The sequence below is a fragment of the Panthera onca genome, chromosome A3 (genome assembly GCF_046562875.1).
Source record: "Panthera onca isolate mPanOnc1 chromosome A3, mPanOnc1 haplotype 2, whole genome shotgun sequence".
In the NCBI taxonomy this organism is placed as follows: domain Eukaryota; kingdom Metazoa; phylum Chordata; class Mammalia; order Carnivora; family Felidae; genus Panthera; species Panthera onca.
In genome coordinates, this window is record NC_138341.1 from 19126721 (window position 1) to 19414665 (window position 287945).

At 39.8% G+C, this 287945-nt stretch overlaps 5 protein-coding genes across 21 annotated transcripts; 3 read left to right on the top strand and 2 right to left on the bottom strand.

Moving 5' to 3' along the window:
* Positions 1-301: 301 nt before the first annotated feature.
* PFN4 (profilin family member 4) lies at positions 302-7399 on the bottom strand. Of its 4 annotated transcripts, none has more exons than XM_078444926.2 (5): positions 7234-7399; positions 4881-5009; positions 4380-4517; positions 3458-3563; positions 302-519 (listed from the first exon to the last, which is right to left on the bottom strand). In XM_078444926.2, exons 2-5 carry the CDS (start codon positions 4995-4997, stop codon positions 491-493), a joined length of 390 nt encoding a protein of 129 aa, XP_078301052.1. In that variant the 5' UTR covers positions 4998-5009; positions 7234-7399; the 3' UTR covers positions 302-490. The 4 variants fall into 4 exon arrangements, with proteins under 4 accessions (XP_078301052.1, XP_078301053.1, XP_078301051.1 ...); XM_078444927.2 differs by lacking the exon at positions 7234-7399 and adding an exon at positions 6773-7074; XM_078444925.1 differs by lacking the exon at positions 7234-7399 and adding an exon at positions 6698-6783.
* A 31-nt stretch (positions 7400-7430) lies between these two features.
* Positions 7431-28989, top strand: FAM228B (family with sequence similarity 228 member B). The gene is given in 12 exon segments (XM_060622881.3): positions 7431-7537; positions 7788-7888; positions 8155-8285; positions 11237-11305; positions 13803-13994; positions 14615-14695; positions 19107-19194; positions 19289-19445; positions 25265-25372; positions 28122-28170; positions 28172-28267; positions 28864-28989. Coding segments are annotated over 10 exon segments (1065 nt in total). The 5' UTR covers positions 7431-7537; positions 7788-7888; positions 8155-8186.
* A 1776-nt stretch (positions 28990-30765) lies between these two features.
* FAM228A (family with sequence similarity 228 member A) lies at positions 30766-48417 on the top strand. Its single transcript, XM_078443821.2, is given in 6 exon segments — positions 30766-32340; positions 34703-34771; positions 39714-39801; positions 39924-40020; positions 40022-40078; positions 48276-48417. Coding segments are annotated over 6 exon segments (546 nt in total). The 5' UTR covers positions 30766-32247.
* Positions 48418-52998: 4581 nt separating this feature from the next.
* Positions 52999-198720, bottom strand: ITSN2 (intersectin 2). 14 transcript variants are annotated; one of them, XR_013554808.2, is made up of 42 exons: positions 198228-198356; positions 163523-163586; positions 161265-161366; positions 156450-156542; positions 154433-154496; positions 153196-153359; positions 151016-151222; positions 150775-150871; positions 149336-149475; positions 144593-144656; positions 143927-144064; positions 143393-143478; positions 142210-142472; positions 141166-141315; positions 138421-138561; positions 137340-137427; positions 133216-133355; positions 132092-132172; positions 119801-119937; positions 116744-116886; positions 115383-115480; positions 109722-109897; positions 109286-109430; positions 107279-107484; positions 105068-105132; positions 103089-103255; positions 100115-100160; positions 99911-100032; positions 98076-98172; positions 97205-97396; positions 69719-69840; positions 66436-66542; positions 65395-65578; positions 61095-61193; positions 59250-59417; positions 58677-58892; positions 58010-58131; positions 57136-57218; positions 54491-54574; positions 53916-54089; positions 53184-53447; positions 52999-53034 (listed from the first exon to the last, which is right to left on the bottom strand). XR_013554808.2 is itself a non-coding variant. In XM_078444912.2 (41 exons), exons 2-41 carry the CDS (start codon positions 163551-163553, stop codon positions 53290-53292), a joined length of 5160 nt encoding a protein of 1719 aa, XP_078301038.2. In that variant the 5' UTR covers positions 163554-163586; positions 198580-198693; the 3' UTR covers positions 52999-53289. The 14 variants fall into 14 exon arrangements, 13 of the variants coding, with proteins under 13 accessions (XP_078301038.2, XP_078301040.2, XP_078301037.2 ...); XM_078444912.2 differs by lacking the exon at positions 198228-198356 and adding an exon at positions 198580-198693 and having other exon boundaries at positions 52999-53447; XM_078444914.2 differs by having other exon boundaries at positions 52999-53447; positions 116750-116886.
* On the top strand, positions 194877-237291 carry LOC144615847 (uncharacterized). Its single transcript, XM_078443820.2, has 4 exons — positions 194877-194885; positions 197893-198716; positions 208605-208676; positions 237068-237291. Exons 1-4 carry the CDS (start codon positions 194877-194879, stop codon positions 237153-237155), a joined length of 993 nt encoding a protein of 330 aa, XP_078299946.2. The 3' UTR covers positions 237156-237291.
* Positions 237292-287945: the final 50654 nt, after the last annotated feature.

Below are 287945 nucleotides of genomic sequence, written 5' to 3' on the forward strand. Positions count from 1 at the left end.
ATTATAGGGCAACAACACTGAGTTCAGGGAACTTACCTTTTTTTATAGCAAGCAGTAAGAAAGCTCGCTCTTTGCTCTGAAGGGAGACATTACTTCATTTTTCGGGGTTGCTTCCTGGAACATAACCCTGAGAAATGCCCTCGGTGAAGAGTGGTTAGGGCCTTGCACTCTTGACATACTCAGCAGGATGTGGGAGTCCAAGAGACTCATGGAGGAGTCTCTCAACAGATATGCCCGTGCAGCTATCAATGTCCTCACATTCATACCAATGACCAGCGCTTAAAAAAATCAAACAAACAGGTAAAGCTTATCAAAGAATTCTAATTAAAGAAGAGGATCTCTTGAAAAAAGAAAAATCGCTCCCTTAGCTCATTCTTCCTTTTTGGTACCTTCTTCCTAGTGTTTTACAATCACAAAATAAGGCATTACTTTTTCTTTAGAATTGATTTCCTATAATAACAAAAGCTGTTTTTCATGGTCCTTTGATGACTTAATTTCCTTTTCTTCTTAGATATTCTCCTGAAAGAAACCAGAACATGGTTATTACTTGTGAGCAGCAAATTATCACCACAATATGATTCATTCATTTATTTATTCCACAGACATTGGGAGTGACTACCATGTGCCAGATGCTGGACATACAAGGATGACTGGATAGTTAATACCCATCGCTGCCCTCAAAGATATATATGTTTCCTAGAATCTTTCATAATAAAACATTTAAAAATAGTTATAATTCTTTATTTCCCAATTTTTCTGTAATTATTGTGTATAATTTTGATATAATTTTTTGATAGTGAAAAATATAATTAAAAGAAAAACAAGGGAAGGAAACAGAAGTAATGAGATAAGTAACTGGCTCCTGAGTAGGTGTCAGGCCTCAATCATCCTTCATGAGAATCCAACCACTTCCAAGATAGCCCATCCCTTCCTAGAGCAGGAGGATTTTTATTTATTTATTTTTTGAGAGAGAGAGAAAGAGAGAGAGAGAGAGAGAGAGAGAGAGCAAGGAGGGGAGGAGCAGAGAAAGAGAGGCAGACACAGGATCTGAAGCCGGCTCCAGGTTCTGAGCTATCAGCACAGAGCCCAATGCAGGGCTCAAACTCATGAACTGTGAGATATGACCTGAGCCAAAGTCGGTCGCTTAACTGACTGAGCCACCCAAATGCCTTGAGCAGTAGGATTTTAGTAGCATGATGTCAGCTATCTCCTTCTAACTAGTATAGATTCTTTGGAGTATTTTGTGGTTGTAAACAAGAACCTCAACCTTTACTGCCAGCTACAGAATCTACTTTACAGGGCTGAGGCAACTTCCCTGGTCTCCACGGGAGACCTGGGGAATTAGCCCTGGGCCCCAGTTGATAGGATAGAATCTGGCCTCTTGACGGCCTAATTCCCCCTTTCCCTAGCCTCATTTTCTGGATACCTTTAATTATATAATTAACCCAAATCTACATGTCTCTGTTCTGTCTTCCTGCTCCAGCCCTAGTCTACTGAAACTGAACTTCCCTCAAATTTTGACACCTGCCCAGAAAAGGACCTTGGTGGTTGTAATTGCCTGTTCCTCCCATGTTGGAGGTCACTCCTTCTGTGTCTTCTTCAGGTTCAGTCCTATTTACTCTTAGAATACCTCATTGCCAGCTGTGTAGCATGGTTTATGACACTCCATGACAGGAAACTATTTATAACAACTGGGAAGTTCTGTGCATACATACATTTGTGTGTGTGTATGTGTGTGTGTGTGTGTGTGTGTGTGTGTTTCTGTGATGGTACTTAATTTCTCAGTTTTTTAAGATTCATTTCTCTGGAGCCTTCCCTGATTCTGCTAGGCAGAGGCTATTCATTTATTTGTTCATCAAACATGTATTAATTACCTACTCAACACTAGAGGCTGTTTTAGGTACTGGAGATAGGAGATTAAGACACAATTCTTATCTTCTAGGGGCTCACAATCTAGGTAAACAAAGAGCTCTAATGGCAATGATAGTAAAGGTATGCATAAAATGCATAGCATAGCGGGAATATGCATAGTGCATAGCCCAAGAACTGACTTGTGTCTCCATTGATGATTAGGAATTTGACAACTGAATGTGAAGGGGCAGGGCAGAAAGGGACACTTATTTTTAGACAGCATGTATAGAGGCCTGGGAGGTAGAGACTATGTCTGCTCACAGCTTTGATATCCTTGTTTATTTGGATAGAAGAACACACATGGTAGATCATCACTGAATATGTGTTGAAAGAACGAAAGAATGGCTGCTTTCCTCACTAGTAGAGGTAGAGGATTCTACTATCTTAAAGGAGTGTTCAAGTAACCCCCCCCCCCCAATTTTTTTTAAGGAATTTAGGTTTACATTTAAAAATCTGAACACAGGGGAGCCTGGGTGGCTCAGTCGGTTAAGCGTCCGACTTCGGCTCAGGTCACGATCTCACAGTCTGTGAGTTCGAGCCCCGCGTCGGGCTCTGGGCTGATGGCTCAGAGCCTGGAGCCTGCTTCCGGTTCTGTGTCTCCCTCTCTCTCTGCCCCTCCCCCATTCATGCTTTGTCTCTCTCTGTCTCAAAAATAAATAAAAACGGTAAAAAAAAATTAAAAAAATAAAAATAAAAATCTGAACACAAATATAATTTATCATTCATTAAGCTCAACTCTCATAGGTATAATTTCCCAGTTAGTCCTATATTAGATCTTCATTCAAAAACATAAAGACACAGAAGAGGAATGCAGTAGACATCAATAAGGTAGCTGCCTGGCTCAGTAATTTTTCTGTAAAAGGCTCCTTTGCATAGGGTGGCCCCCAGCAGTTAACATTTCTGTTTTGTTTTGTTTTGTTTTGTTTTTTACCCTGCTGCCTTCCTCACCCCTAACCCCCCAAAAGCTGACTGATATAGGGGTAAACCATATGACCCAAGACTTGTCAAATCAGGGTCCTAAAAGAAATTAAGAGGCAGTATGTGAGCCTTGGCCATGATACCAGCCAGGAAAGGCTTTGCAATAGGACAGAACAAAGCTGATGCCCTTAGAAACAGACTAGAGGGGTGCCTAGGTGGCTCAGTCTGTTGAGCATCTGACTCTTGATTTTGGCTTGGTCATGATCCCAGGGCCGTGGGATTGAACCCCACATTGGGCTCCGCACTGAGCTTGAAGCCTATGTAAGATTCTCCTTCTCTCTCTCCCCCTTTTTTTCCTCTACCCCCTCCCCTGCTTGTGCTCACTTTCATGCTCTCTATCTAAAAAAAAGAAAGAAAGAAAGAGAAAAAAAGAGACTAGAGAAGCATTCTAGCGGTATTTCTGTCCCTGGAGTCCATTTTCCCTGTGGTTCAGCTGCACTAACTCCAGTACTCTTCCAATAAATTCCTCCTTTCTGCCCTCAGTGGTGTGAATTGGTTCTCAGTTACTGGCAGTCAGAAGGCCTCACTACCATAGGGAATGAAGACAGGCATAGGGAGACAAACTTACCCAGTTTCTCTGTGGCTTCCACACAAACACTAGGATACATGCCTTCAGTGTAAGTTGCCACCAGAAGATACAGATGGGTCTTCACAACAACCACACCAGTGTTTTCCTGGATAAGAGTAAAACAGAATGCCCTTCTTTTGGTTCTTGTCACAGGACTAGCAGTTGCACTTCAGCCACATTTCTTGCCATTTCTTTACTTCCATAACGCTGATAAATATCTGTTTGTGGACTCTTCATTCTTTTCCACTAATTTAGTTGTCTTTTCTCAAAAAATTTCAGACTTGTAATAACAGCATGTGTGTTTTGAGAAAGTTCCCCAGCTGATTGTAATCTACCCCTATCTCAATGAGAACAAATGATATAATGAAAAGGTTATACATTTTGGAATTGGACAGCTTTGGGCTTGAATCCCGGCACCTCCATTTTCTGCTGCATGACTAAGGAAGAATTATTTAACCTCGTTAAATCTCAGTTTCGTCACCTGAAAAATGAGGCTACTTACTTTATAATATGGATGAAGTATGCTTATGCCATAATATAGGGCATCCAATAAATGTGAATTTCAGCTCCTTGTTTCCTTACAGGCAACAGAGAGCCAAGAGAGGTTTTAAGCACATGAATGCTGACTTTTTCTTTTTTCTTTTCTTTTTTTAAGAAAGAGGATGTAGAGTATGGAGTAGTGAAAGGAGATACTTTAGGCAAGGTTCAGTTGACAGATTCTGGAATGAATATTTCTCAGCTAGGCTCTCTGTTCATACTTTCTTTTACTTATGCCTTCCTGGCATTAGACTGCTGTCTCAGACATTGCCACTGCAGTAATGGGCTCAGTTTGTTTTATAAATGGGATCAGTGGGGACAGAGCAAATTGGAGTCAAATTCTTAAGGCTTTTTACTTAGCCGTCTTCAAATCTTGAACACTCACATTCTTAGCATAAAGAGAATAGTCATCTGCCCGGACACATTTGTAGTCCTTTTCCTTGAAATACAGTCCTTCTCTTCTGGTTTGCAAAGGGTTCTTGGCGAATCCATTCACAAGAGTTCGGACATCACTGGGCATTACCTGCAGAAGTTAGACTAGGAGTGGGCAAACTATGGCAGGCTGGCCAAATTTGGCCCACTACCTGTTTTTGTAGCGCTGGAAGCTAAGAATGTTTTTTTCTATTATTAAGTCATTGGAAAAAACAAATAGTATATTTTGTGATATGTAAAAATTACATGAAATTCAAATTTCAGTGTTCATAAAGATTTATTGGAACACAGTCACACCCATTTTTTAATGTACTGTCCTTGCTTGTTTCCCCATTAAAACTGCATAGTAGTGTACTTGTGACAATGGCCATATAGCCCAGAAACTGAAAATGTTTACTATGGCTCTTTACAGAAAGAGTTTGTAATGCTTATACCCAAACTGGCTTTTTCTTACACTAAATCCTGGTGATGCTACACTCAAGCTTCGCTCCTGGAGTTTGATGAGGGCTGCACTGTCCACATGCTTTGTTCCCAGGAGGGTATCTAACAGTAAGTTCTGCAAATGGCTCATGCTCCCTCAGCCCTGAAAAAGGGAACCGCAGTTGATACGATTCACCCTATGAGAATACAAACCTCCCTAAGACCCTTTGGACAGGTCTCAGCGTGAAAACTGTGGTCCGTTACCTAATATCCAAAGAGGAAAATAGAATAATAGAAAATCACAGTTCACAAAACAGGTTATTAAGTGACCTTAGAAAATCACTGCTCATAATTTTCAAGTTATGTCAGTGGTTCACATCGGAATCACCTGAGATTATAAACCCCAAAGCATGGCACAAAAACAGACACATAGACCAATGGAATAGAATAGAAACCCCAGAACTAGACCCACAAACGTATGGCCAACTAATCTTTGACAAAGCAGGAAAGAACATCCAATGGAAAAAAGACAGTCTCTTTAACAAATGGTGCTGGGAGACCTGGACAGCAACATGCAAAAGGTTGAAACTAGACCGCTTTCTCACACCATTCACAAAAATAAACTCAAAATGGATAAAGGATCTGAATGTGAGACAGGAAACCATCAAAACCCTAGAGGAGAAAGCAGGAAAAGACCTCTCTGACCTCAGCCGTAGCAATCTCTTACTCGGCACATCCCCAAAGGCAAGGGAATTAAAAGCAAAAATGAATTACTGGGACCTTATGAAGATAAAAAGCTTCTGCACAGCAAAGGAAACAACCAACAAAACTAAAAGGCAACCAACAGAATGGGAAAAGATATTTGCAAATGACATATCGGACAAAGGGCTAGTATCCAAAATCTATAAAGAGCTCACCAAACTCCACACCCGAAAAACAAATAACCCAGTGAAGAAATGGGCAGAAAACATGAATAGACACTTCTCTAAAGAAGACATCCGGATGCCAACAGGCACATGAAAAGATGCTCAACGTCGCTCCTTACTAGGGAAATACAAATCAAAACCACACTCAGATATCACCTCACGCCAGTCAGAGTGGCCAAAATGAACAAATTAGGAGACTATGGATGCTGGCGAGGATGTGGAGAAACGGGAACCCTCTTGCACTGTTGGTGGGAATGCAAACTGGTACAGCCACTCTGGAAAACAGTGTGGAGGTTCCTCAAAAAATTAAAAATAGACCTACCCTATGACCCAGCAATAGCACTGCTAGGAATTTACCGAAGGGATACAGGAGTACTGATGCATAGGGGCACTTGTACCCCAATGTTTATAGCAGCACTCTCAACAATAGCCAAATTATGGAAAGAGCCTAAATGTCCATCAACTGATGAATGGATAAAGAAATTGTGGCTTATATACACAATGGAATACTACGTGGCAATGAGAAAAAATGAAATATGGCCTTTTGTAGCAACGTGGATGGAACTGGAGAGTGTGATGCTAAGTGAAATAAGCCATACAGAGAAAGACAGATACCATATGGTTTCACTCTTATGTGGATCCTGAGAAACTTAACAGAAACCCATGGGGGAGGGGAAGGAAAAAAAAAAAAAAAAAGAGGTTAGAGTGGGAGAGAGCCAAAGCATAAGAGACTCTTAAAAACTGAGAACAAACTGAGGGTTGATGGGGGGTGGGAGGGAGGGGAGGGTGGGTGATGGGTATTGAGGAGGGCACCTTTTGGGATGAGCACTGGGTGTTGTATGGAAACCAATTTGACAATAAATTTCATATATTGAAAAAAAACTATAAAAATAAAAATAAAAATAAACCCCAAAGCGAAAAACACCTGCGGGATGCACAGCCAATGATCTAAGCAAGGCTGAATGAGATCAGCTGATCCTGAGTCCTCACATTCTCTTACCGCTGGCAGACCAGCATCAGCGCCAACTATAGGCTCTGATACAGGGGACTGAATAAACCTTTAACGCATTTAAAGCGACATTTCCCGTCTTCATAAGGGCAACCTCCACAAACACTCATCCTTCTAAGGGATAATTCTGAGGGCAGCGCCCCTTCCCGGTCATCCCTGGGGTGTTTCCTGAAGTGGGACTGGAGGCCAGGAAGGAGGATCACTGTCTAGTCCGGATGGCCGGGAGACGCCCAGACGGCTCAGGGGAGCACGATGAGCCTGGCGGAGGCAGAAGGAACCGAGCACTCAGGGAAAGCCGTCCGGTCAACGGTCGCGGGGGAGGGCGGGGCGGGAAGGCGATGTGCCTCGCTATTGGCTGCGATGGTTGCCCGTCACCGAGAAGGGCTTCGGTTTGGCTCTCTAACCACGACCCGCCCACTAGTGCGGGCACCACAGGTGTCCAGGTTACAAACCCGCCTGACTGGACTTGAGGAGCGCAGTTGGGTGCGGCTCAGGAGTTCCGGGGCCGCTCTCCAGGCCCTGAGCCCCGCAGAATTCTGACTCGTCGTCGTCTGTCGCGGCACAGGGTCTGCTGGGGGTGCGTCGGGAGACGCTAGACGCGAACGTTCTGCCATTTCGAGGCGACGGGCCCGAGCTGAGGGGGCCGCAGGCTCGGGCGGGCTCACTCTCTCTCCGCAGCCGACGACTGCTGGGCCGTGGGCCGTCGGGCCGGGCCCCCGCGTGCTGCAGGGAGCCGAGGGGGAGGGAGGAGCTGGGGTATCTGTCGTGGTCTGCAACTCTCCTGTCGGGCCGGGCAGAGCACGCACGCATCTTGCGGACGGGGTGGGAGGGGAGGGATGGGGGTCGTGGGTGCTGTAGGTCTACAGCGGGCGCAAGCCTTAATGATAGCTTCCCCCTCAGATGACAGTCCTTGTGTGTGTGTATGTGTTGGGGGGGAGTGCTTTGGGCGTCCTAGAGCTTGAGGTTACGCAGAGATGGTCTGAAAACCCCTCCCTTCTATAAGCAGCCCTGCTTGTGTGGGCTTCGGTAGCCAGGAACTTGCAACTCTCCGGGTCGGCGGCCCTCGGTCAGAAAAGTGCTGCAGTGCGACCCCTAGAGACCCGGCTGGTAATTGCCACCCCGGCTCCGACGGGCTGTGTTGTAGGAGGACGTGGGAAGCCTGGAATAACAGGGGGACGCGGGTCAGTCCAGAGAGAACCTCCCCTGCTTAGAAGAGGCTGGGTCTGAAGACATCATCAGAAACTATGGTGAAGGCCTCTGTGTGGGTGGCTACTAATTCAGAATCCGTTCCACACCTGTTCGTAGTGGCCAAGGCTTGTTAATTAAGAGAAAATAGGACTGAAGCCTCATTAATGAATAAGTGACTCTTCTAGTTTTTCTAGGGGCTCCGTTATTTGTGACCACAATGACAAATTTAGACAGTGATGATATGCTAACTGACAAGCTTCATAAGCCCAAGAGCTCGAAAGAATGGTTGGAACCACAGCCACTTCATCTTATGGAGGTAACGGTAGTATGGCATTTTGAAGTTTATATTTGGGTAGTTGCATTGAGATCTGGCTTGTGCTTAACAGTTTTTCTATGTTTTGTATTTCATTTCTGTCCTTTATTATTCCATTTATTCTACTTTGTATTTTCATTTTCTAGTTTCTTAAGGTGGAATCATCGGTAATTGATTATAGGCCTTTACTGTATAACAAACTTAATAAGTTTCTCCTGAAGCGCTCTTAAAAAAAATAAAAAGTTTTTCCATTTTTGAGGGAGAGAGAGCTCACATGAGCGGGGGAGGGGCAGACACAGAAGGGGAGAGAGACTCTCAAGCAGGCTGAGTCCTGCCAGCACTGAGCTGGACTTGGGGTGCCATCTCATGAACTGTGAGATCATGACCTGAACGGAAATTGAGAGTTCGGTGCTCAACTGACCGAACCACCCAGGCGCCACTCTCCTGAAGTACTCTTGTAAACTGCATCCCCTAAATTTATATATGTTGTTTTTTGAAAAACGATTGTAATTTCTTTTTTTCTAAACAGCTTTATTAAGGTATAATTGGTACACAATAAACTGCGTATATTTGAAGTGTACAGTTTGAACATTTTTGACACATGTGGCCACACGTGAAACCACCACAATTAAGAGAATGAACGTATTCATTATGCCCCAAATTTCCTCCTCCTGTACCTACCCTCCTTCCTTTGCCTATCCCCAACCAAGGCAATCACTGATTTGCTGTCACTTGGGTTAATTTTGCCCTTAAAAAATTTTATGCAGATGTAATCTTACAGTATGCTTTTTGCCTGGCTGCTTTTACTCAGCATAATTATTTTGGGATTCATCTGTGTTGTGGTCATGTATCAGTATTTTATTTACTTATTTGCTAAATGCTGTATAGTTTATCCATCCTGCTGATGGACATTTGGGTTGTTTGCATTTTTTGGCTGTCACAAATAAAGCTGTTAGGAACAATCATGCACATGTCTTTTTATGGACATACACTTTCTCTTGGGTACATATCTAGTTGTAGAAGGACTGGGTCATATGGTAAATGAATTTAACTTTAAAAAAAAATTTTTTTTTTTAACGTTTATTTATTTTTGAGACAGAGAGAGAGAGAGCATGAACGGGGGAGGGTCAGAGAGAGGGAGACACAGAATCTGAAACAGGCTCCAGGCTCCGAGCTGTCAGCACAGAGCCTGACGTGGGGCTCGAACTCACGGACTGCGAGATCATGACCTGAGCCGAAGTCGGCCGCCCAACCAACTGAGCCACCCAGGTGCCCCAAGAATTTAACTTTTTATGAAAGTGCCAAACTGTTTTCCAAAGGAGTCTGCCTTGTACATACACAGTTCAAGGATCTGCCAGAGATTTGGTCAATTAATTTGTAAAATTTGTGGCATCCGCTCTATGATTTTCTCCTTTCAGGTATTTCTCCTTTGACTTTCCAGCTCCTCTGGTTTCCCTGAACTCTGTCTTCTAATTCTTGAATTTTGTAAAACTTCATGTTTCAGAGTTTGAGCCCTCTCCTTTAGCTCTGATGGAGGCCTGCTCTTAGACAAAAGTCCATAAAAACTGAAAATTTATCCACTGCCGTTAGTCTCTTTTTCTAATTATTGACTACATTCTTGTTTCTCCCTGTTTTTGGTCAGTCTCCAGTGTCTTCAGATTGTTTTTTCTATTTTTGTCTAGAATATTAATTCAGTACCCATCTTGGTTTTGAGAACAACAGATTTGCCAGGAATAGCAATCCTGTGAGGCAGAAAGAACAAAGAAAGTGAATCTGGAGTTAGATACATTTGAGATTAAATTCTTGTCTGCAGGCAGGATTTTCTAGGCTTCTAGTTGTTGCTTAACTCCCATGACCCTTAATTTACTTGGGTGTTAACCATCCTTGGGAAGTTAGGTTCTTGGATTTTCAGATTTTACTCATCTGTTTTGAAAACAAGAGTAGTGGAACTGAAAACAGCTATTTCCAATGATAGCTAATTTGAGAATATTTTTTGTGTAATTATGAATGGATTTTAAAGGCCCACCCAAAATGTCTGTCACTTTGGGCAATTAAAAAAAATTAATCATGTTTCCATTGTGGTAAAATAAATATAGTATCAAAGTTCGCTATTTTTAACCATTTTTAAGTGTACAATTCAATGACATTAATTACAACCTCTTGTATTTCTGGCGGATATTAATTGTGAAAGATTTGTTATAAAAATGGAAAAAAATTAATGTTATGGACTATTTCCTGAAGATTGTGTTGCTTTAAAATCTAAAAATGAGGGGCGCCTGGGTGGCTCAGTCGGTTAAGCGTCTGACTTCGGCTCAGGTCACCATCTCGCTGTCCCGTGAGTTCGAGCCCCACGTCGGGCTCTGGGCTGATGGCTCGGAGCCTGGAGCCTGCTTCCGATTCTGTGTCTCCCTCTCTCTGTGTCTGCCCCTCCCCCGTTCATGCTCTGTCTCTCTCTGTCCCAAAAATAAACAAACGTTAAAAAAAAAATTTTTTTTTAAATAAAAAAAAATAAAATCTAAAAATTACTTGTATATAAACAAATTTATTATTAGTATTTGATAGCTATAATGACTAAATGAATTAAAGTAGAATTCACTAATGATTGAATGAATTCAAATAGAGGCCTGATTGTGTTTTAACCCATAAAGGTGAAAGCCTTCTATGAAATGTGGAAAAAAAAGATGAGTTCTGCTTACCATGTGACTCTGGGCAAGTCATTTGTCCATGCTGGAATTCAAAATGTCTGTGATCTGAGTTATTTTTTGCCCTTGGATGAGCTATAGCAAATAGCAGAAAGATTCAAATGCTCTTTAAAAGTACTGGATGATATGATTTGAGGTAGAAAAATTGTATTTATGGAGAACTTTCCAGGGAGATGTCTGTGAGTCCAGGTAGTATCAATAATTTGATTTTTTTTAAGATTTGATTTTCAAAATTTCATTCTGTAATTATAGGTATTAGCTAAAGAAGATATTGATGCAGCTATTCAATCAATATTATATAGAGAAAATCATGTAATTAAGGTAAGAATTGGCTACAGAATGTGTCATGATTAAAAATTAATTTTGTTTTTCCCTTTTAGATGGAAAATAGAATTGAAAACACTCATTAGTGCCTAGGATTAACCTTAAGAGAAATCTGAGATTGTTTTAATTGACTTCCTATCTTTTTATTTGTGGGGATTCTTTCACAGATACTTTTTTTAAGTTTATTTATTTATTTTGAGAGAGTGTGGGCAGGGGAGGGGCAGAGGGAGGTAGAGAGAGAGGATCCCACACAGGCTCTGTGCTTAGAGCACAAGATGCAAGGCTTGAACTCATGAACCGTGAGATCATGACCTGAGTTGAAACCAAGAGTCTGATGCTTAATCGACTAAGCCACCCAGATGCCCCTCACAGATACTTTTATATAAGAGTTTTCCCCTAGTCATTTGTTCTTTCATCTAATGGGGCTTCTGTGGAGTCACTGTGTATTCTTACGAGTTTTAAGAGCTGTTATTGGGACTCACTAATTATTACTCAGGTATGCATAGGTAGAAGAAGGCTTTAACTGTATCAGCACGGGCTTAATTATAAGACAAGATGAATGTCCACGTGTGGTGAGCACTGGAGTGGGTAACAGGAAAAGAGCTATTCGTTAAGAATGATTAAAGTGTGGAGCTCCTGGGTAGTTCAATTGGTTAAGCATCGGACTCGATCTCAGCTCAGGTCTTGATCTCAGGGTCATGAGTTCAAGCCCTGCATTAGGCTCTGCTCTGGGCATAAAGCCTACTTAAAAAAAAAAAAAAGGTTGAAGTGTGCTATGACCTGAATCTAAGAAGGGGTATGAGTTAGAGAAGCTCTCAGGGTTCTTGGTTTATTTTTTTTTCATTTTGAATTTCATGTGGTTGATTGTAGTAATCACATGATTTCATTTGCTAGATGAAAGGTGGATAAGTTTTGGATAAAAAAAGTTTAGTGTATAGCCTAAATCAGTCATTTTCTTTATTTACAGGCTGCTTGCCATTTCATCCAGGTTGTGCTACATTTCTGCCTGTTTACTCTTGTCTTTTTTTTTTCCCAATAGATTTTTCTTCTTCCACATTCTCTCATACCTTCTCTTCCTAGATAACTCCTTATATTTTGAGAGAGAGAGAGAGAGAGAGCAAGGAAGCATGAGTTGGGGAAGGGCAGAGAGAGAGAGAGGGAGACACATAATCTGAAGTAGGCTCCAGGCTCTGAGCTGTCAGCACAGAGCCTGATGTGGGGCTCCATCTCATGAGCTGTGAAATCATGACCTGAGCCTAAGTTGGATGGTCAACTGCTTGAGTCACCCAGGTGCCCCCTAGGTAACTCCTTTAAGGCCCATCTCAAATGTGTCCCACTGTAGGAATAAAAAAAAAAAATTAGTCACTTTTTTCCATTGTAGTAAAATATATATAACATAAAATTAGCTATTTTAAACCTTTTTTTTTTTTTTTTTTTTATGAGAGAGAGAGAGCGAGCGAGAGTGCACACTTGAGGGGAAGGGCCAGAGGGAGAAGGAAAGAGAATCTTAAGCAGGCTCCACAATGGGAGCCTGACACAGGTCTTGATCTCATGAACTTGAGATCTATGACCTGAGCCAAAATCAAGAGTCAGACACTTAACTGACTGAGCCACCCAGGTGCCCCTTAACCATTTTTAAGTGTACAATTCAGTGACATTAATTATTCACAGGTTGTGCAATCATCATTACTATTTATTTCCAAATAGATGGATGTTGTGAAACCATCACCATTTATTTATCTCTAAAACTTTTCATCACCCCAGCCAAAACTGTATATGCATTAAGTAATGACTTTCCATTCCTCCCTCCCCAGAGGTCCCTCTGGTAACTTCTGGCTTACCATCTGTCTTTATGAATTTGTTTACTCTAGATAATTTCATATAAGTGGAATCCTACAGTATTTGTCCTTTTGTGTCTGGCTTATTTCACTTAGCATATTGTCTTCAAGATTCATCCATGTTGTAGCCTATGTCAGAACTTCATTCCATTTTATGGCTGTATAATATTGCATTTTGTGTATATACCATATTTTGTTTATACATTCATCTGCTGATGGACACTTGGGTTGTCTTCATCTTTTGGCTATTGTGAATAATGCTGTTACGAACATTGGTATATAAGTATCTGAGTCTTTGTTTTTAGTTCTTTTATAGATACATGCTTATATCTATATATATTACAGACAATCTATATGTATTACCTATATGTGTATATGTATACATATGTGTATATTATATATACACACACATACATGTTGCTATATTGTCCCTCCTATTTTGTGTATTTGTCTTGTAGTCTATCTCTCTAGGGAGAGTAGGCATGTTGTCTAATTAATCTATATATTCATCATTTCTAGTGTAGTGTGTATCACACAGTAGAAGCCAAATAAATCAGCAAATGACTTTGTGAGTTATTCTTAGGAATATAAATGAAGTTTAAATTTTAGTACAAAATAACTTCAGGATAATTGCCTTTTCTGTCATTGTTTAATAGGAACTAGATAAGTATTTACAACATCATGACTTCTTAAATGCAAGAAGAAAAGAGAGGTTATATAAAAGATGGACTGACCACGTGGCAGATCCTCTCCAGAAGAAAATTATAGAAAAAGTTTGTTCACATAAGAATATTAAAAAAAGGAGACAAGAAGAATTAGATGGTTTTTTAAAACATGTAAATAAAAAGGTACTAAGAAGTCATTTGATACTTGTTTCAGTTAGTTTAAAATGGTGATTATAATCATTCAAACAGCTTATCTCTTTCACTCTATATATGTATAATCTCTACTCTGTTAGAGCATATACTATTCCTAAATCTAGGACATGTGGAAAGTATGGAGGGAAGAGGGTTAGGTCTGGATTTAAATGTGTATATTAGAGTTATTATTCTTTGCTTTTCTCATGTAATATTTTGTATACCAATTAAATTTGGCCTCTAGGTTCGATAGATAGGTATAGTTCTAGAACACAGTTATTTACAAAACTATAAGATATTTCTGTTTTGGCATTTCTAAGAGATCTGAGATGTTGACTACTAAACATTTAAAAACAATTTCCCAAATCTGTTAGTGTTCCAACATTCATTATTACTTATAACAAATTTTAAGTAGATCCCTTCTATCGCTATAATATTTATTACTTGGCTACCTTAAGTTTAACTTCAAATTTGGCCTTTCCTTCCATTTTGTATTTGTCATTAATGCCGTTTTGAAGCAGAAGAATGGAATTGTGTGTTTGAATCTTGACTCCTGTTATGCTCAGAGTTGTGCACCTCTTGTTATGTGTAGTTTTATTTCCTTCCTGTAGGGAAATGCATTTATAGAGCATTATGATCCGAAAGAGTATGATCCTTTTTATATGGACAAAGAGGACCCGAATTTTCTGAAGGTACGATAGACTTCTAATTTTGGTATTATGTGGTTGGTTTTTTTGAGCAGCCCTAATGTATGGGTAGTCCTTTAGTGATTCCCCAGGAATGCAGTAGCATCTTTTTTTTTTTTTTTTTTTGAGAGAGCGTGAGTGGGGGAAGGGCAGAGAGAGGGGGACAGAGGATCAAAAGCAGGCTCTGTGCTAACAGCAGCAAGCCTGATGTGGGGCTCAAACCCATGAACTGACCTGTGAGATCATGACCTGAGCTGAAGTTGGAGGCTCAACTGACTGAGCCACCTAGGTGCCCCAGAATGCAGTAACATCTTAAGAATTGTTTCCCATCTCCATATCTTAGGAATAAAAAAACCCCGAAGTCCAGGGGTGCCTAGGTGACTCTTGACTTTGGCTCAGGTCATGATCTCGCAGTTGGTGAGATTGAACCTGCATCAAGCTCTGTGCTGACGGTGCGGAAACTGCTTGGGATTCTTTCTCCCTCTCTCTCTGCCCCTTACCCACTCACTCATGCTCTCTTTCAAAATAAATAAACTAAAAAAAAAAAAACCCAAATCAAAAAACAACAAAGTCCAAAGTAAATTAAACTTCAGTAAAATTTGAAAATATTATATAATACTAGGATGATAGGTAACATTTAAAATTTTCAAAGACTCTAAAAAGTTTGTTACAAATGTAATACATTTTCATGATAAATGAGCAGAATTGATACTTAAATAAAACCACTCACAATTCCATTACCCAGAATGAACTCATTAACACTTCCCTGAATATCATTTTGGATATCCAAGGTTTCTTTGTAAAATAGATTTATTTTACAAAAATGGAGTAACACACATTGGGTTCATACCCTGCATTTTTTTCCTCAATAGTTTTGTGTGTGTGTGTGTGTGTGTGTGTTTTAAAGAGAGAAAGATTGGGACGACTGGGTGGTTCAGTCATTAAGCGTCCAACTTCGGCTCAGGTCATTTCAAGGTTAGTGGGTTCAAGCCCTGCGTTAGGCTCTGTGCTGGCAGCTCAGAGCCTGGAGGCTGCTTCAGATTCTGTCTCCCTCTCTCTCTGCCCCTCCCTCACTCATGCTTTGTCTGTCTCTCTCTCTCTCAAAAATAAGTAAACATTAAAATTTCAAGAGAGAACTATAGCATGAGTAGGGGAGAGGGGCAGAGGGAGAGACAATCTCAAGCACGCTGTATGTTCAGTGTGGAGTCTGACACGGGACTCAGTCCATGACCCCAGCCGAAATTAAGAGTTGGTTGCTCAACTGACTGAACCACCCAGATGCTTCCCTTTTTTTTATCAATAGTTTTATGATTTGCTCTTTGTCAATAAATGTAAATACATAATTTTAATCATTGCATAGTATTCTATTAATAATAACTGCTAACTTACACTGAGGGCTTAGCCAAATGTTAGGACTTTTTTTTTTCCCCCATCTTTACTACTCCCACATGAAGTAATTTGCAGATGAGGCAAGTGAGACACAGACTGGTTAAGTTACTTTTCACAATCACACAGCTGTAAATAGCAGAACATATATGGTGTTTCTAACCATATATGTATCTTGCTATACCACCATTTTTTAAAAACATATTCCCTGTTTTGAACATTTAGATTGTTTTGGACATATTATTGTTATAAATGACATGATGAACTTCCCTGTAACTGTTTAATTTTTTCCTTAGGGTAACTTGCTAGAAGTAGAATTGCTAAGTTAAAGGTTATGCATGATTTTGATTCATATTGCCAAATCGTCCTCCAGAATAGTTGTATAAATTTATACCCGTACCAGAGTCCATTTTCCCACACTTTTGCTAATAGTGGATATTCTTTCTTTTTTTTAAGTTTATTTATTTTGAGAGAGAGAAAGCACAAGTGGGGAAGGGGCAGAGAGAGGGAGAGAGAGAGAGAGAGAGAGAGAATCCCAAGCAGGCTTCTCATAACCAGTGCAGAGCCTGGTGTGGGACTTGAACTCATGAACTGCAAGATCATGACCTGGGCTGAAGTAGGACATTTAACCACCTGAGCCACCCAGGCAGCCTGCTAATAGTGGATATTATTAAACAAAATTAAAATCCTTGAGTCATTGACATTTTATTTTTTTAAATGTTTATTTTTGAGAGAGAGTGAGTGGGAGAGGGGCAGAAAGAGAGAAGACAGAGAAACCCAAGCGGGCTCCACACTGTCAGTGCAAATCCTGATGTGGGGCTTGAGCTCACAAACCATGAGATCTTGAGCTGAGCCAAATTAAGAATCGAATATCTAACCAACTGAACCAAATGAGTCATAGACATTTTAAACTGTTGGCATTTGCAGGCAAAGCAGATTTTTGTTTTTTGTTTTTTGCCAAATTGGGGTGTGTGCATGTGCCATTGTCCCTATTTTAATAGGTAGGAGTTAAACTGAGAGTTTAAAGTTAGAGCCTTAGTTTACTAACTAGTATAATAACTAGTTAAGGGACAGAATTGGGATTTGAAACTATATCTTTTTGGTATCAAAATTCAAGTTTGTTCTTTTGCCATTCTGCTTTTCTTTTTTTTTTTCTTTTTTTAATTTTTAAAATTAAAAAAAAATTTTTAAATTTACATCCAAATTAGTATATAGTGCAACAATGATTTCAGGAGTAGATTCCTTAGTGCCCCTTACCCATTTAGCCCATCCCCCCTCCCACAACCCCTCCTGTAACCCTCAGTTTGTTGTCCATGTTTATGAGTCTCTTTTGTCCCCCTCCCTGTTTTTATATTATTTTTGTTTCCCTTCCCTTATGTTCATCTGTTTTGTCTCTTAAAGTCCTCATATGAGTGAAGTCATATGATTTTTGTCTTTCTCTGATTGATTAATTTCACTTAGCATAATACCCTCCAGTTCCATCCACATAGTTGCAAATAGCAAGATTTCATTCTTTTTGATTGCTGAGTAATACTCCATTGTGTGTGTGTGTGTGTGTGTGTGTGTGTGTGTGTGTGTATACACACCACGTCTTTATCCATTCATCTATTGATGGACATTTGGGCTCTTTCCATACTTTGGCTATTGTTGATAGTGCTGCTATAAACATGGAGGTACATGTGTCCCTACAAAACAGCACACCTGTATCCCTTGGATTAACGCCTAGTAGTGCAATTGCTGGGTAGTAGGGTAGTTCTATTTTTCGTTTTTTGAGGAAACTAAATACTGTTTTCCAAAGTGGCTGCACCAGCTTGCATTCCCAGCCATTCTGCTTTTATAAATGAACCTGATAGGTGACCTCTTAAGTGGAACACGTTGAGGTTATAACAGCAGTTCTCAGAGTGAGGTACATAGATCTTTGAGGGCCCTGAAACCCTTTTAAGGGACCTATTAGGCCAATTGTTTTCATAATAGTGCCAAATATTATTTACCTTTTTTATAGTGTTGACATTGACTTTGTGCAAAAGCAATGGTGGGTAAAGCTGTTGGTACTTAGAACAACTTAAATCAGTGTCACCAAATCATACCAGTCATTATTCTTCATTGCCATGTACTCACATTTAAAAAATTGCAATTTCACTTAAGGATGTCCTTGACCAAACACTAAAAATTATTAATTTTATTAAATCTTGCTCACATCTAAGTATACATCTTTTTAATATTCTATGTGATGAAATGGTAAATATGGAAACAGTACTTCTGCCTACTGAAATGCAGCATGATTGCTTGAATTATCAGCTATACTGGTTGATTTTTTTTTTTCATGGTACATTTTTCTTAAAGAAGGATTTATAAATTGTAGTTATTAAGTTTTGGATATTTGGCAGACATTTTTTGGAAAAGTAATGAAGTCACTTCAAGAAAAATAACTGACAGTGTTTGTTGCCAATGATAAAATGTGAGCTTTCAAGCAAAAAACTGAATTTTGGAAAAATATTCAGCATAATGAGTGTTACAGCTTTCTGTTACTCTTAGAATTTTCTGATGAGATTGATAATGATGTTAATGACTGTGATTATAGCATAATGAAATGTATTGACAATTTGGAAGATCTCATGTAACTCAGTGATATAATTTCTTCCAAATAATCCATGACATGGATAAAAGATCCATTCAAAGTTCAAGATAGACCAATGGGTTTTTATGTAACTGAGGTTGAATAATTTATTGACATAGTTTCACATTCCATGTCATAACCTTTAAAAAACTACAACTTATTGAATTTGGGTATAGTGTCTAAGAAGAATATCCACAATAATCTGAAAAAACCATTAACACAAGAGCTAACCATGACTGGTGGGCCTTGCAAAGAGATGTATTGGAGTGCCCCCATCTCTTTGTAAATGGATAAACTGAAGTAGTTTGTAGATACTATAGTCTTGATTTTTTCAGGCTTAGGAGTCATACACAGATGGCTAGGATACACTGAAAAAGACGCAATCCTGCCCTTAAACACTTGCTTTTCTTGTAGGTTACCATTCCACCATTTCGTGATCCTTTGAAAAAGGCACAATATGACAAAGATGATGATAAAAGAACTCTTCTTCAGTGTGAGACTGGTACTTAGTGCCTAATTGTTACGTGATTTCATAACCCAGGAGCAATGGGAGTTGTATTTAAGGGTGCTGATTTAGGTTACTAATCTTCCTACAGGCAAAATATGTACAATGAAAGAATTTAAAGAGGTTGAGAAGGCCAAACTGCATTCCAGGTTTCCAAGAATTTCTAATTCAAGGCACTTTATGACTCCAAATAAATGGCTTATGCTGCCTACAACCTACATAGAAAGTGAATTTTGTAAAAGAAGCAGGTAATGGTTAATAGAAATTATTGAACCTCTTGGAATTTGAAAACTGGAGACAGTGGTATAAATTTTGTCATAATTATGATTTTTTTAATTTCATTTTTCAATGAGGAATCCATAATTCTTTGTTCCTCTTTGTGATGTTTCTTTTCTCTTGGGCACTTTCAAGATTTTCTCTTTGCTTTTCATTAGCTAGGTTATGTCGTCTTTATTTTCCTTTCTATTTATCCTACTTAGGGTTCTTTGAGATTCTTGTATCTGTGGTTTGACATCTTTCATTATTTGGAAAATTTGAGGCCATTATCACTTGAAATATTTCTTATGCCCCATTCTTTGTTTTTCTTTTCCTTCTGAGACTCCTTATATGTATGTTACACCATTTTATATTGTCTCATAGCTCCATAGTTCTTAGTTTGTTTTTTGTGTTAAAAAAATTTTTTTTCCTAATTGTATTTCAGTTGGACAATGTCTACCAACCGATCTTTTTTTTTTTTTTTTCTACTAACCTATCTTTAGGTTCACTGAGCCTTTCCTCAGCTGTGCCTCATTTGTTGATCAGCTCATCAGAGGAATCCTTGGTCTCTGATGTGATTTTTATTTCTAACATTTCCATTTGATTTTTAAAAAATAGTTTTAATTTCTCCTGAAATTTGCCATCTGTTTATACATGTTCACCTTTCCACTAGATGCTTTAACATATTAATCATAGTTATTTTAAATTCTTTATCTGATAGTTCCCATGGTAGGGGGGAGGGGTCATTTCTCAATCTGGTTCTGTTGATTGCTTTCACTCTTGACAATGGGTTATTTTGTCTTGCCCCTCTCCCCAATATCTTGTAATGTTTTATTAAATGCTCGATATTTGAGGTTATTGTGTCTTGCCTTTTTTTTTTTTTCTTTGCGTGTCTTGTTATTTTTGATTGAATGCCAGGCATTAGAGGTAGACCAGTATAGACGGAGTATGTCTAGAAACGGATATGCCTTTTCTTCTGTCAACCATTAGTGTGGAGAATTGGGCTTATCTAGTCAGAAGTTGAGCTGGGTTTAGGTATTATTGCTATTGTTACCTTTAGTGCACCTTAGGCTTCAAATACCTCTAGTGGTGGGCTGCTGTTACCTTGTGCTTAGGGTGGGGGCTGGTAGGCCAGAAGGGTTTCTGAAGTGTTCCTGCTCCCTCTTCATTTTTTGGCTATCTCTGCAAGCCTGCATCACAGAGGTGTGTGTGAGAGGTGTGGGGTGAGTCTCTCTGTGTTCTTGCTTCATCCCCAGAAGTACACTGCTATTGCTTGTTGCTTATTGCTAGGCTCATAGTGGCAGCAGAGGAATTTTTCTGTTTTCTTGTCCTGCCTCAGTTTTAGGCATGTTCTATGTGGTTGGGCCTCAGGAGCAGCATGTTCTTAGAGTTCCTTCCCCTTCTCTCTGTGGCAGTCAAACTACCTTGTGTGGTTGTTCTTGGGTGATAGTTTCCTGCCCCTCTGCCAATAGTAGCAGATCTCTGCTTGGTATAGGTATAGGATTCTGGACTGAAAGCTGTTTCTTGTCCCTCCTCCTGGGACAGAGGGTTTTTGCTTCTGTCCTTATCCTAGTAGCAGTGGATCCTTGCCTTGCTCCTGGGTGTACCCCTCTTATTCCTCCTCCATAGGCAGGCAGGTTTTGCTTTTCTCTCCCAGAAGCAGTATATCTTTGCTTGTTGTTCTGGAGGGGGATGGGAAGAATTACTTGCCTCTTTCCAGAAGCTTAAGGCTTTTGCTTTATAGTAGGGAAGGATCCAAGGAAGGAGGTAGGGCATTGCACTTGTTTACCTGAAGTTCTTGATCTCTTCCTATACTTCTTTGCCACTGATGGTGCCTTTCTCTGGTGTTCTGCTCTGTGCCCATTCTTTTTTTGAGGAAAACACTGTTCCCAAGACTTTGTTAAATGCTACTTTAACACTTCCTCTGTGAAATATTTCCAGTTCACCTCCTTATACTAGGCAGTCTGGTCCAGTCCCTCTTTTGTCCCACCAGTTGACATACATGTATTTTTTCACTTATCACACAGTTTGCAACTGTCTGCTTATCTGTGAAGTGAATGAGTATATGACCAGTCACTGGTTAAGTCTGTGAAACTAGGTTGAAGCCATTTTGCGAAAAGCCTTCAATACCAGCTTAAAATTGGGATTTTATCATGTAGGGATTGGGGAGTCATTGAGGACAGCATGAAATCCTGGAAACTTTAATCTGGCATATGATGTATACGATAGATTGGAGATAAGATAGGACAAGAAGCTGGAGATTGTTGAAGTTTTATAAGGATCTATCTTCTGTTGATAAAGGCCTCAGGATGTGGCAAAAGGAATTGAAATGAAGAGACTGATGTGATGAAACAAAGGAATTTTAGATTTTGTTGGCCAGATTTGGAAGGCCAGGGAAAAGAGTCAGAGAGGAATTCAGATTTGAGATTTATCTTATATATTAGTCTCCTAAGGCATTTGTAACAAAGTGCTACACACTGTGTGGCTTAAAACAACAGAAATTTATTCTCTCATAGTTCTGGAGGCTGGAAGTATAAAATCAAGATGTCAGCAGGGCCATTCCCTCTATGAAGGCTCTAGGGGAGGCTCCTTCCTTGCCTCCTTTCTAGCTGCCGGTGGGTGCTGGCAACCTTTTTAGTTGGTTTACATACAGCCTTAACACTCTAATGTCTGCCTCCATGGTCATATGGTCTTCCGTCTGTGTCTGCATCCAGTTTCCCTCTTATAACATCTGACACTGGATTAGAGCCCACCCTAATCCATCATGACCTCATTTTAACTTGATTACATCTACAAAGACCTTATTTCCAAACAAGGTCACATTCACAGAGATGAGAGTTTAGGATTTGAATATATCTTTTCTGGGGGACACAGTTCAACTCCTATATCAAATTAATTCAATCAAAGTATCATGCGTTGAGTTGTAATTGCTTTAAATAACTTAGAGAAGATAGCCATTTAAAATAGATAATTCCATTACAATGTGGCAAATGTGATAATACTGATATGCACAGGTTATTATGGAAGCACAGAGGAAGGACACTTAACCCAGCCTAGTAGAAAATATAACAGTGGGATCTTGGATAGAAATAAAATAACGAAGAGGAGCATCAGTTTCTTGGGACTGAAATCATTCAATGTTTGTCTTATATAATTATATTAATTTAAAAAAATGATGTCTAGTTTGGGTGAATCCAAGATTTAGCAGACATATCCATAGGAAAATCAATATGGGAGACCGCTGTATAGAGGAGGGACTCCTCCATAGAGGAGGGTTGCCATTCTGTCTTCCATTTTATTTATTTATTTATTAAGTTTATTTATTTTGAGAGAGAAACAGAGCGAGCAGGGGAAGGGTAGAGAGAAAGGGAGAGAGAGAGAATCCCAAGCAGGCTCCACACTGTCAGTGCAGAGCCCAACGCGGACTTGAACTCACAAACCATGAGTTCCTCACCTGAGCTGAAACCAAAAGTCAGTTGCTTAACTGACTTGAGACGCCCAGGGCCTCCCTGTCTTCCATTTTATACTGTAATAGTGGAGACATTTTCCCCCTGAAATTCAGCCTTCAATATTCAATTTCAGTGTACCTTAAATATCTTTATTTTATTCTCATTCTTTAAAGACAGTTTGCATTGTAGGTTGATAATTTATTTTATCTGAATGCTCTAAAGATATAATTCTCTTGCTTTTGGTTTCTATTGTTTATGAGAAGTCTGCTGCCATTCTGATTTTTGTCCTTTCTCTGTGGCTGCTTATAAAATCTTTGTCTTTAGTGTTCGGTACTCTTGCTACAGGTGTAGGTACGGATTTCTTTTTATTTAACCTACTGGTATATATTGTGCTTTCTGGATCTCTGTATTCATGTTTTTCATCAGTCAGGAAAATTCACAGCAATGATCTCTTTATTGTTTTTTCTTTATTCTTTCCCTTTTGCTTCTGGATTCAGACATATATTAGACTTTTTTATATCTTAGTATCTTTTAATTTGTGTTTCATATTTTCCATCTTCTTAGAATGGAATATGTTTTGAATATGTTTTCCAGTTTACTAATTCTTTCCTCACTGTGCTCAATATTAGCATTTAAATTTCTTAAATTTCCTCCTTCCAATATGCTTCTTCATTTCTGATAGGCTCTTAACTGTTTTCTTATATTGGTGATTGGATCATTTCTTTCTTTAAAATACATTGGTATATACTACATTCTACATTTGATAATTCCAAATTCTGTATTCCTTGAAGAAGCTAAATCTATTGTTTTCTCTGCTAATTCTCAATTATAATGGTTTATTTTCTTATATGCTTTGCTTAGTGAATTTTATTTATGATTTAATGACATGATTTGAACTTTGGGTATCCTATTGGCCCAGTCTAGGGGAGGATTTGTTTCTGTTTCTGCCTCTGCTTGTAGCTAGGATACCATTAACCTGGGCCCACTTAAGCTCCCTTAAAAGGTCTATGCTTAGTGTGACAGTCTCAAGTTTGGTGTCCTCACATTATAGCTGGTACATGGCTTAGTATCAAGTTAACTCTGTTATTGGCATCTGCCTTCAGGTGTGTTCTACTTGCTCTTGCTGCCCACCACTATAGATGGACCCAGCTTCCCACATTTCTGGCCTCTACTGTGTGTGTGTGTTAAGAAGACTTTTTTTTTTCCCTTTAATATCTCTTGTGAGATAGTGATGCCTCAAAGAATGAGTGGGTTCCCTCTAAGCTGTGAATTTCAAACTGGCATAGACAGAGCGGGTTTCTATAGACTTTCTAAGGTATTCACAGATAGTTTTAAGGAACTCAATTTTCCTGATTCTGAAGTCTATATGTACTCTTTTTAAAAATTGATCTGCCTGGGAACAAGCCTGCATTCACATCACATCTTAACTCACTTTTTAAAAGAAAGTCATACCTTTCAACCTGGGTGTAAAAAATTCCAGGGTGCCAAATAAAGGGATAAATAAAAATACTGTCTTTAAAGAGAATTCCTTTAATGATGAAGCAAGGAAATTCAACCCATAGGTCTTTCTGTATTTCCCTGTCATGTATATTTTATTTTACTTTAATTAGTTGATTGATGATCGATAGATTTAAAGACTTGCCTTAGAATCAGGGTACTTGGTCTGTGTTGGGTTGCTCTGAATTTGGAATAAAGTCCTATAATTTAGTGATACTTCTTATGAATATAACTGGAATGTTTTGTGGAACTGATAAAATTTTCAAAGTACATTGGCTATAATGCTCATCTAACAGTTTTATGTGATTACTTTCAGATTTGGTGTGCTTTATTAATATGTTGGTTAAAATCCATTTTATCAAATTATATCCTTAAAGTTTCATAGTAAGACCAACAACACTCATCTTATCCCAAATCTGTTTGAAACAAGAGTTACAAGAGAAATGAGAAACAAAGTTACTTAAACTTACAGTGAAAAGTTTTAGGTGTGTCAGTTTTTTTTTTTTTTTAATTTTTTTTCAATGTTTATTTATTTTTGAGACAGAGAGAGACACAGCATGAGCAGGGAAGGGGCAGAGAGAGAGGGAGACACAGAATGGGAAGCAGGCTCCAGGCTCTGAGCTATCAGCACAGAGCCCGACGCGGGGCTCGAACTCACGAACTGTGAGATCGTGACCTGAGCCAAAGTCGGATGCTTAACCGACTGAACCACCCAGGTGCCCCTAGGTGTGTCAGTTTTAAAATGTGCAAGGTGGTGTGTGGTTTTTCAAACTTCTTTTAAGGAGTATATAAACAAAACTTTAAGATCACTGTTTCATTTTCAAAATATCCTTCAAAACATCCTCACACATGTTATCTTGTTAAAGGTTAAAAGTGAAAGTGAATTTTAACAATGGTAATTTTGATTTGAAACCTGTGGCAAGAGCTCCTCATCCCCTGGAATCTCAAGAAGCAGGAAAAGCACTCATTTACAAGTAAGTCTGGCATTCCATGGCTTTACTGTTTTTTCATTAAAGACGCCTGGCTGTGTTTCCACTCCCACCATCCTTTCAAGTTCTTGGAGCGGTGCTGAGGCATACACCAGGCTCTTGTAGTGTGACATCAGGCGTCTCCCACTTCTGTGTCTGGGTGAGGTGGCAACTTTCCTCAACTTCTTCTGGTCTTAAAGAACAAACTGCTGGGGCACCTGGGTGGCTTAGTTGGTTAAGCATCCGACTCTGGATTTCGGCTGAGGTCATGATCTCACAGTTCACGAGTTCAAGTCTCACATCGGGCTCTGTGTTGACAGCATGGCGTCTGCTTCAGATTCTCTCTCCCCTCTCTCTCTGCCCCTACCCCACTTGCACGTGCACATGCTCGCTCTCTCTCTCTCTCTCTCTCTCAAAACAAACAAAAAACCCCACAAACTGCTGATACATTCAGAAATAACAAGCACAGACAGAAAATAAATTGTTAAAATTAAAAGTTAGGAGATATTTCATTGGAGTTGGAGCCATAAAAATGGAATTTTGGACTACTTTTGTTGGATAGTAGGTATAGTCAGAGTGAAGAGATGTTATAAGCAGAGTGGTGGTCCTTACTCTTATGTGTGTGACTGAGGGAATCATCTCAATTAACTAGTTATGGAATTAAAGTAAGAGATCTCTCTATATAGTTACATAATGTGTTTAACTATCTGATTAAAACTAATGAGAACCCTCAGATGTTGCTGCAGGGAATGTGAAATGGTCACTTTGGAAAATAGTTTGGCAGTTTCTCAAAATGTGAAACATTAAGCAATTCAGCTCCTACCTAGGAGAAATGAAAACATATGTCCATAAAGACTTATACATGAATTCACAATAGCCAAGAAGTGGAAATAACCCAAATATTCATCAGCTGGTAGATGGATAAGCAAAATGTGGTGTATCTATACATGGAGTATTTGGTGATTAAAAGGAAAGAAGTGCTGATACATGTTACTAAATGGATGAACTTCAAAACTATTATACTCAGTGAAAGAGGACAGTCACAAAAGAGCACATATTGTATGCTTGTATTTATATGAAATGTTCAGAAAGGCAGATCTATAGAGACAGGAAGTAGATTGTTGTTGAGCTAGGGCTAGGGTTGGGAAATGGAGAGTGACTGTAAATGAGCATGAGGTTTTTAGACTGATAGAAATGTTCCAAAATTAGATTATGGTGATGGTTGCACAACTCTGTAAATATACTAAAAATCATTGATTTGAATCACTTAAAATGAATGAATTTTATGATGTGTAAGTTACACCTCAGTAAAACTGTTGATGATAATAAAACAAGAACCTGGAGTGCCTGGGTAGCCTAGTTGGTTGTGTCTGACTCTTGATTTTGGCTCAGGTCATGATCCCAGGGTTGTGGGATTGAGCCCTGTGTCAGGCTCCACATTGAGCGTGGAGCCTGCGTAAGATTTTCTTCCTCTCTCTCTGCCCTTCCCCTGCTTACACAAGTGTGCTTGCACATGGTCTCTCTCTCTCTAACAAAACAAAACAAAACAAAACAAAAAAACCCTAGCAAAGCAGAAGAAAAATGAGCTTGTGTAATATTCTTTAGGATGTTGGTATACAATTCTCTGTCCCTAGCTGCAGTACTCTTTCCTTTTTCTGAATAGGCTCAGAATTTGATAAATAAATGCAGTATGGCAGAAGGCACAGGGCTTTTAGAGATGTTTGATGCTGGGATGGGCAGCAGAGAGAATGACTAACTGTAGAAACCAATGACTTTAGAGATGGAGCTGGCCGTCGTTCTAGAGGTGTGGTTTAATTATTGGCTGCTTTTTGAATGGGAGCTGAAATTAAGGAATAATAGAAAGTATTGGTGCTAAGCCTTATTCACTTGGTAGCTAAAGGCTTTAAAATGGAATGAGTCAGAAACACTCTTGTATACTCGGTTTCAATAGAGTAAGTTTCTGTATAATCCCTAACTGCCACAGTCTCATACATACCTGTTTGGGTCAGGTTTTAGGATAGTAAACATTTAAATCCTATTTAATTTCTATATGTAATGTAAAAGGAGGGGTTTTGTCCTCAAATATCTCTTCTAGCAGAGTGGGATCCAGATCTGAAGGAGAATATTGCAAGTTGGAGTACCTGGGGGCCGATATTTTAGACTACTTAAGTCTATGATTTCCCCATGGAAAAAGGAGGTGGAAGATTAGATTCTGGTCTGTGAATTAGGGAAATATCCCAATTATGGCATCGGGGAGTGGGGGGAAGCATATTTATTTTTGGCAAGTTAGACCTTCCTTGGGAAGACACAGTGGATAGCTCTTTGAGGGGGTCATTGACCCTGAAAGAGCCTCACTCAGCTGTTTGATTAAGCAGCAAAGAGATTTCAAATGAAACTATTATTAGAGTAAGGTAATGCTATTTATTTGGGCTTCTTTTTCATAAAAATGTGTAGATTCAAATAGAACTTATCAACTTCAGGGGCGCCTGGGTGGCTCAGTCGGTTAGGCGACCGACTTCAGCTCAGGTCATGATCTCATGGTCTGTGGGTTCGAGTCCAGCATCAGGCCCTGTGCTGACCACTCAGAGCCTGGAGCCTACTTTAGATTCTGTGTCTCCCTCTCTCTCTTCTCCTCCCCCCCTTTGTGTTCTATCAGAAATAAATAAACGTCAGAACTCATCAACTTCAAATTAAAATATGAAACGCTGCAATTGAGTTGCTATTTAAGAGAATTCTTTCTGGTTCCTTCCTACAGAAACAAAGGATCATCCTTTCTGGAAAAAGAGCCTCTATGTTTTCATGAGAGAAAAGAAACCAAGTCCCAAAGAGGTCAACTCTGAAGGGCACTTTTCTTCCATGGCCCTCAGCCAAGAAATAGAAAGGGATGAGGACCAGGATGCGGTGAGTGCTGGGATGGTCCTGTTTTGCCATTCACAAGGTAGCAATTGCTGATACCAAAGTCTGAGTAGCTGGGAGCTTCTCTGTATGACAGGCCTTCGGGAGGAGAGGAGGCAGGGGACTGTACCCCTTTACTCCCAAACAAGGCAAGGGAGAGAGTAGAAGAAACTGAGAAGCATTCAGAGGGAATGGAGAGAATTTCCCTGAGAGTTTCACAATGGATATGCCCTCTGGTGGGTGGGCTATCAGATTTTCCTACTTTCTTGTGAATTTTTGCCCTTCTTTTGTCTCCCCACCGTCTCTAGTATCTCTGCTATTTACCACTTATCACACCCAAGCCAGGCCCTACATTTTGTTTCCCTTAACTCAACCAAAACAGGCAGAAAATTATCAAAAGAACCATGTACTAAATTCAATGTGGTAAAATTTAAGGAGTAAAGTAAAAGCCCCCAAAAGCAAAATGTATACAAATGTAGGTGTTCACAGAACACCAATTTCTCATCCTAAGGTGACTACAATTAAACTTGGTGACCATGTGACTGGTCTAGCGTAGTCTACTGCTTCCAGGTCTAGGTCTGCTTGCCACTTTTCTCCTTCAGTTTTCTTCTCTACCCTATGTACAAGGCTCTGGAGTAGAGCCTGTTTTAGGAGTGGATTTGGAGGAGAAGTCACAGCCCACCCTCCTCATCTCCTGGTTAGAAATCAATATGGGAATGGTGTGTTAGTCTGAATATACAGCCTTTCCGTCTTCTTCTCTGTCTCTCCAGTTCCTTACTCCCACCCCCAGAAGATAAGGGAGCTACTTTTATTTTTACTCACTCATAGAAGTTTTAGTAAAACTTTATTTTGTAGTTTAACTCCTTTTACTGTCATGTTTTAGTATCCTCCCCTGTGCTTGCTTGCTTGCTTCCTCAAAATATAACAGGCACCTACTCTGAGCCGGGCAATCTTTGAGGGGCATAGTGGTAAACAAGAGATAAATCTCTGATCCTTAGGAACTTACATTTCATGGGGGAGCCAGACAATAAACCAATAAGTGTGTAATATGTGAGCTGGTAATAAGTGCAATGAGGAAAATAAAACAGGTAAAGCAGGGCAGGAGAACTACATCAACGGAACAGGCTTAAATAGACAGCGAGGAAAAAAAGTAAGTTGCTTTATACTGATACCTTATGAACCCTCCTTATATTTTGTAGTGGTTACAAGTATCTTGAATTTAACCAGCCTCCAGAAGGATTATTCTTTACTTTTGTATTTGTTCCCCTCTTGCTGCCAAACTCGCTTTGCCTCCAGATTTCCCCTTGATTATAATCCAACCAGGATGCCTCAGGACAAAAATCCAAGTGTGGTCTTTGATTTCTTGCTTTACTCACTTCCCACGTCTAACAGGTACTGAGTTCTGTCAGTTTATTCACTTTTCAGTTCCTCACTACTACCACCAGCTCAAGCCATTGTGATCTTAACTGGCTTAGTGCACTGGCCTCCTAACTGATTTTCCTGCTTCTGCTGTTGCCCCTGTATAACCAGTTCTCCATGAAGAAGCTATATTCATTTAAAAAATGTTAGATTTCTTCCCTACTGTAAACCTTTGAATGACTTTCCCTTCACGCTTTGGATTTTATTCTAATTCCTTAGCATGGTCTCTAAGTCCCTGTACCATTAGGCACCTGTCTTCTCTCCAGTCATTATGCTACAGCCTCACCAGCTTTGTTTTTGTTTTCTTAATATACCAACTTCATTCCCATCTCAGGGTTTTGCTTCTGCTAGTCCTTCCACCTGGAACACTCTTTCCCTAGATCTCTCCATGTCTCCCTCAGTTCACTCAGACCTCTGCACAAATACCTTCTCAGAGAAGACTTCTCTGACTTCTCTACCTAAAATAGTCCCCCTCATCCATTCGCCTATCCTCCCTACACCCTCTACCTGTAAAGAGGTGGGATCCAGGACTCAAATGGAGGGCAGGACAAGCCACCCATCTTAAGAGGAAGGAAGGCAGAGTACATGGATATAGCGTGGTGAATTTTGTGAAAGAACATCATTCACTTCTGTTTGCCTCATTTTCTCAGTGAAGTGAGAAGGTCATCTGTCAGCTGATAGTGAAGGTGGAGGATCAAGGTTCAGAGGTTTGAAAAAAGGGAAGAAAGGAAGGTAGTATTTTCTAAATCATAATAATCCAAGTATAACTTAGTACCCCAGATATCCCGACATATAAAAGCAGGACCACGGGGGAGGTCCCTCAACTCCTAGCACACGTCAGCAATCTACCCCACCTATAATAGGGTTGGCTGTGTCCTGGAATCTCTGCAAGTTCCTGAATCCAGATAGAGTGAGGAGAAGCTGAGACAGGTTTGGATGGGGCCCTGGCCTGCGAGATGAATCACTTGGCTCTGGCCGCACTAGGCTTCAGAGGGTTCAGCTGAGCTGAGGAACTCTTTCTGCTCTTGTTGGCCTCTCATTCCTATATCACACATATCTCTTCTTTTCTGTCACCTTCCAAAGGTTTTAGCAACAAAGGAGCACACACCTTGATCCTTGATTGGTAAGAAGACACAAAAGAAGGCTGCTTCAGAGAAGCCATTTGCCAGCAGGATTCATTCATGTTGAGGACCAAGGAAGGCACTCAAGCACCTGCAATAAACTCCACTTAAATTCAGTGTCTGTATGATAATTAAGAAATCACAATACCTTGTATTGATAATTATTACAAATGTATGTTCCCCAGAAGTTAAATATTGCCTGAAAGATCCTATAAAAAATAATGACAGCTGGGGCACCTGGGTGGCTCAGTTGGTTAAGCCTCCGACTCCTGATTTCTGCTCAGGTCATGATCTCATGGTTAGTGGGTTCGAGCCCCATGTGGGACTGTGTGCTGATGGCGTGGAACCTGCTTGGGATTCTTTTTCTCTCTGTCTCTCTCTCTCCCCCCCCCCCCCCACCCCACCCCTCCCCTACTGGTGTTCTCTCTCACGAAATAAATCGTTAAAAAAAAAAATGATAGCTACTTTACTGAATGCCTGTCAATTCACTTGATCTTTCCCTAAATCAAGGTAGGTGTGTCCCCTTTGGTCAGGCACCCTTAAAATCCATTGCCACATATTCTCCCCAGGTTTTTCTAACAGTTTTTAGAATATTAAAAAAATTTATTTTGAGTATGATTACACACTTGCTGATTCTGATTCTGCATAGCACCCTCTGGCTCATGTTGAGGCTGACCCCTGGTCTTGGGAAGACACAGTAAGACCTAGAACACAGGAGAGAAGAATTTTGTTTTCCTTAGGCAAAGGGAACACTAAAAATCATTCCTCCTAATTGTAGCCCTAGATCGTGCAGATAAACTGTATGTTCTTTGTAGTATCAATTTAGAAGACGTCTATTCATTTGAAGCCAGTCAAAATGTAGGGTGGCTTTGGTTGGGCAGTTGAGGGCCCCAGGTGGGTGGACATGGCATCTCCTGGGGACCCTCCTCCCCCCTGACCTGCCCTCATCCTTCGCGTCCCCTGTGGGAACAAGAAAAGGGTAGGGCCTGTTGAGGGAAGTGGAGCTTCGAGTTTCAACCCAGTGCTTTGTATTTATTTATTTATTTATTTATTTATTTATTTATTTATTTATTTATTATTTATTCTTTTTTTCTCCCCCCAGTGCTTTGTTTTTAAAAGGACGCCCCCTTTTCTGTCTTGCAATACTCCGTCTGGTGGTGGGTTAGCTGGCTGGGGAGGGGCTTGGGGGTTCTGGAGTCGCTGTCCTGCATCTTGGAGAGCCCACGCCGTCCACCGTGGAGCCCCAGGCTGGGTGGGTGACCCCACAGCAATATGTGGGGGAAGCGTAATTACCCCTTTTGAAACTGAGTCTTGGGGGGTGCCAGGATTTTGTTTTTGTTTGTTTTACTTAGGGACTTTACCACGTGGCAGAGCCAGGATTCAAACTGCTTTCTGCCTTACTAAGTCTCTTCAATTTACTCTCTCCCCTCAGGGATCCTATTATCTATGGCTTCCAAGAAAGTATCTACCTGTGGTGAACATTTCAGGCCAGAAAAATTAAAAGAATGGCCAGAGCTCGAGTCAGTTGCTTTAATGGAGGTAAAGTAACGTGGCATTTGGGGACGTTATTTTGGCGATGGGACATAAATCCCTTGAGAAGTATTTTGTCTTAGTCACGGTTGGATTCCCTAGAACTAGAACAATGCCTGGCAGAAGCAAGGCACTGTTAAGAATTCACTGAATGGGAATGATCCGGGACCAAATTTGACCAAGAGTGGTTCGAGTGCCCCTGCTGTCGCTCACTAGAGGTTTAGGACACCCACAGGGCGGTACGGTGGGTGGGTACAGGCTGCAGTCCGGGAGCTCTGCCGGCGGAGAAGCCAGGTCTGGGCTCGCCAGTTGATTCTGCTACTTAAGGGTCTGGTAAAGCAATGATTTCCTCATAAAGAAGGTGTCATTATTTTACATGATCCTATAATTTGCCTCACTGTAAAGAAAAGCTCTTGGAGTAGTTCTTTATTTTGCTCCTTTTGCAGTGGTAGCAGTAAAAGTGGTGAGACCTTTAAACATTTGTGTCTGTGCGAGTGCGTGGGCATGAAAAGCTGTGGGTTTCAAAAGTACTGCCAAAAGTCATTAACATCTTCCTTATGTTTTCTGGCAAAATCACAAAGAAAGCTCGGAGCTATGGAAGCCAAAAATGTTTATTTCCTTAAACAAAAAGTAGTTTGAAAATCAGACACATGGGGCGCCTGGGTGGCGCAGTCGGTTAAGCGTCCGACTTCAGCCAGGTCACGATCTCGCGGTCCGTGAGTTCGAGCCCCGCGTCAGGCTCTGGGCTGATGGCTCGGAGCCTGGAGCCTGTTTCCGATTCTGTGTCTCCCTCTCTCTCTGCCCCTCCCCCGTTCATGCTCTGTCTCTCTCTGTCCCAAAAATAAATAAAAAATGTTGAAAAAAAAAAAAAATCAGACACATGATCAATATTATATGCTGATAATAGGATGGGTTAAAAAAATGTGATTTTCCACAATGTTTGTCAAAGTAGATGTTTCTACTTCTCCAAATAAATAGATTGATTTGTTCTAAGTGTATAGTATCAGGGGAAAACACTTAATTGTTTTACATGGTTTTTCAATTGCCGTCTTAAAATGAGTCTAAGGAGTCAAAGCAAAATTCTCCTTACATCAACAAGATAGTTTTATTTTGAAGACCTGAAGAGCTGTCTGAATATTTTAGATTTCATGTGTTGCTGTTAAATATATGGGTAACAATGCAACTCTCCTTTTTGAGATTTCTTTTATTCACAGATTTGTTATCTGAGTTTGGGGTCTAGTTTGTTTTGATGCATTCACTTGAAAGAACTGAAAGAAGAGCCAGCCAGAGATTGAAAAACATAGTTTTAAGAACCCGTATTATTTTACACTAGTTCTAGGTAATAGCATATTTCTTCCAGATACTGGATTTTTATTGCCTTTCCATTTGTTCCTTCTTAGCCCTATAGGCATAAAAGTTGGACTATCAGTTCATAGTGATCCAGATGAAAAACCCTAAGGTGATAAATATTGAACTTGGGTTCACAGAAAATCGTTTGAAAATTTCTCTTAATAACACAAGAAACAACAGCTGTTGGCGAGGATGCAGACAAAGGGGAACCCTCTGGCACTGATGGCGGGAATGCAAACTGGTTCAGCCACTCTGGAGAGCAGTGCGGAGATTGCTCGAGAAACTAAAAATAGAACATCACCCACCATCCAGCAATTGCACTATTAGGTATTTACTGAAAGGACACAAAAATACAGATTTGAAGGATACATGCACCCTGATGTTTATAGCAGCATTTGTCAACAATAGCCAAACTATGGAGAGAGTCCAAATGCCCATTGACTGATGAATGGATAAAGAAGATGTGGTATATATACACACTGGAATATTACTCAGCTATCAAAAAGAACGAAATCTTGCCATTTGCAATGACATGGATGGAGCTAGAGTGTATTATGCTAAGCAGAATAACTCAATCAGAGAAAGACAAATGCCATATGATCGCACTCATATGTGGAATTTAAGAAACCAAAACAGATGAACATATGGGGAGGGGGAGAGAAGAGAGGGAAACAAACCACAAGAGACTTTGAGTGATAGAGAACAAACTGGGCTGATGGAGGGAGGTGGGTGGGAGACGGGCTAGATGGGTAATGCGTACTAAGGAGTGCACTTGTGATGAGCACTGAGTATTGTATGTAAGAGATGAATCCCTGAATTCTACTCATGAAACCAATATTGCACTGAATGCAAATTAACTAAAATTTAAATTAAAATTTTCCTTAATAAAAATGTTACAAAATATTCTTTGAGGTATAAGCAGTAGATTTACAGTAAAAGTATTGGTAAAATACAATGAATTTTGTCATTCTGTTTTGTTTCTTTAGGATTTACATCCTGACATTCAGTTCTGTAATTTTAGGTGTTAGCTAGAGAAGACATTGATGAAGCTGTACATGCAATATTATTTAGAGAAAATTACATTGCCAAGGTAAGAGTTGGCTACAGCCTGGATTCTAAGTATGTTCCAGGTAAGCAAGAGTGGTGCAGAGCAACATGGCTAAGAGGATGTCACTGTGTCACAGAGATTCATTTTGCTGAGAGAATGAACCTCCTCTGGTTGATCTGCTTATACAACATAGATCTGAAATTGTGCCACCTCCTTGCAGGGTCACTGAGAGGTCTGGATTCCTAGATCTGCCCGTAAAGGATCTGAGAGATCGTTCTAAGAGCTCCCCCTCTTTGTTCTGGTACTGAATGGAAATTCTTTCTGACTAAAACTTACCTATTTCTCATATGTTCCCACATCGAAAAGGGGATATATAAAACCACCAGAAATAGTATTTAAGGGTAATGTCCAATTGTACTCAGAGAATAAAGTTAAAGGAGTTTTCATTTTAATGAGATTGAAATTTGGTGTTACAGTGGTACTTTAATGTTTGTGTTCTAATTTACAAAGGAAGTTCACGTATATTTTCAGCTAAGCATCAAAAAGAGGTAGGTGGGGGGCGCCTGGGTGGCTCAATGGGTTAAGCGTGTGACTCTTGGTTTCGACTCAGGTCATGATCCGGTCATATTTGAGCCTGGCAGTGTGGAGCCTGCTTGGGATTCTCTGTCTCTTCTCTCTCTGCCCCCCGCCCCCCACTTGCTCTGTCTCTCTCAAAAAAATAAAAAGAGCGGGGGACGCCTGGGTGGCTCAGTTGGTTGAGCGCCGACTTGGGCTTAGGCCATAATCTCATGGGGAGTTCGAGCCTTGTGTCAGGCTCTGTGCTGACAGTGCAGAGGCTGGAGCCTGCTTCTGATCCTGTGTCTCCCTCTCTCCCTGCCCCTCCCCCTGCTCGTGCTCTGTCTCTCTCTCTCTCAATAATAAACATTAAAAAAAAAGGTAGGTGGGATTACCCTCCTATAGATTCAGACAGAGGTGCTGGTTGGTATAAGTCTAGCGCTCTTTCTACTCTACCAGTTTTGTCACAGACTTTGATGATGAAGGCTAGAGACATGCAGTGGGTGACAGGAATGCTTTGAAATCCTTAAAAAAAAAAAAAAAAAAAAAAAGGAGTTTCATGAGTTAGAAGTGGTTTGAATGTAGTTTAATCTCCAGGCACACTTCTGCTTTAGAACCTTTCATGGGTTCTTCCTGCTCTATGCTCTCAGGTTCCCCTCCTGAACTTTATTATGTTCTTTGATTATCTTATGCTAGGACCTTGCAACCCAAATGTGTTGAGAGTTTAAAAGTGGGAACAAGTGTTTCTCCCCCTTATTCAAATGACAATAAATGGAAACCTTAATAATTTGTTTTCCTTGTTTGTATCATTTCATTAAAGACTGGATATGTATTTTCAGCATCTGGATACTTTTAAGGAAAGAAGAGGAGAGGTGTTACATAAAAAATGGATTGAAAATGTTGCAGAGCCTGTTCAGAGAATTGCAGGAAAAGTAATTTCATACAGAGGGTTGGAGAAAATGAAACAAGAGAATCTTGAATGTCTTTTAAAGCGCACAAATAAAATGGTACTGAGAGTTCTTTGTTTTCTTAATAAAGTATACTTTAAAGAGTTGGGCCAACATTTTCACTGGTTATTATGCAAACAGTCCTGACATTATTTTTGTATTTAAGATGAATTCACAGAATTGTAATACAGCTTACTACATTTTTAAACCTGGAGTTTCAGAAGGAAGGAATAAAAGTATTGATTTGGAACTAGATTTATCAGGAATGCTTTTAAGTAAATGTAAAGAGAATAGCAGTAGCTTAAATCATAAGGACATTTATTGTTCACTTAACAAGAAATTGATGGGTAGGTGGTCTCACTGTGGGTTTTGGCAGTGTAGAAATGTCATTTATCACCCAGGTTTTTTCCTATAATTCTTTTCTGCTATCCTTAATATTTTTGTTTTTTCCTCCTCACTCTTACATTTGTAAGCACATTTGGTTACTTACAGCTTCAGGTGTTAGGTCTGTGCTCAAGACAGGAAGAAGGGGTAAGGAGTGGTGCCAGGGTACCTTTATCTTATACCTGATCCTTTGATCTGGAAACAAAGAGTCCCCAGAAGCTCCTAGCAGATTTCCCCTTAGATCCTCTTCACCATAAATGGGCCACATTGCAAGTCCTAGCTAGAAGCAGGGCCAGGAAAGAGAGCGTAAGGCATTCTAATCTTTCAAGTAGGAAGAGAGCAAGGGAGAAGGGGATTCCATGCTATTCAGTCAGTCAACCATTAGGTGTAGGGACCATAGCTTTCTACATACTGTTCCTCAATTTGGCTTTATAAAAGAATAAAATTTTGCTGCTGCTTTTGGAAATTTTTCTGTTTTAACCTTGAGGTCAGGACCCTCTTTTGGAATTTAGGTCTGCCTAAGTTCCCAGGTACTTACTGGAGATCCAGCATAGTTTGCCTGGAAAGTTAGGGTATTGATTTGGTGAGCAAAATTTCTGGATATGAACATTAAATACTTCTTTCTAAGCACTCTAAGAGGCAGAGCTCAGTGTCAAATCCAGGTGTCTTTGAAACCCAAGTGCACAGGCTTACAGTTGTGCTCAGAAATGTGATTGTACAAGTACAGGATGGGGAAGCCATGCCTTAGAAAAGGCATGTGTTGAAGTCTGAGTGGTTAAAAAAATTTTTTTTTTAATGTTTATTTTAAGAGAGAGAGAGAAAGAGAGAGTGCGAGCAGGGGAAGGGCAGAAGGAGGGAGATAGAGAATCTGAAACAGGCTCCAGGCCCTAGCTGTCAGCACAGAGCCCAACGTAGGACTCAAACTCACAAACTGTGAGATCATGACCTGAACCAAGGTCAGATGCTTAACCAACTGAGACACCCAGACACCCCTGGAGTGGTTTTAAATGACAGTAAATTCAATGTGAGTTGACTATGGGAGCGGACTTCTAAGAAAACATCTGCGCTCTTAGGCTGTATTGAGGGAGGCAGTGCTTGGAGTGAGAAGCATCAAAGTCCACCCTGTTGCTATCTTGTCACTCCTGATTCACACTGTAGAGGGGATCTTCAGCAGTTGCAGAACCTTTAGAAGAGGGTGGAAGCTTGACAACATCTCCTGGGAGGAAAAGTGGGAAGAAATATGGGATATTTAGTCAGAGGAAGAAATGACAGGAAGGGGGATGAAGACTTGAAACATTTAAAAGACTGATGGGTGGGTGATGGGTAGATAAATTTTGTGTTGTTTGAGGTAGAGTATTAGTGTCTCCAGTGCCAAGGCAGATTTCAACTCAGTCTAAGGACAGACTGGTGGTTAGAATGACCAAAAGAGTACTTGGCTGGCAGAGCAGAAAGTTCTCAGACTAAGGCTAGTTGATGACTTCAGACTAAACTTGATGATTACTACCCCCAGAAGGTGGTGAGCTGTCTCTGCAGTCTAAATTACTTCTGAAGTTTCTTCTAACCCTTTGAATCTATGATTTTCTATAAAAACAGAATAAAGCATTTGGCTTTTTTGAATCTTGCAAAACACATTGTATACAGTGATTTGCTCTTAGGTGTATTTTTTTTTCTAAAGGAAATTGTATTTGGAAATCTTTATGATCCTGAAGTATACAACCCTTTTTATATGACAAAAAAGGACCCAAATTATGGAAAGGTAAGTAAGTTTCATCATTCATTCATTCATTCATTCACTCTTAGAAGCTCTGGGGTTGGGGAAAACCTAGTCATTTTAGAAGTCTTCTAGTTATCCTGTATTCATTAAAGAAAGTCCATAAAAGCATTTCCTCTGAGTTTTAGATTAGGAACCCAAGGTAATTTCACTTACTGGGAAAATTACATGTTTGTGTGATAATGTTTCTGCTCATTCATTCTTCCATTCACATTTAGCAAACTGGAAAGGAAGACATGGGCAGCAAGACATGGGTGTGACAAGTGTCACAGAATTAGTACAGGGAGCAATGGCCTGAGAGGCAGAGCTCCTTTCTGTGAAAGGTGGAAGGAGGGATGCAGAAAAGGCTGCCCAGAGAACTAGTAGTTGGGCCTGTAACGAGTGTTCACGTTTTAAACTTGCCAATATAGGAGTTAAAATTTTGAGATGTAGATTCAGGTTTTTTACTCCTGTGTAGGAAAAGTACCCACCAGGTATCATAAGTTATTTAAAAGTATGTGTGTGGCTCTGAAGAAAGAAGTTGTTGGTTTTGCTTCTCTCGGAAAACCAAGGCAGATCACTGTTATGAAGATAAGAAGGTTCCTTTGGCTCTGAGAGACTCGCTGATATGGTGTTGGTTAGTCATTTTGCTGCCTTGCTTATCCAGTAATTGTTTACCTCATACATACTTTGGGGACCAGCATTGGGCCAGGTGTATGGGGGAAAATAAAGAAGGGGAAAATGGTTTCTAGTCTAAAGCCTAAAGTTAGGAATGGGGAGGAGAAAACCACCTCTCTCCACAACCTCTGTACCCCAGCCTCTCGACACTCACCCACACTGAGGTTTACCTGCCCTCCTGTTCTCACAGACCCTTAAAGACTGGTTGTCAGCTCTCCCAGGAGCACTCTTACTCCCAGGCCACTCACTGCCTTGCGCTCCTAAAGCATCCTCTTCTGATACCTCTCATGACTAGATTGTCACTGTATATGATTTTCTGTTCTAGACAGAGAGGTTCTTGAGGATAGGAACTCACTGGGAGGTGGCACCCAGTGGCGTCAGCACATATTTATTGACTGGTGCACTGATGCAGTAGAAGTCTTGATGGAGTGTGCTACTTCTATCGGGAGGCCCTCCTTCCAGTCAGCCACTTATGACTCAATGAAATGTCCTAATGTGAGACAGATAACCTTTACCCTTTTCCTGCTCTATGGGTTGACATTATTCATGGGTCGACATTATTCATGGGTCATTAATCTTTGGTGTACAGTAAGGTCATACTCGAATGCTTCAGACAGACTTAGAGAGCTTAATACAAAGCACTTGGATCCTCGAAATTATTTTCTTGTAGGTTATGTTGCCTTTGTTTTGTGATTCCCTGTTTAGAAGATGGCAAGAGATGGATGAAGAGAAGAGAGCTGTTTTTCAAAATAAGACAGGTATTTTGTGATCATTGGGCCTTATTTTTAGAGACTTATAATTGTCCGGTGATTTCCTACCAGAAGAGTGACTAAGTTGACATTAAGACTGTTGATTTAGATTTTTTTTTATCTTCCTATAGGAAAACGATATACCTTAAAAGAATGTAAAGACCTAGAGAAGGCCAGGCTTTATGCCACATTGCCCCATTTCACTTTTACTCTACATGATGTTGTTCTAAGAGTGGCATAAAGCCTCTGCGAGATCTGTGAGAAACAAAACACCTAGTAAATGCAGGTAAGGGTGCACTAAATGAATGGATCCTTTTACCATCTCCATTGTTTGCCTTTTACAGAATGTCATGTGGTTAGAATCGCACAGTATAGCTATAGCCTTTTCCAGATTTTACCTTTATCCTTAGAGGATGTTTTCACAGGATTAAGAATATTAGGTTGGCATTTCTTTTTCTTTCTTTCTTTTTTTAAGTATTTATTTATTTTGAGAGAGAGGTAGAGAATGAGCAAGGTAGGGGCAGAGAGAGAGAGAGAGGGGAGACAGAAGATCCAAAGCAGGATCTCTGCTGACAGCAGAGAGCCTGATGTGGGGCTTGAACTCATGAACCATGAGATCATGACCTGAGCTGAAATGGGACGCTTAACTGATTGAGCCACCCAGGCACCCCAGCAATTATTTTTCTTTAACACATATCCCACTGTATTTTAAAAAATGTTTATTTATTTTGGAGAGAGAGAGAGCGCGCGCAAGCAGGGGAGAGGCAGAGAGAGATGGAGACACAGAGTCCGAAGCAAGCTCCAGGCTCTGAACTGTCAGCACAGAGCCCAGTGGGTTCATGGGGCTCGAACCCATGAACTGTGAGATTATGACCTGAGCCAAAGTCTGACACTTAACCCACTGAGCCACCCAGGCACCCTTGTATTTTTTTATTCTAGACAGAAGATAGTTTTATTTTATTTTAAATTTATTTATTTATTTTGAGAGAGATAGAAAATGGGCAGAGGGGCAGAGAGAGAGAGAAGAGAGAGAATCTCAAGCAGGCTCTGCGCTGTTAGCTCAGAGCCTAATGCAGGGCTGGATCTCATGAACCAAGAGATCATGACAGGAGCCCAAATCAAGAGTTAGGTGCTTAACTGACAGAGCCACCCAGGTGCCCCTCCCCAGAAGATAGTTTTGATCAGCATACAGGAGCTTGATAAAAAAATCCATCCACACCTGTAGGATAACAGCCCACTTTTAAAAACTGGTCCCAGTACACTGACCAAATTTCCCAGTGAGTATTACTAATAGCAAATTTATTTATTTTTCTTTTTCCTCTCATAACTACTTTAAAGATTTTTTTCCCACAGACATTTTAGTTTATTTTTTAATAACTATTTTAATCACCCAGTGCTCATCACAACAAGTGCACTTCTTAATCCTCATTACCTATTTAACCCATCCCCTAACCCACCTACCCTCTGGTAACCATCAGTTCTCTATAGTTAAGAGTTTGGGGGTACCTGGGTGTTCAGTCATTTGAGAGTCCATTTCTTGATTTTGGCTCAGTTTCTTGATTTTGTCCAGTTTTTGATTTCATGATCCCAGGGTTGTGGGATTGAGCCCCTTGTTGAACTCCACGCTGAGCATGGAGACTGCTTAAGATGCTCTCTCCCCAAGAAGAGGTGGTATGTATGTATGTATGTATGTATGTATGTATGTATATGTATGTATGTGTGTATATACACATATGTACATACACACATATACATACATACATACATACAATGGAGTATTACTCGGCAATCAAAAAGAATGAAATCTTGCTATTTGCAACTACGTGGATGGAACTGGAGGGTATTATGCTAAGCGAAATTAGTCAGAGAAAGACAAAAATCATATGACTTCACTCATATGAGGACCCTAAGACACAGGGCAGATGAACATAAGGGAAGGGAAGCAAAAATAATATAAAAACAGGGAGGGGGGACAACACATAAGAGACTCTTAAACTGGAGAACAAACAGAGGGTTACTGGAGGGGTTGTGGGAGGGGGGATGGGCTAAATGGGTAAAGGGCACTAAGGAATCTACTCCTGAAATCATTGTTGCACTATATGCTAACTAATTTGGATGTAAATTAAAAAAAACAAAAACGTAGATCTTTAAAATATTTTCTTTATTTTCTGTCAAATGTCAAGTTTCATTTAGCAAATCTTAAGAATAGTGTATAAAATATGTATTATAGCATAAACAAATGATGAATAAAAATGCAAAAAAAAAAAAAAAAAAAAGATTCTCTCTCCCTGTGCCCCTCTTCCCTGCTTGTGCTCTCTCTAAAAAAAAAAAGAAAAGAAAAAAAAAAAAAAAAAAAGAAAAGAAAAAGTTTCCTGATTAAAAAAAAAAAAAAGAGTATTTCTTGGTTTGTCTCTCTCTCTTTTTTCCCCCATTGCTCATTTATTTTTTTCCTTAAATTCCACCACGAGTGAAATCATATGGTATTTTTCTCTCTCTGACTTATTTCACTTAGCATTATATTCTCTAGGTCCATCTATGTTGTTGTGAATGGCAAGATTTCATTCTATTTTATGGTTGAATGATTCCATTGTATGTATGTATATATACACCACATCTTCTTTATTCATCTATCAGTGGACACTTGGGCTGCTTCCATATCTTGGCTATTGTAATTAATGCTGCTATAAATATAGGCATGCACATATCCCTTTGAATTAGTGTTTTTGTATTCTTTGGGTAAATACCCAGTAGTGCAATTGCTGGATCATAGGGTGGTTCTCTTTTTAACTTTTTGGGGACCCTCCATCCTGTTTTCCACAGTGGTGCACCAGTTCGCATTTCCACAATGCGAACTGTAAGAGGATTCTCCTTTCCCCACATCCCTACTAATACCTGTTGTTTCTTGTGTTGATTTTAGCCATTATGACAGGTCTGAGGTGATATCTCATTGTAGTTTTGATGTGCGTTTCCCTGATGATAAATGATGAACATTTTCACATATCTGTTGGCAATCTGTATATCAGGAATAAACTCCACTTGATTGCAGTGAATAATTTTTTCAATGAACTGTTGAATTCGGTTTGTTAATATTTTGCTGAGGATTTTTGCATATACATTCTTGTGTGGGTGGGTGGGTGGTGTCTTTATCTTGTTTTGATATCAGGGTAATGGTGGTCTCATAGAACGAATTTGTAAGTTTTCTTTCCTTATCTATTTTTGGAATAGTTTGTCTCCTCCCCATATTTTAGGTATATGGTGTCATATTTGACATCCTTTTATTTTGTGAACTCCTTGACTGAGTTTTACAGAAATATTCATGTTTACTGGTTTTATGTTTCCTGCCTTCATACTGTCACTTTTGGTCTTTCCACTCAGAGTCCCCTTTAATATTTCTTGCTGGGCTGGTTCAGTGGCCATGAACTCCTTTAGTTTTTGTTTGTCTGGGAAACTCTTTACCTGTCCTAGTCTTGCTAGATAGAATATTCTTGGCTGCAGGTTTTTCCCAGTCAGCACTTTAAATATATCATGCCATTCCTTTATGGTTTGGAAAGTTTCTGCTGAAAAATCCACTGATAGCCTTATGGGGTTTCCTTTGTATGTAACTATCTTTTTTGGATTACTGCATTTAATTTTTTTTTATTACTATATTTTGCCACCTTAATTACAATGTCTTGGATATGTTTTGTTGATTTTGTTGGGGGGTTTCTCTGTGCCTCCTGGATTAGATGTTTCCTTCCCCAGATTAAGTAAATTTTCAGCTATTATTTCTTCAAATAAATTTTATGCCTCCATTTCTCTCTCTCTTCTTCTTGTGGGACTCCTATTATATGAGTGTTATTACATTTGATTGAATCACTGAGTTCCCTAAGTCTATTCTCATTTTGCATAATTCTTTTTTCTCTCTTTTCAACTTGATTCATTACTCTGTCTTCCAGGTCATTAATTCATTCTTCTGCTTCTTCCAGCCTGCTGTTCATTCCATTGAGTATGTGTTTCATTTTGTTTACTGAACCTTTTATTTCTGCTATGTTATTCTTATCTCTGTGTTAATGGTCTGATATCCTCCATTGTTTTCTCTTCCAGTGTGTATCCTTATGACCATTACTTTAAATTCTCCATCAGCCATATTACTTATATCTGTTCCATTTAGATCTCTGGCCATGGCCTTGTCCTGTTCTTTCATTTGGGACAAAGTCCTCTGTCTTCTCATTTTGTCTAAGTCTCTGCCTGTTTCTGTGTGTTGGGAAAGTCAGCTATGCCTCTTGTTCTTGAGGTTAATGGTTTTATGAAGAAGAGATCTTATAGTGACCTGCCATGCCATGTTTCCTGTGTACTAGGGCCTAGCAGTTCCAGGGGTGTCTCCAGTGTATGGTGTCTGTGCTCTGCTGTTTTGTTCTGCCTGCTTTATCCTTCAGGCCAGTTGTCTCCATAGTCTCTCTTTGCCTGTTGTGGGCAGTGTTTGGTCTCTGGTCTTAATGTGGTGTGTTTTAACTAGATGTGCCCTGTCTGCTTGTTAAATGAGCTCTGTCACCACCGCCCCTGGAACTGAGGCTCTGCAAAACTCCCAGGTCAGGAAATGTGGTTTGGGCAGAGATTTGGGCCCATCTTCTGCTGCACTGGGACTGAGGCAAGCATGACTTTAGAAAGGGCAGTTCCACTGAAGCATGGGGTGTGACAGGGGTTGGTGTAAGCAAGTTAGGTAGGGAGTATTTGTGCTGTGCTGGGTCCCACAGGTATATCTGTGCTTTTGCTGAAGGGTAGGGGAGGGAAATGGCACCTGCCAATTCCTTGGTTCCTGGAGGAGTCTCTCTGTGAATGCTGCTTCTCTGGGACACTCCCTGATAGGAGCAACTGATCTCCCCACTGTGTGCCCCAGGTGCTCTTGAGGTTGTTTCCATGCTGTATATCTGCAAGTTGTTTGCCCTGCCTTCTCTCCAAGAGCATTCCTGATGTCCTCTGAGATTTTCCAGAGCCAAGAACACTGACCTTTAGAACTCCAGGCTTTAAGTCCCACTGGTTGCAAGAACTCATGAAATTTGGCCCCTCCTGCTTTCCAAGCCAATTACTATGGGGATTCATTTTCCCCCTGTGGGCTCCCCTGTTAGTCTGGCTCTCATTCTTTTCCACTACCATGGCTCCCTTCCCACTGGCCATGATCTGTTTCTCTCCCAGACTGTGTCTCTGCATTTCTTACTTTCTTTGATGTGGCTCTTCTCTGCCTTTAGTTGTGGAGTTAGTTCTGCCAGTCTTCAGGTCAATTTTTGGGGTATTTAGGATGATATGATAGTTGTCTAGTTGTATTTGTGAGATGAGGTGAGTTTAGCCTCCTTCTACTCTACTGCCATCTTCCCCTTCCTCCTATCCCGTTGTCTTTTACTCTTTCAGTTGAAAACTCAGCTGCTGGCCTCACTGTTGATCCTTTGAAGAAAATTGTCTTTTTCTCTGGAGGTTTTAAAAATTTTCTTATTGTCTGATTTTCTGTAGTTTTATGAATTGCTTTTTATCTTTCCTACTTGGAATCCATAGGTCATCTTGTACTTGTAAACTGATGTCTTTAATCAGTTCTGGTGATTATTACCTCTGCCATATTCTCTCTCTCCTCTTTCTGGTACTCCCGTTAAATATATTTTAGATTTTCTCACTATCTCACTGCATCCTCACTGTCTCTTACCACTTTTTTTGTGTATTTTCCATCTTTTTTGTTACTGTATATTTGATTCTAGATATTTTAATAATTTCTCTTCAGTTGTATCTAATACTCTCTTGTTAAACCTATCAATGAATTATTTTTAGTTGTTTTATTTTTATAGTTCTAGCTCTAGCATTTTATTTTTCTTTTTCAGGTAGGTTTTGGGGAAGGGTGTCTGGAATCAGGGCCTGGAGTATCTCTATCCTCTACTGGGACTCTATCTCAATGCACTGCTTGACTTGCCTGCCACTAGGAGGGAGTTGAGAACAAGGTTAACTACCCACCTGCCAAGATCACAACCAGGCCTGGGAGAAAAAAATCCACAAAAGAAATGCTGAGACCATGGAGAAGTGTGTGTACCCTGCCACCTGAGGTTGGCAAATTCCCCCAGTGGAGAAAATAGCCAGAGATTGCCAGCTCATTCTGAAAGAGCTGTCTCCTCTCTGAAAATTTCCAATGACTTTAAAATTACAAAAAATTTTTTTTTCCTAGGGTGGGGCAGTAAATATTCTGTTTTTCTAGTTGTTGCAGCAAGAGTGTTGGCCTGTGCAAAGTTCTAAATCCTATATAAAACATGGAAGTCCTGTCATGCTCTCTTGACATTTCCCCTTTTTAAATAAATTGTTATTTATTTATGAGAGAGAGAGTGAGTGAGCAGGGGAGGGGCAGAGAGAGATGGACACAGAATCTGAAACAGGCTCCAGACTCTGAGCTGTCAGCACAGAGCCTGACACAGGGCTTGAACCCATGAACTGTGAGATCATGACCTGAGCTGAAGTCAGATGTTTAACCGTCTGAGCCACCCAGGTGCTCCAGTATTTCCTTTTTATCTTTCATCCAGAGTTTTACTGGAGTGAACAGTGCTACTTGCTGTTTCCCCTTCTGATTTGGAAGTTTTATGTTTTATTTCTTGGCTTGTTTATACATTTTAACAAACAATTTAGACTTCAATAATTATATAACTTCCCATCTTCCAGCAAGACAAAGGCTTTGTTTTGCTTTATTTCCTCATCCCCACTTTGTAGCTCCTCAGCTCCTTAAGTGGTATTCTGCCCTTTAATCTGGTATCCTCCAGTGAATTCTCCACCTAGCAGCTGGAGGAATGTCTTTGAAGTGATGGAACTTCTCCAGTCAAAAACCCTTCAGTAGCTTCCCATAACCTTTACAATAAAGTCCAGACACTTACCATAGCACATAAGGTGCTCTCTGGGCCTTGCCAGCCTTTCTGGCTTCATCTAAAAATATCCCTTTCCCTTAAGGAAAAGAAGTATAAATAAACTACAAAAATATCTGGGTCAAATCAGCACAGTTATAACTCCCTGACCTGCCATGTTGTTTCATGGCTTTGTTCCATTTTATTACTGGCCATTGTGATCCAGGCAAGAGAGGGAATTATCACATGGTGTGATACCATTACACCCTCCATCTGCTTTTTCCCACCCCAGCAAGCCCATTGAGGGCAGGGACTGTGTCTTATTTATCCTGGTGTTCCCAGCACTTAGCTGGAATGCAGTAGAGGATGAGTAAATGCTTGTTGAATGAAGGAAGAAAGGAAGGAAGGAAGGAAGGAAGGAAGGAAGGCAGGCAAGAATGAATGCAGGAATGAATGGAGGAATGAAGGAGAAAGCTGCTTTCCCTCCATAGGTCTGGGCTTCTCTGGGCGGTGCTGGAAACCCTCTGGGAGGACACACCTGGAAGTGTGTTCACATGGCCGCTCAGTAAAGTAAGAAAAGGACTTAAAGACAAGGTGTCTATGTTAGTCAGAGACAGTGTGATTATGAAAAGCAGAATTCTCAAGTTAAAAAAAAAAGGAAGAAGGAACCTAGGTAGGTTAGAAATCACTGGTCTGTTACAGAAGCCATGGTCAGTGTCTCAGTTCGTTTGACTCCTGTAACAGAATGCCAGAGATTGGGGGGGGGGGGGCTTATAAACAACAGAAATTTATTTCTCACAGTTGTGGAGGCTGGAAAGTCCAAGATCATGGTAGTGGCAGATTCAGTATCTGGTGGGGACCCACTTTCTTGTTCTTAGATGGCACCTTCTTGTTGTGTTCTCACATGTTGGGAAGGGTGAGGGAGTTTTCTAGGGTCTCTTTTATAGGGGCACTAATCTTATTCATGAGGGCTCTGCCTGCATGACCTAATCACCTCCCCTAAACCCCACATCTTAATACCATCACATTGGGGGCTAGGTGTCAACATATGAATTTTGGGGGGACACATTCAGACCATAGCAGTCAGGAGGACAAACAGGCTGCTTACAGGACTAAGAGCCATGTTCTTTCCTCTTCGGGACTATGTGGCTTTCATCAGAGCTTCTTTGTGAACCTACTTCCTTACTTTCTCTGCTTTCTTATGCATGTGCTGGAAAATGGATGCCCCAGGCCTGCCTGAGTTTCTGGTTTGAGCAGTGACAGACTGCCTGGAAGCCACCCTATCCCACTTACAACTCTAGGGGTTGAGGCTCTGGCCCAGGTGCCTCAGCCACGACCAGAGAAGGGTCACATGACTCACTGCCTACCTAATGGTTGTGCCAACAGGGGTGTGTGTTGGGGGGGGGGGGGTGAGACTGATACATGGACAGCCACCAAGTGATGTCTACTCAGTCCTTCCTTTTCATGAAGTATGAGTTTGCTAACTTAATTTGCAGCAATTATTGAATAATACAATTGTTTGTATGGAGTTGAAATACTTTTTTGTTTTTCTTTGCAGTCCTGAGAAACTTATCTGTTCAGAAAATAAATATCTGCCTGATGAAGAGAATGAGACTACTGACCTAAGACCATTTTTGGAAGGCAATTTCATTCCTCAAAGCTCAGCCAGGAGAATGGAAGGGAAGAGAGGAATTGTGTGGTGAGCAGAGATCTGGGGGAGCAGGGCTGGGATGGCACAAGTTGCAACATGCACAAGATGACAGGCATTGATTTTGGAATTTGAGCCATTGACACATCCCTCCTTGTGACACAGGTTCCCCAGGGTAGAGAAGGCAGGAGGCAAAAAAGGGAGTGGAAAGGAGGTTGCAGAAGATTTACTTCATGCACAGGAAATGGTGGGGTTGCCTCTGGGCTTGGTGCTGCTGCGCCCTGTGGCAGGGAGTCTGGGGTTTGGAAACTCAGAAAAGGTGCACATAGTGGGACCCCGGAACCTGCTTTGGAGGACAGATTGTGTCCTCACGAGGTGAGAGAAATCCTGGTCAGAGAAATTTTCAGAGAAAATTTTCCCTGAATTTTTGCTCCTCTGCCATTTTCCTACCATTTATACATCCACACCAGACCAAAAAAAAAAAAAAAAAAAAACAAAAGAAAAAAGAAAAATCTGTTCTCCTTAGTGCAGTCACAGTAGGTAGGAATCTTCTGAAATTTATACTAAAAAAAATTAGGCCAAATGATGGTTTACACACGTAAAAGTTATTTATTTAATCATAAAAGTTGTTTTATATGCAAGCATTTTCCATGCACAGATTTCTCATCCTGAGCTCACAATCTGACTGGCACATGTATAGCTCTTGCTCGCTTTTCCCTTCCATCCTCTCGTCTCCCACATCCCATATCCTAACGCCTTTGGGTGCTTGGGAGTTGTAAGGGTTCGTGGGTGTCTTAAGTGCAGCGGATCTGTGTGTTCACTGACCTTCCCACTGCTGCCTCCATCGCAAAGAGTGTGAAAATCTTGTCAGATAGGTTGTTAACCCAGGTCCCACCCAATCCCATTGTTTTCCCTAGTCTCTCAAGAGAGAAATGGATTTTCCTAAATGGGAGAATGGAAGTTTCCATTCCACTTTCCATTCCACAGCAATTTTCTCTGTGAATAACTGAGAGCCAAGCCCCTCTGTCAGATCTGGATGGGACTGTAGTCAGCTCTGCCCTTCTGGAAGGGTAGCCTCACTGCTATCACCAGGAGAGCCAAACAATGGAGTCTGGTTTACACACAATAGAAGTTTATTTCTCGCTCATGTACCAGAACAGGTTAGGTCAGCAGGGTGTCAGGCTGTCCCTCTTTCATGAGTTTGGCTGATGGAACCTTTGTCATCTTCAGTGCCTGGCTTCCAAGCTTGCCCTGGGGAACCTGAAAAGGGAAGAGGTCATGGAGGAGTTCTCCCTGGGCATGAAGTGTAGGTGGGCCAGGTCTCACATGTTCCACTGGGGAGGACATGGCAGTCCCTAACTGCAGGGGGAGGGTGCTGGGAGAAGTAGCCTCTGCTGCTCTGAGCACAATGGCAGGGAGAGCAGGTGTTCTGTGGACAGCTAGTCACCTCCGCCCTACCATGGAGAGGTCAGTACTGTGTGGAGTCCAAAGACCTGGGAAGCTATGGCTGAGAGTTGCAGAAACCAAAGAGAGTAGGGGAAAGGTGAGGAGAGGGCTGCCTGGAAGGTCTCAGCTCAGGCAGGAGGGCGGAGTGTTGGGTGGGATCCACTGGGGCCTTCTTCTCTGCCCCAGTCAGCCCCTCTTCCCTGCCCTACACTGAGCACTTCCCTTCTGTTCACAGGTTCGAGGTGCCAGACAGCACAGACCACAACCCTGGGCGCCTGGGGAAGGCCAGTGTAGGTGGGGGGTCACAGCCCGTGTTAAGAGTGATGATGGCAAAAGTCCTGGGGCGGCACCCGGCCTCCCTGCAGCTGGGGTTCAGGCATGGCTGCCGGGAACAGTGCCATCTGTAAGGAGGCCATGGTAATAAAGCTTCGCTGAGCTTTACTTCCTCATTTGTGTGCCAACAGTTAAAATGCTGCCAACGGGTTTTCTCTCTCCAGAAGTGTGAGATGTTGCAAGCAGTAACAAACAATAATAGTTACTGTTTATTGAGCTGTTGTGAACTAGGAACTGTGTGAGATATTTTTATATAATAAAAAAAATTTTTTTAAGTTTATTTATTTTGAGAGAGAGAGAGTACTAGTGGAGGAAGGGCAGAGGGAGACAGGGAGTGAGAATCTTAAGCAGGCTCCATACTGTCAGCAAAGAGCCCGATGGGGGGCTTGAACTCACGCACTGTGAGAACATGACCTGAGCTGAAATCAAGAGTTGGAAGCTTAACTGACTGAGCCACCCAGGAGCCCTGGAACTGCGTGAGGTATTTATATTCATGTAAAAGTTTTCACAGCAAAGTTACAGCTTGATCTCCCCTTACATGAAGCTTGGAGAGGGGTTGAGTAACTTGTTCAATGTCAGCTGCACGGCTGAAAGTGGTGGTGGTCTCGATTCCAAGTCTAGGCCGTCTAGTGCCAAAGCACCGGTCCGATCACCAGAACACACACCCCACTCAGACTCTGTCATGTCAGTCAAATTGCTCAGGGTTTCGGTCCCTTTCAGAGAGTGGTTATCCTGTTGGTGTGCCACAGAGTCCTGATTCTGAAGAGCACTGGGGGGTGGGGGAGGGGGTCGGTGGTGGCTTGCTGGGCATCTCTCCTATCTGCTCAGTCCTTCTCCAGGGGACGCAAGGAGTCTAAGGGCACACCCTCCTCCCTCATCCTTCAGAAAATTAGGCTCACGTTTCAGTCAGGAGAGAACTTCATTTCTTTTTTTTTTTTTTTTTTAATTTTTTTTTTAAATTTTTTTTTCCAACGTTTTTTATTTATTTTTGGGACAGAGAGAGACAGAGCATGAACGGGGGAGGGGCAGAGAGAGAGGGAGACACAGAGTCGGAAACAGGCTCCGAGCCATCAGCCCAGAGCCTGACGCAGGGCTCGAACTCACGGACCGCGAGATCGTGACCTGGCTGAAGTTGGACGCTTAACCGACTGCGCCACCCAGGCGCCCCAGAACTTTATTTCTTAAGAGGCAGAGCTGCTGTCCCAGGTCAACGCAGGTGACTGGAGTTGTGAGGAGCATGGACATTGAATGTCCTCTGGGGTTTTGTAGAAGTCTGACTCACCTCCTGCAGGCTCCTCTGTCCTAAATCTGAAAAGAACCCTGACACATGTAGACATGGGGAAATGGCAGTAGCCACAGTTCATCCCAGGGAGAATTCAAGTCCCTGCTGTCCTGGGAAAAGGATTATCCTTTAGCTCGGGTCACAAGTAAACCCACAACTGGTTTTAAACTGGCCTTGACTCATCAGAGACTGTCTCAGGCTTTGGAACTCAGCCAGTCAGAGGCAGACTTGTTGGACATCGACCCATACCTGCCTTCAAGACCCTATAGAAGATCAGCAATGTGCTTTGCTCAGTGAGGCTGTGCCTGACCAGCCAAACTTTCCCTTAATTAATACATTCAGGTGTTTTGGTTTCAGATGTTGAGTGGCGTCTCTTCTATTGACACTGGCCATATTTCTTTTACATCTAAGTTTTAACAAATAAGTGCCCAGGATTAATACCCAGAATGGCAGATTTTTTTTTTTTTTAACTTGAACATTCTGAGTTATGTTTTCCAGCCCTTCTTTGCTCAGTGGTTATGTTTAGACAGAAACGGGGACTGTGGTGGAGGGACATTTGAATCTTTCGTGTTCTTCCAGCTCCCTAAGACGTGCTCCCTGAGAATCAAGGCTCCTATAGCCTGCGTGGTTCCTTCTAAAAAGCAGATCTTTTTCCAGTTGTACTCATTAACCCAGGAATTTAGTGGGTAAGACCTGATTTTTGTCAATGTTCAAAACAAATCTCACACTACAAAATCCAGAGCCCAAACCAGCAGCGCTGACAGGTGTGGATGTGGGTCTGACAGGACAGGGGACAGGGAGAGACAGGTGCTTCTGGAGCTGGAGGCCGAGGGCCTGCTGAAGATGTTTAATGCCTGTGTATTTTCTTGACTCCGAAGTTACCTGTGAGGTTCCTGCTCAACCAAGTAGGCAGAAGGACTCAAGAAGGTATGGTCTTACTCCCACAGAGATCAGCAGTCTAGCCATCAGTGACACCACGCCCCAGAAACCGTAGGTCAATTTACTAGAGTCATGGAGCAAGTCAGAGTCAAGACGAGGCTCCAGGGTCTCCTAGGCACCACACCCTCCCTCCCCCACCCCCTCTTGGTTTTTGCCACTGTCACAGAAAGGAATTTGGTTTCACTGCAAGCAACCCCTGAACTTACCTTTCAAGAGCTTTTCAGGTGGAAAGTAAATCAGTCAAGCTTTGAAAGAAGTTACATTCATAAACTTATTATTTTTATTCTCTTTCTGTACATATTGGCAATGATAAAGCTTAAAGATGCATGTCCTATGAAATATGCAAAAACAAGGAATTTACATAAATAATTTATACTTCAGAAAATTAAAGTTGAAAAATATTTTCCACATCATTAGAGTTCACAGTATTTAAAGTAAATCAAGCTTTCCCCTTTAGATTTCAAACTATATTGTCTGAGCAGAGATGATAAAATCTAGTCAGGAATAAAATGATCAAGTTTCTGTTTTCATTCAGTGCACGAGTAGACCTACTTCGGTATCAGGCTGTTCCCGCGCTGAGGCTGCAGCGTTTCTTCCCGATCCTTCGCCTCCTGAGTGGCTGTGACCCCGCAGAGGTCACATGGCGTGGAATGGTTACAGCATCACCAAAACCACCCACACTGGACACATTCAACCAAGTGGTAACGTCTGCTGTTCCGATGCCTCATTTCCACATAATACTTTTTATAGCCCTGAAAATGGAAACCTTGGCATCTAAACACAGCCAAACATGTTAACACTAATACAAGGCACTGTGCTGTGGGTTTGGTTTATTTCTAGGAAAGATCATGTTTGCATAGATTGCTAGCTATTTAGTGTGCAATAAAATAGAGGGCCGGACCTGGCACGCGTGGCCTGCGATGGATGAAGCCTTGTGATGCTCCTTTAGCCTAGGGGCAGCACCGTCCGTCTCTAGCCCCAGCCTTTTGGGCAGATCCCTGAGGCCCCTACAGGAGAGTTTTTTGCTCAAAAAGCTGCAGGTCAAAGCGGACCCAGACCTCCCCGGTGGGGACCTCGTGCAGCAGGAGTCGGCGGGTTGTGGGGCCTTTGCTTTCCTGTTCTGTGCGAATTTTTGCCACTGGAACTTCAGTGCGACCCAGGAAATCTGGAGAATAGACATGTGAGAGGTGAGAGTCAAAGCTACTTCTTTATAAGGAGGAGTGTCTGAAAACATTCATAAGACTTCCAAATCCAGAACAGTTAATTTCCTTTGGTTAGTGGCTGTCTGATAACTACATGGACGCATGCCCAGGGATAGGTCCGTGGGAGGGAAACTGCCTTCTTGGAATCCAAGTTCCTTCAGGCAGAGCATGTCTCACCCATTCAGTAGGTGCTGGGAGCAATGTCTCTGTTGTGTACGTAGGGAGTGACTGGGGTCCATGACTGACACACGCCGGAGACCACCCTTTCCCCCTGAGAAGACCCCTGACCCACTTCCCACACGAGCTGCAGGTGCCCATGGGCCCGTGTCATTTTCCATAGGTATCACAGGGAAAAATAAAGCCAAGTACCCTGGATCTAGACCCTAAATTCCGGAGTATTCAAATTCCTCCCTGGTCGAGTTATACTTTACCATCTGGCGAAAACTGGTCTCTGTCAAACATGGTGAGACACAGCACATCTTGGTAAAGGTCCTTAATAAAGAACTGGCAGTTAAAGTTCCACTTGGGATTGAGTGTGTCCTGGAGGGTTCTGGTGGTATAGCTCTGGGAGCCCATGCTGATTTCACAGTATGGATTGCTCTTTCCTGAACAAAAACAAACCAAAGACACATGTGACATGTGTACGTAAAATAAATGACAACAGGACCTTCCTTGAGCAGAAGCAGGATCCAAATGGATGCTTCTCTGTAAACCACGACAGCAGGGACACTGTCTGAGGGCCCAGATCTGCCTTGTGGGCTCCAGTGCCCCAAATGCTCCCCATGAGCCTGGACAAGTGTTCATGCAATTTCTACTCAGAAGCACTGAAGAAAGGGGCACCGGTACTTATTGGGAAGAGACAGTGAGGATACTATTGGTACGATAACCATTTTAGTGGCACTGGAAACACTGCTTTTTAAAAAGCGTCCCGTTATTCAATGTACAGAAGAGTCATTGGCAAAGAATAGGGCAGTTACCACATCTGTTGAATGAAAGAAGCATTTACCATTCGGTTTACAGGCTTTTAATTCTGTAGCTTCGATGACGTGCACCATCAGACGCCCAATGCCTGAAGTCTTTTGAGAGCGAGCTACAAAAGAAGACAAGTGACGTCAATTTCTTCTCTGAGATTGAAGGACGTGCACGGAATGCACGGAGGACACTGAGCTGTGAGTATAGTCTGTCCTTCTAACCAATCCTGACACTCCCCAGTGTCACCTGCCACTGCACTGGGCCTGGCAGACCAGCATCTGGCTGCTGTGTGCCTTTGCCCAGGCCATGGCACCCGCTGGAATACCTGTCCACCACCTCTGCTTGTCTGCATCCCACCCAGCCTTGAAGATGTGCATCCAATCTCACATGTCACTCCCCCCTCTCTGCCCCACTCTGCGCATCCATCATCCTCGACTTATGAGCGTCCTGCAGCCCGCCGGTTCTGAAATTCCATGTCCTATCCATCTCCTCTGCCAGGAGAGGCCGCTGCAGAGTGCGTATTGTTTATTCAGCCTTGTATTAATAAACACTCAATTGCCTAGCAAATGGTAATATTAATTAAAAAAAATACATTATATCCATTCAGCACTTAAAAGCAGCTAACATTTATTGGATACTTACTTTGTGTTAGGCATGTGCTAGACCTCTACAAAAGTTTTATTATGTAAATTGTACAATTATGCTGTATGGTAGCTCTTTATAACTGCCATCTCCATATGTGGGAGAACTGAGGCTTAGAAAAGCCCATAACCTGCCCATGTCACAGAACCTAGGAGTGGCAAGGTAAAAAATTAACTAGCAGGTACCAAAGTCAACTTGCCACCCACATCATTCCAATTACATGTAAACACTTTAGCTTATAAAGCAGTTTCACTTAAGACCTTATTCTATTTGAGGATGGACTCAAAACCCTTTTCATATGGAGGAAAATGGGTCTGTGAACTCAGATTGGTAAATATGAAGTAGTTAAGCAGGTGTTGCCCTCAGGGGTTTAATAAAGGCTGCTTAGTGAGCTATTGAGTTTTTAAAACTTAGGGCAAGTAGAACTTATGAGAAGCCCCCCAACCTTGTTTGTGCCAACCTCTCCAGTGCGGCACCTACACTCAGTTTCCCTTAAAGACAAATAAGTTCCCCTTATTTATCTTTGAAGGTCCGGTTAAGACTAGCATAGGGCTTGGCACAGAGTAAGTAATCAATAAATGTCTAAAGAACACGTAGAAAATGCATAAAAATATGTATAAATATTGATATTAAGCAAAACTAACAAAAACTCTTGATTTTTATCTTTACCAATTAAGAGATCATTATATGCTTTCCGAATCATTCAGTTGTTGATTTTTTTAATAGCAAGCTTTTGAAGTACCATTAAAACAAGATTCAATCAGCAAAAGCCAATTTACACATACCTTTCAGGAGTATATAACAAAATAAGGGGAACCTGAATAAAAAAACATACAAAGAGCTGCAGCTCTAGCAGCCAGGAACAGAAGAGGGAGGACCCAACAGAGAAGGCCTGAGGGGGCGGCGGGGACAGGTAGGGGGGCTCAGAGGTGGTTTGTTCAATCAGGCAGTGGTACAGGCGAAGCAGAGAGAGGAAACGGGGCTGGGGAACAGATGATACTGGGGATTGGCCCTGAGTCTGGGGTAAGAATTTGTTCTTAATTTGGGAGGCAATGGGGAAGATGCTTCAGCAAGGAGAGTCAGCCCTGTAAAAAGATTACTCCAGGAATGAAGGGTATGGTGATGGGGGCCTCATGCCTAAGTGGAGACTGGAGGGTCTGTGCCACTGGGAAAGGCCCAGGACATGGGAAGAGAATGGGGTAGGACCTGGCCTCTGACTAGAGAAGCAGGAGGGCTGAGGGCACGCTTCCAGTCTGGGTGGGGAGGACAGTACTGCCGTCTGCAGAGCTGCTCAGGAGATGCCATGGTGTGAAGCCTGGCTGGTGGCGGGGAGAAGTCAAAGTGTGTCTGGAGCGTGGGCTCGGGGAAGCAGCCCAGCATGATTTTCATAAAACTGAGGGAGGAGAGGGACAGACAGGCTTGGGCTTGGGTGGAGCTCCAGGTACAAGGGGGAGGAGGAGCCTTGACTTCCTGCCATCGGGAGCAGGGGGCAAAGTGAGTCAAGCGGTGGGTCAGGTCACTGGTGTCGAGCCAGGGAGCCCTCTGAACAGAATGAAAACTGCAAGCGGGGTGAAGGGCCGGTGATGAGGAGGAGGGCCTCGAGGTCCAGGACCTGGTGTCAAGGGAGGGAGGACGGATGGATGTGGAGGAGGGCCGGAGCAGAGGCCGGGGTGGGAGAGGAGGAGCAGAGCTGAAGGGAAACAGGCCAGAGAAGTGAAGTTGGATGAAGCAAAATGGACCACGCAGAAGTGGGCTTGGTTGTGCAAAGGACCCTCTTCCTTCACCACAGACAGAAGGGAGGTCGCGGGGCTGGCCCGTCTGTGCAGTGGGCAGGGGGCTCAGGGAGGCCCCAAGGGCAGGAGCCACCAAGCAGGTCCTGCTGTCGGATCCCACAGCAAGTCTGCTCCTTTAGGCTGTCTCTGTGCAGTCCCACCCTGCAGGAGCAGCAGCTTGTGTCCAGAGGGTGGGACCCTCTCCCTCCCCCTCCCCTGGGAGCCCTGGCAGCTGCTTCCAGCTCTCTAGGGCACCACCAACTACCTTGATAAGCCTTCTCCCGTTTCTTCTTTTCCGTGTCAATGTACTGCTCAGATGCCGCCTTGATCTTCTGGACCCAAGCAGTCCTGGAGGAGAAGCAGAGCACAGCCATTGGGTGGCTTTCCCGAGTACCTCCCAGGTTCAGCCAGGAGCCCCAGAGCTCTGCACTTGTTCTTCACTCTTTGCTAACCTTGGCTTTGACAAGTTTCCCATCATAGACCTAATATTAGTTTAACTGAAAGACTTGTTTGCTAACTTTGAAGCTGAGAATTTCTAGAGTTACTCACGGTTTATAAGACACCAGGCACTTGCAAGATGCAGGCACACAGAAATAGAAGATGCAATTTGCCATATCAGTGGCAATTTGGCACGACAGAGCGACATTCTGCCGTACAAAGAACACCAAGAACCACATGCACAGAGGGGAGGAGCATCCCCTGGTTTGCCATCACACAGGTGCTGAGCTATCCTGTAGAGGATGCAGGGCTGGCCAGACAAAGAGCAGAAGGAAGACATTCTGGCTGGAGTACAGGTCCTGTGCAGTAGAGGGATGGGACTGAGGCTGAGACACACAAAGAGGGCCTCAGAAATCAGGTGAAGGAGCACGGACTGCTGCAGAAGGGATTTAAGGAAGCAAGGTGCTGGCTCTCCCATTTTGGAAGATCCTAAGGAGAGACTGGAAGCAGGGACACATATAGAGGTGGTTGCAGTAACCCAGCATATCTAAACCAAGGCTGACCAGTGGGACCAGGGTGGAGGGCACTGGTTAGGAGAGCTCGAGGATACAGAGTTAGTAGGACTGAGCACGGACTGGAGGTGCGTTTATGGAAGGGAGACGTCCAGGCTTCAAGGCAGGTCACACGTGGTCAAGACTGACCTCTCATTAATGTTGTCTGTTCGGAGGGTGTATACCCGGTCAATGTGAGAAATGTGGAAGACAGGCTCATCGCTGGAAGGGTCTGTGGGTAGTTTCACCAAGACTTCATTCAGGAAAATGGGCTGAAAGAGGGCCAAAACACAGAGTGTGAAATGTGCCAGAACCCTCCACCCACCTACATCTAGGCAGAATTCTGTCTGTCCTGAAGAGCCTTTTTGAGGAGGAGAGAAGGGTCTAGCTTCTTGAGTCTTTTACTTTTGTGGAAGAAAACATCTTGGGCAGATGAGATGTCACTGAACTGAGAACAGGAGCTCCCGGTGTCTATGACTGCTCGTGTGACAGGGTGTCTCCTCCATGTACCCACGCTTAGCACCTTGTCTCAGTTTTACAGAGAGACCTGCTGCTGAGTGTGGACAGAGGCGGGATCACATCACATCTGCCAGGGAGGAAGCCAGAATCCAAAGCTGGAATCCAGCTGTCAGAGGACAGTGAGGACCCAGCCACGCTGGGGCTTCTTCCCTGGGAAATGACAGAGGAGGAGTGACCCATCTGGAGACGGGCGAAGAGTGTCCCATGAGGACAGGAAAGGATCCTGGAAGGAGGTCCTCCAGGTGAAGGACACACCTTGTTATGCTCCTGATGCCACGGCCAGGAATGTGACACTTACCGTTTTATACATTTTGAATTGGGCATTGGACTTAGAGCTGAAAAGCTTCTCAGAACCTGAGGAAACAGCAAACTGCTTGACCATGTAGGTAAGAAGCAGAAAGTCATTGAAGAGGAATCCGTGTAGTTCCTTGTTGCTCTTGGTCTTGTATAGTTTCCCACTGTGCAGAAGCTTCCGGGGCCCCAGGCAGTTGGTGAGGGAGTTGAAAATAAGTTGCTTAAAAAGAAATTGTCACTTTGTGAGTCCCAGCACAAACCATCCCAGAGCTCCATGAGAGGCCCGTGCCCTGGATCTGAGGGCGCACTGATTTTCCTTCAGAGTCCAAACTGACATGGGAAAGTGATGACTTCTACCCACAGAATATGGATTCTACTGGCTGAATTCAAAGAACTCAAAACAAAAATATCACATTTCCCTTCTAAGAAAGGAAAATGACAGCCCAAGAAGGGGCAGGACACTGAGTGCACATGGGCTGGACTGAGGCATATCCTGTTCACACTAGGGGAAGGCTTGAACTGGGTTCCCCACCCAGAGCCTGCCTAGTGGCACCCAGCTCAACACCACAGGCCTCACCTCTGCAAGACCTTCACACTGAACGTGTGCCTGGATCCACTCGAGTCGGTCTGAATTTTCCTTTTCCCGAACTCCTTCATTAACTTGGGAACAAAGCTCCTCTGCCCGCTCAAGAGCCAGCTTTAGGGAGGAATGGTCCACATGACTCTCTAGGGTGTTCTCCAGAATCTGGAAAAGAGCGGTTCCGTCATGTGGGAAGTAGAGTGTCTTCCACCCAGAAGTCCTACTGCCTGCTGTATGTGCTGGGCGCTGGGTATATGACGGTAAGACGATTGTTCGCCCTTAACAAGTGGATAGCCCCAGAGTTCTTGGGGAGCCAGGTTGACTCAGTGCCAATTGCTACGTGGATCAAGTGCCCTGAAACCTGTGGGTGGCCAGCGGCTCTGGCTTGGTCTTGGTACATGCGTTACCACACGTGGCTCCCTCCCTCTCCCCAGTCATTTAAGCCATTGCCTTTAGGGTGAACCCACCACATAACCTGGCTGCAGCTTTCATAAGTGTATTAACTTGCTGAATAGCAATGGCTTATAACATTTGTGGGGTCACTGATCTTTTTTATAAATCTGAAAAAAGCAATGAATCCTCTGCTATAGGAAAAATAGAATAAAATCATGTCATCAGCTTGTAGGAAAACATACTGTTGATTCTAAAGTGACTTCAAACTAATGTGACAAATGTAAAAGAAGAGAGGCTGGCATACAACCGTGTCGTCCCTCTGGAAGTTAGCAGTCCCATCAGCAGATGGCTCCTGTCTGGACTCTGGCCACCTGGGGCCACCGTCTTTTGTTTACAACTCCAAAATGGGAAAAAGCCCTGAAAGCCTAAAGCTTTTCTTCAATATTCATTTGGTGGCAAAACCTGACCTAAACTGAAGAGATGTATCTGTTTATTCTACTTAAAAGTAATTATGCATGTATTTCACTGTAGAAATATTACTGTGTTTGGCTACAGGTGATGCCCAGGCTTTGTTGGGGTATCATGTAATATGCCATTTTTGAATTAAATTCTGAATTCTGAAAATACATCTGCTTCAAAGTATTTCAGGTAGGGGACTGTGGGTTATTGTGTATGAATGGGTCAGTTTTGTATCATAACAAACATAAGCTCTGTAACATAAGGTCCATAATGAGTTAACATGGCTTAGAGATCAATGGTCAAGGGATAATCAATAAAAGTAACGGTCTTATATTATTTCTACTGCTTTTCTTTGTAAGATGATTAAAATTGTATCAGTGATAATTTGTGGAAAAATCCTTTGTAAAGTACACCTTCTCCTTAGAAGGCATATTGGCTCAAGAGGCCCACATCGCTTATGCTAAAAGATGGATGGTATCTTAGGACTGTTTAGTTAGCAAGTTGAAGTGGGGAACAGCAAGGGGATGGTGATGAGCTCAGGGTAGGACACAGTGAGCTGGGGACTCCTGAGACATCTAGGGAAAGGTGTTGAGCTGGTGGATGAATTTAGATCTCAGCAGAAAGACTGGAGCGGAAGGTTGTGCCAATAGTGGACTCCATCTGGGCTCATGACAGGCTCCACAGATGCAGACCTACAGGGCACTTGCCCTGTCTAGAAAAACACATTCGTGACTTTGAGAGACCCAGGGGAGTTTCCTGGGGGGGGGGGGGGGGGGGGAAGGACAGGTTACCTAAGCGACACTGGATGGCTTTTCTTTGCCTAATCCAGATTGTATGTGCGTGTTCATGTGCGTGCCCACATACATGTGTGTCTGGGTGCACGCACACACAGTGCCTGGTCCATCACCCATGTGTCAGGGCCAGCTCCCTGACTACAGCCCCTGTGGACCTCAAGGGGTCTGGCTCCTCTGTCCCAGCTGGGGCACTCACACTTCTGATGAGCAGAGGGTAGCGGGTGATTCTCTGCATGGGCTTCAGCAGGAAGCTGGAAAGGGGCATTCCTTTACATCGAGGGTCAGATGCCAGCTTCTGCAAATAACGGACAGGCTCATGAGGAAATCAAAGCTTCAACGAGAACAAAAGAAACACCGACTGTACTCCTGACTTTGACCATCTTTTAGATTTCTAATTTAAAAACTCAGGATTCAAAATAATATATATCAGATTAACAGCAGGGGTATCTCCCTTCAGTTGGTGAACCCAGCAGATGCTTTTCAGCTCTTTCTTTCTTTCTTATGTGGACTTGGCAGCCTGTGCCATCACACCCTCCTTTGCTTCCAGAACGATTGACGGCTGTCTTCCCAGTCCACTCCTTCCCAATCCTCACTTCTTTCTTCTTCTCTACCTGCTTTTAACTGTAGGTGCTGCCCAAAGACCCCCAGCAGTTGAGTCCCAGGGCGCCACCCGAACCCTCCCTAGAGCTCCATGCTGGCCGAGTTACTCTCCTTCCTACCTGGACCTCCTACAGGCACCTCAATACCTCAGTACGCCCCAAAGTCCTCATCTTCCTTCATGAAAGCTTCTCTTCCACCTGCATCCCTGAGCTGGTAGCACCATTCTGCACCACCCACCTCCCTGCCACACACCTAGGAGTCACCTTCAACTCTGCCTTCTAAACGGCTCGTGATTTCCCCTGCCTCTGCCTGCCTGCTGTCCCTGCTTTATTAGAAACAATCACTACCATTTATTGAGCACCGATGATGTGCCAGGTAATGAATGCATTAGCCTTTGCTAAGTCCCTTCTGTTCTTTCTTCACTTGGCTAATTCATACTCATTTCTGTAGACTCAGATTATGACTCCTCTTGGCCAGGCTCTCCCCCTTCCTTGATGCTTTCCCTCATGTTCAGTGACCTTTCTGGAGCCCCTGCAATCATCCGTGGCCACCTTTATCAGGACACCACATCTGGACTGGGGAAGACAGGTAGTGGTACCCCGTTTGAGGTGTCTCCATGATCTTGAAGACTGTTATCTCCAGGAGACAAAGGACCACATCTTATTTCCCTCTACTCCTTTTATTAACACAGTACTTGAATAGAGTAGCTAGTACTCTTGGATGACTTTTTTTTTTTTTTTTTGATGACCATTTTTAATAACTGAAAAGCACAGTTACTATAATTTACCTATTTGTTTCCCACTATGGGATATTAAAACTGCCCCCTCCTTTTGTTTTTGGATATATCTATATATGTTGCTACAGCAAGCATCTTCATGCTTTTTCTGTATTTTCTGAGACTTTTTAAAAAGTAACATTTAGCACACAGATTATTGCTAGATTTTGTTGTTAATATAATTAACACGATGCCTTTTATTATTAAACTATAAACTTTTTATTCTTTCTACTGTTATAGTTGTGATGGCACTGATACCTTATTTACATTCCTATTGTTATTACTATTTGGAAAATTAAAAAAAATTACTTAGAAGGTAAGTGTCCAACTTGTTTTTAAAGATTTTATTTTTGGGGCACCTGGGTGGCTCAGTCGGTTAAGCAGCCAACTTCAGCTCAGGTCATGATCTTGCAGTCCGTGGGGTCGAGGCCCCCATCAGGCTCTGTGCTGACAGCTCAGAGCTTGGAGCTTGCTTCGGATTCTGTGTCTCCCTCTCTCTCTTCTGCTCCCCAACTCGTGCTCTGTCTCTCTCTCTCAAAAATAAACATTTTTTATAAAATGTTTATAAAATAAAAAATAAAAAAAAATTTTTTAAAGATTTTATCTTTAATCTCTACACCCAACATGGGGCCTGAATTCACAACCCTGATTAAGAGTTGCATGTTCCACTGACTAAGCCAGCCAGGCTCCCCTAAACATCCTATTTTTAATTCTACTATTATTATTTATTTATTCATTCATTCATTCACTTTTATTTTAGAAAGAGAGAGATTGAGCATACAAGTAGGGGAGAGGGACAGAGGGAGAGAGAGAGAATCCTAAGCAGAGCCCCCCTGATGCAGGGCTCGATCCCACGAGCCTGTATCATGACCTGAGCTGAAATCAAGAGTCGGATGCTCAACCAACTGAGCCACCCAGATGCCCCTCTACTATTTTGAAACATTTGCATGCACTCACAATCCCACATTTATCTTATTCTGACCAGTGTTTGTGTCTGTGGTTTTGGTTCCCTTGTATGTTGTCTCTAGTTCATTTATTTTTTTCTTTGTTAAATGTCTATTTTGAGAGAGAGAGAGAGAAAACACACGTGGGTGAGAGGGGAAGGGGCAAAAAGAGAGGGAAAGAATCCCAAGCAGATTCCACACTGTCAGCACAGAACTCAACGTGGGGCTCAATCTCATGAACTGTGAGATCATGACCTGAGCCGAAGTCAAGAGTCAGATGCTTAACTGACTGAGCCACCCAGGCGCCCCTCTTCTAGTTCATTTCTAAGCAACCCTGTGCCACCCACCCTTATCACCAATTGAAGAGTCGGTCCTCAGTTCCTTACTTACATTGAATCATTTTTGCATCCCTAAGATCATCATAAGGAAGGTAAATATAATTAGCATTTATCGCTTATTATGTGCTGGTCTCTGTGCTAAAAAGTACTTTAAATTCTTTTAAAAAATGTTTTACTTTTGAGAGAGACAGAGAGTGCACACAGTGAGGGAGGGGCAGAGAGAAAGGGGGACAGAAAATCCAAAGCAGGCTCTGTAATGACAGCAACGAGCCTGATTCGGGGCTCAAACTGATGAACCGTGAGATCATGACCTGAGCCGAACCCAAGAGTTGGATGTTTAGCCGACTGAGACACCTAGCCGCACCTCATTTTTGTAATTAAAAACAAATATGAAAACAGGCCTTGGGGTCAGGAACTCTTTTGGTTTAAACAATGAATTAGGTGGATTTCTGTTTTTTTTCTATGATCTGTAATAGTTCGTATAGTATGGAATAATCTATTCCTTTATAGTTAGAAAGAATTCACCATCAAGTCCATCAAGTGCACCTAGCTCCTCTTTTGGGGGTAAGCTACTCAGTTTTATCCTTGGCTAATAGTATCTTCAGATTTTCTATTCTTACTGAAGCAGTTTTCAAATTGTAATAGAAAACTACAAATTTTGTCAATGTTTTGACATTTATTAGCACATATTTTTGGCTTATATACTCTTACTTTAAGAAATATTTTCATGTCTGTTCCTTTTACTTGTGTTTTTCTGTTTTTCTATTAGATTTACCACAGTTATATTTTATTCTTTTCAACATACCTGTTCTTAGATATATTGATATCATTTGTGCTTTTATCTTTATTACTTGATCCATTTTCTTGTTGGAATTTTTATCCTCTGCCTAAACATCTTATATTTTATGCTTAATTATGTTTCCATTCTTTTTGGATAATGAAGACATTAAAATTATGCATTCTCCCTTAAGGCACTGTGGCTGTATAACAGATCCCGACAGGCACTATTTCAGAAACCAAAAAAAGAAGAAGATATGTAAAAAAGCTAGAAAACAGATTTTACTTTCATTTCCCTTGCCACCGTCACATGTGTAGTAATAGTTTCTGTTACCGAACGACGCCAGGGAGATGTTCTCACACATGACACCCTATGATAACAAGCAGCCATGCGAAGCGTGTGGCTGGATCACTCACAGGGTGTTGTTCATGCGTTATTACACTGTGTCCTCTGAGTGTCGTGCTAGCATTACTTTTCCTTACCAAGTGTTTGGTTTTAGTTTATAACCATGGCATCATGGAACCAATCATGTCCTCCTCTTCTCATTGGTTTCTGGACGCTGTGAGGACATCTCGGTGCACTTTGGAGCACAAGACAGGGTCCCACATGTGCGTTTATGAAGCTGCCCTAGTCCTCTCCTATCCTTTCATCCCACTGTATTCGTCCACTTACATCATGTCATCTTATCTTGCTGCATTTTATATATTTGAGTAGGCTATTTTATACCCTTGGTGGCATAAGATGGACATAGAATAAATACAATTTACAAAATTAATAAAGTGACATTCTGGAAAATTTTGGTGTATAAAATAGCTGATTTAAGTAAATAGGCTTAAATGACACTACTAATAGATGGGCAAAATTATGGCCCCAGTGCCAAGAAACACCAGTTCAACACGGAAGGTAACACAAGCACTCAGAAAATTCTCTGCCGTATTGGTGTTTCCTTTGGAAACTGGTGGGATGCCCTTTCCCATGCGGAGTCCTGACTGCGCAGCTGCACGTCTCTGTCTCCAGCTCGGAATGGGGCTGGCCTGCTCATGATTCCAGAACGGAGTTACCTTTAAAAATTCCTTGAAATCGGTGTCTTCATCGGTCTTCTGCTGTAATAGAGCTGCTCCATTAAGCTGACAGCTACAGAACCGGATATAAGCCTGCATGTGGGACAGCTCGGCTGCAAGGATGTCCCCAATCATCTGCACGGGCATCTTCTCTCCCCCGGTCTTCTTCCGTACCCGCAAGGCCCTGCAAACAACACACTCTCACTGTGAATGTGGTTGGTAAATAAAGGATGACTATCACGGGAACAATGGTAATGATCCCTAGTGAGTTACCGACAAACCTGGCACTGTGAGGGAAGAGTCAGGAGGAGGAGGCAGCTTGCGCCTATGTTCTGCTGGCCAAGCCAACCTGGGCAAAATGTTGGCAAAGAAGAGTAAGAAAATGAAGTCTATACACTTGGGTGTTTCCAGGTCCTCGGAATTGTTTTGGATTCCTTCATTTCTTAGCAAAGTTCCTTTAGAAAAATTCTAACTTGTTCTCAGCTGAACCAAGAAGAAAGGAATTTTCTACACTCTGTAGGGAAAAAAGGGAGCAGGAGCCCAGGTGTGGAGGTGGAGGTGAGCACTGTCCCCAGGAGAACTGCTGAGCTGGGTGCCTCCATGAGGGCGGAGACACAGGACAACTGGGACTGCTGATCCCGCCCGCTAAGGAGTCTGTCCTCACAGGCTTCAGGGATGGGAAATCACCCCAAGGGGACTTAGGAGAATGTCAGACCAGCCAGTAATGTCCAGGCCATGGGCTACAGCTTCTCTCCTACTCTACCCGGTACAGTCAAGTATATTTTGAAATCATATGTTAATATATTGTTTATATTATGATTTCATTTTTTCATTGTTTAATCAAAGTATTTTCTTTGTTATATTTCTTGACTTCAGAAATTATGTACTTTACAGTTACAGGGCATGTTGTAAAATGATAATAAAGTAAAAGCTTGAGGGAGAAGACAGTTCAAAGTAACTTTGCTAACTAAATAGCCCTGCAGGGAGTTACGTGTGAAAGTGTCAGTCCTGGGGGCTGGCAGGCCGGTGTGCACAACTCACTTGAGTAGCTTTGTGTTAGACATGATGAGTTCTTTCCAGTTTACAAAGATCAAGGCCATTTCTCCTTCACTGAGAAAGCCCGACTCCACCATCCGTTTCTGAAAAACCTAAATTCAAAACATAAAAGAAAAGTTATCTTAGGTGTGCATATACAGTGGTCTAACTCAAACAGTATCTTCACAGAGTGAAACTAATATGATCATGATGTTTTTGTTTTTGTTTTTTTAAGATCATGATGTTTTTAAATAAGCCTACTTAGGATTACTAAAATTTAAATTGCATAATTTCCCTACTGTTTGCTATTTGGGTTCTTATTAGGCTAATTGATTGTTTTCTTTCTTTCTTTCTTTCTTTCTTTCTTTCTTTCTTTCTCTTTCTCTCTCTCTCTCTCTCTCTTTTTCTTTCTCTTTCTTTCTTTCTTTCTTTCTTTCTCTCTCTCTCTCTCTCTCTCTCTCTCTCTCTCTCTCTCTCTGTCTCTCTCTCTCTCTTTCTGTAGGCTCCACTCCAAAATGGGGCTTGAACTCACAACTCAGGAGCTGCATGCGCCACTGACTGACCCCAGGTGCCCCTTATTAGGGCTAATTCTAAGGACTGAGTCCAGTAGCCTCATCAATAAGAGGAGAGGCTATCTATCTGCAAGAGAGATCAGGGAAGTTAAATAAAACCATGTGCATAAAGCATCTACACCCTGTAAAAGCTGCAGAACTGAGGAAGCTGTCACATGCGGCGCCTCAGAGGTCGGGAAGCTGTGAGAAGTTCAGCAAAAGAAACAGTGACGACTTATACAATGCCCGAGACTGACCACCAAGCAGACATGGATTTCAGAGGCTGGCTGACCGAAGGGGAAATGATAATGCCGTACATCTGCACTGTGGAACACTGAAGGATTTACAAAGTGCTGATACGTATACGTGTGCATATGCCGGTGTGTGCATGGGTTCTGAATGAACTTCACAGATGACGCAGGTCAAGCTGAATCAGCTATGATTATTCCCGGGGCACTCAGGAATAAAGGCTGGGAGAGTGATCTGCTCAAGGTCACAAACCTAGAACACGGAGGAGCCAGAACCAAAACCCCAGTCTTTTTGGTTAGAAATCCAGGTTTCCATAAAGAACTAGGATTCCTAGGGAATGACTTTAAAAGCCTTAAGGAAACTGTGAAGTTATCTGAGACAACCCTTCTCGTGTGTGATCTTTCCAAGATACACACAACAGGTCAGTCTATTAAAATCGTTCAGTGGCCTGTGATAAGACGCAGGCTCTTTCTTGAGGTTCACCAGGGCTGTGCGACCTGCCCCCTGCCCACCCCCCCAGCTTGGGCCTCAAGAACTTGACACTCCAGCCACCGCAACTGCTTGCAGGATCTTAATTCCCCAGCACAGGCCTTCCTGCTTCCATGTCCTCTTCTGGGCACAGAAATCTCATCCTTGTCCTTCTAGCCTTGGCCAGAGCCTAACTGGGAGGGTCCTTCCTGACTCTCCTTTGTGGCGGAGGGTGGTTATCCCTCTCCCGGCCCCCACCTCAGTGTTCTGCAGCTGTCTGTCTGTCTCTCCACATGACCGTGAACTCCTTGAGGGTAGGAGTTCTCTCTTCTCTCTCTTCTCCAGCACAGTGCTTTCTGCACACGGTAGGTTTTGAATTAATGTTTATTTACTGAGTTGAGTTGAACACAGATTCGAAGAATTCGGATAACAGTGCCATGAACTGGGCATCTCTAAACCTCTACAGTTCCAAAATGAGACTGAAGATGTCAGGACCCTCCCGTGGAAGCGAGCCCTGGAGAGGTGGTGGATCTGCTCTGAGGGGCTCCTGAAGGACAAGGAAGGCATCTGGTGGTCTCTTCTTTCATCCACTGCTGAATATATGTTACTTTTTTATTCATTCCATTTACCTGCTCAGGGAGATAAGCAGACGAGGAAGGCAGTTGGGACCTCTGGGAACCTCCATGGGAATGGCAACGAGAACACCCAGCCTGGGAACAGTGCTTTTGCCCTAAATCCCTGACCCTGACATGACCTCTTTCCCCTCAGGCAAGGGAAGGTGGGAAGAGTGGGAATTACCAAGGCCCAAGTGGTTAAGTGACAAGTCTCAGTGGGGCAAGCATGTGGCTCCGGTCCCCTCTGTGCTGGGGTCAGAAAGGTACTTCCACACCCATTCAGCCTCTCGGGACTGGGATCTGACCAGCAGCAGGGCTGATACTCGTAGGGGTTAGTAATAAAGACGGGCTTTTCTTCTAGGCCGTCTTTCCTGACCAGAGAAGCAGGGAGATAAACATACATAGTTCATTTAGTACTGACGGGAAGGCCTGCAAAGGGCCAGGCGAAGTTTTGGGGATGCAGGATGTGGGGTACACGCCCCTGCTGTCAGGAGCTCAGAGCCTTGTGGGGGACTTCTCAACTGAGAGACGTTAGCAACTGAGACGTGCGGTGCAGTGTCCACGTGAGAACACGTATGCGGGTCTGCAGGTCCCCGCTGGCGTGTCAGGTGGAAACGAATCAGGGGAGGGCCTTGCTGGGGTGCAGATGCAGAAGGATGCTCCGTGCCACTAGCAAGGTCACGGCCAGGCATAACGGTGCACCTGCTGGACCTGTGTGGGGACACGTGCTCTCTTCAGGTGCCTTGTTTATTTACTGGGTTTCTCATCTGAGGGCCCTGACACAGAGTGGGAACTAAGTGCCATGGAAACAAGAGTATAAGTATACAGTCTCACTGTGTGTACTCAAACACAAATCCTTTCAGAGTGCTACTCCAACACCTGTTACTGGCCTACAGGTCACTGGCAACATTAATAGGCACAAACGTAAGGACATCACAACTGGGAAATATTTTACCACGTGGTCCTTTGGGTTTTCCAAAGCGATACAAACGTTGGATGAACACTGCCACTGTTTCACAGTCCCTTTGGAAACATCAAAGTCTATGAACACGGCAGGCGTCAGAAGAGCACAGCAAACAGGCAAAAACGTGAGGGAGATGAAGTTTGCTTCAGTGCCTTCCGACCGGCTCTACCCTCGTCCTTCCCCTTCCTCGATGGGGTCTCTCCCAACATGCAGCTGAGGCGTCTCTTGTTCTCTCCACCCTGAAGGGCCTCGTCTGGGGGAAGGAGTGCACTTGGGCTCTTCGGGCACCCTCCCAGAGCCACAAAGCGTTCTGAGGGTGTGAGAGCTCCTGTCGCTACGCGCTACTCTACTCTACTCGCTATTCTACTCGTGAATTCCCACATCAAAGGTGATGCCCGACTCTGAGGCCAAGGCCCGCCCCCCTCTGCGGGCACAGCCCTCACCTCCACGACGAGCTGAAGGTCGTCCACGTACCGCTCTTCGGTCTGAATCAGCTCGTGAATATAGCCCTGCCTCTTCCTCTCAACTGGCTGCATGGTGTCCAGGCTTTGGAGATCAGCACACCCTATGGAAAGACAGGGTAGAGTTTCAAAACAGTATCTGAGTCTTCTTGGTAGGGAACAGACATTTACCAGATGTGCTGGGTTTGCAAATGGTGCCTCGAAGAAGCCACGCACGGCTTTTCCAACTCGTGCAGAGCCTCGCACCTGCGGAAAGCCGGCCTGACCACCTGCCGCTCAACCAGAGCAGCAAATCGGCACCGCCTGTAACATCTCAACGTGGTCCTGACTTCTTTCCCAAATGAATGACCGATTTAGGACTTTTTAGAAATGGCCTCAGAGAGTTCAGAACTGCGATGAACTTGTGAACATCTATGCGGTCCTCATCACCTCAGGCCATTTTCAAAGATATTGAAATGATTCAATGAATCATATGCTTAAGACCAGTGTTATCCAAACTGCAGGCTATGAGCTATCGGTGGGTCCTGATGTTCATTTCGTTTTTAAAAGTGTGGGTCAGGCCTAGCATTGAGACAAACACACAAATAAACACAAATTACCTTGTGCACAGCTCTCATAAGCACTGAAAGTGAACACTTTTAGTTAGGTATGAATGTGGGGATGCAGAATATATTTCCTACTGTGAGCTACTGTTAGAAAAATGAGAAACATTTGTTTTCTCAAAATGCAGCGTTAAGGTTAGGAAACCTGAAATTCCCAGGACCCAGCAGTTCCCAACAAGACCACTGCCTTAACTCACCAGAACAAAGAAGTGGTTTTGGGACACCACAGACGTTAAGTGAGACTTTGAGGGAAGTCCCTAGCAGCCTTGCATCAGGGTGGGCGGCACTGCATTCACTTTGGGTCAATTTACAGGCACATGGGAGCAGAACTGAATGTCAAGACTGCGAAGTAACATAATTCCAGAATCGCTTCGTAAGAAGCTGAGGGCTTGCTTCTTTGCACAGTGGGAGGGGAAATATCTCAGGCAGCCCCTCCTCCGGCAAAAAGAAAAAGCAGGTAGGCACCTAGCAAGCTACAAACGAGGGAGAGAGAGGGAGAGAGAAAGCCCAGCGAGGCGCGGATGACCCTTGAGGCAGCAGGTGTCCCGGCCCCAGCCTTCGTAGGCGGGGCAGAGTCGGCGCAGACACAGAGGCACCTCGCTGGCAACACGAAACAAAGCCACAGAGGTGGAGAATGCAAGCAGACTGGGTATTTCAAGGGGGTTTATCTTTGAATTTGTTTTTTCATTTTTTTTAATGTTTATTTATTTTTGAGAGGGAAAAAGAGAGAGAGAGGCAAAGAATGTGAGTGGGGAGGGCAGAGAGGGAGACAGAGGATCCGAAGCAGACTCGGAGCTCGAACCCGTGAGCCGTGAGATCGTGACCTGAGCCGAAGTCGGACGCTCAACCGACTGAGCCACCCAGGCGCCCCCCTCTGCTTACCTTTGAGTTTTTATGTGTTTTGTATAGATTTGGACTAAGAGTTCTCATGAAGACGACTGGTCTATTTTCTGTGCATGTTGCCAACAGCTTAAAAAAATTATTCTCACAGTAAAACAAAAATAGAATAAGGCAAGAAGACGTTATGGTGCCACTGTCATGTTCAAAATTATCGAGCTTTTCTGGGGATTGTATTTTATTCTGTTCTGCGGGAGAGCACTGCAGGAAAGCTAAGTGTTCTGAGCCCGGGCGGCTAATATAGACACCTGTCTGACTAGGTTGTGTGTAGCCAGGAGGCTGGAGGCAATGGCTGGGCACCTAGTGGCAAGTGGTTCTCATGATGTGAGCCGGGGTCACCGGGCAGAGGAACGAGCGGACTCTGATGGAAGGCATCGGCGCAGTTTCTAAGGTTACCCCACCCTCACACTAGGCACTAGGGTTCTACAAATTCCAGTCACTGACATTCTACCACATCCACATTCTGTCTCTACTTTTTTATGTCATACTTTTTAATAAATTTACTCATGTTTGAGTTACATATTTGGGCAATCATGGGTTTTATGTACTGGTTACGAGTCTTCTAATATTCACTAAAATAAATATAACCATTAGAAAAAAGTAAGTCTCCGAAGGTACTATTTTGTGTGCCATCACGTAGTGTATCACAGGGATAGGTCCATCGCACTTGGGGAAACACTGATTTACATTAAAACCCACAAGCATCGGCCTCTCTAACTGTTCTGTACCTCGGAATAATAGGAAAAGTCCCAGATATTTTATCATTTCTAAGGTGAGAACATGCATGACATTAGCTCCATCAGGGTGGATGTGAGGACAATCCTTATACTCCACCTCTGACCGACCCCTTTGCATTTCATTACAGTGGTTCTTAAACTTCTGTTCTCTTCAAGTTTTCAACGTGACCCTGATCCTCACTTTCAGATGTTCTTACCTCCTATGTCAGGGAAAAGAAAGAAAGGTGGTGGCCCTTTTACTTCCTGCCTTTCATCTCCCTGCTCACTCATCCCTGTACTTCCTTCCTGTGTCAGGGGATGAGGAGATCCTGTTTCTTCCTGAAGCCAGCATCCTTAACTGACCCTTTCCTTTCGACCCCTTGCCATCCTCCCCACACTGTACAACATGGTAGCCGTTAGCAACACGTGGCTATTGAGCATTTGAACTGTGGTGGCCGCTCCAAACAGAGAAGTGCTCTAAGTGTAAACTACACACCAGATCTCAAAGACCTAATAAAAAAACCCAGAATGTAAAATAATGCACTAAAAATTCTTACGTTGATTACATATTAAATGGTAGTATTTTGCATAACACTGAGCTGACCCAAAGAATTATTCAAGTTTTAATTTCATGTTTTACTTTTAAAAATGTGGCCTTTGGGAAATCTTAGATTACCTCTGGGCTGCATTTGGGACTTTTATTCCATTTCTATTGAACAGCTCAAGCCAGCCACTGCATTTTTTATTACGTTCCTTCCCGAACAATGTTTTAGTGGCTTCTGCTATGTGCAGAATGAAGTCCTAGCTCAGCAGCACAAGGCTCCAGAGTCTCCATAATCCACCCACGGCCTCCATTTGCAGCCTCACCTCTGACCATGCAGCCCACCTTTCGGCCACCCTGGCCCGGGTTCAGTCCTCAAGAGGTGCTGGACACGCTGTGCACACTGTCCATGGCCTGCTTCTCCACACACAGCCATCTTACCCTTCGAGGTGCAGCTCACGCGATCCTACTTTGGGGAAACCTTCCTATGCCCTGTCCCACTTACCCCCAGATCGCCTCTCTTTTGTGTTTCCGGGGTAGTCTGCGTCTGTATTTAACACTTCCCACGAGGTCACCTGCATCGTAGTTCATCTCTGTAGTGTTAGTATGGCTGTCTCTCCCACTGGAGGTCAGCGGCTGTGTCTCACACAGTTCTACATCAGACTCAGCACAGTGTTTTGACCACAGGAGCGAGGAAATATTTGCCAAATGGTGGATTACCGGGTTGGTCCCAGACCTGTTTCTCACCTTTCCTCTGCTCTGGACTGCAGGGAGGTCAACCCCACAGCCTGCTTATGTAAGCTCCTACTTCACTTGGCCTCTGCCCACGTTTGGCCGATGAGAGGAGGCTCTGGCAGGAGCCTGAAGACTACAGGGAAAACGGGGAAAACACTCCTTCTGCCAGAAAAGAGAGGACAGGAGACCTTTTAGGCTCCGCTGGGCAGAGAACATTAGAATTGCTGGGATCGTGTCTCATAAATCTGGAGTTCAAGGATTCTACAACTGATGGATTTTTTTTTTTTTTTAACAACTGATGGATTAACAGAAAAGTTGGTCCCTTGGGGCGCCTGGGTGGCGCAGTCGGTTAAGCGTCCGACTTCAGCCAGGTCACGATCTCGCGGTCCGTGAGTTCGAGCCCCGCGTCAGGCTCTGGGCTGATGGCTCGGAGCCTGGAGCCTGTTTCCGATTCTGTGTCTCCCTCTCTCTCTGCCCCTCCCCCGTTCATGCTCTGTCTCTCTCTGTCCCAAAAAAAAAAACAAACAAACAAACAAAAAAAAACGTTGAAAAAAAAAAAGAAAAGTTGGTCCCTGGTTGGTGATACCCTTAGGGTGCTTGGCCAAAGAAAATGTACAACTGTCCAGAGGGTATCCCTCACAACCTTGGTGCCACAGGATTTCCACGTAAGAGCCAAGTGTCACTAAAGATGAGCTCAAAATAAAAAATTACAAGAAATAAGGAATGATCCACCATAAATAAAAAATGATGATTAGAAAGGACCCCAAGAGGACCCCAAGCACCCGGTTGGCTCGCTTGGCAGAGCATGCAACTTTTGATCTCAGGGTTGTGAGTTTGAGCCCCACATTGGATATAGAGATGACTTAAAATCTTGAAAAAAAAAAAAAAAAAAACAACCCAAGAACATAAGGTAACAGAAATGTAAAAAAAAAAAAAAGTAAAAATATGTCTATTTAAAAAATAACTCGAGACATATGAAGGGTTGAAACCATAGAGTCTATAAAAAAGAATAGGCAGATTTGAAAAAGAAACTAGGGGCGCCTGGGTGGCTTGGTTGGTTGAGTGTCCGACTTCGGCTCAGGTCATGATCTCACGGTCCGTGAGTTCGAGCCCCACGTCGGGCTCTGTGCTGGCAGCTCAGAGCCTGGAGCCTGTTTTGGATTCTCTGTCTCCCTCTCTCTCTGCTCCTCCCCTGTTCATGCTCTGTCTCTCTCTGTCTCAAAATAAATAAACGTTAAAAAAAAATTTGAAAAAGAAACTAATAAAAATGGCAAATCTTATGGAAATAATAACACATAGCTGTTCAAACATATCTGAGGAAAGGATTAGTAAATCTGAAGACAGATATGTAGAAATTAATGCAGCCTAGGGGCGCCTGGGTGGCTCAGTCGGTTAAGCATCTGACTTCGGCTCAGGTCATGATCTTGCCATTTGTGGATTTGAGCCCCGTGCCAGGCTCTGTGCTGACAGCTCAGAGCCTGGAGCCTGCTTCAGATTCTGTGTCTCCCTCTCTCTCTACTCCTCCCCCACTCACACTCTGTCTCTCTCTCTCTTAAAAAAAAAAAAAAGAATGCAGCTTAGAAAGACAAAAAGATGGAAAACATAAAATGGAGATTAGGAGAATAGAGGACAGAATGACAATGTCCAACATACATCTAATGGGAGTCCAGGAGGGGAGAACAGAAAAAATGGAGAGAAGTAATATAGAGATTATAATGGTTGAGATTTCCTAGAACTGATGAAAGATAGACCTCCACATACTCAGAAGGAAAATGACTCCTGATTAGGGAAAAAAATAAAAATAAATCCATACCTAAACTACGAAACACCAAGGAGAAAAAAAAAAAGATTAGAACAGTCAGAAAGAGGGGTGCCTGGGTAGCACAGTCAGTTAAGTGTCCAACTCTTGATTTGGGCTCAGGTCATGATCTCAAGGTTCTGTGGGATCGAGCCCTGTGTCAGGTTTTGTGCTGGCAGCGTGGAGCCTGCTTGGGATTCTCTCTTTCCTTCTCTCTCTGACTTGCTTGCATGCACTCTCTCTCTCCCAAAATAAATAAATTAAAATTAAAAAAAAAAGAGAAATAAAAAGCAGAATAACTACACAGGAAGAGCAATCAGACTGACTGTACACATCTCCACACAACAACAGGGGGTACTGAGCAAAAATAACTGTCAAATCAGAATTCTAATTATACTACCTTTTGTAGGTAAGGGAGACAAAGACATTTTTAGGCAAAGTTTGAAAGCATTTACTACTAATAGGTTGACTAAAGGAACTATAAAGAGGTGTGTTTTTGGAAGAAGGAAATTGAATAAGAAGGAAAAAAGAGTAAGGAGTGGTGGAGAGGAAGGAAGCAAGGAAGGAAGGAAGGAAGGAAGCAAGGAAGGAAGGAAGCAAGGAGGGAGGGAAGGAAGGAAGGGACAGAGGACAGGAAGGAAGAAGAGAGGGAGGGAGGGAAGGGTGAGTAAAAATACTAGTAAATATGTGAAGACTCAAAATAATCATTGACGATCTAAAATAACAATATATCCAATAGTGGATATATATTCAAGATGGGGGGGGGGCGGTGTCTGGATGGCTCAGTCGGTTGAGTATCCGACTCTTGATCTCTGGGTTGTGAGTTCAAGCCCTGCTTTGGGCTCCACACTGGGCATGGAGACTAAAAAAAGAGTATAAATTCAAGGTGGATTTTAAATTTACCTAAAACTAATTTTTTAAAACACACAAAAAGCAGTAACATGAGAAATAGGGGAGAATCCTTACAGATAAAGCATCCTACCTGCACTGATTAGAAGAAGTAAGATAAATATGAAATTTAGACTTTGTGGAGACAAACACATATGTTAGAAATGCAAAGGTAACTACTCAAAGAATAGACATTGAAACCATAGCTTCCAAACCAGTAAAGGGAAAGAAAGGAAGTACATTTGATCAAAGCAATAGATGTATAGGCAGAACAACAATAAGAAACAAATTCATGGTAAATAAAAAATATATAATAAGATAGCTATAAATAGGAGTATTCCATTATTCCAATAAGAGTAAATTGTTTAAATCTGTCAGTTAAAATAAAACTCTAGATTGGATTTTAAAATTCAGCTAGATGCTGGGGAAGATGGCAGAGTAGGAGGATCCTACTCACCCCGCCCCACATAAACAACTAAATAACACCCATATCAGTGTGAATAACCCAGAAAACAACAGGAAGACTGGCAGAACAGAGTCTCCATAGCAAAATGTAGAGAAGAAGCCACACTGAAAAGAGCTGCAAGGGCAGAGACTTGGCTGGGAGCCAAAACTGACCCACAGGACTGTCCTTGGGAGGTAGGGATGCTGTGGGCAAAGAGAAGGGCCAGAAGCAAACTCCACCCCAGGCATCCCAGGCACAGGGGACCCTCACTCAGAGGATGAATCCCCATGAAATTGGGTTTTGAAAACCAGAGGGGATGAAGTTTGAGAGTTCTTACAATCAGTGGGGCTTAACACTTGGAACTGTAAAAATCAGCGGGCATGGCTCTGAGGAAGCCAGAGGGTGATAGGAAACTGAGTCCCCACACTTATAGAGACAGCACAACAAACAGCCCCACTGAGAAACAGCATAGAAACAGCAGTTTGAAAAACTCCTGGAATATATAGGAAGGAGATTTATTTACTAATTCCAGAATGTGTGTTGGAGGGACAGGGATCTTTGGGAGACTTCTCCAAGGGCAAAGGAGCTGGTGGGACCATTTCTCTCCATTGCCCCCCAAGCCTGGATACACGAACACCTGTGGGAATCAGCACATTGCAAATATTCTCCATCTAGCTTACCAACACCAGGGGCCCACCCTTGTGTTCTCCTGTGGACCCACCCCTCAGGTTGACCCTGGCCTCAATAGGAATCCATCCAAAGTGGTGCCCAAACACGGTAGTGTGCAAGCAGCCCCAAGAAGGGTCAGCACCACCCCAAAGTGATTCCTGCCCCAGGGAGAGGAGAAGAAAACCACACATACCAGTTCCATTTCGGCCCCAGCAGTGGGCTGGGGGCAGAAATCTGGTCTGACTACAGGCCCCGCCCACCAGTGAAAGCTTCTCGGGGGACAACACAGGGAGAAAGCCCCACAGTACAGTGCTTCGCAGCTCTGGCAAATGACTGGTCTGACTCAAGCCCAAGATGGCCTCAGACTGGCCCACTAACAACACAGGGGCCAAACCCTGTCCACAACAGATAGAGCTACTGTAGATGACTGGAGTGAAGGCAAACACAGCTCAGCCACAACAGCAGGGCACATACAACACACACAGGAGACATCCCTGAAGTGCCAGGTTCTAGTGAACAGTGGACATTGTGCTGCAGAGCACTACAGGACTTCATCTTCATAAGGCCACTACTTTCAAGAGCAGGAGACATAGTTGACCTTAACACATAGAAACAGACACACAGAGTCAGACAAAATAAGGAGACAGAAGACTATGTAACAGATGAAAGAACAGGACAAACTCACAGCAAGAGAACTAAACAAACCAGGGATGAGTAATATGCCTGATAAAGAATTTAAAGTAATGGTCATAAAGAGACTCAACAGACTTGAGAAAAGAGTCAAGGACCTCAATGAGACCCTCAACAAAGAGAGAAAACACAAAAAAAGAACCAATGAGAGATGAAGAACTTAATAGCTGAAATTAAAAATATACTAGAAGTGGGGCGGGGGTGCCTGGGTGGCTCAGTTGGTTAAAACATCTGACTCTTGCTTTTGGCTGGTCATAATCTCATGGCTCATGAGTTTGAGCCCCGTATAGGGCTCTGTGCTGACAGTGTGGGGCTTGCTTGAGATTCTCTGCCTCTCTCTCTCTGCCTCTCTCCGGCTTGCATGTGCGTGCGCGCTCTCTCTCTCTCTCTCTCTCTCTCTCTCTCTCTCTCTCTCTCTCAAAATAAGTAAATAAGTTTAAAAACAAAAACAAAATACACTAGAGGGAATGAAAAGTAGACCAGAGGAAGCATGACCTGGAGGACAGAGTAATGGAAAGCATTCTCACTGAACAAGAGAAAGAAAAAACAGTAATAAAAAATAAGAATAGAAGGGAACTCAGTGACACCATCAGGTGTGATAACATTTACATTATAGGGATCCCAAGAGGAAAAAAGAGAGAAAAGGGGACAGAAAATTTATCTGAGGAAATAATAGCTAAAAACTTCATGATTCTGGGGAAGGAAACAGAAATCCAGATTCCAGAGGCAGAAAGCCTCCAACAAAATCAACTCAAAGAGGTCCACACCAAGACATAATAATTAAAATGGTAAAAAACAGTGATAAAGAGAGAATTTTATAGGGCACCTGGGTGGCTCAGTTGGTTAAGCATCCGACTTTGGCTCAGGTCATGATCTCATGGTTCGTGGGTTTGAGCCCCATGTCAGGCTGTGTGCTGACAGCTCAGAGCCTGGAGACTGCTTCAGATTCTGTGTCCCCCCCACCCCCCAACTCTCTGCTCCTTCCCCACTTGTGCACTCTCTCTCTCAAAAATAAACATTGAAAAAAATTTTTTTTAAATTAAAAAAAAATTTGAAAGCAGCAAGAGAAAAGAAAATAGTTACATACAAAGGAAACCCCATAAGACTATCAGCCTATTTTTCAGCAAGAACTTTGCAGGCCAAAGGGAGTGGCATGATATATTCAAAGTGCTGAAAAAAAAAAAAACCCTGCAACCAAGACTACTCTATCCAGCCAGGCTATCATTTCGAATGGAAGGAAAGATAAAGAGTTTCCCAGACAAACAAAAGTTAAAGGAATTCATGACTACTAAACCTGCCTTACAAGAAATGTTAAAGGGGACTCTCTTGAGTGGAAAGGAAAGACCATAAGCAGGAGGAAGAAAAGTAGGAAGCACAAAAGCAGTAAAATTAAGTATATCTATAAAAACAAAAATCAGTCAAGGGATTCCCAAAATAAAAGGATGTAAAGTATGACACCATATACCTAAAACGTGGGAGGAAAGGGGTAAAATGTGGTGATTTTTTTAAATTTTTATTTGTTTTTTGAGAGAGAGATAGAGTGCAAGCAGGGGAGGGGCAAAGAGAGAAGGAGACAGAAACCCAAGTAGGCTCCACACTGTCGGTGCAGAGCCCAGTGTGCGGCTTGAACTCACAAACCATGAGATCATGACCTGAGCCAAGATCAAGAGTTGGAGGCTCAACTGGCTGAACCACCCAGGCACCCCAAAAATGTAGTGCTTTTGGAATGGGTTCAAACTTAACTGACCATTAGCTTAATACAGACTGCTATATGTATAAGATGTTATATACAAACCTAATGGTAACCAAAAAACAAAAAACTGGTAACAGATATGCAAAAAATAAAGAGAAAGGAATCCAAGAATAGAAAGCTAGGAAACTGTGAGAGAAGAGCAAGAGACGAAAGAAATAAAGAACTATAAAACAAATATAAAAAAGTAACAAAACTGCAATAAGTACATACCTATCAATAATTACTTTGGATGTAAATGGACTAAACACTCCAATAAAAGACATAGGATAACACAATGTATGTAAAGTGATGAATCACTGAATTCTACTCCTGAAACCAATATAGCACTGTATGTTAACTAAATAAAATTAAAAAAAAATCAAGACCCATCTATATGTTGCCTGTGAGACTCACATCAGACCTAAAGACCATGCATATTGAAAGTGAAGGGATGTAAAAGTATTTATCATACAAATGGAAGTGAAAAGAAAGGCAGGGAGCAATACTTATATCAGATGAAATAGACTTTAAAACAAAGACTGTAACAAGAGACAAAGAAAGACCACATAATCTTAAAGGGCACAATCCAACAAGAAGATATAACAAGTGTAAACATTTATGTACCCAAAATGAGAGTGCTCAAATACACAGAGCAGCTAATAACAGACATAAAGGAAGAAATCAATAGTAACACAATAATAGTAGAGGACTTTAACACTCCACTTACATCAATGGATAGAGCAACCAAACACAAAATCAACAAGGAAACAATGGCTTTGAATGACACACTGGACCAAATGGATCTTACAGATATATTCAGAACATTCCATCCTAAAACAGCAGACTACACATTCTTTTCAAATGCACATTGAACATTCTCCAGAATAGATGACATGTTAGGCTACAAAACAAGTTCTCTGAACAAATTAAAAAAGACTGAAGTTGTACCATCCATCTTTTCTGACTGCATACTATGAAATTAGAAATCAACCACAAGAGGGGGTGCCTGGGTGGCTCAGTCGGTTAAGTGTCCAACTCTTGATTTCAGCTCAGGTCATTATCTCACAGTTTGTGGGTTCAAGCCCTGTGTCAGGCTGATAGCACAGAGTCTGCTTGGGATCTTTTCTCTCTGCCCCTACTCTGTTCATGCTCTCTTTCATCTCTCAAAATAAATACATAAATAAACTTTATTTTAAAAAGAGCTGTTAAAAAAAAGTAAACCACAAGAAAAAAATCCAGAAAAAACACAAATATATGGAGGTTCAATAATATGCTACTAAACAATGAATGGGTCAACCAAGAAATCAAAAAGGAAAGAAAGTACATGGAGACAAATGAAAATAAAAACACAACTGTCCAAAAATCTTCGGGGTACAGCAAAAAGCTGTTCTAAGAGGGAGGTTCATAGCAATACAGGCCTACCTTAAGAAGCAGGAAAAAATCTCAAACAACCTAACCTTACACCTACAGGCACTATAAAATGGAACAAACAAACCCCAAACCAGCAGAAGGAAGGAAATAATAAAGATTAGAGCAGAAATAAGTGAAATAGAATCTAAAAATTAATAGAACAGATCAATGAAACCGGGAACTAGTTCTTTGAAAAGATCAACAAAATTGATAAACCTTTAGCCAGACTCAGTGAGAGAGAGAGAGAGAGAGAGAAAGAGAGAGAGAGAGAGAGAAAGAGAGAGAGAGAGAAAGAGAGAACTCAAAATCACAAATGAAAGAGGAGAAATAACAATTGACACCACAGAAATACAAAAGATTATAAGAGAATATTATGAAAAATTATGTGCCAGCATATTGGACAACCTATAAGAAATGGATAAATTCCCAGAAACATATAACCTCCCAAATATGAATCAGGAAGAAATAGAAAGTTTGAACAGACCAATTACCAGCAATGAAATTGAACTGGTAATCAAAAACTCTTCCAACAAATAAAAGTCCAGGACCAGATGGCATCACAGGTGGTAAATTCTACCAAACATTTAAAGAAGACTTGTACCTTTTCTTCTCAAATTATTAAAAAAAAAAAAAAAAAAAAAAAAAAAAAAAAAATTGAAGGGGGAGAGGCGCCTGGTGGCTCAGTCGGTTAAGCATCTGACTTCTGATTTTGGCTCAGGTTATGATCTCACAATTCATGGGTTTAAGCCCCATGTTGGGCTCTGTTCTGACAGCATGGAGCCTGCTTGGGATTCTCTCTCCCTCTCTCTACCCCTCCCCCACTTGCACTGTCTCTGTCTCTCTCAAAATAAATAAATAAACTAAAAAAAAAAAGTAGGGGCGTCTGGGTGGCTCAGTTGGTTGAGCGTCCGACTTCGGCTCAGGTCATGATCTTGCGGTTTGTGAGTTTGAGCCCCACGTTGGGCTCTTTGTTGACAGCTCAGAGCCTGAAGCTTGCTTTGGATTCTGTGTCTCGCTCTCTTTCTGCCCCTCCCTGCTCATGCTCTGTCTCTGTCTCAAAAATAAATAAAACATTAAAAAAAATTAAAAAAAAAAATAGAAGGGGACAAAAAACTTCCAAACTAATTTTTGAGGCCAGTATTACCCTGATACTAAAACTGGACAGACACTACAAAAGAAAAGAACTATAGGCCAATGTCTCTGATAAACATAAATGTAAAAATCTTCAACAAAACATTAGCAAACAAAATCCAACAACACATTAAAAAAAATCATTCGCCAAAATTGAGTGGGATTTATTCCTGAGATGCAAGGGTGGTTCAATATTTGCAAATCAATCAATATGATATATCACATCAACCCATAGCTAACATACTCAATGGTGAAAAACTGAGAACTTTTCCTCAAAGATCAGGAACAACACAAGGATGTCCACTCTTACCACTTTTATCCAATATAGTACTGGAAGTCCTAGCCATAGCAATCAGACGAGAAAAAGAAATAAAAGGCATCCAAATTGATAAGGATGAAGTACAACTTTCACTATTTACAGACCCTAAAGACTCCACCAAAAAACTACTAGAGCTGATAAATGAATTCACAGTATACAAAATTAATATACAGAAATCTGTTACATTTCTATATATTAATAATGAAGTAGCAGAAAGAGAAATTAATAATCCCATTTACAATTGTACCATTCATCAGTTTTTTTATTCAAAAAAACCCTCTTTGAATAAGCTTAACCAAAGAGGTGAAAGACCTGTACTCTCAAAATTATAAAACACTGATGAAAGGGACACCTGGGTGGCTCAGTCAGTTAAGCATCCGACTTCGGCTCAGGTCATGATCTCACGGTTTGTGGGTTCGAGCCCCACGTTGGGCTCTGTGCTGACAGCTCAGAGCCTGGAGCCGGCTTCGACTTCTGTGTCCCCCTCTCTCTGCCCCTCCCCTGCTCACACTCTGTCTCTCAAAACTAAACATTAAAAAAAATTTAAAAAAAAACTGATGAAAGAAATAGAAGATGACACAAATGGAAATATGTTCCATGTTCATGGATTGGGAGGACAAATATTGTTAAAATGTCTCTACTACTCAAAGTAATCCACAGATTTCATACAATCCCTAACAAAATACCAACAGCATTTTTCACAGAACTAGAATATCCTAAAATTTGTACGGAACCACGAAAGACCCTAAGTAGCCAAGGCAATCTTGAAAAGAACAAAACCAGAGGTATCATAATCCCACATTTTAAGATAAACTACAAATCTGTAGTAATCAAAAGAGTAAGGCACTGGCACAAAAACAGACACATTGATCAATGGAACAGAACAGACAGCCCAGAAGTAAACCCATGATTAAATGGTCAGTTTATCTTTGACAAAGGAGACAAGAATATTCAATGGGAAAAAAGACAGTTTCTTCAACAAATGGTGCTGGGAAAATTGTATAGCTACATGCAAAAGAATGAAAAGGGCCCATTTTCTTATACCATACACAAAAATATACTCAAAATGGATTGAAGACCTAAATATGAGACCTGAATCCATAAAAATCCTAGAGGAGAGTACAGGCAGTAATCTGACATTGGCCACAGCAACTTTTTTTCTAGATATGTCTCCTGGGGCAAGGGTAACAAAAGCAAAAATAAACTATTGGGACCACATCAAAATAAAAAACTTCTGCACAGAAATAGAAACAATCAACAAAATAACAAGACAACTTAATGAATGGGAAGAGATACTTGCAAATGACCTATCTGATAAAGGGCTAGTATCCAAAATTTATAAAGAACTTACACAACTTAACACTAAAACCCCCCAAATAATCTAATAAAAAATGGGCAAAGGACCTGAAAAGGCATTTGTCCAAAGAAGATATCCAGATGGCAAACAGACACATGAAAAGATGCTCAATATCATTCATCATCAGGGAAATGCAAATCAAAACCACAATGACATATCACCTCACGCCTGTCAAAATGGCTGAAAGCAAACACAAGAAACAACAGGTGTAGCCACTGTGGGACAGTATGGGGGTTCCTCAAAAAATTAAAGATAAAATTGCCATATGGTCCAGGAATTCCATTACTATTTACCCAAAGAATATGGAAACACCAAACCAAAAAGATAAATGTACCCTGATGGTTTACTGCAGCTTTATTTATGATAGCCATATTATGGAAGCAACCCAAGCGTCAATCGACTGATGAATGGATAAAGAAGATGTGGTATATATGTACAATGGAATATTAGCCATAAAAAAGAATGAAATCTTGCCATCTGCAACAACATGGATGGATCTAGAGGGTATAGTGCTAAGTGAAATAAGTAAAGTCTGCAGGGGCGCCTGGGTGGCTCAGTTGGTTAAGTGTCCAACTCCGGCTCAGGTCATGATCTCGCGGTTCGTGAGTTCGAGCTCCGTATCAGGCTCTGTTCTGACAGCTCAGAGCTTGGAGCCTGCTTTGGATTCTATGTCTTCCTCTCTCTCTGCCCCTCCTCCACTCATGCTCTATCTCTCTCTCAAAAATAGATAAATATTAAAAAAAAAAAAAAGAAGTAAAGGTTGGAAAAAGCTACACATTTACAAAATATTAAAAAGCAGCTGAGGTGGTCTGATTAGCAACAGACAAGATAGGCTTTCAAGGATCTATGTAAACATTATAAACATTTAGGATGATATAATAATTTTGATCTTATTTGCAACTACCTGGAGAGCCTCAAAAGGTAAAATTAAAAACTGACAAAATTGCCTCTGAAAGGAAGGAAGGAAGGAAGGAAGGAAGGAAGGAAGGAAGGAAGGAAAAATAAAGATCTGAAAGATCTATAATCAAAGTAGTCAACTGTAATATCTCTCTCAATGAAAATGAGTAAATATGAAAGATTTGAACACTATTAACAGGTTTAATATAATGAACATATCTACAAGGCAACAACACTTTTTTCAACAAAAACTACTGTGTAAAAAAATTTCCTGAATATAGCTGGAAAATTAAACACTAAAATTATTTTCAAGGGGCACCTGGGTGGCTCAGTCGGTTAAGCGACCGACTTCAGCTCAGGTCATGATCTCAAGGCTTGTGGGTTCAAGCCCCGCGTCGGGCTCTGTGCTGACAGCTTGGAGCCTGGAGCCTGCTTCAGATTCTGTCTCCCTCTCTCTCTGCCCCTCCCCTGCTCACTGTCTCTCTCTCTCTCAAAATAAACATAATAAAAAAATAACTTTTAAATGTTGTAGTTTAAAGAAGAGGTTCCTAAAAGCTCCACGTAGCTTCCTCCTTCCACCTCAATTTGCTTGACCTATCACAAGCATGTGTGACAGTGGATCACTCCCTCCTCTTTAAAATCCTCCTTTACTTGGCTTCTAGGTCACCACCTCACCTCATGTCCTCCTACCGCACTGGCAGTCACCTCCTCTCCTTTCCTAGCTCCTCCTCAACCCACAGACTTAATTAACGTTGAAACCCAAAGACTCAACCTTAGAACTCTTCTCCACATACTCACAGCGTTGGTGGTGCCACCGAGTCTTGTGGTTTTAAGTATCATCTATGCACCGATATACTCCCAAATGCACACTCCAGGCTGAATATATCCTCTGGATCTCACTGTGTTCTACTGCCTACCCAGAATCTCCACTTACCTATCTTAAGGGTGGGTGAAAGTAACATATCCAAAACCAAACTCCTAATAGTCTCTCCTACCCTTCCTCTCTCATCATGTGCCTTCACTTAATGGTGATTCCATCTCTCTGCTTGCCTGGGCCAAGGTCTTTTGGGGATATCCTTGATATTTTTCTTTTTCTCACACCCCTACATTCAATCCTATCTGTTGAATCTACCTCCAGAATATACCCACAGTCTGACACTTCTCACTATGTTCACTACAATCATTCTGATCGCGCCGTCATTGTTCATCTGGATTACTGATCTAGCTTCCTAATATGTCTCCTTGGTTCTGAGCCCTTCCCGGCCCCAACCCCTGCTTTAATCTAGCAAGCTAGAGCTATTCTGTTAAAGCACATCGGATCATGTCCTTCCTTTGATTAGAACCCCTTGATGGGTTCTTGTCACTCCCAGCCAAAGCCAAAGTTCTTACAAACAGCCTCCAAGAACTTAAGTAGTCTCCCCCATTTCCCCAGTCCCCTCTGTCCTCACTGCCTCTCTTGCTTCTCCCTCTGTTCCAGCCACCCCGGCCTCAAGCATTACCATCATGTTCCTGATTGGGGCCCTGGCATGTGCTGTTCCCTCTGCCTAGAATGGTCTTCCAGCTATTTACATGACTCTCTCCAGATATCTCTCATGTCCTTTAAGTCTTTGCTCACATGACACCATTTCAGAGAGGCTTTCTCTGAGAAGCTTGTTTGAAATCCATCCAGACCCATCCTCTTTCCACCAACCCTTCACTCGCTCCCTTTCCCTAACTTGCTTCATTTTTCTAAGGTACGACATATTTATTCATTTTGTTTGTTTTCTGTCCTGCCCTACTTAAATGTCAGCTCCAAGAGGGGAGGAATTTTTGCCTATTTTATCATCTGCTATATCCCTAGTGGCTGACACATAGTAGGTCTTCAGCAAGCATTTATAGAATGTGATACGAAGATAAACTGTGAGCTGCAGGAGACAGTACATCATATTAACTACAGGTGGCCGGAGAGAATGATGAAAATTTCCTGGTAAGTTCTTCCTAGAAGACAGGAAGGGTGGGAAAATGAGAAAAATGAGAGACCACGCTACTATCAGGTCAAAGTCCTCAGGGCCACAAGACCCGCCCCCCCCCCCCCCCCTCCACTTGTGAGAGGACACGGAGACTGACAGCCAAATTATGCATAACGAATAATAGCCACATAAACTGTGTCCCACAGAGTTGGGAGGCCATTGCAGATCACAGTGCAAACAAGATCAAGAAGCAAATGAGAGACGCTTGAGAGAGGAGAGGAGGGAGCGACGTGAAGACTCTGAAAGGTGAAGGACAAAAGATGGTCTGTGACGACTCACACAAAGAGAGCTTGTTCGGATTATGTCATAAAGTCCCAGAAAAGTCCTTGCCCATTGTGAGAAGAGCGATGTCACTGAACAACGCTATTCTCTGTGCCCGAAGCAGCAGCCAGGGTTGACATAATGGTTTTCAGTCTCACTGTGTTGACGCTCAGTGAAAAGACAATTTTTAGCAGTAAATCCAGATGACTAAGCTGTGTGCATTTTCTGAAGGCTGCCTTTAATGCAGAAGTTTTGTCAGAGCACTAGAAAATCATCGAATATCTTATTCTGTAAAAGAACAGCATTTTATGCACTTGGCAACTATTTACTGAATACCAACTATGTAACAGGTACTATGGTCCCACTTGGAAGCCACAGATATTTGTGATTTTGTTTCTGGAAATTTAAAGGATTGTTGAACAATTTTTAAAACTCTGTGTCTCTTTGATGCCTGTCAATTCTTTGTCACCAGGAGTTAGGCTGCCTGTTTAAGCATGAAAAGGGAAGAAGTTAATACTGTATTCTGATGCTGCAGACCGTCAGAAAGCAAAAGATTTGGTTATCAGAAAATGGAAGTATTCCAGAACTTCCCAAAGCAACTCTGTTGATAAATGCAAGTGGAGAAAGAAAAATGTTGTTGGTTGTATTTTTATTTTTGAATCTACAGTGATAGGCCATAAGCCTAAAAGAAAGTAGAGACCTCCTGGGGCGCCTGGGTGGCTCAGTCAGTTAAGTGTCCAACTTTGGCTCAGGTCATGATCTCACGGTTTGTGGGTTTGAGCCCCCTGTTGGGCTCTGTGATGACAGTGCAGAGCCTGGAGCCTGCTTCAGATTCTGTGTCTCCCTCTTTCTCTGTCCCTCCCCTGCTTGAGCTCTATCTCCTTCTCTCTCAAAAATAAACAAACATTAAAAAAAAAAAGAAGAGAGCAAAGACCTCCTAACAGTAGACAGAGGGGCTTCTGAGACTCGGCCTCAGAGAGTGGTTCTTTCAGGCTGATACTTGCAACACCTTCTAGACTGCCAGATCCTATCACTGACTCAACTGAGAGAATTAACTTGCCATCCAGATACAGAACATTATGAAGAGAAAGTTTTTTCATGTTCGCTGAACACATAGCGTGTAATCCTAACAATCAAAATAATTGTTACGCACATGTGTGTGATGATTTACCACCTCTGATCAATCCTCTGAAGAACTGATACAACTTTGAACCCTACTGTATATAGAGAATCTAAAGGTTGGTGGTGAAGACACAGTACAGAATTCAGAGCTACTAAACCCCTACATCTTGGCTCAAGTCTTACACTTTGAAATGCCAGGCCATTTTATATGGTGCTTACACTGCAATCCGCCTTGAGACAAAACATGGGTGACAGGGTGTATAAACTTGACCTGGTCTCATGCTTGCTGGACTGAATTCTAGAGGAAAAAAGGGGGTTTAGGTTAAGTATTCTGAATGCCAAATGGCGCAAATGCACTTCTCTGGAAATGCCAACAGAGTTCTCACTCTCCTTTGACTCATTTTTGTGTCTAAGTGACGACAGGTCCCTACATCCCTTCTCCTCTGTCACATATGCAATGAGTAGCTGTGTCCAACAGCCAATTTCATGTTGACCCTTCCAGACACTTGAGCACTTCACGTCATACATCTGCTATTACACCACCACTGTCCTGGGGGGGTTTCATGCGCACGTGTATTTTTTTTTTCTCATGGTTACTGAACAGCTTGCTGTACTCCTAATTTTCCCCACTGGTATGACCACACAGCCCATACTTTCAAACTGTCTGTGACTCCATAACTGGTCACTCCGCCCCACTGTGCTCAGTGTAGGACACACGCACTCTGTAGCCCTGCCTAACTTCATGGAGGTTATCGTATGACCGCTGGGGGCCCAGGGATCCCAGTAGCAGGTCCTTCTAATACTTTAAATGTAACTTGACCGGCCTGGAGGTACTGAAAACGGCTAATTCTCCTTACATTCTTGTCACCTGAATCTTGGGATTAAGTGACGGTTGTTCTGCTTTTATGATCTGGAATAACAGCAGCTCTCAGTTAATGGAAAGGTGCGTGGGCAGAGGCTAGGAGCACGAGCTTTGGAGTCAGACTGGGATTCGAGTTCTAACTTCCATCACTGACTAACCCAGACACGTACCCGAAGTACTCAGTCCACTGCTCAGCACAAAGCAAGCAGTTCGTATGTGTTAGACAGTGACCTAGCACTTCAGAAATCCCTGAGTCTCATCTGCAATGTAGGTATTATCATCATTATAGAGGCGAGGCTAAGGTTCAGCAAGTGAGCGGGAAGAGCCAGGGATTCAAAGCAACCCTCCCAATGCACTCCCCCCACATTCACTCCATCACTCTCTCTGCTTTTTTTCCTTGACTAAGTGATTTTGCCTTCTGACAACAGCATTGAGACATCTCTGTCAAGGGTGTTTCATAATTTGTTGTTCTTGTTTAAAACAAAGTTTAAAGCATGAAGACAAATGACTCAAACGAGAGGCAAAGGATCTAAACACACATTTCTCTAACGAAGATCTGCAAATGGCCAAGAAACACATGACAAGACGCTCAACATCATTAGTCACTGAGGAGATGTCAAGGAAAACCACAGAGAGATGTCTGTTGCTCCACACCCAGAGGGATGGCCATAGTAAAAAGTCAGATAATAACCAGTGTTGGTAAGGACACGGAGGAACAGAAACTTCGTGCACTGCTGGTGGGAATAAAATGGTGCAGCTACTTTGGAAAACAGTCTGGCAGTTCCTCAAAAAGTTAAACACAGAATTACCGTTTGACACAGACATGTGACAAGACATGTCTGCCCCAAAACTTGTACACAAACATTCACCGCAGCTTGTTCTTAACAGCTAAGAAGTAGAAACAACCCAACGTCCACCAACTAAAGAACGGATAAACAGTGTGGCGCCCCATACAACGGAACACGCCTTCGTCATAAAAAGGAATAAAAAGGAATGAGGTACTGACACACAGACAGCATGGATGTACCTCGAAAACATCATGCTAAGTAAAACAAGCCAACCACACGTTTTATGATTCCATTTATATATGTCCAGAATGGGCAAACATACGCATGGAGACAGCAAGGAGGTTGTCAGTGGCTGCCTACGGCTCCCCGCGACGGCTGTATAGCGAGATAGGAGGACAACAGCTGAAGGGCACAGGACTTCTTTTGGGAGTGATGCAATGTTCTGGAATTAACCGTCCCGGTCGCACAACACTGAATAAACTAAAAACCATTCGGCTGTACACTTTAAGTGGGTGAATTGTATGGTATGTGATTTGAATCTCAATAAAGCTGTTACCAAAAGAAGTGATTACGTCCAGCTTTATCTTTCCAGACACTATTCTTAAAGATTCCTGTCCTTGTTTATCACATTCAGTCTTTGCCTCCTGGCCTCTTCTCCGTGTGTACCTTCTACGGAGAGAAAACACAGGGCGGCCTCTGTCTTCTCTTTTCTTTTCACTGGTTCCAGTGATGGCTGTGGTGCAGGAACTTCACAGCTACTAACAGGGTGGCCGTGACCGCACGCTAGGGGAGGTTTAAGAGCATGGGCTCTGGAGCCAGACCATGTGGGTTTGAACCCAACCCTCCCACTTACTGGCTCTGTGACCTTGGACAAGTTATTTAGCTTGTGCTTTAATGGCCATATCTGTGAAAAGAAAATAATAATGAGGTAAAACATTAGGGAACCTCAGAAAAGGACCCAGATCAGTACGTACTCAATGAAGGGCACTTTTCGTTTTTCTTTTTACCGGTATGGGCAATGGTTGTGCAGCCAGAGCTTTGTTCACTATTCTCCTAGAACCTGTTCCCTGCCTCCACAGGTCCCTTCGCTACCCCACCCTTAACTGCGGACACCCTCAAAGGGCCGGCATGAACTCATTCTCCCCGAGTCATCTCATTTACTTTCACGGGCTCAGCACCATCCATCTGCCTTCACCCCACCGGCTGACGTCCTGCTGCTGTGGGTCTCAACCTGTCTGACCACCCGGGTGCCCCACTGGTGCTTTGCAGTCAAAACCACACTCCTCTTCTTTCCCCAACTCTGACTCCTTACTGTAGCTGGTGGCACCACTATTCTGCCTGTCACCAAGACAAAATCTGGGAATCAAACTGACACTTCCACCTGCCTACACATCCAATCAGTTCCCAACTCCTGCCAATGTTCCTTCAGAAACGGTTCTGAGCTCTGTTTCGTCACTCTTCCCCCACCTTGGCAACGTATCAGAATCATCTGGGAAGCTCTGAAAAATCCCCACACGCAGGCCATGCTTTAGACCATTTAAATCAGGACTCAGGCATCAATAGTTTTTTAAAGTTTCCCAGGTGATCCCAACGAATCTCTGATTCAAGCTAGAGAATCTCTGATTCAGCCCCTGGCCTGCCTCTCAAGCCCCGAGTTTCACTGTTCCTGGCTTTGCACTTCCACTCCAGCTTATAGAGTCCCCTCCCCTCCTCAGCTGTTTCTTGTCTTTGTCATGCTCTCCGCCATCCCACCCCACCCCACCCCCCATCTGCCTTACTCCTATTTACCTTATGGTCTCACAGTTGCCACCTCCGGGAGGTCTCCTCTAATTCACCAATCTATGGTTGAATTAGGTACTCCTCCTCTGTACTCTCTTGGTGTCCAGTAAATACCTATCACTGTGTTTAGCATGTTGTTCTAGAATGATCTGCGTATGTGCCTGATCCCCTCACAGAGCTACACACTACCTGAGCCAAGGACTGACACTCTTTTTCATATTCTCAGAAGTTAGTCCTTTGCTTGGCCTTATGCAAATGCTCAGGAAGGTAGTTGAATGATTTTCCAGAGACGAGGAAACGTTTTCTGGAAAGAGGTTGTTTATGCCAGATATTCATGGATGGGTTGGATTTTGATCCATATGTTGCACTCAAGGTGAAAGCACCAACTTGATTACTTAAGTGTAAACTTCTACTTAACTCTGGTGCCTCCAAGCATTCACTAAAGTTACTTTGTACTAAGAATGTTTAATTCTACGTTTGCAAAGAGTATCAACTTGTAAGTTCCCTCCAATGTTTTCAGAAAAAGGTTGTGGAGCAAAAATTGTAAATAATAACATTATCCATTTATCCTAGATACTGTCTTTTACTTTCAAATCAAAATGTCTTTTGCTTTTGAGATACATATGATTATTTTGGATCAAACTATCTCAAGCTTGACGATTTAAAATTTCTTTTGCCCCTTGTGATATAAAACAATTCACTGGCCTGTACCCAGAGACCATGTTAAGGAAAAAGAGAAATTCCAAAGAAATTCAATCACGACTACATACAAATACTTAAAAATAAGTTTTAAAGGATGCTTCAAAAGAAATACACAATACAAGTAATGTAGTTTGTGTCATTTTAATAAACACACTTGCATAGTTATATTACAACTTTGTAAAAATAAAAACAGATTACCTCATGCCAAGCGTGCCCAGCATCTGCACAATCTCAAGACCTTTAATACTGTAGTTTCAAGACACACAAAATAAAAATTTAAGGCAAAAACAGCACTTTGCAACAATTTAATAACTTATTACAGTAGCATCACAGCAGCTTCCAATAATGCCACTTTAGGCAAAGTCTCTCAGTATTTCCATTATAGATTCTATTTACAAGAGTTTATAACTTGGTAAAATGTATTCTAAGAAAACTTGGCAAATAAAGCTTTGGACTGGAATTGGCATTTCTTTCTCTACTTTTCCTTCCCCCACTTTCTTTTAAACTATTAGTATTTCTTATTGTATTTTAAAATAATAAAACAGCAGTTACATTTTTTAATAGTTGTATTATTGTAAAATGACTCTTTAAGATAAAGTTTTAGAGGAACCTATGCAATGGGTAGGACTGACTTAAATTTTCAAGTTTTCTAAAAAATCAGCTTTGGTTTTACAACTGATTTTTTCATTGCTGGAAAACCTACGAGATTTAATCACATACTTAAAAAATGATTATCACATACTATAATCTTTAAATAAACAGGTATTTTTAAAAATAAATAGGTATTTTGATTCTTTACTTCCCACGGGGTTCAGATTTATTCCATTTTAAGATTCTGTGTTCCTGATAAGCTCTTTCCTTCTACCATTGCTTTCTAAGCAAACTGAAAGCTGCCCTCCCATACTGAATGGGGGAGAGAGCAAGTACTTGGCTGAATATGAGGTACTACAAAGGAATGACTGCATGCGTTTTTAAGAAGGACTAGTACATGTCATACAATTTCCTTTACTTTTAGCTTTCTCTCAAATATATGGCAAAATACCTACACAAAGAGTAGTATTTCAGTAAATACAGTAATTTTATTTTCCAGACCAACAATTCAGCTTAAATATGCCATTATGTGATTTGATTTAGCTCCTGGGTACCTGACAAATACATTATTTTCGGATTGATTACAGATGCTAAGCTCCACCTGAATGTCATTCTTAGTCACTTATATTTATCAGTGTTACAGTGAAACAATTTGAGCTGTAAAAATACCTTTGAAATAATTTACCAGTGTATTAGATAAGCCCAAATTCAAAATTATAAAGAGAAAATATTATACCAAACTATGCAGCTAATTAACAGGTCTGATTTCCAACCCCAGGGTTTAAAATAGATTTAAAGTAACTGTACTTAACCCGAACCCGCCCAAAGAGTGCAAAAGCGGAGAGTTCAGAAAATACAAGGTGAGACCAAGTAATCCATACAATTTGGAAGATCAGGTGAGTTCACAAGGACTCAGTCTTTGCGCTGTCTCCTTTAGTGACTGCGGGCAAATCTGTTATTCCACTTTGTAAAGTGTTATTATTGCTTTCCTATTAATGTCATATTTTATAAAAGTTATCATGATGATGCCAAATGCTAAAAATTGAGGTGGTCTAATAACTAGAAATCCCTGCCCCAGGGAGCACACATACACATCATCATACATCCCTGTAATGTTAATAAGCATTTTGAAACACAGACATTTGAACTTTGTAAAGTTCTAACTAAAGTACTGATTCTTTCTCAAAAAAAAAAAAAAAAAGTTATGATTTAGGCAATGACTGAAATTATTCATTCACAATGTATAGGCACATTAACATAAATATTGCACAAAATATGCCTCTAACTGAAACTCAGAGATATAAAAACACACTTCACTCTTCTTAAAGAACTCTGTGAGGAAATAAGATTCTATGATTGTATGTACACTTTTCCTGATAATACTCTGACATTCATAAACAGTAGATTGCACTGCAGGTTGTAAACATTTTAAGTTGCATAAACGTCTCATTGATTTTCAAACATAGTTTAATACTGCCTACTAACAATCCTTTTTGTTTCAGCTAAGTACTCTCCAATTTACTTGTTTATAATAATGTTTATTATCTTTAAAGTGTTTTCCATTCAAGGAAAACAAGTAAAATCCTATGCCGAAGTAGCCGATGTGTCTGAAGACAAGATATTAGCCAGAGAATTCTGGATGGTAAAATCAATCTTCCAGCCTCAAAGCATCTTCATGGACATAGAAGAATGCCAGCTCTCACACATCATTCTTTTGCTTGAACTCATTCCTGACTAGATAGAGCCTACAGGCCCGCATCAGGGGCATTTAAACTCTTCAAGGATTCCTTATGATTTTTACTAAACACATTAAGAAGAACGTCAACCAGTGTCCTTTTGTGACCTGAAACAGGCAGTCACCTAATTAAAATAGGTAACATGAATTCTGACTTTAGAATGTAGTACAAACGTTAAGCAAGGGAAGGTTTTCCTGTCTCAACTGTCAATGACGGGAGCCTTTCATTCCTCAAAAAGAATCCATTTTTAGGTCACCAAGAAAGAAGTGACAACTGACTGCTACAGCACATATGCACTATCTTCATTAGCCCAGAGCTCACAGACCCTAAGGGAACTCCCACAGTGCAGTACTCGTTTGTGGGCAGCCGAGACAGAAGAAACCCAGCCCACTTTGCATATACTGCTGGGGCAGGCTGCTTTCCTCTTTTCTGAGAAAGCTTCCCCAATGTGTTACTGCTCCCACCCCGAAATACACAGAAAATAGAGAAAAGGTTATTTCCAGTTATTGGCCTTTAAACGAATTTAAATATTGGTACTCATGATGGCACACTAGAAAGGAACAGAGCAAACAGTGCATATTTGGGAGTAAATCACGTACTGAACCAGTTAAGAGCTCACTGTGATTAGGATTAGATCAAACATAAGAGCAAAACATAAGCAAGTTTTATCTGAATTGTAATGAATATACACGTTGCGGTAACATTAGAAAAGCATGGCGGCCCATTCCAAACCAGTGAGAATAGTCTGTGCAAATAGTGGGTCTTTGTGTGTTTGAACTCCCACCATGTACGGGCAAACTCAATATGCATGCTAATGACCTACAATTACCAAATTAAAAAAAGAAGAAAAATGCTAAAAGATGCCAGAGTGAACAGCAGGGAAAGCCACACAAAGACCCACTATCCTTTAACTTGTTACAAATAAATTTTAACTGTAAATTAGAAACACAAAGAAATAATCACAAGTGGCTCTAACATTCAAACGAAGTTAATGAATTGTGTAGGAGATATTTGATCAGGGCTGCCTGCCCTGCCTCCACGCTAGAGTCAAACTTGGATAGTGGGTCTCTGGGGTGCTTTCACACTGGAAGACAACATTGGGTCCTATAAAAAGAAAAATGAGGAATAAAATGAACATAAAGCAAATTAAGTGGGTGAGAAAAAATTTGACTAATAACATGCAACATCAACTAAACAAATTTGAACTATCAAAATTCTCAAACTTTAAAAAACATCCTAATTGCATTATAAAATGAAAATAATAATTATAAAGGCCCAAGAAACGCAAATGGTAATCTAAAATTTAACCAATTTTCACGGACTCATATACTCCTGGCTGTTCTTCCTCTAGAACAGCTTTTATCTGTTCTTTATATTCCTGACTACCTAAGACTTAATTGGAAGAAGCGTTCTGCCACTGGAAAACAAGATAAACAACAACAACGCATCTGGAGAACGACCACTTTACATCCTAGGTGCTGTAACAGCCAAACATCCTGGAGAACTGGAATGCCTCCAAGAATCACTAGCCAAAGAGCTTCCAGTCCTGGTCCGCATGAAAGGCAGCTTCCTCTCTCAGGGTCAGGGAAGGCCCTCAGCTATGTCTAATTAATTAGATGAACTGGCTATAGCACCGAAAGCTGCCAGACCATCAGCGGAGCTTAAAACCGGTCATTCACTTAGGTAGCCCCAGTTTTTGGGGGGATGTTCAAATCATAAAAAACTGAACTGTTCCCATATTCAAATTAGGAAATTTAGTTGCTTTATCTAAATGAAAATCTCCCAGGATCAAAACTATCTTTAGAACTATAAGCCCTAAAGTATAAACAGTGCACTAATATTTCAAAATTATAGATACAGTAAAAATTCTTAATACTCGCACTGAATTACGAGCGTATCTCTAGCTTTGACCGAGTTACCATTTATATGTTCCCAAAACTCAATTAAAATGAAAGGCTAAATATTTTAGATAATTTCACAAGAATGATAAAAATATAAATCATGATGTATCTTGTAAAAAAAAAAAAAAAAAAAAAAAAGAAACCAAAAATCAAAAGGGTGGGAAAAAGTGACATTTTACAAAGGTAAAAAGTATTTCCAAGTGCTGTTTATTCTCTATTATGAATGCATTTTTATTGTCAAATGTAAGTAAGGCTAGGTAACTACGAAGAGATAGTTTTATATATAATACCAAATTTCACACTGAGATCTGGATCCTTGTTCTAAAAATAGTGAAAGAGATCTTGATTCATATGTCTCTTATGGCATCAGGTATCTTTTTAAAAAAATCACCTAACAGAGTTTTGCACACAGTTTAAACCGGTTTTTAATTTTCTCCTAATCTGGATGATGTGTAAATATGTGAGTAATAAATGAGAAGGTTGCAAAGATTAATAGTACCTGTACACTAAAAGGGTAATTTGAATAGGTGAGTACAGTAATTACTGGATACTCTTTGTTAAGCAGGAAAAGATTGTTAGAGGCTAAAAAAGGATGGTGGTAATGGGAAGTTGAAGCATAGACTGCTTACACCCAAGAACCTGTTAAAGACTGACAAATTTTTTCAGATGAAGTCTAACAGTAAGGTCTAAAGCTAAGAAAAAAGTATAAAATAACGCAGTATAATTTTTGATTTTGTAAAAGATTTCCTTTTGCATTTTATTGCTTTAGTCACTAATATTCGCTTGCTAAGAGTGCTGAGTTTAAGATACGCTCTAGGACAGAATGAGTGCAGTGCTGTCTATTAAAGCTTTTGCACTAGTTGAGGGGCAAATAGTTGGATATTACTCACACTGTTGACTTGGATCGGAGTCTGTTGTCATCTTAACATAGTTTGAAGGAAAGAGACCAGTCACCCCGTTGATTTCTCCTTGCCACCAGTCAGGATCATCTTTGTTCAAAACATTGATAAGTTGTCCCTTGGAGAAATTCAGCTCATCCTCGTTATTTGCTACATAGTCATACATAGCAATCACCTGACATACTACGAGAAAAAGAACAAAATAATAAAGTAAATTAATTATTAACACAAAGATCACATGTTATAACTCCCCTAGAACTTAAATGACTCTACTATTAAATGTTAGAATTAGGGTAAAATTTTCCTTGAGCTGCTCTGCTTCACCCTCCTTCCTCCATTTTCCTATTTTATAAAACAAGAATCTCCCAACTACGGTTAATCCAAGTGAACTGCTTCACTTTAAATAGTTGCCTTTTTTTGCAGAGAGTGAGAAAGAGAGAGTGCAAGTGGAGGAGTGGTAGAGGGAGAAAGAATCCCACCCAAGCAGGCTCCTTGCCTAGCCTGAAGCCTGCACAAGGCTTGATCTCGCAACCGTGACATCACGACCTGAGCCGAAATCAAGAGTTGGACACAACCAACTGAGCCACCCCAGTATGCCAACTGCTTCACTTTAAGTATAATAGCATAGCAATTCCACTTTGAAAAATTTCAAGGAATGAAGTGGTTCAAGTATCACTTAAACAGTTGGCTGTTTGTATATAGATCTTTTTAGAAAGGAAGTTCTCATTGTAACATTACTTTCAGACAGAGTTACAAAAAGAACCAATTTTTAGTATTTTTCAAAGCATATGCTAATCTAAGAAGTGGCTGAATTTCAACAAAACTTCTGTAAGATGAAATACAAGTTAATTCACTTCCATACCAGGATGAAAGGCAGGTGTAGTTCTTTCACTACTTGGACCCAAAAGTTTAACATGGCTGGCAGGAAACCATCCTTTCTGTCGCTTTTTTCCTCTGGCCTATAAAATTAGCAAAAGGAATATGAAAGATGGGATCAAAAATAATTACTGAGACATAAACTAAAAATGGCTGTGCAGTAAAGAATTTACCCTTGTCCCAAGAGAGGTCTGGACTCTACCTTTGGCTCCTGGGAGGTAATCTCTAAACCTGTGGTATGTCCTGACTGATAAGTGTCTTATTTCCTCTGGGCCTTGACCATGCCAGACAGTCTAACAATGTGACTTACGGGGGGCGCTCTGGGTGATACAGTATGAACTCAACCTCTAAAAGGATTGGAGACTAAGTTTAGCCATAAGTGCAGAACCATGTCTAGGATGTAAAAACTCTGGACACCAAGGCTCAAATGAGCTTCTGTGCTTGGCAATACTTGATGTTTATTGTTGCCAGGAGTCAATGCTATCCATGACTCCACTGGGAGAGGACAATGAAACCTCTGTTTTTGGAACCCTCCTGAACTCAGCCCCATACATCTTTTTCCTTGTCTAATTATAATCTAAATTACTTTGCTGTAACAAACTGTAACTATGAGAAGAATAGCTCTCAGTGTCTCATGAGTCTTTCTAGTTAATTATTGAACTTGAGAGTGGTCTTGGGGACCTCCAAACTTCCAGCTGGTGTCAGAAGTCAGGGTGGTCTTGGGGACCCCTGAATTCTGCACTGGCCTTCCAGATCAGTATTAAACAACTGGAAGGCTCAATATGCATATCAAAATGGTGCTGAGAACACTACTTGCAAAAGTCTGTTAGAGAAGTCTATTAGGAGGTCTTCTGGACTCAGAGTTCTCTGGATACTTCACACAAATAATATTTATAAACTAAAAAGACCCTTCCAGAGTTCTCCTAGGAATCAAGTCAGCACTTAAAATGGTACTGTGCACAATGAACACCTCTTGGGGCTCTGTCAATAATTAATGCAGAGATCACAAATAAAATTTGTGGAAAGCCATGCTCGTCATATTGTTGGGTCAATCTTTAAAGCAAATCAGGAAGGTGGGATTTCAAGGAGTTACTCAAGAAGATACTCAATTTTGAACCTCCAGTGTTCTTTAGGATTGTTTAAGACTGATGTGCAAGAATGAAGCTGTATTTATCCTCCATATTACAACCATATATCAAACCTACATAAAAATATAGCTATTATACCTCTCATGATCTTTTAATCTTAAAAAGCTTTTTATTTTTAGTCTTTCTAGTAAGGAACTTTGAAGAGAAAAGAACTTTCTGTATCAAAACATATGCAATAACTACTTCTGTTAACATTTTAGGAAAACATAGGTTCATTTATGCCTGCATTTCCTTTCCTTGCATTGCTGTTTCAAAAACATAAGACTATGGTAGAGAAAGTCCAATGAGTAGCATTTTCTCAGTACACAGCCTGGATAATGTTTCTTCTCCTAGATAGAAGAGGCTATATACGGTAAGCCTGGGGTTATCCCAGGCAAAGATGATGGTATGCTTTCCTTTAAGACGGTGACCTATGGTTTATTAAAGCAGGTATTGGAAAACAATTATGTCTGTAGAGAAAATTATTCTTGGTATCATTACTTATACCAATTCAGCTGTGCTAAAAATAAGCAGGGAAGAAACTAGAGGGGAACATAATACACCACAATGTTAATATTGATTACCTCTAAGTGGTATGATTATAGGTGATCTAAAATTGTTATTAATTTTATTTTCTAATGAGTGTGTATTATTTTTATAATAAAATTGATAAATATTATTTAAAGGTTATTACCTGTAATTCCCCTTGCCACCACCCACTTGAATTTTTCTTTAGGATTAGTATCAACTGCCCGGGTGCAAGGCTAAGTTGTTCAGAACCAGAAGCCACATATGCTGAAGTTACTTGGGCAATCTCTGAAAAGAAGACAGACAAGAAACTATGAATTCAAGACTATTAAACACTGTAGTACTTTTTTAACTCCATTATTATACATACCAGGTTTCTTGTTTGATGTTCCGGATTTGCTAGCACTCCCAAAACTCTGTAAGGAAAAGACATACTGTTTTATCATTTTCTAATAATCCAGATGTAAGAGTACAAAGGTTATTATGAATTAGATTTCTAATCCCCAGGGTTCTTGTTTCTTTAAAATGAAGGTCTACTAACAAACATTACAAATGGATGATGCTGGCATCTAGTGACTCAACAAGAACAGCTCATTTTCTGCATCTTACCTGAATATCAAACATGAGCATCTGGGCCAGATACCTCTCATTTATCAGGTTAGCATCAATGCCCACTACATATATAGTTTGAGCCCTGTGTCGGGCTCTGTGCTGACAGCTCAGAGCCTGGAGCCTGCTTCGGATTCTGTGTCTCCCCCTCTCTCTACCCCTCCCCTGCTCACACTCTGTATCTCTCTGTCTCTCAATAATAAATAAACATTAAAAAAAATATATCTTAAGGCATGCGTGAGTTCTGTTTCCGCTACCTAGGAGGTTTTTAATTTTTTTTGTATGTTCCCCATGAACGCAGGAACAACAACAACAAAAATCCATTTCCTGGGTGGCAACTATAACCTCAGTCTGACTTAACAGGATAGGGGTGCCTGGGTGGCTCAGTCGCTTAAGCGTCCGAGCTCTTGATGTGAGGTCATGATCTCACAGTTCGTGAGTTCGAGCCCCACAGTGGGCTCTGGAGCCTACTTTATATTCTGTGTCTCCCTCTCTCTCTGCCCCTCCCCAGCTTGTGCTGTCTCTCTCTCAAAAATAAATAAACATAAAAAAAAAAAAAAACAACCAAATAGTTGGGCCAACTACATTCCTTCTTTTCAGGAATTTGAACAAATAAAGGGATGGAATAGACAATTTTTTTGCTGTTGTTAGTGAACACAGTTATAGTTCAAGTATTGAAGTGGAATTGATGGGAGTCCTGGCCTAACATTTTCTGGGTACTTATGACAGAACAGTGGTCTAAGAATCTTACATATATTCATTTATTCAGTTCTCATGACACTAGTAAGTATTATAATTGTCCCCATTTTACAGAGAATGAAACTGAGTTACAGAAAGGTGAAATAACTTGTACAAGGTCACCTAGCCTCTAAGTGTTAGAGCCAGAAGTCAACCTACATGGTTGTCCCATGTGGTGTGTGGATCCCTGGGGACAGTCCTTGAGGCCCTTCCAGGAATCCAGAAGATAAAGACTTTTTGCATAACATTTTTAAGACATTATTTGCCTCTTTCATGGTGTTGACATTTACAGTGGAGGGTAAAACTGCTGATGCCTTAGCATGAATCATGGCAGCGGAGCCACATTATATTAGCAGTCCTAGTATCCTCACCACCACAAGCTCACAGGAAAACAAACAAAATGGTTCCACTTAAGAATGTCCTTGATCAGGGGCGCCTGGGTGGCTCAGTTGCTTAGGCGACCGACTTCAGCTCGGGTCATGATCTCACGGTCTGTGAGTTTGAGCCCTGTGTCGGGCTCTGTGCTGACAGCTCAGAGCCTGGAGCCTGCTTCGGATTCTGTGTCTCCCCCTCTCTCTACCCCTCCCCTGCTCACACTCTGTGTCTCTCTGTCTCTCAATAATAAATAAACATTAAAAAAAATTAAAAAAAAAATATTTTCCTTGGAGATCAGTGGTGACATTAACAAATGTTAACTTTTTGGTATTGTATGATGAAACGTGTCAATACTAAGAATATGTGCATAACTCAGTGATTCAGTATTTTCCAAATGACCAATGAATGATGTCACCACATGGGTAATGAATAATGTTACCAGCATGGGTAAAAAATCCATTCAATTTTAATTCAACAGTAAGAAATGTTCACTGATATGGCTTTAGATTCCATGTGTAACTAACCTGTAAAAATTTAACACTTACCAAGTTTTGGTGTAGTAATATCAAGGAATATCCACAAATATCTAAAAATGTTATTAAAATATGTCTCTGTTGGGGCACCTGGGTGGCTCAGTCGGTTGAGCATCCAACTTCAGCTCAGGTCACGATCTCACGGTTCGTGAGCTCGAGCCCCGCGTTGGGCTCTGTGTGTCAGTGCAGACAGAGCCTGCTTCAGATCCTCTGTCCCCCTCCCCACCCCACCCCCACTTCCTGCTCATGCTTTCTCTCTAAAATAAACAAACATTTTTTTTTAAATTAAAAAAATATTTTTCTGTTTTCTCCCATATCTGCGTGAGGTTGAATTTTCTTTGTGCACATCAACCAAAAGAATGTATCACAACAGACTGAATACAGAAACAGGAGAATCCACCTGTCTTCAGGTTAAGCCAGACATTAAAGAGATTTGCAGAAATATAAAACAATGCCCCTCTTTTCACCAAACTTTTTTGTTTGAAAATATATTGTTGGTTTTCATAAGAAGCAAGTTATTTATATAACCATGTAATGGGTTTAATTTTGTTACTTTAAAATAAGTAAATATTTTTAAAACTGCAGTTTTAATTTCTAACATGGAATATATAACTATATTTAACCCATGCATTAAAAAAAACTCTTTATAGAGTCCCCAATTTTTTAAGAATGTAGAAAGTTCCAGAAACCTAAAAGTTTGAGAACTGCTGCACTGTACCATACTAGTAGAAGGATGAAAAGCAGCAGGAACTCATAATGTAGGGCAAGTCACATTAATGTCAGGGCCTTAAGGTAAAATTTTACAGACTCCTTCTTGGTGATCCCTTGGTAAGCTGGCCTGGATCTGGGTTCATCCCTAGCTTTAGTTACCATGAGACCAGCCCTACCTCTGGGTCCTGTTCTTAGAAATTTAATGAAATCCTGTCTCTCTTACCTAACAGGATCCCTATAATAAACTGGTGCTACCTTAAGTGGTTTTCTTACAACCAAATCCTGACCAAACGCATATATACAGGAGTCTCTGTTTTAAGTATGAATCTCAAGACACAAGAATGGAATCATTTTGTTTCTATATCAAAATAACTTTACCTCCTGATCTTTTGGTTTGACATAATTTGATGGAAAAATTCCAGTTCTATCTCCAATACTTCCTGTCCACCATTCTCCATCTTTCTGGGTCACCAATATTTCTTCACCTTCAGTGAAAGTCAAATCTCCAGGTTCTACACTTGAATATGGATAAAGTGCAATATATTCTGTCGGAAACAAAGCAAAAAGAAACTAACTTGGGTTGTAAGATTATAGAAGGAAAAAAAATTATGTTAATCTCCAAATCCTGTGTAAATTAACGTAAAAGACCTTATAACTTAAGAAAACCTAATGTAAAAAGATCTTAAAACAGAAAAAGGAATGAAGCGATTGTTTAATAATTTCTTAGAAAAAGACTACTTAATATAAGTCATTATCATGGAGTTGCTTTTTTTTCCAACTGTATCATCATCTTATCACAGAGAATAATCCATAAACACAAACAGATCCAAGTATCTCTACAGAGTCAAGATATGGAAAGTATTCTTCAACCTCCTTACACAAAATACATTTTAATATGCTAGGTTCTTTTCTCTTTAATTCTTATATAAATACAGTTACGAAAATGCCCAATATTCAGCTGACACCAGTACCAGAGGCCAAGCTCCACCACAATGACCCAGCTTCTAGTACAGTGCTTGGCACACAGATGCTCAAAAAATACTTGTTAACAAATGGCCTCAAGGGAAAGGTCTGCTTGTCAATATTGGCTTTGGTTTCTGTCCCTGTTATTACTGCTACTTGGAACAAACAGTCAATGATCTGGCTTTAGTCTTTCTTTTCTAGTTATTTTTATTTGTCAACCTGGAATTTCATCTGTACATCCTAAACTAGAGATGACCGGGAACATCATCTACGACCTGTTTACTATTCACATTGCCAGGATTACTCAATTTATGGGATTTAACAAAACCAGAAATGCATGCAACATTTAGGTATGCAGTAATAAGCAAGGTCCTTCCCAAAAAACTCCTCACTACTTTCCCAGACTCATCCCATAGCACTCACTCCACAGTGAACCTATTATTCCAGCCTTGCTGGTGACCTGAGTTCCCTATCCATTCATAGCTATGTTCTGGCTCATGACTTTCTCTCATTCCACAAGACCTGTCTCTTCCTAGGTCACTATGCAAAACCCTACTCCTTGCTTGAGATGATTCAGTACTGCCATGTCTGTGGATTCCCAGTTCCCACTTAAAACGAAGTTATGTCCACTCATTATAGAATTTATTACAATGGTACCCCTATCTTCCCCAGTCTACTGTGAAGACTCGGGAGACTGTGTTTTATTCATCCTTGTATCTTTTAGGCGCTAGCATAAAACCTTAAACCCAGTAGCTACTATATAAGCAGTTTAAATTACCACTAAACTGATTTTCTTGAGCAAAAACAGAAACATAATTACTTCACTTCAACTAATTTTACAATGGACGTATAGAATTCATTTATAAATAACGTTAAATAAAAATGCCCGAAATGAGGATAGACAATCTTTCATTTTTTCAAAATAAATAATAAGTTATTAGTCAAACAACCTAAAGGGCTACAGAAAAAATTTGTGTAATAATTATAATAAAACATACCTTGATTTCAAATCCTACTTAATGATTTATAGGACCCACCATAATTAAAATGCAATTTGTAAACAGCTAAACGTACTAAAATTGCCTTATTTTCTAAATTACTGTAACGCAGGTGTATTATAAGAAAACAAAAATTTCATGCTATCTCACTGCAACATCTTTTATTTATGATCTTACTTACCAAGTCTATGCTGAATGTTTATAGTACTGATTTTCTAAAAATGCCCTATTTTTTTCTCTAGTCTCAATATTCACGTGAAATAAACAAAGGACAGGTTTTCCTAAACTCACTTTAACACTGAAGACACAGAAACAGGGAGGATAACCACTGAGGGAAGTCAGATAGTCAATAGCTAATCTGACGCCCATATAATTTACAAATTGCTGAAAACTCACCCTCTCCACCTGTGTAGGCTGCAGAGTTAGGTTTCTTGTTTACAGCTGCATACAAAGCTTCTGGTCTGCCAGATAAATACAAAAACAGATAAGAAAAAATAACTATGAAACAAAAAGCCATCAACAAGCAAAACCAAGAAACGTGACAGAAGGTGTTTGTGGTACATTCTTTTAGGACTTTCTAAAAGGAATTTAAATATTGTCTCAGTAAACAGGCTAGAAATATTCTCATACAAAAAACTGTAGGGGACTAAGAATGCCTAGTTACAGACTTCTAAATTTTTTACTACAGTCAAGTAATTTCAGCATGATTTTTAAATAGTTTTTTAAGTGTGAGATATTTTGCCTTTCTAAAGGAATGTAAAAGTCACCAATGCTTTGGTAAATGGACAGTTATTTGGAAAAGCACATGGCGGGCTTGGCTTCATACAGGGAGAACAAGGACAGTATGTAAATTTTAGTATCTGTTTAGAGTACACTACACTTAAATATATAAAAATAACAACTTTATTTTTTATATTTCAGAGCAGGTAAAACTTTAATTTCCAATTTAACCCAGGAAATGGAAAAAATCTGGAAGCCTGTCATGTTTAAGAGCTAGACATCTGGGGGCGCCTGGGTGGCTCAGTCAGTTAAGTGTCCGACTTTGGCTCAGGTCGTGATCTTGCAGTTTGTGAGTTCGAGCCCCGCGTCAGGCTCTGTGCTGACAGCTCAGAGCCTGGAGCCTGCTTCGGATTCTGTGTCTCCCTCTCTCTCTCTCTGCCCCTCCCCTGCTCACACTCTGTCTCTCTCTCTCAATAATAAATAAACGTTAAAAAAAATTAAAAAAAAAAAGCTAGAAATCTGTAGGATGCACCAGGGCTTCCCAGGATCCTTGAGGAAACTATATAGCAATAAGTCAGTACTCAGAATGGAACCTCGCTACAACTCATGGCCACAACTGAATGCACCACCACCTTGTTTAGGGCATGATCTCTCCATTACTGCAGGTTTTCAAATTACAGGTCTTATCTGTTAGAAAAGATCAATAATGAATGAGAAGTTGGGGGGAACAGCATTTAAACCTACTGCCTTTACACTGAAGTTTTCTTCTCTGTAAAATGTTATGGCGTTTAAGATAATTCCTGTAAAGGGCCCACCACAGTGCCACACGTCAGCTCTGAATTGTTATCATTTACACACTTCTAAATCTAAAATTCTGTGTCAGTCTGAAGAGCAAATTTCTGCACTGGAACTAAAAATTCATACAGAGAATCTCAGCCTTGAAAATGTTTTTAAAGATTAATTTACTCTTTTTATCCCATCAATTGGAAAACCGAAGGCAAATAGGTTATTCCACATAGGCTGACAAAAAGAACAATCAGAACTCAAGCCTCTTGATTTCCAAAGACCTGTCTCTTTTCATTCAATCAGATCACTTTTTTATTCGGATCAACTTCAGTATAAAACACAAGGAGACAGCTGCCTATCACTACTTTTGTACTTATTTCTTAAACATCTTAAACATGCCTAGAGATCTCATTCCTCTACAGACTGGGAAATTAAGGCCAGAGACCTTATTTAGTTTTTACTTGTTCTTCACTTGAAAATTGATTCATCTGATTGTTCATTCAATGAATCCTCTCCTTATTCACTGAGCTAATATGACTGAGAAGCTACTATGCATTGAGATTACACTAGGCAGGAAAAAAAACTGAAAAACAAAGACACGGATCCTGCCCTCCCAGAGCTTATGATCTAATAGGAGAGATGGGTAAGAAAATAAATAATTGCAACCCAGTCTGTTATGTGCAGTAAGAGAGGTATGATCTTCAAGGAATTCTGGAGGCCCAGAAAGGGAATGCCCTACACTTTGGCAATGGGGAGGCCGTCAGCAAAGGTTTATTTAAATACTGACAATGCACGGTAAATAACAAGGGAGAAGTGCTCCAAAGGAAATGAAAAGTAACTCTTGAGCTGCCACAAAGAAAGCAACAGATCTAAAATTTTAAGCACTTTGAAAACTTTAGGCATCTGAAATAACTAGAATAAAAGATATTCTAAAACTGGTACAAATATGTGAAGTACACTTTTTTTCACTCTAGAAATCCCCCTCTCGATATTCAAACTCAAGCATAAATGTTTTATTTTATGGTATAGCCAGTTGTTCTTCAGCCACCTCATTAGTGAAAACACCAACATCCACATCTCACGTAAACACAAAATGCTTACTCTTCCCGCTTGACTTCACTCCCAGGAAGTATTTTGACATAAGATTTTGGAAACCACCCTCTTCCTCCATGCACCTCTCCAAACCACCAATTTTCTTGCTGTTCCAAGACAGTGATAATATCATGTTTTGAAAAGTTCAAGTGGTTATCCTTCTTTGCAGTCCAAGAACACAGGGCCTGCGCCTTTAGGTTTTCTACAACCTGTCCCTGTGAACATAAAAACACAAAATTTTTAAAAAAGTAACCACAATTTTTGTTTCCTACTATATAGCTTGTTCACAGTTCAAACAAAGACCAGTTTGGTACGGTGGTGCCTTAAGATAACTTTTATCTACTCTACTAAATGATTTACAATTATATATGACAGACAACCATTTGAGTAGCCTTCTGTTAAAAGTTTTTCCCTGATCTCTGAACAGTGCTAATATCATTAACACGCTTGTCTTTCCAGAAGCTCACCCTCTGGTGACTGATGGGTCCTCTTTGTCCAGTCCCTTTCCCTTCCCGTTTCACATGATTTTCCTAAATTATCTTATTTATGTCTATGCCTTCTCTAATCTATATCTTAATTTTAACTTTATCTCCTGAGCTCCAGACTTGTAAGTCAGACTACTCATTGGGCCTTCCCACCAGGTTGTCTCTAAACCAGATACCTTAAAGTTGCACGGTGAGACATCATTTTTAGAGCCCACAGAACCCACTCCTCTTGCAATGCTCACCCAAGACAATGCTATCACCATCCTTCCAGTTACTCAAGCTCAAGACCCTGAGGAACCTTCTTTAACTCCCAACTTCTTCCTTACTCTCGACATTTCAATGGATTGCCAATTTTATGTCAATTCCTAGTAATCTTAAATCCACCTCCTCTTCTATACATTTTCTTTACTGTGGTAGCAGTTTACGTCATCATCTCTTGTAATTAGCTACTGTGGCATCCTTCCTTGCTTGGTTTCCTTCCTTTGCTTCCTTCCACCAATCGACCCCTGTACTACTGCTAGGAGTTAGGTTTCAAAAATATACACACCTCTTGGAAACCTTCAGGGGCTGCCCACTGCCAAGCAGGAGGCATGGTATTAAACACTTCACACATAAAACTCACCCTCTAGCTTTCCTGCTTGACCCTTTCTCCAAGATTCCTGTACTCTAGCCACACTATAAATAATTCTTGTCCTGGAAACTCTGTGTTAACATGCCTCACTGACTTTCCCCAAATTATTTTTTCACAGGAATAACTTTCCTTCTCTGTTTGCTAAAATCTTGCTTATCCTCAAAGGTCCTGCTCAAATACTTGGTCCTTTGTGAACCCTGCTCCAATTCCCAAAGAGTGAATGAGATCTCTCTCGGCTATATAGTCCTCAAGATTTTGTAGAATATCTTTATTACAACCCTTCACATACTTTACAATTATTTATATATGTGTCTGTTTCATTAGATTATGACTCCTTAATGGCAGAGATTTTTTTTCCATTAAATTTCTAGCATATAAAGAAACGCCTGGAACCTATCTATGGTCATGAAGTAAACATTTTTTTGAGTGAAGGTGAAATTTGTAGGGCTCTGTTTTGACAAAGTCTGTGATTTCTTTTCAATAATATTAATGTAACAATGCCTGCAATGGTTACATGTAAAGCAGAGGCTAAATATATGTAACATAGTTCCCACACAAATTTCTTACCAACAAAACCCCAAAAACCTCCAAGCCCACATATCTTCTCACAATAACTACGAATTAAGAATAATATAGCCAGATTTATAAAGATGACATTTTGAGCTTAGAAACCCTAGCTGCTAGCAACTGGGTGCTATGAAAATGAATTGTTGAGAAACTTCTAAGTAATAATAATAATAATTTCTTTACATCATATCACATGTCAATGACAAGAACAGAAACCAAATACTACAAACTCTGGTTAAATGAGTAAGTGATGTCTTTGTACAAAAATTTTCTATTTTATGTGAACATGAGCAATGTCAAAGAATAAAGCAGAGAAAAATTAAAGATACATACCTGTCCATGAATCGGTGATATAGATCCAGGGGAAACAGTACGAGTAAAAGCTGATTTTTTCTGCCATGATGTATTAACAGTTAGGTTTGTAAAAGATACATTTTGATAATCAGTCACTGATGCTTGTTGATTTGAAGAAAGTGATCTGTAAAATACAACACTTTGATGTAAATACACTTCATCATTTAAAATCTAATGAAGCACTACAAATTTATCAACTTATACATAATTCACATTGTGTTTAAACACAATTTTGGAAAAAAGAATTCACGAACCAAGTACTGACCTACATTTTTGTTTATTAAATTTCAGTATGAAATCTGGAACAGAAGGTACTCTTGAAGAGTCCAGCACAGATTATAATATGATTAAGTAGCAGGTTGACACAAATACATTTGCAGGGCTAAATACACTGCACTGTTAGCTAAAAACTTACTCAGAAGAAGTTGAGGTAGCAGATACTGATACTGTAGGGGGAAGTAAGGCCTTCTTAGGAGACACAGATTTTTCACCTGATGGCATTTTTTCTACATAGTTGCAAGGAAACCAGCCAAAATTTCCTTGAAAACTACCATAAAGCCAACCAGGTTCTCCTACGGTTTTTTCATCAACCTATGGAAACAAAAAGAAGGGTTAACAATGGTTAGAATGTCACACATTTACAAAGGAAAGAGATGCAGACTATTGTACAATAGCCTCATTTTCAGAATTAAGCTCATGTAACTAAAGAGCTGAGGCATTTTCTTTTCTTTTTTATTTCTTAAAAAAAGTTTTTTTTCATGTTTATTTTTTTTTTTGAGAGAGACAGAGTGTGAGCAGGGGAGGGGCAGAGAACAAGAGGGAGACACAGAATCTGAAGCAGGCTCCAGGCTCCAGGCTCCACGCTGTCAACACAGAGCCCGATGCAGGACTTGAACTCATGAACCGTGAAATCATGACCTGAGCTGAAGTTGGACGCTTGACTGAGCCACCCAGGTGCCCCTTTTCTTTTCTAGAGAGAGGGTGCAAGTGAGCAAGGGGGGCAGAGAGAAAGAGAGAATCCCACAAGGTGGGGGGTAGAGAGAGAGAGAGAGAGAGAGAGAGAGAGAAGTGGGGCTCACCCAGGGCTCATGTTTTTACCCAAAGCAGGGCTCCTGTTCACCCGAAGTGGGGCCTGAGCTCACCTGATGTGGGACTTGAACTCATGAACTGTGAGATCATGACCTGAGCTGAAGTCAGATGTTTAACAACTAAAGCCACCCAGGCACCCTGAGCTGAGGCATTTTCTACATATTAATAGGTCACTATCTCTAATGACAAACAAAGGTGCCTTTTAGAAAAAAATGTTCACTTATTTTGAGAGAGCGAGAGAGAGAGAGAGAGAGAGAGAGAGAGAGAGAGAGAAGGAGGGAGTGCATGAGCAGGGGAGGAGCAGAGACAGAGGGAGAGAGAGAATCCCAAGCAGGCTCCGTGCTGTCAGTGCAGAGCCTGACATCGGGGTCAATCTCATAAACTGTGAGATCATGATCTGAGCTGAAATCAAGAGTCAGATGCTCAATCGACTAAGCCATCCAGAAGCCCCCAAAAAATGAAATTTTAAAAAGGCACCTTTGGCTCTTGATTTTGGCTCAGATCATGATCTCACAGTTAGTGAGACTGAGCCCTGCATCTGGCTCTGTGCTGGGGAGGGAGTCTGCTTGGGATTCACTCTCTCCCTCTCCCTCTGCCCTTCCCAACCTATGCCTGTTGTGCACTCTCTTTCTCTCAAAAAACTTAATTTCATCCAAATTAAATACACAAAAATAGTTAACAGAAACAAACAGCATTCTATATGGCTTATGATGGAAGATCCCATCACTCACTATGCCCTGATTTCCACTCCTGATAACAACTTGCCATTCATAGTTGTTTTTCTATACCATCCTCTGTATTTCTCCTTCCTTCCTTCCTTCCTTCCTTCCTTCCTTCCTTCCTTCCTCCCTCCCCCCCTTCCTTCCTTTCCTTCCTTCCTTTCTTCCTTCCTTCCTCCTTCCCTCCCTCCCTCCCTCCCTCCCTTCCTTTCAAGTAGGCTTCACACTCAGCGTGGAGCCCAATGCAGGGCTTGAACTCATGATCCTGAGATCAAGATCTGAGCTGAGATCAAGCCAGATGTTTAATACCCAGGCACCCCTATCTTCTATATTTCTAAATAATGTATTTATACTATTATTTCCTGAATGTTTCAATTTTAAACATCATCTATTGGATTTTGATTATGGAAAATCAACATTTAACTTTTATTGCATCTTCTTTGTCTATCAACACTGCTATCTCAAATTTTTTGGTTTAATTATATTTAATGTTTATATTATTATGACTAGGTAAACAAATATTTCACATCTAAATCATGTAATGTTCTGATAATTACATTTCCTTTCTTGCAAACTTGTTATTTTCCTATAATCATTAATTTTTGTTTTGTTTAGTTTTGTTTAGTTCCTATTAGAGTAGTCTTCTTGAGCTAAGAGAACTAGAAAACTTTCTCTAAATACTGTTTTTCAACTGGTAACACATACAGGTGATTTGTAGTTTCATCTCTTCTCCCTTTTATTGCTGAGTAATATTACATTGTATAGATGTACCACAATTTGCTTGTATGTTTACCTACTGATGGACATTTGAGTTGTTTCCAGTTTTTGGCTATGATAAAACTATGAACATCTGTCTTTGTATATTGATCTTATATCCTGCAACCTTGCTAAATTCACTCATTAGTTCTATCATTGCTATGTAATAATTAAAAAATGGTGTTCTAAAATACAACAAAAGGAACCACTGATAAAATATTATCTTGTAAATCTAGTTTAAGGCTAAATTTAAAACAGCTAAGCCACAGCACTAAAAATGAAGAACACAATAGACCTCAAGGAATTACTCAACCTAAAGCAGAATGCTCAGCAATATACCTAATTTAAATGCTGGTCTCAAGGCAAGGATCACTGACAGGTATGAATACTGGCATTCAAACACTAACTTCCTTCCTTCCCTACAAACTTTTAAAAGCCTACTTTCTTCAATACTTTTTCCTTAAACTTTCTAGCTTTTCAAGAAGACAAGCCCCATTCATTTAATCTTTAAAATTAGACCAAGTTTGCTTTTGTAACAGGTTAATTTTAATAAATTTCGTATCTGTAATTTATGGCCCTAATTAATTTTTAGTTGTCAATTTACATAGAAAGTGAAACTAAAAAAATGTATGTAAGTTCTCAGAGGTTTATGGAAGGAAACTATTACCTCAAAAATAGCATTAACATATAAGAATGCTAGAAAAACAGGTTGTCACGGAAAATGTTGCCAGGACTCAGTGGAATTTCTAATCTTTTTCACCTTCAATCAAATCTCTTCTGCCACCCTTCTCCATTAAGTTGACTAGGTCTTGCCTCCTATCTGACCAAGAATAGGGAAACCATCAGATCTGAGCTCACCTTCGAATTCAGCAAAATGTATTTCTAGTCCCATGCATCCTTTCCTTCAGCCCTCTAACCAAAACGGAAGAGCTGTCTAATCCTCCCACTACTCTCTCCTCCCATGCTCTAGGTCCTAAGCCCTCCAGCCTTACTGAGAATCATCTTCACCTGTACCCACTGGTCAGAACAGAGAGGTTTGCCAGGGAGCCACGAAGTGCCTTCCTGAGTGTTCTGTATGTTGATCTGAGTGGTAGTTTCACAGATATATACATGTGTACAAATTATCTGAGCTGTACACTAACAATTGTGCACTTTACTAAATCCACTATCATTAACCTTTTCCCTCTCTGCAGATCCTATCATTATTTAAACTTGCAAATAAACCAGCAAATTTGCTCAAGCCAAGATAAAAAAACCAAAAAATGAAACACAGAACTTCCTTCAACCCACTGTCCTCATTAATCATTTTCTCTCCCTTCCCACTTTCAACATTTTTATTTTTTTATTTTTTTATTTTTTTGGGACAGAGAGAGACAGAGCATGAACGGGGGAGGGGCAGAGAGAGAGGGAGACACAGAATCGGAAACAGGCTCCAGGCTCCAGGCTCTGAGCCATCAGCCCAGAGCCCGACGCGGGGCTCGAACTCACGGACCGCGAGATCGTGACCTGGCTGAAGTCGGACGCTTAACCGACTGCGCCACCCAGGCGCCCTCCCTTCCCACTGTCAAAAGCTAAGCTCCTTCAAAGAATTTTATATATTCACTGTCTCCTCTTCCTCCCTTCCAATTTCAGGTCACTGAAATCTGGCTTGTTCCCCACCATTCCACTCAACTGTTTTCCTCAAGGTTAACAATAGCTCTGATACTGCTAATCTAATGGCTGTTTTCTAAGTCCTATCTTATTCACATGCAGACCACTCTTCTCAAAGTTCATTGACACTAAACTCTCCTGGCTTTTTCCTAATGACTCTAGTCGTTTCTTTTTAAGGCTCCTCTTCTTCTAATAATCCCTTTAGTGTTAGTGTCTCTTAAGGATCATCATTCATCCGCTATGCTCAAGGCAATTACCATCACAACACAATGATGACACTCAAATTGGCCTCTGATCTCTGCCTGAGATCTCTCTAGACATCTCTGGATATTCAACTGCTATCCAGAAATCTGAAACTCATCCAAACTTGAACTTATTATAATTCTCACCTAAATTCCCTCCTTTTGATCTTCCTCTCTCAGTGAATGACATGGTCATCAACCAAGTTGTCGAAATCAGGTATCTGGTAGTAACTCATGACTCATTGGTTATATCAGCGATTTGGCAGAGAACACCCTCAAGAAACTCCAGCTGACTCAATGTTCCTGTTGTCATCGCCATCAGATTGGCTTGATGACCACGGGGGAGGTCTGCTGTAAAGCTAGTAGCTTTCTACCACCTTCCTTCCTCTGCTTTAGAATGTCCTTCTCATCAGACTACCAGCTCATTAAGTGCAGAGACTGTGTGTCTTGTTTACTATATCCCTAGCATAGCCCTCAACAAATACTTGTTGATGGTAAAAGACAGAACCAAAAATATAAATAGGTTCTTGACCAAACATGTCCAGAGATAGGCTGCATCTCTTCATTCTTAGACACAACTTCATCATCACCAACAGGTGGAGGAGGAACAGGAGGGCCAGCAGACTGTGGATTGTCAGTGGTGGCAACGGTAACAGAAGGAATGTGTAGCTGGGGATTAACCTGAGTGTTTGAACAGAGGTTTCTGGTAAAACCTATGCCAAGTACCATTAAATAGTTGCAGTATAACTGATAAAAGACACCAAACTGGTGACTATGCAGGCTAAAAAGAAAACACACACTGGCTAGGTATTCTAGGTAATATTACTTTAATTTACTAAGAAGAAAAGTGACACAGAGACTAAAATCCAAGTTACTATGCTTCTAAAGCCTGTATTCTTTCCATTATATCACAATAGCTGTATCAAATGCTATTCCCTGCATCTTCTCTTATTCATCCATTTTACATGGTTTGTGACAATATAATAAAGGCCTTTAGTTTCAAGGAACAAGGGATTGCATCTAGTTAGGGCTATAGAGTCTACTTCCTTCAATTCTTTTAATGGTTGTCAGGAAATAATCAGCACCCCCAAATTTCATTGGTAATTTATTAAAACAACACAATCAGCATCACTTTTTAAAAAATGTTTATTTTTGAGAGAGAGAGAGAGAGAGAGAGAGAGAGAGAGAGAATCCAAAGCAGGCTGAGCTGTCAGCACAGAGCCTGACACAGAGTTTGAACTCAAGAGCTGTGAGATCATGGCCTGAGCCAAAGTCAGACGCCTAACCGACTGAACCACCCAGGCAACCCTCAGCATCACTATTTATGCTGTGAAGCAGTATGGCACAGTGTAAAGACCACTGGATTTGGAAATCAAAGATGCGTACTTGTGACCCACTCTGGCACTGTCCTACTGACTGTTAACATTTTGTGTAAGTCTAAGCTTCCTTACCTAGAACACAGCAGTGATAAATAATATGCAAGTCTGCAGCATCTCATTAGGGACAAATCAGATAAAGCTTAAGGTATACATTTTAAATGGTATATCACTATATAAAATTATAGAGTAATATATTACATTGTATTAAGCTTCTTCATGAGCAAAAAAGACTGTTTCCTACCTGTATTATATCCCCGGAATTAAAACTCATCTCATCATGGCTCCTGGCTTCAAAGCGGTACAATGCTCTATAATTCACCAAAGCAGTAGCTGGCTCACCTAAAGGGAAGATAATTGTCATTATTTGCTACTTTCACGTGTACCCATCTTTGCGATGACTCAATATAAAGAGCCTGTAAAATCAAAAAGAAAAAGAACTGAACATCAAACAGCAAAATGAAAATCCATTTGACAAAGGCTTGTTACAATTTAAATATGTTGTATGGCCACAGAATCAATATAAAAGCAAACAAGGACATTTATCTTTAGGAAAGCAGGAGGCAATGATACAAAGACACGACTTGTGGGGGGCCATGAGTGAGGATGTATGGGAAGATGTATGAGTGGTGGCAGGCGAGGCTGTGCAAAGTGCAGGCGGCTAAGCAGCAAGGTTTGATCTGTGGCAGTCAGGATACAACAGGAAGAGACAAAAAGAGAGGTCACAAATGAGGAGATTGGCAGCAAACAGGGTTCAGTGAAGAAAGAGCTCTAAATGCACCAGTATGGTTCCAAAAGAAACACAGAAGAGTTCACAAATACACTAGCTTTGATAAGAATAAAAATATTTTACTTTATTCATTTGCAGAATGAATGCTTTAGCTTATAGAAATTTCAACACATGTGCCAATAATAAGGATTGAAATATTTGTCTGTCCAAAAGAGATATGTATCAATAATATTTAAAGTATTTTAGGAATGGACTCTGAGGTGCATCAAAAACAAAGTATATCTTTTGAGGAAATTTCAGTGTGCAAAGACTTAAATTTTATTGGTGTTTCATTAAAATAAACAGTTTAGGGGCACCTGAGTGGCTCAGTTGGTTAAGTGTCTGACTTTGGCTCAGGTCATGATCTCACAGTCTGTGAGTTCAAGCCCCACATCAGGCTCTGTGGCTGACAGCTCAGAGCCTGGAGCCTGTTTCAGATTCTGTGTCTCCCTCTCTCTGCCCCTTCCCTGCTCACACTCTCTCTCTCCCTCTCTCTCTCTCTCAAAAATAAACATTAAAAAAAATAAAGTTTATAGTTAACACCAATTGAAGAAACTCTTTACAGCTGTTTACTTCAATTATGAAAATGTCAGAGTCTGTTCATAGTTAGTCAGTGATTACAATTTTCTTTTCTACATGTTGTTTTAAGACTTCTACCCTCAGTCTGTTTTAACAAGCCTACACACTCCTCCAAGTTTAATTCAGAAAAAGGTTTTTTCAGACTCAAAGGTTAACATCTACTTATATATATTTTTTCCCTCTCATCAGAATCATTTTTTCTTGTTGCTTTCGTTGCTCTGTCTCAGAAAAATCAAATCTATCATTTTTATCCTTACCCTTACATTGTTTCTCCTCAGCCTTCCGTTCCTCTTCTTGAACTTTTTCTTGTGTTTTTTCTTCCTGGAGTCGCTTTTGTTTTTCTTCTTCCTCTTTTCTAAGGTTTTCTCTCCATAAGTTTTCTTTTCCTTGCTTTGCTTTCCTTTACATAAAAGAAAGAGAATTTGGTGCGCCTGGGTGGCTCAGTTGGTTAAGGGTCCAACTTCGGCTCAGGTCATGATCTTGCGGTTAGTGAGTTCGAGCCCCGCATTGGGCTCTGTGCTGACAGCTCAGAGCCTGGAGCCTGCTTCTGATTCTGTGTCTTCCTCTCTTTCTCCCCATCCCCTGATCGTGTTTTCTCTCTCTTTCAAAAATAAACATTAAAAAATAATAATAAAAAAAGAATTTGTATCATGTCCTAAAATTTGTTATGCAAAAATATCAGATCTTGTGCTCAACGTTGCTCCACATCAGGGAAATACAAATCAAAACCACACTCAGGTATCACCTCACGCCAGTCAGAGTGGCTAAAATGAACAAATCAGGAGACTATGGATGCTGGCGAGGATGTGGAGAAACGGGAACCCTCTTGCTCCCTTGGTGGGAATGCAAATTGGTGCAGCCACTCTGGAAAACAGTGTGGAGGTTCCTCAAAAAATTAAAAATAGACCTACCCTATGACCCAGCAATAGCACTGCTAGGAATTTACCCAAGGGATACAGGAGTACTGATGCATAGGGGCACTTGTACCCCAATGTTTATAGCAGCACTCTCAACAATAGCCAAATTATGGAAACAGCCTAAATGTCCATCAACTGATGAATGGATAAAGAAATTGTGGTTTATATACACAATGGAGTACTATGTGGCAACGAGAAAGAATGAAACATGGCCCTTTGTAGCAACATGGATGGAACTGGAGAGTGTGATGCTAAGTGAAATAAGCCATACAGAGAAAGACAGATACCATATGGTTTCACTCTTATGTGGATCCTGAGAAACTTAACAGAAACCCAATGGGGAGGGGAAGGAAAAAAAAAAAAAGAGGTTAGAGTGGGAGAGAGCCAAAGCATAAGAGACTCTTAAAAACTGAGAACAAACTGAGGGTTGATGGGGGGTGGGAGGGAGGGGAGGGTACCTTTTGGGATGAGCACTGGGTATTGTATGGAAACCAATCTGACAATAAACTTCATATATTGAAAAAAAAAAAAGAATAGAAACATCAAAAAAAATATATCAGATCTTGTTCCTGGCAAACTGTAGAATACACATTTCTTATGTATTTATATGCAACCTTATGAAATTATATATTATTATATAGCAAAGATGTATTAGTAGGGGATGTGGACAAACACCCTGGGGTCCTTTCTTAATTTCAACTACCGTTCCTTTTCCCAGTTAGTTCCTCTGTAACCTTCTCTGACGCTCTTTTACACCTAAGATGAATCTAGCCTTTATTTGAATTCCCAGAGCATTATAAACACCACTATCAGAGTATTTACCACATGTTTCCTGGGATAAAGCAGACTAGAGTTACGAGAATATAAAATTAAAATTCTGGTAAACTTTCTTATATATGTGTTAGTGGATGACAAACTGGTCCAGAGCCAAAAGATGGCACAGAAGCTGGACAAAGGGCAGAGGCCACATCTACAATGTGAAAACCTGACTATAACCAACAGTGTGGGACAAGGAGGGAACCTTCCTGGGCAAATGGCCAAGAAACCAAGTTGTAGTTGTTAAGACTCAGCTCTGGACCGATTCTCCATGTGATTCTCCTCTGATTTCTTCCCTCTTCCACTGCAGAAGATGTGAGGAGGATGAGTGACATGAAAATGTACATTACTACTATGGTTTGTTGGCCTGAAAAAAATTGTGAGCGGTAATGAAGAGATATCAAGATACTGGCAATGGGTCAGTGGAAAATTCTGACACTGTGACTAGCTGTGTAGTTACTGCATAAGGATCAGTGGCACAGTTAAGTGGCAAATAAAGGCATTCTGAATTTGAACTTCACTGTCTCTGCTTCTATATTATTCTAGTGTCTCTTGTTGGGGGCCACAAAAGTAGGGGCCTTGGAGTTAAGAGTACCATAATGATCTGTTTAGCTGTCTCCATTTCTTATTGGAATTATGAGGAATCGAGCAGCCAGGAGTAAAACCAGAGAGTCTCCTTCATCACAGCCAACAGCAGCCACTCATTAAAAATGTGCTGGGAGTAGCTATTCTGAAGCCATTAAAAAGAGAGACCTGCCATATGGTAATGTGTCCTTCTTGCCTCCCTAGTAATATTAGCTCTTTCATGGGCATTACTCATCTACTTATCTCTGAGGCAAAGGAATGTTGGTTCATCAATATCTGTTAATTATATTCATTTCTGACACTAGAGAACTTGGGGAAGTAACTGAGGAACATATTAGAAATAAGATTCTGCAGACAGAAAAAAAAATCATGCCAAGTCTCTAAATAAATGGTTCTGTCAAATTCCACAACTGTCCTACTTTTCCTAGCTACAAATGGAGGCAATTGATAGATATCAGCGGTACAAAGAGAAATATGTCAACATAGCATTATACACTCCATCTTATCACTCTGTAAAATTAAGTATTTGGTTTTTGTGATCTTTCAGGAAACAGTAATAGATTTACAGTGGAGAGATGGAAATGATGACTGCCAGACATTTATGCTTGGCTCTTTAGCTAGATTATTTTTATTTAATTCTCAGTTACCTATGAAGCATACATCAGTATTTCTATTTCTGAGATGGAGAAACTGGGGTTCGAAAGGTAAAGTGACTCAACCAAAGTCACCCAAATCATTAAGTGGCAGATCAAGAAGTCCAAGAAGATCAAGAAGGCCTGACTCCAAAGCCCCTATTTTTCACTAATGGAACATAAAATTGATTACTATAAACTCAGTCCCAAAAGAAGACCTGAATTTCTAAAACTGACAATCTAATTAGCATCCTAGAATAATCCTTTTATTTCCCTTAAATTTTCATAGTCAAACTAAAGATATGAGCAATAAAGTTAGAAATCTAATAGTAATACAGTATGATAAATTTATTAGTTACATTACCTTACAGCCTCATCTTCTAGTTTCTTCTTCTGTATTAGCTCTGACCTTTTTCTTTCAATTTCCTTCAACTTGTCACGTTTGATCTTATAAAGTTGTTCAAGGGCTAACTGCTGTGTATTGTAGCTTTCTCTCAGTTCCTAAGGAGAAAATGAAAATAAGTCAATATACCGTTGATTTAACTATTTTTGTCTTACGTAATAATGTGGCACTTTCATTAACAGACACAAATCCTAAAGCAAGTTAAACTAAAGTAAAAAGAGTAAAAGTTTTAGAAATCTCTGGATGATTAAAAAAAAACTTGAAAACAAATATTTAAGCCTTGTAACTAACCACTGAGGACAAACATGTTAAAATCACCTACTTTTGTATTAATTCATTTCTAAGGAATACAGATAAGACAATTTTATAAGCCAATTCTTTGATTTGGTACTTTATTTTCTTTCTTTTTTTCTTTTTTTAATGTTTATTTATTTTTGAGACAGAGAGAGACAGAGCATGAACAGGGGAGGGTCAGAGAGAGGGAGACACAGAATCTGAAACAGGCTCCAGGCTCTGAGCTGTCAGCACAGAGCCCGACGCGGGGCTCGAACTCACAGACCGCGAGATCATGACCTGAGCCGAAGTCGGCCGCTTAACCGACTGAGTCACCCAGGCGCCCCGGTACTTTATTTTCAATAAAAAGCCAATCCATTAAAAATATGGGGAAGATATTTGCTTATTATTTGAAGAGGAATTTTGTTCAATCATATTTTTTACATATGTAGTTTAACCAAGTTACCCATAACTTTTTAACAATTAACAACCCATCAACAATTATTGAATAATTCAGTTAAAACTAAAAATGGAAAGGATGTCTGCCATGACATCCTTGACTAGAGAGAGCCAAAATAACGAAAAGTATTCCAAACAGGAATTGAAATAAACACTTGTTTATTGAGCATCTAGTTCTATGCAGTGCTGCACAGATATGCAGGGGATCAAATCGAGGGCCCTCTAACTCTCAAGGCTGCAGTCTTTGCTTTCAAAGAGCTCACTTATCTCAAAGCAGCAAAAAGTGCCAAAATGTGGGATAGAGCTCAGTGCCTTAGTGGAAACCTGTGGTTATCTGTTCAGCATTTTTCCTTATATCTTCTTCTAAAAGCACCTTTCCCAAGTACCTGCTCCAACCCTGTTTGATATGGTTGTGATGAATCTGTCAAATTCAGTGCTCCTCTCACTCCCACTGGGGTGCAGTCATTTAATTTAGGCTGAACCCATCAGAGCAACCCACCTCCCTGGCCAGAATGACTGGTCCAAAGGACATCTGATCCAAGCTGGGCCAGAATCCTCTGCTGAGATTCGAACAGACTGAAGAGGGGAGAAAGAACTCTTTCCTGCTTGAAGCTCATTAAACTGAAGCTAAACCTGGAGATGCCCCACTACAGTGTAGCCATTGGGGTAGAAATGAAATCAACACAGAAAAGAGAGAAGCAAAGACTGGAGGCAGAGAGGGAGGACTGGGGGAAGTGAATCTCCAAGTGCATTCCTGTGTCTTAGAACTGCCCCTGCCCAGGAGTGCTTCTACTGACTCAGTCAGCAGTCCTGGTACTCTGCCAGTAACTACTCTCATTAGCTTAACTATTTTGAACTGACTTTCTTTTACATGGAATCTACAGAATCCTGAACAAGAGAGTACAAAAAGGCTGGAATATGGAAGAGGAAATAAAAGCACAAACCAACCCCCCCCCCCAAAAAAAAAAAACTTAAAGTAATCAAAAGAGGTTTCATGGCAAAGGTGAGACCTTAAATAAACAGTTCAGCTGACCCTCAAACAACCGGATTTGAATTGCATGTCCACCTATACACAGATTTTTTAAAATAAATATGGCATAATACTGTAAATGTGTTTTCTCTTTATGATTTTCTCAGTAACATTTTCTTTTCTCTAGCTTAATTTTAAGAATATAGCATAATATACATATAACACAAAATCTGGGTTAATCACTGTTTCTGTTACAGGTAAGATGTCTGGTTAACAGTAGGCTATTAGTAGTTAAGTTCTGGGGAAGTCAAAAAGTTGTATGCAGATTTTCAACTATATTGGGCATTGGCGCCCAACCCATGTTGCTCAAGGGTTAACTGTGTTTGGTAGAACGTTTTGGTAAAAAATGTTTTGGGGGTATCTACACACACACACAATAACGAAACTCCAAACAAAAAATCTTCCGAAACAAAAAAATTCCAAAAACCCAAACTCAATTTCTTTCCAGAAATAAAATATTTTATAGGTGAACCCTTTTAACTTGATTGAAGTGATAGATTTGAGTACAACGTGGTGTCTGAAGACTATGTCCAAAATGTCTGAGATCAAGATGGGCAGCTTGAGCCAATAACAACACAAATACTGCATTCAGAGCAGTTTCCACAAATCTCGGCTTCTATAGTTCCCTTGGTTGTACCTTTCTCCAAATTCTAGTGAAAAGCAGAAGAATAATGGTGGTTACAGTCTATGGAGAAGCAGTTTGCTTTAGTGATAAGGACTCTGGGAGCAGAGGTCTGAATCAGGCTCTGTCAGTGATGAGCTGAGGAACCTTAGGAGAGTCACTCAGCCGTTTCCCCATTTGTAAAATGTAATTATAATACATGCCTCACAATGTTCTTGTGAGGATTAAATGGGTTAATACACACAAAGTGCTTACAAACTGTGCAGGGCACATGTTAAGTTCATAATAATTTTAGCTATTATTATTGGCTGAGGTCCTAAAGAAGGGGAATCGGAAGTTTAAAAGGAGAGTAAAAAGGAGCCAAATTAATGTCTGATCTTATCATTGCAAGGTTAGCCCTCCAATTTGTCCTGTAAGATACCACTCTAAGTCTTTCTTTATGAGCTCCATTCCTCCAGTGGCTGAGTTCATGAGCTTCCCTTGATCCCCAAGGCATCCAGTGCCCCTCCCTCTATCAAAGTCAGCATCTTCTGACTGTACGGTTGCCCCCTCCACTGGAGTCAGTTTCTTGACAACAGGACTGTCTTTCATCAAAGCATCCCCACCCAAGAGGGCCTGGGATAGTGTGGATATTTAATTAGTATTTACTGGATGCATGAGAATGCATAAACAATAGTCTATACATACTAATAACATCTGAAGAGCACCGTAAGTCTTGCCAGAAACTTCCTCTGCTTGACTGCAGTGATCTTAGCAATTCCTAGCACTAGACTCACTCCTCTGGATCAAGTCACCCCCTCCAGGAGGCCCTGGTTAAATATATTAGTTAACTCAGAACAAGTAAACTAATGAAGTAACTATGGACAGAACTACTGCAGTCTTAATAGAATGACAGATCTTCTTTTTCAGGTTAAGGAAGTTCTATTCCTAATTTGCTAATAAGTTTTTCATGTTTTAATCATGAATGGATATTAAATTTTACAAATGCCTTTTCTGCATCGAATGAGATATATACCATTTTCCCCCCTTTAATCTGTTTATATGGCAAACTACACATTTTTGTATGTCAAACCATCTTTGCATGACTAAGGTAAATCCAATTTTGTGGTCACTATGGATTATCCTTTTTTTAATAAATTCTGCATTCATCTTTTTAATATTGTTTAGAACTTTTATCTCTATGTTAAACTGGCCCATAGTTATGCTTTCTCATACTGTTCTTATCAGGTTTTGATATGTTTATGATAACTTCATATAAGTTGGGAATATTCCCACATTTTCTGTATTTCAGAACCGTTGTATAAGACTAGATTTACTTGTTCCTTCAGTAAAAACTCTGGGTCTGGATTCTCTTTTAGGGAAGATTTCAAACTATAGATTTAAAATATTTTATGATGGGGTGCCTGGGTGGCTCAGTTGGTTGAGCGTCTGACTTCAGCTCAGGTCATGATCTCACGGTGTGTGAGTTCGAGCCCCGCGTTGGGCTCTGTGCTGACAGCTCAGAGCCTGGAGCCTGCTTCAGATTCTGTGTCTCCCTCTCTCTCTGCCCCTCCCCTGCTCATGCTCTGTCTCTCTCTGTCTCAAAAATAAATAAAAACATTAAAAAAAATTTTTTTTAAATAAAATAAAATATTTTATGATGATAGAGCTACCCAGACACTTTATATTTTGAGTCAGTTTTGGCAAGTTGTAACTTCATCTATGTTTTTATATTTATGTGCAAAAATCTGTCATAATATCCTTTTCTTTTTATGTTTGCAGCATATTTAATTGTATATCCTTTGCACTCCTAATGAATAATTTTCGTTATTTCCACTTTCTTTTAAAATCGGTCTTGCCAGAGGTTTCATTTTATTAATCTTTAAAAGACTCAAACACTGGCTTTCTTGATTCTTTGTATTAAATGTCTGTCTTTTCTCTCATGAATTTCCTTCTACTTTTTTTGCTTTATTATGCTAGCCTTTTTCTAGCTTCTCAAGTTGAATGCTTAGCTTAGAAATTTTCATCTTTTTTCCTCCCAATATAACCATTTAAGGTCAAATGCTAACTATTTGGGTTGAAATTCTGCTCTTACACTTACAAGCTGTATGACTCAACTTCTGAGCCTTAATTTACTTCTGTGTGAATGTGGAGAATAATAATATCTACCTACATCACGAGGTTAAGGTAAGGATTAATAAGTTAATATAAATAAGACAGAATGGTGTCAGTCCCAGAGAAAGCCCTTCATAAAACTTGGCTAACATTAATAGATCTTCATTTATGAATTAGAAAATGGCTACTGACACCTGGTATGCCAGATGAGTAATCTGCTCATTTACACTATCCCCCTCCCTCTCCATTGCCCAGTGTTGATATCTTCCCCTGGTTAATCTACTTAGTACCCTTATAACTTGAAAACATACTTTATCTACTTTTTCAGTTTTCAAACACTTGACATTTTGCCATTCTAAATTTTTCTCTGCTTTTTTATTTTGAAAACTTTCAAACATACAGGAAATTTGATTAAGTTGAAGACACTGATGCCTTCAGATACTTCATCATTAGTCTACATAACTACAAGGCCAATGCCAGTACCAAACTAAAGAAATTTAACACAGCCATAAAATGTCACTTAATACAGAGTTTATATTAAAAAATGTCCCCACTAGTGTAAATACTGTCCTCAATAACAGTTTTCTGATCCATGATCCAATCAAGGGATCGTTTCGCTGTCACGATCCTTCAGTCATGGCTCATGAAGTGCCCTTCGGTCATGGCTCTTTGGTCTCTTTAAATCTGGAAACTTTCCTCCATCTTTTGTGAGATTCACATTTTTAGAGACAATTTGGGCATGTCTAATTACTTCCTTACACCTAGATCAAATATTTTTGGCAGAAACAGTATAGACATGATGTTGTGTTTCTTTCAGTGCAACATACCAGGAGACAAAAAGTTGGTTTGCACCATTTTGGTAATGTTATACTTGACCACTTGGTTAGGATTGGTTTACTTAGTTTTGGACCCAAGTGTACCTCAACAGGGCTCAACAAAGCACTCACAAAAATGGTTAAATCCAGCATCTACTTCAATTGTTTTCATTTCTCAGAGTACTTCTTTCTTTTTTTTTAAATTTTTTTTTTTTTTTTTTTTGGGACAGAGAGAGACATAGCATGAACGGGGGAGGGACAGAGAGAGAGGGAGACACAGAGTCGGAAACAGGCTCCAGGCTCCGAGCCATCAGCCCAGAGCCTGACGCGGGGCTCGAACTCACGGACCGCGAGATCGTGACCTGGCTGAAGTCGGACGCTTAACCGACTGCGCCACCCAGGCGCCCCGAGTACTTCTTTCTTCTACCATCCTGATAGAAGTGAAAGATGTAACTCACTGAACTTTAACCACCAATACTGAATATCTCCTAAGTGATAGGAAGCAATCTTATATTCTGATTTTGCTTAAAGAAAGCATATGATGTTCTTTCCAAAGACCAAGACATAAAAGAGATTCAACTGACAAAATACAACTCAGCTGAATAATGTCACATAATCAGGACAGAACGTTACTAGTCATGAAAAAAAAAAAAAAAATCATAGGGGCGCCTAGGTGGCTCAGTCAGTTAAATGTCCAACTTCAGCTCAGGTCATGATCTCATGGTTTGTGGGTTCGAGACTGGCGTCAGGCTCTGTGCTGACAGCTCAGAGCCTGAAGCCTGCTTCGCATTCTGTCTCCCTCTCTCTCTGCCCCTCCCCTGCTCACACTCTTTCTCTCAAAAATAAACATTAAAAAAAATTTTTAAAAAGAAAAAAAAAGAAAAAAATCATAGAATGCAAATTAGCTCCTCAAACTTAACATCCCCTAAGCCCCCTGAACATCTGTGTAGCACTTTAATGTGCTGTTACACATAACACCTACATTTGATCTCGATAGTGTTCTCGTAAAATAGATACAACGATCATCCATTTCTAAAAGATTTTTAAATTAAAAAAAAATGTTTATTTTTATTTTTCAGAGAGAGTAAACAGGGGAGGGGCAGAGAGAGAAGGGGACAGAGGATCCAAAGCAGGCTCTGTGTTGACAGCAGAGAGACCAATGAGGGGCTTGAACTCGCAAACCGCGAGATCATGAAGTTGGACGTTCAACCAACTGGGCCACCCAGGTGGTGACCACTTCTGAGGCTCAGATGATTAAGGGACTTGCCTAGTTTTGAACTACCTCCACCATGCCATTCAAATTCCTGCACATACCAGATTCTATACTTACTTTCACTTAAACTCACTGTCAGATAAATTACTAAAATATCTTTTATTAGCTAGGAAACATTTCTAAGATTAAATGATTTAAAGGGAATTGAAACAAACAGTATTTCATGTCTGTTCTAAAGGGGGTGACTGTGATGCAAGAACATAAAAGCAGTATTCTGAATAAGAGGCAACATCAAGCGTAAGTGATGACCATTTACCAACCCAGTGTACCGATTCTCTCAGAGCTTGTTAACCAACAAGAGAGATCACCTGCCTCGATCCTGAATCGGATGAGCCATCAGTAAAATTCAATTTTAGAAGCACTGTCTACAGTAATTGAGGACTAGTCAGCAAGGCCAGAATGACAAAAGTCCCAACGGAAAGGTTTAGAATAGAGGTCTACGATAAGCCACAATTCTGGTGGTGACACTTTCTCTCCAAGGAATAGGATCTCCTCAATCATTATCCCAAGTCAGCAGTGGTGACCTTCCAATGCACTAAAAGTACTGTGGAGATTCAGGATAATCCCTACCCTGATAAGAACAATAAAAAGATTTGTATAGTACATAATAGTTCACAAAGCACTTCTGTATATATGCTATCTCATTTAATTGTCCTAAGACTGCAAAGAAGGCAGAGCACATATTGTCAGCTGTAACTGAAGAAAGCAAAATTTTGAGGTTAAATGACAGTTACACAGCTAGCAAGTGGTATGGATAGGACCAGGACTCATTTCTTCAGACTCCACGGCCACGACTGTTTTCACTGCAACTCAATGCTAAAGACAGGACAGTGTGTGAATTTCCTTAATGGAATAAGGGCCTGTCAAATATCTCACCTTTGAATCCACTGGCTGTGCTATGTGTCCTAGTGTGACTTGAGCAAAAGAGTAAAAATTACCACTGATCCTGTACATGAACATTACAGGGTCCAGAAGAACATAGTATCTTCAGAAAACAAACTTACAATTTTATGCTTCCATTTCACCACAAGTAGGCTAAAGCAGTGATCACTCCAAACACTGTCTCAAAGACCACACATTAGAACTCACTGCCTGTCTTCCTCCGACACCAGAGACCAATTCTGTCTCACCTGTCAACCCACCTGGCCTTCCTTGTCATCCTTTACCACCTAAATTCTCATCTCTAGAATGCTGTTTATCTCTTGATCTGACCCAATTCCCCACCCTTTCTCTCCTAAACCCTTGCACTGCCCAGGAACTTCCTGTTTGTGGTCAGGAAGTTCCCCAAATATCCACACATCTCTGAACGGAAACTCCCTTAGCTCTTTGCCCTTTTGGCTGATCCCTTAAGACATGCTTTTCCTCGATTTCCCTCTCAGTTTATCACCACATATTCCATTTACATCAGGGTGAAGGGAGAACTAAAGTTATTTTCCTTGCTCTTCACTGCCATTTCCAGACCATTCTCTTCACTCTTACAAACTAACGCTTTTCTGAGGCTCACACCATCTTGCAACACCCCCTCTTCTTCTTCTTTATTGTCATTTCTTGATAATCTGGTCTGATCCTCATTCATTAATCTTCACTACTCCAAGGGTTTGAAATCCACATGGACTCGATCAAAACCTCAACTCTCCCTTTTATACTCTATTTAATCCGCCATTTGCATTATTATACCTTGAATCTTGTCATCATTAGAAACAGAACTACTGATTAAATATCTCATTCTTCAAACAGAAGTTCTTATCCTTCAAGCTTTTCTTATACCTGGTGCACCCATTTCAACAGTTTTCCAACCTAAGACCTCCATTCTTGACCCCATCATTCTCTCCTTTTTCATCAGCACCCCTTCCTCTCCTCATACTCCTACTTGTCCAGCCCATATTTCAGAGTTCACCTTTACTGTAATTAGTGTGTCAAGATCTGCAACTCCCTGTCCCCCTGCCTCGTTGCCACGTCTATTAAAACCTCAAACCTGGGGCGCCTGGATGGCTCAGTTGGTTAAGCTTCTGACTTCAGCTCAGGTCATGATCTCACAGTTCATGGGTTCGAGCCCTGCGTTGGGCTCTGTGCTGACAGCTCAGAGCCTGGAGCCTGCTTCGGATTCTGTGTCTCCCTTGCTCTTTGCCCCTCTCATCCTCATGCTCTGTCTCTGTCTCTCAATAATAAATAAATGTTAAAAATTCTAAAACAAACAAAACCCCTCAAACCTGTATGAACCTATGAACCTACTTCATTAGCCTTCCTTGTGCTCATCCCAAGCATACAGTTAGGTATGTTGTTTTCTTTTCTTTTTAAATTTATTATTTTTTGATGTTTATTTATTTATTTAAAAGAAAAAATTTTTTTTAACATTTATTTTTGAGAGAGAGAAAGAGCATGAACGGGGGAGGGTCAGAGAGACAGAGACACAGAATCTGAAACAGGCTCCAGGCTCTGAGCTGTCAGCACAGAGCCCGACACGGGGCTCGAACTCACGGACCACGAGATCACAACCTGAGCCGAAGTCGGACGCTTAACTGACTGAGCCACCCAGGCACCCCTTGATGTTTATTTTGGAGAGAGAGACAGCACACGAGCGGGGAAGGGGCAGAGAGAGGGAAACACAGAATCTGAAGCAGGGTCCAGGCTCCATGCTATCGGCACAGAGCCTGACATGGGGCTTAAACCCATGAACTATGAGATCATGACCTGAACTAAAGTCAACGCTTAACTGACTGAGCCACCCATGTGCCCCAGGTATGCTGTTTTCAATTTATATTCATGACCTCCAACTTCAAACAGGCACCCAACATTGCTCAGCACATCTACTGTTTTCCTCTACTAAGTGTGCACCCCCTACCCTCACCAAGATGTCTATTCCTCACCAGGCCTACTTCTCTCTCTTGCAACTTCCTAATCTTCCATCCATTCTCACTACCAGCTAATAATCTTGCCTCATTAAATCTCCCTCATTAGAGTTCCCTCATCTTTCCATCTCAAAAATCAATAAAACTTCCTGCAGCTGCACCCATCTTCTTCTATCCAGTTGGAATTATTCCATGTCCTCAACTACCCAGGAAGATTCCTTGTAATGGTCCAACTTGCTTCTGATTTTAAGTCTTGAAGCTGTCAGCTTCCTACTCTCCACCAGCAAATTTAGCTGTATCCACACTCATCTTTTCTCCATATGCTACAGTCAAAGTCTTTTTATCTAATCCTTAAATCCAGGCTCTGGATTCTATCTCAATCTGGTTCCCTAGGACTCTATCAGTTACTATCACCTCATATCTCTCACTCAATCTCTCACTACCTTTCTCCCTTTCTCTCCTCAGTCTCCTTCAAGCTGTTTTTGTTTTTGTTTTTGTTTTTTCCCATTAAAAAAATAGCCTTTATTTAGCAGAAAAAATACATGGAGTCACAAGTGTTGCTGGCATCTGGGATACATGGCTCTCTGCTGTTTTTTGGTAAATTTCTTTCTACCTTTTTTCCCCATAAACTCCATATACTAACCCTAAATGCTGCATATTTTCTGAGAACATTCAAAACCATTCATTCATTCCACAAGTATTTCTTGCCACCCACTACATTTCATGTATATGATCCATGTAGGTGCTGGGAATTCAGCAATGAGATATTTGGCTTGAGCCAGGCAATCATCATTAAGACAGATATGGTGAGTTACCTAACCAGCTCTGTTTTCTCCATTTCCATTCCTCTGTCCTAACAGAAGCTATCTCTTCACCATGTAACCAACTACCTCACAGAAAGCTGATACCATCTCCAAGCGTGGTCCCAATTATTCCCCACCTCCAAGCTTTACTGAGATATAACTGACAAATAAAAATTATACATGTTTAAGATATATAATTTGGGGCGCCTGGGTGGCTCAGTCGGTTAAGTGGCCGACTTCAGCCCAGGTCACGATCTCGCGGTCTGTGAGTTTGAGCCCCGCGTCGGGCTCTGGGCTGATGGCTCAGAGCCCGGGGCCTGCTTCCGATTCTGTGTCTCCCTCTCTCTCTGCCCCTCCCCCGTTCATGCTCTGTCTCTCTCTGTCTCAAAAATAAATAAAGGTTAAAAAAAAATTAAAAAAAAAAAAGATATATAATTTGATGTTTCAATATTAGTATATACTGTGAAATGATTACCATAACCAAGTTAATTAACATCCCTATGTCACATAGTTACCATTTTCTCTCCTATTTAGCAAATCTCAAGTGTACAACAGGATATTGCTAACTATAGTCACCACACTGTACAACAGATCCCAGAACTTATCCATCTTGCATAACGGAAAGTTTGTATCCTTTGTCCTTCAAGTCTTTCTGAAACCAAAAAAAAAAAGGTTTTCCTTTGACCTCAGGCTTTCTTTGCATTCTCCTCCCAAAGCTGTTCATACTCAGCCCTTCCTCAACTCCCGTTCATTCCTGATCTGTGCAGGCCAGCTTCTGCTCACATAACTAAACTGGCAATGTAATAAGGTCTGCAAAGGTCTCACTGACAATTCAATGGATAGTTTTCAGCAATATATTAACCAACTGCTCCGCATTGCTTTGCAATGATGACTACAGTTCTCATCCCCTTTTAATTTCCTAAATTGCCTCTGATGAAAGTTATCAATAAGCAGTGAAAGGCTGGAAGGCAGGAAGCAGAAGGAAGAAAGTAAAAAAAGAGACAAGAATAATCTGCTGGCCTGTGAAGAATCAAATGCTAACTGAAATAATCAGGCTTATGTGTGTGAGTACAGTCCATAAATCATCATCAAACCTCATTTTATAGACGAAGAAACTTAGGTTGAAATTTCTATGCAACCTATAGTAGAAGTTCTAAGACCAGATATTCTGGCCATTTACGCTATAAAGAAAAAGCTGATACTATCTTTCCAACTTGCCCTACCTTTGCTTAAATAACAAATGAATTCTACTTATCATGTTCCTGTCTTCACTGTGTGTGAAGACACATACATATACATGCAACTGCCTACTGCCATCCATAGTAGAAGGGAGTAGAATGAACACTCAAAATCTAGGGTCAGCAAGTGCTAAATGCAAAGCATCTTTCTTTAAATTATATTAAAACAGGAATTCATGGAGTATTTGAAATACTCTATGTGCTACAAATGACAAGGTGAACTATTTATGTATATGACTTAAACATTTTTATCCGAAGGGCAAGCATTCTAAACATGAGGCCTGGTAACCAGACGTAACTAAGGCCACCCTGCACTACTGGTTCTTTCAGATTTTTCTTTACAGCAGCATTAGGAAGCAGCCTGGTATATACATGACATAACCTTGCTCTGTATTTCAGAAAGTATAACTTTTATTTTAAACAATGATTTCCAGTGATATGGGTAAATGATTTAAATTCACATTCCCTTAGCTTTCTTTTTTATTGACTCAGTAATCATCCCAGCAGTTAACCCAATGCACAGGGACGTTTTAAGGGAATTTTGAGGGATTTTTGAGTGTCTTGGGCTCCTCATGAGACAGGTTACTCTGGGCAACCTTACGAATTTCTGGCATTAGACTCAAACAGGCAGTTAGACAGCAGAAGGCTATTCAAGCAAGCAGAAAGAAAAAAGGTCTACATTGTGTATGTTATTTCAAACAAAGATACTCAGATAAATGCAAAGAATAGTCCAGTTTTTAAGAAAAGAAAACAGTAAAGTAACTCAAAGAAAAGGAGCTAGATATTAGAAAATAACCTTAAGTAAGAGGAAGAGGTTGTTGAGACAGCTTAGCAGAGACAAAAGGCACTGCAGAACAGAGTCATCCATATTCCCACACTGTAAGATAAGGCAGATAAAAAGCCAATTAAACTATGTACAGATTAAAAAAAAATAATGTAGGGAAGATAACTTTGCTGGCTTGTCTGTCCATCAATGACAAATTACTTGGTTTTCTTTAAATTATTTTCTACAAAATATACGCTTGTGTAAAATGTACTATCAACATTATTTGCCTAAAATTTCCCCTCCTTAACTGAAGCCAGCGTGGTCTCTTTTCTTTATGATATTCACTCTATAGTTGGTGTACTATTACTCTGAATAAGTCAGCAAAAGTCACGTGAAGAGGTGGATGGCTGCCTGAAAAACATGGAATACTTTAGGCTCCGAAAACTTTACATTCAGTTAGCAAAGAAATCACTGAGACTATTCCCAAATTCGAACGCTGGCCCATCAGCATTCTAAAAACCTAGAAGGTTTTTACCTTTTAATACAGCTTTCATAGCTATGGCTTCATCATACTGCTAACACTGCAAAGAATGGTAAGCATACAGTAGGTACTCTGGGCATCTGCTCTGCCACTACGGCAAATAATGAATCGTGAACTTACTTTTCATGCAAAGTTCAGAGTGCCAGGTTATGCTTTGGATTTCACTGATTATTGCATTACTTCACAAAGGTTAATTAAATCATAACAAAGAAACAAAAAAAAAAATCTAGTGTGTTATAAAAGCCTCTATCACCAGAATGAGTTTCAATTTTCCGTATCTACCATCTTAGAATTTTGCCTAAGATCATGTGGGCTGAGATCAGTTTTCTAATACTGATAAAGGCAACTATCCTTAAAAATGTATAGATAGCAATAAAAATAGTCAAGAACTGGAAACTATGATAAATGATAGGTTTTACTACATAACAGTATTTATAATATCTACAGAGAACATTAAAAGCAATCTTGTAATCTGGTATCGCTCAAATTATAAGATAAATTACGGGAATACACTACATATAACAATAATAGCTTTAGTTACTTATTCCACTAAATCAAAAAGAGGAAGGTAAGAAGGCAGGAACTACAAATGAATATAACAGAAAATAAATACCTTTAATTGATTGTTAAATGAATCCATTTCAGATAGCTTAGATGCAGTTTCTTTTTCAAGAGCATCTAATTGTTCTTTAAGTCTTTGGCATAATTCTTCCTTTTCCAATGATTTTTTATGAAGCAAACCAATCCCTAAATCTGAAATATAAACATCAGGTAGTTTACATTTGGTAAAATTTCTTATGTCGCTATTGGTAAGTGACTTATACTGTCACAATGTATCTAAGCCAAACCCTTATGCTGTATACCTTAAACTTATTCAGTGATGTATGCCAATTACTTCTCAGTAACACTGGATAAAAAAAGACATACAATTTCTCCATGGTAGTCTACATTATGGCTGTTTCACAATTTATATAACTATTCCCTTTTGATTGGCATTAGGTTGTTTCTAATTTTCTACTATCTACATAAAAATGCTGCAATAACTATCCTTACACATGCATTTTAAAGTACTCATGGAAGTATTTTATATGGCTAAGAGGTGAAAGAATTGCCACGTAAAAGGACTTGAACACTTCAAATTTGAGAGAAACTGCCAAACTATACTTGTACAAAGGGGCACCAACACAAAATGACATCCAAGTACCTGCTTCTGCATACCCTCATCAATAATGGATAGTCCCAATCTTTTTTCATTTTCTCTAACTGGCAAAAAAATGAAACCTCACTGTTATTTTAATTTGTATTTTCTTGGTAACAACTAAAATCAAATCAACACCTGTTTATAGGCTTATTGGCCACTCTCTTGAATTGCCTCACCTCATCCACTGCCTTTTTTCCTCCCATTGGGCTGTCTTAATTTGTGATTTGCAGAAGCTCCAAATTCTTGTTGTACTATATGTATTTCAAATGTTTTACTATTTATGATGTCTTTCATCATGAAAAAGCTCACTTTTATGTCATAAAATCTGTAAATATTTTGCTTCATAGCTCTAGGTATTATTTGAAGAAACTTTCCTGACACCAAGATCATACAAACGTTTTCCTTTGTTTTTGTAACATATTTTCTAGAGTCGCTTTTTATATTTACCCTCTTATTTTACCTAGAATTTATTTCCGTACATACAGTGAGGTAAAGAGCCGCCCCCCTCTTTCGGATAGGCAAGTGCCCCCAGACCACTAACTGAAGTGATGGTGATTACTGACAGCCCGTGCTTTCCCCACTGGTGTTAAATGTCAACTTTATCGTATCCTAAACGGTCAGATACATACAGACCTGTTTTTAGACCCTCTATTCAGTTCCATTATTCTATGTCTTCTTTCTGATCAATAATACACTACTTTAGGGACTAGAGCTTTCCTAACTTATGTTTTGATACCTGGTAGAGCTAATGTTTTCCCCGCATCAATGTTACTCTTTTTCAAGTCTTGCCTAATCCTGCATATTTTCTCTTCTGGGTTAATCTGTGAATTATCTTGCCAGGTTTCAATTAAACCTCAATGGAACTGAATGTATGGACAAAGTAGTAGAAAACTGACATCTTTACAACACTGAGCTAGATCATTCAGGAATATAACACGCACATACTTATCCAGGAATCTTTTATATCAGTAAAATTTTACAGTTGTAGATTTCTTTATTCATAATAATGAGAATGCTAATGTAAATGAGATTTGTTCATAACATTTTCTAATTAAATACTTTTGATACAGTGTAAAGTTACTGATTTTTATAGGCTCACTTTTTATCCAGACACCTTGCTAAGTTCTCTTATCATTCTCTAGTGCTTTTCCAATATTTCAACAAATATTTTATCATTAAATTACACATCTGCTATGTACAAGGCCCTGCACTATGTGCAATAGCAGGTAAAAAAGAAGGATAAGTAAGGCATGGGTCCTATCCTCAAGTAGTTCAGAATCTAGTTGAGTTCGGAGACAAGCAATGTGGAAAAAATAAGTTAGTATACATTCCTAGTACTCTTCAAAATGAGCATCAATAGTAACAGATGTTTTAATACTGAATTCGAATATATCATATCTATGAACACCTTGTTAGGCAACTGAAAATCAAGGCAGACAATGTGGTGGCACAGTGGGCTTTAGACTTAGACAAGAATTTGAGAACCATTACTCCACCATCTTGGGCTACTTAATCTTTCTGAGCCTCAGTTTTGCTAAGCTGCACAAAGGGAATAACAATAACTACTTCACAGGGCTGTTGCAAAGATTAAGAGAAATAATGCATGAAAATTGCCTAGCATGGTGCTGGGCCTATGGTTGGTAATCTTAAATGGCAACAGAGATGGAGAGAGGAATCTAAGGGATACAGGGTACTTTGCAAATTCCAAACAAAAGCTTCCTATTTTAACTGGATAACTATAAAAAAAATTTTTTTTAATGTTTATCTATTTTTGAGACAATGTGAGAGACAGAGTGTGAGCAGGGGAAGGGCACACAGAGGGAGACACAGAATCTGAAGCGGGCTCCAGGCTCTAAGCTGTCAGCACAGAGCCCGATGCGGGGCTTGAACTCACGAACCGTGGGATCATGACCTGAGCCAATGTCGGACACTTAACGGACTGAGCCACTCAGGCACCCCTGAACTGGATAACTATAATAACAGCTGAACTGGATCACATTCTACAGAGAAAGAGTAGCTCTACCAGGTCCCCAATAAGATATATTCCACATTCCATTCACAATCCAAATACTAAAACAATGAGAGTTGATGCTATCCTTTCTGTGACTGTACAGATCAGGAGGGCTGGCTCACCTTGCCCCTGGAATGCCTGTGGAGGGGTGAGGTGGGGATTGATATATTCTGAGCAGCCAAGAAAATACTTATGTGTAAGAAGACAGTCTGAGAAGAGACATGGAGAGACTATTTCAGTGGAAGGTGGGGGACATAGTAGGAAGAGTTCACAACAGTAAAATTCTCTATTCCTGGTGTTTCTTCCGTGCAAAGGGCCCTTCACTAAGAGAACATTCTCAGCTTCTTTCCACCCCTTCAGTCACGGCTGAGCTCAAGATAAGGACTTGGGCATACACAGCCTAGACCCTTCCAGTCCTTTGTGTTCTTTTTCTTTTTTTAATGTTTATTTACTTTTGGCAGGGGGAAGACAGAGGGGGACAAAGGATCTGAAGCAGGCTCTGTGGCTCGAACTCATGAACTGTGCGATCATGAGCTGAGCCAAAACCAAGAGTCAAACGCTTAACCGAATGAGCCATCCAGATGCCCGCACCCTTGTATTCTTGAGACTGAACTGCCCACAGGAAGCTTGTTCTACTTGGTTTTACAGGTGTATCTGTCACACTGACAAATAAGCCAGGCTGTCCAATATGAGCTTTACCAAAAATGAGGTGATATTTTGGTCTCTCATATGTCTTGCTCTTTTGCCTCACTTGGGCAAAGATGAGGGATGCTATTTATTGGACTTCTTAAAGAGTCAAAAGTATAATAATCCTGGAATGGAAAGGCTGACAGATACTCAAAGGGAGACATTTAGAATACTTCAGTTAGTTCTAACACGGTACTTGCAGATTTACTTTTCTTTAATAAACCTTTCTTCTGCTATGTTGTTATTGGCATGCTATCTGACATAGAGGTCTTTTCTTCAATATTCTGGTTGAGACTTGGATCAAGAAAAATGTTACTTTCCCACAAATTATCTTGGAATATTTTGTTCCAAAAATGGCAGGGCCAAGTTGGTAAAATTCTTTCTATGAATTCTTTCTATGGATCTATTAAGGCCATCATTGCTGTAGACTATCACCCAGAATCTCACAGCTTTGCTCCCATGGCAAAATCTCCTCCCGAATAGTTCTTTACAATGAGGGTAGGATTTTGCCAAAATGCACATACAGTCTTGGGTTAGAGCCAAACCCAGATCTTATTTAATTATAGTCTAACATTTTATTTGATATTTATTTGAAACATATAAATAAAATGTTATCAAGATAGGAAGGCATACCACAATGATTACTTATTTCATTTTTATTTACTTTTTATTGGTAAAAATGCTCTAACATCTGTGATATTTTTTTCACATAATTTTGAAAATGTTAACTGTACAAAAAATGTTATTTATAACAAAATAATGCTATTTTCACAAGAATATGACTGGCACCTTCACGCAGAGAAGAATGGAAGAGGCAAAACAAACCTTAGAGACTTACCAGGTGTGTTACCAAGCTGCATGTTCTTAATTCTTTCATTTAATAATTGCTTCTCCGGTACCAAATAGATAAGTTTATTTTGATAATCCTTATAAAAAGAAAAAGTAGTGCCTGGTTAAAACTCTGTCACGTTGTCTGAAAATTTTTTGGAAACTTAAAAACATGACTTAGTCACTCTTAAAACTTAGTATAGGAATAATACGTAGCTGTAAAATACTGCTTATACTTTATGAATAAACTACAATGGAATTATGTGTGACTTAAAATACAAGTATTTGAACATGAATTCCCATTTATGAATGACTGGCTGGAAAGAAAAGGGGGTGAGGAATGGGGTGTGTCTGAAAGTCTTACAGTTTTCAGCATACTGATGGATGACAGCAGGTACAAGCTAAGAGGTGCCTTTGGTATCTGCACTGAATGGTATCTGTAAGCAGGTCATGACACCCCAGAATGAATATCAAAGAGAAACTGATAACTCAGGAATAACTAGGGAAGCAGGTTCAAATTAGACAGGAAATGTTATGTGGCCTGTCTGTACCTGCTGTGACACAGGAAGAAGACTCTGTTAATTAACTGCGAGTCCATACAGAAACAGTAACTTTGGTAAGAGGACTCTAAAGATTCAGAATGCTTCCAGAGTCCCCATAATAACTGAACTAGACCCTACTGCACAAGTAAAGAAGAGATTACCAGGTCCCTGAGGGACACACACATTTAACACTCTCACCACAACTCTGAAAAGAAAAATGTTAGGTCAAAATTTCCTAAAAGAGTACCAACAATCTTAGTTTAACATGTAGGTATATCTACACATTTATTAAAGACTTAAAACTCAAAGTGATAAACATCCATTTATGTACAAATATTAAGTAGAATTTAACCAGAGGTCTAGTAGTTTTCGGGGGCATGTAAGCTTCTTGATATAATATACAAGATGGTATATACTTATATCCTTCTAGAAATGAAGTCTATCAGAGACTCAGAAAGGTTCATCACCCTTAAAGCGAAAACTATTCTATCAGGAAGAATTATTAATGACTGCTCATATTTATGGACAATTCAGCAGCAAAGGACTAACCTGAAGTTCTTGTTGGAGTTGCTTGATTTCCATAATTTCCAGGTCACACTGTTTATCTAGAACTTCCAGCTCAGTCTTTTGAGTTTGTTTTCGGAGTCGGACATCTTGAAGTCTGCCTGAGATCTGCTGGTGTTTGCCATTCTATAGGAAGAGCATATAAATACACAGCAACATAAGATGCTAATAGGAAATGTTCCTGTCAGGAGAATCATATCCTGATTTAAACTTTTAAATGTCATTTATCATTTATACTCAGTCTAGATAAATGTCTAAAACTAAATGGGGAATGCCTGCCTGGATGGCTCAGTCAGTAGAGCATGCAACTCTTGATCTCAGGGTCGTAAGTTTGAGGGTGACTTTGGGCGTGGAGCCTACCAAAAAAAACCCCCCCAAAAACCCTACAAAAACAAAGGAAGTCGAATGTGTTCTAGAGTTGTATCTGTTAACTACAAAGTTGTTAGCAGAAAACATACCATTCTCAGAGCATAAGAAGGGCCCATATGTTAAGATGAGCAAGCACAAACAGAACACACTGAATTTTTTCTGAATTCAGGATTTAGGCATTAATTCATATTAAAATAGAGACAATTTCAAAGAATAATGAGAAATAAACATCTACATGTGACTTTTAGCATTACCTTCTCTGCGCTTCTATTTCTACCCTCCACACTGCCATCTAATTTCCTCCAATTAAACAGGGTCCAGCAGGGCCTTTTGGGCCACAGTTTTCTTCTCCCATACCAAATATTCCTTTTCTCTTCTTCTGAGAAGTATGGGGGAAAAAAGCAACAACAGCAGAGATTCTCAATGGAGGCTAGAGAGAAGGGTGAGGTATTATGGGCTGAAGTGTATCCTTCCAAAAAGTTATGCTGAAGTCCTAATCCCCAGGACCTCAAAATGTGATTGTATTTGGACACAGGGTCTTTAAAGAGATCATAAGGTTAAATGAGGTCATATATAAATGGGCCCTAAAATAATCTGACTTATGAGGCTAGAAAATGTGGACACGAAACAGACACCAGAGATGCGCACGCAGAGGAAAGGCCATGTGAGGACACAGCAAGAAGGCAGCCATCTTCAAGCAACGGAGAAAGGTCTCAGAAGTAACCAAACCTGCTGACATCTTGATCTTGGACTTCTGCTTCCAGAACTGTGAGAAAATTAATTTGTGCTGTTTAAGCCACCCAGTCTGTGGTATTTGTTATGGCAGCCCTAGCAAACTAATACAGTAAAGGGAGGATGAGAAATAAGGCTTAAAAAAATCACTCATAAAGTTTTTACTGGGAAGTATGCTTCATATTTGAGAAATACACGCTAAAAGGAATAGGAATAGGTTGTGTCTACCCTGGATTTCATGTTACTTATCTTCAGCATGTGTTAAGTATAGGCTCTGGGCCTTCCAGACTCTGCACATTAATCTATGCTACTTCTTGGTATGTAATCCAAGTTCTTGGGGGGAAAAAAACCATCAATCTTAGGATTCTTTCCCACTATATACTAAAAAAGAATTTTTTTTAATATTTATTTTTGACAGAGAGAAACACAGGGTAGGAGTGGGGGAAGGGCAGAGAGAGAGGGAGACACAGAATCCAAAGCAGGCTCCAGGCTCTGAGCTGTCAGCACAGAGCCCGATGCAGGGCTTGAACCCATGAACCATGAGATCATGACCTGAGCCAAAGTCGGACGCTTAACCGACTGAGCCACCCAGGCACCCCTGGCTCCCATTATATTTTTAAAGAAAAATATAGAGTCAAAATAATGGTTGAGACAGATACCCAAGTAGCTACACAAAGAAGTTAATGTTTTTTAGGACAGTTTTGTAGAACTATGGCAGGATCAATAATTGTGATATACTTTCCTATCCATTTGAAGTACCTTTATGATTACAAATATTGCTATTTTTAAAAATTTTAATTTCAAGTCATCAACCAAATAAAATGTGAGACTCCAACTAAACAAGATCTATACTTGGCTCTATAACAAGGCTACACAACCATTTTTGCAAAATCCTATTATACCATCAGGTCAGACTTATGGATTCTAGGGTTGTAGTAGAAAAGTATACTTTCCCAACACCCTTTATACCTTCCTACCTTTCATTTGCAACAAAGTCTTTTAAACAACTTGGCCCTCTGATATCTGATGTGTAAACATTGGTAAGCATAGTGGTAAGAACCACACAGTCCTACGGAACTGGAAGGAATCCTGAGATCATTTAGATCAGGAATTTCAAATCATTTTTGTCTTTTTAAAAAGCAGAACCCTTTTTCCAAGCAAATCTCAGATAAAGCTCCAATAAAAGCAAAGCAGGTAAGTGTGGAGCTTCTCTGCTGTGAACGGTGGGAAGCACTGGGGAGTGCCTTAGCCTCCCCTCTCCCACTGCTGGTTACCCCACTGGAGTGGGGTCTTCCAGACAGCAATTTGGAAAATGAAAATTACTGAACTAGTGCAGCCTTTTGTTTTATAGAAGGGGAAAGTGAAGCACAGAGAAGGGAAAGGTCTTGCCCAGGAATGCGTGGTTTGTCAGCTTCTGAACTGAGACCACAATGTAACTCCCAGCATTCTGAGTCACTATCCTGTTGCAGTACACTATACCATCCAGACTGTTAAGCACACATGAAAACGTGACGATATAATCACATGAACACCTAATATATTCATGAGGTAGGTTTAAAAAACAATGACGTTTTTCAACAAGTAACTCTAGCATCATTCAGGGAAATTTCACTTAAACTTCAGCCATACCAGTGCTTCCAACTCGAGATGAAGACTCTTCTTTTTAGAGTTTAACCTGACAATTTCTTCCTGTTCTCTATTCCTTTGATTGAGAAGCTCCTGGCGACGAATCCTCTCCCATTCTAAACGACGTTGTCTTTCAAGTTCCTGTTTTGCTGCCTGAAAATAATGACTTAAGTTTGACTTTTAAATTAACAATTTTTCATCATTCAAAAACTGCTGGGATGACAAAGATAAAGGCGAGGCAGCGTTTAGCACTTAGTGGGCTTCAGGGCCTAAGGGTACCTGGGCAAACCCAGTTTTACCAGTGGGCCTAACCTATAGACTTCCACAAAAGCGACATCACCCATCAGACTTTTTGATTTGTTTCCTGGGACCATCTCTTTGTTTCTAGTTACTTTTCGTTTAAACCAAAGGACAATTTCATAAACATAAACGTTAATAGCAGTAATCACACCTGTAGTCTGGTATCAGGGAAGAAAAACCCTTCTACTGATATTACTTCAGTATCTCTATGATTTACTGTGCTCCATCCTAAGCCCCTTGAAACAAAGCCAGTCCTCTTAGGGATGCCACACGACACCATTTATCCCAAGGACCTGCGCAAGCCCACCCTCGTGCTTCTCCTCCATACCTTCAAACTCCCCAGTCTCAGCCTTCTGCTGCACCAGTTCTGTGGCCTCTCACTCTGGATCCTAAGCTTACTTTTGTTCAGTGACCTGCCTGGACAGACCCCTTCCTCTGGCTCACTAACCTCAGCTCCTCACTCAACTCAGCTTTGCAATCAATCCTTCTTTGAGTTGCAAATCCTTCTTGACCTACAGAAATATCACCTTTTCTACCAGTTACTGGCCCTGAAAACTCTTTACAAGCAAGGGCCCTCTTCCAGTCCACAAGGGAAGGAAGGTTCAGAATTGGAGAACAGGTAAGAATGAATGAGGCAGAGAAAAAGGCACAACAAAAACAGCCATTTTTTTTTTTTAAATCAAGTAAGATGTATCCATTTATCAAATATAATCATTTTCTTAGGCAATAGAATAACTTAAAAATAACCTCTCGTCTTTCTATCTCTTTTCTCCTTTCTTCCTCCCGCTGTCTCTCCAATTCCCTCTGCTTCTCCAAGCGTTTTTCTAATTCAAGTTGTTTCTTCCATTCTTGCTCCTGTAATTCTCTCTGTTTTCGCTCCCACTCTTCCTTTTCTTTCTGGGCTTTTCGCTCTGCCTCCCTCTGCTGCTGCTCCATCAGGGCTTGGCGCCGCTTCTCCAGTTCCACGTTCCCTCGCTCGTAGTTGGCCTTCCGCTTGTCCTCGAAAGTAACTAAATAAGGTAGACAGTAAACACTCTCACATGAAGAGCCCAACAATGTGGACTCCAATTTCAACACACTCTTGCCTCGTGATCATCTGAGTGCTGTTACTCTGTGGATACTTCTCTTAAGGATAATTTTACCTCAAATATAAATAATAAAATATTTACTTTTGTCTAAGAGTATTCATTTTTGGAAAACAAATTTCTAAGTATGAATTCATCTGAGAGAGAAAAAATAATTTTACTATTCTTGCCAATAAAACCATTTTCCAACTTTTTTCTTAGCATTTTCTTCAAGGACAAAGCTAGATGGCTATATATTTATTTGATATATTTCACTATATTTTTAATACTTTAGAACATCTACATATATACTTCTTCAACCAATATTTAAACTGTTCTTTACAGCTTAAGATTTTATCACATCACCTGCTACAGTGATTTTTCCTAAAGTGAGAGAAACATTTTAACTAGGATATCAAATACACAAACTCTTGCCAAATGTGCATACTTTCTTCCTAAATACACTTCTTCTCATTTTTGACTATCTTAATTTTTTGCTTCAAAATCCAACCCATTCATCAAATAGTTTTCTCTTATGGTATATAAAATATTAAGAATGTAAAAATTCTAGGGGCGCCTGGGTGGCTTAGTCAGTTGGGTGTCCGACTTCGGCTCAGATCATGACCTCGCGGTTCCCGAGTTGGAGTCCCGTGTTGGGCTCTGTGCTGACAGCTCAGAGCCTGGAGCCTGCTTCTGATTCTGTGTCTCCCCCTCTCTCTGCCCCTCCCCTGTGCTTGCTCTCTCTCAAAATAAATAAACATTTAAAGACAGAGAAAGAATGCAAAAATTCTAGATACTCATTTACATCTCAAGGTAAAATTTAAGAGAACCCACTATAAATATACAACTTAGACACTCGATGTTACCTGGTAATTTTTTCTGAGGTTCCTCTTCTTGAATTTTCTGATATGAAGGCAGAGTTCCATTAATGGAATCAATTTGCTTTCCTCCTCTAAGAAAAGCAAACAAACATATTTAGCAGTCTGGGAACTCTAGACCAGACTATACATACAGTTATACTACCAAATGACTAGAGCCATTTAACATTCAGAATACAGCATCAGAGACATTAAGAGTGCAAATATGGTCTGTAGTAACCATGTACAGCAGGATACGGACTGAGAAAGAGAGAGAGATCTGGATTCCCACCACAGTTCAGCTGACTGCAGTCGGTGAGCAAATTTTGTTTTTAATCTCTTTAAGTCATCAGTTTCCTTATCTATAGTATGGTGGAAACACACCTACTTGTACTCCTTCCTGGCATAACTCATTAAATATCAAAATCAAATGGCAGTGTAAATGTTTGACTTCCTCCTAAACTAGAGCAGAAGCCTCAGGAAATCGCTATGTAGTAATCATGTCTGTCCCCAGACATGCCTCTTCCCTCCAGAGGCGCCCACCTGAAAGATGGAGGGACAAGTTCAGGAGGCAACGTCAGTGGCAAGGGCTGTCCAGCTTTGGCCATGTCAGTGAGATGCATCGCAAGGATGAACTCTTCGGCTTTCAGCTGTCCGTCGCCATCAATGTCAGCCAGGGTCCTAAAGCAAATGTGAATGTTCCCAGCTTAGAAACAAAGTCTATTTAAAGTATTTTCAAAAGAGTTCAATATTCTATTTTTAAAACAAGAAAAATGAAACAGCTGGATTAACATACTTTAGGGAAATGTAAATATATATGGAAAAGTGAGCTTATTTTTACCCTTAATTGTCCTATTGTACAAGAGAGGGGAGAAACTTTGAAACAGAAAAGGAAACGTTCCTTCTGAAAATGTGGCTTATCTTGTTTCATGGATAATTCACCTATCAAATCAGTTATCTCTAAATTAAAAATGAGATATTCTCAAACTCTCCGCAGACACCATTATGAAAAAGCAAACTAATTTTACCTGCAAAATAATTAATACCAAATTTTCAAGAATAACATTTTGTACAATTTTACTGGCTTTCAATGTTGCATTGATCTTCAAATGGCTGCTCTTATGGAACATCTCTGAGTCACAAACTTTTTCAGAAACAGGATCTTTCTTACCATAGTGGATGTATAGTTGAAAATCTTGACAAACTCACCAAATAGTAGCTAGCTGAGTTTGAGAAAGATTTGACTGAAGAAGGGCATTTCTAGCTTGAAAACCTGATTGAACAAGGAAACCATAAAAACAAAAAAAGAAAAGAAAGAAAGGAAATTCTTCAGTCTCTTTAAAGTTATGAAAACCTAAATAGCTGTATCTACAAAATAACACTGCTGCCACCCTGGGAACTTTTAACATTGGAAAGCTTTTACCACATGCAGGTACTGAGCATTCAGCACCAATCAAAGCACAACCCTTGCCCCAAGGAATTTAAATCTAGAATTAATAAGTGCTCCCCCAGTCCTTTTAGAAAATAACAGTCCATGCCACTGACCAACATGAAGGACCGAGGGCTGGCACAGAAAGCACTGGAGGCCAAGCTCTCGGCCTTCCTCGTGCTCCCCATGCAGCCCCAAGCACAGCTCTTTTAGTGTCTTCAGATTTTCTCTTCTCTCTCTGATCTTTCCTCTTCCAAATAACCTGTAAATGCTGGCATTCCCCAAGGCTCTGTCCTGGGCACTCTGTTCTCTATGTGTTCACATCTGTGAACTTTCTGTGACTTTTAATAGCACCTAAAAGCTGATGATTCGCAAATGTACACCCCAGCCCAAACCTCTCCTCTAGGTTTAGACTTCTATAACCAACTGAAAAACCTACCTAAGTATTTCACAGGTATCTCAAACCAAATACATACAAAGTAACTCTCTCAATCTCCATTTACACCCCTCTTCCTAACCATCACCCCAACCATTCTCCCTCAGTCTGCCCTTCTCTCTGGGTGGCATCACTGCCCATTCCAGTGGCTCAAGCCAGAAACCAGAAAGTCACCCATGATCCCTCCCTCTCATGTACACCTATATCCAACGTCAAGTTCTACAATTTAACATCACTGCATGTCTGGGTCCTTCTCACCTTGTAAGTCCCAACTTAATGTCACCTTCTCAGAAAGGCCTTCTCTGTCCACCCTATCATCCAATATACTTCTGCTGGTTTCCTTCAGAGCTCATGTGACAAACTGTAATGTAACATTTATCTTCTGGGTTACCTGTTTATTGTCTGTTTCCACTATCATGCTAAGTTCTACAGAGACCAAAACCTTCATTGCTTTATTCACTAACATATTATACCCAGTGCCAGGTACATAAATGCTTAATATTTGCTAAAGTAATGAATAAAGTTGTAATCCAAACTACTCTAAAGTGCAGTAAGGACTTATGGGATAGGGTCTGAGAGTAATAGCAGTTAGCATTCACTGAATGCTTACTATATGTAGTAAGCTGTTCCAACTTCTTTTCCCCGCCTCAATGTTCAAAAATACATAATAGGCTTCCTGATCTGCATTTTCATGTCAGGATAATAGTCAGACAGGAATCTCAGGCATCTATTCAGAACACAAAGTCCTCATCTGATTCACAGGAGTATTCACTCCCACTCCTGGTGGGCAACTCTGTGGCTTTCTGACCATGGATAAAATCACATGGCGTCTCTAGGGAAGGTCAGCTAGTCACTAAAGCAGGTGTCGCACCTCCCATTCCCAGGTGACTGACTGAGCCCTGAGTACTGGAAGAGTCAGGCCCTATTCAGGGTTCAGCCTGAGTTGAGGCCCACCCAAATAACTCTGCACAGAAGACAGTACATCCTCCAACTCCTCCACAACAGGTCCCACCACAGAGCCAGCACGAATGCTGCTAACACAATGTTTCACTGAGCTTTGAACATGAGGTCCTGGTAATCAAAGCGACATATACTATATGGAACAAACACAAATACACCATAAATTATAACATGCAATTGGATGTTTATATTATATAACTTTAAAATGTTTTTCACTCTCTTAAAAAAACCTGGTCATTTAATAAAAATCACATAAGGAAAACCACTGGAAATAGCTCATGGCCTCATCCAACTAATTACTCCTTAGTAGATTTCACATAGGAAGTAAGATTTGAGGAGGTTTTTGCATTAAAAGAATTCTTCTAATAAAGAGAAATGGAAGGCTACTGCAAACCTAGAAAAAAGGTCTAATAACTAATGTTTCAGCTCTTGGACAAAGAAAACTGAAAGTAGATCCCTTAGCATTAGGCAACAGAGCAAACAGGAGGAAAAAGAGAAGGAATGTAATTGGTTAAAAGCATACTGGTGGAAGGCTTAAATGTGTGCAAAGTATGAATAATACAAAGTGTTACAGAGAGCTAGCAGAGTACTTCACTAAGAAAAGCTCACTTGAAGATGCCCTGCCTTCAAGTTGGTCTACCAATCCTTTGGATATCCTATTTCCTGTGGCTATAATGTTAGTCCCTCATTCTCTATGTGGTGATCTACTCATCCTCGAAGATCCAGCTCAGATGTCATCTCTTCTGTGAAACTCTCCCTCTCGTATCTTCAGTGTTAGTCACTTTCTCATCTATGTTAATCACAGCACTTTCAAACCACTAATCAAATACTATGATTATGTGACGACCTATATACTATGGACTCTTCAAAGACATGGACTGTGTCTTCCTCCTGTGTATTCCAGTGCATCACAGAGTGCCCAGAAATTATGTGATTCAGAAACTATGAGTCAATGGATTCATTTAAATAAATCATGAGAGTTTAGGGGGGAGAGAAGAGGAAGAAAATTAGATCACCACAGGCTACACTCATTGAACAAAGCACATCATGTAAGTCTAAGTCAGCCCCATCCTCATATACTTGGGCTTCTGCTGTTTCAGGACACCAGAAACAACTATTCTTTTTTTTTTTTTTTAAATCCTTCCCTTAACTATGAATATACACTTTACTCTCATAGGTCTCAGAACAGTAACATTCTCTGAAAACCTAATACACAACCTTCATACAGTGTGGCATATATAAGTAAATAACAGTAAGGACTCATTCTTTACAGCAGCTCCCCACGGACCTTCAAATTCCATCTTTGTTTATGTTTTTAGTACATACAGAAAATGTACTAATTGTAAGTTTTCAGCACCTCAGGAGGTTTGTGCATGGCCCCTTCCCAACAGAGAAACTATAATATTCTGATTTCGATCACCATCAGTTACGTTTCCAGTTCTTCAGCTTCATATAAATGGATTAAATAAGTATGGATCCTTTGGGCCAGGCTTCCTTCATTCAATACATTATTTTGCTGTGTTCTGTTACAGAAATATACCACGATTTATTTATCCATTCTCCTATTGATAGGTACTTAGGCTGTTTCTTTTCTGGATGTTTTGAATGAAGCTGCCATGAACATTTTTGTATGTCTTTTTACTCCACTTTTATTAATTTGAAAAAAGAAACCATTTATTTATTTATTTATTTATTTATTTATTTAGACAGAGAGAGAGAGACAGAGAGAGGGAGAGAGGGAGGGGAGAGAGGAAGGGCAGGGGCGGGGCACAACAGAGGATCTGAAGCGGGCTCTGTGCTAACAGGAGAGCACTCAATGAAGGGCTCAAACTCACGAACCATGAGATCATGACCTGAGCCGAAGTCGGACACCTAACTGACTGAGCCACCCACATGTCCCTAGTAATGTATCTTTAAAGAAAATATTGTACATTTTTGCTTGTCCCATCAATTTCAAAGCCTTCTTGCTCCCTTGCCCTACTGCACAGAGACCTCATACTCCTATTCCATAGACTACTTTTCAAATTGTCTAAATATGCCATGTACTTTTAGCTCTTGGGATTTCTTCTCTGTCACCCTCAAATGTTCCCACCTTCAATCTGTATTTGTCCAAACCCTAACTCTTCATGATGGAGCTTAAATGCTCCCTTCCTATGTCTTATCTGATCTCTTTAAGTATTAGTTATCTCCCATTCTATGTTCCCTAGCACTTTAGAGCTCTATTATTTTAAAATACTTATTTTAGGGGCGCCTGGGTGGCGCAGTCGGTTAAGCGTCCGACTTCAGCCAGGTCACGATCTCACGGTCCATGAGTTCGAGCCTCGCGTCAGGCTCTGGGCTGATGGCTCGGAGCCTGGAGCCTGTTTCCGATTCTGTGTCTCCCTCTCTCTCTGCCCCTCCCCCGTTCATGCTATGTCTCTCTCTGTCCCAAAAATAAATAAAAAACGTTGAAAAAAAAATTTAAAAAAAAAAAAAAATACTTATTTTATTATTCCGCCTAAACTGTAGATTAGTTGCTGAGTGAAGAGAGAGGGGGAAAGTTAGGAGGTAGGAACTCTACTTGCCTTTCACCCTGTTTATATCCCCTTCACTACTCTTAATTGGAAAAGTTCGGATAATGTTCTAGCATGGACTCAAATGTTCTATAGGGACCTAAGGGCAATTCTTATGGAAGCATCTGGGTTGGAACACGAAAGGGTAGACAATGCTCCCGGGAGGTTTCAGTAAGGGCAAGCAGAGAAAGACCCAAGTAGGGAAGGGACGCACAGGGAAAATAAGATGAAGCTAAGTTCCACACACTCTTCCCTGTCACATGAGGGTCTCCTTTCACTGCACTGGAGGATGAGGCTTCATCTTCTCAAGAGAGAGGTCTTTCTTCCAAAAAGTTGGGTGTACACCTGTGTGCTCAACTTGACTGTAAGAACTTTGAAGAAACTGATCAAGTTGTATCCATCTTTGAGCTCTCACACAACTTAAGATATCTGTATTTATCAAATGCCTGCTAAATTTTTTGGATGCTAAAATTTTAGGTGAGTTACAAAGTACAAATTCAAATAAGAGTTTTTCAGTAGGAATTCATATAAAAAAACCTTAACTCTCACATCCTGAAACACTGTATGCCACCTACCTGAGAGGTATCCACTCATGCTTTTGTCAAGACTATTAAATTTTTGCCGATATTTTAACCTTGAAGGCTGAGGAACCGCCCACTCTAAGGTCCCAGTCTTGGGCGAGTTTCCAGAGAGTGAAGCAGTTGAGGAAGTTGAGCTACAACAAAATTTATTAAAAAATTTTATGTTACTAAAAAAAAAATACACACAAACTTTATAAGACAGAGACATTAAGAATCACACCTTCTATGGTACAATAGTAATTGCTTCTGATATTTTAAAAATTTAAGAAATTTAACCTCATTCTTAGGAAAGCAAATACCATATGAATTACAGAACTACCAAGAACCTATTATGTGCCAGGCCCTGTATGGTGCTAAGGCCTTAACAAATACAATTTCTAATCCTCCTAACAAACTCAGAAGGTTTTACTGTCCCCACCTGTTTGACGGGCAAACTATGGCTCAGTGAAGGTCACACATATCCATTGGGAGTCTAAGCTAGGATACCAATCCTCCTCTTCTGAGTTAAAGCTAACACTCTTGGTACACTGCCTTAAGGAGTACTATTATGATTTATATAAGGGGTGATGAATGAACACTGAAGCTTTTGTGCTTTCTAAAATTTAAAAGCTATTCAATCAGTAGAATCTGCTCAAGAAAAAAATTAATAATACACCATGGCTATGAGACTTTTTAAGAAACATATATATATATATATTATTTTTTAAAGGAAAAATATGTAATTTGGGGGCAAAAACTTGACAATTGAAAATACAGCAGGGGCGCCTGGGTGGCTCAGTCGGTTAAGTGTCTGACTTCAGCTCGGGTCATGATCTCACGGTCCGTGAGTTCGAGCCCCGTGTCAGGCTCTGTGCTGACAGCTCAAAGCCTGGAGCCTACTTCGGATTCTGTGTCTCCCTCTCTCTCTGCCCCTCCCCTGCTCATGCTCTTTCTGTCTTAAAAATAAATAAAAACATTAAAAAAAATTAAAAAAAAAAAAAAAGAAAATACAGAACATTTTTAGTTTACATGGAACATTTTTTTTGAACATTTAACAATTTTATTTATTTATTTTTATTTGTTTTTACATTTATTTATTTCTGAGAGACAGAGAGAGACAAAGCACAAGTGGGGGAGGGGCAGAGATAGAAGGAGACACAGAATCTGAAGCAGGCTCCAGGCTCTGAACTGTCAGCACAGAGCCCGACGCAGGGCTCGAACTCACAAACTGTGAGATCATGACCTGAGGTGAAGTCGCACGCTTAACCGACTGAGCCACCCAGGCGCCCCAAACATTTAACAATTTTAAAAATAAAACCTTATTTTATGTGAGTTAGAAGTAGTAAATTTACCTTAAGCATTTTACATTTGGCCATTCTAACGTAAAACCTGGATAAGCTCAGAGCTACTCTTTATTGGAAGCATAAAAAGCTGGAGGTTTTAAGCCTTCATACCTACTAGATCCTAAATCAATCAGAGACTGGGCTTTCTGTAAACTAGCACCGCCGAGTCCTCCCATCATGAGACTGTAAGATGACGTATGAGGCAATGCTAAAAAGAAAAAAGAAGAAGAAATGAAAAAGGTTCACACAAAACGATATCACAAACTATGAAGGAAATTTGTATTTATTGGGACAAAAACGTAACGGTTTCTTTCTTTAACAGTTTCTGACTCATTAGATAGTAAGTACTTACTTGAAGAAGAATAAGGAATGGATAATGGCTGAATGAGGCCAGCGGTTCCATTTGGTAGTGATGATGTGCTAACAGAAGGCACTAGGGGAGCAGGCATCATTAAGGGAGGAAGGGTGGTCCCTGAAGTCGCAGAGGGTAAGGGGGTTGCCATAGGTGCAACTGGAGGCAATGAGTGAGGAATGGACAGATTGGGCATGCTTCCCATTCCTAAAGACAAAACAGAACACATTTTCCAGTGCTCGTAATCAACTATAAAAGCACATGCCAGAAAACAAGTTTACAGTACAGTGAGCAGACCCATGTTTATAGAGACAAACTAGGCTTCTTGTTAGGGGCGCCTGGGTGGCTCAGTCGGTTAAACATCCGACTTCAGCTCAGGTCATGATCTCACAGTCTGTGAGTTCAAGCCCCGCGTCAGGCTCTGTGCTGACAGCTCAGAGCCTGGAGCTTGCTTCAGATTCTGTGTCTCCCTCTCTCTCTGCCCCTCCCCTGCTCATGCTCTGTCTCTCTCTGTCTCAAAAATAAAATAAAAACTTAAAAAAAAAAAAAAAAAGTTCACTAAAGCAGCTTGGTGACCTAGCAGTGAGGGAGATACTGCTTTCGATATCAATATTCTGACCTGTGTGAACTAAGGGAATGGCTACCATGGAGTTAAAAATTCTCTTCTAGCATCATCATGAAAGCTAAGCAGCCTTTTCCAATTAAATGTTAGAAAGACTGTATTACCTGATTAGATGTGGGGTTTTGTATAAGGATAATAAATACAGTGCTGTTGAGTCACTCAACTAACACATACACATACACACATTCCCCCAATGTCCCCAATCCCCAAAAAAGGATGTTCTAGTTACTAGATACTATAGGAGAGCCATTTATGCATATGCATTATTTGCAAGAAGAAAATATGCCATATATTTCACTTTTCTTATAAGTAACACATCCATGCATTTAAGGACAATTCTTTTTAATTTTTTTTTATGTTTATTTTTGAGAGAGAGAAACAGAGCATGAGCAGTGGACAGGCAGGGAGAGGGAGACACAGAATCCAAAGCAGGCTCCAGGCTCTGAGCTGTCAGCCCAGAGCCCGGCGCGGGGCTCCAACCCACGAACTGTAAGATCATGACTTGAGCCAAAGTCGGATGCTCAACCGACTGAGACACCCAGGAGCCCCAAGGACAATTCTTTAAAAGGAACAAAATGATGACTTTTATTTGTTTACTAACTAGGTGCACGATAAAAGTACAGTCACACAATGATTTGGTATTTATGTCCAGAGCTCACTACAGCAGTGAAAGAATTTAGTGGTTTAAGATCTGACATCTAGAATGAAAGAACAGGTTTCAGATACACAAAAATGCCTAATCCAATGTTCTATTCCAGTGAGTGCTTCTCATATATAATCAATAAGAAACTATCTAATCAGGGGCGCCTGGGTGGCTCAGTCGGTAGAGCGTCCGACTTCAGCTCAGGTCATGATCTCACGGTCTGTGAGTTCGAGCCCCACATCGGGCTCTGTGCTGACAGCTCAGAGCCTGGAGCCTGCTTCGGATTCTGGGTCTCCCTCTCTCTCTGCCCCTCCCCTGCTCATGCTCTGTCTCTGTCTCAAAAATAAATGAAAAAAAAAAAAAAAAAAAAACATTAAAAAGAAAAACTATCTAATCAAAATTAACAGAAAACGGATTCCCTCTGATGAAAGTGTAAATCAAAGTCCATAACTTTTAGCCCTAAATTTAGCTGGGTAATTAATCTTTAAATCAGAAAAATTTCTACTTAGAAATAGTTTTAAATTACCCCCTAAATTAAACCATTTCAAGTGAGTTTAAAATTGTTCACATTTTTTCTGTTACTCATACAGAGTACAGAGGAAACTAAGAACAGTATTTAAGATCAGCTCTAACCAGGGGTGAGGTCATATAATTTATGATCCATCTGGGAACTGTGAAAGGGGACACTAGCCAGACTTGAGGCCAGAGCAACAGGCATAAATCAGAACTGTCCCTGGAAAACTGGGACACGAGGACACCCCTGCTATGACAGCGACTTTAATATTTCTTATCTCAGACATGAAATTTAACTTGGAGTCTAAGGATTATTGTTTTTGCTAACAAACCCTTTTCTGTTATTGTGTCCAGGACAAGTTTGACTATCAAATGCAGCTAATTCAATTAATAAATGCATACCAAAACGAGCAGAGATTAATGGAGAGAACATAGGAGGTTGTTTCATAATAGGAGGGAGGACCACGGGCAGCTGCTGGCCTTGTAGCTTCAGTTTGATGAGCTTCATCGCTATGGAGAATTCTTGCTGATCCATCTTCCCATCCTTGTTCAGGTCTGATAAAGCCCTAAAAGGACCATGATGTGGGCAGAATGCTATGTAGGGTCACCATTATTTTTGAGGATCATAAAATATGAACAATGACATAGCATTCACATATAGATCATCACTTAATGATAATCATACATATAAAAATAAACAAAACCACCAAAACTAAATAACTTATACATTAAGAAATACTGAACAAGGATACCATCTTATAAAATACTGCCAGTCGACACAGAATCCACATAGAGAGAAACTATGAGACCTTTGGGATGAATTCCACCATTGTGGACAGAAAGAAATTATCCAATAGTATAATCATTCTAAATTTAATTTATTAATTTGTTCAAATATTTATTGAAAGCTTGTGATGTGTCAGTACTCCGCCAGGCATGGGAATATTTCAAGTGGAAAGAAAGATGGGGTAGCAGTTGATATTTATTGTAAACATATTAAAAAACAAAACACTAGATAATATAAAGAACAATTTTGTTTAAGGTCAGAGCAGGAAAAGGGCGGACTAATTTGGTGTTTACAGATGATGAAAGAAATGAAACAACTACAAAGTAACAGAAAGAAGATTTTGAGAGTGTGCCAAATTATAAAGAAATGTTTTTCAATGGCAATGTATACATCTTTCCTCAGAAATTCTAAGGACATTAAAAATTTGTCCAATAGAACAAAATCCCAATTATTCTCATTTAGTCAATAAAATTAACTTTTCTAACAGCTGAATACTTAACAGCAGACTACAAGTAAAAACAACTTTTTATTAACACTGTATCAAAAACAAAACCAAACCAAATCAGACTACCGGAAATTTAGGTTCATCTACAAAAAAGAACACTTTAGGGGCGCCTGGGTGGCTCAGTCGGTTGAGCGTCCGACTTCGGCTCAGGTCATGATCTCACGGTCCGTGAGTTCGAGCCCCGCGTCGGGCTCTGGGCTGATGGCTCAGAGCCTGGAGCCTGCTTCCGATTCTGTGTCTCCCTCTCTCTCTGCCCCTCCCCCGTTCATGCTGTGTCTCTCTCTGTCTCAAAAATAAATAAAACGTTAAAAAAAAAAAATTAAAAAAAAAAAAAAAGAACACTTTACCATATTTCAGCTAAAACAGGAGCCGGCAGGCCTGACTGTAAGAAAAAGGTACGTGCTTGATCACCTGAAGGTAGTAAAAACAAACATTAAGCAGCACATTAGTAAATGGAATTCCTCCAATGTCTCTGAATTATGGTAGCGGGCAATAACAATAACGCTACTGATTTATCATCATTTTAATTTCAGTCATTAAACAACTACACAGAAATACACATATACAATTATTTACATTACATGAATAAGACTTAGATGTTTTAAAACAAAAAAGTCACAAAAAAAGTTACAGGTGGGGCACCTGGGTGGCTCAGTTGGTTGAGCGTCCAGCTCTTGGTTCTGGCTCAGGTTATGATTCCAGGGTTGTGGCACTGAACTCTGAGCTGGGCTCCGCTATAACTGTGGAGCCTGCTTAGCACTTTGTTCCTCCCTCCCTCCCTCCCTCCCTCTGTCTCTCTCTCTCTCCTTCCCTCCCCTTGCCCCTCTCCCCCACTTGTGCTCTCTCTCTAAAATAAATACTTAAAAAAAATGAAGTTATATGCATTAATCAATAATTAAAGGTTATATTATTCATCTTAGTTTCTCCATATTAACTGGGGTATTTGATAATATCTCCATTTAATAGAATTCCTAATTGAAAAACACTATTCTCTAGAAGAATTCTAAATGAAAAATACCAGGTGTTGGGAAAGACAGTCCCCCATGGGTCTCTCACAATCCTATATGTCCTGCTGTGTGGGCCAAGAAGGCAAGACCCTTAACCACTTTCTACCTGGGTCATTTCTCAGAGTTGGGTTTGCAGTGAGCAATCTTGAGGCATGAGGTAATGTTTCCCCTGGGCCAAAAAACAAGCCTGCTTACCAAAAATGGTGGGTTCCCCTGGCTCAGGGTTCCTGTCCTATAACACAATCACTGCATGTTTAACATCCTTTTGAGCTCTCTACATCACCCCTTAGGACTCAGGGGACAAGAGAAGCCAAGAGGAACATGCTGATGCTCAAGCTGCAAGCTGTGCCACTCGTTAATAAAGTCCTTTGTCTCTGGATCAGGAACCTTGGGTCTTGTGCCAGCATCCATGAGACAGTAACAGACTACATTGTTAACTTACCAGTAGGGTAATCAAATTCTAGCCCTGATACCAGGGAAAGTAGCTATTATTATAGAAGTACAAATAATATTAAACTCTAATGGCTAAGAGGATGGATTCCAAAAGCAGACTAAAAAGTTTCAAAGCCCAGATCAACACTAACCATCTGTAAATACAGGCAATATAGCTATCTTACAAGGCTACTGCAAGATTAAATGAGATAATGCACTTAAGTACAGCATCTGAAATACAGTACAGATTTGGTAAGTATTATTCATTATATTACTATAAATAAAGTGCTCACGTGCTTTGGCACAGAAAAAAAGTTTAATTTATAAAAAAAAAAAAAATGTGAAAGATACACCTAAATTGATCCTCCTTAGGCTCCGGAGGTCATTTTGCAAAACAAGGGCTAGTGCCAACAATCAACACTTGGTATCACCCTCAAAAACAGAGGGCTAGCATTATAAAAACAGATCACAGAAAAAAAAAAAATCTAGATTATTTTCAAGGAAATGGACCTGACACGTATTTCTTCTAGACTTAGTAATACTGATTGTTATACAGGTAATTGGCACAACATATTAGGAGCACATTAATAAATTTGCTTGGATAAAAGTCTCAATTACCTCAAGAACTAACCTGAAAACATTCTAGAAATAATGTTAAAGTGTGAAACTGGACAAGTAAACTGAACTTCTTGAAATTCTTGATTATCATTTAGGATTAGGAAAAGATCTCCCATATGCCAATTCCAAAACAACAAATTAAACCAGCTCCAGATAAAATAAAACCGCTGTTTTTTTTTAATTCATGAATTGTGATAGAATTTTATTATATAATAATTCAAATTTGATGGTAATCGAATTAAAATTCTAAATTCTAAGGTATTACATGAAAAGGAACATAATTCATAATTGAAATATAAACACAAACCTGTTATGTAACCTCCTGAGGGTTTGAGGTTATCAAACTGCTTGTCATGCTTAGTCCGTTCTTCAGAGGTAATAGCCCACATGTTTGGCCCTCCTAAAACATAAGTGAAAGACAAAGAAATTGTAGTATATATATGAGAATGCTCAAAATAATTCTAAAATGTAAATATAAAAACAAGTGTCCATTTACTGACAGTACTCTACCCCCACGTGACACAAAAAGTAAAACTCTTTCATGACCATATATACATAGCACAGCCCTGAGGCTTTTCACTCATTCATCTAATTAACATCTATGGAACAATTACTATATACCACTCACTGGCAATGGGCAACAAGCTAAATTCCGGAAATAAAAAGATGAATAAAATATCATTCCCATCCTTTCGACACATTGAACATAGCTGATAACCACATATACTTCACTTCTGACTACCTTTTCAGTTTACTCAACTCCCAACAATAAGAATCCAAATGTTTAAATGTATCGACTCCTACACACTGGCTGTCTATTATATGAAAATCTGCCTTACAAAGCTGTTGCCGGGAATGCGTTTCATTGAAAAGTAGGTGCCCACTCTAATTTGAAACACTAGATGGACCTGATTTAACAAATATTTCTTAGCCCTAAATGAATGGATTAAAAAAAAAAATCTATAAACATCCTCTCTTAAAGACAAGTTTTAAGATTAAAGTTAAAAATAAAGAAACAGATGTACTGAAGAACTAAGTTCCTAAAATAGTTAAACCTACACACTTTCTAAATAAATACCAAACACATAGTAAAAACCTACTTAGTTTACTGGTTTATTATAAAGTAAACAAATTACCCTGTCATGCCTCCTGTGACAATTTGGAAAAATGATGATGACAATAAAAAAATAATGACAACAAAAGACGACAGAGGGAAGCAGCTGGCTTTTACTGAGCCCCGACTCTGTGTCAGGGCCTTTTTAATGCAGTAAACTCACGGACTCTCACCACTACCCTATACAGGAGATACTGTTATTATCATCCCCATGACACAGGTGAGGAAAGCAAAAGCCCTGACGGCAAAGCTAGTCGCTCAAGGTCGCACAACTAACTAACAAGTGGCAGAGCTGAGATTAGAACTCAGAGAGCCCAAACTCTGCTACACAGTCTCCCAATATTTATGGAGAAGAGGCTCACATTCCCTGTACCTTAGCTGCTGCCTCCAAAAATTAGGAAGATTATGTAAGCTTATGGGGTGGTCGTAAAAACCATATGTAATGTGTAATGTGTCTATTCTAAAAATAACACTAAATATAATTTTTCATCTATTAGATTGGTAAAATAACAACAGCTAACATTTAATAAAACTTGCCACATGTTAGGTATTTTTCTAAGAGCTTTATGTGTATTGTTTCTAAAAGTCTCACAAGAATTCTATGAGGTAACTATTACTACTATCACTGTTTTCCAGAGGAGGAAACAGAAGCATGGGAAAATTAAATAATTTGCCCAAAGTATCAAAGTTGTTAAGTGTTAAAAGATAGGATTAGAATCCACAGACTTAATTAAGAATCTTAAACTATCTGCCATGATAGTTCAAAAGAAATAGACCCACAAATATATCGTCACTTGATTTCAACAAAGACATCAAAATAATTTGGTGGGGAAAAGATAGCCCTTCCATTGAAACATGTGGATGTTCTGAAAGATGTTCTGAAAGAACCAGACATCCACAGGAACAACAAGAAAAAACCCAAACCACCTCAATCCTGCACCATATACGATAATTAACTCTAAATGGATCATAGAATTAAACACAGGAGCCAAACTATGAAACTTCTTGAAGAAAGCAAAGAAGAAAATCTTTGTGACTTTGGATTAGGGAATGGCTTTTTAGGGCAAAAACTACCCAAATGATTTAAACTTTTTGTTAAGCTGGACTTCTCCTTTCTTAAAGACACTGTTAAAATAAAAAGAGAAGCTACAGACTGGAAGAAAATATTTGCAAAACATAATAAAGAACATGTATCCAGCATATATAAAGCACTATTCAACTCATTAAGACAATCCCTGCTCCCTGCCTCAAATAATGGGCAAAAGATTTGAACGGACATATGAACAGACATATTGAAGATACACAGATGGCAAAAAGCATGTGACACGATGTTCAACGTCATTGATCATCAGGGAAATGCATAAGAAAACTACAGTAATACTGCCCTGGGTGTGGAGTCTGCTTGAGATTCTTTCACTCTTTCTCTCTAAAATTTAAAAAGAAAAAAAGGAAGAAAAACTACAGTAAGATACCACTCCATGCCTATAGAATGCCTAAAATTAAAAAAAAAAAAACTGTTGACAAGGATGCTGAGCAACTCAAACTTTCACATAACTGATGGGGAAGGAAACAATTTAGAAAAAAAAGAGTCTGATAACTTCTTATGAAGTTAAAATATGCATTTCCCATTGCAACCCAGCATTAAACTCCTAGGTATTTACCCAAGAGAAATGAAGACTTTTTCCAAATAAAAATCTGTCCTCTGATGATTACAGCAGCTTTAGACGTTTGGTTTAGAGACCAAAATCTGGAAATAACCCAGAGGTGTTCTGCAGATGAATGCACAAACAACTTGTGGTACACATTTATACAATGGAATTCTACTCCGCAATGAAAGAATTTCATTTATATGACATTCTGGAAAAAGCAAAACTGCAGGGACAGAAATCTGACCAGTGGTTGCCAGTGGCAAAGGAGGGTGGTGAGGGAAACTTTTGGGTGACGGAAATGTTCCATATCCCGATTTACATGACTGTATACATTTGTTAAAACTCATCAAACTATATACTTAAGAAGGGTGAATTATACCTCAATACGCCCAACTTAAAAATTAAACAAAATAAAAATATAGCATCTAATATATGCTTGCTACATGGAGGCTACTCAATAAATTAGTTTCCTTACTCAACCCAATCCCAGGGAACAGTATAATTAAGGAGAAGTCAGAGCATTAAAATCTTTCTCAGTCTCTTTCCTTTCTGGTAAAGGTACCCTTGCCAGAAAATACTGAGAGCGAGGCTTTTTAGTCAGAAAACTGAAGGCTATTTAAAGTCTGGAGAGTCTGGTTAGGAAGGCCTGAACTGCTCTAACACACAGCAGGGCACATCCCCTGGGCAAGGGAGACTGCTTCCTAAGACTGCAGAGGGCCCCGTGGCATCAGGATAGTGCTTTCTTATGTCCCACCACCTCCTCACCTTTCCTTGGCTACCTATCTTGACAGTGGCCAATGCAACCTATCTGATTTCTTGCTTAGTTCTTCATTACTCCAACCAGCCACCCTTACACCTTTGTATACATTCAGTCAAAAAACACTTAGGGGGCACCATTGTGACCAAGGACCAGGGGTACAAGGATGAATGAAATGAACTCCTTAAAGGAGCTCAGAGACTCCCTTAGCCAAAAGAATCACATACAACAATCATGATTAAATATTATGATTAATGTCACTTACAGATTAAAAATGTTCTAAAGCATTATAACAAGGAATAATTTTCAGGTAGTATTTAATCTTTAAATGTGAGCACTTCAAAAAAATGACATTAAAACAAAAGATATTAATGCACTAAAAGTTTTACAGAAAGGAAAAGTTAAATACCAATAAGAAAAGTAGGAAAAATATATACTTCAAAAACAATTTTAAAACAGTTGATCCAATTCTGGCTTTCTTAGAATATATACTAACAGAATCTTTTAAAGAGCCAACAGTTTATTATTTTGAACTTCCAGTAAAACATCTCCCAATATTAGTCTTTAGTTGTTTGTAAGCCTTATAGAAAGTCAGAAAAACCCAAGTTTTGGGGTTAATGTTTAATATTTCCTTAAAAAGCTAACAACATTTTACACTGTCTGACCACTTTAGAAATGTATTAAAATTCTATCCACTTCCCCCACTCATCACTAAATTGAGAATGTGGTATTTTCATAAAGATTTCTGTTGCTTATTCTCATCTTCTCACCTACCGGCTCTGTCAAAAATGTTCTTATGGTCTATGCAGAAGGAAAAATACACATTTATAGAACAACCACTATATGCTAAATCCCCTGCAGTAAATAGTGTCATCTCTGTTTTACATATATAGATACACCACACATGTATATGCATATGTACACACACACACACACACACTCCACAAGGTTAAGTCACACAGCTGAGTAGTCAGCAGTATTCTAACACTTAGTTCTGAATGTACACAACTCAAACATGTTATACCCTGCTCGTATGCTATGAAATTAAATGAAGACTATTTCTGGGTCCAGTTCAAAATAATCGTCAAATGATAGATGTTGACCCAGTACAAACTTCAAGCTCTAAAGTACAACTAGAATACTGGTCTAGATAGAACTAAAGCCTCAACTGGGACTTGAATAATAAATCCTTGGGCTGTCAGAAATGCAGACAGTACTATATATGATTCTGTAGGCCCAATGTTAACAATTTCCTAATTACAGAGATGAAAAGACTAATAAACTCTCAAACTCTAAAAAGGTAATGAAACTTTAAAAATAAAATGGCATTTTTTTCTTCCTAAAGCCATTTGCTGTTCCTGTTCCCTCCCCTCTTCCATATTTTGGATATGGCCACTGCCACAGGCTTCAGAACCTCTTACTCAGAGAACCAACTTCAGTACCCCCATGATTTTAAGGCTGGAACAAGCTACGTTACACTGCAGTCAACAGGCAGTGACATGAATCTGAAGTACCCTCTTGCTTATCACCTGATGACTCAAATATCAGGCTCTCTGTATTTACAATTTCATTACATGTTTGAAAAGCAGAAAGCAAACCTACCATGATTAAAGAAGACTCTGGCAAGGATGATTCTGCTGGTGCAGAAGACACCAGAATTAGAGTCACGAGTGGTAAAAATATGACGCACTGATCTTTTTTGCTCTGTTGAGGAGATGGGAAGTGAAGCATCAAAGAGACTAAGAAAAGAATATCTGCTCAATAGAACTTTCTAAGATGACGTAAATGTTCTGTATCTGTATCCCACACCATTTCCAACACAATGGCCACTGGCCACATGTGGCTTTGAGAACTTGAAATGTGGCTATGTGACTGAGGGACTGAATTTATTTAATTTTTATTAATTTAAATTTAAGTTGAAATAGTCACATGTAGCTAATGGCTACTATATAGGCAGCACAGCTCTGTGAGACCAAGTAAGTCTAAAGTCTGTGGTTAGTCTTGGGATGATAAAACAGGGCAAAATACGAGAAATATGTCAGAAGCGTTTAGAAACATGGCTTGGTCTAGGGCACTTATAGACAAGTTCCAACAGTACTGGGCATCGAAAAGATTTATCATCATCTATAATTGAGGATTTGCTAGAAGAGCAAACACTGCTTTGGAAGGCTTTGTGCTACATACGTGGATACCTCTTCCAGTAAGATCTTAATCTCTGAATTGCACTTCATTTAGATACATACAAGATTATCCTCAATCTTCAACTACATTATAAACAAAGTGGGAGGATATCACAGTCTACATTTGTTATCAATTCTTCAGAAGTTTTAAAAAATTACTACCTTTATTCCTATACACCACTTATAAGTAACTGTCCAACATTTTGTCTGATATTATTCATTCTTTTATATACAATGCAATGAGCTACAAAATAGATACATAAATGTTAAGGGAATGGAAGAAACAGAATGAAGTAAGACTGGGCCTACACTGCTTTCTTTCATGTTCATTTGGTTTATAATACTTCTTAACACTTTGGTTGAAGTTTATAACTAAACTATGTATTTAATACAAACTCCTTTGTATGGTGCACAGAAATCCTCAAATTTGGGAAGAGCACATTACTACCATAATTATTACCCTGATTCTAAACTTATGTTTACTACTCATTATGGAAAAAAAAACCCATTATTTAATTTTTAAAAATTGTGGCATCAAATAATCTTCATAATCCCACACCATTTCCAGCAATGCTCACATTGATCTTTAAATAAGAGTTCTGAAAAGGCAAAAAAACAAAACAAAACCTTTATCTCAAGCTCCTCAACACTGAATTCTTCCACACAGAATTTAGTTTTACCTCTTACACAAATAATTCATTTTTCCAAAACTTTCCTAAATCTCACAAGGTCAATCCTGAGTCTTAAAATTTTAGATATACAACATATATTTTTGTATTAATGATGTGCTTAATTTGGCCTTATGACTGAAAATTTTTTTAAAATGTAATTGATCAAATACTAGATGGTAACATTAAAACAGAATTGCTTTTTTGCAAGTGATAGAATTATTCATGATGCTTCCCTCTTTTTTTCCCCTAATGTTCTTTAATATAACTGCTTTCAATTTAAACATTAAAGAATTACTGACTAGACTCTCTATTATTTTTTATTTGTAATTGGCTAATGAAATTTACCACAAAATTAAGAACTTGGCATTTTAGATTTCTTTAGCAATTTAAAAACATAATGCATTTTCTCAATTAATTCTATATGACATACACAGTAACTTAATACTAAGGTGGGTCAATTTGTATTTGGGAAAAGAATTAAAACTAGAATCAGAAAAGAAGCTTTAAAAGATTTCTGTTACTGAAATTACTTAAACATTTTCTTTAAAAATGTTTCATATTAAACAATTATGTGTGTAGGCATACACAATCCTTAATAAAAAGAAAACTTAACTATATGCATAGATTACTAAATGAATCTTTATTGGCTTACTCATTATACAATCATCCCAAGCTATAGAAAACATCTTTAATATTCTTCACCTTATAGCACTCTGCTTTCTGTCCTCCCATTTTATGCAACAAACACGAAATACCTTTAGGTTATTCTTAACTGCTCAAAGGCAAACACACATACCAGATGATACTGCAGACATGCTTATACTGAGTCACAGGAACTACTGCAGTGTTCTGAAGTAAACTATCAAAACATTTTCAGTAAGAATACTTTAAGTTTTGCATTTATAAGCTTAAGGAAAAATATCAAAATGAGTATTTTATAACCTCTACAAAAAAAACACCCCCAAAACCCATAACCTCTTTATCTTGCCACAAGCACAAAGCGGCTTACCATTCATAGTTGTGGGAAACTGAGCCATCATGGTCCTGAATTTTCCTTGCTAGCTCTCAGCCATCTGCAACATAAAAACATTGTGCCATTAATAATACAACAAGGGCAGATCGGAGCGTTAGTGCACCAGCTTAGCAGTGGGAATGTCTGTCCCCTTCAGCTCACACTTCCAATGGAAGACAATGCAGAGTGCTGCCGCTGCTGAAGAGGCAGGATTTACATTTGGGGAAGGGTAGGAGACTTTGCTGGGTAATGGTGCTGCCTTTTAAAATAGGAACACTTATAAGAAAAACAGTCACATATGTCATAGAAAATACTGAATAAAGAAGCTGCTGGCATGAGCCAACTTTGTAGAAATTAGCTTGGGAGAGAGGAAGGTTGTTCTAACAAGGCAAGATTTTATTTCAGAGATATCAATTGTATAAATTAAGTATATAAAATGACATGGAAACCAAGATACTCTTTTTTTTTTCAATCCCCAAACAAGAAAAATATCCAAAATAAATGTAGCACAGAGTTCCACAGGTTTATAAAAATTATCTAGAATTACTATAACATATATGTTTATCTAAACATAACTAAATGCACTAGGGAAAGAAGTAACTTTGGGAATTAACAGCTGTGATTTAAATCCCAACTCTGCTATTTTCCTAGCTGTGACCATGGGAGAGTTATTAACCTTTCTGAGTCTCAGATTCCTTATCTATAAAAAATACTTTACATTAGAGTTGTTTTAAGTATTAAACATAATCCAGTACACCGCTTGAGATACAGTGAGTGTTTGATAAATGCCTGCTATTTTGCAAACATCCAGGAAGGAAGAGTGCAGTATAATTTTGAACCCTGAATTCATTATTTTACTATGAATAAATTCAAAATTCAAAATTTATTCCACAAATCTTGAGGGTAGGACTGGTTAGGGCGAGTGAAGACATAGCAAATTTACAACAATGTACTTAGTAATTAAAACCATGGATTATAACATTGTAGGGAAACATCACTATATTAAAAGACCATTCAGTAGCTCTCCAATTTACCCAAATCATTGAAATATTAACATTTTTAGAAGCCCAAAGAAAAATGTTTGCACAAGCCATTGGAACAAAGAAGTCATAAACAGTTACGCATCATGGCAAGGTGTCACTGGAGAAGCTGGCTAACCAGCTACCAAGAAGTGCTACAAGGTACTATATGTTAGTCAATTCAGTGTGCTTGAAGAGATATAGAACTGTATCAGTATAACCACCAAAAGTCACACTAACAAAAGATTGGTATATAAATCCAACATACTGATTTACGAAGAGAAATTTAATAGCCAAGAAACTAACAGTAGTTTTTCTTCCTATAAAGCAAACTATAATGTCTACTAAATGTCGATCAGATCATTATGTGGTGAGCAAAGGGAGTCGACAGTGATTAGAATGCTTAATGCTATCAGGCACTAACAGGCCGACACATTTATCTACACAAGAACATGCAAGGACTACCCAACAGGGATGGTTCAATCTCCAATAATACTCTGAACGGCACTACCAACTTTACTCTTCTGACTCCCACCTTTTCTGTATGCTACCAACCTCCCTCTTAAAGTGTACATTCTTTCTTTAGAATGTTAGTTCTTTCTTTAGTGCAGCTTCTACATAGCTAAGGAAACTGTCAATAAAACTGAAAGACAAGCTACTGGATGGGAGAAGGTATTTGGGAATGACATATCTGATAAAGGGTTAGTATCCAAAATATGTAAAGAACATATAAAACCCAACACCCAAAAAACAAATGATCTAATTAAAAATGGGCAGATGAACAGACATTTTTCAAAGAAAGACATATAGACGGTCAACAGACACATGAAAAGATGCTCAATATCACTAATCATCAGGGAAATGCAAATCAAAATCACAATGAGATATCACCTCACACCTGTCAGAATAGCTAAAATGAAAAACACAAGAAACAAGTGTTGTTGAGGATGTGGAGAAAAAGGAACCCTCTTGCACTACTGGTAGGAATGTGAACTGGTACAGCCACTATGGAAGACAGTATGGAGGTTCCTCAAAAATTAAAAATAGCATTACCATATGATCCAGTACTTCCATTAATGGGTATTTACCCAAAGAACATGAAAACACTAATTTGAAAAGGTATATGCACCCCTATGTTTACATTATTTACATTATTTACAATAGCCAAATTATGGAAGTAGTCCAGTTGTCCATCTACAGATAATGAATAAAGAAAATGTGGTATATATATAAAATAGAAAATTACTTAGCCATAAAAAAGAATGATCTTGCCATTTACAACAACATAGATGGATCCAGAGGGTATAATGCTAAGTGAAATAAGTCAGAGAAACACAAATAATTTCACTCATATGCAGAATTTAAGAAACAAAGAAAAAAAGAGACAAACCAAAAAACAGACTCTTTTTTAAAAATTTTTTTAAATGTTTTTATTTATTTTTGAGAAAGAGAGAGACAGAGCATGAGCAAGAGAGGGTAAGAGAGAGAGGGAGACACAGAATCTGAAGCAGGCTCCAGGCTCTGAGCTGTCAGCACAGAGCCCAATGTGGGGCTTGAACTCACAAACCCTGAGATCATGACCTGAGCCGAAGTCGGACGCTTAACCGTCTGAGCCACCCAGGTGCCCCCAACTCTTATAGAGAACAGGTGGTTACCAGAGTGGACGTGGGGTGGGGCTGGGGGTGAATGTGTGCACTAGGTAAAGGGGATTAAGAGTACACTTAACATGATGAGCACTAAGTAATTTGTATAAAGTCACTGAATCACTATGTTAACTTTACTGGAATGAAAAAAAAAAATCTTTACTGCAATGGAGCTTTAAACCTGTTACCACACTTAGACTTCACCTATAACTACACTCTTCTTAGGTAGGGAGGAAATTCTACCTATGTACAAGTTAGTTTTTTCTTCACTCCTTTCTCCAAAGGTAATATAAAGTTCAGCTTTTTGAGTTGTTTACCGCACAGAAAAGTAGTATCTAAACCATGGTGGAGTAGTCAAGAACTCACTTAAGGAGTAAGAATTAGTTATAATTGTAACTAATTATTATTGTTTTTATATTTTGTTTTATATTGTATTTGTTTTATATTGTTTATATTGTTTTATATTGTAATTAAATTGTTTTTATAATTTATAATTATAAATTGTAAGAACACTGAATTTGAACCCATAGCTCGCTAGGAGTTTTAAAAGGTTTTAAGGAGAGGGACACAGATTTCACTTAAGACAATCAATGGTGAAGAAAAGACCAAGACTACATCAGGGAGATCAGTTAGGTAAGAGATGAAAACAACAACTGGCACCTGATCTAAAATAGTGACAGGCAGATGGGGCACCTGGGTGGCTCAGTCGGTTAAGTGGCCAACTTCAGCTCAGGTTGATCTCACTGTTCATGAGTTCAAGCCCCGCATCAGGCTCTGTGCTGACAGCTCAGAGCCTGGAGCCTGCTTTGAATTCTGTGTCTTCCTCTCTTTCTGCCCCTCTCCCACTCATGCACTGTCTCTCTTTCTCTCTCAAAAATAAACAAACAGTTAAAAAATAAAATAGTGACAGATGGAACAGAAGAGATAGGATGAACTAGAAAAACAATGAAGGGTTTAAAACAGGTAGAATTCAGCGACTCTTTATATATGAAGGACTATGAAGTAAAAGGAATCAAAGAGATGACTCCCAGAATTTGTCTGTGAGACTGGGTGAACTAGTTTAAAAAAAAAGTAAACAGAGAGGAGGTCTCATAAATTGATTTATGATGAAAACTTCCTCAATATAGAAATTCTACAAAAAAGAATAACACTTTTACTTTCCCCATTTTAAATTATCATTAGTAATGTTAAACCAAAATAAGTTACATGCCTGCAAAGAAACTATTTACTTACAAATATGCAGTAAGTCTATTTATTAGGTCTCTGAGACTGAGATAGTTTTAAAATGTAGGAGAAAAATCCTCCAAAAGCATTACATGCAACACACTGTATAACTGCATAAAAGCATGTGAATTACCAAAGACAGTTTGAAGAGAAAGCATGCACTTACAAAGACAAAGAAGAGGATCCCAGGATCACAAAGCCTTAATCAGTTAGATCTAGGTTTAAAACTTAAAGATTACCTATCTAGGACTTCTGGCTAGTCATTACATATTCTATGAATACATCAGAATGCCACATAACAGATGCTCAATAATCACAGGTATAATTCTGAAATAAAACCAAAGAATGAATCAAATAATATAAAGGGCAGGGAGGGCAAATCCCTTCAAACAAGCTGAAGGAACTGGTATTACAGAATCTTTTTTTTTTTTAACATTTATTTTTGAGAGACAGAGAGAGCATGAGTGGGGGAGGGGCAGAGAGAGAGGGAGACAGAATTTGAAGCAGGCTTCAGGGTCTAAGCTGTCAGCACAGAGCCCTATGTGGGGCTCGAACCCACTAACCGTGAGATCATGACCTGAGCCGAAGTCAGACACTTAACCGATTGAGCCACCCAGCAGCCCCCAGAATCTTCTTTACCTGGTACACGAGATCTAGCCTGCCATGCATACAGGTATCATATTCTTACTTGTATGTATGCATGTGACATTTGATTGACTGTGGTAACATCTGACTATGGTAGCACAATTTGTTGGAACCAATAAGCTTTTAAAGCATGCTATTTCATACCTGTTGGCTTTGTATCAATTCTTTCTGCCCTGTCGTTGAATTGCTTAACAATTCTACTAATCTACCTGGATAGTACCTATGCAAAAAAATAACAATTGGAATTTTGAAAAATTCAACAGGTACGTTTTACGTTAAAAATATCAATTGTTTTACTCTATGTAATCATAATAGCTACCATTTAATGAGTGCCTAGTATTAATGCAATACACTTCTATTACTCACTTATGTGTCACGCTCAATACTGAGAATCTAATATGTTCCGGGAGCTTCAGAGGAGAAACAGAGGAGAAACAGAGGAGATTGGAGAATCGGCTTCCAGGTGCCAGATACTGCTGGACACCTTTAATAACACTAATAATCTTCACAATATCCCTGCAAGGCGGGTGATACTGTATTCATTTCACAGATGAGGAAAGTGAAAGGTTAAATTACTTGCCTAAATTCACTAAGTGATGAAGCCAGCATGCAATCCCAAACCTAATTCTAAAGCTGATGGGGCTTCCCAGGGGCGTTATCTGCCTCCTCTTCTCTTAAATGGGCATAATCATTTTTTTTTTAATTTTTTACATGTATTTATTTTTGAGAGAGACAGAGCACAAGTGGGGGAGGGGCAGAGATAGAAGGAGACAGATTTTTTTTTCTTAATTTTTTTTTAATGTTTTATTTCTGAGGCAGAGAGAGACAAGAGCATGAGTGGGGGAGGGGCAGAGAGAGAGGGAGACACAGAATCAGAAAGCAGGCTCCAGGCTCTGAGTGGTCAGCACAGAGCCCGACACAGGGCTCGAACTCACAAACCTCGAGATTATGACTGGATGCTTAACTGACTGAGCCACCCGGGTGCCCCAATGGGCATAAGAATTAATGATGAATGGGTCACAGCTTCCTGCAAGGAGCAGGTCAACTTAATGTTGGCACATTTGTAGGGGAGAAGGCAAACATACCAGAGATGTCTTCCAACACATAGGTCCACACATATAGGTCTATGATGTACACAAATTAGGGGACAGCTAATTCTTGGTCCTCTTGGTGTAACCCTCTCAGAGGAAGAAAGGAGTTATCAGCATCTCCCCAGCTACATGCCTGCTGCCAGTTTCGGGCATGTGTGATTGGAGTCAGCATCCAACACCTGTCCCTATTCCTTAAAAGGGGTAACATGTAATGATGGGCAATCTTGGCAGTTTGCAGTTATCATATATTTAAAACACTGTTATTAATTACCTATGGCTTTAGGATATTCATATGGAGACTTTCTTGCACATTATAAATAGAGGACTGCCACTGTTACCTTTTTAGATACCACAAACACACATGTGGTAAATGATAGGCACAAGGCAAAGAAGAAAGCAGTGGATTAATACAATGCAAATACCCCTTGTAGAAAATGCAGGAACTATGTTCATACTAAGGAGAGAAAAGTAGAAATGCTTCAACAGGAGCAGGAAATCCTTCTTTAAAATCCAGAGAGGGGAAAACTGTAGCCATTTTAAGTTAAAAATAGCTTGATTAAAGCTGAATTTTTTTTTGTCTGTTTAGAAGAACAGAACTTTAGAAGGAAACAATCACAGTAACTAGTCCAAAACCTTCAATTTTCAGGACAGGAAAACTAAGAGACTTGTATAATCTCACAGGGCTAGTAAGCAGCAAAACGGGTTCTAGAAACCACATCTCTTCTGTCCAATGCTCAGGACATAGGAGTTTCCCAACTCACCTGACTATATCACTGGGGACACTTCATAATCTAGAGACTCCCAGGTACATCACTGGGAGATTGTGGGAACTAGGGCATGAACATCCTAAAATGGTCTTCCTGCCTTGAGACCCTTCTGGAAAGCTACTAGTTTTTTTTCTTCCACAATACCTACTAATGCCCTTCTCCTGATAAAATTATGTCACGATTGCAAGTTCAAGCCCAAATTTGTTAGTAAGAAACATGGTATGAAACATGATTCAGAACCTCACCTCAATCTATTTTACCACATTCATCTCTTGACATGACCCCTTGACTCACATGTTCTAAGAACATCACCTTTTGAGGGGAGGGGGAATCAGGATGCTTTTTTCACTCCTCGATTTCTCTGTAAAGAGCTGCTCTCTCTGTCACGTTCACCACACCTCCTTCTCATTCTTCAACTCCCAACTCAAAGGTCACCTCTTCTCTGAGAGACGTGTGCGCGCTCAGTTAGTCATGGTCTCCTAGGTTGTCCACAATCTAGTGCATGCCACAGTAAACTCATTTATCATACTGTATTTCAATTTCACGTGTTTCACTTGTTCTGGGCAGAGGCCATTTTTTATTTAGGTCTAGTGCTAAAACAGATCTCCCAGAGAAAATGCTCAGTAAATATTTGCTGAACAAATGAATTGGGTAAATGAGTAGTATGGGTAAGATAAACAAAAACAAAGCAAGGGAAGCACGGAGAGAGGCACTGTGGAACTGAATACACAGAAAAGAAACTGGCTACACAAATGACTTCCTTGACACCCTGCAGGCCTCAGAGCTGTGGCTTTTAGAGCAAATTGTTCCTTGCAATATCCCTTTCATAATTTGTTTTTTCTTTTAAGTATGTTTTTAGAGAGTAAGTTTTATTGCCTATTGAATTCCAATTTTATATTGGGATAGGAAGGAAGGCCTGGATTTTTCAATTCTACTTTGAATCCTGCTGGTTAGCTTAAGTAAATTTGATTGAAGGCCTGCTATTCAAAAGCAAGATAATCAAGTTCGCAAAGGCATATCTTACAAAACTTTCGCCAGTGCCCCCTCCACTTCACGTGCTATGTACATAGAGCCAACTCTCCAAACTTACTGATTAGTTAGGAGAAAATGTTCCTTCCTCATCTGATTCCTAAGGAGATCAAGGTCAGTCCCATGAGAGAATGACTGAAACAAAATTACCTACTTCTTTATAGTTTCTACAGTAAGATGAAATTTACAGAGTACATATATTCTCTACAGCTGTTCCCTATCTATCCATACCTTCTTTCATTCATCCATTTATATATTTATCAAACATGAATAGTCACTATAATAATAAGGATTTGAAAATGTTATGGGAACCCAGAGGACAGAGCTAACACTCCTTGAGAGGTAAATTAAACTAGGGCACATATCACAAAGGAGGTAATATTTGTGTAAGAATGACCTAACGTGAGGTTAGTGAAAATTAAGTGGGTCCCATGCATGTTCAGAGTGAAAGACACTGTATAGGTGTGTGGACAGGCACTGATAGAAAGGAAAAGTACCTGAATCTAACAGAAGGACTGGTTAAAAGGAAAGTACACAGTGGGTATCACAGTAAAGCCTTTCCTATTCAAAGACAGTGTGATGTGAGAGCCATGTAATTTCAAAGAACTCACTTAATCTTAAGTGTTAAAAGGGACCTTAAGAAACCCAGTAGATATGGGGCACCTGGGTGTCTCAAGTCGGTTAAGCATCTGACTTTGGCTCAGGTCATAAGCTCATGTCTGTGAGTTTGAGTCCCACATCAGGTTCTGTGCTGACAGCTCAGATTCTGGAGCCTGCTTCCGTTCTGTGTCTCCCTCTCTCTCTGCCCCTTCCCCGCATGCACTCTGTATCTCCCTCTCTCAAAAATAAACATTAAAAAAAAAAAAAACAAAAAACACAGTAGTTTTAAATCTTGCTCCTCCCAGTTCTAGAAATTTCAAAAAGAGATACAACAGAGGTAGGATAAGGAAGAGGGAAGGAGGCTGGAAGAGGATATCAAGTTCAATGAAAGTAGCTCTGTTTTTGTGTTTTACATACTGAGGCTTCTCTATAATATTTTATCTGATGATTTTTCTTTTTAAAAAAAGAGTTAAAAGCATACTGAATTCCATCCCCCTCATTTTAGAAACAAAGAGAAGCCAAATAGATTAAGCAACTTGCCAAGATCACACAATTTAAGGAACAAAGTATGTCATGCTAATGATTTTGAATTTCACTGTGCAAGTCATAGAGAGCAAGTATTTAAAACACAGTATATGTTCCAGCTAGAGGCCCAGATTTGGTAGTGACCAAGGACCAGGAATAGGTGTCTTACTGTCAGTGAGTGACTTTATCCAGGGAAAGCATATATAAGAAACAAGAGAAGAACCTCATCTTTTAAGGGCAAAGGAAGAGAATTCTGAAAATACGGCAACTGAACCGGACAAGAGTATCTTGAGAAAGGGATACCAGTTATGAAGTGACGGACATAATTCAGATGGTGTGAATTTGAATGTAGACAATAGAGAAGAGGGATTTCTGAGGTAGAACGGATAGCATTTTCTGATCAGCTAAATAATGATGAAAGAAGAACATCAAGATCAGTTTCTATCTTGGGTGACAGGAGAGTGGTAATATTAACCAAGACAGAAGCTCTAAGAAAGTAGAAATCTGGATATAAGATTGGGGGGGGGGGGCAACAAAATGTTCAATTTTTAACTTACCTAATGTGACACATACCTATAAAGACACACAGGTGGGAACATCTAAGAGACAGTAAGGATTCTGTCCAGGCTGCAGATCCAGATTTGGTAGTTCTCACGGACTGGGAAGGGTTGTACACGTCAGTGAATGACATTATCCACAAAAAGCATGTACAGGAAACAGGAGAACAATCAGAAAAGAGGTATATAAAAAAAAAAAAAAAAAAAAAAAAAAGGAGAAATCAGGATATAAAGAAAGTGTTTCAAGATAATGGTCATAATTGTCAAAGGACACGGAAGTCAAGACTAAGCCATCAGTTTTGGCAATCTGCTTGAGAGTAGTTCCAGTGCAAGGAACTGGCTGTAAAAGTCAAACTGAAGTAAACCAGGCAGTAATTGGCAGGTGAAGTGTAGGTGACTCAAGAAGGACAGAGGAAAAAAGGGTGGGAGGAGAGATAACAGGCTTTAGAAAAGAGGCAAGGTTATAAGGCTCTCCTTTTGGATGGGAGAATAAAACTATTTTTAGAGGAAGAGGGAGAGATTTAATTTCCAAAAGGAGGAGGAAAGGAGGTTACCTAATAATGGAAGCTGGAGTCCAGAGAAAGTAGACAGCTCTACAGTATAAAGCAAGAACATGGGGCACACAGTTCTGGCTCTGGGAATATAGGACAAGAAAGATACATAAGGGTGAAAGATACATATAAGTTTGGAAGCAAAAGGAAAAGGAGTTGAGAAAGTACAGCTTTTCTTTGCAACCCTTTTTCCTCTCTTCTCTTTGGGCCCAGACAGTCTAAAGGGCAGGGCTGAAAACAAACTCTTGGATCTCCTGGGCCCCCAGGTGCCTACGCACAAATTTCTCTTCAAGCAACAAGAGAAGGTCACATGCAAATATGTTTGTTCCCATGAATCAACTAGATATGTGCATTTCAGCTTGTGTTCAATTAGCTTATGCCTTACACATGGAAACATCTGTTACATGAAAGAATGTGGGAGAAAAACATCCTAGGCAGAGGTAATTGCATGTGCAAAAGCAGAGTGAAGATGGGGCGCCTGGGTGGCTCAACTGGTTAAGACTCTGACTCGGGGCACCTGGGTGGCTCAGTCGGTTAAGCGTCCGACTTCAGCTCAGGTCACGATCTCGCGGTCCGCGGGTTTGAGCCCCGCGCTGGGCTCTGGGCTGATGGCTCAGAGCCTGGAGCCTGCTTCCGATTCTGTGTTTCCCTTTCTCTCTGCCCCTCCCCCGTTCATGCTGTGTCTCTCTCTGTCTGAAAAATAAATAAACGTTAAAAAAAAAAAAAAATTTTTAAAAAAGGAAAAAAAAAAAAAAAGACTCTGACTGACTTCAGCTCAGCCCAAAGCCTGTCTCAAATCCTGTCTCCCTCTCTCTTTGCCCCTCCCCCGTTCTCTCTCTCTCTCAAAAATAAAAATAAACATTAAAAAAAAAAAACTTTTAAAAAAAAGGAGAGTGAAGAGCATGGCCTGGGAAAATAGGTGGCAGCTAATTCATATGAAATAGTGAAAAGCTTAACAATGCAAAGAACTCTAACAATAGCTGTAAAAAGAAGTATTATTATAATAATACCTAGCGGACATATATGAAAGGCCCACAGTTAATATCATCCTCAGTGGGGACAAACTGAGAGCTTCCCCTTAAGGTCAGGAACACCCTAACCTCAGCTATCAGACACTTAAAAAGAAATGAAAGGCATACAAATTGGCAAAGAAGAAGTCAAACTTTCACTCTTCACAGATGACGTGATACTCTACATGGAAAACCCAAAAGACTCCACCAAAAAACTGCTACAACTGGTATGTGAATTCAGCTAAGTCTCAGGATATAAAATCAAAGTACAGAAATCAGGTGCATTTCTATACACCAATAATTTAACAGCAGAAAGAGAAATCAAGGCATCGATCCCATTTACAACTGCGCCAAAAATCATAAATACCTAGGAACAAATCTAACCAGAGGTAAAAGATCTGTATACTGAAAACTATAGAAAGCTTATGAAAGAAACTGAAGAAGACACAAAGAAATGGAAAAACATTCCATGCCCATGGATTAGAGAACAAGTATTGTTAAAATGTCAATACTACCCAAAGCAATCTACACATTCGACGCAATCCCTATCAAAATAACACCAACATTCTTCACAGAGCTAGAACAATCCTAAAATTTGTATGCAAATAGAAAAGACCCTGAATAGCCAAAGCAATTCTGACAAAGAAAACCAAAGCTAGAGGCATCACAATTCCAGACTTCAAGCTGTATTACAAAGCTGTAATCATCAAGACAGTATGGTAGTGGCACAAAAACAGACACTCAGATCAATGGAACAGAATAGACAACCCAGAAATGGACCCACAAACGTATGGCCAACTAATTTTTGACAAAGCAGGAAAGAACATCCAATGGAATAAAGACAGTCTCTTCAGCAAATGGTGCTGGGAAAAGTGGACAGCGACATGCAGAAAAATGAACCTGGACCACTTTCTTACAACACACACAAAAATAAACTCAAAATGGATGAAAGACCTAAACATAAGCCAGGAAGCCATCAAAATCCTAGAGGAGAAAACAGGAAACAACCTCTTTGACCTTGGCCGCAGCAGCTTCTTACCTAACACGTCTCTGGAGGCAAGGGAAATAAAAGCAAAAATGAACTATTGCGACCTCACAAAAATAAAAAGCTTCTGGACAGTGAAGGGAATAACAAAATAACAGGCAAATGACAGAATGGGAGAAGATATTTGCAAATGGCATATCAGATAAAGGGTTAGTATCCAAAATCTATAAAGAACTTATTAAACTCAACACCCAAAAACAAATAATCCAGTGAAGTAATGGGCAGAAGACATGATTAGACACTTCTCCGAAGAAGACATCCAGATGGCTAACAGGCATAAGAAAAGATGCTCAACATCACTCATCATTGGGGAAATACAAATCAAAACCACAATGAGATACCACCTCACACCTGTCAGAATGGCTAACACGAACAACTCAGACAACAACGGATGTTGGTAAGGATGCGGAGAAAGGGGAACCCTTTTGCACTGTTGGTGGGAATGCAAACTGGTGCAGCCACTCTGGAAAACAGTGTGGAGGTTCCTCAAAAAATTAAAAAGGACACAGCAGTTGCACTACTGGGTATTTATCTAAAGGATACAAAAATGCTGATTTGAAGGGGCACATGCACCCCTACATTTAACGCAGCGCTATCAAATTATGGAAAGAGCCCAAATGTTCATCAACTAATGAATGGATAAAGAAGATATAGTGTGTGTGTGTGTATGTGTACAGAAGATATAGAGTGTGTATACACACACACACACACACACGATGGAATACTACTCAGAGATCAAAAAGAATGAAATCTTGCATTTACAACAATGTGGATGGAACTAGAGTGTATTATGCTAAGCAAAATAAGTCAGAGGCAAACATCATATGATTTCACTCATATGATGAGTGAAAATTCTACAGAATTTTTTTTAATGTTTAATTTAGAGCAAGAAAGAGAGTACAAGTGGGAGAGGGGCACATAGCGAGGGAGACACAGAATCTGAAGCAGGCTTCAGGCTGAGCTGTCAGCACAGCACCCAACAAGAGGCTCAAACTTATGAACCATGAGATCATGACCTGAGCTTAAGTCAGACACTTAACCGACTGAGCCACCCAGGTGCCCCCGCTCATATGTAGAATTTAAGAAACTCAACAGATGAACATAGGGGGAGGCAAGGAAAAATAAGATAAAAACAGAGAGGGAGGCAAACCATAAGAGACTCTTAAATACAGAGAACAGAGTTGCTGGAAGGGAAGTGGGTGGGTTGATGGGCTAAATGGGTGATGAGCATTAAGGAGGGCACTTGTTGGGATGAGCACTGGGTGTTCTATGTAAGTGATGAGTCACTGGGTTCTACTCCTGAAACCAATACTACACTGTATGTTTACTAACTTCAACTTAAATAAATACATTTTAAAAAGTAATAATAATACCTAGCTGAAAGAAATGTAAATTAGCACAACTATTTGGAAAGGAATTTGGAAATGTACTCATTTATAGCCTGCCCTTCTTCCAGAAATAAAGCTCCTGCAAAAATATAAAAAACATTAAATTAAAAAGTAGATGGGTAAATGAAGGTAAACAAAAAATAAGTGATCACTTATACTTTTAACTTTTGCATATGTCTGACAGTTTTCATAAATAAAATTTGAAAAAGAAAATTAGTTTTGGCCTTCATACATCTGACCTGACCACTAGCTCTCCTTCAGTGTTGTCCCCTACAATCACCAGGGCAATTCCTTGACTGCTTTCACATCCACTTCACTAGCCCCCCTCCAACATTATTCCTATACTTCCTATATCCTATATCCAGAGGATCCTGCCCACATCCTGGCCTCCAAGTCTTTGACCCCTGTATTCCAAACATCTTATCCTTCATCTTACCTCAGCCAGGCACTCCCAGGTCACACCGTGGGCCTTGTTATCACTGAAGACTGCACTCCTCTGTAACCCACTTCAAGCCCCCCCACTCTCCCTTCACCAGAACCTCACTCAAAAGCCCATTCTCTCTAGTTCTCAGACTCTGGCAATTCTTAACTCTACCAGGACCTACAAAATATTGGTCTCAGCAACTTTTCACCATCCCTCATTCTTCCTTATGCCCTAATATCCCCTCCCTTAGGTCCTAATATCCCTCTTTACCCAAATAATTACCACTATTAAGTAACTCATTGTGTACATCCTCAAGTTCACGTTCTTCTCTCCCTTTATACTATTCATCTGGTAAAATCTCACTGCTATTCCATGGCCATACAAATGAAGGTGCTGACTGGCGTCACTAAACTCCTGACCACTCTTGACTGCCTGACAAGTTCATGTTTCCCTAGCCTATCTATCTGCTCCCCTCTCTCCTTGATGACCATTTCACACTCCTCTCCCTCACTCTGCCAGACTCGTAACATGTGTCATAAAAACTGTTCATCCGGCTTGTTGCCTTTTGATTTGAAAGCATCTTTTACTATACCAACCTCTTTATTTTTATACCAAAATTTGTCAATCTTTTCCTTCATGACTACTGATCATTGTTATGCTAAGAAAGCCCTGTCTCATACCATACATACCAAATGTGTATTTTTTTAATTTTTTAAATTTATTTTTGAGACAGAGAGACACAGAGACACAGAATCTGAGGCAGGCTCCAGGCTCTGAGCTGTTAGCACAGAGCCTGATGTGGGGCTCGAACCCACGAGCTGTGAGATCATGAGCTGAGCTGAAGTCAGACATTTAACAGACTGAGCCACCCAGGCACCCCCCAAATATGTATTTTTGAAATTACATATTTGATCTGGATTTTTATTTTGGAGTGGAAAGAACAGCTATGAATCTAAAGTGTTTACTCCTCTACCATCGTCACCACTTACAATGTCTAGTACTTTTTGTGAAACCATTTATGAAATAATTCAGCCTTCCCAACTGATCTAAAATGCATCTCTTTTCTTGTACACTAAGTGTACACACAAGGCTACACTTATTTCAGTTTGTGGGTTTTCCCATGGACTCTTGTATGAGACTTCTAACTACCACAGCACTAGAATATGCAAATCCCTATCTACCCACTATCATCTTTTTCTATAATTTTCCTATTTTCAGAAGTTTATTTTTATGTCTTTCAGTGGGATTTTACTCATCTCATTTAATTCTAGGCACTTTATGGTTATGGTAATATTACATATTAATTTTATATATTTTTGGTATATGAGAAAACTTTTCATTTTGGTAAGTTATTACTTTTTTAAGTTTTATTTTTATTATTTATTTTGAGGGATGGGCAGAAAGAGGGAGAGAGAGAATCCCAAACAGGCTCTGTGCTATCAGTGCAGAGCCTGACGTGGGGCTCCTGAACCAAAATCAAGAGTTGGACATTTAATGAACTGAGCCATGCAGATGCCCCTTGGTAAATTTATATTACAATGAATGTGTCAGGTTAACTTGCCTGCCTCGCCCATGTTTATTTGTCTCACAAGAAACACATCAGACAAATTCCAACAGGAGAGCATCCTACAATATAACCAGTACCCTTCAACACTGTCAAAGTCACCCAAAACAAGGAAAAGTCTGAGTAACTATCACAACCAAGAGGAGCCTAAGGGGCCATGACAACTAAATGTATTGTGGTATTCTGGAACAGAGAGAAAAAGCACCAGATAAAAACTACAGAACAATGAATAAAGCATGGATGTTAGTTAATAATACACGCATCGATACTGGTTAATTGTAACATATATGCCATATTAATGTAAGTTATTAATAAATAGGTAAAACTTGGTGGAAGGGTAGATGGTAAATCCTGTACTATCTGCTCAGTTTTTCTGTAAATTTTAAGCCATTCAATAAAGGTGTATATATTTTTTCTTAAAAAGGCAAATACCATAGAAGTAGAAAGCTTCGGGCAGAGTAAAGGTAAAACATGTACCTCTAAATTTGACAACATTCATCTAAAACAAAATACCTACTTAGCCCACTTAGAGGAATTTGTCTTAATAATCCAAAGAGGGAAAATAGAATGTAAGGATGCATATTACAGTGCCATCAATATTTTTAAAAAATACAAATAAGGTTACTTTATCCAACAGAGAAAGGAATAAGAAAATAAATTTCACTCAGAATACTACAAATCTACTACAAATGATAATTTCAAGGCAATAGTAGATACGTAATGTCTGTGATATAAAGTAAGTTTTTAAAAAATACAAAATTCTGGGGCGCCTGGGTGGCTCAGTCAGTTAAACACCTGACTTCGGCTCAAGTCATGATCTCATGGTTTGTGGGTTCAAGCCCCGCGTCAGGCTGTGCTGACAGCTCAGAGCCTGGAGACTGCTTCAGATTCTGTGTCTCCCTCTCTCTCTGTCCCTCCCCTCTTCATGCTCTGTCTCTGTCTCTCTCTCAAAAATAAAAACACTTAAAAAAATACAAAATTCTAGAATATGGAGGCAAATACTCAAAATTACATATGCACATGTCAAGGATTAGAAGAAAACCTCTTAAGGGAAAGGACTTTATCCTTGTGAAACACCTAACAGAGTATGACAGACTAAATGTTTAATATACATTCACCAAATAATGTTTATCATAGTTTTGTAATAGCAAAAACTTGAACAAACCAAACATGTGAAAACAGGAGTATGGGTAGTAAACAGAGTCTATTTACTAAATAAAAACAACACAGCCATTAATACTTATGAAAATTATGGAGTAACACAGAAAAAATATCTTCCAGGTAATAAATAGACAAAAATCTATAGTGATTCTAATTATGTAAAAATTACATAGGTATATATATATATACGTATATATACATACATATATACGTATATATATATATATATACGTATATATACATACATATATACGTATATATATATATATATATATATATATATATATACTGATTCGAAAGCATTAATACGCTAAAAGTAGTTGACTTAGGCTGAAAGATTGTAAAGAATTTTCTTTTCTCTACTTTTCAAGTTTTGTTGTTGTTGCTATTTTTTTTAATCTCATAGGAACCACATATACCAAAAGGTCAAGCAATTAAAAACAGACAAATATTATGACCTTAGTAATTCAAAGAAGTCATGGTAAATTTACAACTTGTCTTTCAAAAATTAGTAATGCCTTCTAAGGAGTTTTTTCTCTGACACCAACCAATTCTCCGATTCTCTGACACCAACTGGGTGTCCAACAATTCCATTCAATTCTGATACTATCTAGAGTTATGCAATCCTCACACGTTAAGGCCTCAGTCCTGCAAGACTGCCTCCACTTCAGACACTGGTCACAAGTCCTGGGCCATCTTCTGACCAGCTGGCTATAAACCATGGGTTCCCCATGATCTCCTCCCTGGATTTGACAATTTGCTAGAAAAGTTCACAGAACTCAGAAAGAGTTAATTTGTGTTTACTTAAAAAAAAAAAAAAAAAAAAAAAAAAAAAAAAGGGGGCACCTGGGTGGCGCAGTCGGTTAAGCGTCCGACTTCAGCCAGGTCACGATCTCGCGGTCCGTGAGTTCGAGCCCCGTGTCGGGCTCTGGGCTGATGGCTCGGAGCCTGGAGCCTGTTTCCGATTCTGTGTCTCCCTCTCTCTCTGCCCCTCCCCCCTTCATGCTCTGTCTCTCTCTGTCCCCAAAATAAATAAAATTAAAAAAAAAAAAAAAAAAAAAGTTGAAAAAAAAAATTGTGTTTACTGTTTTGATATAAAGGATTAAAACTCAGGAATAGCCAAATGGAAGAGACACATTGGGCAAGGTCTGGGGGGCAGGGCATGGAGCTTCCATGCCCTCTCTGGGCATGTCACCCTCCCAACACCTCAGTGCCTTTACGAACCTGGAAGCTCTCTGAAATCACTGTTCTCGAGTTTTTGTAGAGCTCAATCTCCAGTGCCCACCTCCTCTTCCTAGAGGTCAGTGGGTAGGGGGAAAAGTTCCAACCCTCTAATCTCTTGGTCTTTCTGGTTGTCCAGCCTCATCCTAAGGCTATCTAGGGTTACCACTCTAAGTTACCTCTGAGGTAGCATACCTCAGGTGTGATGAGAAGGGGTTTATTATGAATAAAAGACACTCATCACTCAGGAAATTCCAAAGGTTTTAGAAGCTCTGTGCCAGGCACCAAACACCAAATATACTTTTGCAAGCTTTTTTAACACAATAGCAAATATAACCCAGAGCCTTGCTCTTGTCTATATTTTAGTCTATTATAAACAATATTATGCAACAAGTCTGTTTTACCAAAAACAACTAAAATTACCAATCTCCTCTCAAACCCAGCCATGATACATCTAGTGCTAAAAACTACAAAGGAAAAGTACACTCCTCCAGACACAGCCTACTGCAGAGGCCTGAAGAGACTGGCATCCAAAACCAATGCCACACCCCAGAAGGTCCTGTGTGGGAATAGCTTCTACCTGTGAATGGTAGTTTCCAATGTCAACCAAAAACAAACAGAACAAGAGAGTAAAGAAAATGAAACCAGTAGCCAGTGGATACAAAAGCATTCATCCATTTTCCTATTCTATCAGTTTAAAGTTTGTTTTTTTTTTTTTAAATATCAATACGTTTCAATTACTGGAAAGTATGCTATGACTGCAGCAAAAAGAATAAAATAGAACGTCCTAATTTACTGAGAAAGCAAATATAAAATAATAAATGTGGAACAAGGATTTTAAAAGCAAACTCCATGTTCTGACAGGGAGAAAAACTACCACAAAATAACAAAATAGAGATACTCTTACACGGAAATAGTCATACTAAAACCAACAGTGTATCCAGAAAATATCTCTGAGCAATAACACCTAAGCAAAACAAGGCCTTACTTCCCCCAAATACTTCAAAATCACAAATTTACAAATTCTCTTCACCAATCTCAATTCTGAAGAGTCATGGACTTAAAAAAAAAAAAAAAAAAAAAAAAAAATCTGGCAATGGGGCACCTGGGTGGCTCTGTCGGTTAAATGTCCAACTTCGACTCAGGTCATGATCTCATGGTTCCTGATTTGGAGCCCCATGTCGGGCTCTGTGCTAAAGCCTGCTTCAGATTCTGTGTCTTCCTCCCTATCTGCCCCTCCACTGCTCACATACTCTCTCTCAAAAATAAATGAACATTAAAAAAAATTTTTTTTAAACTGGCAAACCTTTCGTTGCTCTTTCTGGAAAAAACACAAATGCACAAAATGTGGCATACAATTCCAAAGGTTTCAGACCTCCAAAGCCAAAGTGTGAACTTACAGAGGATTCGTGTATTTCATAGTTAAGCCCCTTAATTATAAATACATGAATTCCCGTTTTAAAAAATGTATACAATATTAGACTGTGAAAGAATCCTTCTATTTTGTATTCCATTCATTCTCTATTCTAACCATGTCCCACCTAAGTGGGACAAGAGACCCAATCTAACGCCCTGCTCCCATTTTTCAGTAGAAAAAAACTTCATGATGAAGAATTATACAATGCAACAGTTACACAAGAGCAAAATGGGCAACAAAATTGGGGTGCCTGGGTGGCTACGTTGGTTAAGCATCCAATTCTTGATTTCAGCTCAGGTCATGATCTCACAGGTTCGTGGGTTTGAGCCCCGTGTGGGGCTCTGTGCTGACAGCACAGAGTCTACTTGGGATTTTCTCTCTCCTCTCTCTGCCCCTCCCCTGCCCACGCTCTCAAAAATAAATAAATAAATAAATAAATAAATAAATAAATAAATAAGAAACAAAACTAAATCTAACACTGATTCTATAATTTTATTAACATTTATTTGACAGAGTGCACGCGTGTGCACACATGAGCGGGGGGGGGGGGGGGGGGGCAGGGAGAGGGAGAGGGAGACCCAAGCAGGATCTGCACTGCTAGCACAGAGCTGGACATGGGGCTTGATCCCATAACCTGAGCTGAAATCAAGAGTCAGACACTTAACCGACTGAGCCGTCTAGATGCCCCAATTCCATAATTAATTGCAGTTAATTCAAGAATAGCAACTGAAACCACATCAAACTCAAGACAATACCCATGATGCACTGAAAATCTAAGTGTGGGTGTGCACAGTAGGAATTTTTCAATGCTGCCAAAGCACTGTATAGCTAAACTAAATTAGAGCCCTCAGTAAGCTCTACAAATTTGTTAATTATAGTTTATGAACACTAAATTTCAGTAATCGTTACTAACTCAGATTATCAGTAAGTAGTCCATACTGATATACAAAAATCGAAGACAATGGACATGAAAAAACAATAGCTCCTAAGAAATGAGGAACTAACTTGCATTTTAGTTTCATTTAACAGGAAAAGCCTTCTGCCCCAGCATGTGTCTTGAACCATCCTGGAGAAGCAGCAATCCGATCCAAAAATTTTCAGCCATTTTCCCACTGAGATTCTGTAGAATAACTCATCAGTAGCATAAAATCTAATCTCCTAAATTGGATCCTTCACACATTGCTGGTGGGAATGTAAAATGATTCAGCTGCTTTGGAAAACAATTGGGCATTTCCTCAAAATGTTAAGCATAGACTACCACATAACTTAGCAATTCCACCCCTAGGTATGAACCCAAGAGAAATGAAAACATAAACCTATGTCCACACAAAAGTCTGTATACAGATGCTCACAGCAATATTATTCATAATAGCCAAAAAGTAGAAACGACCCAAGTGTCCAACCACTGACGAATGGATAAACAAAATGTGGTATATCCACACAATGGAATATTTGGTCATAGAAAGGAATGAACTATTCATATATGCCATAACAAAGATGCACCTTAAAAACATCATGGTTGTAAAAGGAACCAATCACAAAAGACCATGCATATTTTATGTTCCCATTTATATAAAATACCTAGCAGTGCAACTGCTAGGTAGTAGGGTAATTCTATTTTTAATTTTTTGAGGAGCCTCCATATTGTTTTCCAGAGTAGCTGCACCAGTTTGCATTCCCACCAACAGTGCAAAAGTGTTCCCCTTTCTCCGAATCCTCTCCAACAACTGTTATGTACCACAGTTTCTTTATCCATTTATCCACTCATGGCCACTGGCTTGCTTCCATTTCTTGGCTATTGTAAATAATGCTACAATAAACATAGGGTATGTATATCTTTTTGAGTTAGTGGCTTCATTTCCTTTTTTTTTTTAGGTCAATTTATTTATTTTTTTAATATTTATTATTTAAAAATTTTTAAATCCAAGTTAGTTAACATATAGCGTAATAATTATTTCAGGAGAATTTAGCAATTCATCACTTACATATCACACCCAGTGCTCATCCCAACAAGTGTCCTCTTTAATGCCCTTTCACCCCTTTAGCCCTTCCCTCCACCCAACACCCTTTCAGCAACCCCGAGTTTGTTCTCTATAACACAGTATTTATCTTTTTTTTTTAATTTTAGGACAGTTTTAGATTTTTTTTATTAACCTGTTTTATTTTTTATTTTTTTAAATTTACATCCAAATTAGTTACCATATAGTGCAAAATGATTCCAGGAGTAGATTCCTTAGTGCCCCTTACCCATTTAGCCCATCCCCCCTCCCACAACCCCTCCCGTAACCCCCTGTTCTCCATATTTACGAGTCTCTTCTGTTTTGTCCCCCTCCCTGTTTTCACATTATTTTTGTTTCCCTTCCCTTATGTTCATCTGTTTTGTCTCTTAAAGTCCTCATATGAGTGAAGTCATATGAATTTTGTCTTTCTCTAATTTCACTTAGCATAATACCCTCCAGTTACATCCACGTAGTTGCAAATGGCAAGATTTCATTCTTTTTGATTGCCAAGTAATACTCTATCATATATATACACCACATCTTCCTTATCCATTTATCCATTGATGGACATTTGGGCTCTTTCCATACTTTGGCTATTGTTGATAGTGCTGCTATAAAACATGGGGGTGTATGTGGTCCTTTTGAAATAGCACACCTGTATCCCTGGGATAAATGCCTAGTAGTGCAATTGCTGGGTCGTAGGGTAGTTCTATTTTTGTTTTTTTTTGAGGAACCTCCACACTGTTTTCCAGAGTGGCTGCACCAGCTTGCATTCCTACACAGTATTTATCTTGATTTCACTGAATAGGTACAACAAACTAAAGTCACCAATTACTAATAAGAAGGGCATATTTTTCTCACTTTAATCAATATCTGAGAAAAAGGTTACTATTATTTCTACCTAAGGGCTTAGGGCCCCAAATTCACAAAGCATGTTGAGACTTAAAAGCTTCAAAGATTAACTTTTCTATAAAAACTTATTACTAGTTCTAGTTCTGCAACTTGGCAACCTCAGTTTAAGATGTTTAAATATAAATTATAAGTCTGACCTTTTATAAACGTTAAGTTTAGCCTACAAAGAATCAACCATTAAACCAAGCAGGTATAAAAGAACAGAAATGGTAAAGTAATAATGAAGTAGTTACTATTCCAATAATATTGCAGATTTAAATTAAATCAATTCTAGAAGAACTAGTCAACAACTTTGAACAAGATAATTCACCCACACAGAGGGGAAAAAAAACACCTAAGATTAGCTTGTGACTCAGCCTGCATTGCTATGAGGGGAAGGTAGGGGAGCTGGCTATTAGGTCTGTTCTCTTCAGTCTCCTATCAGGACTAAATATGAAAACAAAACTATTTACTTGTCTTGAATAAGAAGTATAGAGGGAAAACATTCATATAGATGATTCACCTTCAAGTAAAATATTACCTCTCTGAAACAAAGATAACTTTCTAAGTTCTGAAGCCATTCACATCTACATAAATATTTTAAATTTTTGTTGAAAACAAAATTAAAAGGTAAATGGGGAAAATGAGGAAAAATCACAAGTATAGTCAATATTTAAAAACTTTTATTTTAGGGGCGCCTGGGTGGCGCAGTCGGTTAAGCGTCCGACTTCAGCCAGGTCACGATCTCGCGGTCCGTGAGTTCGAGCCCCGCGTCAGGCTCTGGGCTGATGGCTCGGAGCCTGGAGCCTGTTTCCGATTCTGTGTCTCCCTCTCTCTCTGCCCCTCCCCCGTTCATGCTCTGTCTCTCTCTGTCCCAAAAATTAAAAAAAAACAACAAAAAAAACCCTTTTCTTTTTAACGTTTATTTATTTTTGAAAGAGAGAGAGTGTGAGCAGGGGAGAGGCAGAGAGGGAGGGAATCACAGAATCTGAACCAGGCTCCAGGCTCTGAGCTGTCAGCACAGAGCCTGGCACAGGGCTCGAACCCACGAACTGTGAGATCATGACCTGAGCCAAAGTCGGACGTTTAGCCAACTGAGCCACCCAGGTGTTCCAAGTCAATATTTTTAATGTACAGAGAACTATTAAAACAGATAAAGAAAACATTAAGACCTCAAAAAGACAGTTTTCCATCAACACCCAAAAAACAAATAATCCAGTGAAGAAATGGGCAAAAGACGTGAATAGACTTCTCCAAAGAAGACATCCAGATGGCCAACTGACACATGAAAAAATGCTCAACATTACTCATCATGAGGGAAATACAAATCAAAACCACAATGAGATACCACCTCACACCTGTCAGAATGGCTAACGTTAACAACTCAGGCAACAACAGATGTTGGCGAGGATGCGGAGAAAGAGGATCTCTTCTGCATTGCTGGTGGGAATGCAAACTGGTGCAGCCACCCTAGAAAGCATTATGGAGGTTCCTCAAACAAAAATAGAACTACCCTAAAACCCAGCAACTGCACTGCTAGGTATTTATGCAAGGGATACAGGTATGCTGTTTCGAAGGGACACATGTACCCCAATGTTTACAGCAGCAGTATCAACAATAGTCGAAGTATGGAAAGAGCCCAAATGTCCATCAACGGATGAATGGATAAAGAAGATGTGGTAAGGCGCACCTGGATGGCTCAATCGGTTGAGCGTCCGACTTCAGCTCAGGTCGTGACCTCACAGTTGGTGAGTTAGACCCCTGTGTCAGGTTCTGTGATGACAGCTCAGAGCCTGCAGCCTGCTTCGGATTCTGTGTCTCCCTCTCTCTCTGCACCGCCACCCCCCCCCCCCACATTGTGTGTGTGTCTCTCTCTCTCAAAAATGAACAAAAAAAAGATGTGGTATACATATACACACATAGTATATACATATACGTATGTATATATATGCATACACAGTATATATATATATGTATACACACACACACACACACACACACACACACACAATGGAATATTACTCGGCAATCAAAAGGAATGAAATCTTGCCATTTGCAACTACGTGGATGGAACTAGAGGGTATTCTGCTAAGCAAAATTAGAGAAAGACAAATGTCGTATGACTTCACTCATATGAGGACTTTAAGATACAAAACAGATGAACATAAGGGAAGGGAAGGGAAGCAAAAATAATATAAAAACAGGGAGGGGGACAAAACATAAAGAGACTATTAAACACAGAGAACAAACAGAGTGTTGCTGGAGGGGTTGTAGGAGGAGAGATGGGCTAAATGGGTAAGGGCCATTAAGGAATCTACTCCTGAAATCACTGCTGCACCATGTGCTAACTTGGATGTAAATTATAAAAAATAAATATATTACAGAAAGTTAAAAAAAAAGTTTTCAAAAGGGGAAATGAAACTAATGAATGTCAATGTCACAAATAATCAAGGAAATGCAAATTAAGTTGCTTCTCCCAATAAACTTATTTTATTTATTTATTTTTTAATGTTTATTTATTTCTGAGAGAGAGACAGAGCATGAGCAGGAGAGGGGCAGAGAGAGAGGGAGACACAGAATCCAAAGCAGGCTCCAGGCTCTGAGCTGTCAGTACAGAGCCCGACGCAGGGCTCGAACTCACAAACCCACAAACCCTGAGATCATGACCTGAGCCGAAGCCGGAAGCCCAACCGACTGAGCCATCCAGGCACCCCCTAAACTTTTTTTTTTTTAAAGAAACATGGCTAATACTCGAGGCCAGCAAAGGTGAGGGGAATGTGTGCTGCAGACATAACTCATGGGAGTGCAAACTGGTATTGCTCTTCAGAAGGCACTTTGAGAACATACAGCAAGAACCCTACCAATGTTCATATCCAATAAACCAGTAATTTCACTTCTGGGAATCTGTCATAAGAAAACGATGATAAATGGGGTAAATGTGAAGATGTTCACTGCAATTACTAGTTATTATAGAAAAAAACCTGGAAATAACCTGAGTGCCCCACAGTGGGGCAAATCAAGTATTATGCTGCTACTTAAATCAAATTCATTGTGACCTGTAAATTATATCTGAATAAACCGATTTTTTTAAGTTTACTTATTTATTTTGAGAGACAGCAAGAGTGGAAGGGGGCAGAGAGAGAGAATTCCAAGCAGGCTCTGTGCTGTGAGCTCAGAACCTGCTATGGGGCTTAAACTCATGAACTGTGAGATCATGACCTGAGTTGAAATCAAGAGTGAAGACACTCAACCGACTGAGCCACCCAAGCACCCCTCAATAAACCTATTTTTAAAAACACAAGTTTGGCTAGACCATATGATAACCTGGAAATGGCTTACATTCTTATAATTAAAATTTATGATATAAATATGTATCATTATGAAAATAATAGCAGCCAACAATCACTGCATACTTCCCAAATTCCAAGCCTGACACTCAGGTTTCTATGTGTTATCACTGACATCATCATTACCAGGGCCATCCTAGAAGGGTCTGAGGCTCAAGGCCACTCACCAATTATGGGGCTGGCCCCAGATAAATTACACTTTAAAGAAGGCCTTATTGTAAACATTTTCATAGGTCCCTTGAGAATGTTAAAAAAAAAAGAATTTTGAAACTGAATTTTAATTATTTCAGAAAAGAGAGGTACAGTGCCCCTGACATGCCCCTTCCCTCCAAGCATAGCCAAGGGCAGCAGTCCTGGCTGACCTAAGCAAAAGACAGGCTTGATTATTATTGTTACCATATAGAAAGAATTTATTATGAGATGGTCACACTAAACATACATTATCTCTTCATCCTCATAACAATGCTATGGATAAGTATTATTATTAAATCTCCACTTTTTTTAAGGGAGAGAAAACCAAGTCTTTTCGAAACTTACATTCACAAAGCTAGTAAAAAGCCAAGCTGGAACTAAAACTCCACTCAGCAAAAGCCATGTTATACTCAACTACCAGGCTGTATTATAAAACATGCACAATAATATATATCTAAAAACACAAAAAAGAAAGACACAGTAGGTAGGAAACACCAAAATGCGGTTGTTATTGGTTGCTGGACTTGGAATGACTTTTTCTCCTACTTTTCTTTCCTATTTTACAAAGTTTCTTTAATCAGTACATATTATTTCCACAGTAAATATATGTTTAAGTTACATAATGAGAAATAATGTTAAGGTGAAAAAGTAAAAGGACTTGGAAAAATATTTACATTAAATGGCAGGTTATATTGTTAATATAACTCAGAGACAAGCAGTCAGTATACTTCAAAATTAAACTAGTAAATTTAGAGAAAAATGCCTCTTAACAAAACTAGAACAGAAACATAATGAATGCTGGAGAGAAAAGGAAGTGAGATCTAATCAAATGCACCAATAGCCAGAGAGAGGTGTAACTAGAACCCCAACTCTTCAGGGTTTGCTCTTTCTCCTAAGGCTCTGACTTCTGGCAGAGGCTGCCAGTGGGCCTACCCCACCAGTTCACCAAACTTCCCAGGGCATTTCAAAATCTTACCAAGATTACATCAGGACCCTCCAACTTCCCCCATTACACTGGAAAAAAGGGGGAAGTCAGAAGAAAAACTGAGCCTTGTTTTATAGAAGAGATCTAGAAGGAAGATTCAAATATTCTGAACACCAGAAAAGGTACACTGGAGTGAAAGAGTTATTTATTTTATCAGGCTTTCCCAGAGGCAAGGTTAATAATCCTGTAAGTAACTTGCTGTTCCCAGAACGGGAAACTTCCAAGCCTGTTTTCATTCAATTTGTGTCTGGGCCCCTCCCTCTCTTTCCCCCCTTTCTCACTGAAAGCCCAGTTCCAATGCTACTTTCTCCATGTAAGTTTCTCCATTTTATACACTTGGAAGGTTGATTCCCTTCCTGATATCAACAACATCACCATAAGCACCTTTAATTCAAATTGACAAATATTTACCAAGTCATCAGATGTATAGCACTTGGATAAGATGTATAACAGTAGGGAATAGAGGTGCCTGGGTGGCACAGTCGGTTAAGCCCCCAATTCTTGATTTTGGCTCAGGTGATGATCTCCCAGCCACAAGACTGAGCCCCACATCAGGCTCTGTGCAGAGTGTGGAGTCTGCTTGGGATTCTCTCTTTCCCTCTCTCTCTCTGCCCCTCCCCTACACGTACATGTGCACTCTCTCAAAATAATTAAATAAACGTTAAAAAAAAAAAAAAAAAAAGAGCAGGGTATACACAAAAGGAAAAGGCCAAAACTTAGAATTCCATATAGGTACTAAAGAAAGGACAAAAGATGAGCACCTAACTTTGCTTTAGGGAACCAGAAAATTGTTAGATGAGTAATCTCAGAGGAAATGACTCCTCAATTGAGTAATGTGAACTAATCAATAGGTATTACCCAGTAGGCTAGAAGAAGAGATTTTTTTACAAATTAGGAACAGAAACAGGCAAAGACACACAGGGAAAAAAGCTGAGAATTAAAAGACAATGTCATAGGACTTCATACAGGAGGCTAACAATAGCACCTACCCCATAGGAATGCTGTAAAAATTAAATAAGGGAGTAAATATAAGAAATTAGTATAGTGTTATATATGAGAAGTCCTATATAAACGTTAGCTATTATCATTGATAAAAATCCATAAACAAAACTAAGAAAGAAACTTGGAAAAAAAAAACTATACCTATATGGCAAAGAGTTACTATTCTTAAAATATAAAGAAACCTTAAAAATAACCAAGAGATGAAAATGCCAAAGAAGTGAGAAAGAGCAGAGGTAAGTATTTCTAAAAGTAAAATCTTTAAAAATATGCCTTCAAAAATAGAGAAAGAAAAACAAGGTGGTCTTTATCAAATTAGGAGATTAAAAAAAAGAAGCCAATGTTTCTGACGATATGGGAAACAGGACCAGTTTCACTGGTAGGAGAACACTTCGGTACTGACAAGTTTTTCTAGAAGACAACTTGGCAATGCTTTTACATGGGCCATAGGAAGTGTCCATACCTTTTGATCCATGACTACGACTACTACAACTACTAGCAATTTATTCTAAGGAAATAATCATAGATGTGAACACAGATATGGTTACAAAGACGTTAACTGTGGCACAATTTAAAAATATAGGGTTGCCTGACTGGCTCAGTCAGTAGAGCCTGCAACTCTGTTTTGTTTTTTTTTAAGTTTATTTATTTTTGAGAGAGAGAGAGAGAGAGAGAGAGAGAGAGAGAAAGCATGAGTGTGGGGAGGGGCAGAGAGAGAGGAGCAAGAGAGATCCTAAGCAGGCTCTGCACCGTCAGCTCAGAGTCCCATGCAAGGCTCAAACTCACAAACTGTGGGATCAGGACCTGAGCTGAAGTTGGATGCTCAACCAACTGAGCCACCCAGGCACCCACCCCACCTTTTTTTTTTTCAATGTTTAAGAGAGAGAGCACAAGCAGGGGAGGGGCAGAGAGAGAGGGAAACACAGAATCTGAAGCAGGCTCCAGGCTCTGAGCTGCTAGCACAGAGCCCGAAGCGGGGCTCCAACTCACAAGCCATGAGATCATGACCTGAGCTGAAGTCTGATGCTCAACCGACTAAGCCACCCAGGCACCACCCCTCCTTTTTTAATGGGGAGCCTGCAACTCTTGATCTCAGGGTCATGAGTTTAAGCCCCACATTGGGTGTGGAGCCTACTTAAGTAAATTTTTACAAACAAATAATAAAACTTAAATTTAAAAAATACAAACTACTTTAAAGTTACAGAACCAATATGAGAGGATAATATGAGCACATTAGCTGTGAGATCTTGGTAAAATTACTAAACCTGTCCTTGTTCAATCTTCTCAACTGCAAAATAAGTAATAATAGACTAGCTTTTATGGAGAGGCTGAAGACTAATAAAAAAATACATCAAGTGTCTCAAAAGTAACTAGAAAACAGTAAATGCTCAGTAAATGTCAGACGTTGTTAACATTCTATAGTAGCAAAGCAGTATTATTTAGCCAAGAAAATTATGCTGTAGATAAGTATGCAATAAAATAGAACTATTTTTTGATAAATGTTAGTAAGCGAAAAAGCAGGTAACACACCACAGTATATAATTCCATTTTTTGCAAAGACAAATTTGTAGAAGGATATCTACCAAAGTATTAAGAGAGACCATTTCTCTGGGTAATATGATTCTCAGTGACTATTTTCTTCTTTCAATTTCCCCTGTTGCTTTCGAATTTTCCAAAAGAACATATATTACTCATCACAATAAAAATGGTATAAACAGATAGCCTATAGGGTTTAAAAACAAACACAATATAGTGCTTTTAGGAAAAGTAAAATTAAGGTATCTATTCCAAACCATTTGATAAATCTCTGCTCTAGTCATGTTGTACCTGAGGTTTGTTTGTCTGCCTTTAAGTTATTAGAACATAGAAATATTCAGGGATCTGCTGGGTGCAAACCCAATAGTTATATTAAAATGACAGGGGTACCTGGGTGGCTTAGTTGGTTAAGCGTTCAACTTCAGCTCAGGTCATGATGTCGCAGTCCGTGGGTTCAAGCCCTATGACAAGGTCTGTGCTGACAGCTCAGAGCCTGGAGCCTGCTTGGGATTCTGTGTCTCCCTCTCTTTCTGCCCCTCCCCCATTCATTTCTCCATCTCTCAAAAATGAATAAACGTTAAAAAAGCCTTAAATAATAATTTTTGCTAAATACAATACGTGAAATATAAGTTAACACATAAAGCACAAACAATAATCTTTTCCCAGGTCTTTCATTTTTTAATAATAACCTTGAAAAAGGCAAATTTACTTCTCTCAATTACCCCCCACCCAACTACCTACACATTCCCTACTCCCATTTCCTGCCTTACTTTTTCTCCACAGCACCTGGCAAATTCTAACTTCTAGACAGTTGATTGTCTCTCCTCTTTCTTCTTGAATATAAGCAGCATAAGGGCAGGGGTTTTTGTATATTCTGTCAACTGCTTACATGCTCAATGCTTGGGGCAGTCCCTGGCCTGTACGCACATAATATTTGTTAGAGGAATTTGGTACCATGAATGAGCAGTAACTTCTGTAGGGTTTAATTTTTAGAATGAAAGATGGTTGTTAAGAACAAAGAAAAAGTTAAAGCAGATGACAGAAAACAGAGGGAAAAGGCATTTTTCCCCCTACCGAAGCCCCCAGAAAGACAAAGATGAGGTAAAGTCAACCTAATGTAGAAAGCGATAACAAAGATGTATTTAAGAGGGAGCTACAGCATGTACTTTATCAAGATGAGATTACCACCATGTTGCAAAGACTATAAACCCAGGTACGGGAGAGTAACGTTCAGAAAAAGGTTGGGGTTATCTGTATCTAGTCTAAACCGCTCTTAACATCTCAATCATACAAGTGATTCTGTTCTCTACATCCTGAAGGAGCCAAAAACTCTAAATCAGAATCACAGAATGAGGACCACACATTAGAAGGAAGGAGAGGTGGACAGGGAAAGCCTTCCAATACAGGCTGTCTCTGCAGCAGGACAACATCAATTTATAAGCATTTCACTGGAACATTAGCAGAGGAGAAGCCTAAAATGCTCACAGTGAAAGAAGGTTAAGTGGAAATTAAACCATGACTTCTCTTCTACCATTCAGGTTTTCAGGACTTACCACAAAGTTAGAAAATGCGTATTACACGTGCATCTCAGTCCACATCATTCTCTGCAAATTTCATGAGTCTTGAATTTCTCATTTATACTTACCAAAATGTATTTCATGTCCACCAAAAAGTAAAATCACCAAATGCTACACATGTGAAATTCATGCCAATGTGTTTAAGCAAAAAGAAAATGATAAAGCAGCAGTTAACAGTGTCCTCCTGTCAGAGAAAACCCTGCTAGGGTTTATCTACGTGGACTCTATAGTTTGCCACTGCCCACCATTCTTTTTTATTATTATTTTTATTTTTAATGTTTTATTTATTTTTGAGAGACAGAGAGCATGAGTGGGAGAGGCGTAGAGAGAGGGAGACACAGAAAGCAGGTTCCGAGCTGTCAGCACAGAGCCTGACGTGGGGCTTGAACCCACAAACCACTGAGATCATAACCTAAGCCAAAGTCGGACGCTTAACCTATGGAGCCACAAAGGCACCCCAACTGCCCACCATTCTTGACTATTCTTTCCCATTGTCAACCTCATACTAGTCAAGCGCTCCTCACACTGAAAAGCATAAGTTGTTTAACCACCTGGATTCAAAGACTCGGAAGTGATAATCCAAAGCAGTAGTTTCTTTCGCAGATACAGACACTTTCCTCCTTCAGGCTACATCCCACCACCCCTAATTTAAGGGGGGGCGGGGGAGGCAGATTCTTTAGGGGGAGATGAGATTGTGGGTCAGTTCTTCTGTTTTCCAGACTTCTTACATGGATTGTTTTGATGATAAGATTAAAAATTAAGGTGCAAAAAAGGGAATTTCTTTTCCAGTCATTTAGGTAAAAAGACCAAAAATGAAACAAAAAAAGGATTAAGCTAGTTTGAAATTTCTCACTGAAGCTAGTTGGAATAATGGTAATGTTTATTGAGCACCCATACTAATTAGTCACTGTGCTAAACACTTTCTATTACATACAATACCACTATGAGACAGGTACGTTTTGTAAATGAGAAACAGAAGCTTAGAGAATTAAAATCAGTTGCTCAAGGCCATACAGGTATTTCATGTTGGAGTTAGGAGCAGGAGGTTTCATCTTGAAAGCCTGTATCTTATCTACTATAGTTAAAATGAAAATAAATGAAATTTTTATTAACCACATATACTTTTTCTAAAATGAATATGCATTAGTGAAGAAACTAATCTAGAAAACACAGAAGAGTTGCTTAAATCAAACAAGTTAAATGTCTACTGTCTGGTAATAGATCTCCTAAATGTCTCCCATAACTACTGCTGAGTAGCTTCCCAAGTAACTAAATCATTCAGTGTCCTGATATAGCTGTGAAATGATTTTTCAAGTGACTCTCTTAAAATAATACTATTTGCAAATGAAATATGCTGCCCTCTTACAGTTGTATAAATACCTTATTTCGTGATGTATTCACTGCCCTATTTCTGCTCAGTTTCCTCCTCTCCTCCCCCACTTCCTCTCTGCCTTAAGATCCTTTAAAACCAGTTCAGTTCCCCCTTTTCAAAGAACGCCTACAAATATGCACCATGTACCTCTACCCAACAGGACTCTAACATCAGTGACTATGTTCAATAGTTACAGGAGGACACAAAGCAAAAAATGAACTCAAGAAAAAAACAACAGCATTTCTGATGCACCTTCATCTTTAGATCTACTCGTTTACAGAATTCTAAACATTCTTATTTTCCTACTTCACACGTGGAATCCTGACTTTAACAACTAATACGCCAAAAAAAAAAAAAAAAAAGCCTGCCTTTTCTTAGTCTTTCTTTAAAAACAGTTGTTCCACAAATGTTTCCATAAATAAGGTATTGAAAAGATCAGCATACCAAAAAAAAAAAAAAAAAAAAACAAAAACAAAAACCAATGTCCTGTTATAAATATACCACATTTTTAGTAATACAAGTTTTAGTGATATAATTTAGTAACATAATTAGTTTATTCTGAATCATTTCTGGAACTTGTTCACAAATTGCTTTACAAGTAAATATAGTACATACAAACGCTAGTTACTTACCAGTGGATTAACATGTACTTTCATTCATTTACTCAACAAATATTTACTGAGTGCCCAAATGACTTTTTTTTTTTTTTTAATTTCTGAATCAAGAGGAGTGATAAAAGCACAGGGGCTGAAGTTAAAAGGTCTTGGTTTGAAAAGGCTCTTGTACTTACTAGCTCAGAGACTAAGGGTGGTCAGTTAACCTCCAGGTTAGCATTTCACCTATTTGATAGGAGAAAAAGTAACTACTCATAGGATCTTTGTTGATTATGCTTTAACTGATTATGCAAAACAGCACAGGGCCTAGCAGTAATAAGTGTTCAATTAATGATAACCACAGTAAATATATTTTAATACTGAGGAAAGTAGTTGAAGGAGATGACCAATAAATGTTCTTTTTGTCTTTCTAGAAAGATGGAAATTTGTGACACTTGATATTAAAGACACATTAAAAATAGAAATCTTAAGGTTATGGAAAAAAACTTCCACTTTTTTTAAAAAAAAAGATGTGTCAAGTATGTAAGATGAAGTAACAACAACAACAACAAAAATTAAGGTACGAAAGAAAAAGAGATGGATAAAGAAAATCCTGAAAGCTCCTGTGTGGGTGATAGGTGTATAGAGGTTCCTTATACTACTCTATTTTTGCAAAAATGCAATTTTTTATAACTATAATTGCAATCCCAGAACATGCCTAACACATTTCCTCATATTCAGAAGAGACTAGGATTTTAGCCTTGAGATCTGTTGGACTAATAATAGTACCTCCCTGCTCAATAATTCAGTACAGGTCAAGTTTTGTCAGACAATTCTAGCTTTCACTATAAAGGTGAGTGGAGGAAATAAATGTATTAAAGCATTAAAAAAATGCAAGCTCTTCTGCTGCTCATTAATATTACAATAGCAATAATGCACATTTTCCCATGCCTTCCAAAAATACAAAATTGCTTGTTCTTAAATTAAGCTTTTAAAAACAACTTGCACCTTCTAAAAGGTGCAATTACAAGGGATATATGTCAATCATATTTCAATAAAGCTGGACAGGAGAGAGATATTACTAGAGAATCATAGGCATAGCCAAAGAAACCTAAAGATATGCAGACCAGAGTTGCTACTATCTTTAAAATTTGAGGGATATTATTATCAATTTATGTAAAGGTTTTAGGTGATGTTTATAGACTGCGTTTAGGTTTTATCACTGATTAACAATATAGCAAACAAGCAGAGGGAAAGAGGCAATTTTCTTAAGAGGCTTAAGAAGCTTAACCTACAGAGTCTATGCCACCTAAATTAAGCCGACTAAAACAACACAAAATTTCAAGTCACACTTCGCCTATCTCTGGGTAAGCAAGTAAACACTAGTAAAAAAAAAAAAAACTAGAGCATTTAAGAAAGCAATCATTTTTGTGTAACCCTTAATTCCTAAAATAAACTGGTTGGCTCTATCAAACATATTCCTAATTCATAATTAATTCAGGTCTCAAATGAAGTATACTTGCCATCGGCAATCATTCAACGACAAAGCGCATGATTAATCACCCAAATACAGCATCTTTTTACAGAATGCAAAGCCATCTGCAGTTTCCGCCTGGGTTTACACATTCACTAAGCACAGGCAGGCATCTTTAAAAACAACAACAACAACACAACAACAACAATAATAAGGAATAAACTACGATGGCCTGAGAGATTACATATCTCCGCGCTTTTGTATACCCTGGAAATCAATAACGCTAAAGTCAAATTGTAACATTCCCCAACTTTGGTTTAATGCGAGCGGTGGACGCCGAGCATCCGCCCACTGGCCTCTCGTGACTCGGACTACTTTGACGCACCGGGATGCGGCTCACCTGACATTCCGAACCAACCATTACCAAGAAAAGCCAATTCTGCGGGGGGGGGAAGAGGGGGTGCTCCCGAGAAAGCGTGTGGGTGCCCCTAAGGGCCCCCTTCTGCCGGCACCCTGAAAGCGAGGGGCCACGCCACCCCCGGCCCTGAGCGGCGTCCGCACCTGCCAGGAGAGGCTGGGGGCCGGGGTTCGGCCGCATGGGAAGGGGCGGCCCAGCCCCGGCCCCTCGGCGTCCGCCCTGGCCCCGCCGCTGGGGCAGGAACCGGGGCCGGAGGTTTCCGCCCGGCGCCGCCAAGCCCGCCAGGGGCCTAGCTCGGGCTCCCAAGGGCCCGTCCGCGGCGGCGGGGGCGCGCAGCCGCCTTCCAGCCCGGCCCGCCGAGCCTCCCCGCGGCGAGCGCGGTGGCGCCCGCACCTGCCCCGCGCCCTGCCGCAGCCCCGGCCAGTCGCTTCACCCACCTGGCGCCCCCGCCGCGCCTCCCGTACGTCACAGCGCGACCCCGTGCCCCTCGGCACCCGCAGCGCGGGAGCGAGAGGACGCCGGGAGACCCTGCTCGGCAGTCGCCGCCGCCACCCGGTTTGTCGCCAGGCCGCCGACAGCGAACCTGTTGCGCAGCGTGTCACGGCCGCTCGGGCTTCGCGGCGCCGCCTCAGCCCCACAACAACATGGCGGCCGCGGCCTCCGCAGGAAGCCGGGGGGCGGGGAGGTAGGCGACGGGCCGGGCGGCTGACGGCCCGCCCGCCCGCCCGCGGCCGGCACCGACTCCCCCACCGTCGGGAACCCGAAGTTGGCCCGGGCGCGGCTCCTCACCCCCAAGAGTCCCGGGGCACCGAACCCCGCGGGCCTGGTGCCAGAGTTCCGCTCTCCCCTCGGGGAGGCCCCGAAGCCCCGGGACCCGGCAGCCCTTCCTGGAGCAGCGACGGCCCACCTGGCTCCTCCTCCCCGAGGTGACATGTTGAGGTTGGGTGGTGCGTTTCCTGCCTCTGCAGAACCCCCAGGGTTTCAGGGAAGGCCTAGCCGAGTCGGACACATGCCTGTTGCACCCCACATGGGGTGCTCTCCGGCGTCTTCTCCCTGTCTCGGGTTAATGCGCTGATCTGAGCTGGGATTCTCCTAGAATGGGAATCTGGGGTTAGGAGAAGGAGGCTGTTCCTGCGCTTGTTTATGGGTCTGTTACAGCCCGCAGAAGAACTGACCATCCCCAATGGTCATCCATTCAGCATTCCTCACTCCTCTGTAACACATGACAAAGGCCGACAAGGTAGGGACCTCCCCACCTGCCTCCACTTGGGAGAGCAACTACCCCGTATACTCTAATGAGCAGTAAGAAGACGTTCATCTCTGCCCAAACTCCACTACCTGCAGGTCTGAACATTCTTCCCCACGCTATAGTTACTACCATATACCTTTGCCCTTAACACAGCATTCTTTCAAGAGAAAGGGTTTCTGTTAGCTGGGGTTAGAGGAGGAGTCACTGTTCCTATGGGTGTAACAAAATGGGGTTACAAGACCCAATAATTCTCTTGGCTTTTTGAGGCAGAGTGGGGGCTGGTTCCAGGTACAAAACTCATATCCCCCCCCCACCCCCCCACCCCCGGCCCCAGGACTTAAGCAGATAAAGGAGAAATTTGTGCAGATCAAATGATCCCATGGCTTCATTACTTACCTGTTAGGGCAGGTGAAGATGGCAAGGCTGGCCTGAGAGGGATGGCTCCAAAGCTTAGGCCTATCTGGCCAACCAACCCATGTGAGGGACTTAGCAAACATCAGTGATGATAAACAGGCTTTTCCCGCTCTCACACTCGGTGGTGTTTTTCCTAACTCTTCGGATTAGGACCTGACCAAGACCTGACAGACAGGTCCTGTGCTTCAGTGACATAATGAGGCCTGACTCCTTTGTGTTAGTCCAGGAAGTCTCTTATCTACTGGGGACCAGTCAATCTGCAAATAAGCCACCCAAGCTAAGGACAACACTCTTGAGCATATGGTCTCATTCTCATGGCAGACCTCACCAATTAATTGTGGTACTCCCTTTCAGAGCCCATATTTAAGGGTCTAAACCTCTGAATCCTTCTCAACATAATGCTCCAGAGACTTGGCCTAGTGTGAAACCTGTTTTTTTTAATTCTTGATAGGCAGATAGCCAGTCTCTATATCCCTCCCACCATTTGGTCAATGCCATTTGTGTTTTCTGGGTTCTGGACCTGGGGAAATTCACCGAGTCCTTTTTCTTTCTGAAGGAGGTGCTGAATCCATGGCTGGATAAAAATGAAGCTTGTAAAAAGGAATATTTATGAACAAAAAATATTTCAACATCTCCCTAAAATAAGTAAAATATTTAGCAACCTGTCATGGAAATTGGTGTCCTGTGTACAACTGGGAACCTGTAGTATCCCGACTGCTAAAACATTATATCTCAGGGTTCTGTAAGGAATCTTGAAGCCAATTTGTCCATCCTATCCTACTCATTCAGTATTTATGATTTACATAGGTGATATATCCACCATCCTACTTCTTTGACATCCTCTTCTGCTCACAGATCATACCTTGGAACTGTATCTGTAATTTCTCTCCTTGGTGTTTCCCAGATCCCACCACTCTTGTTTACCTGCAGCCTAATGGGTGATCAGATACTTGGAGGAACTAAGTCCTACCTTAGACATATAGGCATACCTGTTAAATCTAAAGAAGATTAGGAATTACTATAGTATGAGAAGGCCAAGAGGTCAAGAAGGGGACTAGGTATATTTTTCTTCCCCAACTTCTTCCACAATTTAGGATAGATTCTTGGGTCTATTCCTGGTAATCTAGCTTTTACCATGGGAGCATTTAATCTCAATCTGTTTTCCTTACCTGCACTGATTCTTCCCACCCCAACCATATATATGCTATGTTCTATCAATCTCTCTTTGTTTTAATTAATTAGATTCCATCCTTAACCCCATTCCTACTCAGTCTACCCTCAGAACAAACCCACAATGGTGGGAAGAGGCTATAATAGAGAACATAAGCAATTTCAGAGTCTAAACATCCCATGAGATAAATAAATTATCTATCCTATAGAGTAGGAAGGCTATGAGAATCTAGAGCTCATATGTAATGCCTCCAGTAGTAGTAAATCTCCAAGACAATGCAATAAATAAATAATTTAGAACTTCCCTTATTGTTTCTTGTAGCGCAGGTCTGTTGGCTACAAGCCTTCTTTGTTTTATCCAAAAATGTTATTTTGCTTTCATATGAGAATTGTATGTCCCCTGAATATGGAATTCCAGATTGACAGGGGTTTTTTTTCTCTTTCAGCATCTTAAAGATGTTTTTGCATTCTCTTCTGGGCTTCCTGGTTTCCACTGAAAGTCAGGTGTTGATCAGATCATTTTCTCCTCTATGTAATATGCTATTTTCTCTTGCTGCTTTCAATGTTTGCTCTTTATCTTTGACTTTCAATAACTTGACCCTGATGTGCACCAGCGTTTTGTTTGTTTGTTTGTTCTGTGTGGCATTCATTTACAATCCTGTATCTACAAATTTCTATCTTTAATCAATTAGGAAAAATCTTAGACATTATTTCTTTAAAATTTTTTTTAATGTTTATTTATTTTTGAGAGAGAGAGAAAGCAAGAGAGCATGAGCAGGGGAGGGGCAGAGAGAGAGGGAGACACAGAATCTGAAGCAGACTCCTCACAGAATCTGCGCTGTCATCACACAGCCCAACATGGGGCTCAAACCCACAAACCTTGAGATCATGACCTGATCTGGAGTTGGGCACTTAACCGACTGAGCCACCCAGGCATCCCAGACATTATTTCTTCAAATACTTTTTTTCTGCCCCATTCTCTCTCTCATCTCCTCTGGCATTACACGTATATTTGATTGTTTGCTATCATCTGGGTTCATATAGATGTAGCAGTATTAAACTACTATTGAACACCAGAAAAACCTGCTCTACCTTCCTGATCCTTAGGGCATCTGAAGATAGGAGCATTGTGCAGTGGGAATCTAAAGCTGTGCCCCTTTTACCTTCTGTCTTTGGTGGGAGTAATCTGCCTCTATTGTTAGCAACTGAGCTTTTAGCCAGGGTGTCTCTTTTCTGTAGGAAAAAAACCCTTAAAATATCTCTATACTACTCTTGAACGCACACACACACACACACACACACAGATACAGACATACCCGCACACATTCTATCAGAATGATTCTATTTCTTCTGAGAAATAGCTGGAAAGTGAGGTTTGTCTCTTTTTTAGTCTCTTTTTTCTTTCAAAACCCGCACAAAAGAATAGATGTGCTGACAGTCATTCTTTGTGCATATAGAACATAAAGTCAAAGTCAATCTGGGAAACCAAGCTGAGGCTGCCCTAGTATTTTGACCATAAGAGCAGTTGAAAAGCAGGTCAGGGATATGGGAAGTCAGGGTCCTGGAAAAGGCCTAGGGTTTCATCTGGTATGTATTTGCCGATTCATTAATTTGATATTTGTTTTCATTCAACAAATATTTATTAAGAACCTATCATGTTTTAGCTACTGGAAACAAGGAGTTAGCAAGGAATTAGCACTAGTGGAAGCAGCTGACCCAATTCAGAGGCATGGTTAATGGGCCAAACTGGTTCCTTTGCCCTGTTACCGGCTTGGTAACCTCCTGCATCCTATTTTGGAGCCCTGGCGTAGATGAGAAATACGGAAGAAGAAGCGGAAATACGAATGATTTAAGGGGAAAGAGGAGGGAAGGGAAATTCCCGAGCACGCAGGAAGGAGTGTTCTCATTATTGAGCCGCTTGTGTCATGCAAAACTTGAGATGCTGGCTTAAGGCCTGATGGTACTGGAAGAGGTAGTACCAGGCATATTAGAGGGGAAGTCAGCCCAGACTTGGCTCTGGGCCAGCACAGCAGGGTGGAGCCAAAGGCCAGACTGGGGCAAGGCCCTAGAGCTCTGGACAGGACGTGCCCATTCATGACTGAAGCACTAGGGGCTTCCAGTCTGGCAGGTGTAGCTCAGGGAAAGGGAATCCAGCCTGTATTCAGAAGTCAGACGTGCTTCCTGTCTGGCACATTTGCCCAGCTGTCTGTTCAGTTCATTGCTGCCGTCTCCAGCGCAAACCTGGAGCAATTCCAGTTCCCTTCTTGTAATAACCTCACTAGTATTTATGTGGCATTTTGCACTTGATGGAGTAATTTTGTTATTTCATTTAATCCTCACAACAATTCTGGGAAGCAGGGTAAGGATCTGTTTGTGATCATCTAACCTTGGTTGGTATGAAAGGAAAGAGGTAAAATCAGGCCTCAGTCTTGTGTGGGTAGTTTTCCCATGCCCAGTTGTTGTGATTTTCCTTTTTTCCCTTTTAAATAGAGAAACACAGGCTATGCTATTCTGGGTTCAGATAGCAACAATGTTTTTGTTTAAAACGTACAGTGGATCAGATCATTTTGTACTATGCAGCCCAGTCTAGCTGGACAAACATTTTTATTTCTAGAATTACCATTTTCTTCTTTCTAAGTAAGATAATATCTTGAGCCAATGAAATATAAGAAAGACAACTGCCCCTACACTGGCCCCCACCCCCACTCACAGGAGAGAGAGATATGGAGTTCTGTATTTGCTGTGGTGCAAGGGTAGATCCCTGGCAAACGGGAGGCCACATTTTGTTCATTTAGATGATACCCTTATAACTTGCCCTGTCTTGATTTACCCAAGAACAAGATGAACATCTAAAAATTAGGGCAATTAAATCACTGCCCCAAATGGTGTCAGCAACCTCAGCATGGTTGCCATTCTCATCCACCCGAGGGCAGAATGACCAGAATTCTCCACCCAGGAGAATCTCTGCACTGGGACTCAGATGGAGATTAGGATTGGGTGCTTAGTGCTATTTGCCATTTCTTTTGTTTTCCCCTTTGTGTTGCATGTATCCAATAAATAGGCCTTGTTCTTTTTCGAGTACCTATAGTTTAAAAGTGTTTAATTCGGTAGAATCACATAGGAGGGCAAAGAAGCACAAAAATAGACTTGCTCGCAAATTAATTGAACCTTAGAAGCCATTCCTCAACAGGTGGATGTTTGTGCCTTTTTTGCATAACTTGAGTGTCAAAAAAAGTACAGCATTTGAATGAAGTCATTCAGCCATAAGTGATGAGAATGGCTACTATCCAGTTTTCCTAACATTTAACCACCACGACCATTGCTTGCCTAGTGTGCCTGGCACATATAAATATAAATACAAATATAGTCTCTAACAAAAAGTAACAGTGCATGCCAGGTATTATAAACCGCACTTCACAGGTGAAGAAACTATCATTTAGAGAAATGGGATCATTTTTCCACAATCACATATTTAGAAAGTGGAAGAGCTAGAATTTGAATCCTTATTTTTATAACTACCAAGACCATGGTCTTTCTACCCTACAATACTTCCTCTCACTATATTACAGCATTAGCAGTTTCTCTGTATTAAATATACATGAGTAGGAAATTCCAAAGTAATTTATCTTGGAAGAACAGTTCCCCAAAATATGAAGATGCAAATAGTAGGTCAGGTTCCACTGTGCAGTCAGACACATGGTGTCATGCTCCTGGAGCATGTGATTCCTGCCACTGCAGTCAGGAATTCATGCCACAGTGCACTCCTCTTCTCTGTGTTGGCCATGGATTTGGAGGGTGTGACTTAGATGGTCTTATTCCTTATTTTCCTTTAAGAGTCTGTCATGTAAATACTTTTTAAGGAGAATCCCACCTGATCATTTGAAGAGGAGTGGAAGCAGTGGCCTTAAAGATGTACACTCAGTCTGGCCAGTGTGAGCCATAGCAGTTAATTAAATGAACATCTTGCCATTCGCGACCACCCACATCGACCCAAGGTAATTTAGTAAGGTCAGATTACTCAAAATACTTAGAAGAGCTTCATTACATTCCAAATAGACAGCCGAAGGAAAATAAAATCTTAATGTCTGTGTCTGATTTTCAATTCTGTGAAACGATCTGACTACAGAACATTTTTTTTCTTCTTTATTGAGGTATAACTTGCAGATCGTAAAGTATACACACTGTAAATGTGCCAATGCCTAGATTTTACATAAGTGAAACACAGTATGTACCTACCTGTGCCTGGCTTCTGCCCAATGTTATAGACAGTCCATTTGAAGCAACAGATTTTTTACCCCACTTTGAAATGCTTCCTACAATTCACTCATTTGTAGGACGAGAAATTTTTTTAAAAGATTTCAGACGAGGGGCGCGTGGGTGGCTCAGTTGGTTGAGTGTCTGACTCTTAATTTTGGCTCAAGTCATGATCCCAGGGTTGTGGAATCCAGCTACCACATCAGGCTCTGTGCTGAGTGCAGAGCCTGCTTGAGATTCTCTCCCTCTATTTTCCTCTGCCCCTCTCCCCCACTTACATGTGTTTTCTCCCTCTCTTAAAAAAATAAATAAATAAATAAATAGATTCCAGACTAAGTCATCTTTAAGAGATTGCCTATTATTTTCATCAAGAAGTAATTAATGAAAATCTTTGTGTAAGTGTTTTGCATCCATTTATCTCTCCATCTCTCATTTTGTTCTAAAAAATAATTGCAAGAGAATTAAAAACTCTTTGTTTTCAATTCTCTGTTCTGGAAAATGCCAGCATTGTGTTGGTATTTAAGAAAGTTGTTGACCAACCTCCCCATATCCACCAATGTTTTTATTTTCTAAAATTCACTTTTTTCTTGAGAAAAAAAGGGGTTTTATTCCATTTTATTTTTATTTTCCAAACAGCATTATTTTAATAATTCTATAGTTTTGAAGTACAGGTAGATTCTAAATAATGCAGTTGCATCATAACAACAACCCAAACCTCTTTCATTTTCCTTTTAGGATTTGTGCATTTAAAAATATACTTATTATTTGACTGATTCATCGTGTAATATAATTTTCAGCTTTTTTTCCCTTAAGGTAAAGTCATAAATACTTTTCCATGATAGCATATCTTCTGTATTTTCCACATTTATCTTTAGAAACTGCATACTTTCTCTTGACTAAAGTACTGTAATTTACTTAATGATTCTCCTGGTATTGGCTGATTTTAATTTTTCATTATTATAAATTACATTTTCTTTCTAAACACCTAAACGTATATAAAAAACATTTCACAATAAATGTTTTCATAGGTACCATTTTTCCTTCTTTTGGCGTTCATCGTTAAAATTAATTCTCAGAACTGTAATTGCTGCATTAAAATAATTATTGATAGTTTCTATAAGACTATTATTAATTTACTGTCATAGCAGTGTAGGAGTGTACCAGTTCCACTACACCCTCCTCAAAATGATATTTCATCTACATTTAAAAATTGTAATTACGAGGCAAAATAATTTTTCAATTTAACTTGTTTTTCTTAGGTCATTATGATCTAACTTGATGGTCAACATTTTTATACTTTTATGAATTAATAAAAAGTAATCTTTCTTCTGTGAATTATCCACATTCTCTGTTCATTTACATATTATGGTATTCCAATTTTACCAATTCATATACAGTAAATTCTTTTAAAACATTGAGATATAATGGGCATATAACCTTGTATACAAACACATACAAACTCGATATTTGCATGTGTTGCCAAATGATCACCACAATAAGTCTTGTTAGCAACTGTCACCACACATAGTTACAATTTTTTTTTCTTGTGATAAGAACAAAGATTTACTGTCTAAGCAAATCTAAAAAAAGATTTCATAGATAAGTGAGATCATAGTGGTATTTATCTTTCTCTGTCTGACTTATTTAACTTAGCATAATGACCTCAGGGTCCATCCATGTTGCCACAAATGGCAAGATATCATTCTTTTTATAGATGAATAATATTCCATTGTATATAAACATATTTATACCACATTTTTTAATTTATTCATCCATTTATGGATACTTAAAAAAAATTTTTTTTAATGTTTATTTTTGAGAGACAGAGAGAGACAGAGCACGAGTCAGGGAGGAGCAGAGAGAGAGGGAGACACAGAATCCAAAACAGGCTCCAGGCCCTGAGCTGTCAGCACAGAGCCCGACACCGGGCTTCAACCCATGGACCGTGAGATCATGACCTGAGCCTAAGTTGGCGCTTAACCAACTGAGCCACCCAGGTGCCCCCATTTATGGATACTTTGATTGTTTCTATGTCTTGGCTATTATAAATGTTTATATTTATTTTGAGAGAGTGAGGGAGCATGCACATGTGCGCTCCAGTGAACAGGGGAGGGGCAGAGAGAGGGGGAGAGAATCCCAAGCAGATTGCACGCTGAGAGCACAGAGCCCAACGTGGGCCTTGATCTCACGAACGATGAGATCATGACCCGAGTGGATATCAAGAGTTGGACACTTAACCAACTGAGGCACCCAGGTGCCCCTATATCTTGGCTATTATAAATTATGCTGTAATGAACATGGGGGTGATATATCTTTTTGAGTTAATATTTTCATTTTCTATGAATAAATACCCAGAAGTAGAAATGCTGGATCATATGGCAGTTCTATTCTGTTTTTAGTTTGATGTAGTCCCACCTGTTTATTTTTGCTTTTGTTCCCTTTGCTTTTGGTGTCAAATCCAAAAAATCATTACCAAGAGCAATGTCAAGGAGCTTACTGTCAATGTTGTCTTCTCAGAGTTTAGGTCTTACATTCAGGTCTTTAATCCATTTTATGTTAATTTTTGTGTATGGTGTAAAAAAGCGATCCAGTTTTATTCTTTTGCATTTGGCTGTCCAGTTTTTCCCAGCACCACTGACTGAAGAGACTGTCCTTTCCCCATTGTATATTCTTGGCTCCTTTGTCATTAAATTAATTGACCATATATGTGTGGGTTTATATCAGGGCTCTCTGTTATGTTCCATTGATCTATGGGTCTGTTTTTATGCCAGTACCATATTGTTTTGATTACTATAGCTTTGTAGTATAGTTTGAAATCAGGCATTGTGATGCCTCCAGCTATGTTCTTTCTCAAGGTTGCTTTGGCTATTTGGTTTTTTTTATATTTTGTGGTGCCATATAAATTTTAGGTTTGTTTGTTTTATTTCTATGAAAAATGCCATTGGAATTTTGATAAAGATTGCATTGAATCTGTAGATTGGTTTGGGTAGAATGGATTGTTTAACAATATTAATTCTTTCAATCCATGAGGATAGAATATATTTCCATTTATTTGTGTCTCCTTCAATTTCTTTCATCAGTGCAGGTCTTTCACCTTCTTGGTTAAGTTTTGTTTTGTTTTTTTTTCAGCATAAGAAAACATAAACAGATGCTTTAGTTATAAAGCTTACATAAAACTTAGGAATTTTGCTTTCATTAGTTTTTTCCACTGAGAACTTATATTTGGGACCTTCTTAGTTAAGTTTATTCCTAGGTATTTAATTCATTTTTGATGCAATTGTAAATAGGATCATTTTCTTTTTTTTTTTTTTTAATTTTTTTTTTTCAACGTTTTTTATTTATTTTTGGGACAGAGAAAGACAGAGCATGAACGGGGGAGGGGCAGAGAGAGAGGGAGACACAGAATCGGAAACAGGCTCCAGGCTCCGAGCCATCAGCCCAGAGCCTGATGCGGGGCTCGAACTCACAGACCGCGAGATCGTGACCTGGCTGAAGTCGGATGCTTAACTGACTGCGCCACCCAGGCGCCCCAGGATCATTTTCTTAATGTCTGTTTCTGATAGTTCCTCATTAGCATATAGAAACACAGCAGATTTTTGTATATTGATTTTGTATCCTGCAACTTTACCTAATCCATTTACTCTAAAAGTTTTTTGGTGGAGTCTTTAGGTTTTCCGATATAATATGTCATCTGCAAATAGTGACAGTTTTACTTCTTCCTTTCCAGTTTGGATGCCTTTTATTTCTTCTTCTTACGTAATTGCTCTGACCAGGACTTCCAATGTTATATTGAGCAAAGGTGAGAGTAAACATCCTTGTCTTGTTCCATAGACAATGTTGCTGTGGGCTTGTCACATAAAGCCTTTATCATGTTGATGTACATTCCCTCTATACCCACTTTGTTGAGAGTTTTTATCATAAATGAATGTTGAATTTTGTATAATGCTTTTCTACATCTATTGAGATGATCATATGATTTTTCTCTTTCATTTTGCTATCGTGGTGTATCATATTGATTGATTTGTGAATGTTGAGCCATCCCTGCTTTCTGGAATAAATCCCGCTTGATCATCGTATATCATCCTTTTAATCTATTATTGAATTTGGTTTGCTAGTATTTTGTTGAGGATTTTTTGCATCTGTGTTCAAAATATTGGGCTATAATTTTCTTTTCTTGTGGTGTCCTTCTCTGGTTTTAGTTTCAAGGCAATACCAGCCTTGGAAAATGAATTTGGAAATGTTCCCTCCTCTTATTATTAATATTTTTTTGAAGAGTTTGAGAAGGATTAATTCTTCTTTAAATATATAGTAGAATTCACCAGTGAAGACATCTGATCCTAAACTTTAGTTTGTTGGGAGGTTTTTTAACTACTGATTCTATCTCCTTATTAGTAATCAATCTATTCAGATTTTCTATTCCTTCATGATTCAGTTTTGGTAGGTTGTGTGTTTCTAAGATTTATCCATTTCTTCTTTTTAAAAAATGTTTCTTAATGTTTATTTTTTGAGAGAGAGAGAGAGAATTCAAGCAGGGCAAGGACAGAGTGAGGGGGACTTAGGATCCAAAGCGGGCTCTACATTGACAGCAGCGAGCCTGATGTGGGGCTCAAACCCACAAACTGCAAGATCATGACCTGAGCCAAAGTCAGACTTTCAACTGACTGAGCCACCCAGGTGCTCCTATCCATTTCTTCCATGTTGCCAAATTTGTTGGCATAACTGTTGATAGTAGTCTCATGTCCTTTGTATTTCTGTGGTATCAGTTGTAATGTCTCCTCTTTCATTTATTTTATTTATTTCATTCTAATTTTATTTATTTGAGTGTTCTCTCTTCTTTTCTTGATGAATGTAGCTAAAGGTTTTTCAATTTATCTTTCCAAAGAACCAGCTCTTAGTTTCATTTACCTTTTCTTTATTTTATTATTTTTTATTTTAGAAAGAGAGAGAGTGTGAGTGGGGGAAAAGGGGCATAGGCAGAGAGAGAGAGAGGGAGGGAGAGAGGGTGAGGGAGAGAGAGAGAGAATTTTAAGCAGGCGCTATGCTCAGCATGGAGCTTGATGCAAGGCTTGATCCCACAACCCTGGGATCATGACCTTAGCCGAAGCAAGAGTCAGCTACTCAACCAACTGAGCCACCCAAGCACCCCTCATTTACCTTTTCTATTGTCTTTTTACTACTTATTTCTGCTCTGATCTTTGTTATTTCCCACTTTCTACTAACTTTGGGCTTCATGTTGTCTTCTTTTTCTAGTTCTTTGAGGTGCAAATATTATAGATCTAGCAACCTAAAATAAGGTTGAATCCTTCAGTTCCGATTCCAAATTGCTTGGGATGAAACTCTGATGGTCCAACTTAGGAACACTCCTGTTCCAATCAACTGCAGTCAGGGAGATAGAATCAAAGTGTGTAAATATGTCTGACTGGATCTACTCTTGTGATTTTGGCATTTAATGTCTGGAGGAAAAAAGGAAAGGAGGAACAATATAAACCTGACAGATATGACAAAAGATTTCTCCTGTAATATTTTTGTCAGGCAGACATTGGCACTGATGGCAATTTTCTTATGAAAGAAAAAAAACAAATATCAAAATGTCTCTGCAATATGCTAAGAGTCTTTGGGACTTTTGTTATGGTGGCCATGATATATTTTAGTTTTTTCAGATGCTTAAGGAGAAGCTGTTTGATTTATCATTTGGGACAAGAGAGAGTAACTGAAATTATATTACAACTCTAGCATTCTCTTTTTAAGTTCAGTGTTCTTTCCCAGAGCAGTGACAGTGACACTGTTAGAAGTTAAAACAAAAAATATAAAGTTCTAGGGGTGCCTGGGTTGCTCAATCTGTTAATTGTCTGACTCTTGACTTTGGCTCAGGTAGTGATCTCATGGTTTGCAGGATCGAGCCCTTCATCAGGCTTCTTGCTGGCAGTGCAGAGCCTGTTTGGGATTTTCTCTCTAACCCTTCCCCTCCCACCCCCCCTCCCCCCGCTCTCTCTTTCAAAATAAATAAATATATACATGTATACAAACAATAAAATAAAAATAAAATTCTATCCTCCAACCAACAAATTTTAGTTAGAATTATGGTAACTTCTGGGCACCTGAGTTGGTTGAGCATCCAACTCTTGATTTTGGCTCAGGTCATGATCTCAGGGTCATGGGATCAAGCCCTGCATCAAGCCTCAAGCCTACTTGAGATTCTCTCTCTCTCCCTTTGCCCCTCTCCCCAGCTAATGCTCTCTCTCTTTTTCTCTAAGAAAGAAAGAAAGAGAGAAATAAAGAAAATAAAGAAAGGAAGGAAGGAAGGAAGAAAGAAAAGTTATGGTATCTTCTTAGGGATTTACAAAAATGTCCTTGAACTTTGTGTCCTTCAAATTTAGCCCTGCTTTTAATTTGATGTAGTGCACAGTCTGAATTGATTTGTTTTGTCATTCATATAGTAAGTCTCAGCACAGGGAGCAGGTTTTGACATGTACTAGAAGCTCACACTGAACTCTCAATACTTAGAAAATAATAATTAATGATTAGGTACTGGGTATTTGGCACAAAACTCTAATTAACTTTAAGAGCTATTTTGGTGTATGATGAAAGTGAGATGTGAAAAACTTTTCATGGCTTCTTAGAAGGAGTCAGCAATGTATCCATTGGCTGAGAAATGCTGAAATTTGGAATACATAAATATAGTTGCTTGATGAATGTGAACATCAGGTGGTTCTCATGTTAGGAGTTGTAAAAACATTTATACTAGAATAAATGTCATCAAGATTGAATTAAGAGTTTAGAGGCCCTAAAATTAAAGTACCCATGTGTGAAATTAAAACAAAACACCAGTATACACTAAACTTTAAAATCAGGAAGTCCAATTCTATGATTTGTTTATCTTGTCATTTTGCATGGTGATTTTTGCAATGCTTTTTTTTTTTTAACTCTTCAATATTGAAGTATTTCCAAATAATTGTGTGTGTGTGTACCCCCACATGCATGCATGAATACAGTGTGTGCATGTTTGCACACATGCAGATATGCATGATCAAGGCATGCCTTTGCTTCAAGTACCCTAAGATATGCTTAGTCTGCTTCTTGGATAATCCACGGTGGCTACACCATGTTCTTCAGAACTCGGAACATTAAGTGGATTGTATGGATTTTGGTTCCAATTACAGAAAATTTGAATAGATAAATTGGCAAGCAAGGACACTACACCAAGGGGCAACTCCTTTACGACTCCTCAAAAGACAGCTGTGCCTGGCGTCTTCTACCCAATGTGGTAGGGGCTCAGATTCATATTGGAGCATAAGAATTTTGCTCCGATATGATCCTGATTGAGGAGCAAGTGAGCAGCTGGTGAAGGCCTTTTCGTGTGATGGTTCCTAACTTCTTCAACAAAAACTTTTTTCATTATTTCCCCTCCTGATTTGAAATATTTTTTAAAAATGCATTTAATATCTAAAAGTTTGTTGTATGTAAATGCATGTTAAAATGCCCTTTACAAGGGGCGCCTGGGTGTCTCGGTCGGTTGAGCGTCCGACTTTGGCTCGGGTCATGATCTCACAGTTCGTGGGTTCGAGCCCCACCTCAGGTTCTGTGCTGATCGCTCAGAGCCTGGAGCCTGCTTCAGATTCTGTGTCTCCTTCTCTTTCTGCCCCTACCCCGCTCACGCTTTGTCTCACTCTGTTTCTCAAAAATAAATGTAAAAAAATAATAAAAAAAATAAATGCCCTTTATGAAAGGAAATTAAGAAAATAAGAATCTTCAGACTTAAACTGTCAGAATACAACATTGCATAAGAAAAAATAGTTAGAAATTACTTTAAAGAAATGGAATGGCTCCGGTTCTGAGCAATATGACTGTAGATGTTAAGGGTGCAATCTGAAGGAAACGGAGGTTTGTTAGTCTGGGGAGATTTTTATTACAGGAGAATCTCTGAGATAATATCTGGCAGTGCCCATCCATCTACTATTGTCCTAGGAAGAGAGAATCTCAGACTTGTGTTTATAGTTCATGGCAAGGCCATGTTTATTGAGAAGGTTACTGCCTGCCTGCTTGAGTCAGTTCCCATTAAACTTTCCAGTTACTGCCTGCCCCTACTTTGATTCCAGGCCTAGCAAGCAGCATTCTAATCACAGTCTGGTTCCCTATGTCACCACACAAGGAAAAACTGTGCTGGTCATGCTTAGAGTGCTGTTCTGGCCTATGTGACTGTGATCATTCTCAGCACAAATTAATACATCGTCCTAGTTTGTTCATCAGTGAATTTGAATCATGAGAGATGATCACAGATGGGCTGACAAATGGGATTTCAGAGCCAGCAAGGCCGAGAGCCAAGGAACTTCACCAAGGAATGTGGCCTTTAGACTCTTGGAGGGCCAAGAGTGTGTCCAATTCATCTCTATCCCCAGCTTGCAGCACAGGGCCTGGGACCCAGCAGAAACTCAGTGCTCACTTATCTAGGTTAGACATTCATTAGTATTAAAGCCCATTTTATAATTGCAATCTCATTTTATAGTTACTCAAAAGCATATGTTCATCAATGAGAGACTTACACAATACTTTTAAAAAGTTATGTAGGTAATATACATTTTTAAGAAAATTATAAAATATAAATAAAAGGAAAAAGTAGTTATCCACATTTCAGTTACTTAGAGAAAACCATTGTTAACTTTTTGGTACATACCCTTTGAGACTTTTTTAATGCATAAAACATTAAATATATATATATATGGATACGTATATGGATATATACATATGTATATGTGTATATGTATCCATATACGTATCCATATATATATATATATATATATGTTTTACAAAGTGCAAAATACCATTAAGCACTTTTTTTTTTTTTAATTTTTTTTCAATGTTTATTTATTTTTGAGACAGAGAGAGACATGAATGGGGAAAGGTCAGAGAGAGAGGGAGACACAGAATCCGAAGCAGGCTCCAGGATCTGAACTGTCAGCACAGAGCCCGATGCAGGGCTCGAACTCACAGACGGTGAGATCATGACCTGAGCCGAAGTCCGACGCTCAACCCACTGAGCCACCCAGGCGCCCCTCATTAAGCACTTCTGTAGCTTATAGGCTTTCTACAACTTAATATCATGTGACATGATAGGAGCTTAGGGCTATACTATAACCCACAGGATTCTTAGCAACTAATTGGTATACCAGATGCAGCTTTTCTGGTCAGCTCCACCATGCTTTTCAGTCCCAACTATTGTCCCTCCACACCTAAGCTCTAGCTTCTCCCTGACTTCCTGCCTGCCTTCCTTCCTTCCTTCCTGCCTGCCTGCCTTCCTGGTCTTGAAGTTCCTTCGGGGAACCTCTGAGTAGGTTGTATGATTGCCAGACAAAATACAGGATACTCTGTTAAATTCAAATACTAAACAATGAATATTGCATGAGCCAATAGTGTAAAAAATTATTCTTTCTCTGAAATTCAAGTTTAACTGCATATCTTGTATTTTTATTTGCTAAATCTGACAGTCTTCCCTGGGTACTCTTTAATACCATCTGCCCTAAATCTAGTAAAATTCCTCAAAGTGTCTGATATTTATTTGTATGTTTCTCTTCTGTATCGTCAGTGCTGATACAGAATTTTTCTTACTCTGTATTTCTTTGGCCATTTTGCGGGGGGAAGGGAGTGTATGAAATTGGGAGGGAAAGGAATCAACCATGTCTTCTCAAGCTGCCATCTTTTTTCCAGAATTATGAAAGTTTTATGGAAACAACAACAACAACAACAACAACAACAACAACAGTGAATTTGAAGGCTATGAAGTAGGAGATCATTCATGGCATATCATTTGGAAAAAATAGGTTACAATGCATGTGTACAATCCCATTTCAATTGAGAATATTCTACTTCAAAATGATAGAAATAATTTTTAAATGAGATTCTAAACCCAGACCTCAATTAAACTTCTGGTTATGCCTTTCCACCAGTTTTACCTTGGACTGGTTATATATAGTCTTTCTGAGTCTTTTCCTCATCTTTAAGGGGACATATAATCTCTTTTGTAAGTTTATTTCAAGTGATAAGGTAACAAGTATATTGCCTGGCACACTCTAGGCCTTCTCTACTTCTCCACTGAATGGAAGAGCACACACAGAACTGTCTTAATGATTGGATTATTCTATAGTTCATTCAATTTTTGTTTTTTATGACACATTCTAGGGAGTCTTAGATTAAGTTTGGGAATATGATTCAATCTATTTTCTAGGTCTATAAAGATAAAGGGGCTTTGGTATTTAGATATGTATTTTCTAAATCAGATTGGATGTTCACATGTGGTATATGTATTTTCTGTATATTCAGTTATACATCATCAAGGTTAGTTGTGTGTATAAAAGATTTTGGATTTTGGATTCCCAAATACTCCACCAGCCATCCAGATGGACAGGACACCCCACTAGATCTCTGAGAAAAAATGCCTGAATAGAGGATAAGGACATTATTTACTCTTTTACAGGCTGGGAATTTGGTCCATTTGCTATTCTAAGTTTCTGTTAAGCCAGGCAGGACTTCAAGATCCAAGGCTAAGTAAAAAACAGGCCTTACAGGTCCTTTGCCCTTGGGGGCCATACTTTGATCTTATCCTGGGAAGGGCAAGGAAAAGGATGGAAAAGGAAACCTAGGAGAAAAAGGACCCTTTTTCCATAAACCCCAACAAAGACTCTCTCCTTGACCAAGCTTTAGTTGGATTCTTCTGTGCCCTCTTCCTGACTGGACCTCAACTTTGGCCTCCCTCTCAAGGCCCCTTGCCTGTCTGCACAGCCCAGTTTTAGCAAGAATCCTACAAAGTCAGTTGAGAGAGAATCCCCCACCTGTGATATCTGTGATCAGCCTCTATATCTGATCAAGTTCTTCATTCCCCACCTTTGAGTCTTAAGTCCTTGGCCTGCCTTAGAATCCTGCTAAGTCAGTTTAGCAAGAAACCCCTTACTCTTGCTGTCTTCTCTAGTGATTTTCCAACCAGTGACCCATTCACTCTGTTCCTTGGCCATCGATACCCACTTGTCCTTATCATATTCAGAGTTCAGCCTGATGTTTCCCCCATTTGATAGTATTGATACTATTACAACATTCGTGAATAAAGTCTTTCTTACCATTTTAACAAGGGTCAGAATAATTTTTCATTTTATCTCACATTTATTGAGATATAATTGGCATAAAACATTGTGTAGATTTAAGGTGTACAATGTGATGCTTTTTATACACGTTTATATTGTGAAATGAATAACATCTCACATGGTACTTTTTTTTTGGTGTACTGAGAACTTTTAAGATTTATTCTCTTAGCAACTTGGGAGTCTACAATATTTTTAGAATAATTTTTTCTTTAACAACTGTGGCAAATCCAGCCTGGGCTACCTCAGAAAACCACTTTTTTTTTTTTTAAGATGCAAAGATTTAAAGAGGAGCCAGAAAGAAAAGACATTCCATGTGTAATGAAATGCTTTTAACCTTTAGCTCCTACCATATTTTGCTCCACCTTAGCAATAAAGCCCCCCAAAGACCTTGACCCTGTGTTAAATTTCTCCTTGCTAGGGAATGGGGTTTGTGTGTGGAAATCCTTGGGCTCCCTCTAGTGGTTAGAATGCGCATCCAGCACTGACTGGTAAATTACCTGCGGGGGTGGGGGGGGGGTTGTTGTTGCTGGTGTTTTGGTGTTAAAGTAAGGAAACTTAGAGTGTTGCTTTCCCTCTCCAGGGAGCTTAGCAGAGTATCAGAAATGTCCTGTCTGTACCATCATGCAGCTGATTCTTTAACCCTTTCTAGCTCTCCCCTTGGGACTCATGAAGTGGATAGGTAGTTCAGCCCTTTTACAAAGGTTCCTTTGATGTTCTATCCAGGGAGCCAGAGTTAGGTAAAGACAGTCTCTCAAATGTAGCCCAGCTGTTTTTCCAAGTGTGCTCTGTGGACCACGTGCACGAAAATATGCTAGAGTGTTTCTTTAAAATGAAGATTTCTGGGTCCCGCCCCAAACCTCTGAATCATAATTTTCAGGGGGTAGGATGGGGGTGGTGAGGCAATTCTTGTGCACATTAATATTGAAAACCAGTGCTATATGCTTCTTGAGAAGGCGTTTCTCCACTTGATGTCTCATTTAGTTATGGCACATGATGCTGTAATCAGACTCCTCAGACAAAGTTACATTCACAATGAGCACACTATAATAATGTATCATGCCAGCCTTTCCCTCTGAAAACAGTACACAGTATACACCCTTCCCTTATTTAATCCCTGAATCTAAATCCTCAATTACATAGAAAACGCTTTCCTTCTCCCTTAAAAAAAATCTTACTCTGTTTAGTCTTTTTAAAAATTTTTTTAATGTTTATTTATTTTGAGAGAGAGAGAGAGACCGATCGTGAGCAGGGGAGGGGCAGAGAGAGAGGGAGACACAGAATCCGAAGCGGGCTCCAGGCTCTGAGCCGTCAGCATAGAGCCTGATGCGGGGCAGGAACCCAGGAGACAGATCATGGCCTGAGCTGAAGTCGGACGCTCGACTGAGCCACCCAGGTGCTCCATTCAGTCTTAATAGAGGGGTCTTATTTACTCCTTCAGCTACTCCAAAGTTGGGTTAATTTAGCCCAAGTCTTTCAAATATCTTCACCTTTCCATAGTTCTAGGGAGCCATCAGAAACAGGCCTTTTGCACCAAATTTAGAAAACCTGACCAAGTGTGCATCAATATGATTGCCCAAGATCTAAGCATAATTTCTCTTTGGAAGCATGTTTAAAATGCACATTCATAGGCTTTATTCCCAAATTTTCTGGTTTGCTAGGAATCTACTTTTTATCAAGCATCCTAAGGTGGCTCTGATGCAGATGATCCTCAGAACACATTTTAAGAAACTTTGCCTTGTATGCCAGAGTTTCCCAAGCAGATATATTCTTAGAATATTTTATAACCAAGCCCCTTATAAATCGTATAAACTACAGTTGTAAGCAAATATTTAATGTTCATCTGCAGAAAGGAAGTAGACTTGAGATAATAAATAGTGGCATAGAAGCTATAATTTCACCGTTTTTTTTTTTTTGTTTGTTTGTTTTTTTTGTCTATCTTCCATAGCTTTAACCTTTATTGTGGTAAAATATACATAACGTAAATTTGCCACTTTAATCATTTTTAAGTATAAAATTCAGTGGCATGAATTATTCTCACAATGTCGTGTAGTTACCACCACTATTTTCCGAACTTTTTATTACCTCCAACAAGAACTCTGTATTCATTAAGCAGTAATTCCTTGTTCTCCCCATTCCCCCAGCCCCTAGTAATTTTTTCTTAAGTAGGCTCTATACCCAATATGGGACTTGAACTCATGACCCTGAAATCAAGAGGCACATGCCCTACTGACTGAGTCAGCCAGGCATCCTATCACTTGGTAATTTCTAACCTACTTTCTGTCTCTATGAATTTGCTTATTCTAGATATTTCATGTAGGTTGCATCAATCATTTTTCCTTTGTGTCTGGCTTATTTCATTTAGTATGTTTTCAAAGTTCCTCTGTATTGCAGCATGTATCAGAACTTCATTCTTTTTTTGGCTAAATAATATTACATTGTGTGTATATACCACAATTTGTTTATCCTTTTGTCTATTGATGGATAGATATGTAGGTTGTGTCTGCCTGTTGACTATTGTGAATAATGCTACAGTGGACACTGGCATACAACTATTTGTTTGAGTTCCTGTTTTCAGTTCTTTTGGGTGTATCCCTTAAGGTGGAATTGCAGGGTCATACAGTAAATCTGTGTTTAACTTTTTTAAGGCCACCAAACTGTTTTCCACAACTGGACCATTTTGCATTCCCACCAGCAATGTTTCAACTTCTCCACAACATTGCTGACACTTGTTATTTTCTCTTTTTTTTGATAGTTGCCAACCTAAAGGATGTGAGATGGTATCTCATTGTAGTTTTGGTTTGCATTATCCTTTTTTAAAAATTTAAATCCAAGTTAGTTAACATATACTGTATTAATAATTTCAGGAATAGAATTTAGTGATTCATCACTTCATAAAACACCTAGTGCTCATCCCAACAAGTGTCCTCCTTAATGCCCCTTGCCCATTTAGTCTTTCCTCCCACCCAACACCCTGCCAGCAACCCAGTTTGTTCTCTGTGTTTAAGAGGCTCTTATAATTTGTCTCCCTCTCTGTTTTTATATTATTTTTGCTTCTCTTATGTTCATCTGTTTTGTATCTTAAATTCCACATATGAGTGGAAATCCTATATTTGTCTTTCTCTGACTTATTTTACTTAGCATAATATACAATAGTTCCATCCACTTTGTGCAAATGGTAAGATTTCATTTTTTTTAATCATCAAGTAATATTCCATTGTATATATATATCACATTTTCTTTATCCATGTATCAGTCAAGGGACATTGGGGCTCTTTCCATACTTTGGCTATTGTTGATAGTGCTGCTATAAGGATTGGGGTGCATGTACCCCTTTGAATCAGCACTCCTGTATCCTTTATTTAGTTATCCTTTGGATGAATACCCAGTAGTGCAATTGCTGTGTCCTAGGGTAGTTCTATTTTTAATTTTTTGAGGAAACTCCATACTGTTTTCCAGAGTGGCTGCACCAGTTTGCATTCCCACCAACCGTGCAAAAGTGTTCCTCTTTCTCTGCATCCCTGCCAACATCTGTTGTTGTCTGAGTTGTTAATTTCAGCCATTCTGACAGGTGTGAGGTGGTATTTCATTGTGGTTTTGATTTGTATTTCTCTGATGATGAGTGATGTTGAGCACCTTTTCATGTGTCTATTAGCCATCTAGATGTCTTCTTCGGAAAAGTGTCCAGTCATGTCTTTTGCCCATTTCTTCACTAGATTATTTGCTTTTTGGGTGTTGAGTTTGATAAGTTCTTTATAGATTTTGGATACTAACCCTTTATCTGATATGTCATTTGCAAATACCTTCTCCCATTCCTTCAACCAAAGGAATGTTAGTCTTGTTGATTGTTTCCTTTGCTGTGCAGAGCTTTTTTCTTGATGAGGTCCCAATAATTCATTTTTGCTTTTGTTTCTCTTGCCTGTGGAGATATGTCAGGTAAGAAGTTGCTGCAGCCAAGGTCAAAGAGGTTGTTTCCTGTTTTCTCCTCTAGGATTTTGATGGCTTCCTGGCTTATGTTTTGGTCTTTCATCCATTTTGAGTTTATCTTTGTGTATGGTGTAAGAAAGTGGTCCAGGTTCATTCTTCCGCATGTCGATGTCCAGCTTTCCCAACACCATTTGCTGAAGAGACTGTCTTTTTTACATTGGATATTCTTTCCTGCTTTGTCAAAAACTAGTTGGCTATACATTTGTGGGTCCATTTCTAGGTTCTGTATTCTGTTCCATGATCTATTGTCTGTTCTTGTGCCAGTACTATACTGTCTTGATGACTACAGCTTAAAGTCCAGAATTGTGGTGCCTCCAGCTTTGGTTTTCTTTTTCAGGATTGCTTTGGCTATTCAGGGGCTTTTGTATTCCATACAAATATTAGGATTGTTTGTTCTAGCTCTGTGAAGAATGTGGGTGTTATTTTGATATGGATTGCATTAAATGTGCAGATTGCTTTGGGTAGTATTGACATTTTAACAATATTTGTTCTTCCAATCAATGAGCATGGAATATTTTTCCATTTTTTGTGTCATCATTTTCTTTCATAAGCTCTTTATAGTTTTCACCTCTTTTCACCTGTGTATATATTTTCACCTCTTTTATTAGGCTTATTCCTAGGTCTCTTATGGTTTTTGGTGCAATTGCAAATGGGATCAATTCCTTGATTTCTCTTTCTGCTGCTTTATTATTGGTGTATAGAAATGCAACCAATTTCTGTACATTGATTTTATATCTTGCAACTTTGCTCAATTCATGTATCAGTTCTAGTGGTTTTTTTGGTAGAGTCTTTGGGTTTTCTACATAGTGTATCATGTCATCTGTGAGAAGTGAAAATTTGACTTCCTACTTGCCGATTTGGATGACTTTTATTTCTTTGTGTTTGTTGTCTGATTGCTGAGGCTAGGACTTCCAAAATGATGTTGAATAACAGTGGTGAGAATGGACATCCCTGTCATGTTGCTGGCTTTAGGGGGAAAGCTCTCAGTTTTTTCCCATTGGGGATGATATTAGCGGTGGGTCTTTCATATATGGCCTTTATGATCTTGAGATATGATCCTTCTATCCCTATTTTCTTGAGTTTTTTTTTTTTTATCAAGAAAGGATGATGTATTTTGTCAAATGCTTTTTCAGCCTGTATTGAGCGGATCATGTGGTTCTTATCATTTCTTTTATTAATGTGATGTATCACATGGATTGAGTTGCAGATACTGAACCAGCCCTGCATCCGAGGAATAAATCCCACTTGATCGTAGTGAATAATTCTTAATGTGTTGTTGGATCTGGTTTGCTAGTGTCTTGTTGAGAATTTTTGCATCCATGTTCAGGGAAATTGGTCTGTAGTCCTCCTTTTTAGTGGGGTCTTTGTCTGATTTTGGAAGCCTTGTAGACTGAGTTTGGAAGTTTTTCTTCCATTTCTATTTTTTGGAACAGCTTCAAAAGAATAGGTGTTAACACTTCTTTAAATGTTTGGTAAAATTCCCCTGGAAAGCCATCCAGCCCTGGACTTTTGTTTGTTGGGAGATTTTTGATTACTGATTCAGTTTCTTTATTGGTTATGGGTCTGTTCAAATTTTCTATTTTTTCCTGTTTCAGTTTTGGTAGCTTATATGTTTCTAGGAATTTGTCCATTTCTTCCAGATTGTGCAATTTGTTGGCATATAATTGCTTATAAAATTCTCTTATTATTGTTTGTATTTCTGTGGTGTTGGTTGTGATCTCTCCTCTTTCATTCATGATTTTATTTATTTGGGTCCTTTCCTTTTTCTTTTTCATCAATCTTGCTAAAGGTTTAGCTATTTAATTATTTCAAAGAACCAGCTTCTTTCAAAGAACTAGCTGGTTTCATTGATCTGTTCTACTTTTTTTTTTTTTTAATTTTGATATCATTGATTTCTGCTCTAATGTTTATTATTTCCCTTCTTCTGCTGGTTTTGGGCTTTATTTGCTGTTCTTTTTCCAGCTCTTTTAGGTGTAAGGTTAGGCTGTGTATCTGAGACCTTTCTTCTTTAGGAAGGCCTGGATTGCTATATACTTCTCTCTTATGACTGCCCTTGATATCCCAGAGGTTTTGGGCAGTCATGTGTTCATTTTCATTGGCTTCCATGAACTTTTTAATTTCCTATTTAATTTCTTGGTTGATCCATTCATCTTTAGTAGGATGTTCTTTAATCTCCAAGTATTCATGGCCTTTCCAGATTTTTTCTTGTGGTTGTTTTTGAGTTTCATAGTGTTGTGGTCTGAAAATATGCGAGGTATGACCTTGATCTTTTCATACTTGTTGAGGGATGATTTGTGACCCTGTATGTGATCTGTTCTGGAGAATGTTCTATGTGCACTTGAGAAGAATGTGTATTCTTCTGCTTTAGGATGAAATGTTCTGAATATATCTATTAAGTCCATCTGGTCCAGTGTGTCATTCAAAGCCATTTTTTTCCTTGTTGATTTTCTGCTTATATTATCTGACTATTGTTGTAAATGGGGTGTTGAAGTCCCCTACTATTACGGTATTATTATCAATGAGTTTATGTATGTTTGTGATTAATTGATTTATATATTTGGGTTCTTTCACATTGGGGGCATAGTATTTACAATTGTTAGATCTTCTTGGTGGATAGACCCCTTAATTATGAAATAATGCCCTTTTTCATCTCTTGTTAGTCTTTATTTTAAAATCTTGTTTGTCTGATAGAAGTATGGCTGCTCCAGCTTTCTTTTGACAACCATTAGCATGGTAGACAGTTCTCCATCCCCTTACTTTCAATCTGCAGGTGTCTTTAGGTCTAAAATGTGTCTCTTGTAAGCAGCATATAGACAGTGGCTTGTTTTCTTATCAATTCTGATACCCTGTGTCTTTGATGGGAGCGTTTAGTCCATTGACATTTAGAGTGAGTACTGAAAGATATGAATTTAGTGCTATTGTGTTGGCTGTTGAGTTGGTGTTTCTGATGATGTTCTCTGGTCCTTACTAGTCTTTGTTGCTTTTGGTCTTTTTTGTTTTGTTTGGTCTTTTCTCCACTCAAAGAATCCCCCTTAAAATTTCTTGCAAGGCTGGTTTAGTGGTCATGAACTCCTTTAGTTTTTGTTTGTCTGGGACACTCGTTCTCTCTCCTTTTATTTTGAAAAAAAAATGTTAATGTTTATTTATTTTTGAGAGGGAGAGAGAGAGAGACAGAGTGAGTGGGGGGAGGGGCAGAGAGAGAAGGAGACACACAATGCGAAGCAGGCTCCAGGCTCCAAGCTGTCAGCATACAGCCTGACGCAGGGCTCAAACCCACAAACCATGAGATCATGGCCTGAGCCAAAGTCGGACGCTTACCCGACTGAGCCACCCAGGCGCCCTTCTCCTTCTATTTTGAATGACAGTCTTGCTGGATAAAGAATTCTTGGCTGCATATTTTTCCAATTCAGCATGTTGAATATATCCTGCCACTCCTTTCTGGTCTGCCAAGTTTCTGTGGGTAGGTCTGCTGTGAACCTGATCAATCTTCCCTTATAGGTTAAGACTTTTTTCCGTTGCTGCTTTCATAAGTCTTTCCTTATCTCTGTATTTTGTGAATTTGACTATGATATGCCTTGGTCAGTTTTTGTTGAATCTAATGGGAGTTCTCTGTGCTTCTTGGATTTTGATGTCTGTGTCCTTCCTCAGATTAGAAAAGTTTTCCCCTATAATTTGCTCACATAAACCTTCTGCCCCTTTTTCTCTCTCTTCATCTTCTGGGACTCCTATGATTCGGATGTTATTCCTTTTTAATAAGTCACTGAGTTCTCTAAGTCTTGTATTGTGCTCTTTTACCTTAACTTCACTTTTTTTCTGCTTCATTATTCTTCATAATTTTGTCTTCTATATCACAGATTCTCTGCTGTGCTTTGTCCATAGCATCCATTTGAGATTGCATCTCAGTTATAGCATTTTTAATTTTGTCCTGACTAGATTTTACTTCATTTATGTCCAAATAAAGGGATTCTATGCTTTTTTCAACCCCAGCTTGTATCGTTTAAAAAAAATTTTTTTTTTTTACTGTTTGTTTAGTTTTCAGAGACAGAGACAGAGACAGAGAGATAGAGTGTGAGTGGGGGAGGGGCAGGTAGAGAGGGAGACACAGAATCTGAAACCGGCTCCAGGCTCTGAGCTGTCAGCACAGAGCCTGATGCAGGGCTCAAACTCCCAAGCTGTGAGATCATGACCTGAGCTGAAATCAGATGCTCACTGACTGAGCCACCCAGGTGCCCCCCAGCTAGTATTCTTATTATCGTGGTTCTAAATTCTAGTTCAGACATCTTGCTTACATCTATGTTGATTAAGTCACTGGTTGTCATCTCTTCCTGTTTTTTTTTGGGGGGGGGGTAAATTCCTTCATTTTGTCATTTTGGAGGATGAAAATAATTAATAAAACAAAAAATTAAAATTAAAAAATTAAAAACAATCCAAAAAGTCAAATAAAGGAAGCTAGATTTTAAGTGTATTTTGGTCTGCTTGTTGAAAGAAGCTTGATAGAATAAGGAAAAAAGAAAAAGAAAGGAAAAAAAAGTAAGAAAAATTTAAAATAAAAAAATATATAGTAAAATAGAATAGAATGAAATAAAGAAAATACAATAAAAAATTAAAAGAAATAAAAAATAAAGTAAAAAAAATAAAATTTTCTCTTTCTGTATCCAAGAATGAGGAAGAAAAGAAAGAAAAAAAGAAAACAATTTAAGCAAAAACAGAAGCAAAGAAAATGAACAAATAAACAAACCAGCAAACAGAATGAAATCGGAATGGCATTACATCCATTTGCCCCTAGAACTGAAACTATGAAACTTTTTATAGTCACTACACTAAGCAGGTGGAGTAACTTGTGCTGGTCTTCTAGGGGATGTGCTGGAGGGTGCAGTTGGGTTCTCCACTAGGTGGCACTGCTTAGCTTACTGGGGTGGATCAGTGTGGCCTGCATGCTCCTGTGTGTGTGCATGTGCATGGGAGAGGTGGAAATGGCTTCACCCAGTTCCCTAGTCTCTGGCACGGGAACTTTGTGCTCTCACCGACCCATGATCAAGTAGCCCTCCTTTGTCTCAGGCCTCCATTCATTCCCCACCTCTACCCTGTCTGTGTCCAAACTGTCCACCTGAGACACCCTCCAAGAGTTTTATCTCAGATGGGGTTGTGTTTCAAAACCCCAACCCCTGTAGCTTGGACCCGCCGACTCTCTGGGGGAGGGTCTTGCTGAGCAATGACTGGGTGCCAGCTTGTCCCAGAAAACATTCATGTGATTGTGCAGCGGCAGAGGTTTAGAGATTATGGCAAACCATAACACACAGCCAGCACTAGGTCTTACCACACTCTGGAGTCTTTGTGTCAATACCAGCAAATGGGGCTGCTCTCTGGGGTCCGCTGGGACCTTTGCCTGTGGGGATGCTGTATGGCCTGTTCCAGATACACTCCAAGCAAGGGAACCGCTTCTCTCCATGTGGCACTTGGGCACCTCAGACCCTGCTGCCTGCTCCTGCACACTTCTCTACCAGAACACTGCCAGGCACTGAACTCCAGAACTTCAGACTATGCACTCCACTGTTTACAGAATCCTGGTGGTATTTAAACCCTCTCCTTTCTTCCCATCAATGGTTTTGGGGAACAGATTTCTTGTTCAGTCCCCTGTGAGTGTTTTCACTCTTTCTTTCTCTTCAGCTACTTTCAGAGGAGTGTTTTTCTTGCATCAATCCTGATGCACCATACTCTCCTCCTTTCTCTCTGTCCTCTCTCTGCAAAAATAGCTCCCTACCCTCTGCAGCTTTTCTCTCCCCCAGTTCACCTCTTCACACTGTGTACCTCCTGAGTTCTGTGGCTCAAGTTATGCAGATTGTTGTGTTAATCCTCAGATCAATTTCCTAGGTGTTCAAAATAGTTTGGTGCTGATCTAGCTGTGTTTCCAGGATGAGACAACCTCCAGGTCTCCATGTGGCTCTGCCATCTGAACTCCCTCTTGATTTGCATTATCCTAATGATTAGTGATGTTGAACATCTTTTTGTGTGCTTGTTGGCCATTTGTATATCTTCTCAGGACAAATGTTTATTTAAGTCCTTTGTCATATTTTTTTCCTTTGTCCAGTTTTGAATTGGGTTATTTAGTTTTTGTTGTTTTTGTTGAGTTATAGGAGTTCTCTGTATATTCTGAGTGCTAATCCCTTAGCAGGTGTAATTTTTGTTTTTTTTTTTTTAAGTTTATTTATTTATTTTGAGAGAGAGAGAGAGAGAACATACATGACCAGGGGAGGGGCAGAGAGAGATGGAGAGAGAGAGAATCATAAGCAGGCTCCATACTGCCAGCACGGAGCTGATGTAGGGCTTGAAGTCATGAGCTGTGAGGTCATGCATGACCTGAGCCAAAATCAAGAGTCGGACGCTTAACTGACTGAACCATCCAGGCTCCCCAGCAGGTATAGTTCTGAAAATATTTTCCCTCATTCTGGGGGTTGCCTTTTAATTCTGTTGATATTGTCTTTTGATACACACAATTTTTAAAGTTTCATGAAGTCCAACTTGTCTAGTTTTTATTTTGTTGTTTGTGCCTTTGTTGTCATAGCCAAGGAATCACTCACTGCCAATCCCACACTGTGATGATTTTGCCCTATGTTTTCCTCTAAGAATATTATAGTTTTAAGTCTTACATTTAGGTCTTTCACTAATTTCGAGTTAATTTTTGTACATGGTATTAGGTAAGGGCCCAAGTTCTTTCTTTTGTGTGTGAGTATCCAGTTTTCCCAGCACCATTTGTAGAAAAGACTGTCTTTTTCTCCATTGAATGATCTTGGTACCCCTGTCAAAAATCATTTGACCATATATATAAGGTTTATTTCTTGGCTCTGTATTTAATCTCGCTGGTCTGTATGGTTGTCTTTATACCAGTACCACATTGTTTTGATTACTCTAGTTTTGTGATATGTCTTGAAATCAGAAAGTGTGTTTCAGCTTTATTCCTCTTTTTCAAGATTGTTTTGGTTGTTTAGGGTCCTTTGAGATTCTGTATAAATTTTAGGATGGGTTTTTCTATTTTTGCAAAAAGCTGTGGGATTTTGATAGGGATTGCATTGAATCTGTAGATTGCTTTGGGTATTATTGACATTTTAATAATATTAAATCTGGCAATCCATGAACATGGGTTGTTTCCCTTTATTTATATCTTCTTTAGTTTCTTTCAGCAATGTTTTATGGTTTTCATTGTACAAATCTTTCACCTCCTTGGATAAGTTCGTTTCTGAGTATTTTATTCTTTTTGATTCTGTTATAAATGGAATGGTTTTTGTAATTTTTTTCAGATTATTCATTGTAAGTATATAGAAATGTGGCTGATTTTTGTGTGTTGACCTCGTATCCTGCTACTTCGCTGAATTCATTTATTAGTTATAACTGGGTTTTTTCTTTGTATGTGTATAGAGTCTTTGGGGTTTCTACATATAAGATCATAACACCTGCAAACAGACATAATTTTACTTCTTCCTTTCTAATACAAATGCCTTTTATTTCTTTTTCTGGCTAGAAATTCCAGTGCAGTGTTGAACAGAAGTGGTGAAAGCAGGCATCCTTGTCTTGTTCCTAATCTTAGAAGAAAAGCTATCAGTCTTTCACCACTCAGTATGATTTTCACTATGAAGTTTTCACATGTGTCTCTTATTATATGGAGGTACTTCTTTTCCTAGTTTGTTGAATGTTTTTATCATGAAAGGGTATTGGAATTTCGTCAAGTGCTTTTTCTGCATCAATTGAGATGCTCATGTGGCTTTTCTCTTTTATTCTGTTAATGTGGTGTATTACATTGATTATTTTTTCATATTTTGAACCATCCTTGCATTTCAGAAGTAAAACCCACGTGGTCATGGTGTATAATCCTTTTAATATACTGCTGAATTTGCTTTGCTACTATTTTGTTGAAGGTATTTCTATCAATGTTCATAAGAGATATTGCTCTGTAGTATTATTTTCTTGCAGTGTCTTTGTCTGGCTTTGGTAGCAGGGTAATGCTGGCCTCAAATAATGAGTCATGAAGTATTCCCTTGTCTTCAGGTTTTTGGAAAAGTTTGAGAAGGATTTGTATTAGTTCTTTAAATATTTGATAGAATTTGCCAGTAAAGCCATCAGGTCCAGTGCTCTTCTTTTTAGGAGGTTTTTGATTACTGACTCAACATCCATACTAGTTACATGTCTATTCAGATTTTCTATTCTTTGTGATTTAGTCTTTGCAGATTTTGTGTTTCTAGGAAATTGTACATTTCATTTAGTTATCCAAATTGTTGGTGTACAATTGTTTAGAGTATTCTCCTGTAGTCCTTTTTGTTTCTGTAGAATTGGTAATGTTACCATTTTTATTTCTGATTTTAGTACTTTGAGTCATCTCTCTTTTTTTCTTAGTCTGTCTAGCTAAAGTTTTGTCAATTTTGTTGCTCTTTTGAAAAAAGCACCTTTTGTTTTTATTAATTTTCTCTAATGTTTTTCTATTCTTCATTTCATTTATCTTTTCTCTCATCTTTGTTAGTTTTTTTCTTTCTGCTAGCTTAGGGTTTAGTTTGTTCTTACTTTTCTAGTTTCTTAAATTGTAAAGTTAGGTTGTTGATTTGAAATCTTTCTTGTCCCCCTCCCCCCACTCAGTAATGCTTTCATGGTGTCCCATAAGTTTTGCCATGTTGTGTTTTCATTTTCATTCTTCTTTAAGTATTTTCTATTTTTTTCCTTGTGATTTCTTCTTTGATCTCTTAGTTGTTTAAGAGAGTGTTATTTAACTTCCACAAATTTGTGACTTTTTCAGTTTTACTCCTGATAATCCTGTTGTAGTTGGAGAAGATACTTTGTATGATATCAGTTTTTTAAAAAAATTCTATTGAGACTTAATTTGTGATCTAACATATAATCTATCCTGAAAAATGTATCATGTGCACTTGAGAAGAATGTGTATGCTATTGTTGGGTAGAATGTTCTGTATTTGTCTGCTAGATCTACTTGGTTTATTTTCTTTTTTAAGTCTTCTGTCTCCTTATTTATCTTCTGCCTGGTTGTTGTATCCATTATTGAGAATGGGGTTGTTCTACAACTGTTATTATAAAACTGTCTATTTCTCCCTTCAATTTTGTAGTTTTTGCTTCATATATGTTGATGGTCTGTCATTAGGTGTGTAAACGCTCATATTGTTGTATTTTCTTGATGTATTGACTTACAGTCTATTTTGTCTAATATTAGTATAGTCACCCTTGCTCTCTTTTGGTTACTATTTTCATAGAATATCTTTTTCAAACCTTGCATTTTCTTTTTTTTAATTTTTTCTTTAAATTTTTTTTAATGTTTGTTTATTATTTTGAGAGAGAGAGAGAGACAGAGCATTAGTGGGGGAGGGGCAGAGAGAGAGAGGGAGACACAGAATATGAAGCAGGCTCCAGGCTCTGAGCCGTCAGTACAGAGCCCAACATGGGGCTTGAACCCATAAACCATGAAATCATGACCTGAGCCAAAGTTGGACACTTAACTGCCTGAGTCACCCAGGCACCCCTCCAACCTTTCATTTTCAACCTATTTGTGTCTTTGGATCTAATGTGAGTCTCTTGTACATAACATATATTTGGATCATGTGTTCTTATACATTTGAACAATCTTTGTCTTTTGATTGGAGTGTTTAATCTACTTACATTTAAAGTAATTACTGATAAAGAGAGACTTCTGTTCTTTTGTATGTAGGTGATTTTCTTTGGTAGTGAAATGTTTAAATTCCTTTCTCATTTCCTTTCGTGTATATTTTATAGCTATTTTTTGGTGGTTACCATGGGATTGCATTTAATATCCTAAATTTAAAACACTCCAATTTGAATTTATACCAAATTAACTTCAATAGCCTATAAAACTTTGAACCTTTAAAGTTCCATTCCCACGCCTTTCAACTGTTGATGTCCCAAAACATAAAGTAAAAATTCTTTTAAATACATTACTCTCTTAAATTATGTAGGAAATAAAATGTAGAGTTATAAACCAAAGTTACAATAATACTAGCTTGTAGACTAATATATTTTTAATGTATTAGTCTCATGAATCACGTAGAAAACAAAAAATGGGAGTTACAAACTATTGTTACAATAATACTAGCTCTTATAATTGCCGTATATTTATCTTTATTGAGGGAGGTTTCTATTTCTTTATATGGCTTCAAGTTACTATCTAGTGTCCTTTCATTTCACCCTGCAGGATTCCCTTGAGCATTTCTTTTTTTTCTTTCTTTCTTTCTTTCTTTCTTTCTTTCTTTCTTTCTTTCTTTTTTGAGAGAGAGAGAGAAAGAGAGCATGCAAGCAGAGGGAGAGAGAGAGAGAATCTCAAGCGGGCTCCAGGCTGAGCCAATGCAGGGCTCCATCCCGTGACCTCAGGATCATGATCTGAATCGAAATCAAGAGTCAGATGCTCAACCAATTGAGCATTTCTTGAAGGTAGGTCTAATGGTCACAAATTCTCTCAACTTTTGTTTGCCAGTAATGTAGCAATTTCTCCTTAACTTTTAAAAAAAGTTTTGCTGGATATAGGACTCTTGGTTGACAGGTTTTTTTCTTTTAGCACTTTGAATATATTGGCCTCCAAAATTTCTGAGGAGAAATCTGCTGACAATCATCTCCCTTGCATGCAGTGAATTGCTTCACTCTTGCTGTTTTTAAGATTCTTTTTTCATCTTTTAAAAGTTTGATTATAACATGTTTTGATGTGGGTCCATTTCAGTTCTTCTTACTTATGGTTCACTGAGCTTCTTGGATGTTTATATTCATGTATTTCATCAAATTTGACAAGTTTTCAGCCACTATTTCTTCAAATATTCTCTCTATCCTTTTCTCTCTTTTCCTTCTGGGACTCCCACAATGTGTATGCTGGTCTGTTTAGTGGTGTCTTCCAGCTGTTCTGTTTGTCTTTTTCAGTCTTTTTCTTTCTGTTCCTCACACCCAATACTTTTCATTCTTATCTTCATGTTTACTGATTCTCTCTTTTGTTTGCTCAAATCTGCCTCTGAATCCCTCCAGTGATTTTTTTTTTCAATTTTTAAATTTTAAATCTGAATTCTGAGGGATTTGATGAGATCCAGTATGTCCTCTACCACATGTCTTTCCCCTTAGGCATTTCCTCAGTTTTTTTTTTCTCCAAGTCCTGAGTAAACCTTACTATTTTAATGGCAACACATATATCTTTTCTTCCTTTGTTTAAAAGTTACTTTAGCTTTTATGAAAGTGAAATACATACATTATTTGAAAAAGTCTAATATGATGATAAGGTTTATAATAATAGTAGAACCCTGAACCACCATTCCCATCCTTGAAATGTGCTCCCTATAAGCAAAATTTTGAATTATTTTAGCTGTTTCTTCTGTTTTTAATTCTATATTTCCAAAAATATTCTTTAAAAAAATTTTTTTAATGTTTATTTTTTTGAGAGTGAGACAGAGTGTGAGCAGGGGAGGGGCAGAGAGAGAGGGAGACACAGAAGCTGAAACAGGCTCCAAGCTCTGAGCTGTCAGCACAGAGCCTGATGTGGGGCTTGAACTCACAGACTGTGAGATCATGACCTGAACCGAAATTCAGTAATATAACAACACAAGCATATTATAAATATTGATTTAAACAAAAAATGTGAAACAAATATTTTGGGAGGATGAAGGGAAGGAAGGAGGTGTTAAGTGTACTAAATCCCACTATTCTATAATATGAAGTCAATAGATAGCATATCAGGAGCAATATAAGAATGTTTTGGGGGGCACCTGGATGGCTCCATCGTTAAGCATCCGACTTCAGTTCAGGTCATGATCTTACAGTCTGTGAGTTCAAGCCCCACGTCAGGCTCTGTGATGACAGCTCAGAGCCTGGAGCCTGTTTCAGAATTTGTGTCTCCCTCTCTCTCTGCTCCTCCCTTGCTCACACTCTCTCTCTCTTTCTCAAAAAAAAAAAATTAAAAACTAAAAAAAAATTATCTTCTAAAAATTGGTTGACATCTCTTGTCTGTGCTTGTGTTATTTATCTGTGTTGCTCTTCCAAATCCATTCTCCATCTCTTTTTGCCCTGCTCTGTGTGCAGAGAAATGGACATAGGCTCCCTTGACTTTTGGCTTCCAGTTGGATTCAGCTAATTGGAGGTGCTGGCAGAAGACTGGAGAGTAGGAGGAGATAGAATTGTAGATGCAGGAGTATTTATTCCCATTGCTGCCTTCTCCCTGCATGCTTGCTCCCTGGAAGGCCACTGTCTTTTTGGTTGTGGCATAATACTTCTACCTAATTCTGTGTCTCCTATAGGGTTCTTCTCTCCTATGTCTAGGGCTTTTACCACGTTCAGCAGTCATTCTTCCCATTTGCCTCTAAAGGCTTAGAGATGGTGATAGTTTCCAAATGCTGTTAGACCCCATGTACTTCGCCATCCCTTGTTGGTTCTCTTGATCCTGCCCACACCTCTGTAAATAGTTTTCTTATTAAATTCTATTCATTTCTCATTTGAGTGTGCCAATCTGTTTTCTGCCAGAACCCTGACTGCTACATCGCTGTTCGTGTTCTCTCTTTACTGTGTTTATTCATTTCAAAAATTTTATTCTCATTTTAGCAGAGTTTCTAGAGGCAACAGAAATAAGTGCCATATGTTCAATCTGCTATGTTTAACTGTTAGATATCCTTTTTCCAGGATCTTTTCCTATGCAGAATATCTGACTATTTTCTTTGATATAACATACTGATTTCTCTCCTATGCCCAAAGCAGAAGATTGGAGGTTTAATATCTGAGTAAATTGAAAAGACAGGCCCCAATTCAGGGACAAGCACAGTGGTGGGCAAAGCAGTAGCATGGTACCATAAACAGTGAGACTAAGACAAAGTCCCTATAGTAAAGGATGACTCTCCACCCACTCTTTTGAATCTCTTTGTGGCAAGAGAGGTGAAAACCAGAATGTTTATAGCTCTATCCCCATGTACCCACCACCAGCCAGAAAATTCAGCTTTCTTCCCCCAGAATAGCCCTATTGAATGGACAACAAAAGATTAGTCAATATTTGAAAAAGACTCAAACAAAAAAGACAAAGACAACCAATGCAAAAGAAAGGAAGAAAGAAAGAAAGAAAGAAAGAAAGAAAGAAAGAAAGAAGCCATAGTAAGAATTCAAGGGAAGGAAAGGCAATTCAGGACTCAGAAAAAGGAAAAAAAAACAACAAAGAGAAATAAAAAAGAACACTAGATTAGTCTGAGGGAAAAAATGGAGCCAGTGGCTTAGAATTCTGAGGACAAATCCTATCCAATCTAAAATTCTATACCCAGGAAAATCATCACTCAGATAAACAAGTAAAATCCTGACACTTTTATTCAGAAATACTAAATGATGTAAAAAAGGAAGGCAAGAAAGAGAAAGACACAGCACATAAGTAAGGGGAAAAAAAATACCCTGGATTTTAGTGATGGGAAGTTTCAGGATAACAGCTGGGCAACAGGCTTAGTGAGCAACCAGTACCAATTAGAGAATGAAGACAGAGGGCTCCATGAGAGATTCTTCCAGAAAGAAAACTAAACTTACAGAGTATCCAATGTATTTTAATATATTCAAAAATTATTTTTAGTTTTGTTGGACCCATTGGAGTTGAATTAGTGATTTTGACATGGAAAATTAAGCAAACAAATAACAAAAACCAAAGCAATTATTTATACTGGAAAAAATATAAAGTTGTTCAAAAAGGAAATGTTATCATAGTATATACTATCACAGCTATGAATAGTAGAAACTATAATATATATTTAATATATATTATATATATTTAAATAATAAATATTTATTTAAACAAAATTGCCAATATAACAAATTTGGGAAAATGGGAATGAAGAATATTAAGTGAACATACAGACGCACTTTAGATATATTTAGTTCTGGACCATGGCAATAAAGCAAGCATCGTAATAAAGTGAGTCAAATGAATTTTTTGGTTTCCTGGGGCTTATAAAAGTTATGTTTACACTATGATGTAGTCTATTAAATGTGTCATATCATTGTGTCTAAAAAAGTACATACCTGGGGCGCCTGGATGGCTCAGTCGGTTAAGCGTCCGACTTCAGCTCAGGTCACGATCTCGCGGTCTGTGGGTTCGAGCCCCGCGTCGGGCTCTGTGCTGATGGCTCAGAGCCTGGAGCCTGCTTCCGATTCTGTCTCCCTCTCTCTCTGCCCCTCCCCGTTCATGCTCTGTCTCTCTCTGTCTCAAAAATAAATTAAAAAAACGTTAAAAAAATTTTTTAAAAAGTACATACCTTAATTTAAATATACTTTACTGCTAAAAATTGCTAGGCATTATCTGAGCTCTCAGTGAATCATAATTACTAATCACCGATCACAATAACAAATGTAATAATAATGAAAAAGTTTGAAATATTGCAAAATTGCCAAAATATGACACTGGGACATGAAGTGAGCAAATGCTCTTGGAAAAATGGTGCCAATAGACTTACATGACACAGGGTCACCACAGACCTTCAATTCATAAAAAAATGCACTATTTATGAAGTGCAATAACATGAAGCACAGTAAAACAAGGTGTGCCTGTACTTGAGGGAGATAATTTGAGCGAGCTAAATTTCCATTTACCATAATAGCAAGTCAACAGATGATAGCTAAAGTAAAAAATGAAAAAAAAAAGTCTATATAAGCACACAGTTTAGATACATGGAGATAAAACCAGAATAAACAGCCAAGAAAGTTCAGAGAAGTTGCTTAAGAGGAGTGGGAATTTGGGAATGAGGGTCAAAGGGGCAGAATTCCACTATTTTCTTCTGTAAGCTAACTGTTCCACTTAAGTTTTAAAAAAAGAGATATACTCATTGGTTTCATAAAAACAAAACAAACAGACAAAAAAAAAAAAAAAAACCCTGAAAAGAAACACATATCCCATGTGTGGACCCAAATAGTAGTCACACAGCAGTTTTTCTCTCTCTTCCCCCACCTATTCTAAGAACGCCTCTGTTTCCTCGTAAAGAGTTCTTGGAATCTCTATGTGGTATCTCGCAAGTGTTCTGTGAATTTATTCTCTTGGCTGCCTTGAAGTTTCTGTTCTTGCTCTTCTCCCTTCAGAGGCCAGCTGAAGGCCACACCCCTGCCGGCTGCAGACTCTCACTGATCTCTGTTCCCAAGGCTGCCAATACCTGGTGTCAAATTGTCGATGTTTGTGCCAGGGATGCTACTTCTTGTCACTGCCGAAGCTGCTGGCTCCAAGGCTGATGACATTTAACACCCTCACTGCCCCTCCCTCAGTTGTCTTTTTCCTAAATGGGAGAAATTTCTGTCAGTTCACAGAATCAGGAAGTGATATTCTCTCTTGAGCATATGCTTTTGTCTCTTATACTGCAAAATTGACTGTACAAATCAGTGTATATGGATGGTACAAATACTTTTATCAACCCAGAAAGAAACCGCATTCCCATTAGAAGTCATAATCCCATCTATTGAAGGCCTTAGCAAGAAAAGCCTGAGGTCCCTGGAAAAAGAGGGACTTGAGCCTGCCATACCAACTCTTCCCTGAATGTCCAGCCTGCTGGTCGATTTTAACTTGCCAGTCTACACAATCATGTGAGCCAGTTTCTTCTCTGGAGAACCCTAATACAGATTTTGAAATCATACAATATGTGCCTTTTCTCTCTGTTTTTTTTTTTTTTTTTTTTTTCAGTTAGCATTACGTTTTCAGGGTCCATCCATGTTCCAGCATGAATCCATTCTTCATTCCTTTTTACAGCCAAGTAATATTCTATTGTGCAGATATACCATATTTTGTTTCTCCATTCATTAGTTGATGGCCATTTGTGTTGTTCCTACTTCTAAATATTACAAATAAGACTGCTACAAACATCTTTGTGCAAAGTTTTGTACGGACAAGTTTCAGTTCTCTCAGGGTTCTCTTCAATATGTGGCTGTGGCTGTACTGTGTTATATTTCTACCAGCACTGTATGTGGGCTCCAATTTCCCCACATCCTTACCAACACTTGTTAGTGCCTCTTTTTGATTATTGCCATTCTAGAGGGGGTAAAGTGGTATTGTTCATTGCGGCTTTAGTTTGTATTTCCTTGATGGCTAATGAGAAGCTTTTCCTGTTTATGTTTAGGTCATCCAAGAGCTGCTCCATGCATTCTGTCCAAGTTTTGTAGCTGTGTTCAGTGGGAGAGAGAGGAGGGAATAGCTTACTCCCTCTTACCTGGAAACAGAAATGTGTTAGTTTTTGATACTTACAAAAATAGTATCTTTGCATTTTCTAATTACTATTGCTGGTGAATGTAAATGCATTTGATTTTTTAATCTTGATTTGATTTCCTGAAAATTTGCTAAACTCTCTTATTAATTCTAATAGTTTTATCATCTGCAGACAATGAAGATTTTGTTTCTATTTTTCTGATTATTTGCTTATTTATTTTACATTATTGTGTGAGCTAACCACTCCAGAACAATAAGGTAAATTAGAAACGGTGATGATAAAAGACACACTTGTTTTCTTTCAGGTCTTGCAGGGAATATTTTCAATATTTCACTGTAACATTTGGAGTAGGTTATTTGGGGTAGATACAGGTTACCAGGCTAAGAAAATCCTTTTGGTGTTTTTGTTTAAATCTTTAATGGGTATTGGATTTTACTAAATGCATTTTCTGCACATATTGAAGAGAAGGATCTATGTGTATATATATATGTGTGTGTGTGTGTGTATGTCTGTGTGTGTATATATATGTTTGTGTATACATATGTGTATATATATGTATATATGTGTGTATATATGCACATATGTGTACGTGTGTGTGTGTGTGTGTGTGTGTATGTATTGCTTTTTGGCTCTTAACATGGTATAGTTGATTTTCTAATATTAAACCAGTGTTTAGATTGTTTACAAAGGTGGCCACAACACTCCTCTCTTCCCATTCTTTATATTCCTTTGCCATGTGACTTTGGTATTCATCCCCCTCAAGAGGTGGAGTCCCTTCCTCTTGAATCTGCTTTGGCCTGTGTTTTGTTTAATTAGAATGTGGCAGGAGAAACACTGAGTGATTTCTGACCCTTGGCCTCAAGTGATTTTGTTCTTTTGCTCTCTCCTTCTTAGAATGCTTCTCTCAACATGGAAAAAGCCCAGGATTGCCCTCATGGAGAGAGAGGCCACAAATCCCAGCCTTTCCAGACATCCCAAATGAAGTCCCAGATATGTGAGTAAGGTCATCTTAGGCCGTCCAACCCCAGCTGACTGCAGCCACGAAAGTAACCCGGGCAAGACCAGCCCAGCCAACCCATGGTATTGTGAGAAATAATAAACTTTTGCAAGCCACTGTTTCTAAGTGTTGTCATTTTGGTTTTGGTGTTTGGTTTTGCTTTTAACGCAGCATAGGTAACTGATACACTCATCTTGCATTCTTGAGTGAAACCCAACTTGGATGTGGCATATTATCATTTCATATATTGCTAGATTCCTTTTCCTAACATTTTGTTTAGGATATTTGCTTCTATGTTTGAATGAGTTTGGTTTGTAATTTTCCTTTCATGTAGTGTCACTAAGTTTTTGATGTTGAAGGAGTTGGGTGTGTTTCTCTTTTTCAGTCTCTGGAATAGTTTATATAAGGCTGAAATCATTTGCTTCTTGAATTATTGAGAGACCTCACTACTAAAATTGTCTGGGTCTATTGTTTTCTTTTGTGGGAATAATTTAAGCTGATTCAGTTTAAAAAATCCTACAGGTTTTCTATTTTTTCCTGAGTCAGTTTTAGTAAGCTATATTATTCTGTTTTCAAATTCATTAGCAAAAAGTTGCTCCAACTATTTCTTTTAAAATGTTGTTAAAAAAGTATCTTCCTATGTTTCAAGTCTCTTCAGCATCTATGGTTATATCCTATAGTTTTATTTCTAATATTATTTGTACGTTCCCTTTTTTGCCTTGATTGATCTTTAAAGAGGTTTGTCTTTTCAATGACTAATCTTTTGGTTTGGATGCTCCTCTATTTTCTACTTAATTTTATATATTTATAAGTGTATTATGCATATATAAATATACTTACATATAAATATATATAAACATTCTATATTATTTAATATACTTACAAGTTTATATTATATAATACATATTTAATATATAATAAACATATAAATATATTATATTTTATTATTTCTTTTTACTTTCTCAGTAATATTTTATTGTATTCTTATGCCACAATTTATTTATCCATTCATTTGTTGATGGATATTTGTGTTGTTCCCATTTCTATCATAAGCAATGTTACTATGCACATTCTTGATTATATGTCTTGATGCCCATGCACATGAGTTTCTCCAGGATGTATAACATAGAGTCGAATTTCTGCCCTCTAGGGGGATGTGTCTGAAAATTTGGTAATATAAATACCACACTCTAATCATCCCATTTGTTCCATATGCCCACCAGCATTTGACATTGTCAGATTTTATTTTATTTTTCATTATTTTTAAATATGAAATTTATTGTCAAATTGGTTTCCATACAACACCCAGTGCTCATCCCAACAGGTGCCCCCCTCAATGCCCATCACCCACCCTCCCCTCTCTCCCACCCCCCATCAACCCTCAGTTCTCGGTTTTTAAGAATCTCTTATGTTTTGGGTCCCACCCTCTCTAACCTTTTTTTTTTTTTCCTTCCCCTCCACCATGGTCTTCCGTTAAGTTTCTCAGGATCCACGTAAGAGTGAAAACATATGGTATCTGTCTTTCTCTGTGTGACTTATTTTACTTAGCATAACACTCTCCAGTTTCATCCACATTGCTACAAAAGGCCATATTTCATTCTTTCTCGTTGCCACATAGTATTCCATTGTGTATATAAACCACAATTTCTTTATCCATCAGTTGATGGACATTTAGGCTTTTTCCATAATTTGGCTATTGTTGAAAGTGCTGCTGTAAACATTGGGGTACAAGTGCCTCTATGCATCAGCACTCCTGTATCCCTTGGGTAAATTCCTAGCAGTGCTATTGCTGGGGCATTGTCAGATTTTAAAGTTTTGGCAATCTGGTAGATGTATAATGGTATCTCATGGTGGTTTTTTGTTGTTGTTGTTTGGTTTTTGTTTTTTTTTTCCTGCTGCATATGTTCATTTTTTATTATTTGTTATTCCAAAGTAAATCAATGAATACAGAATTATTATAGATCACATACACATATGCAAATAATTTATAATGTAGAAAGTAAAAATCTCTAACCACTTACGATATCTCTCTACCTCTTTCAACACCCATCCCCAAGAAGTAAACACAGTCAAACTTTTGGTATCTTTCCAGACTTTTTTGAAGAATATTCAGGCATACACTTTATTTTCACAAAATGATATCATACTTTACCTATTGGTTTAAAAAAATTTTTTTTAATGTTTTACTTATTTTTGAGAGAGAGAGAGAGAGAGAGAGAGAGAGAGAGAGAGAGACAGAGCATGACTGGGGAGGGGCAGAGAGAGAGAGGGAAACACAGAATCCGAAGCAGGCTCCAGGCTCTGAGCTGTCAGCACAGAGCCCGACGTGGGGCTCAAACCCACAGACCGTAAGATCATGACCTGGGCCAAAGTCGGATGCTCAACCGACTGAACCACCCAGGCGCCCTTTACCTATTGTTACATGATCGTTTCACTTCATAATTAATAATAATTCAGACTTACCTCTAGTTAAAAAAAATTTTTTTTAACATTTATTCATTTTTGAGAGACAGAGAGAGACAGAGAGAGACAGAGCCTAAGTGGGGGAGAGGCAGCGAGAGAGGGAGACACAGAATCTGAAGCAGGCTCCAGGCTCTGAGCTGTCAGCACAGAGTCTGACGTGGGGCTCAATCTCACAGACTGCAAGATCATGACCTGAACTGAAGTCGGATGCTTAACTGACTGAGCCCCCCAGGCGCTCCCAGACTTACCTCTAATTTTTATTTTTTTTTTATTTTTTTATTTTTTTAAAAATTTTTTTTTTTTTTTTTAACGTTTTTTTATTTATTTTTGAGACAGAGAGAGACAGAGCATGAACAGGGGAGGGGCAGAGAGAGAGGGAGACACAGAATTGGAAACAGGCTCCAGGCTCTGAGCTGTCAGCACAGAGCCCGACGCGGGGCTCGAACTCACAGACCGTGAGATCATGACCTGAGCCGAAGTCGGACACTTAACCGACCGAGCCACCCAGGCGCCCCTTTTTTTTTTTTTTTTTTTTTTTAAATTTTTTTAACGTTACCTCTAATTTTTAAATGGCCACTGAGGTTTCCATTTTACAACTATTTTGGCATCCAAATTTTAACCATTCGCCTACTGTTGACATAGATGTCTCATAGTTTGAGCTATTATAAATAATATTCCATATACATATATCCTTGCACATGCTTGTGCAAATATCTCTATAGAATGTAAATCTAAAACTGTAAGTTAAAAGTATTTTAAATTTTGGGGCATCTGGGTGGCCCAGTTGGTTAAGCATCTGACTCTTGATTTTGGCTCAGGTCGGATCTCACGGTTTGTGGGTTTGAGCCCCACATCCGGCTCTGCACTGACATTGCAGAGCCTGCTTGAGATTCCCATTCGCTCGCTCTCTCTCTCTCTCTCTCTCTCTCTCTGCCCCTCCCCCACTTGTGCATGTGCCCTCTCTTCTCTTTCAAATAAATAAATATTTAAAAAAATTTTTTAAATATTTTAAATTTTGATAGTTATTATCACACTGTGATGATATTTATTATTTGACAGTTATTCGTTGCTCTGAATAGGTTGTCACAATTCACACTTGCACCAGGAGTATATGAGATTTCTTTCCCCATATGCTAGGCAAACCTGGACTTCATATGTTTTAACTTTTTGTGATTTGGTGGGCACCAATAGGACCTCATTTTTTACAATTTTTTAAAAATGTTTATTTATTTTTGAGACAGAGAAACAGAGCTTGAGCAGGGGTGGGGTAGAGAGAGAGGGAGACACAGAACCCAAAGCAGGCCCCAGGCTCTGAGCTGTCAGCACAGAGCCAATGTGGGGCTCAAACTCAGGTACTGTGAGATCATGACTTGAGCGGAAGTCAGCCACTCACCCAACTGAGCCACCAAGACGCTCCATTACCTCATTTTTCATTTGCATTTACCTAATTGCTAACAAAACTGAATATCTTTTCATATGTTTATTAGGTATTAGCATTTTGGGTTTTTGTGGACTACTTGTTCATATTTTTTGCCCTTTTTTTTATTGGGTGTTGTCATTTATTTATTTATAGGAGTTGTTCTGTTTTAATTTACATTACCCTGATTATTAATCAAGTTTAACATCTTTTCATATGTTTGTTAACCATTATGTTTCCTGTTTGTGAGGAGGCTTGTCAAGTGTTTGACCATTTTCCTACTGGATCCTCAGCTTTTTCTTTTTAACTCTCTAGGACTTCTTTATAGATTATCAATGTAAACCTTTTGTTAGTTTTATGTATTGCAAAGATCTTTTCCTATTTTGTAGCTTGTTTTTTCTCACCTTTTTATGGTGTGTTTTGATAAACAAAAGTTCTTCATTTTAATTTGGTCAAATGTATCAAACTTTTTCTCCTTTATGGTCAGTGTGCTGTTTCTATGTCTTGGTAGGAAATATTTGCATCTTTTTGAAGAAACTGATTTCTACCTCAAGTTCATGAAATTATTATCCTAAATTGCCTTCTTAAAGCTTTATCATTTTGCCTTCACAGTTAGATCTGTAATCTATCTGGAATTAGTGAAAGAGGTATGTTAAAATCCATCACAATAATTTTTTTTCTGTTTCCTTCTTTTAGTTCTTTTTGTTTTGTTTTATATATTTCCAGGTTATGTTATTAAGTGCATATAAATTTAAAATTGTTATATCTCCCTGGTGAAAAAATCTTTTATATTATGAAGTTACCCTCTTTAGTCTTAGTAATAGTTTTGCCTTAAAGTCTATTTGTCTGATAATAATTATATCTAATCCTGCTCTTAGGGGATTAGCATTTTCATATTTACTTATTCCTACTAAATTCATTGACATGCAATCTATCTTTAAAGATAGTTTATTTTCATGGAAAATATTGAATGTTACATCATCTATTTTGTAAATTTAACATGATACATAATTTTTGATCTCTGTCTTTGATAAACAAAATTTTATAGGTCATGCTGGTTGTTACTGTTTTGCTCCTCATTCTTTCATCTCCAAAATTTTTAATACCTTTTGGGATTTACAGACTATGACCCACTACTTGTAATCACTACACGTGATCAGAAAGAGCTCATTTATACAGCATCACAGCCAAGTAGAATAACAGGGAATTTCTTAAAGATCTGCTCCTTGTATCACTTCTAAAAAGAAGGTTGCCTTTTTGTTGTTGTTTTTGTATATTTTTACAATACCATTTCCCTCATCAAACAAGAATTTTATGTTGCTTCACTTTATCTCATTGACTTTGAAAAAAAATTTTAATGGTATATAAGAGGGGCACCTGGGTGGCTCAGTTGGTTAAGTGGCCAACTTCAGCTCTGGTCATGATCTCATGGTTCATAAGCTTGAGCCCCACATTGGGCTCTGTGCTGACAGAATCCGTTTGGGTTTCTCTCTCTCTCCCTCTCTCTGCCCCTCTCCTACTTGTACTCTCTCTCTCTCAAAAAAAAAATTAATTTAAAAAAATAAAATGGTATATAATATACCCTATTCAGTCTCTGTACATAAAAAGAATAAGGTAAAAGTAATAAATCCTTCTTAAAATTTAAAGTTTTCTGTTTTAGTGCTATCCAGTAGTAAATTTTTCAGGACAAGTATGAGTGTGGTTATTACATCTTATAGTCTCCTTTTTTTTTTTTTTTTGAGCATGAGGAGGTGCAAGTGAATGAGAGGCAGAGGGGGGGTGCGCAAGTTAGTGAGGGGCAGAGAGAGAGAGAGAGAATCCCAGGAGCTGAGGTGGGGGGAGAGAGAGAGAGAGAGAAGTGGGGTCACTCGAAGCGGGGCTCATACTCACCAGAAGCGGGACAAAAGCTCACCCAATGTGGGACTTGAACCCACCAACCATGAGATCATGACCTGAGCTAAAGTCAAATCCTTAACGACTGAGCCACCCAGGTGCCCTGATTTTTGACCAGGTGTTTTTCATAGTAGTCAGTGTTAATTTTGTTTGCAAGTAGGAAAAGTTTCACTGCTCTCAAGATGACTTTCAGAGTTAATTTTTTTTCTTTGTTATTATTTCTTTGTTTTTAAAAAAATCCTGAATTCATCATGCTTCACTGGATCCTGGATTGAAAAACCCAATAGCTATGATAAACATTACTTGAGGGGCACCTGGGTGGCTTAGTCGGTTAAGCGTCCAACTTGGGCTCAGGTCATGATCTTGTGGTTTGTGAATTGGAGCCCCGCATCGGGTTCTGTGCTGACTGCTCAGAGCCTGGAGCCTGCTTCAGATTCTGTGTCTCCCTCTCTCTCTGCCTCTCCCCTGCTCATTCTCTCTCTCTCTCTCTCTCTCATTCTCTCTCCCTCTCAAAAATAAACATAAAAATATTAAACATTAATTGAATAATTAAGGAAATTTAATATGGGCTATGTATTAGATAATGGTATTGTATCAATGCTCAATCTCCTCAAATGTGATAATAGTATAGTGATTGTAGGAATTTGTCCTTGTTCTTAAAAGAAACATCTGTGAGACTTAGGGGTGAAGGGTCATGACAGTCTGTAACTAACTCTAAAGTAAATGATCCAGTAGAAGGAGGGAAGGGAAAAAGGAAAAAAAGGAGAGAAAGAAAGAGTGTATAGAGAGGGTAAGATAAAGCAAACCTGACAAAATGTCAACTATTCCTGAATCTAGATGAATTGTGTGTATGGAGTGTTTGTTGTTCTAGGCTTGTCACTTTCTGTAAGCTTGAAATTTTTCAAAATAACAGGCTGGGAACATGAACTCATGTCCACTAAAAAGAATTCCTGATTTCAATATGTTTGTGACTCTGACTTAGTATCAGTATGGTGCAGGTAGAAAGGCTCTAGCTCATCATTTGTCATGGGATCTGAGGCAGGTTCCCCTTGTATTTTAGGAATTCCTGGATTTTTCTCTGACCTAACATCCTTAGGATTTTTTTCTTGCCTTCTTTAGGGATTAAAGACTTACTACCTTTTGATCTTAACTACTGATTTTTATCTGTGTTTCAAAAAACAGTCTAATTAGTATTAGTCTAGCCTGGATAAACTGAAGGTATCCATTGTGTTTAGAAGTTTCTCTGGACAAAGTGGGAGAGAGGAAGAGGATTGTGGTTCCCAGGACATTGGAAAACCAGGGAGAGCAGGTTGTGGTGGGGGGTGGGGGGGGAAGGAGGGGTGGGAGGAACGTCACATTCTCCTGTCTTAGAAAGGTTCTCTGATTCAGCAGAATTAGATTTTCTTCCAGATTTCAAGGTCATTGCCATTGGCTGTCAGCTCACTGTGGGAGGCCAGACAGGAGCTCTCTCCACCTGAACTGGCTCATCTGGCTCCAGTATCCCCTTATCTGATAATGTACAATTGCCTTTTCTGTACAGAGCAAAAACAATATCAGGCTCCGATCTAGAGCTGCTTTTCCCTAAAACAATGAAAACAGAAATATTTGTCTTTTTATAGTGAAATAGAATTGACAAGCAGTTAAAAATAAGGTAAGATAAGGCAAGCTCAGAAATAACCAAGTAAATCACCTCCCTTTATGTTGATGAGTCTTTAAAAACTAATGTCACTTTGAATGAATACTCAACCACAGCCATGTGGAAGCACTGATAATATGTTTCAAAGTATTTCCCCACCGCATACTTCTTCACTGAAATAGATTACCGCCCCCCTAACACCCCTACCTCTACTATATACAGACTAAATTTAGAACTTTTGAGTAACAAATTTGAAGAAAAGAGGGAAATGATCAAATTATCTGAAGCTCCTGGGGCACCTGGGTGGCTCAGTCTGTTGAGTAACTGACTTTTGATTTCAGCTCAGGTCATGATTTCACAGTTTGTGGGATCAAGCCCTGTGTCAGGCTCTGTGCTGACAGCACAGATCCTGCTTGGGATTCTCTCTCCCCCTCTCTCTCTGCCTCTCTGCTGCTCATGCATGAACATATACTCTCTCTGACTCTCTCTCTTTCTCTCAAAATACATAAATAAACATTAAAAAAACTGTACAAATTATCTGAAACTCCTTAGAATATACTGAATTATAACATTTTGGGGAAAGACATCATATTTTATTTAAAAAATACCAATAGGGTTGGGGCTTGCTGGGTGAAAGAACTGGAGGGTTAGAAGGACAAAGGAGTTGACCTTTATGCAAGGGAATGGTTATAAGGATGGGATGGAATCCAAACTGGGGAAGGAGCCCAGTAGTTCTGTTGTTACAGATGTGATTACCGGGATTAATTTATTATGGGTATGACGCAGTAGGGTGAGTCTTCCACTCTTAATGTTTCAGCTATACTACTGAAGTCATTGTTATTTGCATTGTGATACTTTTCCCCCCTCATTTGTGCTACTCATTTGTCTACCTTTACTGTCATCTTCTGTCAGGAAAGAAGACGCATAGAGAAAACTCCATTTGACAAGCTACTTTCCAACCATATCCTCATATTCCCCCACAATATTTGGTTTTGTCAAAAGTTTTTCTTCTCTGTCTAGGTTTCTGTCCTGCAGTAAACACAGGGCGTTGCATAGATATGATCTCACTATGAGATCTTCCTAGAAAAATGTCACTCAGTACTAAGGGAGATTTGGGTTGGAATAAAACGGGAAGCACTGGTGATATATGGGTAGTTCGGATAATTTTCTTTTTTTGTTTTAAAAAGATTATATTTTTAAGTAAACTCTACACCTAGTGTGGGGCTCAAACTCACAACCCTGAGATCAAGAGTTGTGTGCTCTACTGACTGTGCCAGCCAGGTGCCCCTTGGATAATTTTCAATATCCTGACTTAAATTTACAAAGTCAGTATATTTAGAATGATCACCTAAAAACTTTAAGGGATTCCATACAAACATACTTTGGGCAGATTTCTGTTTGAAGGTCATCTAAACTGTGGCATATTTTGCTTTAAGAGGATTTGATAGGCTGTCATGTAAGAAGGTACCAAAATAAAACCCCATATACAAATGGGTGAAAGACTAGAACAGGAATTTCGCAGAGGAGAAAACCCATTTAGACAATAAACACAGGGAAAAATGCTCAACCTTGTTATTTTCAAGGAAATGATACATTAAGGTACAATTTTATACCCATCAGGCTGACAAAAATTAATGTCTGATATTAAGTGTTGGCAATGGCATGGAACAATGCAAACTCTAATTGAGAATGTAAATTGAGACAGTAACTTTGGAAAATAATTTGGTATTATGTAGTAATATATTACACATTATATATTATTAATATGTATTAATAGCTCATATTTTAATATATATGCTGTATATTTATGTATCGTGTATTAATACATAAGATTATATAGTTATAATTAAAGATTATTTATATAATTATATAATGGAAAAGAATATTTTTTCCTCTTCTTAACAATTAATAAAATCACTTTCAAGTGAAAAGAAAAGTCACTAATATGTGCATGTCTTTAGAGTTACAGGGTCAGTTCTCATATTTATTTGTTAATTGCTCAAACAGTTGCTTTTGCAGTTTAGTTATGAAGCTACCATAGGTACCATAGCCAGGAAAGGTGAGCTGTAGAGGATTCATATTTAGCCGTATTTAGCCATGCATTTTCATTTTAAAATAAAAGAGCATATTTATTCCTTAACACATTTGTTTAAAATAGCAAAGCAGGTAATATTTTTGAACAGTGATTCTCAACTCCTGGCTGTACATCAGAAGTATCCAGAGGCTTTAAAAAGTGCTGGTGCCCACCCCCCAGCCCTCCATCCTAAACTAATTGAATTAAAATCTCAAGAGGTGGAGACTGGGCTTTGGGTTTTCTCGAAAAATTCCCCAGGTTATTCCAATTTAAAACCAGAACTGGAAAGTACTATTTTAAAAAACAACTTTCTAGGGGCGCCTGGGTGGCCCAGTCAGTTGAGCTTCCGACATCGGCTCAGATCGTGATCTCATGGTTTGTGGGTTCAAGCCCCGCGTCGGGCTCTGTGCTGACAGCTTAGAGCCTGGAGCCTGCTTCGGATTCTGTGTCTCCCCCTCTCTCTGCCCCTCTCCTGCTTGCATTCTCTCTCTCGAAAAATAATAAAAACATTTTTAAGAAATAAATAAATGAATAATAAAAACAACTTTCTAAACCAGCAATTTTTACCCTGCTGGTGCAAAATTCTTCACTGGATAGGAAATCAACTTTGGTAGGTTTATAGCATTTGGAAATTACAAATAATCAAGATTAGAAAATATCAGAGTGTAGCACATTTTGTTTCGGATGTGTGTGTGTGTGTGTAATGAGCAGTTATGTAAAACACAAGATTTCTTACTGTGTGTCACAGTACATTTGAAAAGCAATTGTAAGCAAACCTTTTCTAAGGTGCCGTTAGGTATTTTTTCTATTGAGTTCGAGGTGATGGGGCCGCAATAGAATGTGGTGGTTGCAACGCCTATGTTTGAATTGGGCTTTTCCTCTTTGTGAAAGCTACTAAACTCATAGTTCCATTTATCATTGGCGAGGGATACAGATTAGAACAAGCCGGAGTAGATGCAGACGGAGCTACGTGAGAGAGCTCCAAACGCAAAGCTTCCGTCATCCTCAGGGTGCGTTCCCCTCCCGGCACTGAAGTGTGACAGTGCCCAGAGGGTACTGCCGGCCTGAGAAGCTCCTCGGGGCTGCGGTGTCCAGGAGTTTTACGGGGGCTTCATTACACAGGTGTGATTGATTGAATTGTTTCCCACGTGTTTGAATTCAATCTCTCTGTCCTCCTTGGAAGTCAGGCTGGTATCATGTGGCCCAAAGCCCCAGCCTTCTAGTCACATGGTTGGTCCGTGCCGTGACCAGCCCCCACCTTGAATCATCTTGTCAGCGTAGACCACCCAGGGGCCCACCATGGGTCACCTTGTTAGTGTAACTCTCAGGTGTGGTCCCAGGGGCCCCGTGGACAACAAAGACACTCCTTGGAAAATTACAAGAGTCTAGAGGTTACCTCCTAGAGCTAGACAAAGGCCAGCCGCTCTTTTAGGCTAGATTCTGGTGCATAATTAAAGTTTTAGTTCAAAACACAGAATTCTAAAAAAAATTATTCCAAGCTGACATAGAACATGTTTTGTTATGTTAAATAACGTTTTCGAGGGCTCTTAAGTGACATTAGAGATCATTCGGCCCAATTCCTTCCTTTTAAATATAAGGCAACTATCCAAGAATAAACAAAGTTCCATGCTGTGTTTTATGTTTGAAGCTGTCAGAACCTCTTAAAAAATTAACCACTTTGGCGGGAGACACAGCAGAGGATCTGCTGCTTCAATACTGGAAATTACACCGTGGATTTCCTATTGTTTCAGGAATAACTCTTACTTGGAAATATTTCAAGGAGTTCATTTTAAGTTCAGTCACATTTAAAGTGAGGTAATTTATTATAATTTATTAGTCACTGAATATCCATGTGCTCCCGTACATTTCCCAGCTCCCTTGCAGTTAGGTGGGTCTAAGTGATGAGTTCTGACAAGTGAGCTGTGATGGAACTGACATGTGTCACTTCTGGGACAAAGAACAGAGAGAAGAACACTTTTTAGTTCTCGATGCTTTTCTCCTTTCCTGCCGCCACAACAGCAGAGGCTAAACATGGAGATGGTGTAACCACAAGATGGAACAGCCTGGATGTCAGGCGTGCTTGGAAGGGAGCTGTCGGGAGGAGCTCCGGTACCTGCAGCCAACTTGGGGTGAAGGAAAAATAAACTTTCCTGGGTTAAACCAATGGGAGTTTGGGATTATTAATCTCTGCAGCATAGCCTAGTCTGTTCCAGTTAACACATGAACAATATCATCTTACATTAGCCATGTTTTAAACTTTCCAAAACATAATTTATAATCTTTGACATTCATACAGATTTGAAAGCTCAGTGTTTGTATGGGTAAAACATCTCATCAAAAATATTTGACAACTGTCAACATGGAGCCTGCTTGGGATTCTCCCTCTCTTTCTTTCCCTCTCTCTTTCTCTGTCCCTCCCTGGTGCTCTCTCTCTCTCTCTCTCTCTCAAAATAAAAAAATAAACATTAAAAAAAATTGACAGCAAGGTAATTCTTAGTTTTTCTTGTTGGGTGAGAAGAGAGCCAAACAGAAAAATATGTCACCTGTGACTAATACAAAACAGGGTCAAATTTAATCTCATTCAGGATCTGGATTAAATCTGAATAATTAGATAACCAAAAAAAAGTTTTTGGTTTAGTTTATAAGGTTGTTATTTTGTTATGTTTATCAGCATAGACTAAGCCATTTTGGAAGATAACACAAAAATTCTTTCAGGCCTAAGTGATATATTTTTCTTTTCATTCCCTTGAACATTTTCCTTAAATTTCCTTAAAGATTTGGGGTTGTGTGTGAATTTTAATTTGTTTCCACAAAATTGAGACTCAAAAGTTAGGTCACTTGCTCTAAACCATACAACAAATTAATGGAGAGGGCAGTACCAAAATCCCCACTTTCATTGTTTCCACGATGTCTGTGCTTCCTAGAAAAGTCATGGGGTGGTAAGTAGGAGAAGAAAAGTTAAGGTTAGCCTTCCATTTCCAGGAATGATGAGTTAAGTAATTTAAACAAATCCTCCCATTGAGGACAACTAAAATGCTGAGCAAAATATAAAATCACCTTTCTAGAAATAGCAAACAAACAGTGAGGAATTACCAGGCCAAGTTCCTAGAGAAGATTAGAATCTATAAAGATGAACATGTTACTGGTGCCATTTTATCCTGAGGACATGGTGATCCACAGCAGGTGATTGAGAGGTTTTTTTCTTTTAAGTTTATTTATTTTATTTTGAGAGAGAGAGAGAGAGAGAGAGAGAGAGAGAGAGAACATGTGCATGCTCAAGGGAAAGGGAGAGAGAGAATCCCAAACACAGAGCCTGACGTGGGGCTCCATCTCACAGATCGTGAGATCGTGACCTGATCTAAGATGCTTAACCAACTGAGCCACCCAGGCGCCCCGATTGAGAGGTATAACAGTGCCTTTAGGGCTAGGGAGACAAAAGTTGGAGGCTGGGGCCCAGCATGGTAAGTGCCCTGCACCCTGAGTTGAGACTGACACACACTAGAAATAAGAGTGAATTGGAAGTCAACCAGTCCTATATACTGCGGGCTGTCTTTCAGTCATCTGGGTGGCCTGGAAAATCTCAAGCTTAAAATTGGATTGGGGTAATATTGGAATGTTGGTGCCTTCAAGTGCCTGGCAGAAGCAATGAAAATTCTCTTTGGAGAAAGAGGACATCATAGTAGGCCTCAAGTTATTTTGACAAATAAAATCATCAGGATATAGGAAAAAATAACCATGTATACAAGATGATAAAACACTATGGACAAGAAAAATAAAATATACCAGACTGCAGAAATAGACCCTCAGGAATTCCAATACAGACTGTAAAGCAATTATGCTTATAAAGTTCAAATAGAAAATGGCATAGATTTGACAAAGAACCAAGTAGAAATGCAAATCGTCAAAAAATAGAGTACCCTAAATTAAATCAGTGGATGATTTATGAACAAATCAGACACACTAAAGGAAGAATTCTGGCAAAGATCCGATGAAACCATTCAGAATAAAGCGCAAAGAGAAAAAAAAGAATGGAAGAGAAAGGAGGATAGAATGAAAATATCTAACTCATTCGGTGGGAGCCTTAAAAGAAGTAAAAGAGAATGGGACAGAAACAACATTTAATGAGAAAATAGCTGGAATTTTTTCAGCCATAGACATTAAGCCACAGAAGCTCAATAAATTGCAAGGAACATAGCAGAAAGCAGGCCACCGCAGACACATCGTAAAGAAGCAAAGAATACCAAAGGCAATGAGAAACTATTAAGAGCAGCCAGAGGGAAAAGGACAGTTTACCTTCAAAGAAGAAATGGTTAGGCTGACTGCTGAATTCTCAGCAGTGGTTATGGAAGCCAAAGGATCGGGGAATGATATCTTTAATGTGCTGCAGTAAACAGCTACTAACCTAGTATTACACACTGGATGAAAACATCACTAAAACACGGTGTGCAAATAGCCCCGACTCAGTAATTAAATCTTTTCCCTGCTGGTACCTGCCGCAGACACACGTTGGTATGGAGTTGTTCTTTTTCTCACTCTCCTCTGCAACCTACAAACTGTGTGCTCATTGTTAGTTACTCTGCAAGGAGCCAGGGTAGAGGTGAGCATAGGGCTGGTGGGAAGGCAAGAGGAGGAGTAACAAAGTTAACTTTGTCGACTGTTTTGTGAGATGGCTTCACAGACTGGAGAGCTAGTAAATGTTGGAGGCTGGCTCGCTCTTGGGCAATTTCCAGAATTCTTCATGAATACCCGTTGGGTGGTCCATATTTTTCTTACTGATTTGTAAGAATTCTTCATGCATTTTAGATGCAAGTCTTATTTATTTACTTATTGTCTCTTTTCAATAATAGATGGTACCGATATGATATCCCATTCTGTGGCTTACTTTTCCACTCTCTTAATGGTGTCTTTTGATAAATGGAAGTCATTAATTTATCACTCTTTTCCTTATGGTTAGTATTTTTTTTCATTTGTGAGAAGAAGTTCCCCTGGGTCATTTTTAATAACACATGCCAAGCCTTTTTCCTCAGTAATTTAAAATCTAAATTTAACCGTGTGATATTGAACAGGACTTGGTAGTCTAATTAACAGCCTTTTTCTATCTCTTCCCTGCGTACAAACTAGAATAGATGGAGGAAGGGATTAGGGGAAATGTATACTCTGAAAACATAGGATATTTGGACAAAGGCACCCGATATTTGACTCACTGAATCAGAGTTCTTGGACTAGAGCTTGGATGTGTATAATTTTTTTTTTTTTTTTTGAGAGAGAGAGTGTGTGAGCAAGTGGGGAAGAGGCAGAGAAAGGGGGAGAAAGAGAACCCCAAGCAGGCCCTGTGCTGTCAGTGTGGAGCCCATCTCAGGGCTGGATCCCACGAACCATGACCTGAGCTGAAATTGAGAGTCAGGCACTTAAAGGACTGAGCCACCCAGGAACCCTGGACGTGTGTAATTTTTAAAATTCCCCCAGATAATTCAGCTATATCTTGATGAGGACTACAAAGGAGAAAAAAAAAAAAAAAAACCCTTAAGTGTCTGAAAAGTCGTGGAAGGAAGGAGAGAATTTCAAGCAGTGCTTGGGAAACAGTCTCAGATGTAGCAGATAATCCAGACGGCATAAAGATTAAGAAGAGGACAGACTTATAGCTCTAAGATGAGTAAGTTCTGGAGATCTTCAGATAGCATGGTGACCATAATGAACAGTACTTCACTGCATACTTGCAAGTGAAGAGAGTAAGTCTTAAATGTTCTCACCACACACGCAAAAAGGTAATTATGTGAGGGGCTAGAGGTGTTAAGTGACCTTATTGTGGTAATCATTTGCATTATTTACATGTGTCAAATCATCACATTGTACCTTAAACTTATATATGTTATATGGCAATAAATCTCACTAAAGCTGGGGGAAAAAATCACGCAAGGCATATGTGAAAACTAGGAAAGACATGGGCAACAAGAACACCGATGACAGCAAGCAACCCTCTAATAGTGGAGGCACATGTACGAGAATGAGAATTCTCAAAACATACGTTGATTCCTGGTAGCATTTGCAGAAATGAATTATCTGGTTTTTTAGTAAAAGGCAAGAGATTTATGCGATCTGAAGGGAAACCAGAGCATTGGTTTTTTAAAGATTAAGAAAAATGTTGGATTTTGCTTGGATCTTCAGTCATTAGTAAACGAACACTTTTGGTACAGAGGTGGGGAATAGACTATGGGTTACAGGGTGAAGGGGTAGCCAGTCAGAAGGTAAAAACCTGGGTATCAGGGATTTACAGAGAAGGGTAGTAATACAGTTTTGCAGAGTCAAACAAACAGGACGTATTTCAGTTTTAAGATTTGAAATCCTTGCATCTCAGAGTTGAGAAGAACCTCAAATACCATTTTGAATAATCCATCTGACACTTAAATTTCCTTCACAAAGTCCTGTCATTCTGTTTATACGTCAACTCCTCTGTGGGTAAGGTCTGCCATCTGCCACCACCCTCATGAGCGGCCTGTTGTGTCTTCGCATGGCTTTGAGTGAAGGCTTTTCCTTATCATGGGCTCAGAACTGCTCTCCTCAGATTGTACTGGTTGCCATATTTGAAACAGGAGGACAGGTGTCAGCTGTGAGGGGATGTCATCTTACCAATACATTCTGATACATTTATTGAATGGCTTTCCAAAGGAACTGGTAAAAGAAAATAAGTCTGGCTTGAATCACTTTGTGGGGAGATCAAATGTAAACAAATTTGACCAGATCAAATAGGAACAAATAGGACAGTTTCAGAAATAGTGGTTCTGCAAGAATGACTGTCTGAAAGTCAGTCCTTTGTTTCAGGCTCTGTCAGGCAAATACATAACCTCCAAATTTAGCCGTGTGGTGTTCAGTGTGGCAACCGCACGTCAGAAATTTGAAAGGATCTGTATCATTTACAAGTGACTTTGGCTGAAAGAAACAGAATATCCAGCTAAAAGTGCTCAAACCACATGACCCATAATGTGCCACTTAACAAAACGTGTGGAAGCAGGTGATGACTGGGCTGTTCAGCAGCTGGCGGTCTGGGCACAAGTTGGCTGTGCTCCTGGCCTTCCCCTTCTGACCAGCAGATGGCAGAGCTGCTCTAAACACTACATCCCCAGCTTGCAGAGTCCTGAGCAGATAGGGAGGAGACCAGAGCAAAAGGGCTTTCTCTTTCTCTTTTAAGTCCCCCTGAGCGGAAAGAAACATTGAGGCTCCCAGCAGACGTCTTGGGCCAGAATTTGACCAAATACCCATGACTGGACTGACAAAAGGGAAATGAGAGTGGCATGATTTACTTACTCCTTGAAGCTGGGCACATCACTGCCCAATCGAAATAGGGCTTTTATTTTACTTGTGTACTTTTTTTTTTTTTTTTTTTAAGTCAAAAAGAAGTGAGGAATAGCTGTTGGGTAGGCTACCCATCGCCCCTGCCAGAGGAGCTCAGGAGAAATTATACACGCTAAATCCACCGGGCCCAGTGCCAAGGGCAGGACAATGCCTCTACAGAAACTAGTAAAATGTTTTTCTTCCTCTGATAATTATTAATCCTCGGCAGTGACTTAGAAAAATTCTTGGGCTAAATTTCTTGTTATTAAATGCACGATGGGTATAGAAACTGACTGTAAAACTGTTTTTAAAAGTCACTGTGCTTCTAACCCAACTTCTTACTCTAATGCTTATCTTACCACGACATGAGTGGTTACGAATCACCTCCAATTTACATATTACAGAGGAGCCTTACATGGTAAAGAATAAATCATTTTCAAATTAGACATTCCATCTAGAACTGACAGCAGCTGATTCCCAGCACTGTCTTTTATTTCTGACATGCTTTTAGATGAGAGTAATCTTATATTTGCAGTAATTCTCAGGATAAAATTTTCTTCTCAATGCTTCTTCTACGAAGTGGTCTTTTATTGTTGTTGTTTTTGTTTTTTTAGTTTTGAGGAATAAAGCAATTATTCTCTCTCTTTCAAAATTGCATACCAAGTCCAGAAACATTGACTCTTTAATTTAAAATATTAATGTCAAATGATGGATGTAAACATGTATTTTCCATCCTGTTTCTTTGAGAGTGCCTTTCTCGTTCTTGGTAGATCTCATTCCTATTGGATTTCCATCGCACGCTAATTATCTCCGGCTACAGCTGCTTACTGACAGCTGTTCCCTTCACTGCCCACCATGCAGCCACCCTTCTGCGGGCGACCCATGCTGTAGTTCCCATCTGTGGACACCCCTGCCTCCCCCGTGTGGTTGCTTCCGCTGGGGCTTTCACCCTGCCTCAGACGCAGAGCTTGCGGCCTAAATCATTCCAAATGTTGCATTCCCCTGGCCTGACTGACTGATTAACAGAAGCCTCATTTAGCACCAGTGAGAAGTAATACTTTTGCTAGGACTTCTGGGAGAGATTCTTTCTCTGTCCTGTCAGATTTTTACCTTTCAAGGAAGCCCCAGAGTTGCTGTAAACTATCTTGATATCTTGAGTGGGAACTCGTCTCAGAATGGAGCTGAGAGGGGTGCCTGGGTGGCTCAGTTGGTTAAGCGTCCAACTTCAGCTCAGGTCACGATCTCACGGTCCGTGGGTTCAAGCCCCAGGTCGGGCTCTGTGCTGACAGCTCAGGGCCTGGAGCCTGCTTTGGAGTCTGTGTCTCCCTCTCTCTGCCCCTCCCCTGCTCATGCTCTGTCTCTTTCCCTCTCTCTCTCAAAAATAAACACTAAAAAAAAAAAAAAGAAGAAGAAGAATGGAGCTGAGAGAGAGAAACAGACAGACAGACAGAAAGGCTCCCTGGTGATACATTTCAGCCTTCAAACCAACACAGCAGCATAGCAGCAAGGCCTATTCCTGGACTGTTCAGTTACATAATCTAGTTAGTTCCTATTTCATTTAAGCCAGTGTTTGGATCCGATTTTTCTCTCCCTTGCTACCAAAAGAGTTCTAACTTATACATAGGTTCAGAATCTCTCACGACCAAGGAATATTCTCAGATACTGAATATGTCATAAAAATTAATATGAAAAATACTTAAAAGGGAATAAGTGTACCTATAACTTACGTCCAGTATCTTTGCTGTCTTTAAATAGTAATGTCCACCTGTGATGTAATGCAATATAGAAAAGAGTTTAAACAGGTATTCCTGATATTATATGACTTAATTTAACTCTAGTCGTTATTATGGTAATGTGCCCTGGGGACAGTTTCCTCAAGTCTGAGCATGTACTTTTGTTTCCTTTTCGAATCTAAATTATTTCTCATTATCATGGAATAAAATAATCTTGAAGATATTTAGAAATATTGATAAATCATTGGCACACATAAGCCTATAATTATACAAGTGGTGGTCTCATGCTGTGAGGCTTGAATTTCTCTGGCTATTTCTTTTACTCAAACAGTGCCGTTCTGCGAAACAGACACAACAGGCTGGTCAGCATGACCATGTGACATGACCACAGTCTCTTGGCTGAGAGACATTTGTGCCTGGAGTTGGACATCACTGTGGAGACACTGTTCACTTCAGGAAAACTTCGTTCTTCAGGCAATACTTCTAGCCTTCCCCGCGGTGACATCTACGCTCTCCACCCCAGGTGTCCACATCCTTGTCAAAGGGTGAGAGACCTTCTGTAATTGGCGAGATGATTCCAAGACAAGGGGCCAGCCAGGTTGTCTACCTGGAGCATTCCCTAGAAACAGACCCAGTTCCTTTCCCTGTAGGAACAAAACAGATAGCAAGGCAGATTCTGTTTTTTGTTTTTTGTTTTCACGGTGATAAAGGACACATTGATTGTGCTAAAAGAAGTTATTTTCCTAGGGAGCCTTTCTGCCATATATCCTACAGCTATATTGGTTAATACTACACCAGGAAAACCTAGGGTTTATGTTAATAGGTAATTATTTCACATGGCTCAAAATTCTAAGATACAAATATTTGTGAACACTTTGTTTCCCACTCCCGTTTCCCTGAGGCCCCCGTTTTCCTCCCCAGAGACAATCCATTTTCTGTTTCTGCCATGTCTTCTCAGGGCGATGTTCTGCACATTTAAGCGAATGCATGTAAACATTGTCTTTTCCCTTTTGCCTCAACAATGGTATATTTCCTACTCTGCAAAGATATAGATTTCTTTTTTCACCTAAGCTATCCTGGATCCACTTCCATTTTGGTACACAAGGAGCTTCCTCATTCTTTCTCATAGCCTCTGAGTATTCCGTAATTTCATAATACCATGGTTTTACCAGTGTCCTATTGGTAACATTTACATTTCTCCCCCACCCCCCAATCTTTGGCCTTCACAGACAGTGCTACAGTGAAAAACCTTGAACATACATCAGTCTGCACGTGAATGAGTGTATCTTTGAAACCAATTTCTAGAAGTGAGGTTTTTTTGGTTAAGGGCAAGCATGTTTGTATTTTTTCTCATTTTTAGAGGTTTTACCTGAAAAAGTAATACATACACTTGGTAAACAAACAAAACCAAACCAAGCAGTATGAGAATATATATAGTGAAAGATGAGTCCCCCCACCTCCTTTGGCCTCTACTCCCTTTCCATAGGTAGCCATTGTTGTGTGCACACTTCTAGAGAGTATAGGCATATGCAAACATGTATATGTGAAGAAGCATTTGTCATTTGTCTTTGCTTGAAACAAATATATGAGGAACACACACCATTTTGCACCTTGCTTTTTTCACTTAATATATTTTAGAATTCATTGCCTGTGGGTACAGGTCAATCTCATTTTTAAGGCAATACAAGATTTCCTGTGAGGAGACTGACATTAACTTTTTTCATTAAAAAAAGTTAAGGTATAATTTATATACAGCAAATTTTACCCTTTTAAGTACATAGTTCTGCAAGTTTTGACTAATACATACCATCCTTTGTAATTTAGATAGATATTGCCATATAGCCCTCCTGAGAAAGTTGGGTAAGTATGCGTACCTGCCCTTCCACAAACTTCCACAACTGAGAGGTTTCATCGGACTTTTTGATCTTTACCAGTTTGTAGGGGAAAATGGTATGGCATTATCATTTAAAATTTTATTTCCCTTATTACGACGAAGCAAAGCATATTTTCTTTTTTAATTTCATTTACTTTTTAAAAAGATTTTATTTTTTTTTTAAGTTATCTCTACACCCAGTATAGGGCTCGAACTCACAACCCCAAGATCAAGAATTGCATGCACCACTGACCGAGCCAGCCAGGCACCCCTATTTTTATTTTTTTTAAGTAAACTCTACACCCAACGTGGGGCTCGAACTTATGACCCTGAGATCAAGAGTTGCATGCTCTCCCAACTGAGCCAGCCAGGCACCCCAGCATCTTTCCATTTGTATAAGATTTATTTAGATGTCTTTTCTTGGGAACTGTCTGTACCTTATTTTTTTGTCCCCTTTTTCTCTTGTGGGTTGGTTGTCTTCTTCATATCAAGTAGGGAATCCTGACATATTAGGAAATTGTCTGGTATATAAATTGCAAAAATTGGGGAAACTTGATGTTTAGAGAAACATTAAGTAAGGACTACATTCCCTATACAGCAAATACTTAAATCTTTTTCAATCATTGGGAGGATATTGCATGTACAGAGTTCCAGTTCAGGAGAACTAAACTTCCAAAATGACATTTGGCTTAGAAGATTGTCATGTTTTGGGGCGCCTGGGTGGCTCAGTCAGTTGAGCGTCTGACTTCGGCTCAGGTCATGATCTCACAGTCCGTGAGTTCGAGCCCCGCATCGGGCTCTGTGCTGATAGCTCAGAGCCTGGAGCCTGCTTCAGATTCTGTGTCTCCCTCTCTCTCTGACCCTCCCCCGTTCATGCTCTGTCTCTCTCTGTCTCAAAAATAAATAAACATTAAAAAAAAAAATTTAAAAAAAAAAAAAAGAAAGAAGATTGTCATGTTTTGTAAAAGTATCAGATGTCTGTTATTCTGAAACAAAATAAAATTGCACATATGTGTGCAATTGACTATATAGTCTTTGAGTAAACTACCAGGATTAAAAGAGTGTTTTATCATATATCATATAGCTGACCTGGGTCTCTCTGATTAATACATGTGAATATCCACCAGTTCATTTCAGGCACATGCAAAGATGAAAAGTCTCTTCTGGATGCTTCTTGCCATAGCTCTCCAAGGTGATTACATCATACTGAAATGAAAAATAATTCACAGTTTCGGGTATCTATCTCCAAACTGCATACCTGATGTTTGACACAGATATCTATGTCTTAGGATGCAATGGAGAGGAGTTGAGACATAAGAAAATGAAAAACTGTCTTGTTTTGACATGACATGGAGAAATAAAATTTGCTATCTGGCCCCCAATCCAGGAGAAGATAGCTTGTGAACTACAAATGATGGGAACGAAAGAACTTCACTTGATTTATTTGGATAAATAAATGTATAGAATGTTTAGGAAAGAAACTCCAGGAGGAAGGCGGTGGCAATAGACAGGAGTGACTCAGTACCCCTTCTTACATGTGGACTCAGGGACAGAAGGGTATAATTAAGTCATCCATTATGAGCTTGAACCAGGTGAGCAATGGTCACTGGCTTTGATTTTAATTTGTGTATTGAGATGAAGCTTTTTGCATACTCTGTCATTATATATGACTTTCTTCAAGCATGGATAATTGATACAAGTCATACACATTTGTAGCCTTTTCATTCTTTCTCTTGATGTCTGCACATATCTTGATCCACATCTACATTTGATGTATGTTAATAGAGCTTTCTAATCATTCATGATGAATCTAATCACTCCTAATTGGAATGAAAAGTAATGAAAAGACTTCACACACAAAATCAGATCTTTGAGTTTATTCTTGTTAACTACTCTTTTTGTGCGACTGGCTCATCAAACAACCGAAGCCACTTTCTTTGTGTGTCCTACTCTTCTCCCCTCTGGGCAAAGACTCCAGCACTTCCTTCATTTCTCGTCACTCGCAGGTACTAACCCTCCTTGTGGTCACACACACAGCCTCAGCCTCCTAATTACAGCTTCTCCCTTCCTTTGGCTGGGGCCTGTCTGTGGGCCCAGGAAAGCGGGAGGGGGAAACTGCTTCTCTTTGTTCGTTGTCTTCCCGCCCCTCACCCCTCGGTGCTCTCTGAGAGGAGCTCTGCCAGGAGCTGGGAGTGGGTGTGGTACGAAGGAGAGAGGTGACTGTCTGGCTTCCCCTCTCTGGGCCTAGCAGTGTTTGAGACATTCTCCTGGGCAACTTCATAGACCCTTTATACATTCTGCTCCTGGGCCTTGACTGACAAACCCACTGACCTGAGCAGTGCCCTTTCTTCCTTTTTTTGAGAGAGAGAGAGAGGGAGCATGCAGGCACGCAAGAGAACTTGTGTGCAACCAGGGGAGGGGCAGAGAGAGAGAGAGAGAGAGAGAGAGAGAATCTTAAGCAGGCATCACACCCAGTGCTATCTCATGACAGTGAGATCATGACCTGAGCCAAAATCAAGAGTTGGTCGCTTAACCGTTTAACTGACTGAGCCACCAGGCGCCCTGAGCAGTGCCCTTTCTATTCGCTGGCTGTACCTGTTCCCCTCTTGGCGTCTGTTCCTGCCAGTGTCCTTTTTACCTGTGTCCTTCACCACAGCCAGCTGCCCGGGGACAGGATCTATTTAAAATGACCTCTAGGGGCATCTGGGTGGCTCAGTAGGTTAAACGTCATGGAATACTACTTGAAGAAAGAGGCAGGTTTCTATGTGCTGATATGGAATGATCTCCAAGGTATATTAAGTGAAAACAGCAGGGTACAAAAAAGTGTGTTATATGCCATCTTTATGAACAAAAGTTTTCATAAATATATGCTTATATATAAGCATGAACCATTTGCAACAACATGGATGGAACTGGAGGGTATTATGCTAAGTGAAGTAAGTCACTCAGAGAAAGACAGATATCATGTGTTTTCACTCATATGTGGAACTTGAGAAACTTAACAGAGGATGATGGGGGAAGGGAAGGGGACAAAATAGTTTCAAACAGAGAGGGAGGCAAACCATAAGAGACTCTTGAATGCACAGAATAAAATGAAGGTTGATGGTGGGGGGGGAGGGGGAAATGGGTGATGGGCATTGAGGAGAATACTTTTTGGGATGAGCACTGGGTATTGTATGTGAGCAATGAATCATGGGAATCTACCCCCAAAACCAAGAGCACACTATAGACACTGTATGTTAGCTAACTTGACAATGAATTATATATAAAAAACAAAAAACAGAACACAAAAAACATCAGACTCTTGATTTCGGCTCAGGTCATGATCTCATGGTTTCGAGCCCTAAGTTGGGCTCTGCAGTGACAGTGCAAAGCCTGCTTGGGATTCTCTCTCTTTCTCTCTCTCTCTCTCTCTCTCTCTCTCGCTCCTTTTCTTTCTGTTTCCCCCTCCCACCCCACTCTCGCTGTCTCTCAAAATGAATAAGTAAAGTTTATTTTAAAAAACTAACAAAATGACCTCTGGGCCATAGGAAGTGTTCTGTTGATGCTCTTGGTGGGGCGGGCCCTGTTTCCCTCTTGTTTGCGACCTGGCCCCTTTAAGGTTGTCAGTCTCGACCTCCAGAATTAACCACACAAAGATAACAAAACGAGTTTCCATGGGGTCATGCTGAGCTGAGGCTCCTCTACCCTTGAGCAGGTTTTATAGCTCCTTCCAGAGAACTCCTCCTCACCAGATCCTCCCTCTCTCATCAACATGTTAGGCCTTTAATGTGGGTCAGTTGTCTAACCTGCTTTTGGCATCTACTGTGAACTTTCCATATGGTCTCACACCTCACTTTGGAATCTGAAATCTATCAAACTTGGTCAGTCAAACCTCCCTATTAAACATCCCGTCATGTTTGTTTTCTTTCTTTCCTTTGAAGGATATTCCTTTTATTTTATTTTTTAATTTTTTAATGTTTATTTATATTTGAGAGAGAGACAAAGAGAGAGCAGGTGGGGGAGGGGCAGAGAGAGAGGGAGACAAAGAATCGGAAGCAGGCTCCAGGCTCCAAGCTGTCAGCACAGAGCCCAACTCCGGGCTCAAACTCAGAAGCCGTGAGATCACGACCTGAGCCAAAGTTGGACGCCTAACTGACTGAGCCACCCAGGCGCCCCAAGGATATTCCTTTTATTTAGAGTGTTATCTCTAGCAAAACTTGCCCCCTGCCAGAGGGCCTCACTCAGATTCATGAAATGGTTTTTATCTTCCCATGTCTCTGGGAGGCCCCTCCGCTTTCTTTATATCTATTTATTTAAATCACATGTTTTTGATTAGGTAACATATGCACATAGTACAAAATTCAAAAGGCGCAAAAGGGAATAGCATGAAAAGCAGATTTCTCCTCAACCCTTATCATTGGGATTCCTGGTCTCTCTCTCCAAAGGTCGCAATGACTGTGAGTTTGGGAGTATATTACCAGAAGTATATATGCAGACATAAGCATATATTTATGAACACTTTTGTTCATAAAGATGGCATATAACACACTTTTTTGTACCCTGCTGTTTTCACTTAATATATCTTGGAGATCATTCCATATCAGCACATAGAAACCTGCCTCTTTCTTCATGGTGGTCACATTAAATTTCCTCAAGTGGCTGTAACATAATTTATTTTACCAGTTCCATATTTATAAAGTTCAGGTTTACCCTTGTTGCTTGATTTAAATAAACCATTTACAGGGGTGCCTGGCTGGGTCAGTCAGTGGAGCACGCAACTCTTGATCTTGGGGTTGTGAGTTCAAGCCCCACATTGGGTTACTTTTAAGTAACTTTTAAAAGTACTTATTTTAAGAAGTAAATAAAAATACTTAAAAAAAATAATCAATTTACATAATTGTTTGAGCATGGGCTCTGGAACTAGACTGTCTCTGGTTATGTTTCAGCTAGACCACTTACTTGCTGTGTGGCCTGAAGCATGCTGCTAAACTTCTCTGTGCCTCAATTTCTGAATCTCTAAAATGGGAGGAATAATATTTACCTTTTAGAGTTGTGAAGATGAAATGAATTAAAGCAGGTGAAAAGCTTACACCTGTGGTTAGCACACACTAAACACTTAATATACATTAATACTTATTCTTACTGGATAAAAGTGCTCTGCTCCCTCTTGCTGTTCCTGAGCTGGATCTGGAGATCCAGACGGAAAGGAGCTGTTGTTTCTCCCCTGTGGTGTTGGGGAAGGGACTCCCTGGCTTTGTGCTTTGGATATGTGTCTAGTATCTGCTGATCTCAAGGGGGCCTGGGTGCTCTTGGTCTCAGGGTTTTCACAGCTAAGTCTGGGTTCCATGACCTGTGATCTGGTTGTCTCAGCAAGGTGGGGCCTGGTGGTACTTCCTGGGCCTTTGACCTTCTCTGTGGTTCCTACTGGCCCTGTAAACCATTCGAGGTCTGGCTACTTCTCCAGTATAGCCCAGTCCAGGCAGTTGGCTCCGTATTCTCTAGAGTCAGAGCCATGGTCTTCCTATGTTGGTGATCCCTCTGACAAGGTTCATTCTCAGCTGTTTTCCAGAGCTTGAAACAAGTTTCTGGGGCAGCAGCCATCTTGGTCCTTTGTGTTTGCTCATATCCAATGAACGCACCTCTCCAAATTCTGCATCTTCTTTTGGTTGGCTAAAGGTTGACCTGCAGTACTTTCTTCCTGAAAGAAACTGTATTCCCTGACTTTTGGCATGTTGGACAATTTGTCTGTTGCATTTATATTTAAATGATGATAGGTAGGCTGTGTATGATATTCTTGGATCACACTTGTTTTTTTATAAGGATTGCCTCACTGTTTTTTTTATTGTTGAATGTTACTATGGAGAAGTCCAAGGCTCATCTGAAATTTTTCCCTTTATAGATGAGTTGATAATTTTGCGTAAATGTTCAAAATTTTTTTTTCTTTACCATTGTAGTCTAGTAACTTTATTGAGACATATTCTTATTGACAGTTCAAATTGTTTGTTTTCATCTTTCTTTGCTTTTTTTTTTTCTCAAGCTTTTCTTCTATGTTCTTTACTGGTTTTCATGTGTTCACTGTTTCTTTGTCACTCCTATTGTGGCCCTCAGTTCTGGAGTAGTAAATACCTTTTCTCTCCTCTTTCCTAACTCTTCCAATTGATTTTAAAAATCAGTTTTTTATGTTTATTTATTTATTTTGAGACTGAGCATGAGCGGGGGAGGGGTAGAAAAAGGGAGAGAGAGAATCCCAAACAGGCTCCACACTGTCAGCCCTAATGGGGGCTTCATCTCAAAAACCATGAGATCATGACCTGAGCTGACATCAAGAGTCAGACTCTTAACCGACTGAACCAACACATGCTCCCCCAAAATCAACACTCACGCTATATTTTATCAATGAAATTTAAAAGTATATATAAGGTATAAGGACTAATTAAACAAAGACTTGACTACTAACATCTGGTTTAGAAGTACATCAGCTTAAACTGACAAGTTTATTCTAAAATTTATCTGGAAATTCTAAGGACCTAGAATAATCTTGAAAGTGGCAATCTTGAAGAAGAAGAATAAATATGGAGGACTTACACTTTTAGGCATTAGATTTCTTATGAAGTTACAATTCAGACAATGTGATTTAGGTATTAGGAGAGACAAACAGATGAAGGGAAAAGAAATCCAGAAACAGACCCACACATATACAGTTCCCTGACTTGTGATACGTGTAATTCATGGGGGGAAGATGTTATTTGGAATAATGGTGTTGGGTAAATTGGCTACTCATATAGGAAAAAATTAACCTTGACCCCCTACCTCACTCCACACACCAATTTTTTGATTTTGGCTCAGATCATGATCTCACCGTTTGTGGGTTTGAGCCCTGAATCGGGCTCTGTGCTGACAGTGTGGAGCCTGCTTAAGATTCTCTCTCTTCCTCTCTCTGCCCCTCCCCTGCTTATCCTCTATCTCTCTCTCTCAAAATAAATAAATAAACATTTAAAAAAACCCCAACTTTTTAATGATTTCAAAGCTATATATACAGGTACTTTTTGACCTAGAAATTCTACTCCTTTGTATATTCCCAACAGAAATGAATGTTTATATCCCCCAAAAGACATGTACAAGAGTATTCATAGCAGCCTTTTTCATCATAGTTAAAAACTAGAATCAATTCAAGCGTTAATGGATAAATCGTGTCACATATATCTAATAGAATACTATGTAATATTGCAAAAGAATGAACGATTGCTATTCAAACAATGTGGATGAATATCATCAACATAATGTAAAGTAGAAAAACCTACACATATACAAGAGTACCTACTATATGTTTTCATTTATAGTACATTTAACACTAGACAAAACTAATTGACAGTGGATGATAGTAATCGAAACAGCAATTACCCGAGACCGGGAGGGGACAAGAAAGAACCTTTTTGGGTGTTGGTAATGTTTCATATCTGTATCAGAATGGGGGGTACATGGGTGTAGTTAACTTTTAAAAAATTTATCAAGTATACATCTAAGACTTTGCTGTATATAAAGTCTACCTCAAAGAAAACAAATTTTAACACTAACTCATGTTTTTGTTTTTGTTGTTTGTTTGTTTGTCTTTAAAATAGCCCATGCCCAACATGGGGCTTGAACTCATGACCTTGAGATCAAGAGTAGTATGCTCAGCCAACTGAACCAGCCAGGTAGCCCACTAACTCATGTTTTAACTTCAGTTGTCTAGTCATTTTCTCCTTGACCCCTTGTGTCTCTGCTTTGAGTGCTTGTTATATACAGGTTATTTTTTCCCTAGAGATTACTTTTTCTTTAGTTTCTAGAGATAATGGAATTTGTTTTGGTCATAATTTTCTCTGGCTTTGTGACAAGATCTTTCTGCCATGGTTCTTTATCTGCCAATTATTTTCCCTATTGATTCCCTCCTTTTTTGTTGTATTTTTGTAAAGATTTGTGCTGTTTCCCTAGGGCACTATTTTAAAAAAATTATTTTTAAAGTTTATTATTTACTTTTGAGAGAGAGAGAGAGAGAGAGACAGAGCATGAGCAAGGGAGGGGCAGAAAGAGAGAGAGACAGAGAATCCGAAGCACGCTCCAGGCTCTGAGCTGTCAGCACAGAGCCCGATGCGGGGCTTGAACTCACGAACTGTGAGATCATGGTCTGAGCTGAAGTCAGACACTTAACCGACTGAGCCACCCAGGTGCCCCAGTAAGGGCACTTTTCCTGGCAGGGCTGTCCCACTGTACATCTCCAAAGGACAATCTCCAAATAGTGTCCTCTCCAGAGGGTGCCATCCACATGAAATACAATATGAATGTTGGCTCCTGGAGACCCTGCTACTTGGACTACCTATATGCTGAAGTACTTGTGGGGAAGGGCCCAAAGCGGAGCGCCATACCTCTCCCCGAGCCCCTATAATCTAAGCAGAGTCTGTATGTGTGCTGGTATGAGCTGGCCTCGTGCTTCCTCTTCTTCAGAGGAAAAGTTTAGCAACTGCAGGGCAGCTTATTACTGACGGCTATTCTTCCACCTGGCGTCACCATGCCAAGACTGTGGGCCTACAACCTTCTTTCTTCACCTGCTCCCCTCCCCCCCTCAGTGGTCTCAAATGGAGTCCAAGAAAACTTTAACAGCTGGCCTGCACCAAGTGTGGTTCTAAGCAAGGTACTGTTGGTTCTAAGCAAGGATTTCAGGAATCCACTTGCATTCCCAGGAAGGTTTGAGCATTCCGAGTTCTGCCAGCTCTGCAATATGCAATCTCTCTGCCTGGATCTCCTTTCTTACTTGAGTTGGATCCTCACCATAGAAAATAGCCTTCCTTCATATATGTTAAGGTTTAGGGTAAAAGTGACTTGGCCAGTATGTCAAAGATTACATTTCTTATTTTCCTTGTTGTTTTCAAGTGATTGAAAATATTTTGCTCTCGGGGCGCCTGGGTGGCTCAGTCAGTTAAAGGTCCAACTTCAGCTCAGGTCATGATCTTGCCGTTCATGGGCTCGAGCCCCGCATCGGGCTCTGTGCTGACAGGTCAGAGCCTGGAGCCTGCTTCATATTCTGTGTCTCCCTCTCTCTCTGCCCCTTCCCCACTCACACTCTGTTTCTCTGTGTCTCTCAAAAATACATAAATGTTAAAAAAAATGTTTTTAATATTTTGCTCTCACAGACAATGCTGCAATTGTACATAACTGTTTCTATATATGCAAGTGTATCAGTAGAATAAATCCCTGAGATTAGAATTCTGGCTAAAAGGATATGTGCACTTATCATTTGAACAGGTATCACCAAATTGCTCTCCCCAGAAGTTGTATACTGATTTATATTCCCATCAGTAAGCATGCCCATTTCCCCAGACCCTTGTCAACACCATGGACTATAGTACATTTTGGTCTGTGCCATTTTTTTTTTTTTAATTTTTTTTTTTTTAACGTTTACTTATTTTTGAGACAGAGAGAGACAGAGCATGAACGGGGGAGGGGCAGAGAGAGAGAGGGAGACACAGAGTCGGAAGCAGGCTCCAGGCTCTGAGCCATCAGCCCAGAGCCCGACGCGGGGCTCGAACTCACCGACCGAGAAATCGTGACCTGAGCTGAAGTCGGACGCTTAACCGACTGAGCCACCCAGGCGCCCCCCTTTTTTTTTTTTTTTTCTTTTAATTTTTTTGGTCTGTGCCATTTTAAGAGGTGAAAAATGGAGTCTCGGTATATTTTGAAATAAAAATTTTCTCATTTCCTGGGTTTAAAAGTCATTTGTCTTAGTGTTTCCTTTGTACCTCCTTTTCTATAAACTGTGTATTCATATCATTGGCCCATTTTCCGTTGGGTGTTGGTCTTATTGATTTACAGGGGACTCTTTATATCAAGGAAATCAAAACCCTTTGTGATATGAGGTACAAATATTTTTCCCAGTTTGTCATTTATGTCTTGATTTTGCATATAGCAATCATTGCTTTATTGATTTTGTTTATTCATGACATAGTGGTTATGGACTCTTCTCTGATAATTTCTGTTTTGTGTTTTTTACATCCTGAGAAGTGATCTTCACTGTAATACAAGGTGAGTCCCTTTGTGGTCACCACCCATGGTAAAACAGGGTTCACAATGAATTCCTCAACATCATGCAATATGGCTTAAGGATCAGATTTTGTTGGAGAAAACTATAAGCCAGGAGTGAGCAGGAAGAGGAAAAAGTGACTAGCCCTCTATCTTCTCATCATCCTGTGGAGAAGCACATCAGGACCTAAGCAATCAGCTGAACACAGAGTGGGTTTGAGTTTCAATGGAAGGATGCCCTGTCCTCCCCCATTATTCTTTCTTCTTATAGGGCTAGCCTAAAAGCAATATTATCTGGGGTGCAGGGTAATCAGATACCGAGCACCAAGAAGTCTAGATTTGGTATTTAGGAGTATGAATATTTACAGGAATTATGTAGGAAAGTCAGCTGCCCAAAATTTGGGAGGTTGTATAATAAAAATTGAGGAAGGTAAATATGCTGATTTCCTAATCCTTTATAGCTAGGGGGCCAAAAGATTTCATCTTTTAAAGCTGATAAATCAGATAAAGAGGTATAATGCACTAACTCGTACAAAGGAAAACCCTAAGACTGATACTATAATCAACTAAAATTGGGTCAAGTTCTTGGTTTCAACAATAAAATCCATATTAACTACTTTAGGCAGAAAGGGAGTTATTAGGTAGCTCATATAAGTGTTGGAAAGGCTGGAAGAACAGGCTATAAGCTGAACTTCTAGAAGAGCTCTCAGAACCACACTGTAGAACCAGCCTGGCAAGATAGCTGCAGCCACAGCCAGCATCAGCTGAGCCCAGGAAGGCACTTCCTCGAAACCAGGAGTTGCTGCCTCCAACATGCAGGAAGATCTCAGCACAGGATGCTCTTCCCCATATAGCTGCATGGCTCCCTCCCTAGGCCAGTCCCCAGTTGGCTTCCACTCCTGGGTCTCAAGTTGGCAGACTAAATTTTGTCCTAGACCCTTAGAACCTAAATAATGACCTTGGGCTTCTATAGAGGCTCAGTATAAATCTGTCAGTGTTCTCAGCTTTCAACCATTACCACCTGCCTGCTTCAGGGTAAATTCTGCCTTCAGTGTTCTTCTTTTAGAGCAACTGAGTGGTTTCTTTCCCCAGGATCTAGGAGAACCATTTTCTGAGGGGGAAGAGTGGGCTCCACCTAACTGTGTACAGAACTGACTCTCCCCAATTTATAACTTGCCTTCTAGGGAATGAATATGATTTGAAGGCTCATGTCCATGGTAAGCATTTAAAATCATTTCTTATTTAAAAAAATTTTTTTAATGTTTATTTATTTTCGAAAGAGAGAGAGAAAGAGAGAGAGAGCGAACAGGGGAGGGGCAGAGAGAGAGGGAGACACAGAATCCGAAGCAGGCTCCGGGCTCTGATCTGTCAGCACAGAGCCTGATATGGGGCTCGAACTCACGAATTGTGAGATCATGACCTGAGCCAAAGCCAGACACTTAACCGACTGAGCCACCAGGCTCAGGCCCAAAATAATTTCTTATTTAATAGATGAAAAATATATATTTTTTGACATGTGAGACAGCCTTTGATACCAGAAGGTGGGCTCCCAGTTCAGTGCCCATGTCATTCCCTCTCACATAGACTCACTGGTGTGTTCTTCCCTTCCAAGTCTGCACACCATGCCCATACACTCTCTGGGGAGATTATTTTTAGTCATCAAATTCCTTAACATGTTGGTGATGAATTTCTGCTGGAGAATTTTTTTTTTTTTTTGCATTTAAAAAATCAAATCACAGCATGAATTTCATCTGGGGACCACATGCCTAGGAAATTAATTATTTCAAACCCAAGGGCATAACCGGCCACAGCTAAAATGGATCTGGTTTATGGTTCTGCCATATTTGCTCATAATGCATTGAACCCCCGACAGAATCACTGTGCTACATGCTGGGCTCTGGCCAGTAGCCTTGTAACAACTGTCTTCTGGTATGACTTGGATATTTGGGACCTGAAGTTTGAGGGAGTTTGTCGTTTCCAGAAATGGAGAACAGGGACTAGGTAAAATGATCAATTTTGAGGGATTCTGAGGCCATCACATGCAGATGCAGATGTAAGAAAACGGAACCACAAAAAGTTTTTGAAAAATCTGCTACCTGTATTAATGTTGATTATGGTTATGAGAGGAAGTTAGATTGTAAGTTCCTTCAAGGAAAGGAAGGATCTCATCCCCTAGTGCATACCTGCTTGGAACAGGGACAATGAGGATGAGGGGAAATAACACCTTGACCTCATGAAGAAAAAAAAGCAATGTCTTCTATAGCTGCCCTTCAATAAATAATCATTGAATGAGGGGCAGTGAAGGATAACTATACCCCTTAAGGAGTAATTCAGCTAAACTTTGTATCTGTGCTTGTGCACATCTGTGTGGGGAGGGGGGTTCTTTCTCAGAAAGGCATTTCCCAATGGATAAAGCCTTAGAACTGAACTGGAAGACTTGGATCTTGTATACATCACCATATGACTCTGAAACTTAGTGTATTCTGGGGGCACCTGGGTGGCTCAGTTGGTTGAGCGTCCGACTTCGGCTCAGCTCATGATCTTGCGACTCGTGAGTTCGAGCCCCACATCGGGCTCTGTGCTGACAGCTCAAAGCCTAGAGCCTGCTTCAGATTCTGTCTCCCTCTCTCTCTGCCCCTCCCCTGCTCACACTTTATCTCAAAAATAAATAAATATTTCAAAAATTTAACTTGAAACTTAGTGTATTCTGAATAAGTCATTTATGAACATATACTAAGCATGTGGACTAGTGCATTTATTCAGAAAAGCAATCCAGCTTTATCAAGAGAATTTGAGTGAGAGTAATTGTCATGGCCATGTAGTCCTTTAGAGAAATTCACCTCAGCCCATAAGGGCATCTTCATGAGGATGTTCATTGCATGTAGAAAGCGTGAAGCAACCTAGTTTCCATCTCTAGGGGGATGGGTAAGTAAAACATGAAGGACGTTTATCACAAAATACTCTGCAGCAATTGGAAGTGATGAATTAGAGATACACAGAGAAATATGGATAGACCTTTAAAAGTAGTCTTGAGTAAATAAATAAGATGGAACAATATCATACCGCAGTTTCATGTTGGCTAGTTAAAATCACATCCATGGAAAGCAACATGCATTTATGAAAGACACATACGCACTTGAGGACATATCCCAAACATACTAGGAAGGATACCTATGGGGTGGGGATTGGAAAAATAACGTTGTAAGAGAGGGGATTTATCTAAAACCAATGATGAGAATATGGCATAATCATCTCCAGCCTAATGAGAAACATAGCAAAAACTGCCACTCTTCACCCCCCATAATTGGAATTGTTCCCCTCTCCCTGCCTGCCTTAATGGGGTTTCCTTTTTCAAATTGTTCTTTAGTCACTCATGGCTTTTCCTATACTCTGTTCATTGATAACCCTTGATAATGCTTAGAGTTCATTATTCAAATATTCTTCTGCTCCTTAAACTTTTGTAGGCAAATTAGGTATTAGATGTGAATAGAAAGTAATGAGGGGCGCCTGGGTAGCTCGGTTGGTTAAGCAACTGACTCTTGATTTTGGCTCAGGTCATGATCTCACAGTTCGTGAGTTTGAGCCCCGTGTCAGGCTCTGCAGTGCAGAGCCTGCTTGAGATTCTCTCTCTTTCTCTTTCTCTCTCTCTCTCTCTGCCCCTCCAGCACACTGTCTCAAAATAAATAAATAAACTTAAAAAAAAAAGTAATGAGTTTTTAAGCTTGATCCAAATAAGTGTTATTTCCTGCAGAGATTCCAGCAGTTCTGTCAATGCTCGAAACAGTTTTGGTATTTCATGTGTGTGCATGTATGCACGTGTGTGCACATTTAAGGATCAGCCAAACCTTCTGTTATTTTAAAACCTAGCCTTACTTACCTGGTCAGTGTCCACCCCTTCAACCTCAACTCATTCCGGGCTCCCCGCCTTGCCCACAGTGGTCTGGGCACAACCCACCTCTTCTTCATCTCTGCAGCACATGGAACCCATTCTTGCTTGGGGATTTTCCAACAGTCATTTGTCTTGTCTGAGAGGCTTGTCCTGGTCTTCCTTCTCAAGTTGGGTTCCTTCTGAAATGTTATATCCTCAGAGAGGCTGTTTCTGATCACCCAAATAAGAGCCATCTAATAACCTGCTTCCCCGCCACCTTGCTTTTATTCTTCCCATTGCCACTACGATCAGGCATTTGTTTAATGGTTAACTGTATCCCCACCTTGAAAAAAAGTTGCATTTCCTCTACCTAGAAAGGTGCCTGCCACCTGGTAGGTGCTAGGAAATTTTGTTGAATAGATTGGACAGTATGATTAACTCAGATCTTTGTACCTGAGGTCCCAAAGTCAAGCAGCCTGAATACAAGGGGTTATTATAGATTCTTTCACCCTTGCTAATTTATTATAATTTATTGTTTATTATTTTACTCTATCACTTCACACTTCACCATGTACCACATATGTCTCTCTATAAACAGCATGTATCTGTTAAATGTATCTGTTCCTCTTACTAAGTTGTGGACTTCTAAAAAGAAAGAACTATGTTTCTAATTTGTACCTCCCTTGGAGGACTTAACACCAAACTCTGATATTCCAAGTACTAGATACATATTTTTGTCCCACGGAACTGAATATGAATGGTATGAATGTGTGTGTGTATGTATGTGTGTGTGTGTGTGTGTGTCTGTGTGTGTGAGAGAGAGAGAGAGAGAGAGAACAATTGTGTGGGTCTATTTGGGTACATTTTGTGGCAGTGATTTTTAGACTCATTTTGAGTGTCTACTTACATTTAGAAAGTGCAAATTTGGACAGACATCAAATTTCTGGGCCACGTTGTCATAACGGCCTATATTCTGTGGGACATAAGACAAAATGGAAAACTGGTAAATGAAAATAAATTCACGTATTTAAGATGGTAACAACCAATTTACACCATACTGTGCTCCTTTCTACATAAAATCAATGGCATAAGGGAGTTAAAAGGGGGAAAGGCCACAAAAACCATGGTTAACCCAGCAACTAAAGTAGGTAGAGCATACAGCCCATGGGCAACTTGAGAACTGACCCTGTGACCCGCTAATTTTTCTCCGCAGTGACCAGCACAGTGCATAACAGATAGGAAACACTTAACAAAATTTGTTAAGTGATGGATTAAATGAAAAATGGATACATGAAAAGTAATGACTTTTTTATATGACTCATAAGTTGGCTCAGGAGCCACTGGCTCAGGAGACTCGAGTGAAGGAGCTCCAAAAATGTGGCATCATTGACCTAAGTGTGGGATCTCTCTAGAACACATATTTAGCCATAGAAGTGGCATTGCTATCCATCAAGTCACTATCTTCCAGTCTCTTAGGCTAGAAACTTTAGAAGCTTGTGTGACTCACCCACTTTACTTGTCTAACACGCCTAAGCAGTCATTAATTCTTGCCAGAGTTACCTCAGAAACATCCCCAGCTCCCATCGCCTTATTGCCTAATTTCCAGACAACAGCCTCTTGATTGGGATCTGGCCACCAATCTCTCTCCCCTTTGCAACCCTCTCTTTGCTCACCCAAGTTACGCTCCTGCAACCGGCACGTTAAACAAGCTGGAGCTGGGAGGATTCAAGCAGAAAGCAACTTTTTTCTACCTTATGACTGGCCCTTCAGAATTGCTGTCTCCACTCTTTCCTCACTACCCATGGTTTTCTGCTCCCTTTCACGTATTGAGAAGTTCAGTCCAATGTCATTTCAAAACTTCAGTGTCTTATCCAAATTAGAGTTCTCCCTCCCGCTAGTGTGGGTCGCAGCCAGACTCGCAAACGTGGTTCACGGTCCTTTGTTCTTTGTCTCACCCCCTCTTGCACTAGCTGGGCCCAGGAGAGAGAGGGAGTTAGAGAGAAAGAGGCAAGGTGTTCAGTGGCTGTAGCAGTTGCAATCACAGGGTCCTCTCCTCGGTGACTGGCAGATCTAAAGGGTATGTCTCTAGTGGGGTGCTTTGGAAGATTTGTTGAGAGACCCTTCCTCCCTGGGATAGCGTACGATAGCATTGCTTGGATGATACCCACATCAGCTGGCTCTTGAAATTCCCCCCTTATCACCCGGATTCCAGCACCTACGCCGTGTGGCCTATGTTGGAATCATCTAGAAAAGCCTCTTCGAGTATATAAGATAATGAGTCCAACTCTCTTTTTCATGTTCTCGTGGCACAGACTTTTCTATTGTTTCTGTAAATGCAGCTTATTCCCTCTGGGGACCCATTGGTTTTGCTCGGCTGCCCGAGGTACCACCAGCCAGCCTTTCATTAAGGATTTTTTTTTTCCAGTGGAACGAGAAGGCAGCCTCTAGGTCCGTTCTTTTAGCCTTCTCTGCAAAGCTTGGGGGTGTGGGGAGGTCTAACTGAGGCAGAGCAAGCTCGAGACCACTCTTTGCCAGTCCTGCCTAGACAGTCTTATATCTGGCTTAGAATGTGTGCAAATGTGGGGGAGACATAAACCCATTGTTCTCAGCTTTGGAGCCCCAGCCAAAACCCTGAGAAAGGAAGAGGCCTATTTTAACATGCTGTTATGTTCCTTTAAAAACATCAGAAACTGTTTTGCTTTGTTTTAATTAACTGTTGTAAGCTTACAATGCCTGATTTTGAAGTCCTAGAAAAGACATTTTAGCAAGCTAAGAAAGAGATGGCTGAAACCCCATCATTTTGTAAATGAGAACCCAACGTGCAGGAAAGTTGGCTGACTTACGGAAGACCACACAGCTAGTAATGACTGACCGGGTCTGGAACCTAGATCTTTGGCTTCCAAATTTTATGCCCTTTAAGATTCTGCACACTATGCTGCTTCTATCCTGCTTCTTAATGTTCTTCTCCTTAAGGGGGACCAGAGACATTTACGCCTAAAATAAAGCAACCTGTGTGTAAGGTTCAAATGAAAAGAATACATACTTTTAACGATTTTCAAAGCCTGTAAACTGGATGGTATGATTATGGATGGTTTTAATTTTTTGGCTTACCTGTACTTTCTAAATTTTCTGTGATGATCATATATTTTGGATCATATATTCCTTTTAGCATAAGGAAACAAAACATAGACAATTACTCTTTTCAAGTACATGTCTCTATTATAGGAAATAGCTCCATATAAATGAAAACAAAATTGCATTCATATACTTTTTGTTAAGTCCATTTAAGCAGAATAATAAGACCTGCGTTATAGTCCTGGGGCTACTTAGCTGTGTGACTTTGAGTTAGTCACTTGAACTCTTTGGGAATCACTTCCTCAAATGTCATGTGTAGAGCCTGGGCTGGATAAAAATCTAAGATATTTTCCAATTCTAAAAATAAAAACTATTTCTTAAAAGCCTTGTGGGGAGCAATTATGAACATTTATATGAAAGTCTTAGAATATAAAGCTCCATGTAAATGTGTGGCAGCAAAGGACCATGATTTCTCATCGTTGTCCAACAAGGACCTTCCAATCAAGTGAGATCAGCCTTGTTGATTCATCTAAGCAGGACGCTTTGCCTCTATGTTTTCCCTCAAGGTCCGCACTCAACGCTTGGCCCAGCTTCCTCTGAGAAGTCTCTCGGACTACCCCAGCCCTCGTTGATGCCCCTTCCAGTCCCTGTGGACTCAGCCCGGCACTGTCCCGTTTAGCTAAATGTCTGATACTCTTCGGCACTGCACGTTGTGATATCTTGTGTATTAGATTTTCTTCTCCAGTTCGTTGCCTGCAGAGGGCAGCTATACTCGCTGCCCCCATGTCCCCAACTACCGTCCCAAGTAGGCTAAGCACACAGGGCATCCTCCATAATCTTTGTTAGTGAGAGGTGTCCATTAGGAGGAGGCACGTCCAATTAGAGACTCCAGATACATGGGGTCCCCAGCTGTCCTTGGCACGGGTTGCCCTCCGCAGCCAATCTGGGTCTAGAAGAAAATGCAAGTGATCCCTTTTTCTCCAGCTTCCTCTGTTTCTTTCCCCTCCCCGGCTCTGGGCGGCTAACTCTGGGTTGCTTTCTGCTGTTGTCACTTCCTGGAATTGGACCATGCTTTGGATCTCTTCTGGAAAAGGGATCATGGGTCTCCTTACACTGCTGGCTCCAGGCGACCTTCCTTAGGCCAGGCCAAGGGAGTGGAGTCCGCCAGGCCACTAAACTATCTGGGGTATGATCTGGGCCTCTTGGCTGAGAAGCCCAAAACACTTGCTGCCGCCGGTTCTGGTGAGTTTTACTCTCTCCCAGGACCTGGGGAGGAAGGAGGAAGAGCCACTTCTCTCCCTCGCCTCCCCTAAGTGGCTCTTCGGCCCTCCCTGCCTCCTCCTCTTCCCTGGCTGCCTCCCCTTTTCTCTTCTCCCTAACCGATGTCCCTCTGGCCGGCTCTCTGACAATCGGCTTTCATTTTCTTCCCTCTGTTACTTCCTCTTCTTTCCAGCCCAGTTCTCGCCCTGTCCGTGGACATTTCCGTTCAGTTATTTCTGCTCGCAGAGCCAACGGGAAGGGAGGTGATGGCCACTCTTTTCGTGCCAGGCAGGGACCTAGGTGATTTCCAGACATTTTCCTCATTGTAAGAGTGAGTCTCGGTTGTCCATTTAACATGGGGAAACAGAACGGTTGCTTCAGACGGCACCTCAGAAGCTGCTCACAGCCGTCCCCACTCCCCACCGGAGTTGTTTCCTGCCCTGACCCACAGCACTGGCCCAGGGGCGGTGGTGGCACTGACCCTGGGGTGAGATGTCAGAGGGGGAGTCGAAGCCCTCCGAAGTAGGCCACGTATGCTGTGCCGCACCGTTCTGAGCTCTCTGATAAGGCCTTCTGTGCACACTGCCTCAAGCCACACATCCAAAGTGAAATGTGGGTGTTTTAATCACTGAAGAGAATCCTTAATACTGCTCCTTCAGCACATAGTTGCTTCTCTCGCGCCAGGAGCTGCAGGGAGCCTATTGCTTCCCATCCTGAACTGCTTCCAGAAGCGTTAGGTGATGCTCAGTACAATTTTCAGTTGTTATCATAGGAGGCCCTTAGAGACGCTTCTCAATTCTAGCAATTAGCCACACAGGGGTCAACCAAGTGTTCTCAGCTCTAATTAACAGCTGTGTTGAATCTGGGACACATGCAATTCCTTTGGGGATACGCTCTTCAAACAGAAACAAAACCAGAATATCAAGCTCTTCCTCCTTATCGGAGGCCGCGAAGTCTGAAAATTATCGCCGAGGGTATTCTCAATAAAAATGCCGGGAAGCTGAGTGGCTTCAGAGCCGAATGTCTGAATTTAAAGGTACAAAGATCATCTCAGCTCTACCATGAAACTATCCCGTGGGGCCCATGAGGCTCCAGGGAGTGCTGGGTGTGGGGAGGGGATTAGGTGCCTCCCAGATGCTCGCCTGGAGCCCAGCTACACCCAGCAGGACTACATGATATCATCGCCCCATGAATCAAAGGCTTGCTCTCTGGCTTCAGAAGGAAAAGGAACAGGAACAGGATACTTTGTGTCAGGGCTCCTGCCCCAAGCGGGAACCATGCTGATGCCGGCTCAAGTTGTCTCTGGGCGTGCTGGCTGCCTGCCCTCCCTGACAGCTGCGGGAGTTCTGTAAGAAACCTGAGGGAGAATTTCCTTTGCGGCCATGACTGAGAACCCAGGATCAAGAGCTCTGCAGGCAGAAAAGACATTACTCTTCAAATATCCTAAGTCATCTACTAGGGTCAAGAAGCAGCCGGCAAAAAGCAGGACAGCTGGCTGTCCGGCCCTGAATGGAGAAAATGTTGTTCCGCTGGGAACCAGCCAGTTGAATATTTCTTCACTGACAGCAAATGCAACAGAGGCATTTAAAACCAAGTATATTTTAACGCTGTGATATTTCAAGTGAATAGAAAGATACAGAACAACACCTATGGCCCCAGAGTGTAAACATTAACTTCATGCCATGGTTTCTTCCATCTTTTTCTAGATGTTTTGTGTATATGTTTGAACCTTCCCCTGCTTCCCCTGGCCCCCGACCCCATTAGCCTCCGAGGTTGATATGTATCCTCTTGTGTTTCCACAGGAGCGTATATTCTTACTAACTATGGAGGTATCCGTAAGCCGACAATATCCCTCTGTTTTTGAGATGTGTGTCAGTGGAATCATTCTGTGCCCCTCATTTTGCAAACTGTTTTTACTTCTCTCAACATGTTCCCAAATCATCCACATTAATACATATAAATCTAGCTCATTTAACCTCAGAGAGGTGTTTTATTGTATTTTATGACTCTATCAAAATGTATTTATCCGTTCCCTTCTCGATAAACATTTAGTAACTTAGTTTTTTTGACTCACAAACATTGCTGTAACCCCAAATAGCTTTTGTCTATATGGATTTTATCTACTGATCTTTATGGTTTGAAATTAAAACTGAGAAATTTTAAAAATATCTCTGTATTAATTCATTTAAAAATAGCAATAATAAGCCTACTACATTTTACCATAAATAACATGCTTTTAAATAAAAAAAATAGCTGTATTTTACGACACAAAAATATTAGTGAGAAGGTCATTGTTTTTGCATTTTTGCAAATCTCTTTAGTGTTTGGTTTGATAGAAGTCGGCTGGATCTTCATATCTGCTTCTGTATTCAATCTGCTGTAATAAGTTCTTGGTTGAAGCATAGGATGACAAGCAGGCCTCACCCAAATATGTAGTTGGAAAGGGGAGGAGTATTTTAATAACCTTCTTAGATGATTTGGATATTCTTCATCAAAGATACTAAATCAAGAGTCTACAAGTGACAGTTTCTTAAAGTTTAGTTCCAAATGTGGAATCTGAAATTGTGTCAATGAGTTTCTCGTCCTTTGTTACACTAAAACCCATTGATCTTTCTTGGTCATTTGGGAGACATTGGTTCACTGAGTTATACATGCCTTACAAATGTCAGCAGGTTTTATTATATAATATCAACCCCCCCACACATTTATTGGGGTGCCTGGGTGGCTTAGTCAGTTAAGCGTTTGACTCCTCATTTTGGCACAGGTCATGATCTCATGGTCCCTGAGTTTGAGCCCCGCATTGGGCTCTGTGCTGATGGTGCAGAGCCTGCTTGGGATTCTGTCTCCCTCTCTGTCTCAGCCCCTCCCCCACTATCTCTCTCTCTCTCAAAATAAATAAATAAATAAATAAATAAACATAAAAAAATTAAGAAAAACACATTTATTTATATCACCACTGATTTAATCATAAAAACATTTTTTAAAATTGGGAAACTGTCAAGGTCATGGTAGTGAATACAAATTTTCCAAAATTCTAACTTTGCTTGAAAGCTCAAAATTTATCTTTGGCAACAGATGTAGTCAGTTCCTTGAAGTGACAGGCTCACTTTGTTCATTTATGAGAAAATGCCTGCCAAAATCCCAAGTCTGAATAACCATAGTTTTTTAGTCTTTCTTTCAAGTAGAAAGGGTGTTCTATGAAAAAAGCAGCTAGTTCAGCTCATAGCTCAAAAAAAAAAAAAAAAAAAAAAGCATGTGTTTTGCCATGAGACACCATCATACTTCGGTGTGCAGAAACGCTTGATGTGTATTTTCTGTTTCATTACACAGAATATTAATATTAAGAAGACATGTACTTCAGAGTTGAGATTTAATAAAATGTATAAATAATTTTTACTGCTTCGTCAGTAAAATTAATAAATAAAAGGGCACCTGGGTGGCTCAGTCTGTTAAGCATCCAACTTCAGCTCAGGTCATGATCTCACGGTCTGTGAGTCAAGCCCCGCGTCGGGCTCTGTGCTGACAGCTCAGAGCCTAGAGCCTGCTTCGGATTCTGTGTCTCCCTCTCAGGCTGCTCCTCCCCCCACCCCCTCACTCTCTGTCTCTGTCTCTGAAAAGTGAATAAACCTTAAAAAATTTTTTTAAATTACTAAGTAGAACTGGATGATGATGATGGTGATGATGATGATGATGACGATTTTACTTCAAGCCCCTGACAATAAAGAATACAATGACGAGCAAAACAGTTTGGCACCATTCGATTTGTACTAAATCACCAGCGGTTTTACCTACAATTGCTTCTGCATCATCAGTACAAACAGCAACACGTTGAAGTGTGTTGGCAGATAGTGCAGAGTATAGATCTAAGGATGGAATTGCTGGGGCCTAGTTCAATTCTACTAAATAACACTAAATTGCTCTTCAAAGAGGTTGTGCTCTCTCAGATATCTACCAGCCATGTATAAAAGTTCCTATTGCTCTACAACCTGGCCAACTTGGAACTTGTCTTTTAATTATGGTTTTGGTGTCTTGGTATAGACATTTTAAATTCTATTTTGAAATATACCCAGAGAATTCTGTCCTTATCATTCTGTTCTTAACAAGGCCTCAAGAGAAACTATTTTACCAGAGCCTAACTGACTGGGTTCTTGCCAAAGACTAACCAACCGGAGGGAAGGGAAATATCCAACATCAGCCCCCTCTAACCTTCTTGTCTCATCTAAACAAAACTGAGAAGCACTTGGAAAGTCGCAGCCCAGGGGCAAAGGCTCATTAAAAGTCTGTGACCTAACCATGGGACAATAGAATACTTACTTCCCCTGCCCCCACACTTCACACCACCAGAACAAGAAGGCCCCTGTATACTAACAGGGGAATACAACAGAAAGAATTGCATATCCCAGACATTATTTAATAAGAAGTCTTCAGAGACACCTAAAGACAAGAGGGCAGACAGAAACAAGGACACCAGAGGAAATTTTAACCTCAGACACCTATAGCTATAGCAAATGGTAAACACAGTGTAACCCCAGTCAGCTAAATATAAAATCACACACTGAAGGACTATTTACCCCAGTTCCTTTTACCCATGTGCCACGTCTGGCTTTCAACAAAAAATTACAAGGCATACTAAAAGACAACACAGTTTGAAGACACAGAGTAAGCATGACAACCAGACTCAGCTATGGCAGAGATGTTGGAATTATCAGACTGAGAATTTGAAACAACTATAATTAATATGCTATGAGGGGTGTCTGGGTGGCTCAGTCAGTTAAGTGTTAGATTCTTCATTTCAGCTCAGGCCATGATCTCATGATTTATGAGATCAAGCCCCACATTGGGCTCCACACGATCAGCATGGAGCCTGCTAGGATTCTCTCTCTCCCTCTCTCTCTCTGCCCCTACCCTGATTGCATACTTTTTCTCTCTCAAAATAAACATTATCTATATCTATATCTATATCTATATCTATATCTATATCTATATCTATCTCATAGTATATATATCTCATGGTGTACTATATATATATATATATATATATATATATATATATATATATATTATGAGAGTTTTGTTTCTATGATTCTAATTCGTACACATTTTACTTGTTTCTTGAACAGGATCTCCAGAACAATGTTAAATAGAGGTAGTGATAATGGTCATTCTTGTCTTTTCTCCCTGAATGTAAAAATGCTTCTAACATTTCACTATTGATTATATTTTCTGTAGGTTTTAGTCAGTACTCCTTTTTAGGCTAGGAGGTGTCCTTTTATTTCTAATTAAGAGTTTTATAGGTTTGGATTTTTTTTTTAATCACAAGTGGATGTTGAATTTTATTGAAGTATTTTCCTGGATCCTCTGAGGTGATTAGGTGGTTTTCTTTCTTTAATTTATTAATGCATTGAAATGAAACAGTAGATTTTTTTCTTAGGGTAATTCCTCATTATATTTGTGTGATAAACCAAACTGGTCATTATTTCTTTTAAAAAAACAAACCTATGTTCCTAGATTTGGCTTGTTATTATCTTGTCTAGTATATTTTAATATTTGTGTTCATAATGAAGATTGAACCATATTTTTCTTTCTTTCATAGCCATTGTCTGATTTTGGCATCAAGAATATACTAGCCTCCTAAGATGAAATTTCTGTTTTTGAGTTCATTTTCTGGAAATGAATGCCTATAAAATATTATGAGCTTCATTTTTTTTGTGGTAGATTTATTTATTGTTCCATTTCTTTTATGGTCAGAAGTCTAGCAATATTTTCTGTTTCTTCTCAAGTTAAATTTAATACTTTATCTTAAAAAACCATGCCATTTGTTTTCAAATTTATCAGCACTAGTTTGGTCAAAGAAGTTTATTGTAATCATAGTTATATCTTCATATCATTTCTAATACTGCTTGTTTGTGCTTTCTTTTTTTCATTGATCAAACCTACCAGAAGTTCGTCTATCATATGTTATTGAATCTTAGATATCACCAATCATAAAATACTTCAGAGATGTAAAATGTGGAAAAAAGTGTCTCAAAGTAAATAAAACGTTACCTTCTTAGCTTCTTCAAAGGAATAGCACTGTTACAGTGTTTTTCATTTCATGAATGTGTGCTGTTATCTTTATTATTTGCTTCCTTCTACTTTCTTGCATACTCCATTATGCATTTTCTAATATTTGGACTTAGAAATTGAGCTCGTTAATTTTCATTCTTCTTTCTAAAATATATCCATGCTGGGCAATAAATTTTCCTTTTGTGCTATTAGTACTGAGTTTGATATACAGTGTTTTCATTGCCATTCACTTTCTATGTACTTCATATGCATAATTGTTTCTTCTTTGAAGACTATATTAATCAAAGCTTGTCTTCAATTTTCCAAACATTAAAAAACTATTTTTTGTCATTTATTTCTAACTTTATCAGATTGTGCTCAGAAAACATGATCTATATATGAATTCTGTATGTAGTCTTTGTTAAGACTTCCATTATGGTCTGGCATGTGGTTAATATTTGTAAAATGTTTTCTATGCAATTTTTTAAATGATTTTGAAAAATTATGTATTCTATAATTGTGGGGTATAGGGTTCTCTATATGTCTATTTGTTAAGTCAGGAACACAAATCTTCTGTATCTTTCACTAAATTTTTCTGTTTGATCTCATTATTTCCTGTATGACAAATGTTAAAAATTGACCAATGTTATTATAGATTTATCAGTTTTCCTTAGAATTTTGTCAGATTCTGCTCTGTATATTTTAAGGCTATGCTGTTACATCTGTAATTTCCTCATGACTTAATTTATTCAACCATTCATTTCCTGAGCACCTACCATGTGCCAGGTGTTGTTCAAGACTGTGAAAATAAAACCCAGCATCAAACAAGACAGAATTATTATTCCTTTCTTTATTAAATAATGATATTCTTTATCACAAATAATACTTTTTGCTTTAACATTTACTCTGTAAAATAATAATGTTGGTGTACCAGCTTTTTAAAAATGTATGTTTTCCTGGTATTTTTTGAAAAACCTTTTTTTTTTTCATCAACATATGGCAGGAATTTGTTGTTTTTTAAATCTATTCTGAGAATAGCTAACTTTTAAAAAATTGTCTATTTATTTATTTTGAGGTGGGTAGGAGTAGAGAGATAGGGAAAGAGAGAATCCCAGGAAGGCTCTGCACTGTCAGCACAAAGCCTGACATGGGGCTCGATCTCACAAACTGTGAGATCATGATCAAGATGGGGATCCCAAGAATGGGATGTTTAACTGACTGAGGCACCCAGGTGTCCCTAAGAATAGGTGACTTTTGAGGGAGTCAGAAAAATCATCCCTTTTCTTTTGAGTACTGATATATTTGGTATTAATTTTAGCAAGTTATTTTCTATTTACCCTGTTCTTTCTTTATTTCTCTTTTCCTGTCAAGTATTGTCTTGATTTTTTAAGTCCTCTTTTTCCTTCTATTCGTTGGAAAGTTGTATATTACATATCTATATTTTTAGAGGCTTTTTGGCTATTGTTAATATCTAACATGTACAGTTGTTGTTAACAGTGTTTCCAGTTAACCAAGAGTTCTATCCCCTTCCCAAACAATACAAAGGCCTTAGATTCTTTAAATTTAATCTCCCCAACTCCCGTTTGACCTTTTTTCCTTCACTTGTATTTTTTACAATTTGTTCCTGTCCTCCAATCACTCTCCCGTAGTATTAATTTTTTTTACAATTAATATTTGTGTGGATTTAATCTACATGTTTGCCAATTTATCTCTCAACTTTTTTGAGAGAGAGAGAGAGAGAGAGGGGGGGGGAACACAAGTAGGATAGAGGGGCAGAGGGAGAGAGAGAGAGAGAGAGTGAGAGAGAATCTCAAGCAGGCTCTGGGCTGTCAGTGCAGAGCCCATGACCCCAAGATCACAACCCTGAGCCAAAATCAAGAGTCGAACGCTCAACCAACTGAGCCACAAAGGTGCCCCTCTCAACTATTTTTTGCATCTCATTTCTGAAACTTTGGTTTCAGTTTCTTTCTTCCTGAACTCCAGGAAGAAATAACTATCATAGATCTTCTAGTGAGAACATGTGAGTAATAAATTTTTCTGTCTAAAAATGATTTTATTTTAGCCTTATTTGAAGACATACTTTAATTGTGTGTATAATTTTAAGTTAGTTATTTTCTCTTATTATTTTCTTGTATTATCTCTTTGAAGATATCAGTCTAATCTTTCAAACTGTATTGTTGCTGATGAGAAATCTGCTGTCAGTCTAATAATAGCTACCCTTTTGTGCTAGTATGTCCTTCCCCTTCCCCTCTGGTTGCTTCTGAGACTTTGTCTTTATTTCTGGTCTTCTGTAGTTTTGCCATCATTTGCCTGTGTTTGTTTGTTTGTTTTTATGCCTGGTCAAGGTGACATTTAGAACTTTCTTCAAATATGGCGAATTTTCATTTATTTCCCCCTGAACATCGCCTCCTTCAAAAGCTCCTGTTAGAGGGATGTGGCATCTTCCCGTTGTGCCCTCTCTCTGAACTTCTCTCATGCATTTGCCATCTCTTAATCCCTCCATGTGGCATTTTGCATGATTTATTCAAATCTATTTTTTAAGGTAACAAATTCTCTTTTCGGCTATGCCTGATATGCCATTTAATTTGCCTTTTAAGCTGTTTATTTTGGTGACAATATTTTTCATTTCTGAACATGTGATTTGTATTTAAAATGTCTGCCTAGGTTTTCTTTATCAAAGCTTCTTTCCTTTCTTGTATATCTTTACTCATTGGTTTAATTTGGATTTCACGAGTTTTATGAGTGTGTGCGTGCGTGCACGCGTGTGTGTGTCTGCAAAGTTTTATGCGATTTTATCACGTGTATAGCTTTGTGTAACCACCACTACAATGAAGATACAGAAGTGCTTCATCTCTGCAAGGCTCAGGCTGCTCTTAGAAGCACACCGACTTCCCTCACTCTCCCACCCTGTTCTTCAACCTGGAACCCAAAAATCTGTTCTCTATTTCTATCAATTTGTTATATCAAACGTGGTCTATACATTGGATAATACAGTACATAACCTTGGAGATGGGCTTGTTTCACTAAGTGAAATCCCCTTGAGATCCATCCCAGTTGTGTTTATAATTAATAGTCTACTCCTTTTTTTTGCTCAGTAGTATTCTACGGTTTGAATATACCATAGTTGTTTAAACTTTTGCCAGTTGAAGACATCTAGGTTGTTGCCAGTTTTATGCCGATATGAATACAACTGTTATGACCATTCACGTACAAGTTTTGTACAAACATAGGTTTTCGTTTCTCTGGAACAAATGCTCAAGAGTTCGGTTGCTGGGTTACATGATAATTGCATGTTTGGTTTCAAAGGAAATAGCCAACTGTATTCCAGAGTGGCTGTGTCATTTAAGGGCCCCAGCACTGTACGAACGATCCAGCTTCTCCACGTCCTCCCCAGCATTCTCATAGGTGTGTGGGGATATCTTGCTGTAATGCTTTGCATTTCCCTAGCGACTAATAATGTTCAGCACCTTTTCATGTGCTTGTCAGCTGTATATCTTCTTAGGTGAAATGTCTGTTCATGTCTTTTGCCCGTTTTCTAAATGAATTTTTTTTGTTTTTACTGTTCAGTTTTGAGAGTTCCTATATCATCCAGATACAAGTACTTTGTTGGATATGTGGTCTGCAAATATTTTTCCCCAGTCTGCAGCTTATCTTCATTATTTCACAGGGCCTATTGGAGAGCAGAAGTTTTCAGTTTTGATGAGGTATAATTTATCAATTTTTCCTTTTAAGGATCATGTTTTTGGTGTCAACCCCTTTATCATTTTAACTTAAATATCTAGTATTCTCTTTCTGATTTGCTGTTGTATGTGGTTCATAGCACACACATTCTTCCCATTGTGCATGTGAGCTCCATCTCATGCTGGCTCATTTCTTCGTCTCTCTTGTATATTATGAGCTCATTTTGGAGGATCTAGGATGTTCTTTTTTTTTTTTTTTTTTTCTTTCTCATTTTAGTCCCTTGAACTGTGGGAGCCACTTTGCTCTGATGTTTTATATTTTCTCTTGCTGGGGCTTGAGAAATTTTGGGAGTCCTAGACCAATTTGGGAATTTCCACACCTTAGGGGCACTAAAAATATGAATTCCCACACCCTCATTTGAATAGTCTAGAGTTTTTATTCCCCTGTTGGACACGTAATATATCTAGTATTAGGCACAGGGACCTTTGGGATGCCCCCCTTTTTTTTCTTTAGTTCCCTTTTCATAAATTTAATAGACCACCTTGGCCAGGTCCCAGTTCCGACACCCTGCCTTTCTTAGGTCATGTATTTTTCCCTATGTGGATGTTCAATCCCCAGCCTCCAGCCCCATGCCCTTATAACCAGGTCCAGTATCCCACTTTGCCTGGTTACTACAGGATAATTGGAGTCTACTGCTCTGATTTTCAACCCACTTTTTGTTCTTGGCAAAGAGTTTCCCCTTTCTGTTTTTTCTTTCTTCCCTTCTTTCTCTCAGTCTCGACTAATTAAATTCTTTGTATTATTTTATACAGCATTTTGATATTTTTGTAGTGGAAGTTGGTCCACAATAGCTTGATACCCATGCTATTCTCACCAAAACACTCCACATGAGAACTTTAGTCATACAGGAAATTACATTTAATCTGAGAGGTAGAGAATGAAAAATTAAGAATACAGAGAGTATGAAAAACAAATAACAGTGATATTAAAATGACAAGTTTGACAGGGAAGCCCCTAACATTTCTACACTCACCAAGGTATAGATTTGGATAGAAAGCATTAATTTTTTTTCTTTCAAAATCTTCCTGATTGTGTCTTTCTCTGATTCCATTTCTACCACCTTCCCTTGAATAGAGACTTTGATATTCCAGGGTTTGCTGAACATAAAGAGGTTTAGGCCTTGTCCTGAGCCTCGTTTCCTGAGTATGCTTCCTCATACTCTTTCACCCCCAACGCTGCACTTCAATTTTTAGTTTTTTCTACCTTAGCAACAGGTTTCCGATTCCCTAGTCCCTTCCCGTGCCTCTCACCTGGGATTGCTTTCTAGGGCTTTATCTCAGCAATTCCCGCTCTCATTTCACACTCTTAATCCCTAAATTGCTAGCCATTCTTTCCCAATTCTTCATGCCAAAAAGGTTGGCATAACTTTAATCTCTTCATGGGTAGAAACTTGATAAATGGAGAGAAAAGGTGGGCGGGGGGGGGGGGGGGAGTCTCATGCAGGAAGGAATGTAGGAAAATTGCCACAGTTAAAGTGGAAGCAGAGAGGCCTTGTGTTGTAAAGCACAACCATGTCTTAATGCTCATATTTCATTTTTTTTCAGGTCCACACACATTTTTACTTCTCCATTTTGTGGAATCAATGGTGTTTCTGATTAAAGTCCTCCAGAGGATTCCTACTGCGTTTAGAGCAAAATTTAAATTTCTTGTAGTGACCTACAAGGACCAGCATGACCGGGTGCCTGTCTAGTTTCCAGTCTCATCTCTGTGTGTTCCTTTCAATAGGTGGATTCAAATCTTTTCTTATTTCTAGACATTTTTCTTGGATTCTAATTTTAAATATTTCTTCTATTTAGTACTTTGTTTTCATTCTGCAGGACTCTCTATTATCCATATGTTGGGTCTTCTTTGTGTATCTTCTCTATCTACCACTTTGAATCAACCTTAAATAAATGGATATCACTTCAACTCATATACGTACTCAGTGCCTAGTATGATAATGTGTACCTCAGTGAAGGATCTGAAAAACAAAAAAGAGAAAAGAATCAAACATGTTGTATGTTGCTTTTTATGGCCAATAGTTAGTCTACATGTGGAGGCAGCTCACAGAGAAAAGATAGCTTGATAAGGTGTCCAATGTATGATTAACTACTAAAATAGGGATAAAGATATTAGGTGATATAGGATTGAATTATGCAGTGAATCACGAAAACAAAAAGACTGCTTCTAAAATCCAGGCTTACTAGGCTCTGATGTGGAAATCTTGTCTTTTCCATTCGTTTATCAATGCTTACATTCATCTTATTTCAACACTTGCTGACATTATATTTATACTTCACATTTTTTCACTTTTGTGCTGCTCTACAAGTTTTCCTCTGGCAGATATTTGATGC

Excerpts from the sequence above, each read along its gene's own strand:
- LOC144615847 (XM_078443820.2), top strand. Across the intron at positions 198,717-208,604 it reads CCTGGCTCCTCCTCCCCGAG|TTTGGATGCCTTTTATTTCT; the intron begins GTGACATGTTGA and ends CTTCCTTTCCAG. Across the intron at positions 208,677-237,067 it reads CAATGTTATATTGAGCAAAG|AATGCTTCTCTCAACATGGA; the intron begins GTGAGAGTAAAC and ends TCTCCTTCTTAG.
- PFN4 (XM_078444924.1), bottom strand. The coding sequence starts at position 7,395 with ATGGCAGAACGTTCGCGTCTAGCGTCTCCCGACGCACCCCCAGCAGAC. Across the intron at positions 3,564-4,379 it reads ATTCTCTTTATGCTAAGAAT|GAAAACACTGGTGTGGTTGT; the intron begins GTGAGTGTTCAA and ends ACTCTTATCCAG. Across the intron at positions 520-3,457 it reads GGAAGCCACAGAGAAACTGG|GAGAATATCTAAGAAGAAAA; the intron begins GTAAGTTTGTCT and ends GGTTTCTTTCAG.
- ITSN2 (XM_078444912.2), bottom strand. The coding sequence starts at position 163,553 with ATGATGGCTCAGTTTCCCACAACTATGAATG. Across the intron at positions 141,316-142,209 it reads AAGAGATAGAAAGACGAGAG|GCAGCAAAACAGGAACTTGA; the intron begins GTTATTTTTAAG and ends CATTATTTTCAG. Across the intron at positions 98,173-99,910 it reads GGTGGCAAGGGGAATTACAG|GCCAGAGGAAAAAAGCGACA; the intron begins GTAATAACCTTT and ends CTAATTTTATAG.